The 288,358-nt window shown below is 40.8% G+C and overlaps 6 protein-coding genes and 1 non-coding gene across 22 annotated transcripts; 3 read left to right on the top strand and 4 right to left on the bottom strand.

Annotated features, from left to right (window-relative positions):
- Positions 1–27,607: 27,607 nt before the first annotated feature.
- Positions 27,608–33,525, bottom strand: FAM177B (family with sequence similarity 177 member B). The gene is made up of 4 exons (XM_027565942.1): positions 33,124–33,525; positions 32,773–32,839; positions 29,483–29,580; positions 27,608–28,849 (listed from the first exon to the last, which is right to left on the bottom strand). The coding sequence occupies exons 1-4, from the start codon at positions 33,292–33,294 to the stop codon at positions 28,667–28,669; spliced, it is 519 nt and encodes a 172-aa protein (XP_027421743.1). The 5' UTR covers positions 33,295–33,525; the 3' UTR covers positions 27,608–28,666.
- A 12,966-nt stretch (positions 33,526–46,491) lies between these two features.
- On the bottom strand, positions 46,492–67,843 carry BROX (BRO1 domain and CAAX motif containing). 4 transcript variants are annotated; one of them, XM_027564507.1, is made up of 13 exons: positions 67,429–67,843; positions 64,877–64,993; positions 61,598–61,704; positions 61,192–61,288; positions 57,818–57,913; positions 56,752–56,824; positions 55,665–55,770; positions 54,620–54,709; positions 52,974–53,059; positions 52,096–52,177; positions 51,649–51,799; positions 50,092–50,251; positions 46,492–48,874 (listed from the first exon to the last, which is right to left on the bottom strand). In XM_027564507.1, the coding sequence occupies exons 2-13, from the start codon at positions 64,975–64,977 to the stop codon at positions 48,788–48,790; spliced, it is 1,236 nt and encodes a 411-aa protein (XP_027420308.1). In that variant the 5' UTR covers positions 64,978–64,993; positions 67,429–67,843; the 3' UTR covers positions 46,492–48,787. The 4 variants fall into 4 exon arrangements, with proteins under 4 accessions (XP_027420308.1, XP_027420309.1, XP_027420310.1 ...); XM_027564508.1 differs by lacking the exon at positions 67,429–67,843 and adding an exon at positions 66,995–67,096; XM_027564509.1 differs by lacking the exon at positions 67,429–67,843 and adding an exon at positions 66,850–67,033.
- Positions 67,844–67,874: 31 nt separating this feature from the next.
- On the top strand, positions 67,875–115,656 carry AIDA (axin interactor, dorsalization associated). The gene is made up of 10 exons (XM_027564511.1): positions 67,875–68,166; positions 76,035–76,104; positions 84,232–84,285; positions 84,681–84,735; positions 90,354–90,417; positions 90,661–90,767; positions 109,580–109,702; positions 111,695–111,817; positions 113,599–113,716; positions 113,828–115,656. Exons 1-10 carry the CDS (start codon positions 68,057–68,059, stop codon positions 113,922–113,924), a joined length of 921 nt encoding a protein of 306 aa, XP_027420312.1. The 5' UTR covers positions 67,875–68,056; the 3' UTR covers positions 113,925–115,656.
- A 621-nt stretch (positions 115,657–116,277) lies between these two features.
- On the bottom strand, positions 116,278–176,060 carry MIA3 (MIA SH3 domain ER export factor 3). 5 transcript variants are annotated; one of them, XM_027564501.1, is made up of 29 exons: positions 175,892–176,050; positions 172,896–173,029; positions 169,247–169,333; positions 164,080–166,885; positions 162,543–162,704; positions 158,688–158,833; positions 138,548–138,679; positions 135,721–135,742; positions 134,916–135,004; positions 134,588–134,665; positions 134,394–134,504; positions 133,302–133,373; positions 133,019–133,123; positions 132,214–132,336; positions 131,992–132,103; positions 130,761–130,816; positions 130,367–130,457; positions 130,080–130,218; positions 123,805–123,906; positions 123,083–123,143; positions 122,936–122,971; positions 122,793–122,860; positions 122,572–122,672; positions 122,270–122,407; positions 121,454–121,522; positions 121,250–121,329; positions 121,041–121,112; positions 119,371–119,521; positions 116,278–118,374 (listed from the first exon to the last, which is right to left on the bottom strand). In XM_027564501.1, the coding sequence occupies exons 1-29, from the start codon at positions 176,022–176,024 to the stop codon at positions 118,061–118,063; spliced, it is 5,790 nt and encodes a 1,929-aa protein (XP_027420302.1). In that variant the 5' UTR covers positions 176,025–176,050; the 3' UTR covers positions 116,278–118,060. The 5 variants fall into 5 exon arrangements, with proteins under 5 accessions (XP_027420302.1, XP_027420304.1, XP_027420303.1 ...); XM_027564503.1 differs by lacking the exon at positions 121,041–121,112 and having other exon boundaries at positions 175,892–176,060; XM_027564502.1 differs by lacking the exon at positions 121,454–121,522.
- Positions 176,061–196,757: 20,697 nt separating this feature from the next.
- On the top strand, positions 196,758–228,911 carry TAF1A (TATA-box binding protein associated factor, RNA polymerase I subunit A). Of its 9 annotated transcripts, none has more exons than XM_027564499.1 (12): positions 196,758–196,924; positions 198,100–198,704; positions 203,001–203,170; positions 206,889–207,002; positions 212,675–212,873; positions 220,393–220,523; positions 221,788–221,946; positions 222,976–223,042; positions 223,779–223,902; positions 225,373–225,527; positions 226,090–226,171; positions 228,534–228,612. In XM_027564499.1, the coding sequence occupies exons 2-11, from the start codon at positions 198,584–198,586 to the stop codon at positions 226,122–226,124; spliced, it is 1,275 nt and encodes a 424-aa protein (XP_027420300.1). In that variant the 5' UTR covers positions 196,758–196,924; positions 198,100–198,583; the 3' UTR covers positions 226,125–226,171; positions 228,534–228,612. The 9 variants fall into 9 exon arrangements, with proteins under 9 accessions (XP_027420300.1, XP_027420299.1, XP_027420301.1 ...); XM_027564495.1 differs by lacking the exon at positions 226,090–226,171 and adding an exon at positions 197,042–197,142 and having other exon boundaries at positions 196,759–196,924; positions 198,572–198,704; positions 228,534–228,906; XM_027564498.1 differs by lacking the exon at positions 228,534–228,612 and having other exon boundaries at positions 226,055–226,141.
- Positions 228,912–234,670: 5,759 nt separating this feature from the next.
- Positions 234,671–262,674, top strand: HHIPL2 (HHIP like 2). Its single transcript, XM_027564491.1, has 9 exons — positions 234,671–235,539; positions 239,714–240,366; positions 241,490–241,633; positions 244,162–244,493; positions 245,991–246,117; positions 251,778–251,923; positions 257,960–258,041; positions 260,985–261,067; positions 261,767–262,674. The coding sequence occupies exons 1-9, from the start codon at positions 235,219–235,221 to the stop codon at positions 262,180–262,182; spliced, it is 2,304 nt and encodes a 767-aa protein (XP_027420292.1). The 5' UTR covers positions 234,671–235,218; the 3' UTR covers positions 262,183–262,674.
- Positions 262,675–267,172: 4,498 nt separating this feature from the next.
- On the bottom strand, positions 267,173–267,245 carry TRNAT-UGU. Its single transcript has one exon. It is a non-coding gene; the product is annotated as a tRNA-Thr (tRNA).
- Between the last annotated feature and the right edge of the window lie 21,113 nt (positions 267,246–288,358).

The raw sequence follows: 288,358 nt of genomic DNA, 5'->3' as shown, positions 1-288,358 counted from the left end.
TTTGAACTGTGGTGTTGGAGAAGACTCTTGAGAGTCCCTTGGACTGCAAGGAGATCCAACCAGTCCATTCTGAAGGAGATCAGCCCTGGGATTTCTTTAGAAGGAATGATGCTAAAGCTGAAACTCCAGTACTTTGGCCACCTCATGCGAAGAGTTGACTCAGTGGAAAAGACTCTGATGCTGGGAGGGATTGGGGGCAGGAGGAGAAGGGGACGACAGAGGATGAGATGGCTGGATGGCATCACTGACTCAATGGACGTGAGTCTGAGTGATCTCCGGGAGTTGGTGATGGACAGGGAGGCCTGGCGTGCTGCGATTCATGGGGTCGCAAGGAGTCGGACACGACTGACCGACTGATCTGATCTGATCTGATCTGATCCTATAATAAGGGTTAGTGAAGTGAAGTCATTCAGTCGTGTCCGACTCTTTGTGACCCCGTGGACTGTAGCCTACCAGGCTCTTCCATCCATGGGATTTTCCAGGCAAGAGTACTAGAGTGGGTTGCCATTTCCTTCTCCAGAGGATCTTCCCGACCCAGGGATAGAACCTGGGTCTCCCGCATTGTAGGCAGACGCTTTACTGTCTGAGCCACCAGGGAAATCCATAATAAGGGTTAGCTTTTTTTAGAAAAAAAAAAAAAAATAGTAGCTAACCCTTATTATAAAAAAACAATAATAAGGGTTAGCTACTATTTTTCTATCATTGGATTGCAATTATTAATATTTACTTACATTTTCTTTCTCTTCTCCTGGTATGGTTTCTTCGAGTGTAGACTTTTTTTCACCTCTGAAAACCCCAACATGTATGGATAGCACGTAGTAGGTCAGGGTAAAGAAGTTAGTCTTTGGGATTTTGGAGGAATAGCAGGATTTTGGAGGAGAAGGAGAAGGGGATGACAGAGGATGAGACGGTTGGATGGCATCACCAACTCTATAAACAAGAGTTTGAGCAAGCTCCAGGAGTTGGTGATGGACAGGGAAGCCTGGCGTGCTGCAGTCCATGGGGTTGCAAAGAGTCAGACACGACTGAGTCCCTGAACTGAACTGAGCAGGATATCTGAACAGGTTTCTAGAACATGATGGTATAGAAGGAAATCAGGATATATCTCCCCCAAATATGCCACTTTGCCCTGAGGGTTATTTTGAACTGAAGGCAATCAAGAAGCAGATACTGGAAAAGCTCCTGGCTTTCCCCTCATTTGCCTAAACACAGGACATAAATCTTCAAAGGTGTCCCTCCTCCCTCTCTATTAGGGAAGACAAAAGGTGATCACAAGAGGCAACTTTAGACTCTATCTGGACATGACTGTGGCCTCTATCTGCATACGTCTTGTCACGGGGCATGACTCTGCATGTTGCTTATATGCATCCCAGTTTTCCCAGGACTGTCCTGACATAATTGTTAATAACTCATACTTTTATGTTCAGAAGTGGCCCTATGTTGACAAAATTACATAGGCATTCTACTTCCTGCTCCCTAGTTCCAGCCATACTTGCCTTCTTTTCATATCTTACCTTTTGCCACTTCAGGGACTTGGCAATGCTGTTCCCTTTGCCTGAAAAGAGCTCTCCCTCCTCACTTTTCTACATAATGATCACAGCATAATCAGATTCTTTACACCTTGTTTTCATCAGGTAATGGTCCTACCCCAGATCGTTGGAATCTGGGGGAATCTTGACCTGTGGGATCAAGTGCCAACACTTCATTCATTTATTTACTTTAAAGATAGTAATTTTATTTATTTATTTATTGGCCGTGCCGTGTGACATGCACGATCTTCCCGGCCAGGGATTGAACCCATGCCCCTTGCAGTGGAAACGTAGAGTCTTAACCTCTGGACCATCAGGAAAGTCCCAAGCACCAGCACTTTAGACTGGGCATTCAGCCAGACTAGTCAGCTTACTGTGCTCTCTTCATCCCATTTTAAAATTCATTGAATTCATGCCCCTTGACGCATCTCCCACCTCACTGTGATCAGAGCTGCCGTATCTGTGTGTACAGGTTTAGCCCTATACAAGCATCCAACCAAGGGAAAGAAGAGGCAGAAGGGCAGACTGGCCTCCACACACCATGGGACTGCCTCTTTCTTGTTCATGGAATATCCCTGAAGAGTCTGGAGGCCCCATCTGTGACCATTCCATCTTAGGAAGTTTGGGCCCTTAATTATCAGTGGTCCCTAAAGGTCAGTCCATTGTCCAGCACATCAGAATCTCTTGGGCCACTTACATCAAGAGATCTCCAGATTTTCTGCATTGAAACCTCTGAGTGTAGAGACTAGGGATCCATGTTTTTAGCAAGTCCCCGTGGGTGACTGATACACACTGAGGTATGGAAGGCATTGGTGTCAGCCATTTCTCACCCAGTTTTCTTGGGCTACTATTTAGTCTTTTGTGCGTACCAGACTTGCTTCTCTGTCTAGAGCATGGCTCCCCTGAGGATGAGGACCCCATCATAAAATACTCGCTATTCATTGATCCCTTCACATGAAACAATGTGAAGGAATGCATAAACCACAGGGCCTAATTTCCCAACGAGGAGAATTCACACAACATGTAATAAACCCACTTAATTAATACTGCTTGATATGGAGGTGCCTCGGAAAACTAAAAATAGAATTACCATGTAATCAAGCAATCTCACTCTTGGGAATATATTTAGGCAAAACTATAACTCAAAAAGGTACATGCACCCCCATGTGCATAGTAGCACTATTCACAGTAGCCAAGACACAGAAAAAACCTAAATATCCATTGTCAGATGAATGGATAAAGAATATGGTACATGTATACAATGGAATACTACTGAGTCATAATTAGGTAAGTCAGAAAGACAAATACCATATCATATCACTTATATGTGGAATCTAAAGCATGACAAATAAACCTATCTATGAAACAGAAAGAGAATCATGGACATAGAGAACAGATTGATGGTTGCCAAGGAGGAGGGGGTTGGGAGAGGAATGGAGTAGGAGGTTGGGGTTAGTAGATGTAAGCTTTTGTATATAGAATGGATAAACAATAAGGTCTTACTGTATAGCACATAGAATTACATTCAATATCCTATGATAAAGCATAATGGAAAAGAATGAAAGAAAAAGAATGTATATATATACATATATACACACACATATATAAACTAGGTCACTGTGCTGTACAGCAGAAACTACTACAACATTGTAAATCAACTACACTTCAACTAAAAGATATTAAAACAAGGAGAAAAAAAGTACTGCTTGAGACTTACTAAGGGCTGGCCTTATGCTGGAGACGGAAGAGATAGCTGTGTCCACACAGTGTTTGGGCTTCTCTCATGGCTCAGTTGGTAAAGAATCCACCTGCAAAGCAGGAGATGCTGGTTCGATTCCTGGGTCGGGAAGATCCGCTGAAGAAGGACAGGCTAACCCACTCTGGTATTCTTGGGCTTCCCTTGTGGCTCCGCTGGTAAAGAATCTGCCCACAACATGGGAGACCTGGATTCAAGCCCTGGGTTGGGAAGATCTCCTGGAGAAGGGAAAGGCTACCCACTCCAGTATTCTGGCCTGGAGAATTCTGTGGACTGTGTAGTCCATGGGGTCGCAAAGAGTCGGACATGACTGAGCCACGTTCACTTTCGCATGGTGTTTACTGACGGGAGTACATAGATGTCACCGGGAAATGACAGTCGAGTGTGGTGGTGCAGAAAGGAGACTCCCAGAGCCGTGGGAGCACAGGGGAGAAGTTCACTCAGATGTGGGAGGCCAGCGTTGCTCAGAGGTGATGGGAGAGAAACGGGAGAATAGCCAACTGGGCAGAAGCAGCATGTGCAGCGGCCTCGATGTCAGGAGTTCCTTGTTAGGGAAGGGTGGAGAGGCCGTGAGGAGGGAGGGGGAGGATCTTGGAGAGATAAACAGAAGCCAGGTAGTGAGGGCTTTGTATGCCGAAGTGGGGGCAGAGGCAGGAGTGGGGAGTAGGCTTGGCCTCAGCATTAGGTGTAAATGTCCCCCAAACACATCAGACCTTTCACATCGCTGCTTGTTTGGAAAGAAATGGCACCCCACTCCAGTACTCTTGCCTGGAAAATCCCATGGACAGAGGAGCCTGGTAGGCTGCAGTCCATGGGGTCGCCAAGAGTCGGACACGACTGAGCGACTTCACTTCCACTTTTCACTTTCATGCATTGGAGAAGGAAATGGCAACCCACTCCAGTGTTCTTGCCTGGAGAATCCCAGGGACGGGGGAGCCTGGTGGGAGGCCGTGTATGGGGTCACACAGAGTCGGACACCACTGAAGCGACTTAGCAGCAGCAGCAGCAGCAGAAGAGCTCCCTGACTCATCCTCCTGGGGTTAGAGGAAGAGCACTGCGCTCTCAAAAGGGCTTCCCAACCAGTAACCAGCCCCTCCCGATTCTGTCACTCACAGTCCTTCCATTGAGAGTTGGGATGTCGACCAGCAATGAACAGTCTTGTCTACGGAACCTGGTCCTTGCATGGGGTAAGGAAGCTATGCTGAGGATTTACGTTGGGTTTAAGTGAACTGCTTATTCTGGAAATTGCCAGGGCTGAGGAATAGAATCTTGGCACAGAACCAAGAACACCAGATTCCAGGACAATTGGAACGATTTAGATTAGGCTCTGAACTAGGAGATACTATTGATTCAAAGAGTATCCTTTTTCTTAGGAGACAGATGTTGAAGGGCTTAGGGGTAATTTGTCATGATTTCTGCAACTCGTATATATCTATATCTTTGTGTGTGTTTATCTGCATATGTATATCTGTATCTGTAGCTAGGAGAGAGAAAGCAAATGCATGGCAAAATGTAAACAATTAGTGAACCAAGATAGATGAAGGCTATAGAGATACTTACTGTGCTATTCTTTCAACTTTTCTGTAAGTGTGATATGTTTCTTAATTAGAAGTTGGGAGACAAAGAAAAGAAAGGCTAGCAGGTTCCTGGCCTAAGTCAGCTTGGGTTTCTCATCCTTTGGTCGTTTGAGACGGTCCGCTCACTTTTTGATGGACTGCTCACTTGTGCATCTTGGAGTTCCCAGACGACACAAAATCTTGAAAAATCTGTTTTGAAGTTATAAAAGTACCATTCTTCAGAACCAAAAGACACACACCAAAAGATTAGGAAATTGTTCTGCCCACTCTGCAAGATTCTGTTGCTCTCCTATGCTGGCAAATGATTTGTGCAAACAGGCTAGTCAGCAATAGATTTGAAAATACCACATGCAGGAATCATATCATGCTTTATGTTTTATGTTTCTTGGGATTTGGGGTTTTAACCACCCATCGAATTCTCATTTTAAGCACTTGTGATGTATGCGGCTTTAAATAATTCATAACACAATTCTGTCATCTGTTACCACCATATTCCTCACTCCAGAGATTTACAAAATGTGTTTTCAGATGATTGCATGTGGGCTTAAGAAATACAGCAAGGGTTCCTTTGGGAGAAGAGGAAGAAAGTGGTTTATAACTAGTGACTGTAATAAATGACATGAGGATGGGTGTAATTAGTGAAGAAAAGCTATATGCTTGAACAATTTACTGCTGAGCTTCAACAACTGGCTTGTGATATGCACTACTCAGGAAAGTGATTTTATTAAGGAAAACTCAGTTGAATCAGAAATCTTTCAGTTTACTTATCCTTTATCATCTATTTGTTCTGGGGGCATGTTTGAAAATATCCCTAAAGAAATATAGCAGATAATCCCCCCTTTCAACAAGATTTTATCACACATAATTCACTGTTTTTTTAACTGAGATATAGTTGATTTACAATATTATATTAGCTTCAGATAAATCTTGATTCAAAATTGTTATAGATTATACCCCACTTAAAATCATTATAAAATATTGGCTATATTCCCTATGCTGTATAATATTTTCTTGTAACTTATTTATTTCATGCATAGTAGTTTGTACCTCTTAATCTTATGCACGATTTTGCTCCAACCCCCTTCCCTCTACACTCTGGTAACCACTCATATTTCCCTAGGTCTGTGAGTCTGCTTCTCTTTTGTTACACACATTCCTTTGTTTTATTTTTCAGATTCCACATATAACTAATAACATACAGTATTGTCTTTCTCTGTCTGACTTACTTAACTAGCATGACACTCTCCAGGTCCATTTATGTGGTTGCAAATAGCAAAATTTCAGTTTTTCATGACTGAGTAGTATTGCCCATTCATCTGTTGATGAATACTTAAATTGCTTCTGTATTTCGGCAACTGTAAATAATGCTGCTATGAACATTGGGGTGCATGGATCTTTAGAAATTAGGGTTTTTCCTTTTCTTCAGATATATACCCAGAGTGGAAATGCTGGATCATATGATAGTTCTATTTTTAGTTTTTTTTGAAGAATATCTATACTATTTTTCATAATGGCTGTACCAATTTACATTTCCACTGACAGTGTACAAGTGTTCTCCATTCTCCACATCTTTGCCAACCATTTTTATTGCAGCCTTTTTGATGATAGTCATTCTGACAGGTGTGAGGTGATATCTCATTGTGGTTTTTATTTGCATTTCTCTGATGATTAGTGATGCTGAGTATCTCCATAATGAATGTTGAATTTTGTCAAAAGCTTTTTTGCATCTCTTGAGATGTCCATAGAATTTCTATTCTTCAATTTGTTAATGTGGTATATCACACTGATTGATTTGCAGATACTGATTTATCCCTGGGATAAATTCCACTTGACCATGGTTTATGATCCTTTTAACATGTTGTTGAATTCAGTTTACTAATATTTTATTAAGGATTTTTGCATCTATGTTAATCAGTGACATTGGCCTATAATTTTCTTTTTGTGTGATGTCTTTCTGTGGTTTTGTTATCAGGGTGCTGATGGCCTCATAGAAAAATTTTAGAGGCATTCCTCCCTCTGCATTTTTTGGGAATAATTTGAGAAGGAGAGGTATAAATTTTTCTGTAAATGTTTGGTAGAATTCACCTATGAAACTATCTGGTCCTGGGTTTTTGTTGGTTGAAAAATTTTTAAATTACTGATTCAATTTCATTGCTAATAATTAGTCTGTTTATAATTTCTCTTTCTTCCTGATTCAGTCTCCGGAGAGTGTACATTTCTAGGAATTTCTTCATTTCCTTGATATGTCTACTGGATGGAAAACATCATATGTTTCAGTGCAAGGAACTAGATCAGTGTTCTTCAAACTTTTTAAGCTCGACCCAAAGAAATACATTTTCCACTGAGACCTAGTATACACACATATCTGTAAAAGTGAAACAAAAATTTCATGAGGCTACCTATTTTTATTAACTGCTTTCTGATATTTTCTTTTTTTACTCCATTTCTTTTCAAAAAAACTTGAAGGGTAAGACTCATTTAATCAATTTCAAAACTTATTGGGTCCTGACACTGATACTGAGGAACTCTGAAATAGATAACTACTTTTGAGGATGAATCTTTTTAGTGGAGAAATAAAACACTGAAATGGAAGGAAGAAAATGCTTCTACATTGTTTGCTCCATAGACTTTTAGACAAAGGATTATAGTGTGATAGTGTGATGATTCAACAGTGAAAGTTCCTGGCACCGTGCATTCTTCCTGCACATAGTAGGTGCTTAACAAAAGTTAGCTAGTCAACCAGTGCCTGCAGTGACAGTATTTTCTGCATGATGTTCAGGGCCCTCAATCCTGAGAGTTTACTTTTCCTTCAGATTGTGTTTCTTAGTCTCTTCTCTGAATTGTCATCGTTAGGTATTACCATAGGCAGCAGTTTTGTTCCAGTTTTATCTTTTTCTCTTCATGCATCAAGAATCATAGAACTAAGATTTAAAATATATTTTAAAAAGAATATTTGGCTTATAAACCAAAAGACAAAATTTTCTCTTGCTCTTCAAGAGGAGAAAGGCATTATCATCTCCTAGTCTTAATCTATGGAGAAGGAAATGGCAACCCACTCCAGTAGTCTTGCCTGGGAAATATGAACAGAGGAGCTTGGCAGGGTCACAAAGAGTCCATGGGGTTGCAAAGAATCAGACACAACTTAGCAAGTGAACACACATGTGTGCGTGCAGTCTCAATCTAATTCTACAAAGATAACTGGAAATTAACCTCTAGCCAGTAACACTCAAATCTACTGCTTTTATCCCCCTTTCCTTCTTTTTGGAGATTTGTGGAGAATAGTTGCTCTGGAACAGCCTTCACTGGGTGTGCCAATTAGATGCTTAAACTTCTTACTCCTCACACCCTGGGAAGAAAGTTATAAGATCTTTAAATGTCAAAATGGCATCAAAGACGTGCCAATCCTTGCCTTGTTCTGAGACCAACTCTGCCTAGGATGAAAGATTAGATCTCTCTGCATTTTAACAACACAGTTAGATGGGAATTCCCTCAACTTACCTGGATGAGTCTGGATTACTTTGTCCTCCTCTGCCATCTTTCTTTGTATATGAAAATACAGATGTACATATACATTTCTTGAGAAAAGCCTGTGAAATTAAATCATTTTTATACTCTGCATTATTGTGATATATTTCCCCATCAGGTTTCCTTAGTATTTCTCTCCTGAATGACTCATTATAAGCATTATACAGTAGAAAACAAAAATAACTTAAAGCCGAATAATGGTTAAAATAACCCTATCAGTGTTCGCCCAGTCACGGTGGTACTGAGTGAGGGCGTTCATATGAATCCACTGAAAATGCATGTTCCGGTGAGTGTGCTCAGAGGTGCTCAAGCTATTCTCTTCGAAAAGAATGGGGAAATTCCTTAGTGATTTGTTTACTTACTCTTCCCTCCTCAACCAAAGTTTACCACCTAGTTATCTACCCTTTCACACTTCCTTCGTATTCATATAATTACATACAATCTATACATATGTAAACTTTCTCAATTCACATTTTTCAAAAATGAGGTCACATCACATATACTATTTTGCATCTAGCTTTTTTCACTTATAGATATATCATGGAGATTTCCACAAATCAAATGATGTAAATCCAACTCATTCTTTGCAATAATTTCATGTATTCCTTGATCTAATCTTAGCACAATTTATTAGACTATGCTGATGGGCAATTCCTCTGTTTTTGCCACAACAAAAGATGCTGCACTAAAATATCCTCGTACATGTTTACATGTGTTTACACGCTAGTGCTTTCATGTTTAGCACATAGATTTCCTGAAAGATTTATGGTCAAAGGGTATGCATATTGCAACTTATAAAGTATTTACAGATTACCTTTCATAAAAGCTAAATAATCCAAATTCCCACCAATAGCGTGTGCAGAAAATAATTTTCTTCATATCTCCATCGACAGTAGGTGTAATTTTCATTGTCTGCTAATCTGGTGGATAACTAAGGATATCTCATTGTTACATTAATTGGCATTTTCTCCGCATTAGAGAATGTTTTTCATTAGTTTATTGGAAATTTGGATTTCTCATCTACAAATTTCCTTTTCATATTATTTGTCCCTATTTCTGTATTTGTGTTTGCTAATCAATTTGTGAGAGCCTTCTAACTGGTATAGATATTTTTTTTTCTTTTATAGGAGTCAATTTGTGGCAAATGTTTTTTCCCAAACTACTGTTTGTCTTGTGCCTTTGTTTTTATATCTTGTTATATACATTTTTGGAGAAAGCAATGGCACGCCACTCCAGTACTCTTGCCTGGAAAATCCCATGGACAGAGGAGCCTGGTAGGCTGCAGTCCATGGGGTCGCTAGGAGTCGGACACGACTGAGTAAATTCACTTTCACTTTTCACTTTCATGTATTGGAGAAGGAAATGGCAGCCCACTCCAGTGTTCTTGCCTGGAGAATCCCAGGGACGGGGGAGCCTGGTGGGCTGCTGTCTATGGGGTCGCACAGAGTCAGACACGTCTGAAGCAACTTAGCAGCAGCAGCTGCATATACATTTTTTATTTCATATAACCAAATATATTTATTTTATGCTTTCTAGATAACATTTGAATATTTCTTTATCAGTTTAAGAGTGACATATAAACATCTGACCTTTACTTTTGCTTTCTGCTCCACCAGAAAGTTTCTACAACTTAATGGATTATGTTACGCTGTTTACACATAGTAGAATAACTGATGCCCTTCTCATTACTTCCATTTTTATTATTTACTTTGTCTTTTCTCCTTTTTCCTTTTCATTACTATTTAATTCATATTTCCCCAGATGTGGAGAAAAGGGAACCCTCTTACACTGTTGGTGGGAATGCAAACTAGTACAGCCACAATGGAGAACAGTGTGGAGATTCCTTAAAAAACTGGAAATAGAACTGCCATACGACCCAGCAATCCCACTGCTGGGCATACACACCAAGGAAACCAGAATTGAAAGAGACACATGTACCCCAATGTTCATCGCAGCACTGTTTATAATAGCCAGGACATGGAAGCAACCTAGATGTCCATCAGCAGATGAGTGGATAAGAAAGCTGTGGTACATATACACAATGGAATATTACTCAGCCATTAAAAAGAATACATTTGAATCAGTTCTAATGAGGTGGATGAAACTGGAGCCTATTATACAGAGTGAAGTAAGCCAGAAAGAAAAACACCAATACAGTATACTAACGCATATATATGGAATTTAGAAAGATGGTAACGTATGCGAGACGGCAAAAGAGACACAGATGTATAGAACAGTCTTTTGGACTCTGTGGGAGAGGGAGGGGAGGATGATTTGGGAGAATGGCATTAAAACATGTATAATATCATATAAGAAACGAATCGCCAGTCCAGGTTCAATGCAGGATACAGGAAGCTTGGGGCTGGTGCACTGGGATGACCCAGAGGGATGGTATGGGGAGGGAGGAGGGAGCGGGGTTCAGGATGGGGAACACGTGTACACCCATGGCGGATGCATGTTGATGTATGGCAAATCCCCTTGTCAATTAGAAAGTTTACTATACTTTTTCATTTCTAAGAGTCATCTTCTCTCCTGAAATTCATAATAAAATACCTATATTTCTTGATTATTTCATGAAAACAAGTGGTCAACTAGTTCCACCACTCACACACACCTGTCACTACCCAGGTCCTCTACTTACCACTGTTCCCAGATAGAATCTTTACAATGTTATTAATTTCTCATTCTCCATACTCACCCTACCTCCAAATACGATGGACTCAAGAGTTTCTTTTACTTTCTTTTTTTCTCTACCCTCCATTCCTAGGTTTTGCTGAGATAATTCAGTACTTTTCATTCCAATCTTTTATTAGACTTTTCCCTTGCAGAAAATATATTCTATTTCAAAAACCCAAGTTCTGCCCGTCTCTCAACCATTACCCATCTAAATTTTGGTATATATTAAAAGGCTTATTTATCATCACTATTTTCATTTCCTCTTTATCTTCCTTCTCCTGAGGTCTCTATTTTGGTTCTTCTCTACTTTGACTTGATTTCTTTCTTAAATATTTTCTTCGCTTGAGGTACCTGGGATGTTTTATTCTCTAATAACTTTTGTTCCTCCTAATAACTATATGTTCCCCCATACAGAATTGGGAGTACCATTCTATCTCGGCAGATGGATACCATTCTATCTTGGCAGTAGAAATGGTATTCAAATATTTAAACAGACACTGACCAGTTAATAACAAAGAAGAACCTCTGGTGTGCCAGAACAGGTTTGCAGGACAGCGACAGGAGAGGTTGGGGAAGAGAGAGATGCTCAGGGCCTGAGCTATTTCCTATCCATTGTGGAAGTATTTCAGTATTTTAACAAATGTGACTAAACAACTGAGTTCTGGCTGTGCAGAAGCCTTGGGTATCAGTCTTTTTCTTTCAGGAAATTGGATGTTATTTTACTCTCCTTCAGTTTCTAGGAGCAGCTGACGAAAAATCCAATGCCAGTCTAAGATTTTTTAAACCACTGTATGTCTAGGTGTATGTCTATTTTTTTTAATGAATTCTTTATAAAACTTGGTGAACTTTTGAAATTTGCATCCTCAAGTATTTGTTTAGGTCACAGAAATTTTTCTCTGTTATTTAATTATTGTCTTCCTTTGCTCACCTTTTATGGGGCACTTTAAAAAAATACAGTATTTTTAAAGGGGTGTCTTGTCGCTAACAGTCGGACACGACTGAGCGACTTCACTTTCACTTTTCACTTTCATGCATTGGAGAAGGAAATGGCAACCCACTCCAGTGTTCTTGCCTGGAGAATCCCAGGGACGGGGAAGCCTGGTGGGCAGCCGTCTATGGGGTCGCACAGAGTCGGACACGACTGAAGCGACTTAACAGCAGCAACAGCAGCATGTTCACAACAAAATTGAGCAGAAAATATAGAGCTCCCATATGCCTACTGCCTCCACTGTGAACATCCTGTACCACAGAGGTACTTTTGTTACAACTGATAAATCTGTATTCGTGGGGCATAAACACCCAAAGCCCGTAGTTCACATTAGGGTTTGCTCTGGCGTTTGTACAGTCTATGGGTTTGGGCAAATGTATAATGACACGTATCCACCATCATAGTATCATACAGAATAGTGCCTGCGGGGGAAGAAATATTCTTCTACACTTTACGGGTCTTCTAACTTGTCTAAGAATTAAATTGACATGAGACAGATTAGCAAGAGAAAATCAAACAAAATTTAGCAACATGTGTATGTAAGAGACACCCAAGAAAATGAGTAACTTGTCAAAATGGCTAAAGCCCTCAGCTTAAATACTATCTTTTGCTAAAGACAGAAAAGGATGATAAGGGTAGTGGTTTAGGACTTCAAAGGGGAAGAAGGCAATTCACATGGAGATGGAAAAGCAAACATTTGGTAAGCAAATATTGTGCAGAGACAATGGGATTCAGAGAGGAATTTTAACTAAGAGACTGCTTGTTTCCTCCCTGTCTACACACCTAGTTCATACTGTAGTTATCTATAGTGAAGGCTCCTTTCTGGGACAGATCCTCTATCTACATTTTCTTAGGCAGTCAAGGGGTGAGTCAAAGTTTTTTTCTAAGTCTTTTGAGCCTTGATTGTTTTCAGCTCAAAAAATCATCAAGCTAAAGATATTTTGAGATGGCAAGTTTTGCTCCCCCTACAATAGTTGCATTGCCCAAAAGATTCTCTGTGCTTTGCCTACTTATTCCTCTCTTCTAGCCTTTCTAGTTTTCACAAATAAGATCTCTTGGCTCTGTCCTCCAAATCTTGATTTCTTTCCTAAATATTTTTTGCACCATATTTTGATCTCTTTGTATTTTCACTCTGTATGTCGAGCTATTGCTTCTACCTGATCTTCCAGGAAACATATTCAAGTTTCAACAGTGACTATTTCCCACTACAACTTTGAACTTAAGATATTCCCTTTTTGCTCCAGAAAGTACTTTGCATCCTGTAATTTTTTGGTAAAGTTCTAATAGTTCTGTTTCATAGGAGCTGCCTGTTCTATGTATTCTGCATGTTGTTTCTCTGACTGCAGAACTCCAGGCCATGCTCATGCTCTCCAGACCCCACCGGCTTGCAGGACCAATAAGTAATTTACTCAGGAGAGGTGCGTGGTACCTAGATTGGGAGACTATCAGGCACAAAATGATATTCAGTCTCCTGTCTTTGTGCAAAAAAAAAAAAAATCTATTAAAATGATTCTTTGATTTACTCATTTTTAAAAAATTTACTTTTTCGACACTGGAATATAAGCATTTATTCTTTTTTAAACTAAGATGACCAATAAGCATAATCCACCCCTAGGAAAACACAGGTATGGCAGCTATGGAGGTGTACTGCTTAATTCCCTGTAAGAGAGATGCTGCCACAGGGCATACAGTTAGCTAACCACCTCCAGGTATACGTAGCTTCAGGATCTGCCTCAGCTTTCAGGTCAAGGTCACTTGCTTCCTGGGGTCCCAGGCAAGGACTGGTCCAGGGTACTTCCATTTTGGGGTCAGCAAGAGACTCCGCTAGGATCAATCTCTGATCGAGAGCTCCTTATTGATTGGTCATCAGCACTGCAGGAATGCCTGAAACTTTTCCTATCCAATCCTCTTTCCTTCTCCTCTCCTCTCACAAATCAGACTTGTGCCATAGTGTGAAGTTTCTCCCTGCCTTCCTTCTCCCCTTAACATTCACAGGTAAAACCCTCAATAGATCGTTTGCACTTCTAACTCTGTCTTAGTGTTGGCTTCCTGCTGGACCCATCTACACTGACCAAGAGAAATTCTTGCATATGAATATCAGGAACCGTGCACAAGCATGTTTTTGGCAGTACTGTTCATAACAACAAAAACTGGAAGCCACACAATTTCTCAGACTTCCATGGTGGCAAAGAAGTATCACACATCATTATTGACTTAACTGAAGACAAAGAACCTGAAAGCTGAAAGGGATCTTAGTCCAAAGATTGCAAAGTGGCAGCTTTGGGGAAAAAACAGCCCACAAACACATTATATTTGACAGGCACAATGATATTTTAAAAATTGAATGTGTTGGGACTTCCTTGATGGTCCTGTAGTTAAGCATCCACCTGCCAATGCAGGGGACACACGTTAGATCTCTGGTCTGAGAAGATCCCATATGCCTTGGAGCAGCTAACCCCAGGCGCTACAACTACTGAGCCCACGCTCTGGAGCCTATGTGCTGCAACTTCTGAAGCCTGCATACTCCACAACAGAAGCCACTGCAATGAGAAGCCCACACACTGCAACGAAGACCCAGCGCAGTCCCCTCACCCCCCCAAAAAAAAATTGAATGTGCATGACTCTAACAAGGCTTAGTTTTTAATCTAGCTTGCTATGGTGTGTCTCACACCACTCCAGTACTCTTGCCTGGAAAATCCCATGGACGGAGGAGCCTGGTAGGCTGCAGTCCATGGGGTCGCTAAGAGTTGGACATGACTGAGCAGCTTCACTTTCACTTTTCACTTTGGTGCATGGCAACCCACTCCAGTGTTCTTGCCTGGAGAATCCCAGGGACGGGGGAGCCTGGTGGGCAGCCGTCTACGGGGTCGCATAGAGTCGACCATGACTGAAGTGACTTAGCAGCAGCAGCAGCAGCATGGTGTGTCTCACACGTTATTGCTACACTGCCTAATTGACTCATTTATGTTACAAATATGGACCCCGTAGACATATGAATGGCACCCCACTCCAGTACTTTTGCCTGGAAAATCCCATGGACAGAGGAGCCTGGTAGGCTGCAGTCCATGGGATCCCTAAGAGTCAGACACGACTGAGCGACTTCACTTTCACTTTTCACTTTCATGCATTGGAGAAGGAAATGGCAACCCATTCCAGTGTTCTTGCCTGGAGAATCCCAGGGACGGGGGAGCCTGGTGGGCTGCCGTCTATGGGGTCGCACAGAGTCGGACATGACTGAAGTGACTTAGCAGCAGCAGACACATGAACTCACATCCCTGATAGTCTGGGCTTCCCAGGTGGTGCGGTGGTACAGCATCTGCTTGCCAGTGCAGGAGACACAAGAGATGTGGGTTCGATCCCTGGGTCAGAAAGATCCCCTGGAGGAACAAAGATCCCCACTTCAGTATTCTTGCCTGAGAAATCCCATGGACAGAGGAGCATGGCAGGCTACAATCCATGGGGTCACAAAGAGTCAGACACAACTTAGCCATCACCACCACCACCACAACAACCTATGACTGCCTAGGCAAAGACTTTCATCTTTGTTTCTTCGGTGGCCCATGGAAAGCTTTTTCCCCACCTTTTCTGAAACATGTGTCCAGATGTTCACCAACAGGAATCAGTCTGTGGCTGTTTCCAATGAAATGGTGTGTATTATTTTTGTAGCTTTATTTCCTGGGCAAAGACAAATATTATAACACACTTAAGTGAACTGGGGAAATGGTAATGGAGTCAGACTAACCACTGGAAATGACTTGCTCCAAAAGGTTTTACAGGTAGATCTGTGTGTTGTTTTTCCCTTTAGAGTAATATGGACCATTCTAAGTTTCTCCCTGCAGAAATATCAACTCAAAGCAATATTTGTTTCAGCTCTTTTGGGAGGTAAGAAAGACAGTGTCTGAAGAAAGCTCCTGCCTCTGCGTAATAGGCAGCTCACTAATGCCACTTACTGGATGACTTCCAAGTGGCTGTATCTTCAAAGATAAGTGATGAGAAGGAAAAAATTAGCTACTGATGATAAAGAATTAACTTATGGTAGGATATTCAGAGCCATGGGAAACTGTCAAAACTTTCATTCCATCTTAAACAAGGTAGAAATAGTCCCCACCTACTCTTCACGTCAAACCTTTGTTGTTCAGCCGCTCAGTCATGTCCAACTCTTTGTGACCCCATGGACTGCAGCATGCCAGGCTTCCCTGTCCTTCACCAACTCCCAGAGTTTGCTCAAACTCATGTCCACTGAGTTGATGATGCCATCCAACCATCTCATTCTCTATCACTCCCTTCTCCTTCTGCCCTCAATCTTTTCCCAGCATCAGGGACTTATCCAATGAGTCGGCTCTTTGCATCAGATGGCCAAAGTATTAGAGCTTCAGCTTCAGCATCAGTCCTTCCAATGAATATTCAGGGTTGATTTCCTTTCTTTGAATTAAATTCTTTCATGCACCTGCTGTTTGCATGGTCTTGTGCCAGAGGTCACGGATGCTATAAGTGTGAACAGAGCAGGATAGCCTTCCAGAGCCTGAGTGAGAGGGAAAAGGGGGTTGAAAGCAGACATCAGCATAGCTATATGTGTAATGTCTTTATGTTTGTTTGTTTGATTTTTGGTGTTGCACTGGGCCTTGGTTGCTGTGCACAGGCTTTTTCTAGTTGTGGTGAGCAGGGGCTACTCTGCTGCAGTGTGTGGGCTCCTCATTGCAGTGGCTTCTTTTGTTGTGGAGCACAGGCTGTAGGTGCACACGGGCTTCAGTAGCTGTGGCTTGCAGGCCCTAGATCTTGGGCTCTATAGTTGTGGTGCAGGGGCTTAGCTGCTCCGCAGCATGTAGAATCTTCCCAGACCAGGGATCGAACCCGTGTTCCCTGTATTGGCAAGCAGAGATTCTTATCCACTGCGCCACAAAAGAAGTCCTGTGTTTGCATTTTAAAGTGATAGAGGAGAAAGAAGGAGAGTTGAATGAACAGTGGATAGAGAAAGAGAAACGAAAAGCAAGAAGGGCAAATTGAGGAATTTGCTTCCACTTGGACATCACGAGTAGAAATAAGCCACCAAAAACAGATCTGGTTAAACTTCTCACGTGAATTCTCCCCTTTTCATCCCTAGCACTGCCTCTCAAGTGGAATGAGAGTTCCTGAGCTGAAAGAGACCACAAAGTCACCATGCTTCACCTCCTTTCACTTGCTTGTTTCCATGCTGCTGGCATGAGCCATCATCAAAATCATCAATCACCTCTATCACTTTGTCCAGTTCTTTTTCTCAGTGTGGTAACTGCTGAGCAAGGAAGGGCTCCAGAGAATGCTTAAGAAAGCTGTTGTGATGGATGCTCTTCACTTGGGCCCATTTAGGGGACAGAGAATGTCATTCCTGTGGTGGCAAGTCATAACCTGGGGTTCCTATAAAACTTACATGGGGAGCATTTAAAGACACAGATATCTGGATCCCTACTCCAGACCTCCTGGAATCAGAATTCCAAGGTTGTGCCCCTGAGATGTGGAAATTTTTTAATTCCCACAGGGGATCCTCCTGGAGCGTAGGGATATACTCCTCGGATTAGGAACCACTGCTCCACAGGAGTCCAGGGACTTGATCCTATACTAGGACCCTACGGAGATGCACAGGCTTCAGAAGAGAGTGCCGATGTCCCTTGTACTCTTTGGGGGCACATTGTGTATACTTTCCACCTCCCAAATTTTATTAAGAAATAGAGTCAAGTTGGAAGAATAGGACAAGTAATTACCCTGATATCCACCGTCTAAAATATACCATTAATATTTTACTATACTTGCTTTATATCTATCTACCTCTTCACGCCTCTGTCCATCCATCAATCCATCTTGTTTGTGATGCTTTTGAAAGTAAACTGCAGACATCAGCACACTGCCCTCTAAGTACTTCCAGATGGCAGATCATTGCCTAGAGTTCAATATCGGTTTGTTCCATCTAGAGTAATAAAAATCTTAAGGGGGTGTTACATAGCCCAGTGACTCCACCTGTGCACACGATCTAAACCACCATCAAGGTACAGAACATTACCATGATCCCCAAAGTTCCTCATGCCTCTTCCCAGTCAATCCCCTCTCCTACTTCCCTGAGGCAACCATCATTCTAAATTTTGTCCACCATAGATCAGTTTTGCCTGTTCTGACCTTTATAATAATGGAATTACATGGTATGTAAGTACTTTTTTGGTTAGGTTATATGCATTCAATATATCCTTGAGATTTAATTTTGTTGTGTGTGTGAGCATTCCATTCCTTTTAATTGTTGGGTTGTATTTCATTTTACAAATATACCAGCTTGTTTTTCCATTTTTCTAGTGTAGTCACATTATATATTCTTGAATAAGGAAATATTTGTATCAGACTGTATTTGCGGGAGAGATTGATAGTCTATGCTAGTATCTTTATTACAAATATACCTCACTCAGTTACCTTTTAGTAGGATTTTAAGTCTTACAATATTGATGGGGAGTAGTAATTCATAGAAAGAAAGTATAGAGGCAACTGAAAGAATGGAGGGAAATGGAGTGCTTCCAATAGTACTTTGAGTTTCTTTGCTTTTAAAGAAAACCTGTCTTCCCTGTGCATCCTGTTCTAATGATTCTGTCTTTGCTATGCTGCTAAGTCACTTCAGTTGTGTCTGACTCTGTGCGACCCCATAGACGAAAGCTCACCAGGCTCCCCCGTCCCTGGGATTCTCCAGGCAAGAACACTGGAGTGGGTTGCCATTTTCTTCTCCAATTCTTTGCTATAACTACATTTTATTATAATTAACTTTTTATGTATTTGACTCTCCAGTTGATTTTAAAGCCCCTTGATAGCAGAGGCTGTCTCTTTGGTTTCCCCAGCACACAGCCCAGAACCTGACACATAGTAAGTATTTAGTACCTGTTTCATGAATGAATAAATGAGTGAATGAAAAAAAAGCATTCACTGAGTGACTTCTTTAGCCCAAGTTTCAGTCTCAATATTTCTCTGTATAATATAGGTAATATTTTCTTATATGGGCTGATCTATAGTTGTGGAATATTTCAAATGTTGTTTCAGTCATGTGTGCTTTTATTTCTAACTAGACTCTAAAATCTGAAGGCAAGGGCAGGGATGGCTACTAAAGAACAGAGTTGGTGTCACCTAATGCTCATTGTCTTCCATGTCTTTCAACATAAATGTAGAATGGAATACTGAAAAACAGTATTCTGCTTGCATGAAAAGTGCTGTTTGCATGAAAGATCTTTTTTTTTTTTAAAGATCATGTTTGGAATGAGAAGCCCCAAGTCCTAGAAGTTGCTTAGATCATAGTATCCCACTTCCTGATTCTTCAAAAAGACCAAGAGCATCCAGAGGACAGGGAGTGTCTTTTGTATTTTTGTGTCTCCAGGATCCAATAGATCGCCTCTCAGTAGTTGTCACTGGATAAATTTTTAATAGAAAAAAAGAAGGAAGGAAGGGCAGATGGGAGGTGGGTGGGTGGAAGCAGGGAACTGAAGCTAGAGTTGAAAAATGATTTTGCCAAAATTTGCATCAGAATCCAGGTCTCTTCTTTTCCAACACAGCTCTGTTTCCACTAGATGGTTCACATTGTAAGCATTATGAGCATCGTCAAAAATGCCATCTATTTTCCTGTTACTGATGGCAATTTAATTAGGACACCAGTCGCTTTGCTTCGCTGCAGCTGTTTCCACCAGGGTACCTGAAATGCCAGTGCCCCAGCTGTCTTGATTGAGAGGCCTAGTTTGCAGGAAAACAAGACAAAATACTTTGCTGCCTTAATTCTAGTGGGAATTTAATTTAATTAGCATCTGATTTACACAATGCACTTCTGACAGCTGTGTTTGTGGAGTATCCGTGGAAGCAAGAAATTATCATCTATTGAAACCATCATCAAAGCTTATTTATCTTCCTGCTGCATCTTCCCAGCCTTCGGCTTTGGGGACTTCTGTGTGTTTATTGCACACTTCATGGAGGTTACAGTAAATAAAACTGTAGTACGTGCATAAGGATTTGCGGAGTGTTTAGTGCAGGCATGTTGCAAGGCCTTAATAGGATGAATCTGAAAATGAGGCTTTGGTGATCAAAAGACAGGTGTTTTTTTAATGTTAGGTTCTAAGGATCATTAAGGATCTCAAATTAGAGAATCTTACCACCTGGGCCAAAGGAGCACTCACAGAGGCAGCATTTGGGGCTTGCGCTTGCGCAATGCCGTCTGCTAGTCGCTGCTCTGGAAGGACGTGGTTGATCGTGGATGGGCTGAGCGCTGGGGCCTCTGCTCGAGCACCTGGAGCTGTCTTGGGAGAACCAAGGGACTGGTTTCAGGACCTTACCCCTGCTTATATTCCCCAAAGCCCGGCACACAGTAGATAGTTGTTGGATGAGAGAACAAGTGAATGTGATCAGCTTTAACTGAACTGGAGGCAGAACTTTTAATAAGCTTTGTCCAGGCATTCACTGTTCCCCCTGTGTTCAATACATCCATTATCTGAAGAATGATTAGCATGATTTTACAAATCACAATAATACTGGCAGGGGACTAACTAGATAAAGGAGTTTCTAACCAGGTACAGAGAAGGGAGCTCACACATCTAAATAAGAGCTCAGGTATGGGTTGGGAGGGAGGCTCAAGAGGGAGGGGTATATGTATATTTATGACTGATTCCCCTTGTTGTACAGCAGAAACCAACAAAATATTGTAAAGCAATTATCCTCCAATTAAAAATAAATTTAAAAAATAAAGCCACAGGAAAATTTCAAAGAAGAGGTAGAAATAGAGAAGTCTTGAATCATACAGATATTTTATAGGAGACAAATGTTTTTTTGTTTTTTTTCAGCAGTTATTTATTTATTCATTTGACTGTGTCAGATCTTAGTTGTCACACTTGAAATCTTTGTTGCATCATGCAGGATCTTTCACTGTGTGCACAGACTCTAGTTGTACAGCGTGGGCTCCAAAGTGTGCAAGCTTCAGTAGTTGTAACAGACAAGTTTAGTTGCTCCTCCACATGTGGGATCTTAGTTCCCTGACCAGGGACTGAACCACATCCCCTGCACTGCAAGGACCACCAGAAAAGTCCTGGGAGACAAATGTTTTGATAACAAGAGATAAAAGGTGGGAATCCCGAAGAGAGAAAATTATATTAACAGAGTTGAAAAGGCATGAAATAAGCTGATTTTAAGGATAAGGGAACTAGGCTTATAGAACTAGGATATGTATGGTTAAGTTAGGGCTAGTTTATGAATGACCTCGAAGAATTTCAAATTTTACTCTGTAACATCTGTGGGACCTTTGAAGATTTTTGAGAAAGGGGGTGACCTGACTAGATTCATGGCTTAGAAGAAAAAACTCTGGCATTGTGGTAAAGAATAAACAAGCGGAGAGAAGGAAATTTTTCATGCCATCATGGGTTGGACAGAGTTTCCGTGTTTCCACAGGTGAAGTAACAATGAAGAAATTGGTGCATCAGTAAAGCCTGGAAGCTTGGTTGCTGACTTGGAAATAAGTTTCAGACATAACACAAAAGATAAATTGTCAGGATTTAGCAATGGATGGAGAAGGCAATGGCAACCCACTCTAGTACTCTTGCCTGGCAAATCCCATGGACGGAGGAGCCTGGTAGGCTGCAGTCCATGGGGTTGCTAGGAGTTGGACATGACTGACGGAGAAGGCAATGGCACCCCACTCTAGTTCTCTTGCCTGGAAAATCCCATGGATGGTGAAGCCTGGTAGGCTGCAGTCCATGGGGTCGCTAAGAGTTGGATGTGACTGAGCGACTTCACTTTCACTTTTCACTTTCATGCATTGGAGAAGGAAATGGCAACCCACTCCAGTGTTCTTGCCTGGAGAATCCCAGGGACAGGGGAGCCTGGTGGGCTTCCATCTACGGGGTCGCACAGAGTTGGACATGACTGAAGCGACTTAGCAGCAGCAGGGCATGACTGAGCGACTTCACTTTCACTTTTCACTTTCATGCATTGGAGAAGGAAGTGGCAACCTACTCCAGTGTTCTTGCCTGGAGAATCCCAGGGACGGGGGAACCTGGTGGGCTGCTGTCTCTGGGGTCACACAGAGTCGGACACGACTGAAGCGACTTAGCACCAACAGCAGCAGCAATGGACAGCTGAGAGTCAAGGTTGCCCCTTAGGTACCAAAGTTGCCAACTGGGCTGAAGGCAAGAAAGCTGATGCCTTTAGAAAGAAAGAAAAAAAGTCTAAAAAAGATATTGGTAAATATAGCATATGTTTCCTACTTGAGCATGTCATTAGTATACCTGGTATGTATACTAGGAGATTGAACCAGAACCCCTACAGTGAAAACACAGTGTCTTAACCACTGGACCACTGGGAAAGTCCCTGTCCTCCTGGCTTTTGAATACTCACTAAGCTTTCCTTTTAAAGGCCAAGATATTCTCCCTTCCCATTCACTTGAATCCTCTGTTGGGATCTGCTGGGTATTTCATCCACTCATTGTCCCCCAGCCAACTGAGTGGAGGACTTTTAGTTCTCACCATGCAGTTTTCTGTGATCACAATTAACCATGAGAAGAGAGAACTCCAGCCCAGGTACTTCTTCATAAATATTAGGATGGTGAACTTCTTTTGGAGACAATGGGTAGCCAAGATGAAAGGGTTTTGCATAACAATGTAAGCAGTTAAGCGTGTTTAAATCAGGACAGGATGAAAAATGTGAAGCAAAGAGAGCTGTCACGCACATTGCATAATGGAAACACCAACCAACTGGCAGTGTAATAATTTGCTAAATATGGTTGCAGTAACTTCCAAACTGTTGCTGGATACTAGCTGTACCAGTCGAGATTCTCCAAAGAAAGAGAATCAAAAAGATTTATTTCAAGGGATTGATTGTCTTACACAATGATGGGGACTGACGAGTCCAAAATCCATAGGGCAAGCCAACAGGCTGGAAACTCGGGCTGGATTTTTTTAATTTATTTGTTTATTTTGGGCTGCACTGGGTCTTTGTTGCACATACTTTCCTCTAGTTGTGGTAAGTGGGGGCTACTCCGTAATTGTGGTGCACCAGCTTCTCATTCGGAGAAGGCAATGGCACCCCACTCCAGTACTCTTGCCTGGAAAATCCCATGGACAGAGGAGCCTGGTAGGCTGCAGTCCATGGGGTCGCTAAGAGTCAGACACGACTGAGTGACTTCACTTTCACTTTCATGCATTGGAGAAGGAAATGGCAACCCACTCCAGTGTTCTTGCCTGGAGAATCCCAGGGACAGGGGAGCCTAGCAGGTTGCTGTCTATGGGGTCACACAGAGTCGGACATGACTGAAGCAACTTAGCAGCAACAACAGCAGCAGCAGCTTCTCATTGCGGTGGTTTCTCTTGTTGTGGAGGGGCTTCCCAGGTGGCGCTAGTGGTAAAAAACCTGCCTGTCAATGCAGGAGCCGAGTAGACCTGGATTTGATCCCTGAGTCAGGAAGATACCCTGGAGGAGAAAATGGCAACCCACTCCAGTATTCTTGCCTGGAGAATGCCATGGACAGAGAAGCTGGTGGGCTACAGTCCATGGGGTCGCAAAGAATTGGACATGACTGAAGCTGCTTAGCACACACTCTTGTGGAGCTGGGCTCCAGGGAGTTGGGCTGTAGTAGTTGGGACTCTTGGGCTCTAGAGCACAGGCTCTCAGTAGTTGTGGTGTGGGCTTAGTTGCTCTGCAGCATGTCAGATCATCTCAAATCACGGATTGAAACCCATGTCTCCTGCATTGGCAGACAGATTCTTTATGACTGAGCCACCAGGGAAGTTGGGTGGATTTGATGTTGCAGTCCTGAGGTAGAATTTCTTCCTCTTTGAGGAACCTCAGCTTTTCTCTCATAAAGCCTTTCAACTGATTAGATAAGGCCCATCCACAATATTGAGAGTAATGTCCTTTACATAAAGTCAACTGATTTTTAGATGTTAACCACATCTGCAAAATACCTTTATAGTAACACGTGGATTAATGTTTGATTAAATAACTGGGCGTTAGAGCCTAGCCAAGTTGACACATAAAACTATCCCATCAGCCAATGAGGAAGACTGATATTTCAATCAATTGCCTAAAATTAACGTTAATAAAGTTTGTATACGAAATTTCAAGGGACTTCCATTCTGGTCCAGTGATTAAAAACCCACCTGCCAATAGAGGGGACATAGGTTTGATCCCTGGTCTGGGAAGATCCCACATGCCATGCAGCTACTAAGATCATGCACCATGACTACTGAGTCCATGTGCTGCAACTCCTGAAGCCCAAGCACCTAGAGCCTGTGCTCCAAACAGGAGCACTCCAGACGTGAGAACAAGGGAGTCACTGCTGTGAGAAGCCTGCACACTGCACCGAAGAGTAGCCCCCACTTGAAGACACTAGAGAAAATCCACACAAAGCAATGAAGACCCAGCACAGCCAAAAATAAATAAACAGAAATAAAGTTTCAAGAACTACCTTTCATTGAACTTGAAGATGTATGTTCCCCACCATCAAGGCATTCTTGGGAGACATTTTGTTCTTGGGAGTCATTTTTCTCTGTTACTGAAACTTTTTCCCCAAGACCGCTAAAGACCATCAGGAAACATTTATCTGAGAAGACATTTTATACAGAAATCCACTCAATTCTAAATAGAATTTTGTTTCTACTACTTTGCCCTGATTTATACAGCTTGTTGGCCTGAGGCCGTCTTGAAGATGACAAAGTAAATGTGTCAGGTAAATTGTGTCCACTTCCTTTCAAATGATTTGTTGGGGAACCTTAATCTTCTTTTTCTCAGTATAAATCCTGTCCACTCAAATTAAATTCAGACTGATGTCACTCCCACTTTGTCCCCAACATAAATGAAATCATATACAGAAGATTTTCCCTAAAGAGATTTCAACATTCTTTTTCCTCTTGTGCCTGAAAAGCTGATAACTGTGTTTGCTAGCTCTTGGCAAGCCTGCATAAGTTGCCTGAGAAACAGAATGGTTAAAGGTGTGGTTGCCTTCATTTTGCTGTAGGTATAATAAATAATTATATCTTGTGGTTGGAGATGGGGCAGTTTGGCAGAAGACAGAAACTTTTACAGGAATAATTGAAGGGTATCATCTCCCACAAGCCTGCAAAGATGAAAAAGACCCAAGCAATTCTTGGCAGGCTGTTCATCCAGGGTAAGATGCTCAAATGATGTTTGGCGGTATGGAGATAAAGGGTAGACGCCTGCGTGCATTTGCCAGACAGCTTCTCTCATCACTTCAGACTTCTTGAATTTCCACTCTCAAGGTTAAGGTTTAGGGTGACTCCATCATTAGAAAAGAAAGATAATAAAATGAACTTTGATTTGCCTGTACTACACCCAATGAAGTGTGGTGGCAGTAACCTAAAACATTAAGAAATCAGAATGATCATTAAAATTTAGTTGATCGATTAAATCAACAAACTTTTGCTACTTAACTGGTTAGTTGGGGATACTTTTGGCTGGCAAGGATCTTGGGTTTAAACATCATTGGAAGGGAAGTTAGTTAGCCCTTTCCCAACGTATCTTTGGATCTTGGGAGCTGCCAGATAGAGCTGGGCACATACTCTTTAGCATCCATCAATCTACAAAAGGTAGAGATGACTCCTGGGAGGAAAGTGACTCAGATTGGAACTCCTTCTCCAAGGTTCAGTGATATAAAAATGAGGTAGAATGAACTGAAATGATACTGACCAAGGTTAGGTGTCATGGAAGGAGATAAAGACTCAAGAGGAAACCCTCTGTGAAAAGAGGTGGGGTCTGGAGTGGTGACAAGTACTGTTCTTTGTCTAGATTATTGGTAGACAGTGTTCCAGTTATAGGGCATGACTAATGGTAGACTCTCGTCCTACTAAGTCAATCTGACGTTATGATTGTGTTTTGGGGAAAGTGGCCATGGGTCTGTAATATCACCAGAATTGTACTTTCTAGGAGGCTTGTTCTTTTTTTTTTTTGGCTAGGATGCTCATGATTAATATATCAGAGACTGTTTTCCTGGTCCATTGATGACCCATTTGGGTAAATAAACTGGTGGAAAATATAGGAATGGATAATGGTGGTAATAATTTTGGTCAGACATCTGATGCCAACAGCCAACTCATTGGAAAAGACCCTGATGCTGGGAAAGATTGGGGGCAGAAGGAGAAGAGGGAGTCAGAGGATGAGATGGCTGGATGGCGTCACTAATGCAATGGATGTGAACTTGGGCAAACTTCAGGAAATGGTGAGGGACAGGGAGGCCTAGTGTGCTGCAGTCCATGGGGTCGCAAGGAGTTGGACACAACTGGGTGACTGAACAACAGCAACAATGGTGGCAAATGAGACAGCCAGACTAAACTTGCAGGAGATGATTTCCTGGTTAGGCCCCAACACAACACAATAAGGCAGGAGGAATAACGGATGCAACTCAGCGTGATCAGTCTAGCCTTGAGGAGTAAGGCAGAATTCTGGCACTTTGGGAGCATTGTGACTTGAAGTCAGCTGGCTGCTGAATAGAGGTTCCCATTAACCTGAAGCCATCCATTCCAGGAACTCTGAAACCTTGACTGATGGGAGCAGGGCTTCCAAGAATGAAAGACAATGAAGAGCCCAAGTTCCTAGAGAGACCTGGGGCCCCAGTGGCAGCAAGACAAAATTAGGAAATTATTGTTGTTACCTTTGCGGCCCATCTCAGATGCATTTCAAGTGGGCCCCCTTCAAGGAGATGTATGTCCAGGTGATTAGGCCAGGCGGCGACGTCAGAGGTCTGAAGGGCCCCAGTTTCCCAAAGCCTCCTGAAACAATGTTTACTATCCATAGACATTCCAGGAAACTGGAACAGGAAAATGGTATGGAGAGGCTGGGACATGGGCTCTTGGAGACAAGTCGTATGCCTAATAGCAAAGCCTAACCTACCCAGTGCGGAACAGAGGTCAGGCTTACCTGACAGCCTTAGGGGTGGGGAGCAGGCAGGCTGGCTAGGATAGCCTCCAACTGAGTCACCAAGGAGCCCTCGTTGCCGGAGAAGCCCAGGGCTAATCAAGCAGCAAGTTCAAATGTGGACTGTCACCCACTCAGAGTGATGGGAGTAGGGGGTTGTTGTGGCCTCTCCATGTGGCCTCATATCATTCAGAAATCTAGCCCAACCTTCTTTACAACATGAAGCTTTCTAAGAGGACAAGCATCCAGGTGCAAGTGCTTATCAAGCATCCAGTTGCGTCATATTTGCTACTCTCTGTTTACCCAAGCAAGTAACATAGCCAAGGCCATAGTCAATGTAGGTGAGGCTATATGAGGACATGAATTCCAGAAGGCATTGTTCTTTGGGGACCTTCAATATAACAGTCTATCGGCTCAGTCCCATTAGTTATGTCTGACTCTTTGCAACCTCATGGACTGTAGTCTGCCAGGCTCCTCTTTGCATGGGACTTTTCAGGCAAGAATACTGGCGTAGATTACCGTTTCCTCCTCCAGGGGGCCTTTCCAGCCCAGAGATTAAACCCACATTTCCTGCATCTCTTGCATTGGCAGGCAGATTCCTTACCACTGAACCACCTGGAAAGCCTATAAGTCATTAATTAGGCATTAGCAACTAATATTCACAGTTTTAAAAAGAGTTTTCATATTTATTATTTCAGTGTGTTTAACAATAACTCTTGAGAAACAAATAAAACCCCCATTTTACAAAGAAAGAAGTAGAGGCTCAGAAATTAAGACATCTAAAATTATACAACTAGTAAGAAGCAGAATTGAAACTTGAACCCAGGTCTTATTATTGCAAAACCTATAGTTTTGTATATCATAGCTACCTTTGGCCAGTACAACCTGTGTTACGCACTTATGATTTCCATGTCTGATCTTTACAGTTTTCCAAAATTTGTTGACAAGTTAACGAGAGAGTCATTTACTTTTTCCAAATACTTTCTGTAGGACTTAGATTGCCATTTATTTTTTATGTGTTTGGGGAAAAATGCACCCAACTCTCAAAGATTGCTATGTCATAACAGAGTTATTAGCAATGTTTGCTTATTGGGGAAAGCAAGCCTCAAGTAAACCAGCACAGCTGTAGGGAAGGACATCCCTTATGTGAAACCCCAAAAGAAAGTTTTATTTAGACTTTATGATGCCCAAAGTTTCTTTTTAGGAACCGAGGGTTCTTTTCTACATCCTTGCCACCTGACAAAGAGTTTTGGCCTAAAACTCCCATGTCCAAGTTCCCTAAGGCATTTATGTGCTGTGCTATGCTGTCCTTAGTCACTTCAGTCATGTCTAACTCTTTGCAACCCTATGGACTGTAGCCCACCAGTCTCCTCTGTCCATGGGATTCTCCAGGCAAGGATACTGGAGTGGGTTGCCATGCCCTCTTCCATAAGGCACTTACACTACTATGCAAATATCAATACTAACAGCCCACAACTGATGGACAGGACTTGCACCACTGGGGTGGAGTTGGGTTTCAGGGCTTATAAATAAAAATGTATATTGAGAAAGAAACCACAATTGTTCTTATGATGGCTTGCAATTCCTGGCTAGTGGAGAATAAATCACAAAGAGATTAAGATCAGATCTGGCTCAGAAGCACCACCTGTGGTGCTGTTGCCATGGTAATCAATGACCAGGGAACAGAAATCCAGGGGAACCATAGCCTGGCTGCCCATCAGGAGCTGGAATCTGCCATCGGGCCCTCCCTGGATGAGGCGCTCCACTGAGAAATGCCCTCCGCAACATCTTGTAGCCTTGTTCCATACTCACGGCCCCTGGCCTCCAGGTGACATTTCTCATTAGGAACACTGGCTGGTTGGGCCTTTGATCCATTCTCTTCACTTCCCTTGTCACATTGCTAATATAAAGAGAAATAAGGAAATGTTTACCTGTAAACCCAATACCTCTGACCTCTACATCTTATAGAGACACCCTTCTAAGAAGCTTCTCCTATAAGCAATCTCAGGTTTCACACCACCTTCTACAACCTATCTCGTGATGTTCTAACTTCACACCAGAGGCAAATATGAATAAACTTCATGGGGTAAGGCACCTTAGAAAAATAAGTCAGTGATCATGGGGGCTCAGTGAAACTGCAGTACGTGAAATACCATGTGGGAAATGCTCCTCTCTATAGGCCCAGATCCAGAGAAGGCAATGGCACCCTACTCCAGTACTCTTGCCTGTAAAGTCCCATGGACAGAGGAGCCTGGTAGGCTGCAATCCATGGGGTCGCTAAGAGTCAGACACGACTGAGCGACTTCACTTTCACTTTTTACTTTCATGCATTGGAGAAGGAAATGGCCACCCACTCCAGTGTTCTTGCCTGGAGAATCCCAGGGACAGGGGAGTCTGGTGGGCTGCTGTCTATGGGGTCGCACAGAGTCGGACACGACTGAAGCGACTTAGCAGCAGCAGCATAGACCCAGACCAGAAACACCCAACATTCCCATCTCAGGGCTCTTGCTGTCCCCATCAGAATGTGACATACCTTACTTTGTGTTCTACAGTACTCATTTAACATATACTGGTACTTGGGCTGATGAAGACCAAAGAAGACAGCAAATCTTTCACCAAGAAATTCACAGGCTAGAAGAAAGAAGAAGCACTTTGGTAAGCTGAATTAAGAATGAAAGCTTAGAGTCTGTGGACATGCCAAGAGTTTCAACTAGCCCACAGATTGTCTATTATTACACTTACCTTCAAGGCTGACAAGATATTTTAATTCCTGTAGACTCTCACAAATTTTGGGAATCAAAGGGAATTTGTTAAATCTTGTATCTTCATATAGGGTGGCTTCTAAACTATGTTTTTCAGGTGAATATATCAAGAGATCTTCAAAATACTTAATAACAAGTACAGGTCCTGAGCAATCAGAATAGATGTTGTCCATTTACACGTGTGTCATCTGATCATCAGCTGTGAGTACATTGCAAATGATACCAAAAATTAAATCCAGTATTACCAAGACCCATGTCAGAAATTCTTCCATGCATCAAAAAAAACTCCTCCCTAAGCAGCAATTTAAGTAAAGCTTTCTTTATCTGCCTTCACTTCAGTAGTAAGGTGGCTTGCAGCCTCAGGGATTGTTAGAGTCAGGAATAAAGGGTTAGCATGAATAATGAGTGGTTTCCAGAAGGTCTTTCCTAGAGATGTTCTCTCTTAAAAGTACAGGACTAGAGGACTTCCTTGGCAGTCCAGTGGTTAAGACTTCTCTTTCCGATTCAGGGGGTGCAGGTTTGATTCCCGGTGGGGGAGCTAAGATCCCACAGGTCTTGTGGCCAAAACCCCAAAACATAGAACAGAAGCAATAATGTAACAAATTCAATAAAGACTTTAGAAATGAGCCACATCAAAACATGTAGGACTTCTGATGCACCTCCTCCCATTAGAGGACTTTGTGATTCCCATGCTTTGTTCCACTTCTAAAGATACCGCTCATACAGACATCAAAATGACGCCTTCTATTTTTTTTTAATGTGCTTTATCCTTTCAGAAATACTCTAGCTTTTTAATCTCTTTGTTTGCCACAGTGCCCAGTACATGTGCATAAGAGAAGTTTCTAAAATATTAGCATCTCAGGACGTTTTCCTGTTTATGATCTACTAGAATTTTAAATTGAAGAAATTAGTTACCAGTGTCATCTGGATTCCAGTTCTCACCAAAGTCTCTGTGTAGAGATCAGGATATTGACTGTTAACATATTTATGCCTCCACTATAGTCTGGAACCCCCAGGCAGAAGCTCTTTAAGATTACAGTTCTATATGGAACCCAGAGGTGGAAAGATTCCCCGTGTGTCCTATCCCCGTCATCTGAAATCAAAGCCCAACGTGGAAATCACTGTAGTCCCCATTCTCCTTCACACTTTCATATTGTTGTGCTGAGTTTTCCTTTTTTTAACATGACCTGATCTTTTAAGTTTCCATCCCTCACTGACTAAAGCAACTTAGCAGGCACACACAAGGATCGCTAAAGTAATTTTCAAATTACTAACCCTCTGTTGCTGCTGCTGCTAAGTCGCTTCAGTCATGTCCGACTCTGTGCGACCCCATAGACAGCAGCCCACCAGGCTCCCCCGTCCCTGGGATTCTCCAGGCAAGAACACTGGAGTGGGTGGCCATTTCCTTCACCAATGCATGAAAGTGAAAAGTGAAAATGAAGTTGCTCAGTCGTGTCTGACTCTTAGCGACCCCATGGACTGCAGCCCACCAGGCTCCTCTGTCCATGGGTACTGGAGTGGGGTGCCATTGCCTTCTCCACTAACCCTCTACCTTGATCTAAAAGTACTTAGGGCTCATACCATCTGACTAAATCACCCTTAATGTAATTTAAGGTCACCCTGGTCACTTTCATGTTCCCCAAGCTGGCATTGGCCAGACATACTTTCAGAACTCTCTTAAGGTGTCTCCTCCAGAGGTCACCATTCCTGAGTACTCCAGTCTATAGTCCATATATACCTCCTACCCTGGGAAGTGTAACAACAAAGCATCATTATAAGCATGTTTACTGGCCAGTATTATTCATCGAATATTAAGGTCCTTGAAAGCAAAGACTGTCATTTGTCTTTGAGTCCCAGGGACCTGCACAGTGCTGAGCATATGAGTATTCAGTAAATGTTTATTTAATGAATGAACGGCAATCAATTCCTAAGAGCTATGCTTTCTATTTTCTCAGATTTTAAAAGTTGTTTTCCCTCCATCATATACACATGTTTGGTTAGTTGCTCAGTTGTGTCCAACTCTTTGCAACCCTGTGGACTGTACTCTGCCAAGCTCCTCTGTCCATGGGGTATTTCAGGCGAGAACACTGGAGTGGGTTGCCATTTCTTTCTCCAGGGGATCTTCCTGACCCAGGGATCTAACCTGCCTCACATTGCAGGCAGATTCTTTACCCACTGAGCCACCAGGGAAGCCCATCATATACATAAGTATATATGAATTAGAACGAAGTGAGTAATTAGATGTTGCCAATTGTGTTTTTTTTAACTGGTGAAAGTCAAACAAAACAAGATTTACTATTCATTTTTTATAAATAAATAAATACAGGAGCCCCGGTGGCTCAGAGGGTAAAGGGTCTGCCTGCAGTGCAGGAGACCTGGGTTCAATCCCTGGGTCAGGAAGATCCCCTAGAGAAGGAAATGGCAACCCACTCCATTATTCTTGCCTGGAGAATCCCATGGATGGAGGAGCTTGGCAGGGTACAGTCCATGGGGTCGAAAAGAGTTGGACACAGCTGAGTGACTTCACTTTCATTTTCTCTTATAAATAGCCACTTAGGCCATTCATTATCTCCTTGAGAGAGGTCAATAAAAGTCTTACTAATAGTAGAATGATTATGACAAGGGAACTGGGAACTGTGTCAGATAACAATAGTTAAAATCAAGAAAGAACTTGGAAGTTTATTCATGTGAAGAGTCCACTCAGTGAGGACTGACTATTGTCTTCAAATGTTTGAAACTCTGTCCTATGAAAGAGGAATCTAGATCGGTTTTGTCTGGCCTTTAAAAGAGACAATTAGGATCAAGGGGGAAAACTCTAAAAGAAGGTTTAAAGGAAGATAGAGTTTACTAACAAGAGCTGGGAAAAGATGGCAAGGTCTCCCTGAAGATGTGAGGCTCTATGCCTTCAGGAATGTTCCAGTGTAGATCTGGAAGTGAACAGATCTTCAGAATGCTGTGGAGTGGATTAAACCACTTCAAGTCTCGTCTAACTCTGAGGGTCTATAAGCCTGTATTTATGACAGAAAAAACAAACAAACAAACCCACCATAGCAGTACTTACTAGAAAATGAGGTTCTTGCTATTTGCCCTGCACAAAACCATAGGTAGGGCCCCCAGGCAAGTTTAGACTAAAAAAGAACAAGAAAGGGAAACCAGGTTAGAGTAATTAATAACAGAAGTGATGACTGCAGAATCTGCAGTATAGAGGCTTCAACATGCTTTGTAATAGGTTCCATTTTCTCTTTTATAGATGAGAAAACGAAGATGATCAAAATTATAAGCTGATTGTACACAGCTCCAGAAAGCAAACCAGAACAAGGAGTTAGCTTAAAACTATTTTTGACAAAACTTGTTGGTTTTATCTCTCATTCACTCAGCCCCCATGTTCACTAATAATGATAATCTAACTTACAGGATCAAGTGTTGAATTTGTTGTCTGTTCATTTTCTTCCTCTTCCTCCTCCTCTGTGCTATATTCTTCCATGATGTCTCCATCAGCAAAATGGATAATTCTTCTGGGAGTTGTCCTTTTGGAAGGTCCACTCTCCTCTAGTTCTAACTGCTGGAAATTGTCTTTTTCCATAAGGAAATAACTAGTAAGTGAAAATCAGGACACTTTAGAACAAGTTGTCCAGGAGAGTGTTATATAGCAGAGACATGTCTAGTCATTTTCTTTTTCCTTTTTGGCCATTTTGTGCAGTGTGTGGTATCTTAGTTCTCCAACCAGGGATCAAACCCTCACCCTCTGCAGTGCACAGGCAGAGTCTTAACCACCAGGGAAGTCCTTGCTGATTATTTAGTTATTCTTGATGGACTGTGAAGACAAAGAGTTCACAGGTAATCACAACCATGATCTCATCAGTTCTTCAAATCTAATACAGGACTGTCTAGCTCTGTACCAAAATGGAAAAGGTTTAATTAGCAGTGAAAATGTGAACTTTAGGTCTTCAAACAAATATGTCAGCAGGGTTCCTTTACACCTTATTAATTGCAAAATCCACAGCTGCTAGTGGGGAGTGTCCATCAACCTGCGGAAATTCCTCAGTCATTTCAATGAATACTGAGAAGCAATACAAGTAGTGGTGAAGAGTACAATCTTTACACAAAACAGCTGAAAATATTTGCCAAGTATATATCTGATAAGGAACTTATTTTGAGAACATATTTTTAAAAAACCACTGCAATTTATAAAATATAAACAACTCGATTTAAATAGGGGCAAAGAATTTGAATAGACACTTTACCAAAGATTTATAGGTGGCAAATAAATTTAGGAGAAGTGCTCAATGTCAGTCATTAGAGAAATACAAGTGGAAACCATATGTCATATCATAACATAGTCACTGGAAGGCAAAAATTAAAGACTAACAATGCCAAGAGATGAGGAGTAAATGAAGCAACTAGAACTGTCATATGTTGCTTGCTAGTGGGACTGCAATGGCACCCCACTCCAGTACTCTTGCCTGGAAAATCCCATGGATGGAGGAGCCTGGTAGGCTGCAGTCCATGGGGTTGCTAGAGTCGGATATGACTGAGCAACTTCACTTTTACTTTTCACTTTCCTGCACTGGAGAGGGAAATGGCAACCCACTCCAGTGTTCTTGCCTGGAGAATCCCAGGGTCGGAGGAGCCTGGTGGGCTGCCATCTATGGGGTCGCACAGAGTCAGACATGACTGAAGTGGCTTAGCAGCAGCAGCAGTGGGACTGCAATGGTATGGCCACTTTGGGAAACAGTTTGTATATGTGTGGGTCAAGTGTGTCCAATTCTGTGACCCTACTGGAGTTGGTGTGCCATTTTCCTCCTCCATGGGATCTTCCCAACCCAGGGACTGAACCCAATCTCCTGTGTCTCCTGCACTGCAAGTGGATTCTTTACCTGCTAAGCCATCAAGGAAGCCTAGAAAACAATTTGGAAGTTTCTTAAAAACATATACTTAACCATATAATCTTGTAATTCCACATCTAGATATTTACCCAAGAGAAACAAAAACATATGTCAGTATAAAGATGTATATGTGAACATTCTTATCAACTTTATTTATAAGAGCCCCAAACTGAAAACAATCCATATGTCCATCAGCTGGTAAAAAGATGAACAAAATGTGGTATGTCTATGCAATGCAATACTGCTCAGTGATTAAATGTTACTGGACAACAAATATTTGCAATACTCTGAAGCAATCTCAACAGCATCATGCAAAGTAAAAGATGCCAGATTCTGTATGATTCTGTTTATTTGAAATATTAGTAGTAGAACACAGATCAGTGTTTGCTAGGACTGAGAGGATGGAGAAGACTGACTACAAAGGGGCCAAGGGAACTTACGAGGGTGAGGGGACTGTTCTCATAGATAGCATGATTGTAGTGACGGTTGGAGAAGGCAATGGCACCCCACTCCAGTACTCTTGCCTGGAAAATCCCATGGACGGAGGAACCTGGTAGGCTGCAGTCCATGGGGTCGATAAGAGTTGGACACGACTGAGTGACTTCACTTTCACTTTTCACTTTCATGCATTGGAGGAGGAAATGGCAACCCACTCCAGTGTTCTTGCCTGGAGAATCCCAGGGACGGCGGGGCCTGGTGGGCTGCCATCTACGGGGTCGCACAGAGTCGGACATGACTGAAGCGACTTAGCAGCAGCAGCAACAGCAGCAGCTGTTGTGAAGTACTTATCACTTAATAGTGTGTATATATCAGACACTGCTCTAATTTAGTAAGTACACTATTTTCTTTATTTTTTTTTTTGAGAGCAAAACACCTAACACTATTTTCTTAATATTTCATATATTATATCAGCAAACATGGGAGGCTGAGCTGATGTGGAAGAATTTTCCTTCCTGTTCGAAACATACAGAAATGCTGGATAAAATTAAACAAACAAAACATTAAATCAGGCTGCCCTTAAGGAAGTAATAAAGAGAGAGAGTCAGGGAGAGAGGAAGGGAAGGACTAAGGGAGGTGGGAAGGAAGGAGGAGGAAAAGAGGAGAAAAGGAAGAAAAATAGAAAGCCAGGTTAGGTGTTAGGAAAAGAGAGGAAACTCAAAATCATATCATGAGCTGAAACTGAGATGGTTCCTGGAATTTCAGAATTAGATATAGGCCTTGAGGCTAGGGCTTTAATACTGGTGTGGAGAGGACAGAGTCTTAAATCACAAATCCCATGAGTGTAAGGGGATGAAATGAAGCAACCTGCATAAAACTAAGATAATAAAGTACCATCTTATTATAAAATATGGAGGAGAAAAACTATCTGCTGGTCTATAAAAGTGGCAAAATAATTTATCATCTCTCAAGGCAACATGGGTAGAAATAGTCACATGAAAAACACTATGGGCCACGTGAGCCCCGGGCCAGGACCACATACTGGCTTGTGGCCCGAGTTCATAGTCCTCATCTGGTCCTGAAATGAAGCTGAGTGACCTGAAGTCATCGCAGTCCACAGAACTCTCAGATGCAAATGCAAATGCAAATGCAAATAACGCTGGAGAGAGAGTTCAACCAGACTGGGAACGCTGGACCTCCACTGCAAAAAACACCCTAAGCAGGCACTAACTGCAAATACTTGGAAATCATATGACCAAACCAACCATCAGGAGGAGGGTTCAGCAAATGAAATGGAAACATTTGGGAGAGCCCTCATCCAAGAATGAGGAACGATAAACATGAAGTTTTAAAAATGAAGGATGAGTTTTAAAATCTTTTAAAAAGCTTTAAAAGTGATGGAGATTCAGTGATCAAGGCTTCACCTTCCAATGCGAGGGGTATGAGTTTGATCTCTGGTTGGGGAGCTAAGATTGCCCATGCCTCGGGGCCAAAAAACCAAAACATAAAACAGAAGCAGTATTGAACAAATTCAATGAGGACTTTTTAAAAAAATGGTCCACATTAAAAAATCTTTAGAAATGAATATGTTTAATATATTCCAAAAGGTAAAGGAAGCAAAACATTATAAAATCCAAAAGGAGCAGGTTGATTTGAAAAATAACCAAACAGAAATTCCAGAAATGAAATATATAGGACCATAGGATAGGTTGGATGTAGATTGAACATAGTAAAGAAATTGGAGGAAATCTCTCATAAAACACATATGTATGTGTGTATATATACACACATACATATACATATACATATATATTCTGTTACCATGAAATATGTACTTCCCTGGTAGCTCAGACAGTAAAAGCGTCTGCCTACAATGTGGGAGACCCGGGTTAGATCCCTGGGTTGGGAAGATCCCCTGGAGAAAGAAATGGCAACCCACTCCAGTACTCTTGCCTGGAAAATCCCATGGACAGAGGAGCCTGGTAGGCTACAGTCCATGGGGAAGCAAAGAGTTGGACATGACTGAGCAACTTCACTACCATGAAACATATATTAAAATATATATACATAGTCTGTTAAGATGAAAGCAAAGTTATGAGCTAAGGAATAGATGAGAAAATTCAGTATACATTTAATGGAAGTTCTGAAAGAAGTGAATAGAAATAATGGGGCTATGAATTTTTCATATTTGAAGAAAGACACAAATCTTCAAATATTAGTAACATGAGAATACTAAGGTGAATAAAAGAAAATCAAACCTGATCATAGAAATTATGGAAAATCTTGGACTTCCCTGGTGGTCCAGTGGTTAAGAACCGGCCTGCCAATGCAGGAGGCATGGATTTGACCCCTGCTCTGGGAAGCCTCCACATGCCATGGGGCAGCTAAGCCTATGAGCCACAACTACTGAGCCCACGCTCCAGAGCCTGTGCTCTGCAACAAAAAAGAAGTCACCTGAAATGAGAAGCCCGAGCACTGCAACTAGAGAAAGCTCTCATGCAGCAATGAAGATGCTGTGCAGTCAAAAATAATTAATAAAATGTTAAAAATAAATAAATAATAGAAAGTATGGAAAATCTTAAATTTTATAATAGATGGGCAGATTAGCATCAATTGAGATCAGAAGATAATTGATGATTGCCATGAAGAACTCAATATCCATAAACAACAAGGTCTGACTGTATAGCACAAGGAACTATATTCAATATTTTGTAATAATCTGGAAGGGAAAAGAATCTGAAAAATTATGTACATAATATACACACACATATTTTCTGGTGTACATTTATAACCAACTATACTTGGATAAAAAATTGAAAACATTTTTAGAAAAGAATTCAATATCTAGCTAAAAATTATTATTTTTATTAGGTTGGGGCAAAGTAATTTTGGTTTTGCATTGTTGACACTTGCCTTTGATACTGGAATACATTCTTAAATAAATGTGGCTATGTTATAGAGGAGACTGAAAAAGTTGGCTTAAAACTCAACATTCAGAAAACTAACATCATGTATCCAGTCCCATCACTTCATGGCAAATAGATGGGGAAACAATGAAAACAGTGACAGATTTTATTTTGAGGGTCTCCAAAATCACGGCAAATGGTGACCGTAGTCATGAAATTAAAAGATGCTTGCTCCTTGGAAGAAAATCCATGACAAACCTAGACAGCATATTAAAGAACAGAGACATTACTTTGCCGACAAAGGTCTGTATAGTCAAAGCTACGGTTTTTCCTGTAGTCATGGATGGATGTGAGAATTGGACTATAAAGAAAGTTGAGCACTGAGGACTTATGTTTTTGAACTGTGGTGTTGGAGAAGACTCTTGAGAGTCCCTTGGAGTACAAGTTGATCCAACCCGTCCATCCTAAAGGAAATCAGTCCTGAATGTTCATTGGAAGGACTGATGCTCAAGATGAAACTGCCATACTTTGGCCACCTGATGAGAAGAACTGACTCATTTAAAAAGACCCTGATGCTGGGAAAGATTGAAGGCGGGAGGAAAAGAGGACGACAGAGGATGAGATGGTTGGATGGCATCACCTACTCGATGAACATGAGTTTGAGTAAGCTCAGGGAGTTGGTGACGGACAGAGAAGCCTGGCTTGATGCAGTCCATGGGGTTGCAAAGAGTAGGACACAACTGAGTGACTGAATTGAACTGAACTGAATGTGCATTTCTCGCCTTTTTTTTTTTTTTTTTGCCAATGACTTATTACTTGCTGCTTATTTTATATGTATCTTAGACTATGGAAATGGTTAGACAAAAAGCAAATTTGAGCGATTTCCTTTTTCGAGTTCAAAATGGGTCGTACAGCAGCAGCGACAACTCACAACATCAGCAATGCATTTGGCCTAGGAACTGCTACTGAATTACAGTGCAGGGGTGGTTCAAGAAGTTTTGCAAAAGAGATGAGAGCCTTGGAGATGAGGAGTGCAGTGACCAGCCATTAGAAGTTGATAAAAACTAATTGAGAGCCATCATTGGAGTTGATCCTCTTAAGTTGCTGAAGAACTCAACGTCAGCCACTTTATGGTTGTTCAGCATTTGAAGCAAATTGAAAAGGTGAAAAAGCTCACTAAGTGTGTTCCTCATGAGCTGACCACAAATCAAAAAAATCATCGTTTTGAAATGTCATCTTGTCTTATTTTAGGCAACAACAACGGACCATTTCTTGATCAGATTTTGACGTAGGATGAAAAGTGGATTTTATATGACAACTGGTGACAACCAGCTCAGTGGTTGAACCAAGAACCTCCAAAGCACTTCCATAGCCAAATTTGCACCCCAAAAATGTCATGGTCACTGGCAGTCTGCTGCTGGGCTGATCCACTACAGCCTTCTGAATTTCATCGAAACCATTACATCGAAGTATGCTCAGCAAATCAAGGAAATGCACTGAAAACTGCAACAGTTTCAGTCTGCATTGGTCAATAGGAAGGGCCCAATTTTTTCCAAGGCAATGCCTGACTGCACATGGCACAACCAACACTTCAAAAGTAGAACAATTTGGGCTTCAAAGTTTTGCTTCATTCGCCATATTCACCTGACCTTTTGCCAACTACCGCTTCTTTAAGCATCTTGACAACTTTTTGAAGGGAAAACGCTTCCACAACCGGCAGGATGCATAACATGAGTTTGTAGAATCCTGAAGCATGGATTTTTACACTACAGGAATAAACAAACTTATTTCTTGTGGGCAAAAATGTGTTGATTGTAATGGTTCCTATTTTGATTAATAAAGATATGTTTGAGCCTAGTTATAATGATTTAAAATTCACAGTCTGAAACCACAATTACATTTGCACCAACTTAATAATTGATTAGTCTCAGGTGTACAGCAAAGAGATTCCATTTTTTGTATGTATATTATTTCAAACTCTTTTCCACTACAGATTATTACAAGATATTGAATATAGTTCCCTGTGCTATACAATAGGTCTTTGTGTTTATTTTATATATAATAAAATGTATTTGTTAATTTCAAACTCCTAATTTACTCCTCCCCCCTCCCCACTTTCCCCTTTGGTAATCATATATTTGCTTTCTACACCTGTGAGCTTATTTCTGTTTTTAAATAAGTTCATTTGTATCATTATTTTTAGATTCCTCATATAAGTGATATCATATGATACTTGTCTTTCTCTGTTCGACTTACTTTACTTAATATGATAATCTAGGTCCATCCATGCCAGCTAAACAGTTATTGAGAATGAAATAATGGCATTTCATGACCTATAAAAACGTAGTTAACCATTCCTGCATCTTCACTGAATGAATAATATAAAATTATATGTCAGTTAGAAGGCAAGTGAGCACAGAAGCAAGAGATGCGAGAAACAAATGTAAATAAGTGAGTAATCGCCAAGTCGCTTCAGTCGTGTCCGACTCTGTGAGACTCCATAGACGGCAGCCCACCAGGCTCCCCCGTCCCTGGGAGTCTCCAGGCAAGAACACTGGAGTGGGTCGCCATTTCCTTCTCCAATGCATGAAAGTGAAAAGTGAAAGTGAAGTTGCTCAGTCGTGTCTGACTCTAGCGACCCCATGGACTGCAACCTACCAGGCTCCTCCGTCCATGGGATTTTCCAGGCAAAAGTATTGGAGTGGGGTGCCATTGCCTTCTCCAATAAGTGAGTACACAAAGTGACAAATCTTAATAGTGACTCTTAAAAACTCTGTTTTGGTATGGCATAGCGTAAGAACAAAGAAGTATTAAGTATTAGACAATAATAACAAAAATATGAGGGGCTGACCTCTTTAAGTATTGTTTTGAAATAGGAGAGGATTAGTGTGCATGTTGACAATTTAAAGGCAACTAGAAAAATAATGGAATTAGAATATATAGCTCACAGCCAGTTGGAAAAAATCAAAGGAAATGAACATCCCACAGAAGGCAATAAAGAGGGAAGAAAGAGAGCAAAGGAAAAGCATGAAAAATGAAAACACCAGAAATAATTTCCAATAAAATATTAGAAAAAATTCCAAATAAGTCAGTGGTCATAATACATATAAGTCAATTATCAGCCACCTATCAAAATGAAAAACAGCAGATTGAATTCTTTTAAGATTTTATGGGCAAGAAAATAGTATTGAATACACACATACATATATATGTTTATGTATGTATGAATCAGTCACCAGATTGGTACAATGCTGAATTTATGCCACTGTCAGAGTTAGCAAAAACTGTCAAGAGTTAAATTTGTTATCTAAACCAAGGTGACGTGAGACCCTCTCAGCCCAGGGTCCCCTGAGGAGTCTCAGGGATGCACATGGTGTTTCCTGACTGACTTAGTGGCAGTGTATCACAAAAGAGTCTTGCTAAGGAGAAGGAAGAGTTGGTACCACTTAGTTTCTGATGCCAAAGACCAGCAAAAAGCAAAACAAACAAACAAAACATTGTAACTTGGTGTTTAAATATGCTGAGCCTAATACTACTGCAAAACTAAATATTGTCAGTGCTGTGAGAAATAAAGCATTCCATATGATCAGAAGAAATTTAAAACATTTTCAAAAGACAACTCACCAATGTTATTCCTCTGCTTTTTCTTTCATTGCTCTAACTGGTTATGGTTGGTTTTGAAAGCCTTGACTGTGCTGACGTGGGAAGGTTTTCTTGTGTGCGTCTTACAGGGCGGAACGTATTTGAGTTGTGGGAAGGTCAGATGTATTTACACATTAAATAAACCCTGTGGCTCCCAAACTTGTCTTCATCTTAGGATTATCTGGGAGCCCTTTTTTAAAATTTCAAGGCCAGGACATACTCGAGATCCTCAGTCTCTAGGAGGGGGATATGGCCTCAGTTATTGGTGACCAGCTCCCTAAGGAAAGCAGGAAGAAATGTGACTTCTAAATTGAGCAGACTTGTGGTGTACTGCAGAAAGAACCAACGGCAAGCAAAGATAGACGTCTTATTTGTTTTTTTCAAGAGGTTTTTTTTTTTTTTTTTTTTGCTTTCCGCTTTCTCAGGCCTTCTTGCCTTTCCCCAGGCAGAAAACCTTAAACATCAAAAGTTTAAAATTAAGATCCAGCCGTCTCATTATAGTCAATTTACCTCTCCAAATCATCTCCCAACTCAGATATTTCCAAACCAAACAAAATTGTCCATCCCTAATTTACCTGGCTCACCCTTGTTATATTACAAACAAATGATATGATGGCATCTGGTCCCATCACTTCATTGCAAATAGAAGGCAAAAAAGTAGAAGTAGTGACAGACGTTATTTTCTTGGGCTCCAAAATCACTGCAGATGGTGATTGCAGCCATGAAATTAAAAGATGATTGTTCCTTGGAAGGAAAGCTATGACAAACCTAGACAGCATATTAAAGAGCAGAGATATCATTTTGCTGACAAAGGTCTGTATAGTCAGAGCTATGGTTTTTCCAGTAATCATGTATGGATGTGAGAGTTGGACCATATTGATGCTTTAGAACTGTGGTGCTGAAGAAGATTCTTGAGAGTCCCTTGGACAGTGAGAAGATCAAATCAGTCAATGCTAAAGGAAATCAACCCTGAAAGAACAGATGGTGAAGCTGAAGCTACAATACTTTGGCCACCTGATGTGAAGAGCTGACTCATGCTGGGAAAGATTGAGGGCAGGAGGAGAAGGGGACAACAAAGGATGAGATGGTTGGATAGCATCATCAACTCAATGAACACGAATCTGAGCAAACTGGGAGATCGTGAAAGACACGGGAGCCTGGCATGCTGCAGTCCGTGGAGTTGCAAAGAGTTGGACGTGACAAATGGTATCTGTTGGCTTTCTGAAGAAAATTGTAGTTTCTGTTCTTTGAAATACTGTTATGCATGAAATAGACATATTCATCTTTACAATCAGAGTGTTCAAAGCCCATGGTGTTGGTGAGAGAGAACGAGGGAGGGAGTGAGAGAAAGGGCTAGTTTGTAGTCTATTTAGTGAAGTTTTCTGCCACCTAATGGACATTTCAGAATATGCTATGCAAAATTCATCTTTGTAACACTGTGTCTGTCATTTAGAGGGGACTCAATATTGAAGTGTGGAATCTACTTGTTTTTATTTACCAAAATCTTGGGAGCACCACCAACTTCACACCAAGTACCTAGACTCGGATGTTTTGTAAGTGATATTGCTGTTTAGTCGATAAGTTGTGTCCAACTCTTTGCAACCTCATGGACTGTACTTAGCCCACCAGGCTCCTCTGTCCATGAGATTTCCCAGGCAAGAATACTGGAGTGGGTTACCATTTCCTTCTCCAGGGGATCTTCCCAACCCAGGGATAGAATCTGTGTATTTTCATTGGCAGGCAGATTCTTTACCACTGCACCACCTGAGAAGTGATATTTTGGAGGGTCAAGTATTTCCTACAACATACTTTAATTCTTATGATAGCCTCTAGTTTTTTCTTAAAAAAAAAAAAAAAATCTAGTTTATCAAGGATTGCTCCCAAGAGTATCGTGTAATTAACACACCCTCTGGGATTCCTGATCTTTCAATACTGGAGTACCCCAGGGCTCAGCCACTAGACTCGTTCTGATTTTTATCTACTCCCCATTTGGCCCTATGGCTTTAAATACTATTTAAATATAAATACACACATTTATATCCAACGTTTATATCTCCCTGAATCTCAGATGCATAACAGACACCTCGATCCTCATGTCTAAATCTGCTCATACTTTCAGTGCACCCTTCTTCCTGAAACCACTCCCCTCCTCCCAGGCCCCACTCACACACTCCCATCTACTCCTCTGGCATTCTTCCCATTTCAATAAATGGCAACTCTATTCTTCCAGATCCTCAGACCTAAAACATTGGAGGCATTCTGATTCTTCTCCTATAATCACACCTCACCTTAAATCCACCAGGAAATTCTCTGGACTATTGCCAGGGTCCTAACACCATCAACCCCAGTTTAAGTCTCTCACCTGGATTATTGCAGTGCCTCCTAATTGGCTTCCTACTCTCTATACTCAAAAACAGAGTGTTAAATACAAAATCATACTGTGCCACTTCTCTACTTGTAACTCTCCAATGGGTTCCTGGCTCACCAAGAGTCAAAGCCGAAGTCCTTAGAACGGCCTACAGAGATGTGGATTTGGCCCCAGTACTTTCCTGGTCCCATTTTGCTCCACTTTCCCTCCGTTGACCTGCTTCATTCCGGCCGTTGCCCTCTTACTGCCATTCCCTTACCACCCAGCCTCTGTCCCTCGCAGGGACCTTGTGCGATCTGTTCTCTGGACGAGTCCCTCTTCTCTGAGACTTTGTTCCCTCACTTCCTTCAGATCTTTGACTCAAAGGTCGGCTGACAGAGTTCCTATCTGAATTCCATAGCACCCGCCCACTTCCTTCACCACCCCCACCCCGCAGCTTACCTCATTCTGTTTCATTACTTATCAACATTTAACACCATCTGTATTCACTTACCTCTTTCTGTCTCCCTCTCCCCTTCCTTCTCTGCCCGACCTTCCAGCCAGGGTGGAAGGGGTTTTTCCTGTGTGCTCCCCGCTTTATCTCCTGCCCTCTACAGTCCCTGACACAGGTGGAGCTCAGTATTTGTTTAATATGTGAATCATACAGTCAGTTCACTTTAATGGGTGGGGGAAGGTTCTACATGAGACTGGAAAAATAAGAACAGCTTTATGATTATTTCCTGATGTTGAAATGGCTACCTTATTTTTCATTACACTCACACACTCATTATGTTTCAATTAACTCCTTCACTGAAACACAGCATGTTCAGCTGTAGCAACAAAACAGCATACTTCTGCATCTTGGCATTTAACTTTGGGAAGGTATGACACCTTAAATTTCCTGGAGTTCTTTCAGTTTTCATTAATCAAAAAAAAAAAAAATGCAAATGAATCTGGTTAATGCAGAAGAGAATTGGCATTGGGTAACTACTGAGAGTTTATCAGCCCTGTCATAGGGGCCTGCGGTGACCCCAGCTCCCTTCCCTTTTTTCCAAGGGGGTTGGGAGAGCAAGCCTTGAAAGGACAGGACAGTTGAAGCCCGACTTCAGAGGGCAGAGGGCAGTATTCACTCCCAGCTTCTCTATGCCATTTCACCCAAGGACATGGGCCCTCTCCAATCAGTGACTCACCCCAGGCAGGCAGACAGAGGAATTCTGAGGAAATAGGAGTAAACGAACAGTATAAACAAACCACTGCTCCTCTTTGAGAAATGCTGACCTGGCAGGACTTTTCCATTAATCTTTCAGTACTAGACCCTGTACATGTACCCAAACACCACGGGTGACGTTACTAACATACCTGTGCTATTGGGGTAGTTTACCTGTGCTATTGGGGTATTTGTCAACTTTTCTTACATCATAGCAGATGATCTAGGAAATTCGTCCAAAATTCCGGAGGCGACCAGCCTGGGAGCTGCAGCCACCTGAGGCCCTGCCCAGCCAGCCCCAGAAAGCTGAGGAATAGCTTGAGGCAAATGGCCAGAGATGCTGTAGACAGTATCAAGCCAAAGGGTGATCCGACATTTTCTCTGAGACTCACCTCAAGCGCATCACAGGCATCAGATACGTCGAATTGCGTGATAGCTCTGGCCTTTTGGATAAGCACAGCCCGATGTAGTTTTTTCTTCTATGGTTCACAGTAGGCTCTCCCTCCAGATTAACTATTTTAATCTCTAGAGTTTACTACAAAGTTTTTCTTAAAACAAAAATGTAAATTCTAAGCAAGTAACTCAGTCTTTAGATACAAAATTCAAGTAAACCAAATCACACGTTTTTATGCACATATTGAGATAAAAAATGCCTTATTTTCTATACCACGATTACTCTAGAAGGCAATACTTCTGAATATGATTTTGAGTACATTTATATAGTACTGAAAATGCCACCTCAAAGCTCCCAAATTTCTCCGCAGAATATTGTATAGTGATAAGGTCTCTAACTTAGCTCACCATAGTACACAAGACTGCAGCATGCTGGCTAATACTGTGAATAAGATACATGCAGGCTGGAGGCTTCCCTGGTGGTCTGGCAGCTAAGACTCCACACTCCAAATGCAGGGGGCCTGGCTTCGATCCTTGGTCAGGGAACTAGACTCCACAGGCTCCAAGTAAGAGTTTACATGCTGCAACTAAAGATATCTCATGCCACAGTGAAGATCAAGGATCCTGCATGCCTCAAATAAGACCCAGTTCAGTTCAGTTGCTCAGTCGTGTCCGACCCTTTGAGACCCCATGAATTGCAGCATGCCAGGCCTACCTGTCCATCACCAACACCCAGAGTTTACCCAAACTCATGTCCATTGACTCATTGATGCCATCCAGCCATCTCATCCTCTGTCGTCCCCTTCTCCTCCTGCCCCCAATCCCTCCCAGCATCAGGGTCTTTTGCAACCAAATAAATAGATAAATATTAAAAAATAAAAAGACTATATGCAGGCTGATTTGAAACCTTGCTTTGAAATGAAAAGATAAGTACCAGTAAGCCAAAGAAAAACTGAAAAGGTCAAGGAGCATTGAATATTTTAATGAATTCATGTAGCATAAAGCAATAGATACAAATGCATCTGTCATTTTAAAATATAACTGTAAAGAATTATGATTTTACATTGTATGAACCTTGTTACCAGCTTAATAAACATGAAAAACATTTATTGAAAAACAAAAAATTCCAATGAAATTGTAAGTAAAATCACTTTTATTTTCATAAATAAAAAGATAATTCAGTGTATTAACACCTTTAGCAGGATGTTAGCTGTCATTATGTGGTTTAAACTAAGTGTGCAACAGTTAACACAAACAGTTACATCTCTCTAAGACGTTCATGCAACTTCGTTACATTTGTTAACTTCCCCAAATTTCCAACACCATTTTCAAAGGACAGTATATATATATACATATATATAAAATGGGATAGTTTAGTCAAAAAGTGTCACGTTTGCTGAGTCAACGGAATATTTACTATCTGCTTATGTTGAAGTTGCCAATTGATTAAATGTTAATACCAGTATTTACTGCATTTTACAGAAGCACTGTGCATTTATTACATGTTTTCATTCCATATATAGTAGTAGAATCCATTAAAATGTCAACGTGAAAATTTAGTAACTAGGCTAAATAAGCACTAGTTCCTAAAATAAATAGATCTTAGGCCAAGAGTAATAAGCTGGCATCAAGTACAGTTTAAAGTCTTGTCAGTAAATGGCAGAAAAGCACAGAAAATACAGTGAAATTAAAGTGTCTTTTTCTATAAACAACAAAATAAAACTAAATGTCTGCCCAGTTATTACTTCACTTATTCTGGAAACTGTAGCTTCAAATATTAAGTGTAATACAGCAAGGAGTAATCAGCATTTTCATATGTTAGAAAAACACCCTCACTGATTCTATATAGCTTTTTTCCCCAAGAATATAAACTATGATTTAAATAATCATTTATTTGAACACAATCCTGATTCAGATAGGCATAATATATTTATTCTTCCTAATGTAATGTTTATTCCTATCTCAATACTTTGTGCAGATTCTACTTGTTTCTCACAGAATTGCTGTGCAGATTCAAAGGTTTATCTATTTAAGTGCTCAGCACAGTGCCTAGCATGGAGTAAGCTCTTAACATACACTACTGTTTCTATTATTTGAACCAACCTGTCATTTATAACAGAAAAATTAGCTAACACCCTAGGAAACTCAAAGGAAGATAAATCTACAGGGGTGATTCTTGTTAAAGTATTAAATATCCACTATTTCCCAGGATTGTGTATATACTAAACTATTTCAAATATTACAAGCTGTTTTTAAGATATACCATATCTGTTGACTAAGTTTTTGCTATGGCCTTTGACCTAAAGCATTACAATTCTGATATGGGTGTTATTAGAAAACTATAGAAAAACCACTTACACTGATATCAGGTAACAAAGGCATTACTCTATCTTCTGCAACAAAGAAGTAGAGATTTACCAAGTATAATTCAGGACAACCTATCTTGTTTAGGTTTCAAGTTCCTTCTTTTCATCATGCAATATATGACTTCTACAAAAACATTTCACTGTCTTCTCACATAGAAACACTAAGAGCTGTTACAAAGTTCTGTCCCCTAAGTAAAAAAAAAAATCCATTACAAAAACTACTTTAAAAAATATTGTAGGTTTGTTTATTGAGGCTGAAATGAAGTGCAGGGCTACCAGCAGAGGTGTTAAGTTTTTGGATGGTCTTAATATACCTATAAACCTAATGAGTAATCCAACATGTGTAAGTGATTTGGTATGAAGATTTTTTGATCCTTAACTGAAAGTAATTTTTTTCCCCACCAGAAAAGATAACTGACACGGAATGTAACAACCCTGTGCTACCAGCTGACATAATAGAGAGGGGAAAAAACTATCTGTTAAAAACCGATTCTTGTCATTCTTCTGGTATCAAATAAGAGGAAGGAAAATAAATTTTTCTTTGTGAAGATAGAAAAACACACCTGAAACCACATGATTCTGGCCTATAGTGTTTAACCTGAAACTGACTACTACCCAGATGTTCGGAGAAAAAACCCAATCCCCAAATATGCCCTTTAGAGGTGCAATAAAAATTGTCCACAAGTTGTCCTGATTCAAAAGGAGTTTGGAAACAAAGCAGAAAACATCTCTACTGTGTTAGAAATCAAGAATAAACTGAAGGAAGATTCCCTCTGAATGTACTAAATTAATCTATAGGCTTTAGAGAAATCATTGCAAGATACATGAAGTTCCATGGTTTATCCTATCTACTGGTAGACAAATTCAAAGTGCACACTGGATCAATGTATTTTAGGAGATGTAGCACCCAGTGTCCTTTTGAGGTTTGATATCTGGTTCTTTCACAGGTTTCACCACTTCTTCTGGTTTGGGTTTAGCCTAGGAAGAAAGAAAAATACAGTTGTAAGTACATAAACTAAGATCTGGAAAACAAAACACTAGGTCTATTCTATTTCACACAATATAAAGGGGATATATTAAAATGTATTACTGAGACCACCAAAGCTGTGGCAGAAGCTACATACCAACCAATTCAACTAAAGACAAAATAGGAAAGCAACATTTTCACTGAAGATGAAAACCTGGATAGGTAGGCAAAAATCAAGCTAATGGTATTCTTAGTCTTCCTGAGGAGGGGGAAATTGAGTGATCAATCTATAAATGTGGAACCCTTAAGTTCAAAGATTACTTGTGACATTAACAGGCTACCTCTTAGGACTATTTTAAAAGGCTGAACAGGATGCAAAAATTGCTATTTTTAGGAATAATGGTTTTAGTATGGGTAGAAAATTATATATAAAAAACAAAACCAGGAACTTCCCTGGTGCTTCAGTGGTTAAGAATCTGCATTCCAATGCAGGGAGACATAGGTTCAATTCCTGGTCAAGGAACTGAGATTCCACAGGCCTCAGGGCAACTAAGCCCACAGGCTGCAACCACTGGCCCTGTGTCCCACAACCAGAGAAGCCTGTGGACCCCAACAAAGACCCAGTGCAGTCAAACACAGTAATACAATTTTTAAAAAATTAAAAAAAAAATTTCAAGGAAGGGGCTATGTCTGTAAAGTAATTCCTATCCCTTTTCTTCACAGACCTCTTGTCTTTTGGTAGCCAAACCTCAAAATTTCCACTTAATCTACCATTTTATTTAGCACACTAAGATATACTTAAGATATAAATGAATAAAAGAAATCTTATTTTGCCCCTGGATGATCTCACAGAATGTTGAAATTAGGTCAAATCTTCAAATAGCATGCGCTATGCTAAATCAAAACCACACTGCAATAGCACGATGAACACTGGATGAGGCATCCTTTTAACACCTGTCTTCCCACACTCCTAAGAGAGGCTCTGACCAACTGTAAAATGGCGAGGTAATGTGTTGAAAACATATCAGTCAACTATGTAAGAAATCAGAAGACAACTGAGGCCTAGAGGTTTATCTGTGAGAGAGTTCTACAATAGATTTTACACAAAGCGCTGTGATTAGCTAACGTAACATTTAGACAAACCTATCTATTTAGAGAACAACATCAGACTGTGAAGTCTGAATTCTCTTAAAATGCTGTCAATGAACGGAAACAATCCATCTCTTACACTGTCATCCTTGGGTCTTTTGGTGAGATCAAAAGCAGCCAATGTTTCTGGTGTCCAGTGCGCACTTGGAGGAGGAAATTCGAAAGGTACAGGTTCTACGAGACCATAATTTGCTTTGAGTTCCAGTTGTGGGGCTTCTGTTGGAACTTTTTGAAAGTAACTGCAAAAAAAATATAAACAGCAATTCATTCATTCATTTTTTAACTATTTGAGTGTCTACCTGTGTCCAAGAGCCTATGCAAGAAAATTACAATTTAACATAGATTAACATAGAAAATAATTTCTTATCTCACACAGCTTACAGATGAGTAGGTGACAAAGTCAAGAAACCCTGTCATCTACAGAGCAATGTAACTGAAGCTATGAGGGATGTAGAGCGCTGTGAAAACACAAAAGAGGGGGGTCTTTTTTTGGGGGGTCAGGGATGCCTTCTGGGGTGATGAAAAGTTAAACTGGGCATGTTCAAAGAAGTGAAAGAGCACAGCATGACCAGAACTAGAATATAAACGGGAAGAATGCAAGAGACAAAAGCAGGGACAAAATTAATTCTACCAGCTTACACAGGTGCTCATCTACAGCTTGAACAGCACTGATTTAATAATGGAAAACTGCTTGACAGAACTAGACAGGACTGATAGAAAACTGATTTCCCTTCTTTATACATAACCAAAACTAGAAGGAGATGAATATGTCAACAGAAGATACGTATTATATGTGCGTAACAGATGGAGAAGGGATGGCAGAGAAAAAAAGGTAAGAGAAAGTTAGGACAGAAGAAGTGGGCTGAAGTTAATAATTCATGTGTGTTTTACAATCTGCTTTTACGGGTCATTATCAGAAGTAGAATAAAGTTAGGTCCAACATAAGTGAATCCTTCAACAATTTAAATGGAAAATTAATGCTCAACTTAAATGCAACTTGATATGAAACATATAGGAATAGAGGTAACAAACTGTGGTATTATTAAAACAATATTACTATTTAAACATTATAAACATAGTTGTCCCTTGGTATCTTTGGTGGATTGGTTCCAGGATCCTCATCACTGAAATCCACAGATGCTCAGGTTCCTTATATGCAATGAAGTAGTATTTGCATCTCTAACCTAGAGATGATTTGAAGTTTACAGGAGGATGTGTAGGTTATATGCAAATACGGCTGCTGCTGCTAAGTCACTTCAGTCTTGTCCGACTCTGTGCGACCCCACAGATGGCAGCCCACAACGTAAAGTGAAAGTCAGTCATGTCCGACTCTTTGCGACCCCATGGACTATATGGAATTCTCTAGGCCAGAATACTGGAGTGGGTACCCTTTCTTTTCTCCAGGGGATCTTCCCAACCCAGGGATCGAACTCAGGTAAATACTATGTAAATAGTGACTGGCCTGCAGCAAATTGCAGTTTTGCTTTTGAGGACTCTCTAGAATTGTTTTCCCCTGAATATTTCCTATCAGTGGTTGGTGGACTCACAGATGTGAAACCCATAGACTACAGAGGGCTGACTATATACACTATACCATTATCAATATTACTAAAATCATATATTGAGTTGTACTCACATAAATCCATTTTCTCGCTGACATTTTTCTAGAGTGTTCTTCACAAGATTTCCAAGTTTCCTAAAGAACAAGTGTCCCGAAGGTTTGACTGTTGGTCCAGGTCCTTTGGTTTCTCCATATTCTTTGCATAATGCTTCTGCCTTTGCATAAACTGAATGTGAAAAGATATCAAGTTATTTGCTTATAATCAATTATTGTTTATACTAAAAACGCTATTCATCAGAGATGCTCTTTACCTAGTGTAAGAGTAGTACCAACAATAATGTTAAGCGGTAGGTAGGTATGTTCTAGAAGTTTGAGGTTTTTGAAGCACTTCTTTCTTCAATACTTCTCTTAATCTCATTCCCTTTCATGATCTCAGCCAAAATCTCTTTTAACTGCCTATTCCTCTTTCTGATAAAACATTAGTTTTTAAAAGGGGAGTTAATATTCTGGTGGGATACTTACATTTTTCTGCTTCTTGGAGTGATCTGATTGCTTCACCACATTTATCACTAGCCAACAAAGTCTGACCATGATAACAATAAGCCTGATTAAAAAAAACACACACACACATATTTTTATTCATTCTCTTCTCAAATGATGCTTTCCACTGTCACTGTTTTCTATATGCGTCAGATAAAGAAATGCTTTTGTGCATTGTTGGAAGAATCAATGCAATCCCTTACACTTCTTTCCTTGAATAAGCTAACCCCCATCTCTGTGGGGGTTAAAAAAACAAACAAAACAAACACAAACAAAAAAACAAACAAACAGGGCAGAGTGAATAAAGGAGGGAAATTACTAAGCTAATGCACAGGGTAGAGGGAAGGAGGACTTTGAGATTAAGGACTAACCAGGTTTTAAGAAAAAGTTGCCAGCCTAGAGTAGGCTATTTACTCTTCAAATATCTACATCAAATCTGGGATTGCAAAGGATGTTACACAGTGTGTCTAAAAGCAGATTATAAGCTATAAGAAATTTTATTAATAATTCTTCACCAACCCAGGTTGATATACTGCATGGTTAAGTCTTAAGATTAGAATTAGTAAATATCTTTCCCAATGAACAGGACAAAATTATAGAGAATTCTTATGAAGTTTGCAGAAGGTTGCAGCTTAACTGGGTTTGAATCAAATAGCAATTCCATTGCTATAACCCAGCTCTACATCATCTCCTTCCACCCACTTTACTCCACAATGGCTGCACTGACTATCAGGGAACATTTACTGAGAGCTGTCCATTATTTGTAAAATGCTAACGAAGAGCCTGGAGAAATGACAGAATTGGCACTCAAGGGGCTGAAGAGACAGTAACTCACATTGTTTTGGGTGAAAAATACTTACATAAGCTGTGTAGAAACACATTTTCAAGTGAAGATATTTTCTCCATTTAGCAGAGTATGCAGGCTCCAAACTGGATAAAGCATGATCTAAAGTTACATTTTAAAAAGCAAAATATAATTTCACCCTGATTCACTAGAAGACTTTTAGTTCATGTGTTCAGATGCTAAAAGCAGAATGCCATTCACACCTAAAACTCAAGCATTTACATTTTAAAAACTTTATTTACAGTGATTCATTTTCCCATAACTATATTTTAACTACACAATAAGACAGGTTAAATACCAGGGCACCTCTTTGATTTGATGATTCATGTAATTTAAGTTGGAGATAATGATACAATAGAAATGACTGAGAACTTCGAGAGAAATACAAATACTCTTAGAGTATCTCTTTTAAATATTTTATGTAAATAACAATGCAAAGAGTACTCTAGACATCCAAGTCAGAAACAAGGATACTCTCCTAACCCTTATTCACCACCCCACTGCTGCATCTTGTATAAAATACGCATGATCATATCTCCTTCCCAACACCTCTCAAATCTATTTCTTCCTCTCCATGGCCTACTTTGCTGTCTTTGTCAAAGCTTTCATTATTTCTTCCATAGTACTTAGGAAGAAGTGATTACGGTCAGCCTTACTACTACTTCACTAGCAGGCCCATTTTTCAGCTTACAATAATACGGCTCTTAAATTCAAACCCAATCAAATCACTTTTACTTCTTTTAAGGAGTTTATCAGTTTTATCTTTTAAGGAGTCCCAAACAGCTACTGAACAAAGGCCAAACTTCTTACATAGGCTTACGAATCAATTTGTAATCTCACACATGCATACTTTCTTACCCTTTGCTCCTACCACTCATTCTGTTTCAGCTAAGAGCATCTGTCTAAAGGTTCCAGAATGCACTAAGTTCTTTCTTATCTCTGTATGTACTACAGAATTTTCTACTCTTTCCATAAGCTAAAGCATCCAAGCAAACCTAGAATTTCTATTTCTATTTCAAAATGAGACTAAACCACCAACTTCCTTTAGAAAGCTTTCTCTAGCATACCCAGATCCTTTAGGTTTTTATTTCACCCCTGTGACAACACCTTTTTCATGTTATAATAATGTGGTTACATGTTTTTCTTCTTCCCTAGGCTGCGAATCGGTACACTCAGCAACTAAAAGGGTAACCATCCCATAAACAGAAACATATGCATGTTTCCTAAATAAGTGACTGAAAAGAAAATCAGATTGAGAAGACCTGAGCACTAGTCCCAGCCTCACACCTGCAAGCTGTTAAATTACAAATTAGTTATGCTAATTCTCTGGATTTCAGTTTCTTACCTAAATAAGGACAGTAATATAAAGTTGTTATAAAGATCAAAAACACTTCAAAAGAAAAACAATTGTTTAACTATTAGACATAACTGGTTAAAAAGGACAGCACTGTCCTTTTCACTAGAAATTATGGAGCCTATCAACTGTGAACATTTGTAATTCTTTTATTTTCTTTTAAATAAGGGTAATAAAATAATGTAGATATTATTCCAGCTTTGCAAATGATGAAACAATCTGAAAATCCTTTGGTTTTGCTTGTTGCCTACTAAGCCAACAGCTTACTGTGAAAACCTAAAGACTAAAAAACAGAACTGTAAACTTACCAGCTTTCTGATAGAAATTGGCTGTTTCATATGCCAGAGCAGCAATTAGTCCAGGAGCATGTTTCAGCTCAATTGCTCGAGCAATTGTTACTATAACAAAAATACAATGAAGTGTATTATATGATTAAGTTCCCTTGCATTCACTTTAAGTTCAATTATAAAAGGAAAAGATAGTCTCCCATCTATCGGGATTTTAATCCACTGAAGTTTTTTGTTAAAAGTTTTAACATGAAAAGTAAGCTGCAGAAAATACAAATGTAAACAAACTAAACACTGAGTTGTTGGTGCTGGTATCATTTCCTTACATAATCACTGCTGCTGCTAAGTCGCTTCAGTCGTGTCTGACTCTGTGCGACCCCACAGACGGCAACCCACCAGGCTCCCCCGTCCCTGGGATTCTCCAGGCAAGAGCACTGGAGTGAGTTGCCATTTCCTTCTCCAATGCATGAAAGTGAAAAGTGAAAGTGAAGTTGCTCAGTCGTGTCCGCCTCTTAGTGACCCCATGGACTGCAGCCTACCAGGCTCCTCTGTCCATGGGATTTTCCAGGCAAGAGTACTAGAGTGGGGTGCCACTGCCTTCTCCGACATAATCACTAGCTATTTACTATTCACAGAAAACCACTACTACAAAATTGCATGATGTAAGAGAAAACAAATACTTTCAGGGCACTACAGTTTGAAATAAAGAACAACAAAAGCCTATGAAGTCTCATTATTTTCATATAACTCTTTATTTCCTGCCATTCAAAAGTGAAGATTTCAAGGTAAGCCAAACAGTGGAAGAGAAAAAAAAGTTGGTGAGGCAAAGATGAGTTACAGACTTAATTTTATGCTACCAGAAATGCATGAAATCAGAATCCTCTGAAGAGTCATTAAACTGTAAGTCCTTTCCTGCTAACGAAAAATGGAGGCAAATGCTAAAAGTCATTCCTCACTATAAATTTCCCAAATTCTGAAACTTAATTCCAGCTAACTGATTTTTAAAAAAGAAGAGTGAAATGCTAATTCTTCAACAACAACAACAATCTTACAATATTTAGGATACCTTCTTGAGCTTCAGCCTGACACTGGATGATGTAAGCTTCTATGAGTCGTGCCTCTAAATCCCGCCCCTTTTCTGCAGGTGTAATGAGCTTTGGGATATGACTTTCCTGAGAGAGAAAAAAAAAACAAAAATCAACAAAGAAGCCAAATTTTAACTCAGTTGTTAGAGATAAAGAAAATGGAAGTTATGAGACACCTGATTTGGGGATTTATCAGAAATTTAGGATACAAATAAAAATTGTGTATGAAGGAGCAATATGAAGCTTACAGAGAATAAAAGTTGCCGTACACTAAATCTTTTAAAGTTTTTTAATAAACTTTTGTCAAGATAAGAAACTCAAGAGCAAAATCTGGGTCATGATACATTGCTTAGATATGCAAGTCATATTCTCAATTTAGAAAATGTTTCACTGACATGGTAACCTAGTTCCCTTTTGCATGAGAGCCAGAACTGTTCATTCACATTACTACTAGGAGATACAAAGAAGCTCATTTCTGTAGCAGACTCAGGATCACAGCTCTTTCCATCACCATAAAACTATCTCCTCATGAGAAAGTGCAACACTGGCTTCCAGGAGGCTTCAGTAAATATTGGTTTAATTAGAATGAAGTGGGGGTAATTCTGGTTGGAAAACATTTTAGTCTTTTCCCTTATTCCCATCACATCTCCAGGAAATTAAATATAATTAGTGTGTACTGACTGACCTGCTAGCATTTTCACTCTAATACAGAGAATATACTCAGAAAATTCCATTTTGCAGAATCATGAATACTCCTGCCAAGTGTGCAGACAGCAAAGAGAAATGCTGAGAACTATCAGATTTTGTGTTTTGCTTTCTCCTATCTTTTAAGAGACAGAAAAACAAGCAGTGAAGTACCACCTGCATCATCTAATTATAAAAGTCATGGATGATTCTCTCAAGTGGAGACGATATTCTGTTAATTGGCTGCACTCGTCAACAAGGTACTTAATATAAGGAAAACAGAACACACACTAGTTCTTTTTACATGATTAAATAATTCCTTCACCCCAAGAAGGCAATAAAAATTATTTCAACAATTAAAGTATTAACATATTCTATTATTACCTTTAAATGTTTAAAAATCCCAGCTGCAATTTTTAAGCTTCGATGGACTTCTTTTGCTTCATCCTCTGTTATGCTGAAGGAGAGAGAGAGGTGACGTTAGCTACAGGATGAATCCTGCTTCTGGTATTAAAACCAACAACTAATATATTCTCATAAAACTGCAAAAGTCAATCATTTGTGTTTTTCACTATGTTTCTTCCTTGTAAAAAATTTGACTTAACACTTAGAAAACTAACAAATGTACATGAAAAAAATCCAAAAAGAAGAGATGACAAATGAAAAAGAGCTCCTGTCCAGGGGTCTGGACAAAGGCTTCTTGCTTTTCCTTCCAGATACTTTTCATACATAAACAAGCATAAATCAATATACATGTAAAGCATGCACATACTTGAAAAACACATACATACACAGTATTCACTCTACTCTTGTTTTAATCACCTAAATTACTTCAGACACTATTTCACATCAGCACATACATTCAACCCCATTTTTAAATGGCTGCGGACTATTATTCCCACGTTCAGCTCTACCACAGTTGGTAGTTGCCAGCTTCCTATTGCTGACATTCACCTGTACTATTGTAACAACTCTATCTCATTTTATTTCACAGTCCCTTAATCCTTCAAAACATCTTTCACATACTTATAAGCCTTTGTCTTTTTTGGTGAATTGCCTGTTTATGTCCTTTGCTTATTTTCAATTGATTTGTTGGTCTTTTCCCTGTTGATCTGTAACAGCACAGATTATAAAAACAATTTGTCAGATGCACTACAATTTCTTAGGCCCAGTCTGTCATTTGTTTTTAAACTTTGTTTATGGTACTTTTATGCAGTCAAATAGTCAACATTTTCTTTTCATAGTTTGAGGTTTTAGTTAGAAAGACCATCCCCATGACAAGATTATGAAAACTCTTTTTGCTTTTAACAGCGGGCTCTGTGATTCTGGTACTTAAAAATACCAACATTATGAGGCAACCTTACATTTATCAGAAGTGGTACTTTAATCAGTAGGCCTGAAATATTTGAAAAATAGTACATATGCATATAACCCTCTCCTTTTAACTTACTTTTCTTTTCCAGCCAGTCTTGAAGCATATTTGGTATACCATAAAGCAACATTAAATCCCATGGAAATTAATTCAAAAACAGCATCCTGCTGGGCACTAGAATTATAAACATGATCATTAAGTACTATCCATGATTGAGACATCTCTATATGAATCCTGCAATAAATCTTACCCAAAATTATAGAGCTAAATACCCACTGAAAAAATGAAGAGAGTCCTTGTATTTAATATCGGTGGGGAGATAAGACACAAGCGCACATATAATTAGCAACAAATGACTATGGGGGTGGTGGTGAGAGAGAAGCTCAAGAGGGAAGGGGTATATGTATATTTATGGGGGATTCACAGTGTTGTACAGCAGAAAGCAAGACAACACTGTAAAGCAATTATCCTCTATTAAAAATAAAAATTCAAGAAATGACTAAACATGAAGGTCCAGTATGTACTCCGTAACAGTAAACATGAGAACAATAGTTCCCAAAGGTTACTGTATACTGAATAGCTTTAAAAACACAGATTTCTGGAACTTATCTCACAAAAAAAGTCTACAAGTGTGCAGAATCTGCATTTTTAACAAGTATCCTGTTGCTTCTGGAGCAACTACCATATTTTAAGAAAACAGATTTCAGAGGAAAGATCATAGGCTAGAATGACTGAAGGCTTACTGGTATAAACAGAATCTGAACTGTGCCTTGAAAGATGGCTAGAAGGGAAGCAGAAAGACATTCCAGATGAAGGAATGACACTGTTATAGCACAAGAAAGGATAAAGATTTTTCTGATGGCAGTGACCTAACTAGCTTGATTGAAGTTGCCAATTTATAAAGAGAAGTCGAGGAACAAGAGAACGAAAAGCCAAGATGTGAACCTGCAGAAGATTCTGAATGCTAAGTCAATCAGTGTACTATTAAAAAAAAAAGGTCTTAAAGATAAGTATTTTTTACATCTTGTTTCCTTCAGATTCTATCACTAAATACAACAGAAAGATGGTAAAAAGCTTATGAAACAAAAAAGATAATATTTTTATTCACTACTGTTAAGATCCTGAAAATTCATGTATTACTGCATTTGTCTCAAATGATTAAGTAAAAAACCAGAATACCCTTATATAACCAGAAGTAATACCCTTATATACACACATAATACTAAAGACACAGAAAGATTATCCAAAGGGAAGAAACTAGAATTGTGACTCTGCTTTGCATGTTTTATTTAATTGTTGTCTCCATCTTAAAATGAACAGAGACATGGAAACTTTTTAGATTAAAAAAAAAAGATTCATTACAAAACATATAATTCAAAAATGACTTAAAAGTGATCCTGTTTAATATAACATCAAAATATGACAGTTATGAACAAACTCCTTAAAATAGTTTCTCATGCCAAAACAAATTTAATGCATAGTTTAAGAGCTTATATTTTTCAGCACTGAGAGCTTTCCAATGAATTATGTCTTGTAACCACATCTAGTAATTCCAGCAATGGTGACCTAGGAGGCATACCAAATGTATAACTTTACCTTTAGTAATAGGATAGTTTTGTTAATTTATATAAAAGCCTCATGAAGAGCTCTCTCTTGCCCACCCCTTCTTTCAATCTGCCTTGCTCCCGAACACTCTATCTCCACTGTACCACATCTAGGTAGTAGTTAAGAGTACGTATACTTGATATTTTTCAGAACAGATACACTCACAGCACACTTTCCATTAAATAAGCAGCAATCAAGGATAAAATAACTTAAAAATCTCAGATGTACTGAATAGTCAACATTATAACTTAAGACCTTTATCATATAATTAATTCCTCACTGTCTCATAAAACTATGCTGAGAAATGTTGTTAAAAAAATGGGAACACTTTAGAATCTGCCAAAGTTTTGTAATTGAATGATAGAGCTTTGATTCTTTTAAAGAAAAAAGTTTTTAAGATAAATATTCCTTCAAGTGTAGATGAAGTACAAAGGAGTACATAAAGAAAATAGAAAATGAGAACTTACTCAGAAAACCTTGGTATCCCAGAATATTAAAATTTGGAAGGGATTCACGGTCCCTAACTTCCTACCCAGTTTATGAATTCCACATACAATATTCCAAAGGAACAAAGGAAACTAACATTTACTGAATGTCTATTCAACGTCTGACATTACATTAGTCCCTTAATGTAAGATTTCCTGTTTTGCTGCTCACAGAAGCCCTATACCTGTAACCCCAACATATGGCTGAGGAAGCAAATATTCACATAACAGAAGCTCTGAGGTTGCATCTCCATGTGTATGAATCCAAATTCCACACTCCTTCCACTGTAATGCCTGCCCTGGCTGTTCAGCAATCCCAATTTTCTTCCTTTCTGATTTTATAAAAGGTAACTCTAAAGCAAATTGAGACACAGATATATGACCATTTAAAGAACCCAATGGTGAGTTTGGGGAAAGAATGGATACATGTATACGTCTGGCTGAGTCCCTTCGCTGTTCACCTGAAACTATCACAACGTTGTTAATGGCTGATTCCCCAATACAAAAAAAAATTTGGGGGGAAAAAACCCAGAACCCAATGGTGTTTTTTTTAAAAAAGGCAGTTAAAAATTCAGCACGATTATAATCAGCTTCCTATTACAATCTAACTAGTCTCAGGTGACTGATAAAGTTTTGAGCGGAAGTTTTTAAAAAGAGCAGAAACACTGAAATTACAGAAAAATAAACACAGTACTGTGAGTCAAAAAAGTATGGAGCTGGGGTGGAACGAGGGAGAAAGAAAAAAGAAGAGTGACCGAAGACTTCTGAACTCTCCATCAGAAAAGAAAAGGAATGGAGAAACCAAAACTCAGCTCTGCTTGAATGGAGGCAAAGGCCAATTTTGGGAATTCGGATTTCAAATTCTCAAACCATTCTTTGTGTATTATTAAAAGTCAAGGCTGTTAAAATGGATAACCAACAAAGACCTACTATACAGCACGTGGAACTCTGGAGAGGGGGTTTGGGGGAGAACGGATACATGTGTGTATATGGCCGATCACTCTGCTGTTCACCTGCAACCATCACTGCCATGGTTACTACTGTTAACACTGTTAATCGGCTATGCCCCAATACAAAATATTTTTGGTGTTAAAAAAAAAAAAAAAAGCAAGGCTTCTCAATTCTAGTTAAGATTTAACACTGATTATCTCAAAAACAGATGTGGTCCAGGACAAACAAATTTTGCTTTTACTTAATAGACTGTATTAGAAGTTTACGTCAACATTTTTTCATTAATTTCCCGAGAAAGGAAAATGCTGACCAGATTTGTATTTTGTTTCTTTAATACCGAAGCTATGAGTTAAATCACTATCTAAATAGTTACAAAAATGGTTTCAATTTAGTACCGTTGGTGCTGCTCACCTTGGAACCTGTCCCTGTAATGTATCAGTCCACTTGAAATTTTGAATGTATCGTAACTTGCTTTCTTGGGTAGATTCATCCAATGAATTAATGAAACCTATAAAAAGGAAGACAACATTTTAAATTTTACAAGAAATACCGAGTGTTCTCTTTAGAACATTATTCAGATGACTTTTTCAGGTACCTGAATGAAACCTCCAACTGCACTCCCCTTCTCCTAAGGGAACATAATATGAAATATACACACATTTAATTTTCAAAATGTTATAAAGACCACGTACCACCTTTACATTTTCACATTTCTGAAACTCAAGCATACCAAAGGATATAGCCTAGAAGACTACTTAAATTTGGATTTCTCCATAGCTGAGTTTTTAAAAACTTTAGTTCATTTGAATAAACTAACCTTGTAAAAGTGAAAAATACGAATCTGCTGCATTTTTCATCATTTCTGGATTACAGCTCAAATCAGTGAACAATTCAAGCAGTCGTGCTCTAGATGATCTCAGGTCACTTATGAGAGACAGAAACAGATAATAAAGTAAGCTATATTACAATGCATCTATGTAAATATGGCTAAAAAGTTTCAATTGTAAAAGCTTAAATCCAGGTACACAACCCTCTTCTAAGACCTTTCTAAGTACATAGGAATGAATTTAATTAGGACTAATAATGGAGATAAGTGAAATTTCTAGTAATGATTGTTTTAGAAATTATACTAAAATAAGCTCAGTCCAATTAAAGGGGTAAATCATGAAAATGCACACCAAGTTTTAATTTAAAATAATCAAACTAACACAAGCATTTAAGATGGGAGGAAGGAATTAAGAGTACATTAATCTGACCAGTTCACAATAAAAGTTTTTTGAAAAATTAAAATTTAACTTTTGTGTATAACTTTAATATCCTCTTAAAATTTCAAAGTTTGACATTATGTCAAAATATATTTAAGTTCAAAATCATATTTTAAAATTGCACTCTATAATACAACACATATAAATATGCAAAAAAAATGAGGCCACTAGTTATTTTAAAAATGCTCCCTCATCTCCTGGCTCCTTTGATTCTCTGCAGCAATAAATGTGGCAGACACTTATTGTCTCTTTCCAAAATTCTTTTCTCCCTTGATTCCAATAACACTAAAATTTCCAAATTCTTCTCTTATCTCTACAAGTTACTCCTCTATTTTCTTCCATGTCCCCTTTGTATTCCCACCTCCAACAATGTTCAGTCTTTGGCTCCCTGCTCTTTATTCTTCTGAGGTCTCATCTACGAGGACGACTTTACATCTAATCCTAGATCTACACCTGTTTCACTTCTCTATCTAATTTCAGAAGGCAACTTGCTTAGTGAGGGATCCAGAAATCATATTACATAGAGAAGGACTGAAAACAATTGTGTGTGGATAACTAAAGAAAGACTAAACTGTAAGCAGCAAGAGGAGGGACTGTATATCCAGAACTTAGTAAGTGCCTGGGATAAAGCACATACTCAAAATTCTTTGTTGAGTGAAATAATACTAACATTTCAAATACTTTTAAGATTCAGAAGAACTGTAACATAGCAGTAATATTTAGAAGAGAGCACAAACTTAATCCTATATGGTCCAGATGGAGTGTTTATGCATTGGTACTAACTCTTAGGAGGCTGATTCAAGAAAGTATATACCAATAACTATATGCAGCTGACCAAAAATGGGATGGGCTACCTTATGAATCTGATACTCCCTCCAAAGGCTTGGAGGGAGTCATTCTGGACTATGAAAACAATTTGAATCCTTAAGGCCTATTCTAAGGCTCAAATACTTTGCCAGCTATTTCCAAGTAGGCATTCCGTCATTACCTGAAAACCAACTTGCGTAAAGTTAAATTCATCTTAAAATGACAGAATTTGAGACAAGTGTACCTTAGAAGTATCTAATTTAGGTTATTAACTTTATAGATGAGTAATTAGACCCAAAGGAGTTAAGAGACCTGCCCAATGCCACAGATGAAACAGTTAAGCTGGGACCAATGTCTAGCAGGTCCATGTAGACAAAGCTATGGTTTTTTCAGTAGTCACGTACGGATATGAGAGTTGGACCATAAAGGAGGCTGAGAACCAAAGAACTGATGCTTTTGCGCTGTGGTGCTGGAGGAGACTTGTGAGAGTCCCTTGAGCTCAAGGAGATCAAACCAGTTAATCCTAAAGGAAATCAACCCTGAATATTCATTGGAAGGACTGATGCTGAAGCTGAAGCTCCAACATTTGGGCCACCTGATGGGAAGAGCTGACTCACTGGAAAAGACCTTGATGCTGGGAAAGATTGAGGGCAAAAGGAGAAGAGGGCAATAGAGGATGAGATGGTTAGATAGCATTACCGACTCAATGGACATGAATCTGAGCAAACTCTACGAGATAGTGGAGGACAAAGGAGCCTGGCCTGCTAGAGTCCATGGGGTCACAAAGAGTAGGACACAACTTAGCAACTGAACAACAAGAGTCTGGGAATCTAAGATTAGGGGTTGGCAAACTACAACTTATAACTTATTTTTATATGCCCCACAGCTTATTTTTGTAAAATAAAGAAGAATAATTCAATTGTGACTGTGTATAGCTCTCAAAGCCTAAAATATATACAAATGTATACAGTATTTAACCCTTTACAGAAAAAGCTTGCTAACTCCTGATCTAGATCAATACATCGGTTTTCCTACCTTCTGCTCTGATTACTTCTTTCCACCAAAAGCAGTGATTCTTTTAATTTTCCTTTAATGGTACCACCAATGTCCTGATCATCTAGGTTCTGAATCTCATAGACTGAATTCTTTTCAGCTTTTCAGAGCAAATCAGTCAATCTGGCTAGTTGATACCTCCTTCAAAACCTCTCTTATACCTATCTCTTTTGTTATCTATCTCTTATATCTCTCTGTATCTCTTGTATCTATCTCTCAGTGAAACTGCTCTATTCACACTCCCTAGAACAAAGGTTTTCCTAACAGAAATGACTTTCTCCTCTCCCTTCTTACTATCTAAGTCAGGGATCAGTAAACTCTTTCTGTAAATGGCCTGAAGATAAATACTCTAGATCTTGTGGGCCATAAAGTCTCACTTGGGAATATTCAACCTTATTGTAGAGAGGGAAGGCACCCAAAGACAATCTGTAATGGGGGGGGGGTGGCAGCTGTGTTCTAATTAATAAAATTTTATTTATAAAAACAAGCTGTGGGCCAATCTAAAGGACACAGTCTGGCAACCCCGATCTAAGGCATACAATTCATTTAAATCCCAGTTCAAGTCCTCTCTCCTACTGAACAACCTGAAGGCTATTTCAGGTCAAAGGGAAATCTCTCCCAGCTCAGAACTCAATTAATGTAGTATCTGGTCAATTAACAATATCCAAATATGACTTTGTGGAGTCTCTTGTACTGTTGTAACATACGTCTTAACTCTTTAATTGTAATTGCTTTAGCCTCTTCAGGACTCACTTACTGGTCTAAAACTTAGGACCCAGCTTAAATAATCTATGACTTAACTCTCCACATGTCATGTATAAGTTGTAGGACAGGACTTCAGGACTAAACAACAAGGAGTCTAAGGTTAGGGATGGTGTGTTACATACTTCTGCACTGTTCACGGCCCTATAAAAGGACCCTGTATCTAAGAGTGGCTCAATCAGTATTTGTAGAGACTGTCTAACACTTACCTGCAAATTTTTGAAGCAGCAGGGCCAGTGACTACACCATAGTAGTTAAAAGAGACAGGAGCTGTGGCTTTTAATGGGTTCCTATGAAACCAGTGTGTCATTTTCTCCAGATATTTCCTATTGACAAAAAAGAAATGTATAAAAACTAAAACTAAAACATTTAATAAGCAATGTAAATAGTACTAAAATATTTTTAAGTAAAAATTTTAAATTACCATAGGATATATACTTTCATATAAAAATATATAAAACAGACATATATATATAAAATACTTCACTGCCACAGTCAATCTTGTTTCAATTGTCTATAGCAGCCTATGTTTATTTAGGTAAAGCCTATTAAAAAAAAATGTATCTGGAAATATGCTCACAGTAACTGCAATGTTAAACATGCTGGAGCAGTAATGATTAAACTTTACTGTGATAGAAATCACCCTGGGCCAAGGGGTGAGAGTTCTTGTTAAAAATGTAGGTTCTGATTCAACAATCTGTGGCAGACCTCAGAAGTTGATGCTGCTGGTTCCCAGTCTACACTTTTGAGTAGCAGAGCACTGGACTTTGGTTGGACAGCTGAAAATGTAACAGGCATAGGACCAGGAAAATGTAATTCCAAAACAAGTTCAAATGGTGACCCCTATTAAGACCGCCAACGATACTTGAAAGAAGTCTTAAATTAACTATATTTCCCATGTGATACTGCTGAGGCCAACTATTTATAGCATATGTTCTATAATAAATATACTTTTGACAGAATAGCTAACAAGAATCAATGCACGCATGTGTGTGTGCTCAGTTGCTCAGCTGTGTCCAACTTTGTGACCCTATGGACTGTAGCCCACCAGGCTCCTCTGTCCATGGGATTTTGCAGGCAAGAACACTGGAGTGGGGTGCCATTTCCTCTGAGAGGATCTTCTGGACCCATAGATCAAAACCACGTCTTCTGCGTCTCCTGCACTGGCAGGAGGATTCTTTACCACTGAGACACCAGGGAAGCCTAAACTAGTATACAGGATGGATAAACACCAAGATTCTATTGTATAGCACAGGAAACTATGTTCAATATCCTGTGATAAACTATAACGAAAAAGAATATGTGTTTGTATAACTGAGTCACTTTGCTGTACAGAAGAAATTAACGCAACATTGTAAATCAACTATACATCAATAAATTTAAAAAATATATCGATTCTTAAAAACCAAGACATTTTAAAAAAACTACCCAAATGAAATTCCAACTTAAAAAAAATTAAGTTTCACACCTTTCCGGTAAAAAAAAAAAAGTGTGTTCCACTTGCTTAAAAGTTTTTGTGTGAATAGTGAAGATAATACAGGAAGGCAAAGCTGAAGACTTAACTATGGCAGTTAGATTCCAGAAGTAGAAATTCGGTAAGATTTATTTGAAATTTGAATTTGAAAATTTGAAAGCATTATACAATGTTGTCCATTAACTTTTCCTATTGGGAAAAAAGCGTGGGCTGCTCAGTGTAAAAAATACCTACTTTATGCATCTCCCTTACTACATTTAGTTATTCATGTCAAAACCGCCTTTGGAGAGCACCAGATATTTAAGGAAGAGAAAGTGCATTGTGTACCCAGTGAAAAATTGAGTAAGTTCACTTACGACTCAATCCAATTAACAAGGGCTTCAAAAATATATAACCTTCTAAACATCATCCACTTAAACCTCCTTTATAACGTATGTAAACTAATACAGCATCTCTGTACATATAAACCAAGCCTCCTAGAAATTGTGGCACACAATACTCTGATTGTGAGTTTAAATTTTCCACAAATACTATTTTAGCTCGCCCTCCCACTTAGTGGCTGAAATGTTTTAAGTTCCGTACACTTTTACTTTAGGAACGAAGAGGGTAAATACTCTGTCCTTTGCCCCTGGCCGATCTGTCCGGGGAGAGACTCGCACTCCGGTTTTCAAGAATTCGAAGGGTGGGGTAAAAACACGACACACCCACCTGCAGATGCAAGGAAGGGTGTCTTTAAAACCACGCAGCACAACAGTCGGATCGAGCCTGCCGCCTAAACCGGCTGCCACAAGAAAAGTCTGACTACCGACAACGGTCCCCCACTCTGGAGACCCTGGGTCCCCGAGTCACCTACCGCCACCAGAGCTCCGAAGGTCCACTTCCTGTTTACCACCCAGCCTCTTCCTCCGGTGCCCAGACCAGTTGAACGCCGTGACCTTGCGCAGGCGCATATCCTAGCGAGCCCCTCCTAAACAGACATTTTTGTGGAAAGCCGATACTATCCAACTGGGAGAGGCGGACAGAGGTGCCTAAACAAACCCCTACGTATAGCTTATGAGACACCCCGACTGCTAGTGGAGACGCGGGCAAGGGGATTCAGCGAACCTAGCTTGTTACCACCATTGATTCGTGGGGCTAACGTGGATTTTCTTTCATTTGTTTGGAGGCACTAGGAGGAAACTTTTGTAGACCACTTATCCGGGAGTCTATGGAACCGGTGTAAAAAGGCTTGACCCTATTGCTCGGCACTGTAGGGAGACGACAGGTTCAGCCTCATAACATACTTACCAGATTCCTCGGAGTCTGTACAGCAGTCCTCCTGAGGGAAGAAAGGCAATGTCCGACTCCTCAAACGAGAAAGGGAGGGAGTCGGCAAGCCGGGACTACCGAACCAGAGCGACGGAACGAAGCCTGCGCGAGCCGCGGTCACGTGCCCATGGCGGCCATGACAACTACCGAGGCTCGGCGCGCTCCGCCGCCTCGGTAGTGGAGGCTGCCGCGTTGTCGCAGCCCCCTTAAAACACTTCGTTCCTCAGCCCTTTTAAAGATATTCCTCCACAGTCTTTCCTCGTGAGCTGCGGTCTCCTCTAGAGACAAAGAGCATGGCTGGCCGAGCCTCCTAAGCCGAGGAAGAATTCCTTAGTAGCAATGGCAGCCAATTGGGGGAGCGGGGCGGCCTCAACCTAACCCGGGGCGGGGCCTCGGGGGCGGAGCTTCGGCGGGGCGGCCGCTTCAGAGCCGCAAAGTTTGGCTGTGGCGGCAAATGGGCTTGGGCGGCTCCTTGGCGGGTGGCGGCGGTGGCCGTAGCGGTTCCTCCTGGCCCTGTTAATGTCGGGGCCAGGCCCGGGGAGGATGGCGCCCTAGAGCCCAGCCTTTCCTGGGGGTAGGGGCGGGAGGGGACGGGTGGGGACCGGCCATGTCGGAGGTGACCCGAAGTCTGCTGCAGCGCTGGGGCGCCAGTTTTAGGAGAGGCGCCGACTTCGACTCTTGGGGCCAGCTGGTGGAGGCGATAGACGAGTATCAGATGTGAGTGACTAACTGCGGGAGCGGGCCAGACGGGTTCCAGTCGGCCGCCTCCCCCCTTCTTTCTGTCGGTGTCTCTCATCACTGTATCTGTAGCCAAGGCTTCTCAGGGTGGGGCCCCGCAGGCACTGGGGCTGAGACCTCACTGGCCCCGGAGACAACGGTCCGCTCCCTGGGGTTTTTCGCCCTCCGCCAGGCCAGTTCAGTGCAACAGGTAGCCCTTCTTTCCCGGGGCGCCAGCCCATTCAGGCTACTACTGAGTTCCTTGCCACCGTCTCCCGGGTCCCCCGCTCCGCAGTTTCCTTTTCCCCTCTCCTCCGCCTCTCTCACGTTGCCGCCCCTCAGTTTCTCTTTTAGAATCTCTTAGGAATACTTCTGTGTTCTCCGCCCACGTTCCAGGGATGAGTGGCCTTGCTCTGTGTACAGTGCCTTCCTCCTCCCCTGTGTAGGACAGGAGGGAACGGGTGGCGATTGAGGGGAGGGGGTGCCCCCGGCAAGCATCGAGACCGGAGGTCTCATCAGACGAAAGAAAGGTCCCCTCTCGCGCCCCTTCTCCACCCCTCTTTCTGAGTAGCCTTGTTTTCCCAATTCACCTCGAATCCGTTTCGGTTTCTAGGACTGTTATTTGCTAGGCTGGGTGAGTCCCACCCGCCCCTCGCTCGGTTGCTCTGGGTGGAGTCCGCGCAGGATGTGAACAGAAGAGAGCAAAATGTGAATTAATAGACCACGCACAGGAGCCACCACTCCCTCTTCGGGTCCCTCCTCCTTTTCCTGTGTATAATGTATAGCTGCCGGGTACAAGTGAGCACCAGGTTCTTTGATCTCCCCAAGTCCAGTTTTCTTTCCTTTTCTGGTTTCCTCCCAAAACTTCAGGGATGTTTTTAAAATTATAAGGCTAGGTTTGCGTATATATAAAACCTTGCTTGGTTTCTTGCACATTTTACTGAACTGCCTGCTAAAATGCTATTGTTTGCAAACTGTTGACATTAATTACTTCTTGGTTTAAAGTAAGTTATTGTTTGAAACCATGTGTTAGTAAAACATTTTTTTTTTCCTTCTCAAACGTCTTTTGCAAAGAATACAGGATTGGTCCTTGAAAGATCTAAATCCTGTATTTTTCTACAGTGGTTACTTGTTTTTTTCTGACCATTAAGGTAATTTAAATGCGTAGATGTTTTTAAAGGTTTTTTTCTTAATGGGAACCGTTATTTGTTAAAATATTGCTTTTGTTTTGGTTTCTTGGCTGCCAGGCATGTTGTGGGGGGGGGGGTGTCCAGCTCCCCAATCAGGGATTGAACCCTCACCACCTGTATTGGAAGGCAGAAGTTTTAGCCACTGGACCGCCATAGAAATCCTGCATAGATGTTTTCTATTTCACCTTACTGACTTTGAATTGCCTGCCATTTTTCAAAAGCCCTGAAAACCGCCATGCTTTGGGCCATTTTGCCATGTATGATAACTTCTGGCTTTTGTTTCACACTTTCACTTGATTTCACTTAGTCTTGCAACTGCTCAGTAAGAATATTATTATTCTCATTTTACAAGTGGGGAAACTGAAGCTCAGTTTAATGGGATTACCTGGAGTCACTGATGTCTGGGATTTTTTTTTTTTTTTTTTTTTAATTTCAAATCCTGTCTGCTCTGTTTAAGACATTTTGTTAAACACAAATGTTTTGATACATTGTATAAGTGAATTGGACACAGTAGAAGACTTCCTTTTTTACCAGAGAATGTATCCTTCCATTCTGTAGCCAGTTAGTGAGCACTGGGCATCCTCATTCTATGTTAACTGAACTTGCAGGGCCTGAAATCTAAAGCTGCCTTTTACTTGTGATGGTGGGACCTCACAGCTGTTGGCACTCAGCAGTAGACCTTACAATGGAAAGTGAAGAATACCATGTCCAATTGAAGTTACAAAGGAAAATTGAATATGCAAGCTGTTTAGCTGGAATTTCTAAAAACATCTCAGTAAGGGAGTAATAGGCACAGACGAATCTATTGTTGAACCTCAGTTACTAACCTTGAACGTCATGATTCAGAGTAATTCTCAAATTATTATAAAAACCACCAGTGTCAAATTTGAATAGAAATATGTCATGATTGGCTTAAACTTTGTAAACATATAGGCTACATATACAATGAAATTGAATTTAAAATTAATATACTCACAAATTTGAAGGCCAAATGTCTTTTTCATTTGAATTATCTGTGAGAAAAGCTGCTGAAAAAGAGAAGATTTGAGAGCCACTAAATGATGTGAGAAAGAATGGACAGGATTTAGCCACTAACTAGATACTGAGAGGAGAAGGAGGCATCTGGGAGAACTGGCCCGTCTGATGGGGAAACCAGCAGTGTTTTTACAACCCTACAACATACAGGAGTGTGTTCATGGGATGTTGATGTTGAGGGAAGGAATAAGCATGTTTGTACTTATTGTAAGGTAAGAATATCATAGCTTGAACAGTTCCATCACTCAGCAAGTGAGAGCTAAGCATATAGACATGAATAACATTTGATCTCCACCCTCATAGTACTGAGTCTAATGGAGGATTTTAAAACAAAGTTCTGCCACTCTCCTTGTTGTTTCCTGAAGCCTGCTTCTGCCTTAGTCCATTTGTCCTTTTCCTGGAACACTCCCTGTTGTCTATTTGGGTTGTTGGATCACCTCCTTCAGGTCTTTAAGTCCGAATGTTGACTTCCCTGTGAGACCCTCTCTGGCCACCCTATTTAAAACTGCCGGGTTAAAAGGAGAGTGGGTGGACTGAATTGGGAGACAGATTGACATGTATAAACTGTTAATACTGTGTATAAAATAGACAACTAATGAGAACCTACTGTAGAGCACAGGGAATTCTACTCAATGCCCTGCAGTGACCTAAGTGGGAAGGAAATCCAAAAAAGAGAGGATATGTGTAAACATACAGCTGATTCGCTTTGCTGTATAGCGTAAACCAACTTAACATTGTAAAGCAAATATACTGCAATAGAAATTAATTAAGTAAAATTGCTCGGTTAAGTCTGCTATCCACTCCCACTTCCACTTACCTCACTTTTCCAAATCCAACCCCCTAATCTTGGTTTTTTCCTTAGTATTTACCGCCATTTAAAATACAATATACTTTTTGTATTCATTTGGTTTGTTGTCTCCCTCTCCACTTGGATGTAAGCTCTTTGAGGACAGAAAATAGGGGGAATTGTCTGTTTTGTTCTCTACTGTATGCTTAGTGTCCAGAGTAGTAGTAGGCTGCTGCGTGTGTGTGTGTGTGTGTGTGTGGCTCAGTTGTGACCAACTCTTCGAGATCCCATGGACTGTACTCCACCAGGCTCCTCTGTGCATGGAATTCTGCAGGCAAGAATACTGGAGTGGGTTGCCATTTCCTTCTCTTATCTAGATGTTATGTAATTATTGTATTCTAGTGAATGGTTTGATTCAGGAGTAGGCTGTGGAAGCTTTAAGGAGTTGATGCCACGATACTGTTGGAAAATCTAAACAAATTATGTCAAAACTAAAATTGCTCCCCCAAATATGCATGGTCAATTAAAAACAACTCTTATCTATCAGGTTACCTCTTTTAGCAACCTGGGGGTGGGTACCTGCCCCCTAACTTAAGGTAGAGTGGCATGGACTCTCTTTTCCCTATTTCATAGAATCAGTCTTAAGGTATTGATCCAGCACATGGATGCTCAGTAAATATTTGTTAAATGAATGGGTGAGTTTGAAGATTGGATAATACTTATTAATCATCTTTACTGTGTCTGATATCAGCACCTCTCAAGGTGTGGTCCCAGATCTTTGCTGGTCTGCAAACTGTTATTGGTATGCAGTGAGATAAGTAAAGAAATAGGGATTTAAGATTTAGGAACTTTATTGAAGTTTGACATCTTTGTGATAGTTTTTATTTTATTTTATAAAAGTATTAGACTAGAACAGAGTGTGTGGGGGGGGAGCTCGTCCTTCAGTCTAGATAGTTTGAGAAGAACTGTCATAGATTGCTGTGGGACTCTGTGGGTTACTTGTTTATGTTCGTTAAGTATATTTAAAAATTCCCCTTGAGAATAGTCCTGTATTAACTGTAGGCACCCTTGTATGAGGTTATTCTCTAGAGAAGGACAGTTGGTAGGTTTCTTACCTTTACTAATAGAATGTCAACTCTTTTACCTGCTCTTTCATTCCTAGAGCATGTGGGTTTTTCCTCAGTGGACAGATTTATGTCTCATTTTGTCTTAAAATGGTGCAGTCGTTTATGGGTTTGGCTTTCTTGCCTAGGTTTTTAAAAAAGTTAAAAAAAGATAACTTTATTGAGGTTTAATTTATCTACAGTGAAATTCACCATTTTACAATTCAATGAATTTTTAGTAAATTTACCAAGTTGCACAACCATCAGTACAATCAAGTTTTACAGCATTTCCATCACCCCACAAAGATCTCTTGGCACATTTGCAGTCATTCCATATTCCCACTGTAGTCCCAGGCAACTGTTAATCTACATTCTGTCTCTAAAGATGAAATGATCTTTTCTGGACATTTTATGTAAATTGAATCATATGATCTGTATGTGGCTTCTTTCATTTAGCATCCTGTGTTTGAGTTTCATCTATGTTGTTGCATGTATCAGTCTTTTGTTCCTTGTTACTGATGAGTAACATTGCATTGTATGGAGATACCATATTTTGTGTATCCATTCACTAATTGATGGACATTTGAATTCTTTCTAGTTTTTTAATACTGCTGTGAACATTTACATACAAGTCTTTGTGTGCACATGTATTTTCATTCTTCTTAGGTAGATAGCCGCGGAGTGAAATTGCTGGCTCATATGGTAAATTTATGTCTGATTTTTAAAAGGCAGCTGCCAAATGGTTGATCAAACTGGGTGTACCATTTTACATTTCTACCACCAATATATGAGAGTTCCTGTTTGTCCACCTTGGCAGCATTTGTTATCATGTGTCTCTCTGATTATAGCCATTCTAGTGGGTATATAGTGTATTTCACTGGTTTTAATTTGCCTTTCTGTTACAACTAATGATCCTGAGCATCTTTTCTTTGATGCTTATTTTCCTTGTAAATCTTGTTTCTAAAATGGCTTCAAACTTTTTGCCTGTCTTTCAGTTGAGTTGTCTTTTCCCTATTGAGTTAGAAGGGTTTTTTGGTATATTCTGGATGTAAGTCCATCATCAGATAGGATATATGATTTGCAAATATTTCCTGTAGTCTTTCTTCTGACAGTGACCTGCTTAGGTTAACAGTCACTATTGGCGTATTGTGTGGGCGTGTGTGTGTGCTAAGTTGCTTCAGTTGTGTCCGATTCTGGGTGACCCTGTGGAGTGCAGCCCACCGGGCTCCTTTGTCCATGGGATTCTCCAAGCAAATGGAGCTAGTCAAATAAAGAAACTGCCACACTATAGCTTCCCTGAATTCAGGGATGTACAGTGACATTGTTAAGTGTAGACTGTGATTCCTAAAGAGAACTATACGTAGATGGTAGACTAGCAAGAATTAGAAAGTAAATGAAGTACTGTAAGGGACAGGTATGGCTTTGTCTATTTCTAATTATACTTACTCCTGCTTAAAATCTGCAAAGAGTGGGTCCAGGAATGACATTTTAGGAAAAATATTCTGGGATTTCCAGTTTGGGAGGAAAAGAAACAAATGGATGGAAACATTTTAAGTAACATATTAGAACTATCCTGGTAAATGTTATGATTTCATGTAGGAGTTTCTTAGGTTATGATTAGAAGAATGTGGACCTTTCATAGACTGAATAGAGGTCATCAAGTGAACTTGATGCCTGATCTTTAAAGATACAATTACATAGAATAGAACTTCCATCTAAGACTTTTTGGAAACATGGTGAATTTCTTTTGCTGTGGCTTGGTAGGAAATCCAGCACATGCACCTCTTGTGTCCCTGCCTCCGTTCCCCACTTGGGATAGTATAGTATGCTTGGGAATTGTAGTTTCACATTCTTTAGCCAGTTATAAAATGTTTCACCAAAAAAGTCCTTTTGGTTCTTTGGTTCCCCCACCCCCTGCTACCCCACAAATTTTAAAAATTAAAATAAATATCATATAACATGAGATTTATCACTGTGAGGTTGTACAGTTTGGTAGATTTTAGTCTATTCATAATGTTATGCCAGCATCACCACTATCTAATTCCAGAGCATCTCCATCACCCTCATAAAAAACCCTTTACCTGAAATGGGTCACTGCCAGTTCTCTCCTTTCCCAAGCCCCTGACAACCACTAAGCTGCTTTATATCTCTGTGGATTTACCCATTCTGGATATTTCATGCAAATGGAATCAGGTAATACATGATCATTTACATCTGACTTCTTTCATTTAGTTTAATGTTTTTAAGGTTCATCCATGTTGTAGCATGTATTAGTATTTTATTCTTTATGGTCAAATAATATTCCTTTGTGTGCACCACATTTTATTTACCTGGGGTATTTGCACTTTTTGGCTATCATGCAAAATGCTGCTGCTGTGAACATTTATGTACTGTGTGTGTGTGTGAACATGTTTTCTGTCCTCTTGGAAATATACATAGGATTTTGAAACTGGTGGGTTATATGGTAACTCTTTGTTTAACTTTTTGAGGAGCTGCCAAATTGTTTTCCACAATGACTGTACCATTTTACTTTCCTTACTTCAGTGTAAGGATTCTAGTTTCCACATCCTTGCCAACATGCATTTTAAGTTTTCTCCCCTCTTTTAAAAGTTATACCCATCCTGGTGGGTGTGTAGTGGTATCTCATTGTGGTTTTGATTTATATTTCTCTAATGACTAACGAGGAGAAGGCAATGGCAGCCCACTCCAGTACTCTTGCCTGGAAAATCCCGTGGACGGAGGAGCCTGGTGGGCTGCAGTCCATGGGGTCGCTAAGAGTCAGACATGACTGAGCGACTTCACTTTCACTTTTCACTTCCATGCATTGGAGAAGGCAATGGCAACCCACTCCAGTGTTCTTGCCTGGAGAATCCCAGGGACAGGGGAGCCTGGTGGGCTGCCGTCTGTGGGGTCGCACAGAGTCAGACACGACTGAAGCGACTTAGCAGCAGCAGCAGCAATGACTAATGATATTCATGTGCTTATTGGCCACTTTTATATCTTCTTTGGAGAAAATGTCTGTCAGTCAAATCCTTTACTCATTTTTAAATTTAGTTATTTGTCTTTTTATTGTTTAGCTGTAAGCATCACTCCTTTGGTTTTTGGTGTCTCAGAAACAGCTCTGGATCTTTATTGTTGAGCTTAGACTTGTAACACAGATCTGTCCTTGAAAGTTCATCCAAGACTAGCTGCTGTTTATAAGTATGATGATAACTGGGCAAATAATGATTTCCATGTCTGATCAGTAGGGAATTTTCTTTATTTGCCTTGAAAGATATGTTCAAAAGTATAGTTTGATAGAGTATCATCACTTTGTTACAGCTGTAATTTAAACTAGTCTTATCAGCAAATTAATGATAGACTGATAAAATATCTCCGGTCAGTACTATTATTGGTGTTCACTGGAAATGCTTAAGCTGAATCTGGACAACTGCTATTGGTTTATTGTAGAAGAAAATCATATGTACTGAAGAAAGTTGAATTAGATGTCATTTGAAATTCTTTCCAGCTCTATGATTCTGTTTTTATGGTTTCGAGCTGAAATTTATCCCAGTGAAATGGTTTGAAAAGTATTGTATCTTACTTTAATTGTTGCACAAAGTTAGATTCTAATGATAGTGTAGATTTATACTTTGAAAACAGAGGAAAAGTGTTATTGTACTTCACTGTTTTTTAAGATTTAAATTGTTTTACCTTGTACTTGAAATACTTTGCTGTCCTTCACTTCTAAAGAATGTTTGTTTCTTCTTACAGATTAGCAAGACACCTACAAAAAGAGGCCCAAGCTCAACACAATAATTCTGAATTCACAGAAGAACAAAAGGTACCATAAAATAATCTCTAGATACATCAGATTCCAAGTGAAAAAGGGTCTGTCTTTTGAGTCCATTAAGCAAAAACAAACAACGAAAGCCATTATACTTACGTACAAAGAATGATAGTGATCATGCTTTGCTGATCATTAAGTAATCAGAGATACCACATGATTTACCATGCAGTGAATTTCTCACTTAATGAATTTCTTTTCTCAGCCATTTAGACTTTAACTTTAGTGGAGACCATCCATTCTTTGGTTGGGAGGAGGGGGAACCAGAGACTGGAGTGAGATTGTGAGTAATTGCATCTCACCTCTTAACTCTGAACTCCCTTAACTCTTTTTCCACCTCCTCTCAAAACAGACAAAAATCAAACAAGCCACCACTGAAAAAAAATTAGTTTAAGTCAAAAATTTGGCATGAGCCCTTCAACAAAATAAATCCATAAAGTTTCAAAATGTTTCGAGTATCCTTTCTCCTTGAATTAAAATTTTAATGGGTCAAGGTGATTCCCTGTACCGCTAAAGACTATGAAAAATGGGATATTTTAAGAAGCTTTACTTTAACAGAATGAGAAGAAATGGGAGGAAACAATCCATATTTTCTCCTAGCTCAAGAGGTCCAATGTTAAGTCAGATTTTAATCTCATAGATAATGAAAACAATTAATGTCAGTTTTCCTCTTATTAAGAAAAGACATTGTGAAAACTATGGCAACTTAATTTGCTTTTATCTTTTTTTTGTACAAGGAGTGGGAATGACTCTTTCAACACTTCTTAGGCTTGTACTTATTTGATTCTTCTTTATAAGAGTTTGAAAAGGAAAAAATCCCAAAGATTAGGGTCAGTCATATTTCTTACACAGGTAGTATGTTTGCATTTAAAACTATTTAGAGTTTGTGTTATCTAATGTATGTTTATTTTGTATTTTAAAAAGAAATAGCACTTTTAAAATTTAAAAGTGTAGTTTTCTTTTTTCCTTAATAACTGCTAGTATTGCTGATAGATAGATGGCATTACCAACTCAATGGACATGAGTTTGAGTAGACTCCGGGAGTTGGTGATAGACAGGGAGGCCTGGTGTGCTGCAGTCCATGGGGTTGCAAAGAGTCGGACACGACTGAGCAACTGAACTGACTGATGATAGATTTAGGAAGTTTAGGATTTTAGCCCAGGAAAATAATTAGCTCAGAGGAAATATTTGGTTTGCAAAAGGAAAGGGAAAAGGACTATATGCTTTATCACATCCAAGATTTGTGATATTTGTCTAGGAATGACTAGGATGTGATCAGCTGACATCACAGAATTTAAGGGTTAAAACATCTACATTTTGAAACAATCTCAGCTATTTGAATATGTAACTTTAACAGCTAACGAAGCATGTTATGAATATGGAATCAAAATGAAAGCTTTGGAAATTAAAAAGTTTGACAGCCATGTTTTAATCACCTGTTTCCCTCAAGTTACTTATATGCCTCATCTCTAACATCTACTGCTTAGGTATAGGATCTAATATGAACTCAAATATAAAGTGATTTGACCTAAAACATACTCTTTTTTTAAAATGTTATCAAGAAATGAGCTTTGGCATATGATGATGATTAGTCTAATGAGACAAAATCAGGTTTTTCTTAATTTTCTTTAACTTCCTAAGGCTGAAGCTGGGTGTTTGATAATGCTGTTTGTTTAACTTATTGCTGTTTATAGTAGGTGCCCAGCTGCTCTCTTTTCAGCTTACACAGATCCATCCCTCCATAAGGCCCAGGAGGCAGCATGACCTAGAGGAATGAGCCTGAGATCTGAAGTGAGAATATTTGGTCTTGAACCCTGGCTCTGTCTCTGGGCCTTAAATTCCTTGTGTATGAAGTGAAGGATAAGATAACCCTAAATGATCTTGAAAACCATCTCTAAATCTTCACATGACCTCTGCCTTTGAGGTAGTCTGCTCCTCCTCCTTTCCTAGAGACCTGATTTCTGAGGTATTTAATATTTAAAAACCTGCCTAGGAGGCATATGTGGCTGCCATTTGTGTCTCCAGAGAGAGCTTGTGCCTGCCTGCCTATTCCTTGGGCTTGGGAGAAGGACCCACCCCCACCCCCCATTACTCTGTACTACATTATGAATATAAGGCAAGTCATTACATTTAAAATTTTAACTTTCCTTAAAAATACAGGTAAAACATTCACAGTAGGCAAAAAAAGTCACTTTGAAATAGAGCCTTTATTTAATGTCACTTAAGGAAAAAGTTCCACAGTTCGTTGTGACTGTGTGAATCACAACAAACTGTGGAACATTCTGAAAGAGATGGGAATACCAGAGCAGCTGACCTGCCTCCTGAGAAATCTGTATGCAGGTCAAGAAGCAACCATTAGAACTGTACATGGAACAACAGACTGGTTCCAAATTGGGAAAAGAGTACATCAAGGCTGTATATTGTCACTCTGCTTATTTAACTTATATGCAGAGTACATCATGCGAAATTCCAGACTAGATGAAGCACAAGCTAGAATCAAGATTGCCAGGAGAAATATCAATAACCTCAGATAAGCGGATGACACCAACCACCCTTATGACAGAAAGCAAAGAGGAACTGAAGAGCCTCTTGATGACAGTGAAAGAGGAGAGTGAAAAAGTTGGCTTAAAACTCAACATTCAGAAAACGAAGATCATGGCATCCTGTCCCATCACTTCATGGGAAATAGATGGGGAAACAATGGAAACAGTGACAGACTTTCTTTTCTTGGGCTCCCAAATCACTGCAAATGGTGACTACAGCCATGAAATGAAGACACTTGCTCCTTGGAAGAAAAGCTATGACCAACCTAGACAGCATATTAAAAAGCAGAGACATTACTTTGCCGACAAATGTCTGTTTGGTCAAAGGTGTGGTTTTTCCAGTAGTCATGTATTGATGTGAGAGTTGTACTATAAAGAAAGCTGAGTGCAGAAGAATTGATGCTTTAGAACTGTGGTGTTGGAGAAGACTGCTGAGAGTCCCTTGGACTGCTAGGAGATCCAACCAGTCTATCCTAAAGGAAATCAATCCTGAATATTTATTGGAAGGACTGATGCTGAAGCTTCCAATACTTTGGCCACCTGATGTGAAGAAATGACTCATTGAAATAGACCCTGATGCTGGGAAAGATTGAAGATTGAAGGAGAAGAGGACGACAGAGGATGAGATGGTTGGATGGCATCACCAACTTGATGGACTTCAGTTTGAGCAAGCTCCAGGAGTTGGTGATGAACAGGGAAGCCTGGCGTGCTGCAGTCCATAGGGTCTCAGAGTTGGACATGACTGAGCGACTGAACTAACTGAACTGAAGGAAAAAGTCAGAGACTCCAAGTTAATAAATGATTAGAAAACAAAGATTTTCCAGACATTATCTGGAGAACATTGACTCAGAACAATTAATACATGTTATATCAACAGAGTTTGTGACTTTTCAGGGCTCTTAACATGCTAATGTGTATGTTGGATTTTTAAAGAGTTTGGGTAATGGAGTATTTCTTAAATTTGTTTGCTTTTGAAAGCCTCCCTCCTCTTCTCTTTATAATATTTCATTGTGTCTAAAGAACATGTTATGGGAAATTTTGAAACCGACTGTTAGGTCTGCAAAATTACTTGAATGCCAGACCTGGCATGTAAGCCAAAGGAGAAGAAACTCAATTGTGTTTCCTTAAAAGAGAAAAACAGAGAATGTTCCTTACATTAGTCTATGCAAAACTATTCTATGTGTTTTCTATTTTGAATTATATTCTTTGTGCTTTTACTATTTTAAATATATTTGTAGCAGAGACAGGTTTTTAGAATTATGCCAACCATTCAACAATTTGTGGAACTTTAAAAGATTTTTTTAAAAACCACCATATTTCTAAAGTACTTTCGTTATGAAACTTTTTACTATTGCTCCCAATAAGATTTCAAAACTATTTGATGATTAAATGCTTTGTTAGATCTTAGATTATTGATATTTATTTGTATTATTAAGATGAGAGGAATCATTTTTTTAGAGAGTAACTTATATACTTCTCAGTATTTATTTTAAATGTGAAGATATCTAAAGCCACACTACTGATCTCTCTTAACTTTATTAGTTGGTGGTAGAAAATCTTCGTATGGATTTTCTATTCATAATCTCAAAGATTTCTGGTGGAAAATAAAGTTTATAATTCTTATTTGATCCTCCCTCATGATCAGTTGACTTAGCTTTCATTTCATTTCTTAATAGTTTTGTCATTATAACAACTGGGTTTAGTTGCCAAAAAATAGCTGCCAAAAGCTTTCATTCCATTAAATTCCCTACTTTGGTGTAGTAGATTTTCTCATGTAAGTTTCTGGACAGAATAGAACATCCTGTCTCATGATGCTTAGAAAGTTTTTCCCTGTTTTGAATCAGATGTAGTGGTGATGAGAATTCCAGCACTATATGCTTGTTTTATATTTTATAGATCTCCCTTTCCACTGCCTCCTCCCTCGCTTCCTTTCTTCTCTGCCTCCCCCCAGCTAGAGGATAGACGATGGGCTGTCTAAATCTAAAAAATTGTCTGGATTGAGACTGTACTTCTTAACTCTTTGTATTTTTGTAAACTATTTTTTCCCTTAATATGTTTTGGCAAAATTACTATAGTTCTTTAATTGTTAACTGCTTTTTTCCTTTAATAGCTCTTTTGGAGTTAACCATTCCCCTAGCTAATGACAAAGTAAGACAGCCAGTATTCTGAAAATGATAACATTTTCCACCTATATACCTTGTTAGACATATGCAATTAATTTGAATGAAATGCTAATTATTTAAATTTTTCTAAAATTAAGTTCACTTACCTTGAATGCTTAGTCTTAATGTGTATTAATCAGGATTTATATTTTGTGCTTCTTAATAATTTTTCTGAACCGTTTCTTTCTAAGAAAGGTGGAATACTGACAGTAGCAAGCACTTGATTTTGACATCAATAAATGCTACATTTTAAAAGTCATTGCTGTGGCTGAAAATGATAGTGTTTCACTCTTTTTTAGTACTGATGTTGGGTGTGGTCCCTTAAAATAGTTATGAATAATGCCTATTGGTATTTTGCCATAGTTTCAATAGACTGTAAAAAAACTGTTGCTTCTTCTTAACTTGAAGAAATGTTTACATTTAAAATAGGTTATTAGTGGACTTATAGTTGTTAAATTAGAATATGTTTTACCTGAAATGTTAAAAACATCAAATCAAATGGGTTGTATAGTAAAGAAGGACAAGGAGTTAACTAATGTTTTTAAAGATGTTTTAACTAATGTTTTTACTCATTGATACATGTCCCTTAATACAGACAGCCCTTTTTCAAAACCATTTTTTAAAAAGAACATAAGTGTGACCAAATGGTATTAAAATAAGTGTATTGCTTTGTTGTATATATTGCAACTGTATTGAAGACATTGATGTCCAAGACAAGTTGCTTAACCTCTCTTTGGTTTTCACATCTTATAGATGTGAAATGGTTGTATCTAGTGCATAGGGTTATAGTCAGGATTCAATGAATTAATGTGGGCAAATCACCTAGGAGAATCTGTCACTTAGCAAGTGCTCAATAGGTTTTAGCCTTTACTAACTATATTAAAGTAATTTACTAGTTTTGTCAGATTTGAGTGGTTTATATGAACACCACTGATTTAGGGATATTAGATTTTATATAGAAAAGATTGTTGCTGGCTCCCCTACAAAAGCTGTTTCAGAGGGTAAGTAAATCTGTATCTTGAATCCTTTTACAGCAATTATGTTAAATATAATATTTAAATATAAAATTTCAGACTAAAATTTGACATTCTCTAAACTCACATTAAGATTAAAGGAAATTTTAAAGATTGTGGAAATAGTTAAATGTTGTTACCAGTTCCTTGACTAAGAGTCATATCTTTTGCTCAGTAGTAGTTTATTTATTTTTGAAAAATTTTTATTGATGGATACTTGATTTACAGTGTTGTGTTAACTTCTGGTGCACAGCTAAGTGATTCAGTTATACATATATATACATATTCTTTTTCGTATTCGTTTCCATTATGGTTTATCGTATGATAGTGAATACAGTTCCTTGTGCTATACAGTAGGGCTTTGTTGTTTATCTGTGTTATATATAGTACTTTGTGTCTGCTAATCCACACTCCTAATTTATCCCTTCCCCTTTCCCCTTTGGTAACCATAAGTTTGTTTTCTTTGTCTGTGAGTCTGCTTCTGTTTTATAAATAAGTTCATTTCTGTCATATTTTAGATTCCAAATGCAAGTGAGATCATGTAGTATTCGCTTTTCTCTTCTGACTTACTTCACTTGGTATGATAATCTCTAGGTCTATCCATGTTGCTGCAAATGGCATTTCATTCTTTTTTATGGCTGAGCAGTATTCCTCTGTGTGTGTGTGTGTATTCTTTTTTATCCATTCATCTGTCAGTGGACATTTATTTACCTTACTTTATGCCTTGGCTATTATAAATAGTGCTGCTATGAACACTGAGGTGCATGTGTCTTTTCAAATTATAGTTTTCTCTAGATATGTGCTCAGGGGTGGGATTGCTGGATTGTTTTCTGTACTGTTTTCCACAGTGGCTGCACCAATTTACATTCCCACTTGCAGTGTAAGAGGGTTCCCTTTTCTCCGTACCCTTTCTAGCATTTGTTATTTGTAGAATTAGTGTTTTATTTTGTGAATTGCTATCCCAGCTATATAATGCCTGTATGATAATCACCTAGGACTCACTAGCCTGAGTGCCAGATACCAGGACAATACTTGTTACTCCTCTTTGCTCCTCATTTATCTCCTAAAGAAAATTGGCATAAGAGGAAACCATCAAATCTAATTGACTGAACTTTTGCAGGTCATCAGTATGTGTAGAAAAACATCACTTTTCCCCAGAATATTGTATTGTGAAGGCATTGCAAATATTGTACATATATACTTCACTTTTATGGTCAGGGTTTATTTCTAACAGAAAGTTAAGAAGTATGTTTTTTTGGAAAGATTTCAGTCTTTCTTGTCATAATTTAGCTGCCTGCTCTTGTGCGTATTTGTTTTTTGGGTCTCCTCCTTTTCAATTCAACCCTAGTCATCCATGTTCTTTTTCTGACTACTGATTACCTGGACAGTTGAAATAACCTGATCTAACCTTTAGTCTTTGCCCTTCTCTCCTTTACCCTAGGGACACTGTTATCACAACAGTTTTCTTAAAGGGCAAATCTGACAGTCATTCTTCTGTCCAAAAACTATCTGTGTAATTTATTGCTAAAGTAATAACAGATTCATTCCTCAGCTAGTCATAGAAGGTCCCCTTCATAATAACCCCTCCCCCTGCAATGCACACACATTTCACATTTCAAACCTATCTCCCTATTTTCAGTTTAGGACTTTAGACAACTGAACTATGACTTTTCCCCAAGTTCTTTAGTTTTAGAAATCCTCCCAGTCACTGGGGCTTGATTCCTAATTTTGATTCCTATCCTATTTCTTCAGGGCATATTAGCATTTACTTTGCTGACACCTGTAAACCAAGTTCCTCTGTTTTATGTTAACAGTGATTTTATATGTGTCTTACATGTTTAATAGAAACATGGGCTTATTAAAGGAAGGACTATGTCCTGTCATTTATATCTATTTGATAACTCAGATCTGACTATAAAGTTTGCCACCATTTATCACAAGTATTGATTTTACTTGGCATTGCTGATACATTTAACTGAACAAGTTAAGATTGGACTTGAGTCAAAATTAAATTATACCACTGTGCTAACTTTCAGATATTTTTGATTTTAAGTCTTTTAGTGAATATCAGACCTTATGGAGAAGAAGAGAAGGCAAAGCTTGGAGAGAAGATGTTTGAAGTCCTTTTCATTGCCCTTTAACTCATATAGAAGGCTATCATCAAAGCAAATGATTTAAAATTGGTTGTGGCACATTAGACCAGGAGTGAATATATGCTCATCTTCTCTGCATGGTCCCAGCCTTTTGCCTCCTATTTCTCATCTCCAGTGTCTCCAAGATGCTAAAAAGAAATAAAATTTAACCTTTTAAAATCATAGATCACTTATCAATAAAATATTAACTCGATTTTTGGCAACTAACGGTTATAATGTATTTGGTATTTATAACTTTTTCTTTTTCCTGCAGAAAACCATAGGCAAAATTGCAACATGCTTGGAATTACGAAGTGCAGCTTTACAGGTAAATAGATTCCCCCCCTCTCAACTTCTTAATATAAGGAAAAGGAATTAGTATGAACTATTGATAAAATGTTAGGCATTCATGTCAAAAGCAGTATAGTTTCAAAAGGATTTAACAATAAGAATTCATGGATTAAACTCCTATTAAAAGATCTATTAGTTCAAGTTATATAAACTGTAAAAATAAAAGATATGGTTTCAACTTTTTTAGTCAGAATGTTCCAAAAAAACAAAAACTAATTTGGAATTAAAAAATTTTTTTTTTGACCTTGAAAGCAAGAAATGGATTCTTTTACTTTGGCTACTTTTTGAATATTTTGTCAGCCATAATAAAAAACATAGGGTGCAATGAAGTCTTTGTATTAAAAATATGTAATTTGCATATTTTAAATTCAGTCCACACAGTCCCAGGAAGAATTTAAACTGGAAGATCTGAAGAAGCTAGAACCAAGTAAGCTTTATTTCATATTTTTTATTGATACTGCTTTAGAAAAATGTTTACACTATTATGGATATTAAGATTATTTAGCAGAGATGCTAATTTGAGTCTTTTCTGTTATTATCTAATCCTATGTAATTTTTCATGCTTTTATAATTCCTATAATATTTTTAGTAATTATTGTTTGGTTCACCTTATGTGCTCAGTCGTGTGCGACTCTTTGCAACTCCATGGACTGTAACGTACCAGACTCCCCTGTGCATGGAGATTTCCACACAAGAATACTGAAGTGGGTTGCCATTTCCTATTCCAAGGTATCTTCCCAACTGAGGGATCAAACCTGCATTTCCTACATTGGCAGGCGGATTCATTACCACTGCTACCTGGGAAGCCCTCTCACCTTCATTACAGAATATGAAAAATTATTTGACTCTATGTTGTACCTCACTTATCTGTTTTAGCCTTTGTTTTATTCAGTTTAATAAGACTACAATTAAATTACTTCAGTAAACATTTACAGTAGATTCTACTGGAAAGTATAAAGTTATAGTCATTGATGCCTATTTATACTGAATGTCACTGAAAACTGCAGTCCAGCTGTTTGAACTGCTTTATAAAATCTTTCCTTATTGTCCTCATTTTCCTTCCTAAATTTTTTTTTTAAGTAAACAATTCCTTCAAATATTTTGGTGGTTAGGATGTGCTAGATGAAGCTTTTTTGCTGGTTCAAATGAATGTTCTCTTAGAGGAAATGTTTGAAATATAGGCAAGGGCACAAGTATTGAATATCACCACAGTCAATTTTAGGACATTTTTTAATCACCCCATAAAGAAACCCTGTATCCATTAGCATTCACTCATTTCCCTCTAGCTTCCCCTGATTCCCAGCCCTAGGCAACCACTAATCTACTTTTTGTCTCTATAAATTTGCCTATTCTGAACGTTTCATATAAATGTAATCTTACAATAATTGGCCTCTTGTAAGTGCCTGTATATAAGATTATTTTAAGAAAAACACGTTTGTGCTCCCTCAGTCATGTCCAATTCTTGTGATCCCATGGGCTGTAGCCTGTCAGGCTCCTTTGTCCATGGAATTTTCTAGGCAAGAATACTGGAGTGGGTTGCCATTTCCTCCTCCAGTGAATCTTCCCAACCCAGGGATCGAACCCACATCTCTTGTGTTTTAAAAAAAGATTTCAGCTGCATTAAGGATATCTGAGTTATGTTTCTGAAGAAAATTAGAAATGTTCAATTTTAAATGATAAGAATAATGAGGATTTGGGATCCTCATTTAGTAACTATTTTCCATCTCTTTTCAGTTTGTTTCCAAATAAAACTTAAGAATATGTAGGTTCACTATAAAGACTGTAAACACTTATAATCAGATGTTTATTATCTCTTTCCATGGACACACTCAGTTTTTCCCCCTGTTACCTCATAGACTCTCTTGTTGGTAATAATGATCACTATTTTTTAGAGTAGCAGGAATATGCCAAACACTCAGATAAATAGACTCGACCACATTTTGCTGACACTTGCCCATGATTTTACAGCTTGTAAATGCTCGAACTGGGTTGGGTTTGAAGTGATCTCAAAGCCTACATTCCTACCATTACACTGTTATTAATACTTGTAATCATGCAATATTGACATCAGTCCTTGAGATCATGATTCTTCAGGTCAAACTCCTGAGAGATTATTGACCCATGTATTTGTGGAAGATTGAACTGAAATCTACATTGTTTTCTGATTTGTTTGTTTGTAAGATTTGGGGTGGGAATAGAGAGGAAAGAGAGTAATTTGGATTCGTTTTTTTATTACATTTTGATTTTATATAAAGTTCCTCATTTGGACTTCTCCCTTCCTGGTACTTATTTTAGATGATTTTAATTTGCTTCTTGCCTCTTAAACTTAAATGTGTATGTTGTATCTCAGTAGGCTATGCCCTGTAATAAGCTTGAATTTATAAAATTTATTTTACAAGAATTAAACATTTTCATAAATTGGTATTTGACTATATTTCAAATTAAGTGTTCTTAGTCAACCTGGCCTCTGCCTCTTCTAATAATGTAAGGAAGGGAAAATTAACAAATGACTGTATCTTTCAACTTGTTGGTCTTAGTTGGTTTATTTTGCTAATGTATTTTTCCTTCAAGATTTTTAAAATCTCTTTGTAAATCTGGAATTCATACTAAAACTAAGATCCTGAATGTAATAGTTAATTTAATTTTCTTATGTTAATGCTTAGTAATACACTACTTCTTACTCAAATATACCTCCCTATCACCAACCCATAAACTGTAAAATTCCCTTCCATTAATTAAACTTTCAAGGCCCCAAAGAAATCCCACCTTGCCCTGAAAGCTTTTTCTTCTCTCCTTAGCAGTTATTAGACTCTGTCTCATGTTCTTTATAGGAGCACTTTTTATAGCCACTGTCATAGTCTGCCCTGTACTATTCTCACTAATATTTATTTATTTTCTCAAGAATATTGTGAATAACCTTAGTGTATTTTCCCCACAGAGCCTCATTCAATGCTTTGCCTATAGTATGAACTCGGCAGATTTTTAAATTGAATAGAGTTAAATGTCTACAGGGAATTGTTTCCCGTAATTTAAAATAAACTTTCAGATGGGAAGCACTTGCTCATTTTTCCTACCACAAAAATGAAAACTAGCTACAAGGGAAAAAAAAGAAATACATGTGGGGCATGTGTGTGTGATTTTTAGTGTCAGATTCAAGAGGATGGCAGGCCATGCTCCATGAGCATAGGCTGGGAGTGCTGAGTGCTCACCAGTAGAGGGTATGCCATCAAGTCAGCATTCAGGGGGCCTGTGTGCATTATTCCTACTGAATGAACCAGTTAGTCCCCAGTCGTGGTGGACTCCACACTCAGGATCACCCCTTCCATGAAATTATAAACTAGCTTCTCCTCTTCTCTACAACCTCCAAAAATATCAAGATTCATATTAGAAGAAAAATCCTATGATAAGTTTATGTAGAATCTTATTTTAAAACATTAGAATCCCTGTTATTCCCCAGTTGGTGAAAATGGAAAGCCATCCTGCAGTTACAGAAAGCAAGAAAGGTGCTGTTATTTTTCTTTCAAAATTATTCATACAAGTTAAATATCTGATATACTGTATACTTGTAAATACAAAATAAAGAAGAGGCTATTTATGCCAAAACAGACATTTCCTTTTCAAAACTTTGATACCTAAGAAAAGAAAATGATGTTTAATTCTTCTATTATAATACAAATTCAGGATATTCTTAGTAAGTAATATGATTTTCAGCTGTTTCATTGATGTTTTGTTTACATTTTAAGGGTTGACTTTTTCCTTTTCACTATTAAAATGTGGTCATTGCTGATATAAATATGCATAATCTTGTCACCCATTTCCTATTCTCAGCATCTAGAACAATACTTAGTGATTATCTGATATTTGAATTGAATGAATAGTTTACTCACAATAAACAGTCATGCACCAAGTTTAGTGGTGACATTCTTAAAATTTGAAAAATAGTCCTTCTTAGATCTAAAATAATAGGATTCTAGTCAGTCAGATAGGGAGAACTATGGACAGAATAAATTACCATATAGACTTTATTTATACTGTAAGTGTTCCTATGCAGTGTCGTGTTATGTTATTTAATTCTCTCAACAATCTGTGAAGAAAGGTAGAATATGATTTTGGAACTGGGGAAGCTGAGATTCAGAGTAGTTACATGAATGCTCAAGTCATTAACATGATGGGAGGGCTAAGATCTGATTCAGGTCGCTTGCCACTTGCCCTTTGCTTATCAGACTTCAGCTTTGTGGTCCTCTCCATTCCTTGAACAAACTCCTGCTGCAGAGCCTTTGCTGTTGCTCTGCCCTGTTCTCTTAATACTTGGAGAGCCCTTGCCCAGAGCTGCTTGTGGACATTTCTTCTCATTCAGGTCATGGCTCAAATGTCTTCTAATAATTCACGTTTGAGCAGCCTACTCTGTTCACTTCAGCTGAAGTAATCCTTCTACTCCACTTACACAAGCATCCTCTGGGTCCTTCAGCCACAGTCTTAACATCATCGTGTTCATTTTGTGGCTTGTTATTGTCTGCTTTTCCTGGCTAGGGTCTAACATCCGTTTGAAGGTGAGAACACTCTGTCTCTATCACTGCCATATCTTAGCACTCAGTACACATTTGTTGAGAAGAAGAAAGAAAGAGGAAGGAGGGTAGGAGTTGGAAGGAGAGAGAGAATAAGAATGAGTGAAAATATAGACACAAGTCTCAGACTTCTCTCCCTGAAGGGCTTAGTAGGAGTGCATATATTAGAAGAAGTATGATAAACACATTTGACTCCTGTGGGAGTAAGGCATGTAATTGCAACCTGTACTCAGGGATTTTCTTTTTGAGGATGACAACATCCATACCTATTTCAGCTCTAAACTGTAAGACTCCAAAATTAGAATGAATAAGTTGAGTATAAACTCACAGAAACATTTTGGATTGTACAATTAATGCCATTACTTCATATAACTGCAGGTAGATACTGGCAATCCGTAAGACCAGATATGAAGCACCTCTCCAAATGTAGGTAGAATTGTAGAGCATCTCTCTTTTTAAGTTTCCTTGCCTGATTATAATCACTGACCACAAACATAATACAGGAGGTTGTAATACAAGAGATTGTTTAAAGACTTCTCTTGAGGATAAATCCCTCTTTGTGTTTGTGTGTGCATATATATGGAGAAGGAAATGGCAACCCACTCCAGTTTTCTTGCCTGGAGAATCCCATGAACAGAGGAGCCTGGCAGGCTACAGTATCCATGGGGTCACAAAAAGTCAGACGTGACTGAGCATGCATGAGCCTGTATGTAAGCATATATGTACATATATGTATGTATACATTACATATGTATAATAAACTATGGTAAAGGTATATGAGAATTATAACCTCACTACTATAAACTTTACCAGTTTTGTGGAGTTGAGGGGAAGACTAATCAAGACATAGAATAAGATAGGCTCATATCCCTCTCATTGGTCATCTTTGACACCAGTCTTTTAATTAAAGTACTCTAGGAAGGAGATATTGTCTTTCTCAGGTGCCCCATGTCTCACCTTGGATTTTGTACTTAGAACTATTTTGGAGTTCACTTTCCCTAAGCGCTCTGAGACTCTGGAAGTTACCTTCCTTGGAGTTCTGACAGTACTCTGAAGTGTGAATATTTTCATTTTGCTAAGATATTCAATGGACAAGTGCATTGTGGCTTTGGATGATAAGATTGGGAATATTTAAAGTATTAATAGACACCCCAGTGGCTCAGCAGTAAAGAATCTGCCTGCAGTGCAGGAGACACGGGTTCGATCCCTGGGTCTGGAAGATCCTCTGGAAGAGGAAATGGCAACCCACTCCAATATTCTTGCTGGGGAAAACCCATGGACAGAGGAGCCTGGTGGGCTGTGGTCCATAGGGTCACAAAGAATCAGACACGACTGAGCAATTGAACACACACACACACACACACACGTATACATACATTATTAATAGGCATGGTAAAATTGGCTAAAATCAGTCACTTACAATAAATTTTTTTATTCTGATTCATGACATAATTCATGTGTCTTTCTCTTTTTATTCTAGTCCTAAAGAATATTCTTACATATAATAAAGAATTCCCATTTGATGTTCAGCCTGTCCCTTTAAGGTAAAATAAATTAGCACCAGTATTTGTCTTCTTATTTTATCATCTTATTTTATACCTATTTTTCAGATATTTCTGGATGTATCATATCAATGTTAGTATCATTGATATCATTAATCCAACATATTAGCATTTTATGTCAGCATTTTTTATATCAACATTTTACCTGGGAAATGAGTAGCTATTTGGCTTCTCTTGTATATTTGGTTTTGTAGCTCACTGTTTTTTCTGTCCTTTTGCATGTAGAAGAATTTTAGCACCTGGTGAAGAAGAGAATTTGGAATTTGAAGAAGATGAAGAAGAGGGTGGTGCTGGAGCAGGATCTCCTGATTCCTTTCCTGCCAGAGTTCCCGGTAAGTATCAATTGTTAAAAATATCCATAGCTTAATTCACAGTCAAAGTTTTTGGAACCTACTTTAGTATTTGCTAGTGGGAGTAAAACCTTTCCAGGGTGCATGTCCATTTTAGGCAAAATTTGACGGTCATGTTATCGGCAGTAACTGTTTTATAGGTATAGCCTGGAATTATCTTACTATCTGTGTTGGGATCCGAAAGAGCACACTCAGGTTCCAAGTTCACTAGGGGGACTCACTCAGCATGTTGCTGTAACCAACAGCTGTGCTTTATCCCAGAAAAAGAATTACAGGCACAAAACCAGCCAAGGGAAAATGTATGTGAGCAAAGTCCAGAGGAAACCAGGTGCAAGCTTCCAGGAGTCCTCTCCCAGTGGAGTCACACAGCTTGTACTTGATTCCTCTAGTGACAAATTCTAATGACACTTGTGAAGTGTCCCTTGAAGTGGGAGGCACATAAGGGACTCTCTGCCCAGAGCTGTTACATAGACACCTTCTGCCTAGCACTGACCAAAATTCCAGACTCCCAGAAAGCAAGCAGATAATTCAGCATAAACCATATTGTTTGTAAGAAGAATGTAGACCCAGTGACCATTCTTATCAGAGGTAGTAGCAACCCTCCCAAAATCCAGATTCCCAGATGCTAGTCAGGGGCTGCCCTTGTAGTCAGGCCTTTCTAAGAGTGACCGTCTCAGACCTGCTGTGTTAACTCTTTTTTGGTTCACTATCAAATTTGGTTGTTAAAAACTGGACCCAGGGAAAATGGCTACTGAGCAAATGCCTTTTTCTTCCCATCTGTTTTAAAGAAAGTAAATAATGGTGAGGCTTTTTATTTATAGTTGATCTTCCCTGCCTGTCAATAACCTAAGCAGGCACACTGGATAAATTTCTTATTTCTCCCATCACTGTTTTCCTCTGTTCTGTTCTTACACAGCACACAGTTTTCATTTCTGGTCAATTAGTTCACTTTAGTGTAATATGCTGATATATTGTGATGTATTTTATAATAGACTCCAAAAGCTTTAAAATACAGCTAGATACAATTTATGTGTTATCCTGATAACTTTCTTGGTAACAAAAGTACAGGCAGACCTTGGTAATACTACAGGTTCAGTTCCAGATGACAATAAAGTGAATATTGCAAGAAAGCAAGTCACACGAATTTTTTGGTTTCCCAGTGCATGTAAAAGTTACATATACAGTAGTCTGTTAAGTGTGTGATAAGCATTATGTCTAAAAAATTTTTTTGTATTTCATTGTATATATTTTTTATTGAAGTATAGTTGATTTACAGTGCTTCAGGTACACAGCAAAGTGATGCACATATATTATTTTTCAGATTATTTTCCATTATAGGTTATTACAAGATATTGACTAGTTCCCTGTGCTATAAAAAATACTTTATTGCTAAAAAATGCTAATCATCATCTGAGGCTTTAGCTAGTCACAACTTTCTTGCTGTTAGAGGGTCTTGTGTTGATGGCTGCTGACATCAGGGTGCTGGTTGCTGAAGGTTGGAGTAGCTGTGACAACTTCTTAAACTAAGACAGCAATGCAGTTTGCCCTCTAGATTGACTCTTCCTTTCACGTTTCTCTGTAGCATGCAGTGCTGTTTATAGCATTTCACCCATCATAGAACTTCTTTCAAAATTGGAGTCAATTCTCAAGTCTTGCCACTGTTTATCCACTAACTCTGCATAACATTCTAAATTTTTTGTTGTCATTTTAATAGTCTTCATGGCATCCTTACCAGGAGTAGATTCCATCTTGAGAAAGCACTTTCTTTGTTCATCTATACAAAGCAGTCCTCATCAGTTAAAGTTTTAGGAAATTGGAACAATCCAGTCACATCTTCAGGGTCCACATCTTATTCTAGTTCTCTTGTTAATTCTGCTACATCTGCAATTAACAATAGTAACATCAGAGATCACAGGTCATCAGTCACTATAACAAATATAAAAATAATGAAAAAGTTTGAAATATTGCAAGAATTATCAAAATGTGACACCGAGCCACGAGGTGAACAAATGCTGTTAGAAAAATGGCACCAGTAGACTTGCTTGACACAGGGTTACCACAAATGTTCCGTTTGTAAAAAATGCAATATCTGTCAAGTGCAATAAAGTAATACAATAATAATAGTACCATTTCAGTGTTTATTATGCCCCTTGGGGTGGAGGCGTTATGGGGTAGAAGCAGTGTAGGTTCAAACCAACAGACACGGGGCTTGAGTCTAATCTTAGTACATTACTAGTTGCACCTGTTCTGTTTCTTTTTTTTTTTTTCATTTTTGTTATTTGTTTATTTGGCTGTGTAGGGTCTTAGTTGCAGCATGCAGGATCTTTAGTTGTGGCATGCAAACTCTTAGTTTTGGCGTATGAACTCTTAGTTGCGGCGTATGGAATCTAGTTCCCTGACCAGGGATCAAACCTGCCCCCTCTACCCCCACCCCGCATTGGGACAGAGGAGCCTTAAACACTAGACCACCAGAGAAGTCCTGGTTGCACCTATTCTTAAACCAGTTTGAACTTCAATTTCTCTTTTATTTATAAAATGAATTGATAATCATGCCTACCTCATAAGGTTCCTGTGAAGATTAAATAAGTTACTGCATATAAAGCTTTTAGCCCAGTCCCTGTCATATGCTGAATATTAGTGAGGTGGTTATTTTCATCCTCATCACCTTTCAGTGGAGGGAACAATACTACAGTATAGGATTACTGGGAAAATTACTGTCGATCGTAGCTATTATTGTTAATGTATTTTTCAGTATAAGGGCATTATTCCTAATATACTTACTTTATGAAGAGAGATGTATTTTTCTTGCTTTTGTTATATATGCAGAAAATGTCAAAATTGCTGAGATTGTGAAAGAAATTTTCTTGCTGTTTTATTTAACTAAATAGTTGTAATTCTGTTTTCAACCCATGTATTGTAATTGCTGAAGCTTCCACTACTATAAATTTCTATCTGATTTGGTTGTCAAATCACGTATTTGCTATACAGACATATCAAGATTTTTATGGGTTTCAGATTGCTGAGTTGAAAGAAACTTTTACCATAAATTAAATCCATTTGCTATGTAAGATTAAACCTAAACTTCATAGATTTTTGTATTCTGATATAGTATTGTGATAATGCATTTCAGAGGTAGAGAAAGCTTACTGAATCCTTCTAGTCTCTGAATTTCTTTTTCAAAAAAGCACATGTAGTTTAATTAACTGTATTTAGTTTGGAATCATTATTGTTCAGGGCCTATGTGTTAGTGTCGGTTGCCCAGTAGTGTCCAACTCCTTGTGACCCCATGGCTTGTAGCCTCTGTCCATGGAATTCTCCAAGCAGGAATACTGGAGTGGGTAGCAATTCCCTTCTCCAGGGGATCATCCTGACCCAGGGATTGAACCTGGGTCTCCCACATTGCAGGCAGATTCTTTATCATCTGAGCCATAAGTGTCATTAAAAAATAACTTTTAAAATAATATTCATTGACGTAGCAAGATGGCATTTAACTTTTTACTTAACTGGAAAGCAGGAAACATTTTCTTTTCCTTGTTACACTGAGAGAATCCAAGATTTCAGTGATGCCCAGGCTGTGTCTGCATTTTGATGGCAAGATGGTTCTAGAAATTGTTGTGGTTTTTTTCTTTTTATTTATTATCTTTGTTTCTATATAATTTATTGAATTATAAGTTCTTGGGATTTGTTTAAAAAGTCAAGGCTATGAGATTCTATTTTATATACAGAATTCACCCTTTTTAGCGTGCAGGTTTATGCTTGTTGATAAATGTGTACAGTTGTGTTAACCACCACTGCTGTTAGGCTAAAGAGGAATAAGGAATGGAATTTGTGACCCAGAATAGGTTTTTCCCATTTCAAATAGAAAGTGACTTTTTAACCAACCTTTAATTGGGGTAGGTGGGGAGTAGGGGGTAGGTATTATCTTTCTTTTTAATATTCATCTCTTTCCTTTTCAAAAATTTAAAAATTCATATAGAAAACATAAATTTTTGTTAAATAATTGGCTTGAGCCAAAATAGAGTTTAATTTTTCTAAAGGTAGGCTTCAGTTCAATCACTCAGTTATGTCTGACTCTTTGTGACCACATGGATGGCAGCACGCCAGGCTTCCCTGTCCATCACCAACTCCCGGAGCTTGCTCAAACTCATGTCCATCAAGTTGGTGATGCCATCCAACTGTCTCATACTCTGTCATCCCCTTCTCCTCCCGCCTTCAATCTTTCCCAGCATCAGGGTCTTTTCCAGTGATTCAGTTCTTCACATCAGGTGGCCAAAGTATTGGAATTTCAGCTTCAGCATCAGTCCTTCCAGTGAATATTCAGGACTGATTTCCTTTATGTTTGAAAGGTAGGCTTGGTAGATTTTAAATCAAGGATGTAAATGTACAACCTGTTTATTGGCCTGAAAATTTGCCAGTATGAATATAAAGCTATTAAAATCATAAGCCCAAGAAATATGAATAGACGAAGACAAAATTTTCAAGATTTAAAAAAACAAACACTTTCTTACTGAATGACATGATTAAACTCAAATATAGGCTTAGTTTCAAAATTTTCACAAATGTGTTAGTTTCTTTAGCTCTTAGACTTAATCGTGCATAAAACATGTTTATTTTTGAAGCTGAGAATAAGGAAATTTACCTCTTCATTGTGAAACCTGTGCATGGTTTTTGCTGTACAAATACTCAGTTCTGAGTTGAACTTGAGAGAAGCAAACATGGATTTCATTTTTAGCTGAAATGAGGTTTTTCTTGCTCACAAGTATAAGAAGTTGCAAATTGCAGCAAACTGTTCATTGCTTTCTTGTGGATATCAGGCATCCTTCTTTCATAGAAATCCAGAGCATGCCTCGGGGCACAGCGGTGAATATCATCTTAAGAGTATGCTTAGGTCAGAGCTTACAAAGTTCTTTATCTTCTCCCAGAGTCTCAAGTTCTCAAACTGGAGAGAAGAATCAGAGAAAGCATTCCTTACCCAGGCATTTATTTGTTTATGTGTGTGCTAAGTCTGTTCAGTCGTATCCGACTCTGTGCAGCCCCATGGACTGTAGCCCGCCAGGCTCCTCTGTCCGTGGGATTCTCCAGGCAAGAATACTGGAGGGGGTTGCCATGCCCTCCTCTAGGGGATATTCAGACCGAGGGATTGAACCCATGTCTCTTCTGTCTCCTACATTGTCAGGTGGGTTCTTTACCACCAGCACCATCTGAGAAGCCCTTGTATATAAAGCAAAAGAAAATACTCTTTGATTTTGTTCTTTCTTTCTCCAGGCTAGTTTTTAATAAGGTTTGAGACTTACTGATATTAATATTTTTTCTCACTTTCAAGCTTAAGCAGGTTCGGAAACATTTCAAGATTTCCTTCTACGGCTTTTTTTTTCTTTTAAATGCAAGAATCCTGTCACTTGAAATTAAAGGGTTTTCTTTAGAGTTTTGCAGAGACTAAGTCATATGAGATGTCTGTTAAGTAGATTACATTTTGCAGCCTTCACCTTCAAAGCACCCAGCAACATCTAGCTTACTCTTTCTTAAAAGTACTCTGCAGTTCAGCCTTTTGACTCAGACACCTGTGAGGAACTCTTCATTGCTTCCTGTAGGGAATGATGGATTGCCCTGTTTAAACTAGCATTTCTAACATGAAACACATGCCCACTGGCTCCTTCCAGATTTCGTGTGTTTATTAAATAATTTTTTTTCCAAAATTAGGTATAGTGACAGTTGATATACTCTTAATGTATGTGAACAACTTCAAGCAGGTATGATTTTAATTTATTATTTGAATGATAATGGCCATTAAGGATTTTTTTCCCCAAAATTTTAAAACAGTTTTAAAAATGAACAAGCATCTTATATGGGTTTTCAAACTCTTTCTCTTTTCTTTCTTTTTTTCTGTAAATTATCTATTTTTGGCTGTGCATGGTAGGCTGTTCTCTAGTTCCGGAGAGTGAGGGCTACTCGCTAGATGCAGTGTGCAGACTTCTTGTTGCAATGGCTTCTCTTGTTGTCGAGCACAGGCTCTGGGCACCTGGGTTCAGCAGTTGCAGCTCCCGGGCTCTGGAGCACAGGCTCAGTAGCTGCGGTGCGGGGCTTAGTTGCTTCACAGCATGTGGGATCTTCGTGGATCAAGGATTGAACCTGTATCCCCTGCATTGGCAGGCAGATTCCTATCCATTGAGCCAACAGGGAAACCCCAAACTGTTTTCCTTGAAAGCTTAAAGGAACCTATGTTCCTCAACTGCTAAACAATAAATTACTAGCTAAAAGAAATTGTGTATGTATTTTAATATTTTACCACAATTTCTGCCTCTATACTAAATTCAGCATTTCAAAACAAATAAGTGGCTCCATAGCTTTTTTATCTATATCCAATATCAGTTGTAAAGATTATCTATAGCCAGAATTTGAAGACACATTTAATGTGTTACCTATCTACCAAATATTGTGGCCAGTTTGATCAATATTGTTACCTTAAATTGTTTAAGATTATCCTCAAATAACTAAATAATTTTTCTTGAAAGAAAAAATGCTACCTAAATGCAAAATATTATCATATATGTCCTTTTATGGAGAAGGCAATGGCACTGTACTCCAGTACTCTTGCCTAGAAAATCCCATGGACGGAGGAGCCGGTAGGCCTAGTCCATGGGGTCGCTAAGAGTCAGGCACAACTGAGCGACTTCACTTTCACTTTTCACTTTCATGCATTGTAGAGGGAAATGGCAACCCACTCCAGTGTTCTTGCCTGGAGAATCCCAGGGACAGAGGAGCCTAGTGGGCTGCCGTCTATGGGGTCGCACAGAGTTGGACACGACTGAAGCGACTTAGCAGCAGCAGCAGCAGCATGTCCTTTTAAAAATTACACTTTAGCAGCATGAAGAAATGTGCACTTAAAAAATTGGATGACAGAGAATCTGTCAATAGTACTAGATATGTGAGTTTAGTTACAAGTATGATAAATCTAAAGCAAAGAAAACTAAGATTAAATGTGTTATCACATAAATATATGATATTGCTCAGTCTACATTTTGAACACTTGATTGAACTCTGCTCTAAGTGTGGATAAACATTTAATCTACTTTTTGCTAGTGATATTTAATTTCCAGATCACCAAGGCAAAATAAGGACCAATTCACCTCTCACTGTAGAACCGATGCCTGTGGGAACATCTGTACAATATGACATAAAATGTCAAGCAAGTAAAATGAACTCAATAAGCACATTGAAATCACCATGTTTTTCAAAAGATGTAATCCTCAGTAATTTTCTAAAAAGGCATCGCCTCTTTAGGATTCTTGTCTGGGTGATGATGTACTACTTTTTTGGAGCAAAGACCATCATGCCATTTTCTGTTTTAGGCCAGAAGGAAAAATCATATGAGGACAGGGTCTTATGGAGTTCACTGACTTCAGTTTCCTTGTAACCTTTGCTTTCTTCTGTGGAGTTAACCACACAGACTCCTGGTCCCTGGGCAGGCAGTCTATTCCTAGTCTGGTTCTCCATAATCTTTCTTGTCCAGAGTGTCTTGGCCCCTCACAGAGAACCACTCCATGTGAGGAGCTCCTTCTCATGCCAGGATCTGCAGTGTTATCATTTTCCCTTGGGACAGAGCAGTTGTAGGTATGGAATGAGGGGCCACAGCTGCTGCTCCACTTCTCCTGATGCCAGCTGCAGGCGGGAGATGGTACCCATTGCTGGACATTGCACCAGCAGTCTGGGGATTTGATGCCTGGCACACTGCCACCCCCCCCACCTCCATATAGAGGCTATAATACAGTCAGCCGAGAGCTGTTAGATCAGACATTTTCACCCATTTTTTGTTTGTTAATTCTGGAGTACAATTTCTCTTTGTTTAATAAACTTGGCTATTTTTGTGATAATGGCACCCCACTCCAGTACTCTTGCCTGGAAAATCCCATGGACAGAGGAGCCTGGTAGGCTGCAGTCCATGGGGTCGCTAAGAGTCGGGCATGACTTAGCGACTTCACTTTCACTTTTCACTTTCATGCATTGGAGAAGGAAATGGCAACCCACTCTAGTATTCTTGCCTGGAGAATCCCAGGGACAGAGGAGCCTGGTGGGCTGCTGTCTCTGGGGTCGCACAGAATCGGACACGACTGAAGCGACTTAGCAGCAGCCACAACTACTTTATATTTCATCTGCAACAGTTTTGACAGCAACATCTCTCTGTGAAGAAAGCCATGAGTTGTGACATGTCAGGGTGTTCTCCTTCTACAGGAGGGGGGCCAACTGTTAATGGACACCTCAGAAAAGTTCTTCAGAGACAGAGATAAAGACTGGACATTGAATCCATTTGACCTTGACTTGTTTGGGGCCTTTGCAGCAGGAGTTTTCTTGACTTTCACCACCTTTTATAGAACTCACAAATGCTACATGACATTGATTGACTAAACCTGGAGACTCAATAGAGAAGTTATGTTTATCACAAAACCTTCAGGATCACATGAAATGTCATCAATGTCAGCTTATAATTGAAGAAATGTAAAAAGTAGAGCATTTTTAATTTCTTACCCTGAATCTTGGGCTTCCCAGGTGGTGCTAGTGGTAAAGAATCCACTTGCCAACTCAGGAGACATAAGAGATGTGGGTTAGATCCCTGGGTCAGAAAGATCCCCTGGAGGAGGGCATGGCAACCCACTTCAGTATTCTTGCCTGGAGAATCCCACGGACAGAGGAGCCTGGCAGGCTACAGTCCATTGGGTCGCAAAGAGCCAGACATGGCTTAGCGACTAAACCACCAGCATAGCTGCATTCATAAATTATTTTCCACAGTTGATGCACAGTGGAGTAGGACAACTGGAATACCAGTCCAGATACAGACTACTGATAAATAGCTTTCATCACCGAGATGGGCTTTGGGGCTCTAGCACAATAAAATGGCCCTGGAGCTTATGATTCACTCTTGTTACCTTGCCAGAATTATCTGTAGGCTTCAGCTTGGATCCTGTTCTTCTAACTCATAGCTCTTCTTCAGAAGCCACACTGAATCAAATAATTCCCTCTACTTTTCTTTGAAAGCAGTAGGACACGTTTGCTCCAGGTGGGGGTTGGGGCCAATCAGAAGACACTGACATCATCAGGCTGCCTTCCTCCTTGCAGAGTGGAGCTTACCAGCTGCCAAAGGCTGCCCCTGTCTCGCATAAAAAGCTAAAAATAGATCCAGCCGAAAGAACATGATCTTACTGCCCACCACCATATGAGGCTCAGAGACCTGGAATAAAGTTGCAGTAGGGATGGCCCAGTCTCCGACCATCACAGTGAACCTGTGTTGCTAAGCGCACAAAGTTTAGATGGTGCTTACCCTTGATCACTATCTTTGATGGAGCTGCCAAGCCACAGCACCAGCACTTCCCTAGCATTCTCCAGAACCCTGGTTGAGAAATCCTGCTTTGGACAGTTAGCTGTAGCACAGAGTTTTCTGTATTGAAAAGTGAGGTGGAAGTAATGGCCCCCCAAAGATGTGCATATGCTAATCCTCAGAGCCTGTAAACATGTACGTGGCAAAGAGCTTACGTTAACGACCTTAAGGTAGAGACTATCCCGCAGTACCTTTTTAGGCTGTGATGTGCTTAGTTGCTCATGTCTGACTCTCTGCGACCCCATGGACTGTAGCCCTCAGGCGGAGATTCTCCAGGCAAGAATACTGGAGTGGGTTGCCATGCCCTCCTCTAGGGGATCTTCCCAACCCAGGGATCAAACCCAGGTCTTCTGCATTGAAGGTGAATTCTTTACAATCTGAACTACCAGGGAAACCCAAGAATACTGGAGTGGGTTGTCTATCCCTTCTCCAGAGGATCTTCCTGACCCAGGAGTTGAACCGAGGTCTCCTGCATTGCAGGGGGATTCTTTGCCTGTTGAGTACCAGGAAAGCCCCTCTTTTTTTAGCCTTTATTGGCTTTATGGACAATTAAATTACAAAAATGGCAAATGAGACAAGGTGGTTAAAAACATGTACTCTAGGACCAGACTACTGTGTAATAGAGAACAGGTTACTTAACTTTTCTGGATCTCAGTTTCACTTCTAAGTAAATGGGACTGACATTAACACCTATGTCAGAGTTCTTAGGTGGATTAAATTAGTTGATACATACAAAGAATTAGAACAGTGCCTGGCACATAGTAAGTGTTCTGTAAGTGTTGAATATTTGTTATTTATGCAGCACTTTCACATAGAAGAGCATTTGTTATTTTTGATCCTTTTCCTAGAACTAAGAGCAAATTAGTTAGTTCTAGTTGGAAAAGCTTAGTTTATACCAGATCGTGTATGGTCATTTCTTATCCTGATTATAGTCTTCGTTTTATGAGTGTAATTACTTTTTCTCATATTACTTTATATAGTTGAATATTTCAGTTTTACATTTAGACATCTTTTAACGTAGTGCTTTGATGTCTAATTATCATATGGTTTTACTTTTGGTACACAAACATGCTACCTTTCTCATGTAACCCAGGAGCTATAGCTGGTGTGGTATTATACTATTATTTTATCTTCTTTCACGCACCTGTCATGTAAGACAGTGCATCTGTATATATATGTATTATATATATTGTCTAGCCATTTGTCTACTAGAACATAATATAACCTTTAGAGCTGTGAAATTCAAAATTCATTTTTAAAAGATCTGTATATTACCAATACCACACAATTCAATACCATTATCCAGATTTGTCTTTCAAGTTGCTTAATATGCAGTCAATAAGACAAAGCCGACAGTACATAACTATGGTTAGAGATGTTGTTGTTGTTGAGTCGCTCAGTCATGTCTGACTGTGACCCCGTGAACTGCAGCATGCCAGGCTCTTTTGTCCTCCAGTTTCTTCTGGAGTTTGCTCAGATTCATGTCCATTGAGTTGATGATGCTATCTAACCATCTCATCCTCTGCTGCCCTCTTATTCTCTTGCCTTCAGTCTTTCCCAGCATCAGGGTCTTTTCCAGTGAGTTGGCTCTTCACATCAGGTGGACAACGTATTAGAGCTTCAGTTTCATCATCAGTCCTTCCAATGAATACTCAGGGTTAATTTCCTTTAGGATTGACTGGTTTGATCTTCTTGAAGTCCAAGAGACTCTCAAGAGTCTTCTCCAGCACTGTAATTAAAAAGCATCAATTCTTCAGCACAGCCTTCTTTATGGTCCACCTCCCGTATCTACATGACTACTGGGAAAACCATAGCTTTGACTATATAGACCTTTGTCAGCCAAGTGACACCTCTGCTTTTTAATATACTCTCTAGGTTTGTCATAGAGTTTGTTCTTTCTTCCAAGGAGCAAGTGCCTTTTAATTTCATAGCTACAGTCACCATCCACAGTGATTTTGGATCTCAGGAAAATAAAGTTTCCATTGTTGGAAACACTGTTTCCATTGTTGCCCCATCTATTTGCCATGAAGTGATGGGACTGCTTGCCATGATCTTCGTTTTTTTGAATGTTGATTTTTAAGCCAGCTTTTTCACTCTCCTCTTTCACTTTCATCAAGAGACTCCCCAGTTCCTTTTCACCTTCTGCCATAATGGTGGTGTTAGCTGCATATCTGAAGTTATTGCTATTTCTCCCGGCAGTCTTCATTCCACCTTGTGTTTCATCTAGCCTAGCATTTTGCATGATGTACTTTGCAGATAAGTTAAATAAGCAGGGTGACAATATACAGCAGCCTTGTCACACTCCTTTCCCAATTCTAAACCAGACAGCTGTTCCATGTCTGGTTCTAAATGTTGCTTCTTGACCCACATACAGGTTTCTCAGGAGACAGGTAAGGTGATCTGGGTATCCCATCTCTTTAAGAATTTTTTCTTAAAAATTATGGATGAACAAAAAAAGGCTAAGGGATTTCAGCACAGGTAATCGAGCTGGAACTGAGACTCAGAGTGTGTAGTAGTTAGTGATACAGGGAGAGAGCATCTTGGAAACTGTCATGAAATAGCTTGAATAGTTACCGTTCTATATCATTTGTAGTCTTCAATTATAGTCAACTTGCAGATAGTCTTTCAGCTTGAAATCACTGCCTTTGTATTGCATTGTTAGAAATATATTTACCAGTTAGATTTTAATGTGGTCTGAGGCAGAAGAGTTTGCTGGTAACAAGGAAAGAAATGTCATCCCATTGACTCACTTCAACTAAAAGAGCTAGATGATTATAGATTATGAAACTAATTCATCCAAAAGTAAAACTAGTTTTAATGTTCAGTTAGGAAAAACATGGTGGCTGCAGCCGTAAAATTAAACGACACTTGGCTCCTTGGAAGAAAATCTATGACAAACCTAGATAGCATATTAAAAAGCAGAGACATTGCTTTGCCAACAAAGGTCCGTATAGTCAAAGCTATGGTTTTTCCCTTAGTCATGTATGGATGTGAGAGTTGGACCATAAAGAAAGCTGAGTGTGGAAGAATTGATGCTTTTGAACTGTGGTTTTGGAGAAGACTCTTGAGAGTCCCTTGGACTGCAAGGAGATCAAACCAGTCCATCCTACAGGAACTCACTCCTGAATATTCAGTTGGAAGGACTGAAGCTGCAGCTCCAGTACTTTGGCCACCTGATGCGAAGAACTGACTTATTGGAAAAGACCGTGATGCTGGGAAAGATTGAAGGCAGGAGGAGAAGGGGACGACAGAGGATGAGATGTTTGGATGGCATCACCAACTTGATGGACATGAGTTTGAACAAGCTCTGGGAGTTGGTGATGGCATGCTGCAGTCTATAGGGTCTCAAAGTGTCAGACACAACTGAACAACTGAACTGAACTGGGAGAAACAGTCTCAAAGAAAGAAAATCTGTCATTGACTTTGGATATTGGATAAGAAACCACTTTTCACTGTCAAAAAAAGAAAGAAAAAAAAAACCCCATAATCAAAGTAAAAAAGACAAGGGCCTAACATCCTTAATAATAGAAGTAAAAAGTTTGAGTTGCATCAACAAAGACCACAGGCATATTTAAAGTCTGAGCAAAAAACATGAGTAGACAGTACACACACATACAGACATACAAAGATGTACAAACAGTTCTTAAACATGGGAAGAGATACTCTAGAACTACTTTAACTCTGAGGATGACAGATTTTCATCCACTGCTGGTGGAAGTACAAAATAATACAGTCCCTTTGAAGGGGAGTTCAGGATGATTTAACAGTAACAACAGAAATACACATTTATTCTCAGGTCCAGCAATCTCACTTCAGAAATTTATTCTCAAGATATACCTCCAGTAATATGAAGAAAACTGCATATGTACCAGGTTGTTTATTTCTGTATAATCTGTAATAATAAAGTACTAGAACCAACTAACTGCCATATGTAGGTTGGCTGAGTAACACTATCGTATACTATAGATAATAGTTAGGAAAATCTCCATGAACTGATGATTTTTCAGAATATGTTGTTATATAAGTAAAGTATATCAAGGCAATTCACATTGGCAGAATAAGGAGGAATATCTCATAATTTTCTGAATAAATCTCTTCTTGGACTTCCTGGTGGCTCAGTGGTAAAGAATCTGCCTGCCGGTACAGGAGAGATGGGTTCAGTCCATGGCCCAGGAGGATCCCACGTGCCCATGTGTCACAACTATTGAGCCTGTTGTCTAGAGCCTGGGAACCACAACTGCTGGAGCCCGCATACTCTAGAGCCTGTGCTCCAAAACGAGAAGCCACCACAGTGAGAAGCCCTCGCGCCACAACTGGAGAGTAGCCTGCACAGCAGTGAAGACCCAGCACAGCCAAAATTAAAAATATTAATAAATAAAAGTTATTTTAAAAATTCCTTTAAGTCTCTTCTTGATTTTTAAAAATTCTAGCAGGCTAAAAACAGAACACTTCACTGGATGTTTTCTAAAGGATGCTTTGAGCCAAAATCGTCCTTTAGCATTCCTTTTTAGATCAAGAACAAAACGTGTTTACTATATCCTCTTTCCATCAACATTCTAGAAGTCTTAGCCAGTGCACTAGGACCAAAAACAGAAATATAGATAAAAATTATTTGTAGGTTTTATGAATATATATGTAGAACATACAAAACCACCTTTTGCATAGATAGATCAATAGAAATAGTAACAAAGTATATCAGAGAAATAATAACAGAGTTCCTGGATGTGAAATCTGTACATAAGAACAGATTCTGTACACTTACTGTGATCATTTTACAATATACAAGTAGCAAATCATTACATTGTGTACCTGAAACTGATATATTGTATGTCAATCATAGCTTGATTTTTGAAAATTACGTACCAAAAAAAGGATTTTATCTCTATAAGCAAGCAACAGTTGCTTAGAAAATGAGATATATTTTAAATTTATTTTTAATTGGAGGATAATTGCTTTACAGTATTGTGTTGGTTTCTGCCATACATCAACATGAATCTGTCATAGGTACACATACGTTTCCTCCCTCTTGAACCTCCTCCCATCTCTCACCCCATCCCAACCTTCTAGGTTGTCACAGAGCCCAGGAGTTGAGCTCTGCATCATACAGGAAATTTCCACTGGCTCTTTTACATATGGTAATGTATATGTTTCCCTGCTACTCTATCCATTTGCCCCACCCTCTCCTTCCCCACTGTGTCCGTAAGTCTGTTCTCTCTCTCTGTGTCTCCATTGCTGCCCTGCAAATAGCTTCATCAGTACCATCTTTCTAGATTCCATATTTATGCATTAATATACAATATTTATTTTTCTTTCTGACTTACTTCACTCTGTATAATAGTCTCTAGGTTCATCCACCTCATTACAACTGACTCAAATGCGTTCTTTTTGTGGCTGAGTAATATTCTTTTGTATATATGTACCACAACTTCTTTATCCATTTATCTGTCAGTGGACATCTAGGTTGCTTCCATGTCCTAGCTGTTGTAAATAGTGCTGCAGGGGACACTGGGGTACATGTGTCTCTTTTAGTTACGATTTTCTTAGGATATATGCCCAGTAGTGGGATAGTTGGGTCATATAATAGCTCTATTTCTGATTTTTTAAGTAATCTCCATACTTTTCTGTATAGTGGCTGTATCAGTTTACATTCCCATCAACAGTGCTAGAGGCTTCCCTTTCCTCCACACCTTCTCTAGCATTTATTGTTTGTAAATTAGAAAATGAAATATTTTGACATTTATAATAGTATCAGAAAATAACAACATAGTTTAATAAATCCAACAAAAGAAGTATAAAACCCATTTGAAGAAAACAGTAGAAATTTATTGAGAGAAATTAAGAAGTCTTAAATCAGTGGAGAGATATATTCCAGTTCATGGGTTGGAAGAAGCAATTTGTAAAGATGGGACTGTTTCTAAAATTGAGCTGAACTTCACCACAGTCCTAACAGTGTTTTTGTTGTTTGCTTTTTTTTTTTTTAAGAATTTGACAGCTCTTGTTATAATTTACATGGACATGCAAAGGGCTGAAAGTAGTTAAGACTTGAAGAATAATGTCAAGGTGGGAGAATTCAAATGTTGAGACTTTTGTAAAATTATAGTTATCAAGACACTTGTGGTAGTGATGCGAAGATAACAGTCCAGTGAAAGAATGGGGAGCCTGGAAACAGACCCACTTATTGTCAATGCAGATCCTTGGGTAAGATGACAGTCTATGAAATAAGCAGTGCTGGGACAATTGAGTGTCGATGTGAAATGAGTGAGATTGGGCTCCTACCACATGCCATAGTAAAAAATTAATTCTACCTGGATTATGTAATTAAATGTGAATGGCAAAACATTCTTATAAGAATACCTTCATGACCTTGGAGTGGGGAAAGATTTCTTGAATAGGACATAGAAAGCACTGACTATAAATGAATTTAGAGGCTGAGAGATTTGAGTACATTAGCATTTAGAATAAACAGAAAAGGCATTCTAAACACGCAGGACCAATATTGGTGTTAAAAGTCGAGACTAGCTGTTGTCTCTTTGGGAGAAAGAGTGATCTGGGTGTGTGTTGGGGGCACAGATCAGGCTCCTAGGACGCTGGTAATATCTATCTTTCCTGAACATATTACCGTTGAATATAAAGGTTTTTTTTCCTTAAGGGAAGCCACTGAAAAATTATGTAAATTAAAATATCCAACAAAATGCTTATATCAGAATATTAGAGAACGCCTACAAATCAGTAAGAGAAAGGTAAGTATTTTGATAGTAAAGTGGGGAAAATAATTGAACAGACACTTCAGAAAAAGGGAAATCCAAATGCTTATTTTTAAATGAAAAGGTGCTCAACCTTATTAATCATTGGAAAAATATACTTAAAACTAGTTTGGGGACAAATTGAGAAAGTAACATTGACATATATGTATCTACTGTCATGTGTAAAATAGATAGCTGGTAGGAATCTGCTGTATTGCACAGGGAGCCAAGTCTGCTGCTCTGTGATAACCCGGGGTGGGGCCATGGGAGGCTCAGAAAGGAGAGGATAAATATATAATTATGGCTGATTCATGTTCTTGTTCGGCAGAAACCAACACAACATTGTAAAGCAATTGTACTCCAGTTAAAAAATGTAAAAAAAAACCCTAAATTGGTGTTTCTCCACACCTGAATTGGCTAAAAAGAAGAATCTGACAACTCCAAGCATTAGTGAGGATGTGGGACAATGGGAATTGTACTCTGAGTAGAAATTGGCATACTCATTTTGGAAAATAGTTTGTAATTACATAGCAGACATGGAGGTACTACACCATGTGACTCAGTAATTCCTCCCTTTGGAAATGTGTGCTTATGTGTCCAAGAATGTTTATAGCAGCAGCATTGTTAACAGTTTCCAAAAACTTGAAGCATCTCAAATGCATATCAACAGAAGAATGGATACAAAAACTGTGGTATGTTTATACAACCTATATACTATACAGTTATAAAACTGAACAAATTACAGCTACTGACAGCAGTTTGATAAATCTAAAGTTCAAAAGCAGGCAAAACATAATTATACAGGGATGCTTTTTAGTAGTGATTGTAAAGGGTGGTGAGGAGGAATTCAAAAGAGCATTTGATGGGGAGAGAAGGGAGCTCCTGAGGTCATGCTTTATGTTTTGACCTCAGTGGTGGTTACATAGATGCTTGCTTTCCAACTTTTCATTAAGCTGTGCACTCATTTTATTTGCTTTTCTGAATATGTGTTAAATTCACAATTAAAAAAAATTTTTAAATGGTTAAGTGGGTGCAATAAAGACCTTTTATCGTTAGTGTAAGAAAACCTGTGAATATTGAAAGTGTGTTGATATATGGCAAAATATTCCACGTGAGAAAGTTAATGTTACTTCCGAAATGGTATTAAATACTGGTGTGATGTCCCGTTTTGGTTTTTTGCTTTTTATCTTTGTACCTTTTCATTAGCCAAAATTTTCTTTAACCAAGTATTACCAGTTAAGACTCTTAGATTTCTATAGTAATTTTCATGTCCTAAAATTCCCTCATTGTAAGTGTACAGTTCAATGACTTGATAAATCTGTAATATTGTGCATCTATCAGTTTGATCCAATTTGAGAACATTTTCATTGCCCTCTAAAATTCCCTCAAGCATGTTTGCAGTCACTAAATGTATTTTGAATGTGGTAAGTTGATTGATTCATGTACTTCAAATACTTAATCATTAAAAGTAGGATAGGACTTCCCAGGTGGTCCAGTGGCTAAGAATCTGCCTGGCAGTGCAGAGGACACGTGTCTGATCCCTGGTCTGGGAGGATCTCACATGCCATGGAGCTCCTAAGCCCATGCACCACAGCTTCTGAAGCCCACACAGCCTAGAGCCTGTGCTCTGCAACGAGAGAAGTCACTGCAGTGAGAAGCCCACACACCGTGGCCAGAGAGTAGCCCCTGCTCGCCACTAGAGAAAGCCAGCGTGCAGCAATGAGACCCAGCACAGCCCAAAATAAGGAAATAAATTTTTTTAATCTTAAAAAAAATTAAAGCAGGATAACACATTGTTGGATAGAAATGTGAAGAATGTCAGCTAATGTCCTTTATAAATGTTAGGTTGTATAATTTTTGGTATTATATACATATTAGAATCAACTTTTGTTTGCATTTGTTGCTCGCCAGTTATTTGAGATAAATGAACAAACTGTACAGGTGATTTCTTTCTTCATACTGTTTTTGTCTCTGGGGAATGCTCTTACGTGATTTCGGGTGGTTTTTCAGTGTTAAAAACTTTAATCAGTTTATAGAAAAGATTTCAAACATACAGTTGCTCTTGTGGTTTTATGTAACATTCTCAGCAGGACTGATTTCTGACAGAATAGATCATAAAGAATAGGATGAAGAAAGCAGTGGGAAATGAGACTGTCAAGTTATTCAATTAAATGTATAAATATTAAGTTATAAGTTATTTCCTCCATTAATAGTAAATGATTTGTTGATTGATTCTGGTATTAAATTTTTCAAGCTTTAGGAAAATGTAACAAATGTTTAAAAAGCTTTTTCTGTCTTTGTTCTACCACTTCACATTGAAATATAGGATATATATATAGCAATAAATGTGAAGTTTAAATATTGTATGAATCTATTACATACATTATTAATTATATGGCAATTTGTAATTCAGCTTCCTGGAGTGGAATTTTTAACAAACTTGAGTTAGTAATTTATGCTTTCGTGTTAAATATGGAGTATGGAAGTATAGATATATTTTATGTATAATTAAGAATTTGAAAAGAATAACATCAAGTGTTTGGGAGTTTTGGTAACCAGAATAATGCCTGCCTAGTTACTAAGCCAATTAAGAGCAAAGCAATATCTTCTCTATGTTGTTAAAATATTTACCCTGGAATTATTGGTGGAACTCATTTTTATTGCTGTTTCTCTGCTGCCAGGTACTTTATTACCAAGGTTGCCATCAGAACCAGGAATGACGTTACTCACTATCAAGATTGAGAAAATTGGCCTGAAAGATGCCGGGCAATGCATTGATCCCTATATCACAGTTAGTGTAAAAGGTCAGTAACTGCATATACCTATCTTCTCTCTGGTGAATTTTAAAGTGTTGCTTCTCATTTGGGACTTTTGGGGGGTTTGTGAGGGGGTTTTATCTGTGATAATTCATTTAGTTCATTTTATAGTGAGGCAAAATCCTGGGAAGATGTAGTCATCATTCCTTCTCCAAACATTTGTCAGAGATTTACAGAAAATATTTTCCTATCCATAACTTATACTCAGAGTTGCTTTTGGTTTTTTCTCTTTGTGTGTCTTTTTATTCTTCCACATTCCATCAGGGTGCTGACTACACAGACACACTGTCTTTTATAGTAGATACATCCTTCAGGAAACAAGTTAAAGAAAGGCCCCCCACTTTCCAAGGATGTGTGGTTTTCTTTGCAAAGCCCAGTGCTCTCTGTTTTCCTGTGCCTCCACTTCAGGCCCTGTCATTCCTGTCCAACAGAGGTTTGTACATGGGAGGGCGGTGCAGAGGTGGATGAGAATCGGCCTTCAGTGAATCATGAGTGGAGATAGGGAAATAGGACGCATACATAAACTCTGCACCCTGAATATATCCTGCAGGACATTAGACAAGTGATATATTTTTTAATTCTTAACTATGTCACTGTCATTATTAAGCATGATTACTCCTAGGATTTGTTTTTTTCTACTGTTCAAGTTGGCAAACTGTTTATTCCTTGAAAACAACTTTTTTGATCGTTGATTTAAGAGGGAAACTGCAATGGTTGAATTCTTTTGTCATTGCTAAGGTTTTTATATAGCACTTTACTTGTAAGGCACTCAACAGTCTTTTAAAAATAATTATTGGGTGACTGGGAATGAAACTGTCATACTATTATTCAGAAATAACTGTGTAGTTAATTCAATCTACAGTTAATAAACCTACAGTTTAAGACAAATCAAACAGATGTGGACTAAAATTAACTGGAGGGAATGCTTACCAATCATAGAAACATTCAGACCCATGGGTTCATTAGTACCAAGTAAAAGCAAAAGGATTTTGGCAACAAAGAAGAATTTTGACATGAAAACACCATGATCCTCAGCACTGCTGCTCTGATGCTTTAGCCTCTGGTTCTGTGGGCTCTCATCTGCCTGTCTACTGCAGAGTATTTATACACTAGGTTATTTGATAGGCCATTCATAAAACTGAATCTCTCTCTCAAGAATGAACACTTGTAAAATACAAAAAAAAAGTAATGAAATATAGATATTATATTACCTTTGCATATGGTTGAACTCAAATGTGTTTTATGTAAATATCTTCAGGAACTGAAGTAATCAAACATACTCTCTTGTTTGAAGGTCCCTAAGATGGGTCTGTTGAATAATACATAAACAGTTGAGTGATCATTAAATGAGTCTGTGTTAGATTTTATTAAACTGGATGATTCCTGGCTCCAGAAATTACAGCCATATACCCTACATCGTGTGCCATCTGGTTATTGTAAATCAGCTTATGTTGTAGCACATAGCACCAGAATTTAAGTAATAGACATAAGAAGTGTTCATTCCTGGCAAGGTTTCGTTGGCAGCTGTCGTATCCACTGTTTGGTCCTCTGACATGAATACAGCAGGGTAATGCTGCTGCTGTTCGATTTACAGGCCTTTCCATGCCGTGCACTGGGCAAGGTTGGGAAGTAGGCGTAGGGGCACCACTGTGGTGCATTACGTCCCCAAATGTGAATCACAAAACACACTGGCCTCCTCCCCCAGAAGACACCTCTTAGCCAGAAGGATTCAATTCCATGATCTGTAAGGAGGCTTTCTTCTCCATCCATGGGGTCTCCCACCCTGTTCTGCGCCCTCCACATGACCTCAGAAACCAGTCACCTTCAGGTATCTGCTCACCCTAGACACGGGTTTCCGTCAGCCTGAGAATCTCCTCTCAGCTCTCGCCTCTTCAGGAAACACAGCCCATTGTGGTTCCTTTGCAGTTTTTAAGTCTGTGTGTTTGAGGGCTCTGAGCAGAAACTTTATTTCCTCTCTAGATCTGAATGGCATAGATTTAACTCCTGTGCAAGATACTCCTGTGGCTTCAAGAAAAGAAGATACGTATGTTCATTTTAATGTGGACATTGAGCTCCAGAAGCATGTTGAAAAGTTAACCAAAGGTTTGTGATGCTAAAAGTAGGACTATATTCAGAATTTGACTCTTCCTTTTCTCCGACTTTGAATCTGTTGTGTACAGTGCTGTCGTTTTAACTGAAACTAATGCTGGTGAGCATACTTCATGCTGATGAGCATTTCAGTTATTCTTCCTGTAGGCTCTTCTCATTTTACATCTTGCTCTTATAAATGCCATGAAGTATAGAGCTGTGCATACCATAAATGCAGGAAATATATTATCTAGAGATGATGCAGATGAATAATGAATTTTTTTAATGATGGTATCATATTTGAACTTTAATGTTTCCAAATATGACTTTACTTTTGCATTTATTCAGACCTCAGACACAATCACAGGGACAAGGAGATATATCCATAGCTGAAGAAATGTGATCTGCTATCTTAGAAATCTGTGAGGATTTTTAATAATAAAATGCCTCTATTATTGCTGTGGAAGGGAGAAGAGAAGCTACTATTTTGTGGACATGGCAGGGTCATGCACCTAGGGACAGAAGGCCACTGGTAACCTAACAACTGTGATCCTGTGTGTTGGTAGTAGATGCTAAATATGCCCGCCTTGGGAGTTCCTTGGTGATCCAGGGGTTAGGACTTGGCACTTTCCACTGCCGGGGCCTGGATTTTAGTCCCTTGTCAGGGAACCACGTGGTACAGCAAATAAATAAGCAAGCCCATCTCCCCCTCGATCACATCCCTTTGCCTCCTAAGCAATATAGGTTTTTCTTTCCTTGACATGCAGAGTGCTTCATTTGGACCCAGGCGCCAGAACTGCACACACATTTCTGAACATTGTGAAACTTCTAGTCAGTAGGTAGTTTTGTCATCCATGAAAGTATTAGATGTATGTTGATTGTCTATAAAAGCAAAGCAAGACCCAGCACCACTCTGATTAAGGCCGTGTTAGTAAGGAGTCGGTTAAGAATGAGAGCCCAGCATCCTTCTGTCTCTTTCCTTGCTTTCATTAGAAATTAATTGTTTTTGGCTGTGTGGATGAGGCAACTTATTCTGTTTTTAGTGTTTTTCTGTAGGGAGGTGGAGAGAGCTTATCTGTAGGACTCTGGGGAGAGAAAACTGTTTTATCACCACTTGCTCATTGTGTGTGTGTTTTTTTTAGGGAGAGGGGTGGGAGTAGGTCTGCTTTCTAAGCATCTTGAAGTGCTGTCTTTACAGAAGGACTTGTTATTCCAGGAAAAACAAAACAGGGCTTTGGACACTGAAAAATGTATTAGGAAGTAGTTAATATTTAAAAACTGAACCAGCACATGATTTATGTTGTTCAAACTTAAAAACACCCCAGATACTGAATTTTTTAACTTTTGAGTTTTTAATTTGGGTGGGGAAAAACTAAGTTTGGATTTTTTTGATGAGCTCTTTTAATGTGCCTTTTCTACTTAATGAGTTTCTGAGTAATGTTCATACTTAACAAGTATCTTCTGTGTTCTTTTTTGTAGTATTTAGTGTTTTCTGTTCTTAATATTTTATAATTCTGTGGATAAACTTATTTGCATTCTTGAGTCAGGCTGGCTCAAGTTTTGCTCTACTTTGTAGAGTTGGGTAGTACAGACACATGCCCCTCCTTTAGGTGCAGAAGAGTTTGGGGGTGACACAGTCAGCTGTATCATCAGAGACATCAGTCTGACAAAGGTTACTTTGCTGTGACCATTATGACAGTTGTTGCTTGTTCACTGGCCTCTGGTGATGAGAGAAAATTTTTTGAGACCCTAGAATGGGCTGTCTGTGGCTAATGTGTTTTGCTTTAATTCCTTAGGTGCAGCTATTTTTTTTGAATTCAAACACTACAAGCCTAAAAAAAGGTTTACCAGCACCAAGTGTTTTGCTTTCATGGAGATGGATGAAATTAAACCTGGGCCAATTGTAATAGAACTGTAAGTGATGCACATACAGAATGAGTACTAAGGAGTGGTGGCTAGTATCTCGTCTTAGTGTGTGACCTTGGAATCGATCGCTCATCAACGGTTTTTCTGTTGTGGTTACAGATACAAGAAACCCACTGACTTTAAAAGAAAGAAATTGCAGTTATTGACCAAGAAACCACTTTATCTTCATCTGCATCAAACTTTGCACAAGGAATGATCCTGACATGAGTATCCTGGAACTTCTGTGAATCTCACCACTCCATAGAATCCATCATTGCTCTGTGTAGCATATGTACCCATCAACAGGCAGGAAGCAACCCGGACCCAGGCCGGCAGGCCAGAGTGAGTCCATTACAAGCTGTAGCACAGAATTCAAAGTCCAGCGTCACTGACATAACAGACTCTTTGGATACAGGCTTATTGTAGATCTTGAAACGTTTTCACTTTCCTATTAATTGTGCAATTAATAGTCTCTTTTCTAATTTACCACTACTCCCGCCCAACTTCCTGGAACAACACTGTTGTGGGTGGGATGTGCTCATCTTCAAACGTAATACAGCAATAAGAATGTGCTAGAGTTTACACACCTGTCCACTTCTGCTCCAGTATGCTCTTTAGCTTTCCGAGTTAATGTCAGACTTTGGGTTGATGTGGGGAGAAGAGCATGAGACTGCTAGAGGAAATGGGACCAATTGTGCTGCCCAAGGTCAGTCTGGAAGTTTATAGGCTGTTCCTTAGAGACAGCCTCAGTTCACCCCGATCTCATGGTTTTCCTGCCTAGAAATCGTGTGCCTTGGCCAGTCTCCCACATGGGAGTGTTCGCAGGTTGTAGCTGGAATTTTTCCAGATGACCAGATTGTTCTTTTGAAAGTGAGCATATTTTTAGTCACGTTGATTAGCTTTTTTCCTACATCACATTGTTATTCTTTCTGATAGTGATTCTAGGGTTAATGAAACCATCTCAGAATAATTACAAATTCTTGGTGGGTTTATAATGTCTTCTAAATCATGTAATCTAAAAATAATTTGAGTCAGATGCTAATGAGATACTGCAGGAATAACTGCTGTTTTTCTGACAACTGATTGTGAAACCTTAAAACCTGCATACCTCTTCTATAGTGATGAGTATGCAAATCTGAAGATATTCTATTTTTTTTTTTATATAGGTAGATAGGATTGCCATTTATTTCCTATTTAGATACATTGACATTCATCCATATGGAAATATGCAGGTCATTAGCTTATTATAATTTGACTATTTACATTCTTTTGACTTAATAATGGGGCCTAAGTAAAACTTTCATAGTACATACACGGTGGATATTTGATACACAGAACATGAAGATTTGGGGTGGGCGTTCTGTGGGTTAGATGTGGAGCCCACATATTTAATATCACTATTTTAAATGACCAACACTAGAACGAGCAAAATGCAGTGCCAGCACTTGGCCTATTTTTAAACTAGTGTAACAAGCCTAGTCATACCATTCAGTATGTTTGCTTTTTAAAATAAGTAACCATAATTCAGTTCCAGCTGTTACACTTCAAGAGACCTCGTCTCCACTTTCAGCTGTCTGTCCAGTCAGTTCTCTTTACGATGATGATGTAAAAATTCTCAACAAAATTGTCTTGCCTCTCTTCATTAGATTAATTCCAAAATCATTCTACCCACAATTATCTTGAAGGGATGAAGAATTTGCCTTAATAAATTACTTTGTTGTTCATGCAGCTCTTATAGACTGTGAGTTGTCAGCCCACCCCCACCCCGACCCAGCGTGTAAGCTCCTCAAGGGGCAAGAACCACATTTTCTCCGTGTCGTGTACATTTTCTGAGGTGCTTGGCAGCACTCTGTACCCTGTGGAGTACTCAGTACCTTTTGTTTGATGTTGCTGACAAGACCTAAAGATAATCCCTTAAAAAATCTACCATTAAAGTGTAGCAAAACTGATACATTGTTCTCTTTTCTCATAGACCGTAAGACATGAATATCAGTGATTGTTTATGTCACACCTGCTGTCATTCACAAAAGTATGGTTTAGATGAACTACAAATGCCTCTCATCAGTATTAACAAAAAGCTTAGATGGAAGAGTGATTAGCTTAGCTCTGTAATTCAGATCTGAGTAACAAAATGAATTGACACAGTAGACACAGAATACTCCACATCCCACAAATTCTTTTCAATAAAAAATATCAGCTAGTGAACAATAACCACTACTATAGCAGACTTTCCGGCTGAAATATTGCTGCTCCATAAAAGATTATTTTAGCAACTAAGCCAAGAAAACAGTTAGCTGCAGGTGAGTTCTGAATTAGATGTAATTTTCAAGATTGGCCAAGCCTGGTGTCGCTGAGGAATGATGACCCCCACACCCTCTCTACATTGGCAGCTTGCCTGGGCCGTGCTGAAGTGGTACAGAGAGGGTTCTGGGAGGCAGCGGTGTTGGCAGGATTGGGGCCACTCAGGCCACACTTAGAATTTCTCTACAATTTACTGATTTTTCAATAATATGAAATATAAAATGAACACCAAAAAAGGCTTTAGAGGTAAAGAAAAAAAAGACTCCAGATTTGATTTTTAAAATAGATTTAATGTACCTTTGCTACTTTATTATCTTCCTGGTATAATCTATATTAAAATATTAAGTTCTGAAATTATTATTCACCATTATTTCATGTCCTGAAGAGACTGATATACTCAAAAGCTGTATTTGTGACTTAATTTATTTTCCTGGTTAAAAATAACTTGAGTTTTCCTCCTAAAATTTCTATTTTGGATATTAAATAGGATGTAAAGATGGAATTTCCTTTTCCTGAAAAACCTCTTATATACTCATTATGAATTTTGGAAGACTTGTCTTCCTTCAAAGGCCTTTCACTTTAGTATTAAGAAAAGGTTTTTGTTTCACAGTGAAGAATTTACTGTAAAGGTATTCTTGGTGGATTACTCTTAATGGTGGCAAGTCATGGTCTAGATATTAGGTTCATCACATAGAACTCGAGAGAATGGGAGAGTATGATCTAGCTGTGAACAAGAATGTAAACCTTTTGTAATTCTGATTTAATGAAATCTGATTCTTAAAATGTGCTTAGTTACTAGAGCTGAAGTGTCATAAGTTAGGACTTAGAAATAGTGTTTAAAAGACATTGTATAGTAATGAGTGTAGTAATTACGGTGTATTCCTCGATTCTCAGATCTTTTTGCTTTTAAATGTAAGTGCCAGGATTCAAATATTAACTTTGTAGCAGTATCAGTCAATAAACAGAACTGGGTTCAGCCCATGGTTGCTGACCTAGGGCCTGTTACAAGGCTTATAACCCTAAATCATCTCATAGTATTATACATGCTTTGGTCTTTTTTTGCCATATTCCTTGAAAGCCAGTGGCAAGGGATAGGAGAAATAATAAACTCTACATCTTTTAAAAGAAATTTTCTTACTTTATGGTCGCAACATATCATTTTCATTTTTCTGTTACGCACCCTTAACACAATAATAGTAAAAGCAACAGAACATCAGGTTAAACAACTCTTGTTACATGTAAACTCATACTCAGAAAACCACTCGAGTCAAAACCAATCAGAGTCACGAGAAAACACGTGCCTGCTGTCCAAACAGGCCTGGTGGCATCTCTGAAGCAGAAGGCAGGCCTCAGTGGTGATGCTTCCCGGTGACTCTGAGGCTGAACGCCTGAGCAGCGGCCAGGGAGCGTGCTGCCAGGTCACCATCTTCAGTTTTGGGAGCCTGAGCTTACGTGTTTCCAAAAGGGTATAGATCTCAGGAGAAAACAATCCAATGAATCAACAGACACTTGGGAAATGTTAATAACCAAATTTTTATGAACTATTACTACAAAGAACTTAAGCAAGAGGGGAGATAAAATTTTAGTGATCTTTAAGTAAACATTTTTAGCGTAACAGCCTTTGCGACCAGATATTTTTTAAAAATCAAGCTTATAAATACCATTGCTCTATATTCAACTGGTGTACACTAAAAATAGGATAATAAATGGAAATACATGGTCTTATAGCATTTCCACAGGAAATGTTCATACTTTTCACAACATTCTAAATCATTTAGCAGTAACATATGCTACATGAACTAAAACACAGGTATTTTTTTATTGCACATTTCAAAGTTGTAAGGAGGCTCCAGCTTACAAGATGGTTTTTTATTTTAGGGGGGAAATGATAATTTTTTAATTGTTTGGCTCAAAAATGCACACTGCCAGGGCAGCTTAGATTTAAAAACAAACCTTTTAAAATCAGCTTTTGGATTTTGAAGCCAATGAAAACCTTAACTGTAACGAATAGTGCACAGTCTACTTTCTCTCAGACTGAATGTCCAAGGTCAGTTATGGGCTCTGTTTTAAAGCCGGTGAGCAGTCCTGGCTAGCGCCCTGAGAGGCAGGCGGGGGCTCATCTCTGGAGCCGGAGGGCGGTAAGTCTCTTGCAGCAGAGGAAGGTGGATAATCCTGGGGCCCATGATTGGGGGGTGGTAATCGGGTACCAGGAAAAAAGTACTCTCTTGGGCCAAGAGAGCCTAAAGGTCTAAAAGGTGCATGTCCTGGTGGTAAAAATTCTCGAGGGTCGAGAGGCAGGTCCCGTTTTCCCGGGGGAACAACTGGTGCATATTCTCTTAAGCCTAGCGGTGGACGCATACCAGGACCTGAAAAAATTAAAATTAAGTCATGTAAATACATACGAACACACTTAAATTTAGACAGTTCCCGGTATGTTAATCAATTTCTTATACCCCTGGAAGTCAGGTGGTGGCTCCCGACTTTACTGATGAGGCAAACAGGCTCAGCAAGTTTAAGTTACATGCCTGTGGCCAGCCAGTCACAAAGCAACAGAGGCTGGACTTCAATATCGCTCTACCTAGCTGGTGGTTTTTTCAACTATACAATTCTGCTGTCTGTATCTTGTAAGAGCTTGATTTGTACTCAGAAATACTATGCATCATACCAAGATGACAGAAATAAGGGTTTCACTGTAAGTAAATTTTGATAAAGGAAATCCCATAGTTAACTGTGTCAATTAAAAATGCACACAGGAGCTCAGCATGGACCTACACATGCCATCAAAATCAAGGTGTCTGCCCTGCTGGGAAAGGCCTGCCAGCTCCACCTAGTTGAATTCAGCAACTTTCGACCTATTAGCTGTTACATTCTACCTTCAACACTTCCTTCCTATTTATTCCCAAGGTGGGTAGTGATGGCTTCATCTTTCCTTTTATACTCTGTGACCCATTGCTTATGCTTCTATTATGGTGATTATAAGTTTTATGTTGTATAATGTATGTATGTGTGTCCTACAGGATCCCTTAAGCTCATGGAGTTAGGACAGTTAATTCTATCCACTACAGAGCCTAGTACAAAGCCAGAGATGTTCAAGCAACATAGCAGAAGTAGTATTTCTGACTTTCTATGAACAGTCCCCCTTTTCCCTGTCTACAAGAGATTCCTCCTGTGCATCTCAGTATAGGGAGATGATGCAACACCCCTTGAGTCCTAAGAAACTGGTGGAAAAGTTCAAATGTATCAGCCAGCTTTACCCTTTCATTGCACAGCCCTGCGACAGCAACTGTTAACATTTTACTAGGGACTAGAATGAAAAGATGAACACACTTTACAAGCCCATTACTACCATTCAGTCATCATACCAAAGGGTGGAGGGAGTGGCCGAGGTCCGAAAGGCCCACAGAGTTGAGGAGGTGGTCCATATCGGATGGGTGGCAGTAGAGGGCCTCCCACAGGGGAGCTCATGAGGGGTGTCCCTGGAAAGGGAGGGGGCCCTTTTGCAGCCATACTAACCTGCAAAGCAGAAGTAATGAAAGTTGTGAATTACCTGGATATAATAGATAAAAGCACCAACACCATAAGAGCTAAAACCCACTGAGCAGATGTCAGACACTTGTCCAAAGAGCCAACTAGTGCAACAGAACTCCACCCCTCCTCTCCATCCCCCTGAGAGCTCAGGCAGGTTAAGAGAATGTCAGAGGAAGGAACCCTTTCACCGTAATCATATTATTGCTTGTATGTGCAAACAGGAAGCAAGAGGACTGTCAAAGGATATTAACAGAGGCAATTCCCAACTGAAAAATTCACCATACCACACACACTATAACCTGTGTCTAGGGCAGCCCCTCCCTCTTATCACCACAAGAGCTCCTTTTTCCATATTAAGAACGGAAAGAACAATAAGGAAAAAAATCAATTTTCACACACATGTAATAAAAGCTACTATTCAGAGTACCTTCAATTTCCTTTCCTATGTTATAAGATGTCATCTTGTTTTAAACATGAGGGAAAAGCAGCACAGAAGAGTATTAGATATTTGCTGAAGGTCACACAGCATATAAAGAGGCTGAGTTAGAATTCACTACAGGGGGTCTGACTCCAAGCCTGCACTGGTCCTCCTCTGCCTCCCTTCTGTCAAAGGAAGCTCCACTCTTTCTGAAGTCTGCCACTCCAAAGGGGTCTTGGGTCTTCTCCAGGTTGCCCTGGGATAAAAAGAGCTCTCAAGCAATGTGTCCTAGAGTCCTGCCCTGGAAGTCGAAGGAGTTCCACACAGAGACAGTGCTATATTATACGAGTTCAGCAGGCACAGCTCTAACAGCCACCCTCATTCTCCAGCAACATCATCCTTTGTACTACAAAATACTAACCTGTACTTCCCTATGGGAAACTGGGTTGGAAATTCTCAATAATGAAAATATGTATCTTGATTTCAACACAGTAAAGCGCTCTGAGGTATAATCATAGGACTCACTAGCTGTCACAGCTATGCAAGTTGCAAGAGAAGACCCTTATGTGAACATAATTTAAGGCTGCTGCTGGGAAATGGCATAATGGGTAATTAAAGATTTCCACTATTCAGTATTTCACTTACAGCAATCAACCTCTGTTACCAATCTGTAATTTCAGATTATTCACAATACGGCACAGGGTTTGCCTAGTGTACTACTGGAGATATTCTTAAATAGCATACTTCCAAATATGATGAATTTATGTAATACATAATGAACTGATTTGCCTTAGAGCTCTCATCATTGAAGCACATACCGTATAGCGTTGGAGTGATGACTTTTTCACATTTTTTTAAGGTTATTTACAATAGATGCTCTAAAGAGATTAATCACTTAACCAAAACAGGAAAAAGGAGTAAAAACCAACCAACCAGACTTCAGCGACCCAGAAACACTTCAAGGTCATAAGGTCAGTATCGCCATGCAATTTTAAGCAAAGCAGATTAGCGTCATGCTCCTTGGAACTTTTCTAGAAATACACCAAGTAGAAAATGCAGTGTTGCTCTCAACCTCTAAGTACTTACTGATACTGGATGCTCAGCCAAAGAAGGAATGCTGGGAACTGAAGGGCCTTCAGGCTCTTGGGGAACAGTTTGCTTTTTCAAAAAATAAATGAGATGGTACATATAGACACATAAAAGGGAAATGGATAAGGCAAAGAGAGGATGTTGTAGAAAAAGTTACATGTGTCCGGAAATACCTAATAACAATTCAAAATGACCGCAGATTTTACCTTGCCCTCATCCATCACCTTAGAGGGCGAAGAGCTTCTGGAGCTGCTGTTCACTGTGGGAGCAGCGCCGGATTCTGGATCTGTGGGAAGCCAGAGAGCAGACTTAGGCTTGTTCTGACTTGTATACGCGCTCTGAGGACTACAAAGGCCTTCGCCCACTTCCTCCACAATCTGAGACTCTGTGAACACACTCAGGTCCCTTACCAGAGGCAGAGGGTTTCCCAGATGCCTCAGAGGCCCATCGAGGTCGAGGGAGAGGCCCATCCACTGATCCTTGAGAGAGAGGTAACAGAGCCCTTGCATGAATTTTTCAGAATAAACCAATTGTGGACAGGTCAGGGTTCAGTTCTACCTAAAGCAAAATTTTAAACGGATCTCCCAATACATATGAGGAGAAATCACTTACAGTTTATGCACAAACCTATAGAATTAAAACAAGACCTATGTGGGACTGAAAGACCTGCACGCTAATAGCACCAGCACAGTCAGGTAGTTCAGGCCGCCGGCAACTGTTTAGACCTTTCTGTCTATATGTAATCTGACTTCTGTATCTTAACAAGTATAAACACATTTATGATTAGAACTAGACTTAAATAGCATTTCATATTAAAGTAATGAGTAGTATATGTACACTGCATTAACTATAAAGTTTAAGGCTACTTTTATAATACTCAAGAGAGGAACTCAACAGAAATTTAAAGATAAAGGTTTATACTTCACAACAAAAACCTGAAAAGAAACAATAATCAATGATATTTTTATATACACTATATATAAATGTTTATATTTGTTTACATATATGTTCACATATAATAAATACAATAGTATCATAATAGTAAATAAACGCTTTTTGTTCTAAAGCAGATCTAAAGTAGACTATTTACTCACCAAGACTAATTAATCCTTCTCTATATTGGACAGACCCAAATTCTCAACTGTTGCTTACATTAGCAACAGAATTCTCAAAGAAGGAAAGAACTCTTGAAACAGTTTACCACAAGGTAACATGGCAATGCTCACCAAATTCACTTCGAGGCATCTCTCTTCGATTAAGCGTAGCAGACAGAGGTCTTGCGGGCGGGTCTGCCGTCAGCGGTGGGGAGCATTCTCCACCGCTCACAGGAGATGGGCCAAAAGAGCCATTCTGGCTCAGGGGACCTGCAGACAATGAGGAGGAGTTTGCATTTTAACTTTTTTTCTTTAGTACTTGGGATTATTTCTAGGGCATCATAAATTTACACACATGTTACAGAAATAAAAAGTAACTTAAAACACATTTTTCACCAAAATATAGACTGCTGCCATTTAAAAGTACTCCCTACCTCTCCGTGGAGGGTTTTGTGTGTTGGGTCTTCCTGGCATTGGTTTTACAATCACAGGTTCTTCTTGCATCATTGCCATCTTTTGGGTTAGTTCCAATAATCTTGAATATAAAGAAAGAATAGACTTAAATATGAAATAGAAAATTCCTTACTGGATATCATGGCACAGCCTTTAAAAACTCTTAAAACACCCTGAAAATATAAGTTTTAAAAACACATACTTATGTCTCAAGTTGGCAGCTTCTCTCTTCTCTTCAGCTATAGCTCTTTCTGCAGCACGAGCTTTGAGCTATTGGGAGGAAAAAAATCCAGAATAAGCTGTGATAGACCACATAAAATAAAGAAAAGAAAAAAAAAATCTTACCCAGTTATCGTGAGCTTTCTTCTCATGAGTAGCAATCTGAAAAAGACAACCCATCAAAAAATATGTTCAAGGATTCTGTATAATAGCTATTTTAATAATCTGTATCAGATAGCAAAGAATTCTGCCCTGTAGGGCAGTATAATTTACCTGGTTTTTAAATGAGCGCTCTGTTTTCTGTAGTTCATCCTCCATTTCTTCAATTCTCCGCCTAAGGGTTAAACTTCCTTTTATTATTTAAAGCGCAACTGCATAAAATTTTACACAATCTTACCATGTTCCCTTTAACAACTGTACCCTTTCAGACATTACCCATACATACAAAAACACATTTTTCCTGGTTATAGGAGCATATTGTGATTAAAACTAATACCACATAATTTCCTTCTTTATTATTTAAGAGCTGGAGATTCTGAATTGGTACATTATAATTTCCTTAACTGCTCTTCATATGTTCTCAAACAATCCTGCTATAAATCTTTCTCCAGAAAGCTGTATCTCCTTTTAATTATATCCATAGGAAATTTTCCAGAGCTATGACTACTATCATTTTAATGATTTTTAGATACATCATACAGCAAACTGCCTTCCAAAAAAGATTTCGCCAATATATAAAACCACTCAGAACTGCTGGCATGAACCAAGCTTCCTCAGTCTTGCTAGTATTGGGTGTAAGGAAATTTCTGTTAATTTAACATTTTTTCCTTTGTTAACTTAAAATTTATGTTTTCTCATGTTAATTAAATGTTTTGACCATTTATTTCTGCTTTGGTGCTATTTTTGTTCTACACAGTGTAAAACAGTTTTGTTTTGAAAAAATGCCTACAGTAGTTTCATCAGCCACTGACACCCTTCTCAGAATCTGAACTCACTTGTAAGTTTTCACTTCCTCTGCCGCCAAAACCGCCTTTTCATCTGCAGCTGACAGCCGCTGCTCTCTTTCTTGCCGCTCATACTCTTCTTGACTCAATTTCCTAAGATAAAATCAGTTGTCAAATGAAGGTGCTTCTCTTTTTTCCCAGCATTCTGTCTAAATGTCTCTAGGTTACTTTCCATCCTTTCCAAAACCTATTCATACAAAGTCATAGGAAGGAATTCAAACCTGCCACTTAGGGATAAAAATCACTCTGCCTGTTGGCAACACTTGCATTTTTTAACTTTTCACAATTCTCTACTCACTAATAAATGAAACAAACAAATGGAAAAAAATGCTGCATCCCATGGGCAAGTTTCTTGTGTTCGAGACAATGAGAGCTCATTTTACTTCAATATGGAGAGCCAGGGCTGATCAACCTAACACAATCAAGCTTACTAGGATAGAGCAGGGGATAATTACGGCTCTTATTTCTACCATGGAAAGGCCTGTAATTACTTCTCTTATTTCAATCTTGGAAGGACTATTTTTCAATCCAGACTGGCACCATGATAATTAGTCCTCAAAAGCCTTTTAGAAAGTCTTCCAATTGTGCAATTAACCATAGAACACTTCCACACTTCAGATGTGGAACTTCTACTGTGTATGTCAATGGAACTATGATTAGAGGAAAGAGGAAAATCTTAGAATTGGCAGTGCCTATTGGATAGAAAAAGAATCTAAACTATCCCATAATCAGAGTATCATCTACAGAAACTGGTTTTAACTTTCAAGTTCAAGATATTAATATACTATAACAGAAATTTTAATGGTAGCAACATGTGATAATGGTTTTAAAATGCTTTTTTTTACCTTTCTAGTACTTTGACTATAGTTCTGATTCAAAAGAAACTTGAAACTTAGTTTCTATGAATCAGAAGCATAATCAGAAAAAACACAGTAAAAACAGTAATCACAGAGAAAAAGAGATATATTCTTTTGTAACTGTCCATTCAATATTTCAGCAAGTGTCTTATGAAGGGCTAAAATATACTGGTTACCTAGTAAGATGCTAAAGATAACAATATGCGTGAAGTACTCTCCCTGTACTAACAGAGTGCACTGTTGAATGCAGTTTCGCAGCGCACTTAACCACAGAACAATCCTCTAACTCTGGCACAGGAAGAGATGTGAGAAAACTGGGTCTTGAAGAAAGATCACAGACAATTTTCCTTCCAGGAATTGAATGACTTAGTGTGAGAACATTAAAAACATTAGACAAATAGAACATTAGACAAAACATTAGACAAAAATATAAACAACATGCTTGAAGGCATCAAGCTAATACATGAGGTCACAATCCAATAAAAAAAGGAATCTCAGAATTACAAGTAAGCTTGCCATCTGAAGTTACTTTTCCCCTAGGCTGACCCATGCACTGAAGACAATGAAGAGATATGAGGAGGCTGAACAGAGTTCAACAGATTCCTGGGGGCACAGAAAACAAAGCAGAGCTAAGGGGTTCCAACAAGGGGCATCCTAGTAAAAGCCTTGGGTTATGTTGACACTAGAAAGAATTGTGTACTTGGAGTACCAAACAAACAATGCAGTGTCCTTTGAAGGAACTAAGTCATCTCTGATCTTTATTGCTGACTGGATTAAAGTAATGGCCACCTGCTAGAAACCAACTGTTTTTTTCCTTTAGGAAAATAACACCATCTTAGGCCTCCAATTCCTTCTACAGTGTGCACCACTCAATCAAAAATGCCTAGGCACCCCACAAGACACTGTGATTAAAATCTGAAAGACAACAGAAATGACTCATTGAGGATCCACATAATGGAATTATCACACAGGCTTGAAAATAACTGTGCCTTATATATTCAAGGAAGTAAAGATTACAAATTTCAGCAAAGGATTAGAAATATAAAACTAAAACACAGTAACTGATGTTAAGAACTCAATGAATGATTTTAGTAGCAGATTTGATAACTGAAGTGAGATGCCAGCACACTGGAAGATAGGTCAGAAAAAAACATACAGAATGAAGCAAATACAGATGACAATGTAGGAGACACAGGGGGAAGTAATTTTAAAAGATTTAAATGGAATCTCAGAGAAGAATGAGACAATTAATATGTGGATTAAAAACCCAAAAATTCAGCAGGTGTCAATGACCTCAAACAGCATAAATGCAAAACAGATTGGGGGTGGGGGGGTGGGGTGGAAGGAGAAGAGAACTGAAAACCAAAAACACCCATACCTAGGCAGCTCCTAATAAAACTGCTGAAAAACCAAAATAACAAAGACCACAAAGGCAAGGGAACAGGGAAAATGAGAGTGATACTAGATCCGTGAAGCAACTTTAAAACCAGGAAGAAACTGCTTATCTTTAAAGTGTTGGAATTAAGTGACTTCAAATATCCCAGAGCCAGCAGAAGATCCTGAAAAAAAGGAGTCAAAATAAAGATGTAGTCACACAAAGATAAACTGGCCACATCTGTCACTAAAGGATGTTCTTCAAGTAGAATGAAAGGGATTCCAAATGAGAGACACCGAAGGTGCAGGGGAGAAGGAAGAACTACCAGCAGACCTCAGAGATACTACAGGTTCAGTCCCAGACCACCACAATACAGCAAAGAAAGAAAGGGGCTTTTGGAACTGTTTTAGTCTCCCAATGCATATGGAAGTTCTGTTTACACCGTACTGTAAGTAGTGCAACAGCATCGTGTCTGAAAACCACATACAAGCCTTAACTACTGAACACTTTACTGCTAAAATACGTAACCATCATCTGAGCCTTTATGATCATTTTGTAATAGTAACATGAAAGATCACTGATCACAGATCACCACAGCAAATATAGTAATAATGAAAAAGTCTGAAATACTGTTAGAATTACCAAAATATGACACAGAGACATGAAGTAAGCAAATGCTGTTGAAAAAAATGGTACTGACAGACTTGCTTGACTCACGGTTGCCACAAACCTTCAATTTCTAAGAAATGTAGTATCTGCAAAGCACGATAAAGCAAAATGCAATAAATGAGGTATGCCTGTAAATTAAGTGACTACCGGCTGGAAAGCACTATAGTGGACAATAAAAACAACTTGTGGAGTTCAAATATACAAAGAATTAAAATGCAGGAGCATCTAAGTCAGGATGTCTATTAATTTAGTAAGTCCAGGATGCATGCTGTCGTCTTTAGAGTCATTACATGAAGACAATTAAAGCAACCAATAACTACCTAGCTTACACAGGGGAAAAGCAGAATTCTGAAAAATATTCAAACAACCTAAAAGACACAAAGAAGAAACAGAAAAAAGAACACAGAACAGGCCACCAAATACAAAGAAAATATCAATATGCAGATTTAAACCTTAACAGGTTTAAATACATTATAATTAAGAATGACATTATAAGGAAAAAGAAGAAATTACATTATAAGGGAAAAATGAGTACTCTGAGTAGTCACCTACTTCCGTCACAACTTACTCTAGAAAAGATTTTAAGGCACATAACCATTTGAACAGGCAGGAGATTGCCAGGTGGAAATAAAGTAAAAGGACATTTTTACTGCAGAAAGGCAGTATGTGTAATGACAAAGAAGCTCAGAGTGGCATGAAGAAACCGTGGTCAGGCTGCTAAGGCAGCATCAGGAGTCGCAGGAAACGCACCTGGAGAGGCCGCCCAGGATCACAGAGGGGCAGTGCCCTGTGCGCCTGCTGGAGAGTTCAAAATTGATCCTGAAGGAACAGAGCCTCCTTGACAGATTTTAAGCACGTGACAACATAAAAGGACTCATAGTTTGGGAAGTTTGTTCCAGCAGCTGTAGACTTTGGAAGAGGTATAAGAAAGAGAAACTGGAGACAGGTGACTAGTTAAGGTAAGGGGTGGCAGAAGAGATGATTCGAGTTTGAGCACACACAATGGCTTTGCGGATGGAGTGCAGTGTGTGCCCTGACATGTGACTGAGTGGATGCTGGAGAGTGCCGTATCGTACTGACTTTATGTATCATAAAGGCAACTGCCATTCAGGTAATTCAAATGACTACCAGTGTCAGAGAAGTGCTTTTTAAAAAATAATAATAACGAAATGAGAAATATTTGTCTAAAGCAAACAGTTACAACTGGACATGGAACAACATCCAAATAGGAAAGACAGAACGTCAAGGCTGTATATTGTCACCCTGCTTATTTAACTTATATGCAGAGTACATCATGAGAAATGCTGGGCTGGTTGAAGCACAAGCTGGAATCAAGATTGCCAGGAGAAATATCAATAACTTCAGATATGCAGATGACACCACCCTTATGGCAGAAAGTGAAGAGGAACTAAAAAGCCTCTTGATGAAAGTGAAAGTGGAGAGTGAAAAAGTTGGCTTAAAGCTCAACATTCAGAAAATGAAGATCATGGCATCTGGTCCCATCACTTCATGGCAAATAGATGGGGAAACAGTGGAAACAGTGTCAGACTTTATTTTTGGGGGCTCCAAAATCACTGCAGATGGTGATTGCAGCCATGAAATTAAAAAACGCTTACTCCTTGTAAGGCAAGTTATGACCAACCTAGACAGCATATTCGGAGAAGGCAATGGCACCCTACTCCAGTACTCTTGCCTGGAAAACCCCATGGATGGAGGAGCCTGGTGGGCTGCAGTCCGTGGGGTCACTAAGAGTTGGACACGACTGAGTGACTTCACTTTCACTTTTCACTTTCATGCATTGGAGAAGGAAATGGCAATCCACTCCAGTGTTCTTGCCTGGGGAATCCCAGGGACAGGGGAGCCTGGCGGGCTGCCATCTATGGGGTCGCACAGAGTCGGACACGACTGAAGTGACTTAGCAGCAGCAGACAGCATATTAAAAAGCAGAAATATTACTTTGCCAACAAAGGTCCGTCTAGTCAAAGCTATGGTTTTTCCAGTGGTCATGTATGGATGTGAGAGTTGGACTATAAGGAAAGCTGAGCACCAAAGAATTGATGCTTTTGAACTGTGGTGTTGAAGACTCTTGAGAGTCCCTTGGACTGCAAGGAGATCCAACCAGTCCATCCTAAAGGATATCAGTCCTGGGTGTTCATTGGGAGGACTGATGTTGAAGCTCAAACTCCAATACTTTGGCCACCTGATGCAAAGAGCTGACTCATTTGAAAAGACTCTGATGCTGGGAAAGATTGAGGGCTGGAGGAGAACGGGATGACAGAGGATGAGATAGTTGGATGGCATCACCGACTCGATGGACATGGGTTTGTGTGGGCTCCGGGAGTTGGTGACGGACAGGGAGGCCTGGCGTGCTGTGGTTCATGGGGTCGCAAAGAGTCGGACATGACTGAGAGACTGAACTGAACTGAAAAAGCAAACCAGGTACTTAGAGCTGGCCTGAATAAAACTTGGAAAATCTAAATTGATTTCTTGGTGAGCAAAGAATTAAGAGAAAAAGTCAGTGGTATGGTTTCAATGTTTAACAGCATCTGGCAATAGCAACCAAAGCATTTGGAAAAGATTAAATTTCCTTAGCAAAAGAAGCTTTCTCACAGACTGCTATAAACACCAAAGAGTGAACTACAGGAACAAACACAAATAGCAACTGCCACCAATAAGCTACTTGTATACAGAGTTCAGGTATTTTTGTGAAGAAAATTTTAAATGAACTACAAAAGTATATCTTTCAAAAGATACCTAACTCCTAATTTGAGATGTCTATTTCAAAAGATTAATACCTAAATACACCAAACAGGTATTTCTAAATTTAAAACTCCCAATAACCTTGCCATATTTACGTATTATATATGTATACTCTGAATATTTTACCGTATTAAGTTCAAAAACTTACAATATTGTCAGTAACTAAATATTCTTTTTAAAGTATAATGATTCTACCAAAAATCATGTCTTATAAATCCCTCAGGATTTTTAAAGGCTATAAGAACTAGAACAAATGTAAGACAAATAAGAAGGATGTAAGTGACAACAACAAAGAACACTGGAATGAGCGGTGGAGCTGCAGAAGGGTGCAGATTATCAAAGAAGCACTTTCAGAACAGCAACTGTTAGTACCAATAACTACCACCCTTCAGGTAAATTACAGGCAATAATTTCTGACAATTAGTCAAAATGGAAAAAAAATGCAAGTTATGGGAAACAGGGTAGAAAAGGAAGAAGCCTTTATCTATACTAAGTATAGATAGAAAATACAATAAACAATCTTTAAAAAAGACAAGATTATCTACAGTAGTACATGCATTTAGTTAGATGACAATATGGTTAACAATGAAGCACCATAATCTTACTTTTGTAGAGCCATCTCCTTCTGCTGATAGAGTTCATTTAGAATCTCTACTTTCTGCCTCAGTGTTTTGCATTCATCTTCCAGCACAGTTTTGGCAGACTGAAGTGAGCTGCGATCCTCTTCTAATTTCTTTATTTGGTCTACAGGGGATAAAATATCTTAGTTTTGTGTGTGTGCACAAGAAACGGAGAACTCGTTGACGGGGGCAGTATTAAAGGGGGTGAAAAATATGGAAAGAGGAAGTCATTCTTTATTTTTCCAACAGCAATTTTTTAAGAAGCAACCTACCTTCCAGGTTACACTTAGTGGACATGGAGGCTCTGAGTTTACACTGTAAAAGTTTCAGATCCTCTTCAACTACTGATATTGCAGTCTGTGTCTAAAAATTGCAGAAGAGAAAAATATTCTTAAAAGTAAGAATTCTTGATAGTAAATAGTCTTATATTTACTATTCTTAATAATAAATACTCTAATTCTCAATATTCTTACTAGTAAGAACATTACTATCACATGCACTTATAGTGCTGGTGCTTTAGTCACTTAGTCATGTCTGACTCCTGCGACCCCATGGACTGCAACCTGCCAGGTTCCCCTGTCTGTGGGATTTCTGAGGCAAGAATACTGGAGTGGGTTGCCATTTCTTTCTCCAGGGGATTACAGTACTCTATAAAAAGGATTATACCCGAGAAACGTCCATCATCTGCTTAATCTGATTTTTCACCTTCTCACTCCGGTCACCTAAAAAAAGAAAAAAAAAGGATTTCATTGCTCTTTCCTTCCTTACTGTTTAACTATATGTCCTTGATTTCCCCCAAACAATTACCATGTTCAAACATTCAAAGAAAAAACAAACTAACCAAAAGAACTGGATTAGGCTATTTGACTTCCAAGAGATTTGCAAAGTTAGATTGAAAAAATTAATGAATTCCCAGTCTGTACAGTAAAAACATCCATGCAGTTCTTGAGCAGGAAGGAATATGTGAAATATAGCTTTTCTTCTCTCTTGGACCCACCCGCTCCCAGTCAAATATCTTCTTTAGAAAGACTCCCTCCTCTCCTCTCCCCTGGAACCTGCTACCAGGTATAGTTTAAAACACTCCCAATTGGGCAACATTAACCCGGGATTCAGTGTCTAGAAATACCTCCTTCATCAGTAAACACTGTTGCCCTTTAGCTTCCACTCTCATTGCTTAGTTTACAGCTCCCTGCTGCGCAGTACTTTGAAAACTGGTTGCGGCCCTAAAACCACAGAGCTACAGATACAGTAGACATGAAGCTGAGAAACAAGTTTCTCCTACTGAAGAATGTTCAGGATGCAGAGCAGTGAGACAGGACTGATGCTGCTCTGGCGCCAGTGCACATACCCAGCTCTCAATGGAATGGGAAAGCCATGTCAGTGTTTACCACATGCCTAGCTGTACTACGACCCAGTAACCACCTCGGCCCAGTGCACAAAGCCCTGTAGCCCTCAGTGTTCACGAGAGATTGGCTCCGGACTTCCTTCCCCACACCTCCCCACAGGAAACCAAAACCTATGGATGCTCAAGTACTTTTATAAAATAGCGCAACCTTTGAACATAACCGACACAGACCCTCCCACATATTTCACCTCTAGGTTACTTATAATACCTTATACAATGTAAATGCTAAGTAAACAGGTGCTGGCATGAAGCAAACTGAAACTTTGCTTTTTGGAACTTTACGGAATTTTTCTCCTCCCAATATTTTCAAAACGCAGTTCGCTAAATCTGCAGATGCAAACCCACAGATTTGGAGGGCTGACTGTACAAATTCAGTGACAGGCATCTACAGCTGGAACCCTTAATAGGAAATTCAGTCTGCAGAAAAAAGCATTGGTGTACTTAAAGACAAGAAGGCACAAAGAGGTCCAACCTCCCAGAAACCAATCATACCTCCCACTTCTCCATTTGCTAATTCATCTGATTCACTTCCTCCTTTATTTTGATCCTCAGATTCAGATTCACAATCTAACCGATTCAACTGTGTGATGCAATTAGTCAAAGCCTAGAAAAGAAGCAATAGGATATTTATTAGAAACAGCCTCTCAATTTCAACTGCACAGATTTCATGAGAATTTATGAGAATTAAGCATGTATTCAAGAAAATGAACTCACATTAATATTATCATCTTTGTGAGTGAGAGCTACTTCTAGATCTTTCTGAGACTTCTCAAATGATCTGATTTGCTCACTGAGCTCAGCATGTGATTTACTCCAGTCTTTGATTTCTTGCTGCAACTGAAAAGTTAAAATACATGAATTTCCAAACATTATGTTTGCAGAGGAGGCAGCAGGACCACATGAACGAGACAGGGAAGCAGGGACCACATGAACGAAACAGAGAGAAACAGTGCTTCTCTCTGGCTTGTCACTATGAGCTATGGCTTTGGTAAAAGGAGAGGAGAGAGTGGCTCTAACACTCAGAACTGCAGTGAGAACCTAAGAGCTGTCGGGACATCGGTCTAGTGTACTGCATCCTGCAGAAAACTGCCACCAGTTCAAATAACTCACTTCCAGTAGGAACAGAAGGGCAATAGCTCACTGCCTACCAGGTCCAGACTCCACATCATGTAACCTTCTCTTGGTCAGAGAGGCAGTAACTCCTCAAAGGAGGGTAACAAATACCTAATTCTTTGGTCTAAACAAATCCCTCGCCCCCTTGAGGCTACTCAAGTTAGTAACTGGTTGGTGCTGGATGAGACAAAGACTAAACATTCTGATAGCTACAGGGAATTGCATAAAACAGAAGACCCAGAACAGATGGAGAATGTATACATGCACTCAATCTGGGGAGCACAGTTTATACTTTGCATACCTAAAAATAGAATTCTGCATACATACTTCATTTTCTTAAAAACATATCCAAGAAGTAATAATACTTGGTTTTCTAGTTTAATCTATGATGCTAACTTTCCTTTACCTGCTCTTTCTTCTTCTTAAGTCTAGCATTTTCTTCTTGAACCCGATGGCATTCAGACTTCACTTTCTCTTCACTAAGTTTAGCTTCATTAAGGGCAATTTGAACCTAATGCAAAACACTGCTATTAGTGCAGTAATTCCAATGAAAAACACACAAAAAAGTTACACTTTCCCAATTAATTCATATGGTTTTGGTTTTTTGCATTTCCTAGCATACATCAATGTTTGCTCCTCAAAATACTAAGATATCATATTACTATCTTGCAGGAATTGTAGAACATTACCTCTGAAAATTCTGAGGCATTCACTGAGATAACATCCTTTAACTTCTCTATAGATTTCTTATTTTCTGATATCTGCAATGGGGAAAAAAGGGCACAAAAATGTTTTAGGACTGCAGTAGAAACACTGGGATATATGATAAAAGGAAGAAACATTAACAAAACACATCCCAGTGCTATCCCCTAGGTACTGAGTAAAAGCAAACGATCCAATTTTGGCCTATGAGAAAAGTCAAGAATGTAGAAACATGAGGAAAGAAAATACTGAAGATATAAACGTTTCATACCATTCACAACTTTCCTAGTTATGACATAATGTGGTACATGATGGGATTAAAAAAGTCAAAGCAAAGAAAATGAAAAAAAAAAATCGATTAGACCAGTTCAAATCAATGAATTTTCCTAGTGGTCAAGAAAAAAAATCCCAAAGTCACTTAAAACTTCTCTTGCTAAACTAAAAATGACTGCACTTGAGGGAGAAGAGCCAAATCTCAGAAACAGAATTCTAAAATTTACAAAGATACTCTGCCTTGTCACGGAGATGGAGCCTAACTCTTCATGCTTTAACTGTGGGTTGTGCACAGTAACCTTCTTCCAAAGAGTATACTATGCAAAGGATGGCGAAAGGGTTAATTTCATAGCAGAGAAACCTGTCAAATACTACCTCAGTCAGGTGATTAAGCTTAACTGGGTGTGCAATATATGGGAACATTCTCTATTATTTTTGCATTTTGTATGTAATTCGAAAAATGTTCAAGTATTTAAAGTTTATTTTTAGAAACAAAACATGCAAAAATAAAACAAGGTACTAAGACCACACAAAGGGGCAACTATTTCTTCGTTGCTCTCCATGTTTCAAAGGGCAGGGCCAAGCAACGTGAAAATTACCCAGGGCAGAGGACAAAAAATGTTTTCTAGGCCCATAAAAATAGTAACTTGGGAAAATCCCACAAAAACGCACAAAAGTAGGTTCCACTTCCCTGACTTTCAATATGACTCTAGTTACAGCACAGGAAAATGCAGAGTTCATCTCACCCAACCTACAAAATAGTTCAAAAGCCAAATTATAGCAACACTTAACAGCAAAACTCTTACCAAGTCCTGATTCTTGGCATTCTGTTCTCTCTCAGACTCTAACATAGCGCGTAAACTTTTAGCTGTGTCTCCCAGAATTTCATTAGTTTCTTCAAGACTCTTGATTTTATCCTACCAAAAAATGGATTAAAAACAACCATTCATTATTTTTCTTTAGTTTTTAGAATGTAATCTCAAAAAGAAGAAATTTTTACCTTAAATTTAATTGCTTCATCAGAAAGAATCATGTTTTGTTTCTTGGTTTCTTGAACATGTTTCTTTGATTCCTTGATCTATATAAAATAAAGCATTCAAACTTTAGAAACATAAATTACAGAGCTATCAAAACTTATCTCCAAATAGGAGATCGCTGAGAAGAAAGCAGTAAGACATGTATGATGACTGCTTCATATTTGAAGGGTTTGTAGGAGATAATGAAACTTAAAAATATGATTTAAGAACACTGTAATAACTGAACTATAAGACAGGAGGAAATAACTCAAGACAGAACCACGCGGGGGAGAGGAAATGAAAGAATAATACCTTCTGCTCATAACTTGACAATTTTTGTACAAGTTCTGCGTTTTCTTTCATGATATTCTTCAACTTCTCAGAAATTTGCTGTTCAGTGACTAAAAAGGGTGGGAAATCCATAAAATTATCATGATCACTAAAAACTGAATTACCCAATGTATTAGCAGCAAAGACGTGTTATCTGGCACTTTGAGGTAAATGAACTTAGCAGAACTATTATGCTTTTAAAAAGAAATCTGTGTTTAATAGCAATAAGGGTATAAACATATTACTAAAATTTAAGAAAAATATAATAATAACCCTTATTTCAATGAGATTCCACTTCAAATTTATTTCAAAGATAAGAAACATAGTAAAATGTTTTAGCTCAGTATCTTTCCCCTTCGTGGACATCTTTCTTCTCAGAAAATATGATCACTTCAAATATATTTCATTTGAAAATAGAAACAGAAAATGCAAGCATACTGACATAGCTCTATTCCTCAAATTATCTACTTAAATATTTACTGTATTGAATTAATCATTAGCACAGGAACATGTTCACAGGTAATAAATTGCATTACATCAACATCCAAAGTCAGTCTGCTCAAACTGAATCTTCTCCCTACACTCAATTTGTTCCACCTCATCTCCTCTCACCTACTAGCGTCACCATCTACTCTGTCATCTAAGCATACAACCCAGGATTAGTAAAATATTCAGGAATTAATCAGAGATCAGATGTCACCATTTCTACTTTCAGCTTACATAAAACTCAGATCAAATATCAACACTGAGGGTACAGCACAAAAACAAAATAAGCCTGAATATTTACCTTGATATACTCTACTCTTTACCTAAAAGAGAAAAAAATAAGCTTGATGTCAAGACATCTTACTAATAGAATTATTATAGTTCTTAACACAACAGTCAAATCATAACCAAATGAAAATTTAACAATGATTTGATTAAGCATAAGGATCCACAGGATTAAAAAATAGGAAAAGGCTAAAACATTTCAAATGTAATCGGTAGTGATATTTCATAACAGTTCCTGATGGATAAATGCACTAAGGTAAATACCTTATTTTTGCAATGAAAGACACATCCATGTATTCTTTAAATGAGCACCAATCTTAGTAAATGAGCACTTAAGTTCCATAATGGAAAGGGATTATGAGATATCTGAAAACTGCTAAGAGAGCAGATCTTAAAAGTTCCCATCCTAAGCAGGGAAAAAATCTTGTAACTATGTATTGGTGATGGACTGTCAACTAGACTTTTGGCAATCATTTTGCAATATATACAAACATCAAATCATTATTTTACACACTTGAAACTAGTATATTACTTGTCTGTTATACCTCAATTTAAAAAAAGTGAAAAAGGAGTAACATTTTCCTGTTAAATACACTAATGCTTCATTTACCCAAAACCATTTATTTGACAGCCCCAAATAGCCAGAATGAGATCTAGAAACAAAGATAGCTGAAAAAGACTTTGAGGAAACAAATTAAAGGCATAATCAGGGAACTAAGATATGCTTCTTCCACCAGAAAACATCTTAGAAATCCTAATCAAAGTTGGCTACTGGGTGAATTTAGAAATCAAATACATTAGACCATCTGATTTTCCCAACTTCCTAAAAATTGAGGTCATAAATCTAAAAGGGAAAAGACTGCAGAGGGAAAAGTCAGACAAGACTTAGCAACTAAACAACAACAAAAGGAAAATACACAAGCAACAAGAGAAATAACAGCCAGTATCTTCTAAATCATCCCCTAGGGTCAGCACTGAATTACAGAATAAAATCCAAGCAGTACTCAATTTTTTAAAAAAGTATACTGAATGTCTCTGTAACCTACTCCCTTTGTCAAACGTCATAAATGGTGATGAGATGCTCAGATCAGTCCACAAATCATCCACGATATCTCAGTATTATTATAGTATCTAACACCATTTTAATGATGCTCTCTACAAGAAACTCGGAGAAGGCAATGGCACCCCACTCCAGTACTCTTGCCTGGAAAATCCCATGGACAGAGGAGCCTAGTGGGCTGCTGTCTATGGGGTCGCACAGAGTCGGACATGACTGAGCGACCTCATTTTCACTTTTCACTTTAATGCATTGGAGAAGGAAATGGCAACCCACTCCAGTGTTCTTGCCTGGAGAATCCCAGGGACGGGGGAGCCTGGTGGACTGCCTTCTACGGGGTCGCACAGAGTCGGACACGACTGAAGTGACTTAGCAGCAGCAGCTACAAGAAACTACATTCAGTTTCAACATAGAAATTAATGACAATTTCTCTAATGTCACAGCCTTGTTAATGAGAAAGTAAGCTTCCTTTATCCTCCTCTCACCCAAATCAATAGGTAGGAGAAAGCAGGAAGAAGCAAGAAACAGGCAACGAGAGTATGGAACGAGATCACAAATGTTGAGACTGTGGGGCAGCAGTTAGCACATAAAGCCTACACAACCTTGCATCAGAGGTTTTGAGATGGGAGAATCAAGACTAGAAAATAGAAAATGCTTTTGCTGTCTGTTCTCGCTCTTTTTTCCTTGTAGCTGAAGAAAAGCCCCATGAGATTTAAGGGGTCTTCACAACAATCCAGGCAAAAGACCTTTGTTTTAAAATCATTTTACAATCACTTGTGCAAGGAGAGAAAGCTTATTAACAGTGATATGTCTGAGAGAATTAGGAAACCAGAAGACTCAATTTTAGAAAGATATGCATGCATCAAATGCTTCTGGCCACTTTAACTGCTAAGCTTCAACTGAAACCTTTTCATCTGCAAAGGTCATTTATACAGAATGACTTTTCCCCCAATTACATTAGATGACCATGAAACAGAATCGTTAAGTATGTATCTGTACGAGAATACATACACCTATAAGCATGAAAGACAAATTACACACAGAAAAGGACTCTAAGGAATAAAAATTTTAATGGTGTCTTTGCACACTACGTAATCTGTATTTCCAAATAAAAAGATGTTTTCTGAACACAACAGCATATGATCAAATTAGAAAATATGTGAAACATACATGTAAGGAAAAAGACTGAAAAATTATTTTTGATATATATTTTTACCATTTGCAGCATTTCTTCTGTGCATATATACCTTTTTACATAATAAACAGTTTATCTACACTATAAAGTCTTGGTTGTGGCTTTCTTCCACTTAACATTGAATTGTGAGCATTTTCTGTGCCCCAGTGTCTTTGAAATACATAAATTTTAAGAGCTGCCTAATATCTCATTATATGGATGTACGATAATTTAATAACCTGCCCCCACAACAGATCATTTAGGTTCTGTCAAGTTTCCACTCTAATTAATATGGTTCCATTTTTAACACCCCGTATATATTTTATGACTGGTTATTTCTTTAGGATAGATTACTTGACATGGTATTATACTATACAAAAGGACATGAACATTTTTAAGGCTTCTGATTTATAAACTAAAGTTTCCCCACTGAGATTATACACATGTCATCTTGTTCACCTAAGTCTTTACCAACAAAGATTACACTGAATTATTTTATAATGTTAGCTTGGATTATAAGCATTCATTTGAGTTCAAGTCAGTAATTAAAAGCAAAAGGGCCAGTGATATTCCTGTTTTAATGAGTCTAAAGGTATAAATTAATTTACTCACAGCAAGGACAGTTCTCCAGAAGAAAACGGCAAATGAAACAATTCCTAAGGAGGCAGTGATAAGTACAGGCTTCCATGGCAGTCCATAAAAATCAGGCCCAGGCTGGACATCATCAGGCAATGTAGCAAGGAGCTGGAAGAGAAACATTAGAAATAGTGGGAAACCTGAAAGGAATTTACAATAAAGCATCACAAAGAATCATCCACAGAAATCTAATTCTATCTCCATTAGACAGAGATCCCCTGAACATTCTTCAGTATTTCCACTGCTTAAATAAAAAGAAGATATTGGCAGCCTCTTCTTTTCTGTTTGTTTGAAGTCTTTTTAAACATTATAAATCTCAATCTCTTGATGTGGCGCATATATTTCCATTTCGCAACAGTCTCCAAAACACCATTTTGCCCAACACACGGCTAGAATCCCTCTGGATCACCCTTTTTCTCTTAGTTGATTTGTATGATTTGAGAAGCCACATTAAAAAAAAAACAACGAAACATTACTATAGAAGTTTTTTACGGGTGCTAATAAAACAAGAGTGATAATGAACACCACAAACAATTAGCTTTTCCTCTGAGATCTTAAGTCTTAACTGTCTTCTACTTACATAAAGACAAACACTGAGAAACCTCAAACAGTTCCTGATAACTGGTCTAGATAGACCGCTCTGAATTTTAACTGGTTCCTAGAAACTCTGTTTCATTACAAACAGGGCATTACACTCCTCTCCGCTTCTATTTTCTGTTGTACTGACCCCATCCCCCAACGGTGTCATGGGTCAAGTGAAAAGGACCCGCAGGGACGTGATGCTCGCTTATTTTGACCACGACTGTACAATGGCAACCCACTCCAGTACTTTTGCCTGGAAAATCCCATGGACGGAGGAGCCTGGTAGGCTGCAGTCCATGGGGTCGCGAAGAGTCGGACACGACTGAGCGACTTCACTTTCACTTTTCACTTTCATGCACTGGAGAAGTAAATGGCAACCCACTCCAGTGTTGTTGCCTGGAGAATCCCAGGGACGGGGAAGCCTGGTGGGCTGCCGTCTATGGGGTCGCATAGAGTCGGACACGACTGAAGTGACTTAGCAGCAGCAGCAGTACAGTCGAAAGCAACACACTCCCTGCCACATCATAAGTACTCAATTTTAAAAAATGAAAACGCCACAAAACCTTCTTAAATACATTCCCACTATCTCCTTAAACAGCACCGGAACGTCCTGCCCGCCCCCGGCTGACACACTATTTCTCCTCCGCCCGGTCAGGGCACCCACTCCGCTCAGAACTCGTCCACCCGCCTGCCAGAGCTGGGGGAGAGGGCCGTCACCTCCAGGAGCCTGGCTATGAGTGCTGCGTAGAGCCCCGATAGGGGTCCCAGAAGCTCCGGGTCCCCCGAGGAAGAGGTAACAGAAGGCACAGTGGCAGGTACTGAGTCCATCGTGACGGGACAGCGGAGCGCGAACGACGCTTCCCGGTGGGACAGCACCAAAACCCTATCACCGCTTCCTTCTTCGGAAAAGACCCGGCTCAGGGGGCGGAAACTCGGACTGAACTTCGCCTTCCTCGGCCGCTGGCACTTTTGCCCCGCGCCTCCTGGAAAACACGTCATAATACACGGCCCCTGGCGGAAGTACCGATGCCTACGGGGGCCGGGCCTGCAGGGGGCGGGGCCACGGCGGAAGAAACCACCGGTCGAGCGGGGCGGGATGAAAAGTAAAGACACCGAGTAACAGGACGGGGAGACGGAACGGCTCAGCAACTGGGAGAGAAAGCGCGATTCCCTCGGCCCGGGAGTTTCGAGGACAATCAGCTGAGGCTGGGGGAAAGGAGAAAGGTGGCCCATTCACGCCTGCCCAGAACTGGACCCTTTTATCTCCAGGTGCTGAGACGCCAGCCGCTCCCGGTCCCTCTGACGGACCACCCTCTGCCTCGGCCGCGACGTAGGGCCAGGTTCCTTCCCGGCCCTCTGCGGTCTCCGGCTCACTTTTTCCCTTTCAGGCTTCCTAATGTTCGTAACGCGCCCACGTTCTCGCTGATGCCCCTCTAAGAAATATAATTCTAGGGAATCTTGTCATTACACTTATGCCAGCGGGGTCAGTTCTGAGTCCCACTTTTTACCGTTTTAGGATTTGTGGAAAAGGACAAGCAACAGTCTGGAAATCGCGTTCTAAGGGTGGAAGATAATAAAAATATTTAACCCTGAGGGGTGGAGGGGCTGACGTTTTTAGATGTTTAAAGATATGTATGTTTATGGGTTGAATATAAAGTCAATTCAGAAGAACAATTAAGCAGGGAAAGCTAGAAATAGAAGCGGGGGTAGTGGGCAAAGCATGCTCCATAATTTAAAAAGTATGGTACTGGCCCAAGAATACATACAGACAGACCATGGAACAGGACAGATTTTCTAGAAATAGACCGAACTACATTGGCAATTTTTAGTACAGTAAGATTCAGCTGTGAGAAAAACAGACTTTTTAACAAGTGGCATTGACATACCTAGATAACCAAGTAGAAAATAATAAAAATGGGATTTTTTTTTTTTTTCTCACTGTCCACAAGGATAAATTCCAGCTAGGTCAGAAACCTGAATGTAAAAATGAGAACAAGTAAGTACAAGAAAAAACACGGATGAATTTCTTGATTAGTCAGTTCAGTTCAGTCACTCAGTCCTATCCGACTGCAACCCCATGGACTGCAGCTCTCCAGCCCTCCCTAACATCACCAACTCCCTGAGCTTACTCAAACTCATATCTATTGAGTCGGTGATGCCATCCAACCTCTGTCCTCCCCTTCTCCCGCCTTCAGTCTTTTCCTGTATCAGTGTCTTTTCAAATGAGTCTGTTCTTCGCATAGATGGTCAAAGTATTGGGGCTTCAGCTTAAACATCAGTCTTTCCAATGAATATTCAGGACTGATTTCCTTTAGGATGGACAGGTTTGACCTCACAGTCCAAGGGACTCTCAAGAGTCTTCTCCAACACCACAGTTCATAAGCATCAATTCTTTGGCGCTCAGCTTTCTTTATAGTCCAACTCTCACATCTATCCATGACTACTGGAAAAACCATAGCTTTGACTAGACAGACCTTTGTTGACAAAATAATGTTTCTGCTTTTTAATATGCTATCTAGGCTGTCTTAACTTTTCTTCCAAGAAGCAGTTTAGTGTAGTTCAGTTGCTCAGTCATGTCCAACTCTTTGCGACCCCATGAACCGCAGCATGCCAGGCCTCCCTATCCATCACCAACTCCTGGAGTTTACCCAAACTCATGTGCATTGAGTTGGTGATGCCATTTAAGCATCTCAGCCTCTCTCGTCGCCTTCTCCTCCTGCCTTCAATCAGAGTCTTTTCAAATGAGTCAGCTCTTTGCATCAGGTGGACAAAATACTGGGAGTTTCAGCTTCAACATCAGTCCTTCCAATGAACACCCAGGACTGATCTCCTTTAGGATGGACTGGTTGGATCTCCTTGCAGTCCATCTGTGGAGCTCCACCACAGTCCAGAACTGTGGTGTTGAAGAAGACTCTTGAGAGTCCCTTGGACTGTGAGATCAAACCTGTCCATCCTAAAGGAAATCTATTCTTCGGCACTCAGCTTTCTTTATAGTCCAACTCTCACATCCATACATGACTACTGGAAAAACCACAGCCTTGACTAGTCGGACCTTTGGTGACAAAGTAATGTCTCTACTTTTTAATATGCTGTCTAGGTTGGTCATAACTTTTCTTCCAAGGAGTAAGCGTCTTTTCATTTCATGGCTGCAATCACCATCTGCAGTGATTTTGGAGCCCAAAAATATAAAGTCAGCCACTATTTCCACTGTTTCCCCATCTATCTCCCATGAAGTGATGGGACCGGATGCCATGATCTTAGTTTTCTGAATGTTGAGCTTTAAGCCAAATTTTTACTCTCCACTTTCACTTTCATCAAAAGGCTCTTTAGTTCTTCTTCACTTTCTGCCATAAGGGTGGTGTCATCTGCATATCTGAGGTTATTGATATTTCTCCCGGCAATTTTGATTTCAGCTTGTGCTTCATCTGGCCCAGCGTTTCTCATGATGTACTCTGCATATACGTTAAATGAGCAGGGTGACAATATACAGCCTTGACATACTCCTTTTCCTATTTGGAACCAGTCTGTTGTTCCATGTCCAGTTCTAACTGTTGCTTCCTGACCTGCATACAGGTTTTTCAAGAGTCAGGTAAGGTGGTGTGGTATTCCCATTTCTTTCAGAATTTTCCACAGTTTATTGTGATCCACACAGTCAAAGGCTTTGGCATAGTCAACAAAGCAGAAATAGATGTTTTGCTGGAACTCTCTTGCTTTTTCCATGATCCAGCGGATGTTGGCAATTTGATCTCTGGTTCCTCTGCCTTTTCTAAAACCAGCTTGAACATTTGGAAGTTCATGGTTCATGTATTGCTGAAGCCTGGCTTGGAGAATTTTGAGCATTACTAGCGTGTGAGATGAGTGCAATTGTGTGGTAGTTTGAGCATTCTTTGGCATTGCCTTTCTTTGGGATTGGAATGAAAACTGACTTTTCCAGTCCTGTGGCCACTACTGAGTTTTCCAAATTTGTTGACATATTGAGTGCAGCACTTTCACAGCATCATCTTTTAGGATTTGAAAGAGCTCAACTGGAATTCCATCACCTCCACTAGCTTTGTTCGTCATGATACTTCCTAAGGGCCAGTTGACTTCACATTCCAGGATGTCTGGCTCTAGGTCAGTGATCACACCATCGTGATTATCTGGGTCATGAAGATCTTTTTTGTACAGTTCTTCTGTGTATTCTTGCCATCTCTTCTTAATATCTTCTGCTTCTGTTAGGTCCATACCATTTCTGTCCTTTATTGAGCCCATCTTTGGATGAAATGTTCCCTTGGTATCTCTAATCTTCTTGAAGGGATTTCTAGTCTTTCCCATTCTATTGTTTTCCTCTATTTCTTTGCATTGATTGCTGAGGAAGGCTTATCTCTCCTTGCTATTCTTTGGAATTATGCATTCAACTGGGTATATCTTTCCTTTTCTCCTTTGCTTTTCACTTCTTTTCTTTTCACAGCTATTTGTAAGGCCTCCTCAGACAGCCATTTTGCTTTTTTGGATTTCTTTTTCTTGGGGATGGTCTTGATCCCTGTCTCCTGTACAGTGTCACAAACCTCCATCCATAGTTCATCAGGCACTCTATCAGATCTAGTCCCTTAAATCTACTTCTCACTTCCACTGTATAATCATAAGGGATTTGACTTAGGTCATACCAGCAGATGTTGGCAATTTGATCTCTGGTTCCTCTGCCTTTTCTAAATCCAGCTTGAACATCTGGAAGTTCATGGTTCACATACTGTTGAAGCCTGACTGGGGAACTTTGAGCACTACTTTACCAGCATGTGAAATGAGTAAAATTGTGCTGTAGTTTGAGCATTCTTTGGCATTGCCTTTCTTTGGGACTGGAATGAAAACTGACCTTTTCCAGCCACCTTTTCCTGTGGCCACTGCTGAGTTTTCCAAGTTTTCTGGCATATTGAGTGTAGCACTTTCACAGCATCATCTATTAGGATTTGAAATAGCTCAACTGGAATTCCATCACCTCCATTAGCTTTGTTCATAGTCACGCTTCCTAAGGCTTTGCATTCCAGGATGTCTGGCTCTAGGTGAGTGATTACACCATCGTGATTTTCTGGGTCGTGAAGATCTTTTTTGTACAGTTCTTCTGTGTATTCTTGCCACCTCTTCTTAATATCTTCTGTTTCTGTTAGGTCCATACCATTTCTGTCCTTTATTGAGCCCATCTTTTCATGAAATATTCCCTTGGTATCTCTAATCTTCTTGAAGGGATTTCTAGTCTTTCCCATTCTATTGTTTTCTTCTATTTCTTTGCATCGATCACTGAGGAAGGCTTTCTTATCTATCCTTGCTATTCTTTGGAACTCTGCATTCAAATGGGTGTATCTTTCCTTTTCTCCTTTGCCTTTCGCTTCTCTTCTTTTCACAGCTATTTGTAAAGCCTTCTCATACAACCATTTTGCCTTTTTGCATTTCTTTTTCTTGGGGATGGGTCTTGATCCCTGTCTCCTGTACAATGTCACGAACCTCCGTCCATAGTTCTTCAGGCACTCTGTCTATCAGATCTAATCTCTTGAAATCTATTTCTCACTTCCACTGTATAATCGTAAGGGATTTGATTAAGGTCATACGTGAATGGTCTAGTGGTTTTCCCTACTTTCTTCAATTTAAGTCTGAATTTGACAACAAGGAGTTCATGATCTGAGCCACAGTCAGCTCCCAGTCTTGTTTTTGCTGACTGTATAGAGCTTCTCCATCTTTGGCTGGAAAGAATATAATCAATCTGATTTCGGTATTGACCATCCGGTGATGTCCGCGTGTAGAGTCTTCTCTTGTGTTGTTGGAAGAGGGTGTTTGCTATGACCAGTGCATTCTCATGGCAATACTCTATTAGCCTTTGCCCTGCTTCTTTCTGTACTCCAAGGCCAAATTTGCTAGTTACTCCATGTATTTCTTGACTTCCTACTTTTACATTCCAGTCTTGTATAATGAAAAGGACATCTTTTTTGGGTGTTAGTTCTAGAAGGTCTTGTAGGTCTTCATAGAACTGTTCAAATTCAGCTTCTTCAGCTTTACTGGTTGGGGCATAGGCTTGGACTACTGTGATACTGAATGGCTTGCCTTGGAAACAAACAGAGGTCATTCTGTCATTTTTGAGATTGCATCCAAGTACTGCATTTCGGACTCTTTTGTTGACTATGATGGCTACTCCATTTCTTCTAAGGGATTCTTGCCCACAGTAGTAGGTATAATGGTCATCTGAGTGAAATTTCAGTCCATTTTAGTTTGTTGATTCCTAAAATGTCGATGTTCACTCTTGCCATCTCCTGTTTGACCTCTTCCTTCCCTTGATTCATGGACCTAACATTCCAGGTTCCTACGCAATATTGCTCTTTACAGCATCGGACATTACTTCCATCACCAGTCACATCCACAGCTGGCTGTTGTTGCTTTGGCTCTGTCTCTTCATTCTTTCTGGAGTTATTTCTCCACTGATCTCCAGTAGCATATTGGGCACCTACTGACCTGGGGAGTTCATCTTTCAGTGTCCTATCTTTTTGTCTTTTCATAATGTTCATACTTGGGGTTCCCAAGGCAAGAATACTGAAGTGGTTTGCCATTCCCTTCTCCAGTAGACCACATTTTTTCAGAACTCTCCACCATGACCCATCCGTCTTGGGTGGCCCTACACAGCATGGCTCATAGTCATTGAGTTAGACAAGGCTGTGGTACATATGATTGAATTGGTTAGTTTTCTTGATTACTAGGAGTGAGGAAAACATTCCTAATTATGTCTCAAGATCTAAAGGAAAAGATTTGTGAACTTGATTACTTAGAAATTAAAAAAAAAAGAGCATCCAGCCCTTGGACTAAAATAAGCAAAGTTTGATAGTGAAAACCGAAGGAAAAAATTATTTGAAATTTATTACAAAGGGTTAGTATTCCTAAAGAATAAAGAACTTTACAAATAGAGAAGCTGGCCAGCAAGCCTGCAGAAAAAAATGAAGATAGTCCTCAGGAAAGAAGTAGGAAGAGAAGAGCTCACAGACATAGGGAAACATGCTCTGTCTCACTCATAATAAAAGAAGTACAAATTAAACCTATATTGAGATACCATTTCTCACTTCTATTGGCAAAATCCAAACATTAACAACATACTCTTTTAGTGAGAGAATGCAGAGGAAATGGGTATTCTCATACATTACTGATCATTATACAAAATGATACAAACCCCTATGAACAAGAATCTAGCAACATCTCCCCAAAACTACCTGTGTAATAACCTCTGACACAACAATCCCACTTCTAAAGATCTGTCTCAAAGATATTAGAACCAGAATAACAAATGCTAGAAAGATATATGTACAAAGCCTTATTATAATAACAAAAGATTGGAAATAACCAAACTGTCCAATGACAGAACAACTGTTGAATACATTAAAATATACGGCTGACCACTGAACAACACAGAGGTTAGGGGTACTAACCCTTGGTGCAGTCAAAAATCCCCATATATTTCACAGTTAGTGGGCTCTCCTTAGGCAAGAGTCCTCCTGCCTCCGAGGATTCAACCAACTGTGGACTGTGTAGCACTGTAGTATGCATTTAGTGGGAAAAAAAACAAACATGTATAAGTAGGGATCCAGGCAATTCAAACTTGGATTGTTCAAGGGTCAACTGTAGTATGAAACTGGAAAAAAGAAATGAAATAATTCTATATACCGCTAGGGTTTGATTTCATATATATATATATATGTGTGTGTGTGTGTATATGTATATGTGTGTGTGTATATATATATATATATATATAAAAGAGAAGAATTTTAGGTAAAACTGACATGTAATAAACTACGCTTATTTAAAGCACACAATCTGATAAGTTCTGACAGACGAATACATCTATGAAAACATCACATTCAAGATAATGAACATACCCTTCACCTCCAAAAGGCTCATCATCCCCTTGGTAATCCCACCTCCTGCCACTTGTCACTCCTCCCTGCCCCCAAGCAGAATTTCAGTCCTAATTGATTAGTCTGCATTTCCTAATGTTTTATATATATGGAATAATTCACTATGTATTATATTTTCTCTGGCTTCTCTCACTCAGTATAACTTGAGATTCATTTGTGTTGCTGCATAGATCAATAAGTCATTACTATTTTACTGCTGAGTAGCATTTCATTGTATGGATAAACCACAATTAATTTACTTACTAACCAGCTGATGGACATTTTTTCCCCTCCACTTTTTGACTTTTGCAAACTGAGCTGCTACAAACCTTGATATACAAGGCCTTCTATGGATGTATAATTTGTGCTTGGTAGAAGAATGGCTAGATCATTTGACAGGTGTATGCCTACCTTTCTAAGAAACTGACCAACTATTTTCCAAGGTGGTGGTACCATTTTATATCCCCATGTGCAGTCCCTCCACATCTTCCCCAAAACTTGGGGAAGTGTTTTTAATTTCAGTCATTATTTAGTCATGATGGTTTAAATTTGCATTTCCCTCATAATTAATGATGTTAAACTTTTTATTTTTTTAAAGTGCTTATTTGCTATCCACATCTTTTTTGGTGAACTGTTATTTTACTGGCCTATGTTTTTTCTTAGTGAATTTTGAGAGTTCTTCATATAATTGGGATATAAGTCCTTTATTAGATACATGCTTTGTAATGACTCCCTTCTAGTCTGTGGCTTGATGTGGTTAATTTTAAGCCCGGCATCTTTTTTTTTTCTATTTATCCCATCTGTTCTTTGATCCCGTTTTCCTCTTATTCTACCTTCTTTTAGATTGTCTTTTTAATGATATTAATTATCATCTTTGTTGATTTATTAAGTGATTTATTAAGTGTATTCCTTGTTTTGTTGTTTTAGCGGCTGATTTAGAGTTTATACTATACTATATGTGCGTGTGCTTAGTTGATTGGTCGTATCTAACTCTTTGCGATCCCATGGGTTGTAGTCTACCAGGCTCCTCTGTTCATGGCTTTCTGCAGGCAAGATTACTGGAGTGGGTTGCCATCCCTTTCTCCACCGGATCTTCCCCACCCAGGGATCAAACCCAGATCTCCTGCATTGCAGGTGAATTCTTTACTGTCTGATCCACCAGGGAAGCCCATACTATACTATACACCTATACTATTATACTATACATCTTTAAATGATCAATGATCACAGTCTACGTTCAAGTGATACTGTACTACTTCATGTATGCAATAAGACTTCTACAAGTTATCACCTTTTCTCTCTCTCCTGATCAATAGTATAAATACTATTGTTGTCATATATATTATTCTTTACATATTTTGTAAACCCCATTATACACTGATAATATTTTTCTTTAAACAGAAAATTAACTTTTAAAGATATTTAAATAATAAGATAATGGTTTTATATATTTAGCCATATATACCTACCATTTCTGGCATTCATCACTACTCTGTGTAGGTTCATTATATCCGTCTCTTGTCATTTTTCTTATGCCTAAAGGTTTTCCCTTAACATTTCTTATGGTGCAGGTATCCTGGTGAATTTTTTCAGCTCTTGTATATTGAGGTAGAGGGGCGGGGAAAGAGTCTTCATTTTTGAAAAATATTTTGCTGCATATAATGTTGGAGATCAACAGTATTTCTCAAGTATATTAAAAGATATTATTCTACTATATTCTCTCATGTCTTGTTCCCAATAAGAAATCTGATGTCAATGTTATCTTGGTTTCTAAAATATCTCTTTTCTCTGGCTAATACTGCTCTTTATCACTTACTTTGTGCAATCTGATTATTATATATGTCCATTTGATCCCTGGGTCAGGAAGATCCCCTGGAGGAGGAGATGGCAACCCACTCCAGTATTCTTTCCTGAGAAATTCTGTGGACAGAGGAGCCTACTAGACTATACTCCATGGGGTCACAAAGAGTTGGACATGATGAGCAACTGAGCACAAGCACATATCTTTGTGTAGTTTTTTTCATGCTTTTCATACTTGAGTTTCACTGAACTTTTTGGCTCTGTAGGTGCAGCTTTTATAAAGTTTAGAAATTTTTCATCCTTTATTTCCTCAAATAATTTTCTGAACACCTCTCTATCCTTTCCTCCAGGGATTCCAGTTAAATGTATTAGATTGCTTGAAAAGTGTCCCCACAGCTCACTGATAATCTGTTCAGTTTTCTTTTTTCCCCCTATCCTTTTAGATGTCTTCTATTGCTGTATCTTCAAGTTCACTAATCTTTTCATCAACGATGTCTAGTCTAGCATTAATCCCACACAGTATATTTTCACCAGAGGCGTTTCATCTCTAGAAGTCTGACTTGATCTTTTCCAAAAAATATTTTTCATGTCTCTACATTAACTTTTTAAATATCTGAAACATGGCAGTAATAACTGTTTAATACCATCATATAATTCTAACATCTCTGACAGTTCTTTGTTGGCTTTGGCTGATTTTTCTCATTATCACAGGTCATCTTTTCTTGCCTCTGCACGCCTGATAATCTTTGACAGGATGCCATACTTTGTGAATAAATGTGATGGTCAATTTTTTACATCAGTTTGACTGATCCTAGGGTACCCAGTGGCAGCCCACTCCAGTACTTTTGCCTGGAAAATCCCATGGACGGAGAAGCCTGGTGGGCTGCAGTCCATGGGGTCACTAAGAGTTGGACAAGACTGAGCGACTTCACTTTCACTTTTCACTTTCATGCATTGGAGAAGGAAATGGCAACCCACTCCAGTGTTCTTGCCTGGAGAATCCCAGGGACGGGGGAGCCTGGTGGGCTGTGTCTATGGGGTCACACAGAGTCGGACACGACTAAAGTGACTTAGCAGCAGCAGCAGAGTACCTAGATTAAATGTTATTTGGGGCTATGTCTTTGTGTGTTTCCAGATGAGATTAGCATTTGAATTGATACAATAAGTAAAGTAGATTGGCTTCCTCACTGTGAGTGGGGATCATTCAATCCATCAAGGCCCTGAAGACAACAAAATGCAGAAGGAAAAATTTGTCCCTTCCTTCTTGATTGCTCAAGCTGGAACATCAGTCTTCTGCTCCTGGTGCTCCTGGTTCTCAGGCCCTCAGACCAAGGGAAGAATCAGTTCCCCTGGTTCTCAGGTCTTTGGACTTGGACTGATTACAGCCCAACTTTACAGGGTCTCCAGCTTGCAGACTGCAGACTGTGGGACTTCTTAGCCTCCATTTGTAACTCAATTCCTTAAAATAAATCTCTTCTTGTATGTATATCCTACTGGTTCTGCTTCTCTAGAGAACCCTGACTAATACACCAGATATTCTTAAGCTTTGTTCTGGGAGGCAGGTAAATTGCTGGGGAACAGTTTGGTTCTATTGAGTCTTGCTTTTAAGATTTGTTAAGGAGGACACGAACAGCATTTAGGCTGAGGCAAGAACCTTCTGAGACTCTACCCAATTCCCTTAGAATTACGAGGTACTATTCCTGGCCCTGTGTCAGCAACTGTCTCTTCTACTCACTAAATCAAGGTCCCTCTCTGCCCTTAAGTCGTCTGTCACCCTCATGTGTGATCAGTACTCTGGTGAATACTCGGGCCTTTGGGAAATCCCCAGGGCTCGCTCTCTGTGTAGCTCTCCTCTTGGGCTTGCACCTTGTGAATCCAGGCTGCTTTGCTTCTCCTGGACTTTCAGCTCCATTTCCTCAGTTCAGGGGTTCTCCTCTCTGTGCCACAGCCTGGGAAGTCTCTCAACGCAGTGAGATGTGACAATGGTAAACCTCATGGCGTCTGTTCTCCAGCTTTCAGAAGCTACTGTTCTTTGTTGCCTGATGACTTGAAAACTGTTGTGTCATGTATTTTGTCTCAGTTTTTTTCTTTTTAGCTGTTTTAGTTGGCAGAGTAAAGCTGGTATCTATAAATCTACCTTGGCTAGATGCAGAAAAGTGAAAGTCGCTGAGTCGTGTCTGACTCTTTGCGAACCCCATGGACTGTGTAGCTCACAGGGCTCCTCTGTCCGTGGGATTCTCCAGGCAAGAATACGGGAGTGGGTTGCCATTTCCTTCTTTAGGGGAATCTTCCTGATCCAGGGATTGAACATGCATCTCTTATGTCTCTTGCATTGGCAGGCAAGCTCTTTACCACTAGCACCACATAGAAAGCCCAGATGCAGAAATCACTTGCTTATTTTTTAATGGCAGGGCAGATAATGAAATTAATTTTAAAATTACCTATAGAGGAACATATCAACAGGTTGGATGGAAATAGGACAAAAGTTAGACTTCTCTGAACAGACTTTGTTCTACAAATTGACTTTGGCTCTTGTAAATTTGTTAGAAAATTAGAAAATTTAAAAATCTTTTTTTAAAAAAATCCCTAAAAATTGAAAGCAAAAATGAAACAACTAAGCTAACTATGTCAACTTAATGGCAGGACAACATAAAAGGATTATTTTCAAGGATACCCCAGTGGGATACAGGTTAAAGACAAAATGAGCTGCAAAATACCCTTGCAATATTTTCAGCAACACATTGTGGGTGGTAGTGTTGATATGGTATTTTTAATACTGTTATGTGAATATTGTAAAATAAGATAAATAATTATGTTGATGTCATTAAAAACTGGGATTTCCAACATCGGAGGAAAAAAATACAATATCAGATAGATGTGCTTGAGTAAAATTCCATTAGCACCTGGAACTCTGATTGGGAATATCTAAATGGCATCATAATGAACAGTCACACAAAAAACTTCCCTTATATCCTAGCTTTGTCCTCTGAAAAGGCCTAGAAATGATGGCCAACTCTAAAGCGGTAAGTGATCTTAGTATCCAGAATGTTGCCTCTGAATACCATTTCCCAGTGAAAGGAAAAAAAGACTCTTTAGAGAAATAGCTCCTTCAAGATCTGGGCAGGAAATGTACAAAATGAGCATGGAACATCTTGTTACACTAGAAAGCAAGGAAGGTATCAATGACCATGAGATGACGGCAAAAGAGCCCAGGAGCAAAGCTAAAGAGGCTCCCAGTAACCAAAAATGGGAGGGATTGAGCAATGATAAGAATAACAACTATTGTGGGTTAAAACAAACCAAATACTTTAAAATTCATGCATCATAATGATTCTTAGAAAAGAGAAGAAACACACATAAACCTTTGGGGCATCTTTGGATAATGCTGGTAAGACAACTCATTATTTTGAAAACTACTTAAACAGAAAGAATCAAATATTTATACTGCCTTAACTATACAAACCAATCTCAGTATAAAGAACATTGATTATTAAGTTTCTCTTTGTAGAAGTGTCCCAACCTTTAAATGATGTGGGAACGCTATAAGTAGACAGTTACCATTCTACAGCCTATAATACAGACATTCTAATCAATGTCACCAATTGCTAGTAACATCAAGAAAAAGAGGGACATCCAGACAACAGATGCCTCCTGATGGAAGTATACAAACATCTTTTATTAAGTATTCCTGCCAAACAAAAATGAAACTGAATCTGGACTCCCAATATGACTAAGCAATTACCAAGAAATATAAACAACAAGGGAAAATGTTCAATTGTACTAGAGGAATGCAGTTAGCAAAACCCACACTATGGTACTTCCTAGCAGCCAAACAAACCTGTCTCTTTAATGAATACACTGAACTAACAAATAAAATGCAACAAACAAACAAAAAGAAGACATGTACAGACTGAGTTAACTAATCTGATACTTGCCCTGCCACTGAAAATAACTAGAAAACTGGACAAAATTTATAGGAAAAAAAAAAAGTTTTTCAGGTAGAGAACAAGAGGTAACACACAATTGTGACTCCTGAGGAAAGGCTAACACATTAGTTAAGCCCTGTGATCACCCAGCTTTTTACCTGGAGGTACTTTCTAGACAGCAATGTAGGGAAGGTAAGCAGAATATACCAATCTTGCCGAGGAGGCAGAGATCAGAGTTCAGGGAGGCTGAGGTGCCTGACACATGCACGGACAGTTACGGGGAAAGATGAGAACTACAGAGAAAAAAGAGTTTTAGGAATCTGCAAGGATGTCTCCTTCAGTCGTGGGCTAAATTGAAAGCAGCACCTGTATAAGCAAGATTCCGCGAGGATCAGCAAAGAACAACTACAGGCAAAAAGAACAACTTACAAGGAGGCTGGAAGCTGAACAATTTCCAGTTAATGCAGGGCTGGGAGACATCTGTATTCCAGCTAGTCAGCATGAATTGACCTTAATGAATGCTCAGGGCATTTAGTAGATTCCAGAAGAATAACGTCATTATAGTAGGGAAACACTAGCCCTGGAGTAAATACTACTATACACACTATACCTCGCAACAAATCTTAAAAATAAGTCTAGAAAGGATCAAGCAGATCTTCAAATAACTTAACAGTCTAGAAAAACAAACTTCAACACTTTTTTAAAGGAACCCACCAAAATACAGGCACCCATCATTCACATTCCCAGTGCCTAGTATTCAAAAAGAAAAACAATCAAACCAAAAAAAAAAACCAAAAACACAAAACCTCTAGACATGAAAAAAAGCAGAAAAATGTATCCCATTTAAGAGATAAGTCAACCTACAAAAATAGACCAAGAAATTGCAAGAGATGACAGAATGTTAGCTTTGCTGCTGCTGCTGCTAAGTCGCTTCAGTCGTGTCCGACTCTGTGCGACCCCATAGACGGCAGCCCACTAGGCTCCTCTGTCCCTGGGATTCTCCAGGCAAGAACACTGGAGTGGGTTGCCATTTCCTTCTCCAATGCGTGAAAGTGAAGTCTCTTAGTCGTGCCCGACTCTTAGCGACCCCATGGACTGCAGCCTACCAGGCTCCTCCATCATTTGCCAGGCAAGAGTACTGGAGTGGGGTGTCATTGCCTTTAAGGGGCTTTAAAAGAATCATTTAAAAATATATTTAAGAAATTTTTTTTTAATGACCATACTGAGGAGAGAAATGGAAGATATAAAATAAAACTAAGTGGAACTTTTAGAGCTAAAAAATAAAATAACCAAAATCAAAATTTTACCTGATGGCTTAAGAGCAGATAAGATACCACAAAAGATCAATAAACTTAAAGTAGCAACAGGAAATACTTAAATTACATAAAAAGTACTTAAAATACATAAAAAGACTAAATAACAATAACAACAAAGAACAGAGCCTCAGTGACCTGTGGAACTACATAAAATGAGCTAACATAAATACAGTTAGAGTCCTAGAAAGAGAGGCAAGAGAACGGTGAACACAAAAATTTTTGAAAAAAAATGTGAAAACACAGAACTGCATACAGAAAGGGTGAATTTTACTAGATATAAATTATGCTTTAATTAATCTGACTTTTTAAAAAGGTGTTTATTCATAGATGACATGGTCATCTACACAGAGAATCCTATGAAATCTACACCCCCCCCCTTAGAAATAATAGATAATTTAGTAAGATAATAAGTAAGGTCAGTATAAAAAATTCAACTGTATTTCTACATATCAGCAAAAAATTGCAAACAAAATGTAAAAAAATACCATTTAGAACATCAAGAACCATGAAATACCTGGCATACATAAACAAAATATGCATGAAACTTGTACACAGCAAAGTACAAAGCCCTGTTGAGAGAATATAAAGATCTAAATGAATGCAGAGATGAACTTAGTTCATCTTCATTAGAAGCCTTAATATTTGTTGATACTAGTTCTTCCCAAATTCATCTATGGATTCAGTATAAGAACAATCAAACGCTCAGCATGCTTTTTTGTAGCAAGTGGTAAGTTGATTCTAAACTTTATATGGAAATGCAAAGGAAATGCAGGGACCAAAATAATTTCACAAAGGAACTACCTGATTGCAAAACCTCCTATAAAGCTATAGTAATCAAAACAGTGTGGTGGTGTCTGAGGATAGGATCAATAGAACAGAGTAGAGTCCATGGGGTCACTGAGGGTCGGACACGACTGAGCAACTTCACTTTCACTTTTCACTTTCATGCATTGGAGAAGGAAATGGCAGCCCACTCCAGTGTTCTTGCCTGGAGAATCCCAGGGATGGGGGAGCCCGGTGGGCTGCCATCTATGCGGTCGCACAGAGTCGGACACGACTGAAGTGACTTAGCAGCAGTAGCAGCAGCAGAGTCCAGAAAGAGACATATATATATATGTGGTCAACTGACCTCAACTCAAGGTGCCAATGTAATTTAAAGGGGAAAGAAATGGTATGGGAGCAAATGGATATTCATTTGGGGGGAAAAAAATAAAACATGATCTCTACCTCACAACATTCACAAAAATTTACTCAAAATGGAACAAAGTCTTAATCATGAACGGGTATAACAATAAAACTTCTAGAAGAAAATATGAAAATATTCACATCATTGGAACTATCTATGATTCCTTAGGCAGGAGACAAAGGCACTTACCATAAAAGTGAACATTAATAAAATGGTGCTCATCAAAGTTAAAAATTTGCTCTTCAAAAGACAATGCTAAGAAACTGAAAGGCCAAGCCAGAGTTTGGAAGCAATTATTTGCAGTATGTATCTGAGAAAGGAGTTGTATCTAAATTATGTGAATATAAAGAACTCTTAGACTTTAATACTTATAAAAAATTTAAAAAATGCCAGTTTAAAGAAGGACAAAAGATTTAAAAAGCTATTTCACACATAAGCCCATGAAAAAGTATGGCCACATGAAAAAGTGCTCAACATCATTAAGCATCAGGAAATATAATTAAAACCTCAAAGGCATGCCCACTAGAATAGCTACACTTTAAGGCTGATAATACCAGATGTTAGGAAATATGTGACCAAATGGAAGTTTTATAAATTGTTAGTGGAAATATAAAATGGTACAGTCACTTTGGAGAGCAGTTGAGCAGTTTCCAAGATAAAATAAACTTACCATGAGGCTGGGCTGTTTCACACCTAACTATAAATCCATTTATAACTATAATTCTACAACAGGAAAAGCTAATGCATAGTGAGAAAAAGTTTTGTCAATGGTTGCCTAGAACAGGTGGTTTGGGTAAGATACACTGAGAAGGTATGCAAAGGAACTTTTTCAAACAAAAGAAATGTTCCATATTTGGTTATGGTTGTTTTTACATAAGTGTTTACATTTGTTAAAATTCATTCCTAGAATTACATATACACTTTGTTATATGTAATTTATATCTGATTAAACGGTTGATTTAAGACATGTATGAACCCCTTATAACTTTTGGACCTCAAGATCCTGAACTGAGTAAGAATAATTTTAAAAGGAAGGGAGGGGATTCTGAAATGTGTCCAAAAATGTGTGATATTAAGGAATTACTGTTAAGTTGAGTGATGGGCCATAATTTCATTTTACTATTTTCTCTTTACTATTACCATTTTGAAATTTTCCATGCTAAAACACTAAAGGAAAAAAAAATTGAAGCATAACTTCAAATATTTAAATGATTACTATGTAAAAAAGGAATTAGATTCTAAGAGAAAAAAATTATATGGAGAAAAATTTGGAGTCAATATATGAATAAACTAGCCAACAAAGCAATGTGTAGTCTTATAAGACAGATGGCTCACACTAGGAATTGTTGATGCCCAGACCCCATAACTACTAGTCAGGGCTGGAGTAGAGGAAATTAGAGCAGTTTGTAAAAAGTTGAATTAGTTGCTCTCTCAGATTTCCTCTAGCCTGGAGATTCCATCAACTGCTGATCTATGCATCTGACTTCTGGTGCAGTTTTGCCAAACAAGTCAGCACCCCATAATTTCCCAGCTCTACAAATAGTTATCTATACTACTTATCTGATACTTTACAACAGCTATTTCGTGTTTCCCATTTTTCCAATTTCCATATATATTTGATATGTCCTTTTTTAAGCCTTTCATAAATCAGAATCATGCTTTATACCTCTTTATACCTCTTAGACTCTTCTATTCCTAACATAACAGTCTATACATATTGGGCCATCCAAATACTTGTTTGACGATAACCTTTCAAGTCACTGTTACTTTGTAATATGCACCCTTTTCTCTTGCCATTCATGTCTGTGTCTTCTCCCGTTACCCCTCAAGCAGAAATAACATCCTCTACCACATCTGTGTCCTCCAACCCAGGTCTACAACAGGGCTCTGTGCATACCCACCAATAAAATGAACAAAGAACTCCTCCCACATCTGGAGGCTGTTAAGTTTTAGAAGTGATGATGATTCATGCTGATAACCAAATTCTAATTCTGAGATCGCCTTCATCACTGAAAATTTCCTTCAGAACTCTAACTGCACAGGGCATACACATTCACTGGGGTGGCTGCCACTACCACAAACACGGAGAAAACTGAAAAGTTTCCTCTAACTTTCCCATCCTGGCGGCCTTTCTCCTCAATTCCCTGCAGTATCCAGTATTTTTATACTGCCCTCTCTGATCATCCAAATGAGAAGCGGGTGGGGGGATGAGATCTTATAAAATGCCAGGCACTACACTATATGCTTGATATTATCTATTCATTTAATTCTTACCACTGGGGTAAGTATTATCTGCATTTTAAAGATGAAAAAACTGAGGTTCAAACTTAAGTAATCTACCCAAGTTTCTAAATGACGAACCTGGGATTTGAAACCAGATTTATCCTCACTCAAAACCCATGTGTATAACAGAACAAAAAAATAACCCCTTTTCCTTAAAAAGTCTTGAAATAACAGAACCTGGAAGATAGATATTTTTGATGCAGAGTATACTTTATAGCTCCAAGGGCAACTTGGCCTCTGAATTCTGAAAGCTTGCTCATTCCCATCATTTACCAAGAATGTCCAATTCCAGAAAATACCACAAGGGGGCGCTAAGCCCTAAACAGCTTAGATCACATTCAATGGATGGACGGACTAAATGATGTCTCATATGGATCAGAATTCCTTAGACAGATAAATTTGAATAAATAAGTCTCCCGTAAGTGTCTCTTTCTAAGAACAAATATGACTATACTTATTTCCTGCTTAAAACCTTCACAGGATCTCTAACACAACCTACCATGACATACAACCTCCTGTACCTGAGCCCATCTCCCTCCACAAGACCACGCACGCCCCTCGAACTCTATACTTGGACAATGCCAAGTAACCTTTTCTTCATGTCCCATTTCCCCAAACATACTTCTGTGTGCCTGTGCACTCAACCCATCCACCTCCCTAGCCCTATTCAACAACAAATTACACATCAAACTACACGGATCCTGCAACTCGGCTCAGAAGATGTCTCAGCTAACTTCTGACCTCCTCTGCCCGTCCTCCCACCTCAGTGAATCAATTTATTTAACATACTCTCACACCATCAGGTAAATACGTCTCTTCTTTCCCATATCATATTGTGTTTCAAGTGAATTTCATCCTCTCCCTGTTAGACCAAAAGATCCCTGAGGGTACAGCAGGTGTGCAGATGCCCAGCACTGGCCGCCAACGTTATCGCCAAGTGCTGAACTGAACTAAGAACCCACCACCATCACACACCTGTGGCTTATTTCAGAGGCTGCCTTCAAAGGCGTAGGAGTAGTTTTCATAAAGACATTATAAATTCTTCATCTCATGCTTAAAATCAACTTGAAAATGGTAATAATTAACATTGCATTTGAAAAAATTACATGTCAAACTTACCGTCTTAGTTAAATGAAACACAAGTGAGTATATGAAAGCAATTGCATTTTCCAGAGGCGTGACACTTGCTGGTTCTTCAGTATTTGCTGCCAGCTGCTTTTGGGCATCATCAGCATCGACAGGAGTGCCTTGTGGTGTAATTATCCCTAAAGTTGAAGGAGAAAGCAAATATTTTACTTAAGCTTCAGAATAAGTTTTGTTTCCCTTCATTTTAAATATTTATCAAGTGCCCACTGAATATTAGTCTCTCTACCTGGATATGTGCTTCTCCTGAAGATAATTATATATTAAAAAAATGTCAGAACCCCCATTAGAGCCATCACATCCTCAATTATAAAATGAACACTATCTCCGACCTGCCAGCAATCCCTCCATCACATCCCTGGCAATGCAACTGCTGTCTGAATAATACAGGCTCACGGGGATTGAGGACACAGAATTTTATGCTTTTCCTATAGACACACTTATCACATTTAACAAACATTTATTTAGTGCTGGTGACTTACTGTATTAGAAACTTCAGGCAAACAATGAGAAAGAGAAGAGTGTCAGTTTGCAAACTTGCACCTACGCTCAGCACAGAATCTGGCACCTGGCAGGCACTGAATGCATGAATGACAGCTACAAAGGGAGGATGGCAAACACCAAGAGACGAAAGGGAACCGCTTACAGGTAGGGGCCTGGTGTAGCTCTGCGAAAGAGGTCCAATTCTACCTCTACCTGGAAGGATCTCTACATGAGGTGGAGGTAGGGAAGGAATTTCAGGAGTTTTGGGGGTCTGGGGTGTTTCTTATAAACAGCTAGGAGTCCAAGAAGTAACTTGGATTAGTTGCCACGCAGATGTCTTCCAACCCTAAGACTCCACTGCTACTGACCTATGAATCTGACCACTGGTGAAGTTTTCCCAAGCAGGTTAGAACCTCATCTGAGATGCATGAAGGGAGATTTGGGAAGATCATCTTCTAAAGAAGGGCATGGCAACCCACTCCAGTATTCTTGCCTGGAGAATCCCAGAGACAGAGGAGCCTGGTGGGCTACAGTCCATGGGGTCGCAGAGAATCGGACACGAATGAGCAACTAATACTTTCACTTTCACGGTTCAGTCTCTAAAGGAAGCTGTGTCACTTGGTGGTGAGACTTAAAGGATGAGGCAAGACATCTGGTTTTAATTCTGCAAGCAAAATCTTGCAGAGAGTTTCTGACCAAGAAGGTATCAAGTTATTCAGTACATGACTTACTATCAACGAGGAAAACATTTTTGAGTTACAAGAGTTTAGAAGTACAGAGTATTGCATATGAACGCAATATCCTCTGGAACACAAGAGACCTCTGATATGCCATTTCTTCTCAAATTAGCTGAATTCCTCTTCCTGCTGTGACCTCTCCTATATTTTGAAGGGCTGAGGTGGTCAGGGAGGCAGCCCAGTGCCGCTGGGCCTGCGGTATCATAGGGTAAGACTCTACCTATGGTTAGAGACCACAACTTCTAAAAACACAAAACGATAATGATGTTGTATCACAATACTAGATAGACAAAATAACACAAATCGGCTGTTCTTCTGATTTATCAGTAAAGTGAGTGAGCTACACAAAAATTAGAACGCCGTTGATACTAATACTGGGGTTGAATTTTTAAAAACCTTATTTTGGGTGGGAGGGGGGAGGGAGGGGACATATATATACCTATGGCTAATTCATATTGATGTATGGCAGAAACCAACACAACAGTGTAATTATCCTCCAATTAAAAATAAATGAATTTTAAAAAATCCTTTATTTTGAAAACAACTTTCTCAATCCAAATGAAATCTGCTACTCACTGTCCCACTGGATGTTTATTGTGCTCTGTGATTAAGTAGTGATACTATTCCCAAGGTTCTGCCTCCACTGGACTATTACCTCCTGCAAAGTTCTGCACTGTTTCCTCTAATCTTATAGTATAAGGATGCTGCTGCTGCTGCTAAGTCGAGTCAGTCGTGTCCGACTCTGTGCGACCCCATAGACGGCAGCCCACCAGGCGCCCCCGTCCCTGGGATTCTCCAGGCAAGAACACTGAAGTGGGTTGCCATTTCCTTCTCCATTGCGTGAAAGTGAAAAGTGAAAGTGAAGTCACTCAGTCGTGTCTGACTCTTGGCGACCCCATGGACTGCAGCCTACCAGGCTCCTCCATCCATGGGATTTTCCAGGCAAGAGTACTGGAGTGGCTTACCATTGCCTTCTCCAGTATAAGGATAAGGATATCTAGACGTAAATATCCCCTTCACAGATTTAAAAGAAGCTTTACCATGTCTAGGTAGCATATTAACAAAAGACCTGAGCTACAATGTACTCTATTGGGAGTGGGATGGAGGAGAGAACAGAGGAAAACAGAATTTGAGACACAGAGCTGCTGCTGCTACTAAATCACTTCAGTCGTGTCCGACTCTGTGCGACCCCATAGATGGCAGCCCACCAGGCTCCCCGTCCCTGGGATTCTCCAGGCAAGAACACTGGAGTGGGTTGCCATTTCCCTCTCCAATGCATAAAAGCGAAAAGTGAAAGTGAAGTCGCTCGGTTGTGTCCGACTCTTAGCGACCCCATGAACTGCAGCCTACCAGGCTCCTCCACCCATGGGATTTTCCAGGCAAGAGTACTGGATGAGGGTGCCATTGCCTTCTCCGAGACACAGAGCAGTAGTTCTCAAACTTCAACTTCTAACAGGTCAGAATTCCCTGGAGGGATTGTTAAACAAGATCGCTGGTCTCCACGCCCAGAGTTTCCCCGCTGTTGGTCTGGCTGAAAACTGCTGGTTTTGAGCATAAGACTTTTTAAGAATAGTATTTTAGATTTCCATTACTCACATAAGCTAATGCCCGCCAAGTACTGGTTGGTAGATTAGTTATAGTCTCTGACCTGTTTGCTATTACTGATCTCCATCTGTCTTGACTCCTGCTTTTCTCTGCTAGTTCTGAGAGGGTAACAGGCAGAAAGGCCAGGGGTCTCCAAACAAGGAAATAGCCTACAAGTGCCAGACATTTTTATCTCTCCTAAGGGGCAGAAGGAAACAAACTAGCGATATTTTTTCCTTCTCTATACAAATTTAAAAGGAGGTTTCTCTTAAAATACTGTGTTGCCATAATGACACCTGGTTTCCTTTGAAGTTAACTTCTCAAACCTAGAGATAACCAATGCCTTTTTCTTATGGAAATGTTTGTCTTAAGCTATGCTAATGTACTATGCATTTATCCCAAACTCTGTCTTCAAGTCGGTTCCACCTCTTGGCTCAGAACCTGCTTGACAAACCAGTATGTTATACTCAGATATTGTTCCCCTAATCTATGTAAATGAAACTATTCGTATGGTGGTCTGCCCTTCTTCAAGATTCAAGTTAATCATTTTATGGCCCAGGATAAACCATTTGCTGCCAAGATTATTCCAAAATGCATCTTATGGGTGAGGGGCCTGGTGCCATTCTAAATTTTAAGACATTCCTTTCTTTCATAAACAGACTGCTAGTGACTATATAACATCCAGCTGAAGACTAGCAGGGGTGTACTCTTCTGCCCCCTTCTGATGCCTATGTCAAAAGCTTTCTCTATGTCCTTTATACTTTAATAAAACTTTATTACACAAAAGCTCTGAGCGATCAAGCCTTGTCTCTGGCCCCGGATTGAATTCTTCTCCTCTGGGGGCCAAGAATCCCAATGTCTTTGCATGATTAAACAACAACCTTTCAGTTCCAGGATTTCTTACTTTTTAAATGCATTTATGCCTGTGTTATGGTCCCCTCCATTTCTTACTTTTATCAACAAATTTCCTAGCGGGTCTTCTCTAGGACAGGGTTCTACTTTGTAAAGAAAAATTAGCACATGTTACCTGGGTCTCCATCTTCCTCGGTTTGCGGCTTCTGGGCCACTCCTGAGGTACCCATGTCCCTGGTCACAGGTTGAGCCAAATGGCCGGGCTCTTTGGGAATCTGCATCAGAGGAACTTCCATGTGCTCCTGTGGGAAGTTCTCCTCCAGTGGTGGCTGTGTGTCTACAGGAGAGAAGAACACATTGGGCTGGCAAAGCTCAATGACAAGTCCCCCTCCAGCACGCCCCCAGCACACAACTCCGTGGCCCCCCACCCTGCCCTCCATGTGCTGGCACCCCACAGGGCAAAACTGGGCAAGGAAAGAAGAGTTTCAACTGCTTTCTCTCACATTACGGATATCTAATCTACATGATAAAATCTATGGAGAAACTCTGATCCCAAAGCATTTCATAAATATCTTTCCTGTAAGGACTTCAATAAACCTAACTTCCCTTGGCAAACCAACATATGCCCACACAGAAAAATGTGGAAAAGGGAATTCTAGTCAAGAGCAGAAATAGCAAACATCTACTCCACAAAGAAGTAACACATCTCCTCCACACAGAAGCAGGCTTGCTTCACAGAGCTGGTACAGGGAAGGGCGTGACATGCAAAGGCAGCTCGCCGAGGTGCCTTTCAAATCTCTTCAAAGTATACCTAAGAGTCTGTATACCTCCCATCTCAGAAGCACGGGGACAGAGGAAAGAGCATGGAGCTAGGAATCAACTTTTCTAGGGTTCTGCCTCAGGGTCTGTCCAGTCGCTCTGTAAGGAATGGCTTCTATGTCAAGTGCTGTGTTAGGAGGCTCTGCATCCTGGTTCCGTTCCTTGGTTGGAATGGAATCTGAATGCAAGAACTCAAGGGCTTGGTAGAATTTAATTGATCAAAGTGCCTGCCTTAAAAGGGCAGGGAAGAACATGGCACCCGTTGAAGATGAAAGCTGGGCAGAGGGGTGACTACACTGGAAGTCCAGTAGTTAAGACTCTGCATTTCCGCTGCAGGGGGCTTGGGTTCGATCCCTGGTCTGGGAACTAAGATCTTACACGTCGCTCAGTGCGGCCAAAAAACAAAACCAACCAACCAAACAAAAACTTTCTTAAAAAAAAAAAAGAAGAATGTTAGAGGGCATGAACTCAGGCAAGGCATCGAGTTAAAAGTTAATGCCAGTCCATCCCTGGACAGACAGGAGTTATTTTATGGTGAAGAAAATGTGTTCAAAAAGTGCTTTCATGAAATTGGTAAGCTGTCACCAGGTCTACTTTGTACACCATTTTCTTGCTCGAGTCTTTTTCTTTTTATAAAGTTTCCTGCAGAGTATGCTACTGGTCTCAACTGTCTAAGTGAAAAGTGGATCAAGAAATATTTATCTATACTCCAGCCTCCAAGAGAGAAGGTGGGAAGGGCCATGTGGACATCCCTGTATTGCCCCTCACCTCTGGGCACATTGGGACCCGTGGAGAGAGCTTCAAAGATCAGGCACGAGGCACTTCAGTGGCCCCCCGGCCCCCACGCCTGTTTCTCAAGCCCAACCCTATAAGGCCATAGGTGGGTACCTCACCTTCTGCTGGTCCATCCCAGCCTCCCTCTACAGGCTGTGCCGCTGCTGGGGGAGCAGTCTCCTCCACTGTGGAGTGTTTGTACCTGACGAAATAGATCAGGTCTTGAACATCATCGAGCACAGCAGCCTCCTCAAAGACGCTACTATCCTTCGTTTCCAGGTCTCTGTTTTCCGTCACGCGAGCATCAAGCATGTTCTCTGCCTCTGTCAGAATGTGTGACTCCCAAGCACGAAAGACCTTATCGAGGACTTTCTCCACGTTATAGGGCAGGCTCTCACGCTGAGCTGACTTCAGCTTGGATGACATGTCCTGGAACATGGCTTCCAGCTTGTGGATGTCAAAGTACTTCTGGAATCGCTGCAGAGACTGCTGATCTTTAAAGAAGCTGCTGATTATGGGCAAGTCCTCCAAATGGACACTCTCCTCAGGCTGCACAGGGGCATGTGGAGCCCAGGGGAACGGGTCATCGTCAGGGTCCTCGGAAGCAGACCCCCGGCTTCCTGGGTCCACGAATTTCTCTGCATGCTCGTCGTCCTCTTTCGAGGGTTCTACCCCAGGCTTCTCCATGAGCCCTGAGGTCTTTGGGTGGCCCTCATGGTTGTCTTCTTTAAGATAATCAGGATCTTTCTTCTGAGACGCTTCCCCTAACTCTGGAGTCTGATTTTGTTTCTTGCCAGGAAAGTCACTTCCTTCAGAGGGTCTCTGTACCTTCTGATGCACAGGAGAGCTTCCTTCTTTTTCCACCACCGGGCCACCTGCGTCCCTGCCCAGACTGTCTACCGCTTTACCCGCAGTCTCATTTTTTCTTTCATTTTCCGATACATGCCTAGTTTCTTCTTTGTTTTTTTCAGTTTCTGGATCAGTCTTAATGGCACCTGAAACAGGTTTTTCAGGGTTTTGCAGGTCAACATCTAACCTCTTATCCTGAATCTCAGGGCTTCTTTCTTTAGACTGCTTTGCACTTACAGCATTTTCATCCTCCAGGAGTTCTTCAGGGCTGTAATCTTCATCTTCTGGGTTTGGTTCTTTTGGGCGGAAGCCTCGCCCTTCTATGCTATCAGTTTGGCCTGTTTTTCTTACTTCCTGCCCTTCATCTGAGGCATCCTTGGTGACCCTGGTGACCTCTTCTTCAGGGAGCTCTCTCTTTTCGCTCACTTGCTTATTAACTGCGGCAGCCACACCTCCTTGTTGCCAGGAAAGCTTTCTTTCCAGAACGGGCCGCTTTTTTTCCAGGTCTCCTGGCAAGCCCATGTCATCTGGAGAGGAGAACCTGGTCTGATTTTGAAGTTTAAGAAGCCGATCCTTTATAAGTTCTGCGCTCGGATGCTCCCCCGAAAGCACGTGTGGTTTAGGCCCACTTATTGAACCGTCTACTTCGTCCACGCTGTCTTTGGAAGCATTAGGCTGATGATCGCCCGAGGGGGCTGCCACGCCCACAGGTTCCCGTTCAGTCTTTCCTTCCTCCCCTTGATTCCCCGCCGCTTTTGCTTGCGGGACTGAGTCACTCTTTGAGGCACCTTCCAAACTCCGCCCTGAGGGCTTTTCTTCGTGAAGCATTTCTTTGGAGATGTGAACGGCTGCTCCTTTCAGGTCATTCTCTTGGTTAGCAAAGGCTAATTTTAATGTTTCTGTACTTTTTTCAGCAGCTGGTGAAGACCTGAGGTGGCCACTCTGAGAAGAGCCCTGCACTGCCTGGTCTTCTTGCGTCTCGTCCTCTAGCCCTACCTCATGCTGCACCCAGTCCCTCCTGGGCTCCTCAACTTTCCGCCCCTTGTCTTTCATGTGAAGTCCTGCGCCCACTTCCGGGTCGTCGTCACTGTCTGCTTTGGGGACTTCTACATTCACAAGGTGGTCTGCTGCCTTTTCAGGGTCAGTATGATCTTCTGGTCGTGGTTTCCCCAATCTGCTATCCATGACTAATGGGTCATCCTCTTCCTTTGAATCAGAACTCTCTAAATCTGTGTCTGTGTTTTCTTCCCCTTCCATAACATCAGAGAAGACAGTATCTTCCCGGTGTTTCGGTATCTCTTTATCACCCTTTTTGATGCCTGGGGGCTGAGTTTCCTCAACTTTATGCTCTTTGTTTGAATTCTGCTCTTTCTCTGTTGGGTGTTTCTCAATTCCGGAGTGCCCTGGACTTTTCGTATCTTCTCCATCTGTAAAGGTTAGTAACGGCAGCTCATCGAAGTCTTCTTTATTCTCCTCTTCTTCCTTTCCCACTGTGTAATACTCAGGATCCAAATCCTCAACAAAATCGTCCTCTAATGAAGTAACAAGCCTGGTTGTCTCATCATCAGATACCAGTGCATCTGCAGTTGAGCCAAATTTGGTTTTCAAGTCCAGAGTCATTTCTGTTTTCAAAAGTTTATAAGCATCGATCTTCTCCTGCTCGTGCGAGACCTGAGAACTATTGCTGGTTTTGTTGTTTTCACTGTCTGGCACTTTTAACTTATCTTGCAGCATTTCTCCAAAAGATTCAAATGAAGTTCGCTCTCCCTGAGCATGACCTGTTTGACTGTTTACCTGGGGGTGGCTCTTCTGAGCCTCAGATCTTTCCCTGAGTTCCGCAGTATTTTCTGAGAGTACGCTTTCACTTTCCTCTGAGTTGGGTTCTCCGGGCTCAGGTTCAGCGTCACTTTCATTAGATGCTTCAGGAGGTTCTTCCACACGCTGAGCAGTTTTTTCTTTACCTTTTTCAGAATCTTCAGTGGCAGAATCGTACAATTCCAAAAATCCTAAAAGTTCTTCGACATTATAATTATCAAAATCATCTCTTCCCCCATCAAAACAAACGAAATCTGTCTCCTGCAAGGCAAAGAAAAACATTAGCGTGTCACTAACCGAGTGTCAAAAGAACAAGTGCTTGCCCATGCTAATGACAGAGATGATTGCAAATTCATGTTTGGTCCTGGTGGGGCTTTTGTGCCAACCCTGGGGAGTCAGGAGATAGAAGGATAGACCCCATCTTTCCCTTGGCTTCGTATTTCCATGAGGAAGGGCTCCTACCTGAGTAATGTTCCTGGCTTCCCTTCATTCTCTTTTTCCCTAAGGAGGAATGACTCATGTGGCTGGTGGGTTTGTCCTGCACCACCCCTGTTCTCTGCTTGGGCCTGGCTGGAGGGAACACACACCCTCTCTCTTCCATGCTGGCAGTTTTATAAGGGACAGTCCACTAGGAGAGCCCCCTAGTTGGCTAGCTCTGCCTGTGGCTGGGTAAGTCTGTCTCATTCTAGACTGCCATGTTCAAAGCCCATTAATTTCTGCACACTTGAGCTGTGTTCTCCAAAAAGTTTTATCAGTAAGAGATGGTGACATCCTGGTCTCCATCTACCTGCCTGCTGGGTTTCTCAGTTTGTTCTGAGTACAAGTAGGGAAAAGTAGGGCATCATTTATTGGTCCTCCCCACTTCCAGCATTTATACCTGATGCTCTGGGAATTTACCCCATAATAGTTTGTCCAGAAGAAACTAGAAGACCACCCAGCATCTCCCTCATCCTCCCCTCTAGGCTGTACTTTCCTGCTTACCTAGCTGGAGACAAGCAGTACCACCTTGCTGACAGGCTCTCGTTCTACAACGGATTCCTGACTTATACTTTACTTGGACTGGGAAAGTTAAATCAGCTTAAGAAGCATCTTACTGAAATACAAGTGCAGGGGAAGTAAAAATATCGAGGGACAAAGAATGGTGTCAAGGGGCTCCCACTTAACCATCACAAGTATAGCTTGAAGACAAGATTCAGTGAGGGAGACACTCTACTCTAAATCAGGGTTCTGATTAGGTGTCAAAGAGATCTGCTTTCAGACTACCCATAAACCTAATACTTTTTTTTAACCTCTGCTAGTAAACAAATTGACATAAAATGGGTCATTAAACAGAGGGAAAAGTTTAAAAACCAACAAAGATAATTTCCTTCCCCTAACTAAACTCTCAGAGTCCTTGGAGAGACCGGACAAGTGTGGCAGGAACGAATGATTCCTCTGCTCACCACGTGCCTTTCTATGCCATTTCTTCATGTTGAGAGAAGCATGGAGTGAGAGGTGCAACAAGAAGGTGGAATCCCCAACAAATGAGGTCTCTGTGACCCACGAGCTGCTGTCTAGCGTATAATTTCCCTCCCAGCAGTATCCTCATTAGGAGCAAGGACTAACAGGCCATCAGGCTGATTTCATGACCCTTGGGAAGACAAAAAGTTTCAAGAATAGCAATGGCTCTGTGACTTCATCTATTCAGCAGAGCTCAGCTGATACATGCCCCAGGCCAGCAGCCTGCACACTCTTGCAGAGACTCCGAAGAGTTGCTCGAAGATTTCTGTTTGAAGGTGGGTTTCAATTCTTATTAATTTTAAAACTCCAGAAAATAATCAGCTGGAGTAAGGATCCCAGAACACAAAATCCTTGTCATCACAAAGCTACTAAAATTAGTGCACCTGGATGAATGCTTTCCAGACTGTGCAGTCAGGACCTTGCAGATTCGAGGCTGGACCTTATGTGAAACACTCAGGTTCCCTTTTCCAGAATCTATCCCATAACTCTAATCCCTTAAATCATTAAAGAGTCCAAAAGAAAACCTTATGGCCTAACGTATAATTTAGGGTTTAACCTAAATTTAACCTGATTTCTATATACTCGCAATGTCTAAAGGCTATTCAGTGAGTATTGAGACAACTTCTCATCTTGCTCGAAGTAAAAAAAAAAAAAATTACTTCAGGTAATTTGAAGTAAAAAAAGGTAAAAAAAAATTTTATTTACTTCCTGCATTTAATAACTAAATACAAAGATACTGAATTCTTCATTTTTTTCTCATATCAAGTAGCAAATAAAAATCCTGAATAAGCATACACAGCCTTGTACAAGAACACCTGCTTCAACGTAGAACTGTCAGATTCTGATACAAAGTCTGCCATAAATTCTTTTCAAACTTCTCTTTTCTTTAAAGGCAGTCTGATAAATTAAAATCTGAAACACAGATGTTAACTTGTTTTTCCTTTTTTGATCAAAACACATTCAAAATTAGTTAATTAAGTGTAACCCTAACTCCAACTCTAATTTTTTATGATTTTATGTGTTTTGATCAAAACACATTCAAAATTAGTTAATTAGGTGTAATTGGTGAATTTATAAGTCAATTTATAACTGAGAACAACAACAACAGAATCCACAACTTACATCTGTTGGAACTTGCAGCTCTTCCTGAGTATATTCATGGACTACTTGGATTAAATCCTTTGGAAAATATCCAAAAGTATGGCCAACCTACATTAAAAAACAGCAGAAGAAATGAGTATCAGTCAAAATTCTGTATAAAAAACATAAACGAGAGACCTCTCAGTAGTGAGAGGAAACATACAGATAGGCAGATATAACCACAAGAGATAGATAGTTGCTGTTATGATTACAGAGATTATTATTCCAAAATAAATTAATACAGAATGTTGTAAGGACAACTTTTCTAAAACCACTGAAATTTTATTTCAATATTCAGCTTAATTCTAAACACAGGGCACATACAGTGAGATTTCTAAAATAGCTAGAAGATCTGTACAAGAGAAAGTTAGTGTATATTATGCAATTAAAACTATGTAAATAAAAGTTGATTAGAAACAATTCCAAATACCCTCTAACAAGAATTTATCTGCACATTTCACAGCATCACTCATAAACCAGGTCTTAGACGTATTAATAAGTAAAAAAAAAAATACATTTCTGAAATGCATGACCAGTACAACAAAAGGCAAATATTGACTGATACCATGGACTGCACTAGCTTTTTCCAAACTAGATTTTCAAGTTTTGTGGGAGAAAATAAAATTCATACTAATCTACACAGCAAGTTTAGTTTCATGCAAGTAAAGACAGAAGATAATCCCATTTATCTATAGCATGAACAGCTTTCCCAACAAGAATACTGGAATGGGTTGCCACTTCCTTCTCCAGGGGATCTTCCCAACCCAGGGATTGAACCACCTGGGACTCTTGCATTGCAGGTGGTCTCTTGACTGAGCCACCAAGGAGACCTAAAAGGTATTATTATCAATATATTGTGTGTCCTCTTGAGAAACACATACTGTCTTTTACTAACTGTAGTCTGAAAGGGAGTAGCAGATCTCTTCCCAATCAATAGAGGAGGAGACTGACATGCAGATCAAATGCACAGAAAGGGGAAAAAAAAAAAAAAAGAGGGTATCTTATCACTAACTCCTAAAATACCCACATTATGAGAGCTTTTGTTATATCTGGCAACTCTGTGAAAGCCAGTTTTACTAGAACACTGCCTTGAAGATTAGATAAGACAGTGCAATTTTAAATTGCTACACTGGCAGTTAAAGTATAAAATTCTAAAAAAACAAAAGAAAAAAAAAAAGCTGCAGAATGAAAACTAAAAAATAGAAACAAGAACGATCTTGAAAGTTCAGGAGACAGAGTTTTTAATCATGAAATGAGAGGGGAGGCTGAGGGAAAATACACTTTTTCCCTTCTCAGGAAAAGTTTATTAAGAGAATCTAGAAAAGGCAAAGAAATCAGAGCTATGTGGAGAAAGGAAATACATTTATCTTGGTGTGATCTTTGTCAACTGAGACCACAAGTTGTAAAAAGTTTTTTTACATCGAGTAGGTCCTGTTTCTTAGGATCTGACAAAAAGACGCAGAATCATAGGTCCTCATGATTGAAGGTAACTTTTATATCTAATCTTGCTTCTATATCTCATCTCTGTTGATTTGATTTGGGAAAAGAATATTGTTTCAAGAGAACAAGTACATTAGCTACACTTGGGACAAATGGAAACAAGTGCTGCTCCCTGAAAGGAGATATTCACAAGGAAAATGGGTAAGACACTTGCCCCGTTACAGAGTTTCTGACTTTACTAGAGCTAAGACAGTACACATTAACTTCGATACAAGGCAGTAAAAGGAATGCCACACGAGTCGCGCAAACAAAGCGCCGCCTGAACGGCGGCTGTCTATTAGACAGCAAAGATCCCTTCTGGCTGAGAGCTGAGGGCAGGGTTTCCCTGCAAAGGCAGGGTCAGAGTCAGGAACCAGAAAGATTGGCAGGCTCTCTAGAGGTGAAAAGTCAAGTTCACTTACCCAAATGCTCCAACTTCACCACTTTATCAAAAACGGTATGGACTTGAAAAAAAAAGTTCCAAGAGTAAAGACTATCAACAAATCTCATGCAATAGACTTGAAAGGAACAAAACAGATTGTCTTCTGAATATGGTGATTCAATTGGTGTGTGTGTGTTTGTTAGTCGCTCAGTTGTGTACGACTCTTTGTGACTCTATGGATTGTAGCCCGCCAGGCTCCTCTGTCCATGGAATTCTCCAGGCAAGAACACTCGAGTGGGTAGCCATCGCCTTCTCCAGGGGATTTTCCCGACTCAGGCATCAAACCCAGGTCTCCTGCACTGCAGGCAGATTCTTCAGCATCTGAGCCATTCAACTGGGATTCTGCCTCAATAGAAAGGTTGTACCTGACCAGTTGGTCTTACTGGAGGAATCTGGACCACCAGCAAAATAAATCTGTTTTTCCCAATAGGGGATTCTTAAGCTTTCTTTTCTGTTGTTTGATTTACAGAGAGTGAAAATGTTCACCTTTGGGACTGAGTGTTATCTCTAAGTTTGGACAATCCTTAGGGCATTCAGGACTCTTACTACTTTCAATAAATAATCAGGCAACACATCACATAGAAAGGAAAGGACAATAGCTCATAAGCCTCCCAATCAGGTCACTTCTAGTGAATCACCTCATTAAAAACATCAAAGCGTGACAAGTCATTGATTTCCATGTCCACCATCCCTGCACCCACAGAGCTGGCTGGGAATAGACCTGCTGGGAAGAACTCGTGGGAGCAAGTGTCCAAAGAGCAGGAAAAGGATGCCCCAGCAGTTGCAAGCAAAACAAGCAAACAGGAAAGCACACAGCAAAAATCACATTTTGCTTTTTTAACAGAAACAGCACACATGATTAGGTATGTTAACAGTTTAGAAAAAAAATTCTTTTAAAAAATCAACTCTTAACAGGAATGCCTGAAACACTATCTTGCCCGTATTTTACAGGATTAAGTCTAAGGCTCAGGAATCCTTCCTTTTTGAAACAATGAAGAAGTTTCAAAGTGAACTGAAGTTTCAGGTTTCACTATTGGTAACTACCAGTTTGTTTTCTGCATCTGTGAGACTGCTTCTGTTTTGTTATATTCATTTGTCTTACTCTTTAGCTTCCACTTATAAGTGGAAGTATTTGTACGTACAGTATTTGTAACATACAGTATTTGTCTTTGCCGTAATTCACTAACACGACACCCTCCAATCCACCCATGTTGCAAACAGCAAGACTGCAGTCTTTTAATGAATGAACAATACTCTATTGCGACTCAACGGACATGAGTTTGAGTAAACTCCAGGAGTTGGCGATGGACAGGGAGGCCTGGAGAGCTGCAATCCATGGGGTTGCAAGAGTCAGACACGACTGAGAGACTGAACCTAACTGAAATGAACTGAATACTCTACTGTGTGTATGTATATATATATATATATATATACACACACCACGTCCTTATTTGCTACATATGGAGTACTCGTGGCTTGTAAGGCCTGACTCTGAGGAGCAGCACCTGGAAGCAGTTCACTTCTGTTGGAGACCCCCTTCTGTGCCAGGCCTGATGCCAGCAGGGGACATAGAACGAGCCCCTTTTTCCACAGTCAAGCAGAGGGGACAAGTTAACTCCATCAAGACCCCAAGAAACTGTAGCTACTTAAATCTACAGTGCTTAAACAAGTCAATAAAAAGGCAGAAAATTATGTCAAATTTTTACTTACACTTCCAGCCCAAACTTCAGGTGATCCCCCTGCCAGTTTATAGTAGACATATACAGTGTCTCCTTTTTTAAAATTCACAAAACGACAATCCGGGCCTGTAAAATCTTCTAGAGCCTCACCCCGGTACATTAGCACTGTATAGAAAGAGCGGGGAGGGAAAAAGCGGGTATCAGGATTCAACTTTCAAATATTGATTTATCAGGAAACATAACAATCCACTGTAAACAACAATCAAGCTTCTCCAGTACTCTCTGAAACCAATCAGCCTCAACTCATATGCTCAGAGCATCTATAGAGCTGTATCGTTATAAATCAGGACATCCCCTTGCAAGTAGCCAGGAGAGAGGTAAACTTGCCTTGTTTTTCCTATGGATAATGCAAACAAAAAGCAATGTGTCCACTGCCACACATGGCTGGTCTCGAGTGAAACTCTTGGTTCCCTCTCTAACCATCCAGCTTTCAGTCTTTGGTGTTTCATAATTATAAAAAGCTTCATTTTGCAGTTGGGTAAATTCAAGCACAGATGCGACTAGTGTAAGCATGACTACATGCAGTGGTAATAGGTAACTGGGGAGAGCACCCAAGAACCCCCAAGAGGTCAATTAACTTGAACTAACCACTCAAAGGCCCTCTTCAAGTGGTTATAACTGCTACTGTGCAACAGGAAACACCTTCCACTTCACTTGCAGTCAAGTTGCTCTGTCAGTATCTGGATAAATTAATGGGAAAGGCTATCATACCCAATTATGGATCCAATCACATAAGATAATATCTTCTGAAAGCATATAATGCTGAATATATCCAACATTAAGGAGGTTTATTTATTTCTAAAAACAAAATCAAAAGTGGGCAAACAGGCTTTGTTTCTATAAGCAAAATTGTATGTGGCAGGGACAAGCAAAACCATGAGAACTGTCCAGTAGTTACCTTCAGTCTTAACATGCAGGACTTAAATGATATTCGATCTAGAAATTGATAGAAGCAGTATTTTTCTTTTTGTTGGCCAAATATACAGCTTCTCGTCAAATGAAATAACAAATGCAATTAAATAGCAGAGAAAGGAAAGGATGAAATGGAAATAACACTTGTTCTAAAAGCCAACTGGCAATAAGTACCTTAAGATGTATCTTTACATACATATTTGAGGGACAAACACAGATTTAAAGGGGGGTTATCTGGATTTTGAAGCTGATTATTTTAATACATGTCAGCATTCTAATTCAGATTTAATTAGGTGAGAGGCAAAGTTGAAGGTGATGGACAGTTCTTAAATTGATAGACTGGAGATCCTATCAGAATTGGAAATATGAAGATCACTGCAGAGGTATAATAATAAATCAGATGACAACATAATGCACTCCGTGGGGCAGCTACCTGAAAAGCACACAAGGACAGCTAGCATGGACACATCTTACTAAACAAACACTTTACGCAATACAACAGGGGACCCAGACCCTGCTCTAGCTGCTGGCTATCGCCTTTGGCTACACTCGTTGGACACACGCCATTTCTCCAGTTATGTGACACCCATGGGCCCTTCTAACACCATGTCTCCATACTGAGGAAGCATTAGGGATGTTATAATTTTCCAGATGACTGGTTTTGAGGTACCCAGGCAGGATAGTGTTTGAAAGCAAAGCAGAGCCAACACTGGCCATATCCAACACTGCTTGCTAATAACCTGGACTTACTCTGAGAAAACTGCAGGAAAAATTGATGGAAGTTGCTCCACTTTTGTAGCGTTTATTTACATCAGTCTTAGGGTTACCTCTAGGAATGGCTTAAACAAATCCAAGACAGCCTCCTTTCTTTCCACTAATGATGTGGCAGTGCTACGGTTCTTCCGATTGTGAAATCTGTTTTTGAATAACACTGATTTCAATCTAAATAGCTAAACTGTAGGCTTTGGCCTCAGAAGGAATGTTTTTCTATATGCACTGATTACAACACATGAACAACCTTGTGTGAAATGGTTGTCAGTAAGTTACAAGGTTATTTGAGACCACAACGATGATAGCGGCCCAAGGCAAAAGCACAGGAGGAGAGCCCAACAATGTAACTGATCAAGGCTCAAGCTGGCTGGATTTATAAAACCCCTGGGGTACTTACTATTTTCACTTTAACACTCTTCATCTGAGTCTGGGGATCTCTGCCCTTCTCACTACCCCCAGCCCACCCCGAATTCGCGGTTAGGGAACAATTTCGCTTCCTGCGCATTGGAGACGACTGATACCAGGTGGCCGATGCAGAGTCTCGGCCTCTTTCGAGAGACAGATTTTGGCCTTCCCGATGCCCTCCCTGCCGGGCTATTTGCGGGAGCCTTCCAAGCACAGAAATGATAGGATTGAGGCAGAGCCGGGGAGGAGACCTTGGAACACACCGCACGCCTGGACTCCGGGCTCATTCCAAACCTCAACTCCAATCCCTGTTGAAAAGGCGGTCCGAGCCCGGAATCTGACTTAAGCAGAGGGGCGAAGGGGCTGCGCCAGGGAGGATTTTCCGAGCCCTAGCAACCTGCAGCATGGAAGACGCCCACCGAGTCCCGGCGCATCCGCCCCCGGACTGCACCCAGCGAGGACCCGGCGACGGGGGCAGGAAAGCGCTCGCAGGCAGCGTGCGGAGCCCGGGGCGCGCGGCGCGCAACCCCATCTCCCCTCGGAGCCGGGGCGTGCCGGGGGAGGGGACATTGCGAGCTGCCCCCGGGGAAACCGGGGGGCCACCTCCGAACCCCCCACACCATCCCCCGCCTCCGTCCGCGAAGGAAAAATGAAAAGCTGGCAACAAGTGGGAGGCAGAGACCCCCACCGCCCAGGCCGGTTGGCCGGGCGCCCGGAAAGCCGGAGGGGACAGACGCAGGGACCCGGAGGTCGCCCTCCCCCACCACCCGGCGCTCCGCCCTACCGGCCTGCGCCCCCCGGGTCGGCTTGCGGGGCGGCCGAGCTCCCGCTCCCGCCCCGGCGATGCCCCGGCGCCGCCGCCGCCCTCCCGGCACTCACTGCTGCATTCTTCGTCCGCGCAGAGTTTGAGCTGCGAGAAGCGCCGGCCGGGGTCCTGCTCCGGCTGGCCGGGCACGCGCCAAGGCGGCCCGAGCAGGAGCAGCCAGAAGAGCAGCCCCTGCGCCGCAGCCATGTTGTGGTCACCTCGCGGAGCCGGTGACGCGGAGGACGCGGCCGGGCGGGCGCCGGCGGGCGGGGCGCGGGGCGCGGGGCGGGGCGCGCGGGCGGGGGACGCGCGGCAGCGGGAGGGGCGGCGCCCGCCGGCCTGTGAGTCCGCTGCCGACACGTCAGCGCGGCCTCAGGGAGGGGACCGCGGGGGTCCCGGAGGAGGAGAAGGACGCGCGCTCCCACCTCCTTGCCGAGGCCTCTTCGTCGGGTGTCTGCCTTGGCAACCGGGACTCTCTTCTTCCTCGTCCAACCGCGTGCCTTTGCCTCGGTCCCTGCGTCGTCCACCCTCCGCGAGACTCCATTCCTCCCTCACTCTGCTCTTCCATCTTGCATCCCCCACCCCGCGCCATCCCACAGCAGGTCTTCTTGGACCCCTTTCTTGCAGCTTCCGATTTCTGGTCCTTCTCAGTCTGGCTCATCCTCACCTCCCCATCGTGGTTTGATACTTCTTTTTCCTAACTACCAAATCCCACACACGATTTTCCACTGCTAGTCTCCAGTTCGAGATTCCCTCTTCTGACTCCCAGGAGTTTTGGGGAGCATCCCCATCCCGTGATCTCCCTATAGGAAAAGGAGAGGTCAGCAGAATGATGGGTCGCTGATGTACATTAGAGCCGGTGGCCTGCTTGGCCTTTTTCCGCACCCCTCGTCCCCTAGCCTTGGGGAATGTAGATGGGCAATGGGTCCCCATGCTGAGATCTTCAGATTCTGCGGGTTTTATCCATAAGAAATTTAAAGTGTTAGTCGCTCAGTCGTGTCCGATTCTTTACGACCCCATAGAATGTAGCCTCGGAGAAGGCAATGGCACCCCACTCCAGTACTCTTGCCTGGAAAATCCCATGGATGGAGGAGCCTGGTAGGCTGCAGTCCATGGGGTCGCTAAGGGTCGGACACGACTGAGCGACTTCACTTTCACTTTTCACTTTGATGCATAGGAGAAGGAAACACCAGCCCACTCCAGTGTTCTCGCCTGGAGAATCCCAGGGACAGGGGAGCCTGGTGGGCTGCCATCTATGGGGTCGCACAGAGTCAGACACAACTGAAGTGACTTAGCAGCAGCAGCAGCAGCAGAATGTAGCCCGCCAGCCTCCTCTGTCCAAGAAGGATACTGTCAAGGCAAGAATGCTGGAGTAGGTAGCCATTCCCTTCTCCAGGGGATCTTCCCTGCCGAGGGATTGAACCAGGGTCTTCTACATTGCAGGTAGGTACTACATTACCATCTGAGCCAGCAGAGAAGCTCTTATCCATAAGGGGAGAATAATTTAATTCAATGCCAATATGTTGGAATTCCATTTCATGCTACCATTTTAGGCCAGATGTTGGACAAAACACTAGGGTGGTGAAGGCAAACATGTAGATCAACAGACAAGCCCACAATTTAGGAGAAACCAACTTACATCAAAACGACGACAAGCAAAAGTTGTTAGGAAGGAAAAGCTAGTTAATAGCGGCCTCCATTTGTTGAGTGTTTTCTTTATGTCCAGGTGGTATTCTAAAGTCCTTATAGGTATCAGTTTGTTTAATCTTCACAATAATAGTAGGTCCTATTACTGCCTTCATTTTCAAGATGAAGATATTGCATTTGTCTGTGACCAGGGGCTTCTCTCTATAGTCTCTGCCAAGGCTAATCATCAACTAACCCCAAATGCCAATCAAACCCATTAATTAGTTTCCCAAACTGACCAGATTCCTTAAAAGCAAGAGGAAAGAATGTGGTCCATCTATGCAAACCATAATGTTGAATAAAGAAAAAGACGAGCAAGAGTTCACAGTTGTTTATCTACAGGGACCATGAGATGTCCCACTGGTCCAGTGTCGTTCCCATGCTGTCTGGAGAGACTATACAACAGATTAGGTGACTGTGGAAATAGTATTGCCATTAGGAGTTCTTAATTTCTTTTCTACTATATGTTTCTTTGCTTTAGAATCTTAGATTTGTTTATTAGGCATCCCCAACTTAATATGTTGAAAACTAAACTTCTTATTTTCTCTCAAGCCATGCTCCTTTCAATATTCCCTATCTCAACAACTGGTCATTGTATTTTCTAGATGTTCAAGTCAAAAACTTACAAACTATTCTGACTCCTCTTTGTCTCATACCCCAAGTCCAATCCATCAGATAATCCTGGGCACCCTTTATTTGAATTATTTGATTGAGGTATAGGCAGACAGGCAGAGATTTACTCAGTTGTGTCCAACTTTTTGCAGCCCCACAGACTGTAACCTGCCAGGCTCCTCTGTCCATAGAATTCTCTAGGCAAGAATACTGGAGTGGGTTGCCATTCCCTTCTCCAGGAGATCTTCCTGACCCACAGATAGAACCTGGGTCTCCTGCATTGCGGGCAGATTCTTTGCCATCTGAGCCACCAGGTAAACCTGTTTGAGGTATAACTGACATACAGTAAATTGCACATATGTAAAGTGTACAATCGGAGAAGGCAATGGCACCCCAGTCCAGTACTCTTGCCTGGAAAATCCCATGGATGGAGGAGCCTGGTAGGCTGCAGTCTGTGGGGTCGCTAGGAGTCGGATACGACTGAGCGACTTCACTTTCACTTTTCACTTTCATGCATTGGAGAAGGAAATGGCAACCCACTCCAGTGTTCTTGCCTGGAGAATCCCAGAGACGTGGGAGCCTGATGGGCTGCCGTCTATGGGGTCGCAGAGTCAGACACGACTGAAGCGACTTAGCAGAAGCAGCAGCAAAGTGTACAATTGGGGCTTGCCATGTAGCACTACAGATAAGGAACCTGCCTGCCAAAGCAAGAGACATACGAGACTCGGGTTCAATCCTTGGGTCAGGAAGAACCCCTGGAAGAGGGCATGGCAACCCACTCCAGTATTATTGCCTGGAGAATCCCATGGACAGAGGAGCCTGGTGAGCTGTAGTCCATGGGGTTGCAAAGAGTTCGACATGATTGAAGCAACTTAGCATGCACATGCACACAGAATCTACAACTGGATAAGTTTTGACATGTATACACTCATGAGACCACCACTGCAATCAAGGTAATGAACATATCCATTCCCCTGAAAAGAATCCTCATGCGCCTTTGCCATCCCTCCCTCCCCTCTCCTGCCTGTCTCCAAAAAACCTTGTGTTACTCTAGATTGATTTGTAGTTTCTAGAATTTGATATCAATGGGATGATACATTATGTTTTTTTTTTTTTTTTTTGTCTGACTTCTTTCACTTAGCATAAGCATTTGAAATATGCCCAGAATTTGACCACCTCCTGTGTTAACACTGCAGGCCAAGCCACTGTCATCTCTCACCTGAAAGACTGCAATAGCCTCCTTACTCTTCTCCCTGCTTCTGCCCTGCCCTCCCAAAGTCTATTGTGTCAGCAGCAGTCAGAGCGATCATTTGATGATACAGATGTGGTCATGTCTCTCCTCTGCTCAAAATCTTCCTCTGGCTTTCCACTTCCAAGTACAACACAGTGACTTTATTATGGTCTGCACTGCCTTCTTTGATCTGACCCTGCTCATCCCTTTTACTCCCACTTCCTAGCACTTTCTCCTGGCTCTGTTAGTTTCACTCAAACACACCAAGCCCACTCATACACGGGAGCATCTGCACTTGCAATTTTCCCTCAACCTGGAAGAGTTCCCCTGAATAGTCTGCTGGCTAACCTGTTCCCTCACTTCATCAAGGGTCTTTATCAATAGCATATCTCATTAGAGATGCCTTCCCTGACAACCCTAAGTAAATAAGAGCTCCCTACTTATTATTAGCATGGTTATCTAATCCATGTTACTGATTTATTTTTCTTCAGAGCAGCTACCACCTGCTTTATATTTGTTTACCTATTTGACTGTCCCCCTACCCCAAATATAAGCTTCACTGAAGAAAGGAATTTGTCTGTTTTGTTCACTGGGTAACATAAGCCCCAGGGAAAATATCTGGAATATATGAGGTACTCAACCAATGATTTGATGAACTCATAATTCTTCACATATTATAAATATACTACACTATTTACCTACATGGAGCTTCCATATATAAATATGGAATATTTATATATGGAGGGAATATGCCATGAGAGCACGCCATCTTCTGTCTTCCCTTCAGCAGCACCCTCAACACTAGAAACAAACTTGAAATATATTTACTGTTGATTGAGGACATATTTGTTGTGGAGGGAGTGAATGAAATTGTACTGTACTCTCTTCCTGTATCCTACCAGAATATTAAAGCAGATAAAGAGGTCATTTTAACTTCTATTATTTCTATTTAGAGTGGTATTACTAACAATTCATTGGTGGGAAAAGCAAAATTTCAAAATGACCTAATTAAATATTACTTCATTAATAATTAGTTTGACTGATTTTCACCTGTGCTTTTATATGAAGCATGAGAGTGCTCAGTTACTGAAGAACTGACTGCTTACTTTGTAGATTTTCTACAGATTTTATATCTGCATCATTTTTTTTTTTTACTATTATTATTACCTTAAAGAGATACTAACAATCTTGGTGGGTAATCAGAAAAAAAAAAATTCTCTGCTGAGCACAGTGAGAGCAGTAGTGGTAGTGCTTCCTGCCTGCATATGTATGACTATAGTGGATGAATCAGCGTTCATTTTTAACTCAGCATTTAAACACTGATGCTTGACATAAACTCTAATCCCAAGTGTATTATTTTTTAACACTTCAGATGGAATTTTCACTAACTAAAGGCTGAGTAACAGTCAAAAAATAGATGTGGTGACTTCCCTGGTAGTTCACTGGTTAAGAATCCACCTGCCAGTCTGGGGATGCAAGTTTGAATCTGGTTGGGGAACTAAGATCCCACATACCCTGGAACAACTGAGCCCATGTGCTGCAACTGCTGAGCCCACGTGCCTCAGAGCCTATATGCCACAACTAGATAGCCCCCATGTTCTGCAAGGAAAGATCCCGAGTGATGCAACTAAGACCCGATGGAGCCAATTAAATAAATATTTAATAAATAAATAAATGTGTCTAGTTTGGGGGGGATTGGGCATAAAATATAAGGTATGGAGGGTCCCTGACCTTAAGAGAATTTGCATTCTGATTGAGAAAACTAGACAAGTACACCTGAAACCAACAGAAGACAGCATAATACCATATATCACTGTAAACCTCCCACGGTGCCTAACGCTGCGAGGTTTACAGTGGAGGAACATCCAGAAGACCTAACATTGGAGTTATAAGAAATAACCCAGCCTATTCCCAATGATAAAACTACTCAGAGTGCAGAGAATGGGATACAACATTTTTTAAAGACTATGGCTACCAGTCTAGATTTCCCTCCCTTTGTGCTTCAGTTAAATATCTAGAAAACTAGCAAAAATATATAAAATGATCATTTTTAGACATTGGACAATAAACAGCACAGGATAGTGATCCCTAAAGTAAATGGAAGAAATGAAGAGAGTGCTACGATTATCCCAGCTTACTCCCCAGATAAAGTTTCCAGGCCACAACCAGAAAAGGGGAAACTCAAACAAGTGATCTCCTTGAGCTGAAGAGACAGATTCGAAAGTTAGGGGAGGCCAACACAGCTGGAATACATAAGAGAAAAGTACAGGAGAGGAGAGAATGGCATGGGGAAAAGAGAATTTTGCAGAGAGAGCTCGAGAGATCTGTAGAATGTTCCTCTCAAGTCTTCAACTGACTAATGATGAGGAACTGCATGTGAGGAACTACCTTAGGCCAGGGAAGAATCACCAGAGAGGACAGGAAGAACAGTTACTGGAGTAGAGAATAGTTTGTATTTTCACTAGCCAGAGTGGAAAACCTATGATTCAGTGGATCAGGTAGATTACTCAGTAAAGAGGAATCGGCCTAAGATCTAAAGCTATTCTTACCCTACCTAACAAGGCTTGAAAACAAGTCTTGAAAAGATCAAAATGTTTCCAAGTAAATTAACTGCATTTCAGAACAGAGCTCAAGATTATTTAAAATAGTAAAAAATATGTAGCACTTAACAAGGTAAATTCACAATATCTGGAATACAATAAAAATTACGAAGCATGCAAAGAAGTAGGAAAATACAACCCATAAGGGAAAGAGAAGTCAATTGATAGGAATCTTCCAAAATAACACAGATGATACAATTATTACACAAGGATATTGACACAGTTATATTTCATAAGCATAACATGGATTATATAAAAATGATTCAAATCAAACTGAGGTGAATAAATCAATGGTTGACAAGAAAATACACTGGACAGGATTGACAGCATACTAGATATTGCAGAAGAAAATATTAGTGAACTTGAAGACATAGCTATATAAACTCTTCAAAATGAAACAAAAGAGACTGGAAGAAATGAACAGAGTATCAGTGTGGGCACTTGGGTCAGCTGAATATATGTGTAACTGGAGTCCTTGAAGGAGGCAGGAAACAGAAAACACGTTTCAAGAAATAATGAAAGAAAGCATTCCAAATACAATGAAAACTCACAGATCTAAGATGCTCAACAAACCCAAACTTAAGGAACGTGAGTAAAATGACATGAATGCACATCAAACTGCTTAAAACCAGTGGCAATGAAAAATACTCATTAAGAGAAAAAACAGATACACTATGTACATGGTGGTGGTGATTTCGTTGCTAAGTAGTGTCCGACTCTTGGCGACCCCATAGACTGTAGCCTTCCAGGCTCCTCTGTCCATGGGATTTTCCAGGCAAGACCACTGGAATGGGTTGCCATTTCCTTCTCCCAAAGATAAATTTCTCCTTGGGGATATGCAATCCAGAAAATGGAAGATCAATATATCTAAAGTGCTGGTGGAAAATATGACAGTCTGGAGTTTTTACATCAGGTAAAAATATTTTTCAAAGATAAGCTGAAGTCTTTTCAACACATGGTGCTGGGATAACTGATATATATAAGCAAATGAAAGAAATCGAACCCTACCTTGTTGCTATTGTTCAGTCGCTACGTTGTTTCCGACTTCTTGTGACCCCATGAACTGTAGCATGCCAGGATCCCCTGTCCTTTACTATCTCTTGGAGTTTGCTCAAACTCATGTCCATTGAGTCAGTCATGCTATCTAATCACTCATCCTCTGTCGCTCCCTTCTCCTGCTCTCAATCTTTCCCAGCATCAGAGTCTTTTCCAGTGAGTCTGCTGTTTGCATCAGGCGGTCCACGTATTGCAGCTTCAGCTTCAGCATCAGTCTTTATAATGAATACTCAGAGAGTTGATTTCCTTTAGGATTGGCTGGTTTGATCTCCATGCTGTCCAGGGGACTCTCCAGAGTTTTCTTCAGCACCACAATTTGAAAGCATCAATTCTTCGGTGCTCAGCCCTCTTTATGGTCCAACTTTCATATCTGTATGTGACTACCAGAAAAACCACAGCTTTGACTATACAGACCTTTGTTGGCAAGCTGTATACAAAAATTAACTCAAAATAAATCATAGTCCTAAATGTAAGATCTAGAAGTATAAAAATCTTTAAAAATATATATAAGGAGAAATCTTAGAGTAGGCAATGATGTCTTAGGTACGACACTAAAAGCATAAGCAACAAATAAAAAATAGATAAATTGGACTTCATCAAATTTAAAACATCTGTCCTTCAAAGGATCTAATCAAAATAATGAAAATACAGCCACACAGAGGGGTAGAAAATATTTGCCATTCATGTATCTGATATGGGACTTAGATCTAGAATATATAGGGAACACTTTAAGTTTAATAATAAAAAGACAAATACCTAGTTAAAAATGAGTAAATAATTTCAATAGACATTTCTCCAAAGTAAATATACAATCGTAAATAACTAGATGGAAAGATGCTTAACATGGCTAGCCATTAGGAAAATGATAACCAAAACTACAATGAGCTATCACTCCATATCCACTAAGAAGACTACTAAAAGAGACAGATAATAACAAGTGTTGGCAAGGATGTAGACAAACTAGAACTCTCATGCATTGCTAGTAGAAATGTAAAATGGTACAGCCCCTTTGGAAAACAGTTCCTCCAGAGTTTAAACATAGAGTTGCCAATTAACCCAGAAATTCTAATTTTAGGTGTATAACCAAGAGTAATGAAAACATGTATCTATACAAAATCTTGTACACAAATATTCATAGCATCATTATTCATAATTGCCAAAAATGGAAACAACTCAAACATTCACAAAACTAATGCATTAGTAAATAAAATGCTGTATATCAATACACTGACAAAAAGAAAAAAATGGAGAAAATAAAGTACTGATACATACCACAACAGAAATGACCCTTGAAAACATTATGTTAAGTCATGAAAATCTAGCCACAAAAGACCACATATTATATGGTTACATTTACATGAAAAGTCCAGAACACACAAATCTATAGGGACAAAAAGTAGATTACTGGTTGCCTAGGGCTGGCAGAGATGGGGGAGTTGAGGAAGGGGGATTTCATTTTGGGGGTGATGATAATGTTCTAAAATTGACTGTGGTCATGGACAACTCTGTGATTTTACTAAAAATGATTGAATTGCTCACTTCAAATGGGTGAGTGTACACTTACATGATTTATATGTCAATGACATTATTACAAAACAATATGATTCCTATGCCAAAAAGCAAGTTTCTAAATATGTAAAACAAAACAAAGCAAAAGGTTGGTAAAATATATTTTCAGACATACAAAAGCTAAAAGAATTCAATAGTACCATATCTACACTGCAAGAAATGTTGAAATCTTTCTTTCAGCAGAAAGAAAAAGTTAGATGAAAATCTGTGGTGGTTCAGTTGCTAAGTTGTGTCCAACTCTTGCGACCCCATGGACTATAACCCTCCAGGCTCCTCGGTCCATGGGATTCTCCAGGCAAGAATACTAGAATGGGTTACCATTTCCTTCTCCGGGGGATCTTCCCAACCCAGGAGTCGAACCCGGGTCTCCTGCATTACAGGCAGATTCTTTACCGACTGAGCTACAAGGGAAGCCCCTAGATGAAAACCTGAATCTGCACAAAAAATTAAGGATACAAGAAATGAATGTGTGCATGCTCAGTCATGTTCAACTCTTTGCGATCCCATGGACTATAGCCTGCCAAGCTCCTCTGTCCATGGAATTTATCCTGGCAAGGATACTGGAGTGTTTTGCTATTTCCTCCGCCAGGGAATAATGCTGACCCAGGGATCAAACTCGCATCTCCTGTATCTCTTGCACTACAGGCAGATTCTTTACTCCTGAGCCACCAGGGAAGCCCCCTATAAGAAATGTATATATGTGGGCAAATGTAAAATATATTTGTTTAAAATATAAAATATTTTTTTCTTAGTTCAAAAAAATCTCTTTAAAAGGTAATTAACCATTTGAAGTAAAAATAGTAATGCTATAGTGTGATGTTTATACGTATGTACAGATAAAATGGATGACCACGAGCATATAAAAGCAAGAGAGGTAAAATGGAAGTATACTGTTGTAAAGACCTAAAACAGTAAGAGAAGCGATAAAATACCACATGGGGGTATACCATAATAAGTTAAAGATGAATATTATGAACTTCATAACAACAGCGGCTTCCCTGGTAGCTCAGCAAGAATCCACATGCAATGCAGGAGATCCCAGTTCGATTCCTGGGTTGCGAAGATCCCCTGGAGAAAGAAAGGCTACCTACACCAGTATTCTTGGGCTTCCCTGATGACTCAGACGGTAAAGAATCCACCTCCAGTGCAGGAGACCTGGGTTTGATCCCCGGGTGGGGAAGATCCCCTGGAGGAGGGCATGGCAACCCACTCCAGTATTCTTGCCTGGAGAATCCCCATGGACAGAGGAGACTGGTGAGCTACAATCCATGGGGTCACAAAGAGTTGGACATGACTGAGTGACTAAACACATTATAAACTTTATGACAATAATAATAATAGCAACAAAACCACAAAGAGGTATAAGTAAGCCAACAAAAGAGACGACAGATTCTCAATTAATCTAATGGGAGATAGAAAAAAGAGAAAAGGAGAACAAAGAACAGATGAGACAGAATGCAAATAGAAAGACCATAGATTTAAATCTAATCGCTTCAGTCGTGTCCAACTCTGTGCGACCCCATAGATGGCAGCCCACCAGGCTCCCCCGTCTCTGGGATTCTCCAGGCTAGAACACTGGAGTGGGTTGCCATTTTCTTCTCCAATGCATGAAAGTGAAAAGTGAAAGTGAAGTTGCTCAGTCATGTCCAACTCCTAGGGACCCCATGGACTGCAGCCTACCAGGTTTCTCCATCCATGGGATTTTCCAGGCAAGAGTACTGGAGTGGGTTGCCATTGCCTTCTCCATTCATCAATAATCATATTAAATATAAATAGTCTAAACATGCCTATCAAAAAATACAGATTTTCAGATTTCATTTTAAAAAATCAAGATTCAACTATATGCTTCTTATAAGAACACACACTTTAAGTAGAGGGCACAAATAGGTTTAATTTTTTAAAAAAAGATGAATCAAGCTAACACTAATCTAAAGGAAGCTGGAGTAGCCACATGATTATCAGACAAAGCAGATTTCACAGCAGAGAATATTACCAGGTATAAAGGAAGTTGTTTAATAATTTTAAAGAAGCTAACTCATCAAGAGGATATAATAATTTTCATAGCTTACCTTAATAAGAAAACTTCAAAATATATAAAGCAAAATCAGAATTTATAGGAGAACTGCACAAATCTATAATTATTTTTGGAGATTTCAGAGGTCCTCTCTCCCTCAATGATAGACAGAATAATTAGACAGAAAGTCAGTAAAGATATAGAAGACTTAAACAATACAATCAGTTTAGTTGACCTGACTGATATCTATCTATGGGGGCTAAAACACTACCTCAAAACAGCAGAATATACATTTCTTCTTCAAGTGTTTGTGGAATATTTACCATGATATTGTGGGCCAAGGAACAATACATTTTAAAAAATTTGAAACATACGAAATATGTTTGTTGATCACATGGAACTGAAGTATCAAAATATAGAAATTAAAGTATAGAAATCAATAACAAAAGGTCTCCAAATTCTGGAATCTAAATAACAAACTTGAAAAAGAAAATAACAAGCTTTTAAATAATCCATGAGTCAAAGAAAAAATCTAATAGAAAATTAGAAAGTATTTCATAGTGAATGAAACTGAAACCACAACATATCAAAATTGGTGAAATGTTACTAAAATACTGCTTAGAGGGAAACTTATATCCTTAAATATTTATGTTAGAAAACCAGAAAGGTCTCATATCCATAACTTCACCTTCTACCTTAAGAAACTTGAAAAAGAAAAACAAATTAAAGCCCAAGTATGCATAAGAAAGGAACTAATAAAGATAAAATCAGAAATCAATAAAATAGCAAAAAGAAAATAGAGAAAATCAATGAAACAAAAGCTGACTTTGAGAATTCCAATAAAACTTACAAACCTCTAGTCAGATTGATCTGAAAAAATAAAGAAATGACACCAATTGCCACTATCAGAAATGACACAGAACATATAACTACAGATCCTACAGACATTAAAAGAATATCAAGGGAACATTATCAACAACTTTATGCCAATAAATGATAAAACTATGATAAAATGCATGAAGTCTTTGAAAAACACAGAGTGCCAAAGCTCACTTTAAACAAAGATAATCTGAACAACCCTGTTTTTATTTATTAAAGAAATTAATTGGTATTCTTGCCTGGAGAATCCCATGGGCAGAGGAGCCTGGAGGGCTGCAGTCCATGGGGCCGCGGTCAGACACAACTGAAGTGACTGAGCACACACATGGGGAAAATACTTTCCAACAAAGAAATCTCCATACCCATATAGCTTCACTAGTGACTTCCACCAAACATTAAAGAAAAAAGTAATATCGGTTGTATACTACAAACTTCTCCAGGAAACTGAAGAGAGTGAAATATGTCCAAACCCATTCTAAGTAATTTATCATATTAATATCAAAAAAAGCAATATGATCATCTCAATAGATACCAAAAATATTTGGTGAAATCTTATATCCATTCTTGATAAAAATTCTTAGCACCTTGGAAATACTGGTGTTCCTTAGAGATATCGTGAGTTTGTTTCCAAACAATGGCAATAAGCAAATATCACAAAGAAGCAAGTCACACATATACCAGTTTTATTGGTTTTCCAGTGTGTCTACAAGTTATGTTTATACTAAACTGTAGTCTATTAAGTGTGCAATAGCATCATGTCTAAAAAATGTGTATTACTTTAAAAAGGCTTTATTGATTAAAAATAATAACCATCTTATGAGCCTTCAATGAGTCATCATAATAATAGCAATGATTATTGATCACAAATCACCATAACAATATAATAATGAAAAAGTTTGAAGTACTGTAAGAATTACCAAAATGTGTCAGAGACATGAAGTGAGCAAAGGCTGTCAGAAAAATGGAGCTGATAGATTTGCTCCACAAAGGGCTGCCACAAAACTTAAATTTGTAAGACAGATAGTATATGGCAAAGCAATAATGAAGAGTGCAATAAAACCAGGAATGCCTGTAGAGGAAACTCTCTCAATTTGATAGAGGGCTTGTACAAAAGAAACCTATGCTAGTGTCAGTTTTATTGATCAAAAATCGAAGACTTTCCTTTAAAGATCAGGAAGAAGTCAAGGAGGTCTGCTCTTACCATATCTAGTCCACATTGTATTGAAGCAGTGGAAAAGGCAAGCAGAACATAAAAGGCATAAAATTCAGAAAGGATGAAGTTAAATTTGCAGACAAATTTCTAGAGTATCCTAAGAAATCTACAAAAAGCTACTAGAATTAAGAAGTTTGCAAAGTTTCCAAAAACAAGAACAGTATGCAAAAATTAATTGTGCTGCTATATGCCAGCAGTGAACAATCAGAATGTGAAATTAAAACTACAATACTTTTTACAATAGCACCTGAAATAAAATATTTTGGGGTAAATCTGACTAAAGATGTGAAAGAACTGAATATTAAAGAGTATAAACTACTATTGATGAAAATTAAATTTAAAAAACGAGAGTTAAACCATATTCATGGGCTGTAAGACTTAATATTATAATAATATCCACTTTACTTAAGTTGATCTATGAATTTAATGAAATTCTAATCAAAATCCCAGCAGGTTTCTTTGTAGAAATCAATGAGCTAATTATAAGATTTATGTGGAAATGCAAAGGATATGGGCTTCCTGGGTGGCGCTAGTGGTAAAGAACCTGCCTGCAAATGCAGGAGACACAGGAGATGAGAGTTAAATTCCAAGGTCAGGAAGAATCCCTTGGAAGAGGACACGGCAACCCACTCCACTAATCTTGCCTGAAGAATCCCATGGACAGAAGAGCGTGGCATTCATAGGGTTGCAAAGAGTCAGACACAACTGAAGTGACTTAGCATGCAAGCACTCAAAGGACATAGACTAGCCTTGAAAAAGAGAAAGCTGAGAAGTTACACTACCTTTTTAAAGACTTACTGTAGTTACATTAATTATAATAATGTGATACTGGTATAGCTCAGTTCAGTTCAGTTGCTCAGTTGTGTCTGACTCTTTGCAACTCCACAAACCGTAGCACGCCAGGCCTCCCTGTCCATCACCAACTCCCGGAATTTACCCAAACCCATGTCTACTGAGTTGGTGAGGCCACCTAACCATCTCATCCTCTGTTGTGCCCTTCTCCTCCTGCCTTCAATCTTTCCCAACATCAGGGTCTTTTCAAATGAGTCACCTCTTCGTATCAGGTGGCCAAAGTACTGGAGTTTCAGCTTCAACATCAGTCCTTCCAATGAACACCCAGGACTGATCTCCTTTAGGATGGACTGGTTGGATCTCCTCGCAGTCCAAGGGACTCTCAAGAGTCTTCTCCAACACCACAGTTCAAAAGCATCAGTTCTTTGGTGCTCGGCTTTCTTTATAGTCCAACTCTCACATCCATACATGACCACTGGAAAAACCATAGCCTTGACTAGACAGACCTTTGTTGGCAAAGTAATGTCTCTGCTTTTGAATATGCTATCTAGGTTGGCCATAACTTTCCTTCCAAGGAGTAAGCGTCTTTTAATTTCATGGCTGCAATCACCATCTGAAGTGATTTTGGAGCCCCCCCAAAATAAAGTCAGCCACTGTTTCCCCTGTTTCCCCATCTATTTGCCATGAAGTGATGGGACTGGATGCCATGATCTTCGTTTTCTGAATGTTGAGCTTTAAGCCAACTTTTTCACTCTCCTCTTTCACTTTCATCAAGAGGGTCTTTAGTGCTTCTTTACTTTCTGCCATAGGGTGGTGTCATCTGCATATCTGAGGTTATTGATATTTCTCCCAGCAATCTTTATTCCAGCTTGTGCTTCCTCCAGCCCAGTGTTTCTCATGATGTACTCTGCATATAAGTTAAATAATATACAGCCTTGACGTACTCCTTTTCCTATTTGGAACCAGACTGTTGTTCCATGTCCAGTTCTAACTGTTGCTTCCTGACCTGCATACAGGTTTCTCAAGAGGCAGGTCAGGTGGTCTGGTATTCCCATCTCTTTCACAATTTCCCACAGTTTATTGTGATCTACACAGTTAAAGGCTTTGGCATAGTCAATAAAGCAGAAATAGATGTTTTTCTGGAACTCTCTTGCTTTTTCGAAGATCCTATAAGCAGACCACATAGGTCCACAGGACAGAATATTCTAGAAATAAATCCACACATATAGAGGCAATTGATTTTCAACAAACATGGCAAGGCAGTTCAGTGGGAAAATGTTAATCTTTACAATAAATGGCGCTGGAACAATTGAATAGCCATTGGTTAAAAAAAAAACAATCAACCTCAACCCTTACTACATACCATATACAAAAACTGATTGGAAATAGATCACTGACCTAAATGTAAGAATAACTTCTTGAAGAGACTATAGGAGAAAATGTTTGCGACCTTGGATTTACTAAAACTGAAAAAATACACACAAAACCCATAAACTCTAAAATAAAGAAATTAATATGGGGTTTAGAAAAGTAAAAACATTTGCTCTCATTTCTATTAATATATTCTCAGTTATTAAAAATGGAAAGGTAAACCGCAGACTGGGAGAAAATATTTGCAAAGCATGTATCATGTATTCAACAGAGAACTTGTATCTAGAATATATAAATACTATAACATTAATAACAATAAAAACAACCCAATTTGAAAAAAGTGGGTCAAAGATTTGAACAGATACTTTACTAAACAAGATACAAATGTGGCAAATATGTACAAGAAAAGATTCTCAGTATCATCAGTCATTGTGCTCAGTAGCCAGTTTCAGTTGTGTCTAAGCCTGCAGGTTCAGAGGAGGCAATGGCACCCCACTCCAGTACTCTTGCCTGGAAAATCCCATGGACGGAGGAGCCTGGTGGGCTGCAGTCCTGGGGTCGTCAAGAGTCGGACATGACTGAGCGACTTCACTTTCACTTTTCACTTTCCTGCATTGGAGAAGGAAATGGCAACCCAATCCAATGTTCTTGCCTGGAGAATCCCAGGGACGGGGGGAGCCTGGTGGGCTGCTGTCTATGGGGTCACACAGAGTCGGATACGACTGAAGCGACTTAGCAGCAGCAAGCCTGCAGGTTCCTGTGTCCATGGAATTTTCCAAGCAAGAATACTGGAAGAGGTTGTCATTTCCTTCTCCAGGCTGTCTTCCCGACCCAAGGATTGAACCTGCAGCTCCTGCATTAGTGGGCAGATTCCTCACCAACTACACCACCTGGGAAGCCCCATCAGTCATTAAAGTGACGTGAAGTCGTTCAGTTGTGTCTGACTCTTTGTAACCCCATGGACGTAGCCTACCACGCTCTCCGCCCATGGGATTTTCCAGGCAAGAGTACTGAGGTGGGTTGCCATTTCCTTCTTCAGAGGATCTTCCCGACCCAGGGATCGAACCTGGGTTTCCCGCATTGTAGGCAGACGTTTTACCGTCTGAGCCACCAGGGAAGAGTCTCATTAGTCATTCAGATCAGATCAGTCGCTTAGTCGTGTCCGACTCTTGGCAGCACGCCAGGCCTCCCTGTCCATCACCAACTTCCGGAGTTCACTCAGACTCACGTCCATCGAGTCAGTGATGCCATCCAGCCATCTCATCTTCTGTCGTCCCCTTCTCCTCCTGCCCCCAATCCCTCCAAGCATCAGAGTCTTTTCCAATGAGTCAACTCTTCGCATGAGGTGGCCAAAGTACTGGAGTTTCAGCTTTAGCATCATTCCTTCCAAAGAAATCCCGGGGCTGATCTCCTTCAGAATGGACTGGTTGGATCTCCTTGCAGTCCAAGGGACTCTCAAGAGTCTTAAAACCATAATGAGATATTACTGCACATCCACTAGATGGCTAAAATTAAAAAGATTGATCATAATAAATGCTGCCAAGGATGAAGATAATTGGATTTCTCATTACATTGCTGGTTCTAATTTAAAATGATTCAACCCCTTTGGAAAACAGTGTGGCAGTTTCTTTAAAAATTATGCCTATCATACAAATGCAGTCTTTCCACTCCTGGGTATTCACTCAAGAGAAATAAACATATCCACACCAAGACTTGTTCACAAATGTTCATGGTGGCTTCACTGGTAACAGTGAAAACCAAAACAAACAAACAAAAACACAGCTGTCCTTTCACAGGTAAATAGATGTTAAAGTTTGGAATATTGCTCAGCAATACTAAGGAACTATAGATACTAGCAACAGCAAAGAGATTCTGAGTGAAATAACCCCGATCCAAAAAATAATACACATTGTAAAACTGCATTTAAATAAAATTCTAGACAATTCAGACTAACCTATGACAGTGGTTGCTTGATGATAGAGCAGGGAGGGTAGGGATGGGCATAAAGAAGCATAGGAGAAAAGAAGACAGTGATGAAACCTAAACTTCTGGATTGAAATGATCCTATTAAAAAGTAGTGGGATTCTGTATAGTGGACACCTCTATACATAAAATAGATAACTAATAAGAACATACTGTAAAGCACATGAAACTCCACTCAGTACTCTGTAATGGTCTATGTGAGAAAAGAATCTAAAAAAGAGTGGATATATGTATGCTGCTGCTAAGTCGCTTCAATCGTGTCCGACTCTGTGTGACCCTAGAGATGGCAGCCCACCAGGCTCCCCCGTCCCTGGGATTCTCCAGGCAAGAACACTGGAGTGGGTTGCCATTTCCTTCTCCAATGCATGAAAGTGAAAAGTGAAAGGGAAGTCGCTCAGTTGGGTCCGACTCTTAGGATATATGTATATGTATTACTGAATCATTTTGCTGTACATCTGAAACTAACACAGCATTGTAAATCAGCTATACTTCAATAAAAAATCTTAAAACAAGAGTAGTGGGAGATAATTTGGGTGGTGAGGGTAAATCAGATTATTAAAGATTATTAATCAAGCACAGTAATTTAGATTTAGAGTGAAAAACAGAAAGCTATCAGACTTTCAGTAAATGGATCATATAACTGAAATGGAACTTAAGCAGTATCCTGTCTGAAAGCCAAAGAGAATTGAAGATTTCCATTGGGAACGGCCAGTAGAGTTAAATTATTTTCCTACAATTAAAAAGCCACGTCAAAGTCCTGTCAAAGGGTATATTCTCCTGGGAGTGAGTCATATACAAGGCAAGGTCTTCTATCAGCATGTACTATTTGTCTAGTCCTGACAAATATTATTACCATTTCTACTGAACAAAGAAAGAAACTCAAACACATGAAATTGCCTGGAGAATATAGGCTTATATAGAAGTTCCTGTTTCCGGGTCTGCCTGATTTACTTTGGCACTATCTTCATAGAAGCCAAATATTTGGTGCTTTGAACAAATACCAGGGTGAGGCCTGTACAGCACAATTTCCACAGTGTAGACTGTTTGGCTTATCCATTTACAGTTTTCAGATAGGGATTACTTCCTTACTGGGACAATTAGCAGACACAGAGAATGGAGTCAAAAGCATTAAAATATATCAGAAGTTTAACTGTATGACCCTAGGCAAGCTGCTAACTTTTTTGAGGCTTAGAGTTCTTGTGTATAACATTGGGGCTCATGGTAAAACCTCATAATGTTTCTATACGAATAAATGGGATAACATATTATGAAGTTGTCCATTTATGTTGTTTAAATAAACAGCAGAGTCTCAGGCTCTTACAGCCAATAGGGATGGTTGATGATACAAGAAAGTGAAGTCGCTCAGCTGTGTTCGACTCTTTGTGACCCCATAGACTGTAGCCTACCACACTCTCCGTCCATGGGATTTTCCAGGCAAGAGTACTAGAGTGGGTTGCCATTTCCTTCTCCAGAGAATCTTCCCGACCCAGGGATCGAACCTGGGTTTCCCGCATTGTAGGCAGACACTTTACTGTCTGAGCCACCAGGGAAGAGTTTCAGCAAATCAATGACTTTGTCACAGAGGAGACACTTTTTGATAGTACCTATCCTGGAAACTGCTCCTTTGTTACTAAAAGATAGCATGGAGGGTTATAACTCCCTCCAAAATATGCTTGTGAGGTCAAAAGTGCCTCCTGGAAGGAGACGCTGAGAACTGAGAGGGAGAAAATATGGTTTTGATGAAACATATAACCACAGCAGACTTGTTACAGATCATACACAGTAATTTCCAAACTCCTCTTGGTAGAAATGGTACTAACCTCCCAGTTGAGAAACACTGCTTATAACTTTTTCTAAAATCTGACCAGTTAATAAAGCACCTGTGGTGGTGAAAATTCTGTATTTCGTAGTTTCTCTTAGCTGTAAAATAAAAAAAATCAATCTAAGAAAAAAAACATATATAAGTTTCTCTTAGCTGTAAAATAAAATTATAATATCAATCTAAGAAAAAAATATATGTTTCTCTTAGCTGTAAAATAAAATTATAATATCAATCTAAGAAAAAAAAATATATGTTGTTGTTTAGTTGCAAAGTTGTATCCAGCTCTATTGAGACCCCCATGGACTGTAGCCCACCAGGCTCCTCTGGATTTCCCAGGCAAGAATACTGGAGCGTGTTGCCACTTTCTTCTCCAGGGGATCTTCCTGACCCTGGGATCAAACCCACGTCTCTTCCAATTCTCCTGCATTGCAAGCGGGTTCTTTATCACTGAGCCACCTGGGAAGCCCTGTATATATCACTGAAGCTAATACTACCTTAGTAGATATATTACACGTCTGAATTTGTATTACTCTTCTCTGAGAGGGGTCTTATATTGTTGTGCTTCCACACTCCCACAGTTGTTTCCTCTTCTGTACTATCTTATCCTGAATTTAAAACTGAATTGGTTTTTTTTTTTTTCCCTTTGTATTGGGAGTCAAATCATGGATATATTTAAATTATCGGGAATATTGTAGAGGAATTTTTCCCTTTATTCGTAACAAAAGAACATATTTCTGAACTAAAACTTAGGCAAATGTAGGCTAACAGGCAGTAGGTACAATTATTTGGATAATAATTAAGTGGGAATTCACTGGTGGTCCAGTGGTTAGGACTCGGCAGGTACGTTTACTGCCATGGCCCAGGTTCAATTCTTGGTCAGAGAACTAAGATTCCATGTCAAGTTTTCTAAACTATGCAGTTTTGTTGCATGTTTTCCAGGTGATTTGAACCCTTTTGAATGCCCTGATGTTTCCGGCGCTTAGAGGAAGTGCTCACCAGCCAGCTGGTTTTGTGGAAACTTCCATCTCTATCCTACTTTCCCACAGAAAACCAACACAGAGAGAATAGCTCCTGATTGGTTCTGTCTCTCATTATTGACTTATTTTCAGCAAATATGTTTCTCCAACTTGTGTAGCTAATAATGGAAATAATCTGGTAGTCTGTCAGAGAAAAAAAGAAAGATATCAGTTAACTTCCTCCCTTTTATCTACTGTTGCCTTGAGTTGACTGATAACTTTAAGTTGTCAAAAATTTCTTCCCCATTTTTGTGGGAGCATGAATTTCCAGCCAGGTAAAACCCATTTTAGGTTGGTTTGGGTGAAATTACACCTCACAGCAAGGGAAGAAATGTAGCCAAACCAAATCTTTATATTAGAAACTTACTTTCAACACTTACTTCTTAGTAAGTTCGTTAACCCTCGTCATGAAAAGTGACTCCAGACGGGTGCACACCTCCCTTAAATTTGGGGGAAGCAGTCAGTCATTTCAATTCAAAGCTAAACCTTAAATAAAAGAAAAAAAAAAAATTTCCAGGACGCAGTTAAAAGGCTATGCAGATTTATCTTGGCCACGCCTCCAGGCTCGCTGCGCGCACCCGCGAGCCAAGCAGTAACTGAAAGGTCGTCATACGGGGAACTACTCGGATAAAGTGACGTTCTGCTTTTTTTGACTGTTACCCTTATCCAATGGCACCCCACTCCAGTACTCTGGCCTGGAAAATCCCATGGATGGAGGAGCCTGGTAGGCTGCAGTCCATGGGGTCGCTAAGAGTTGGACACGACTCAGCGACTTCACTTTCACTTTTCACTTTCCTGCATTGGAGAAGGAAATGGCAACCCACTCCAGTGTTCTTGCCTGGAGAATCCCAGGGACGGGGGAGCCTGGTGGGCTGCCGTCTATGGGGTCGCACAGAGTCGGACACGACTGAAGCGACTTAGCAGCACCCTTATCCAGCCGGCCTCCCCTTGCATTAATCTTCTTTTACAATTAAAGTCTCTCATTTTTCCCGCTGAGACAAACCAAGCTGTAAACCTGAGACCCATCCAATGGGAAGGCGGCAATCCACGGCCACTTCCGGGTTATTTCCGGGGTCGAGGCTGCTCCACCGCCCAATCGAGAGTTAGGGGCGGGGCTGCGTCTGCGCGTCTCCAGAGCGCTGGAGGCCAGTTTTGCAAGCTTGTTCTCAAAACTTACTTGTTTCGCGTTGTGTGAGGGTTTCCTCCCTCTGGTCCGGAGTCAGAAGACATTTGGTATCACAGAAAAATTCTGGCTTCAGGCAGGTAAGTCCCGCGGTTGTCGTTACTGCCTGCGTTCACGTGAAAGAGGAAGGCCTACCCTAGGCTTCACCAGTGTTCTTATATTTTCTCTTTTACTCTGAAACGGGTTCCGCGGGCAAGGCTGAAGGCGTGGAGCTGCTTTGGTTACCGTGACAACTACACGACGCCTAAATGGCTTTAGAATTTGGGTTGGGAGAGCTTCTTCTGGAAGGACTCAACGTGTGAGTCGGGTTCAAAACTCATGTTACTTCAAACACGTGCTTTTAATCTGATTTTGAAAGGTTTGTTCGGTTGATGATGTGGAGAAGCCAAATTTGAGGCAAGATTACTAGTTGGAAAGCTCATGCAGTAATCTAGACACAGTTTGAAGGAGTCCCCAGCTGGGGGAGTGGTGTGGAGTTGCGGAGTTTGGCGAAGATGGGAGAAGTACTAGCAGGTAGTACCTGCAGGACCTAAATTGGGTATGTGGAAGGACGTAGAGGAGTCCTGAGCATCTTGAGGATTGAGTCTAAACTCAGCTTGGCACAAAGCTGTTTTTGTAGATTCTCTTCCCGCCATCTGCTTTCCGCCTCCCTCTTCCACGAACACCCCAAACTCTGTTCATGTCAGTTGTGTTTGGGAACACATTCTAGTTCCCAGAATATTGTCCTCACTTTTTTGTGACATTGGTCCAGGTTACAAAGTTTCACTGAGCCCTTCAGTTTTTTCAACTACTCACCTCCAGATTTCTGTAAGGATTAAATTAGATGCTTTGTAGGCTTGGTGTATCAGAGAAGACGATGGCACCCCACTCCAGTACTCTGGCCTGGAAAATCCCGTGGATGGAGGAGCCTGGTAGGCTGCAGTCCATGGGGTCGCTAAGAATCGGACACGACTGAGCGACTTCACGTTCACTTTTCACTTTCATGCACTGGAGAAGGAAATGGCAACCCACTCCAGTGTTCTTGCCTGGAGAATCCAAGGGACGGGGGGAGCCTAGTGGGCTGCTGTCTCTGGGGTCACACAGAGTCGGACACGACTGAAGTGACTTAGCAGCAGCAGCAGGCTTGGTATATAGAGAGGACTCAATGAGAATGATAATTACTACTGTTGTTATTGTATTTCTCATATTGTCTTATTATACATCATTTGTGCTTCCCCGGTGGCTCAGTGATAAAGACTTTGCCTTGCCATTGCAGGAGATGAAAGAGATGCAGGTTTGATCCCTGAGTCAAGAAGATGTCCTGGAGTAGGAAATGGCAACCCTCTCTAGTATTCTTGCCTGGAAAATCCCATGGACAGAGGAGCCTGGCAGGCTATACCCCTTGGGGTCCCAAAGAGTTGAACACGACTGAGCAATCACCTTTACCTCATACATCATTTATATGTTTCTTCCTCTATATTAGTTTTTCTTTTTTAAATTAAAGAGTTAGTATCTTATCTATCCTTGTCTCTTCTTGAAATATAGTAGTATTTGAAGTAGTCAATAGTTTTTAAATGGGTCATTCATTTTGGCTGCTGCTGACATAATTAAATTCATTTTTTTAAAGGAACTACCAGGTGCTGTTAATTTTGTTGATCATTGGTATTTATTAGATAAAAGTGGCTGTCTTTCTGTATAATTCAGAAACCTGTGGATTAAGATGTACAGAAAGTAACTGATATTTTCAGTCTGGAATAGATATGAGTGATTTCAGTGAAGAATTGATAAGACCCACGACAGAGGATGAACAGGGAGAACCGTGTGTGCGCTCTGGTTCAGGAATGTGTTTCCCTTGGCTCCAGAAGCATATAGAATCCATAGGTAAGTAAAATAACGTATAACCATTTCAGCTTTAATGAAGTAGATGATAAGATTCAATATGGATACAAAATCAGATAGCCAAGCTGGTTCAATTTTCAAGATAAGAATATATGAGGATTTTTTTTAAGGCAGTTAATAAAAAAGACACAGGAAAAAAATATTATTTTTTTCTCATAGAATTCTTTGAATTAATAACAGTCTGTATTGTGGTCGATACCCTTTTTTTTTTTCTTCCAGTAACTCTTCTGAGCATTTTACTATATCCCTGGCATTGGCTTAATACTGGGGACAGATTTGTTGAAGAAGATAAGATCTCTGCTATTGAGGAATACATACCAGAAATTTCTGTTGAATTGCATTGAAATAAGCCCTAATAGAATTATCTATAGTAGATTTTAGGAAAAGACTATTTTCTTCTTTGTTCCTCTAATGTAGAAAAAAACAAGTTGTTCTATGGGATAATTCCTTATTAGAATATATTTTTAAAAAATCAGTTATCTGTATGTTGTCATGAACTAGCACTTTTCTAATTATTCACAAATATATCTTTCTTAGCCTAGCTTTCTTTCCCCTTGATTGTGAGTCCCTGGCTGCTAGAATTTAGCTCTTATTTATTTTTTAACCTGAATATTATCTATTTAATTATCTCAGTAAATTAGTTCTCAGTAAATATATGTACCAGGCATTTTACAGATGAGGGAACTTAATTTCAAAGAAGTTAAAATTCTAAATGCTGGTATCAGGAGTCAAACCCAGGCCTATCTGATCTCAAAATCTGCTTTGAGATACATATGTTTAAAAAAAGGGAAAAGTGCCTAGCATAGAGCCTTGTGCGTAGTGAGTGTTGAAAATGTAATAATTTATTGCCTCTTTCCTCATTTTATTTTTACTGGATTAATATACATGGTTTGAGTCAGGTTTCAATGAATGGAACTTCAGAGAGGGTGTTTCCTTGCCCCTGTGGGGAACTATTAATAGTAATCTAGTTTCTGCTAGTTACTGCATACCTGGGCATGTGTCTGTCAACAGTGTTCTATGGAGAGCTTGAGTCAGTCCATAAACAAGTAGGTTTAAGACCAGAATTTACATACTTAAAAATGTTTCATCTTTTATGGATAGCCTGTTAAACCCCAAATATTAATACTTTCGTCTGCTATGAGAATATAGTTGCAGATAATATTGATGTTTTATTGGTAATTAACCACAATAGGAAAACCTAGTTGCCTAACAATTATTTACTTTTTATTCTTTTAAATTTCTTTGGGTGTTTTGAAGGGTGTGTCCCCCAGAATAAAAACTTTGAAGGTGGGCACCCTATGGTGAGTACCTAGACTAGTGCTTGACCATGGCAGTGCTCAAAAAATACTTGTTGACAGGCTGATGAGTTTCTAGGTTCTCTCAAAGGAATTAGAAATTAGGTTGCTGACACTAGTTCTTTACTGTATCTCATTCCATCAAATATATTTTCCTTGATAGTTATTCTTCAAGTTTATCAGCGACAAATAACATTATGTTTTGCTTACGAAAAATGCTATTCTTTGAGCTGTTCCTGAGATAATTAGGCTCAGATGTAAGATAGGAGGGGCATTGCCCAAGGATTTTTGTATCCTCGTCTAAAGTCAATTTCCAGTCTGAGCTGTGAAAACTAGAGGTATAACAGAAGGGAGTTTGGCCTGAGATCAGTTTTCCTTTAGATGAATAAATGAGGTTTTAGGGAAGAAGCATTTTGTCAGTTTCTTGGCCTAGCTGCCTGGTGTTGCTGCTGATATCCTAGGAACTTGGCTGTAGATCCTGTTAAATGCAGCTTCTAATTCAGAGAGGTAGGCAGGGCATAGTATTCCGGATTTCTAATAAGCTCTCTGGTGGTGTTAGGACTACATCTGGATCCCTGGGTGATTTGTATATACATTTAAAAAGTTGGAGAAGCACTAGTCAAAAGAAGTAGTCTACTTTTTTTTTCCCCTAAAAAATTAGGTACTATCTTGCACCATTTTAATGTGCCATCTAAAAATTGCATCATAAGTTTGGTAGTTCCAAAAGGCATAATTTTCAGCATATATTGGCACTTTCAAATGAAATTATTATATGACTTAAACACACATATTTGGTGAGACTTCCTGGGTGCAGTGGTTAAGACTCTATGCTTCTACTTCAGGGATGCAGGTTCAGTCCTTGGTGGAGAACTAGCATCCCACGTGCTGTGTAGAGCGGCCATAAATTAAAAAAATAATTGGTAGAGTCTAAATAGCTTAGGAATGTGATATCTTTTATCATCCGTTTTGTGTTTATGAAAAAGCTTTTAATAGATGGAAATTTTATATTGTTGCTTTATTCTTCCATAAAGTATGTATCCACATTTAATTTTTGCTAATATCCTGTAAAGTTTTTAACTATTAAAATTTCTTCTGGATTGAAACATTATTATAATTAATTTTTTACACAGCTGATTAAAATAATGTATTACTTTTTTGGTTAAATTTTAAGTGTTAAATGTAAATTTTTATTGCTTATTTATCTCAATAAAATGGATAAGGATATCACTTTTTTCCAATTCTTATATCTGTGGATGAATATTATATATTTCTAGAATGAGAAAAGATTTAGCTTTAATTCTATTGTATATTTTAAAATAATTTTATTTACTTAATTTATTTTTGGCAGGGCTGGGTTTTCATTGCTTCGTAGGCTTTTCTCTTATTGGGGTCAGCAGACTTCTCGTTGCAGGTGGCTTCTCTTGTGGCTCCTGGGCTCTAGACCACAGGGTCAAAAGTTGTGGTTCACAGGCTTAGTTGCTCCACAGACTGTGGGATCTTCCTGGACCAGGGATCAAACCCGTGTTTCCTGCATTGGCAGGCAGATTCTTTACCACTGAGCCACCAGGGAAGCCCCTGTATTTTGTTTTAATTGGTGGAAATTCTGAGAAACTTTACTCACTTTAGTAAGTAGCTGGCAATGGATGGCGTTTAATTTTAGCAATGTATCAGGTCTTTGACTCCTCCTCACTCACTTGTGAAAAAATTACATAGTGTTCTAAAAAATTATTAGATTCTTCTATACTTTTGATAATTAAAGAACTAGAAATCACCTGACTTGCAAATGGATGTTAGAGTCATTCATTTTCTCAACACTAAACACTTGTATTTTCACCTTAAGGTAATATTAGAGTTATTTTGATGAAGCCTTGTCTATATGCACGGCTTTCTAGAAGATCAATTTTAGGAAAGAGTATGTGAGAAAGTTGAAGATGTGCAGGTTGATTGCTATAAAGCTATTTTTGCATGATACTTATTAATCTCTGTGTATTCCCAGGGGTGGGGTCTTCCCTGGTGGCTCAGACAGTAAAGAATCCTCTGCAGTGTGGGAGACCTGGGTTCGATCCCTGGATTGGGAAGATCCCCTGGAGAAGGGCATGGCAACCTATTCCAGTATTCTTTCCTAGAGAATCCCCATGGACAGAGGAGCCTGGCGGGCTACAGCCCATGGGGTCACAAAGAGTCAGACACATCTGAGTGACTAAGCATATTCCCAGGGGTGAGGGCTCCCCAACTGGAAGACTGCTGGCCCATAGGAGTCTTTAGTGGTGTGGGAAGGGAGGAAGAGGTGGCAATATGCAGCTTGTTGTCATAGATGAGGTTGTAACTAAGCACAAATCTTTTTTTTTTTTTTTTTTCATTTTTGAACAGTTTTTATGGCTGAGACACATATGGGATCTTAGTTGCCAGATCAGGGATTGAACCCATGCCCCCTGCATTGGAAGTGTGAGGTCTTAACCAGTGGACTGCCAGAAAAGTCCTAACCCTAATATTCTTAACATGAGGATTGTCAGTATTTTAGAGATACAAAATGAAAGTGGTCCATGAAAAATAAAAGTGCACCTCTTGGTGTTTTCAGAACATAGGTAGGAAAAAAGACAGTGCTTTCCTAGGATGACCCTGATGATTTTTACCCATTCTGAATACTTGGTATTTTGCACTGGGGGCCCTCTCTGAGAGATTCTTCCCAGACTGTTTAGTGCAAGGGTGAAAGGATAGTTGAATCAGATTTAAAGGAACTGGTGACCTTGGTAGCCCAAGAACATCAAATTAGACATCTCTTAAATAGAATTTTTTTTTTTCATTTGCCACAACTAGTTAAAATGATGTGGAAGAGTTGGTCTCAAGTGAAGCTAGCTTTGGTATTGGGGATGGGTTGGGTTAAGTAATACCTACTTGTTAAAATTGTGCTTATCAGAAGTAAGATTCTTGAATTGTTGATTTGAGGTCACTGGCTCAAGACTTTCCTCTTTAACCTTTATAGCCTCTGGAGGAAAACAGGAGAAAGATTTTGCTCAGACAACAAGCGCTTGTTTAAATTTTATCCAAGAAGCTCTGCTGAAGCACCAGTGGCAGCGAGCTGCAGAATACATGCACAGTTACCTTCAGGTTTTGGAAGATACGGATAGCAACAAAAGGCAGGGTGCACCCGAGGTAAGTGAAGTGTGAGTCCCCTGGAAGATAGCACAGAATCCTGGGAGTTTCTGCCTCTTGAACTCCACCCAGAACAGCTTTTGCAAGATCTCAAATTGAGTTTGTATCAAGACATTTTTTTTCATACTTCATTTTTCTATTATCATTTTAAGGAGACAAAAAATACTTTAACTCTGAATTCTCAGATTCCCAAATACTTATTCATTCATTTAAGTAATTCTTCCATCTTTCCCCATGTCCTTATGGTCCCCTTTCTATAGGATGGTTCCCATTTTCATGCAAACATGTCATTCTCTCTCCCACTTAATATCATCTCTTGACTTCTACTTCTTCCACAAGCTGTGCTCATTTCTCCCTTCTGCCTTTCAGCAGAACTCCTGGGAAGAGTTTATATATCTATTCGTTCCAAGCCCTCTTCAGTTAGACTCCCCCACAAATCATCATTTCTACCAAATTGCCTTGTCAGGGTCAACAGTGATATCCACTTTGCTGAATCCAGTGGCTGATTTTCAGTACTCGTTTAACTTGATCATTACCAATATTAAGCATACCGGGTCATTCCCTTCTGTGTGATGAAGAAACAAACAGAATTCTTCGTCTGGCTTCCAGGACTCTGCACTCTCAGGTTTTTCTCCTACTGCACTGGCCATTCCTCGGTTTCCTTTTCTGATTGCTCTTTTTCTCCTTGGCCTTCTGACGTGGGAGTCCTTGAGAACTCCAATCTTTAGGTGTTATTGTTATCTGAACTCTCTTGATCTCATTCAGTTTCATAGCCTTTCATTCAGTCTGTATACTGGTGATCCCCCATTGTGTATCTGGGGCTCTGACGTCTGTCAAGTCCAGATTGCTGTACCCAACATTCTGTTCAACCTCACCTCTTAGTATCTAATACCAGCTAGTACAATATGTCGTATCCTACTAGCAAATATAAACTGGTTCTTCTGATATTCCTTGTCCAGCCTAATTTTCCTTATCTCAGATCAGGGTTCCCTTATCTAATTTTGAGACCCAATCTGGAGTTTTTTTTTTTTTTTTCTCTTTTGCACCTCATATCCAAACCATCAGAAAATTCTGTCAGCTCTCCTTTGAAAACCTGCCCCCTGCAGTCTTGAGTACTTCTTACCACATCCTTTTTGCTGCTTCCTTGACTCAAACCCCCATCACCTCACTTAGATGACTGCTTACCCTCCTCTGCCTCCCAGTGTATTTTTAGCATAATAACCAGACTGAGCCTTAACAAAACAAAAAAAAAATAGCCTTATTTAGAGACATTAAACACCATACAGTTCGCCCATTTAAATTGAACAATTCAGTGTGTTTTCATATATTCACAAGAGATGTGCAACTGTCACCACAATCTAAATTTAGAACATTTTTTGTCGCCCCCCCCCAGAGAAACACTGTACCCACTTGTAGTCCCTCTTCTCCAGACCCTGCCCTTGGCAACCATTAATCTACTTTTTATTTTGGACATTTCAAATAAGTAGAATCATGTAATATATGGCTTTTTATGAATGAATTCTTTTACTGAACATAATGTGTTCAAGGCTTATTATACCATATTGTGGCATATTAGTTCTTCACTGATTTTTATTGCAAAATAATATTCCAGTGTAAGGCTTTATCTCATTTGATGAGATAAAACTGATACATCAGTTTTTAGACATTTGAGTAGTTTTTCTTTCTGTTACTATGAATAATGCTACTATGAACATTCATGTACAAGTTGTTTCCTCCCCCACCATGTACAAGTTTTTATATGGGTGTTTGTTGTAATTTCTCTTGAGTAAATATATCGACGAGGAGGAGTATGCTGGGGCATATGATAAATATATGTAACCTCTTAAGGAACTGGTAGACTGTTTTCCACATTGACTGCACTGTTTTACATTCCCACCAGCAACATACAAGGTTTCTAACATTTGTACATCCTCGCCGACAGTATTATTGTCTGTCTTCTTGATTACAGCCACCCTAGTGATTGTGACATGGTGTCTCGTTGTAGCTTTGATGGGCATTTTTCAAATGATTAATGATACAGCATAGTCCTTTTAAACCATGAGTCAAATCATGTCACTGCTCAGCTGAAAACCCTGCAGTGGCTTTCCTGTTTCACTCAGTAAGAGCCAGCATCCTTTTGATCACCTGCAAGTTCTCCGTGCTTTGGTCATTCCCTTTCCCCTTTGGCCTCATCTCCTGTTACCATCTAACTTACTTTTCTTCCCCAGCCTCACTGGCCTCCTTGCTCATCCCTTGAACAACCATACTTCTTCCTGATTGTCTTTGCTGTTTCTTTGGCTATCACTGTGGTCACCCTCCTTCACGTCATACTTGCAGTGGGGCCTCCCTTCACTATTTAAAGTTGCAACTGCATACCAACCCCCTTCACTTTCCAGCTGGCACCCCTGGTCTTCTGACTCTGCTTCATTGTTTTCCCCATAACACTTGCCAGTTTAATTATTGTATTTCTTTGTTATTGTCAGTCTCTCTACAACAGAATGTAAATTCCACCAGGGCAGGGATCCAGAACAGTGCTTGGCATGTATTGTTAAATTTGTTTTGTAAAAGACAGTATATCCACAGATAACTTCACATGGATATCTCAAGTAGCTTTTACTATTAGAGTAACCATTGCATCAGTTAGATGTCTAATAGAACCAAAAAATATGAAAAAAAAATTTAACCATTGATTGAAAGTTTAGTTTATGGACTACAGTTAATCTAGATCTTTAAACACTGGACAAATTACAGCCCTTTTTTGTCCAGAGTTTGTTTTATAAATTAAATCAGTGGTTATCAGATGCTTGTTTGGGCTCTGTTTGAGTCACATAGAGCCTTTGTTGAAAGTACAGATTCCTGCCCTCCACCAGAGTTTTACTGAGTTCAAGTCTGAATCCCTGGAATATTTGTTTTTAACTGGTGTCCCAGGTAATTCTTACATACATGTGGACTTAAGAACAACTGTGGTAGGATAATCTCCACATTTTATTTAAGCTTCAAAATACTGCAATTTGTTTATCTATAAAAGAACTCTGTCTCTTTCTGAGTATTATGATTATACTAAACCAATATTATACCAAACAACCAGTTTACTTTGAAGATCAGTATCATTGAAGTACTTTAAATGGAGTAAGAGAAGTAGAGATTTGCCCTCATGCAAAAGAAGAGCTGCAAGTACTGTCATCAAAGTTTTGGTGCTCTGGGGAGAAAATATTTTATTAAAATTTATAATAAATAAAGTTGATGCAGATTCTTAAGTTGAAGCTCTAAAGATAGACCAACTATAGTCAATAGTTGTAGAACTTGATGAAATGCGAGGAAACATTGAGTCCATAGCTCTCGCTTGATACATAATGAGAGCAGTGAAGAAGCCAATATTAATGGAACCCGAGTTCTCTAACTTTAATGTTTTTCTCCTATACTAATTAAAAATGTTATCTTCAATATGTATCTTAACTGCTCACCTTCTTTAGATTTCTGGCTCAAAATGACACTGTTAATGACACCTGGTATTTTAATCAACAGGAAAAGCTTTTAATCACATAAAATGTAATAGTACTTCCATTGGGTGAAGTACAGTAAAATGTTGACAGTAGTGGTATCTATAAAAAGGAATTATAGGTTGTTTTTTAATGTTGTAATCAGAAGAAAATAGCTTCCTGAGACATTGGTTAAGGCAGGGGTTTTACAGTTTTGTTAGTAACTTCTGTTTTGACAGATTGTTTGGAGGCTTGGAAGTGAAATTCTTTATTATCATCCCAAAAGCAGCGTGGAGACTTTCAATACCTTTGCTGACCGGATGAAAAATATCGGCATCACGAATTACTTGAAGGTGAGAATGTAGGCTTTGTGAATTTACATCTGCAGCATTCTTTTTTTAAAATTGCTTGTCTCAGTGATAAGGTAGGTAAGAATGTAAAAAAGATGGGAAAGGGAGTAACACACCTGGGTCAGTAAGAGAAGCTGAAAGAAAAATTGCATTATGAGAGCCATTTACTTCTCCATTTCCTGTCGCCTACCACGTTGTGTGAGTGAAAATGTCTTCTCCTTGTGTATCTCTGGCTGCCACAACCGGTCCTTCAGAAATGGCATGTGTGCTTCACTATGATAATGGACCAAATTCTAATATGTTTGCTTAAGTCAGTTGAGCTCTCTAAGAATTGGTGCTTTTGGAAAAAAGGGAAAGAGCTAAACAAATTGGGAATTTGAATACTTGAGAAAAGTTTTTCAGCCTTGTTGAGATATAATCGATGTATGATTTAACTTTGTTTAGGCTATACAATGTGATAATTTGATAGCATGTATATATTGCCAAATGTTTACCACAAGGAGGTTAGTTAACATGGCCATCCCCTCACATAGTATCATTTTGTTGTTGCTATGTTGAGAATGTTGAAGTTCTACCCTTGTGGCAGCTTTCAAGTTAACAGTGCTATAGTCACCATACTATACATTAGACCCTCAAACTTACTCATCGTATAATTGAAAGTTTGTGTCCCTTGACTACTCCAGCCTTCAGCCTGCTCTGTTTTTATGGGTTGGATGTTTTTAGATTCCACCTGAAAGTGAGATGAGAGAATATTACTTTTTTTGTATGACTTATTTCCCTAAGCATAATGCCCTCAAAGCTCATCCATGTTGCCACACATGCAAGGTTTCATTCTTTTGCATGAGTGAATAATACGCCATTGTATATGTGTGTGTATACAATATTTTCCTTATCCATCCATCCATCATTGCTCACTTAGATTGCTTCCATGTCTTGGCTCTTGTGAATAGTGTTTCAGTGAACATGGAAGTGCGGATATCTCGTCCAGATAGAGATTTCAACTTTGGATATATATGCCAATGTGGATTGCTGGATCGTATATTAGATCTGTTTTTAATTTATTAGAGGAACCACCATACCACCATTCTCCATAGGGGCTAGACCACTTTACATTCCAAAGGGAATGTATACCAGCAGTGTACAACAGTTCCCTTTTCTGCACATGCTTAGCAACACTTGTTATTCCTCGTCTTTTGTTCTGTTTTCCTTTTGGTCGTGCTGGGTCTTTGTTGCTGTGTGGGCCCTCTCTCTTTGCGTGAATGGCAGCTGCTCCTCCTTGCCATGTGCGGGCTTCTCCTTGCGGGGCACAGGCTCTAGGTGCCTGGGCTTCAGTAGTTGCAGCACACAGTCTTTAGTTGCTCCGTGACAGGTGGAATCTTTCCAGGATTCCACATGTGAATCATGGGATTCCACACAGGAATCAAACCTGTGTGCCCTGCATTGGTAGGCGGATTCCCATCCACTGTACCACCAGGGAAGTCCTCTCTTGTCTTTTTGATGCTAGCCATTCTAGCTCGTGTGAAGTGGGAGAATTCCTTGGCTATCCAGTGGTTAGGATGCAAAACTTTCACTATTGTGACTCAGATTTAAATTATTTATTTATTTTCAATTGGAGGATAATTGCTTTGCAATATCGTGTTGGTTTCTGCCATACATCAACATGAATCAGCCCTAGGTATACATATGTCCCCTCTTTCTTGAACCTCCTCCTCCCACCTTTTTCTTTTTTCTTTTTTTTTTAAATATTTATTTATTTGGCTGCACCAGGTCTTAGTTGCAACATACGAGATCTAGTTCCCTGACCAGGGATCAAACCCCGGCCCTCTGCGTTGGGAGCACGGAGTCTTAGCTCCTGGACCACCAGAGAAGTCCCTCTTCTGCCCGTTTTTAATTGTAATATGTTTTTTGTTGTTCTTGCTATTGAGCTGTATGAGTTCTTTATAGATTTTAGGTATCTCTTATCAGATACATGATTTGAAAATGTTTTCTCCCGTTCAGTAGACTGCCTTTTCATTTTGTTGATGGTTTCCTGTGTTGTGCGGGAGCTTTTTGGTTTGTGCAGTCCCACTTGCTTATTTCACTTGTATTGCTTGTGCTTTTGGTGTCGTACCCCAGGAATTCACTGCCAAGACCAATATCAAGGACTTTTTTTCCCTCTGTTTTCTTCTGAGAGCTTTAGTTTCAGATCTTACCTTTAAGTCCTTAATCCATTTTGAGTTAATTTTTGTGAGTGGTATAAATTAAGGGTCCAGTTTCATTCTTCTGCATATAAACGTCTATAGTTTCCCCAGCATCATTCATTGAAGAGACTAACCTTTGCCCTTTGAGTATTCTTGGCTCCTTTGTCAAATATTAGTTGACAACGTATGGATGGGCTTATTTCTGGACTCCCAATTCTGTTCCACTTGTCTGGTGTGTCTGTTTTGAATGCTATAGTTTGGTAATATAGATTGAAATAAGAAAGTGTGATACCTGCAGTATTGTTCCTTCTCAAGATTGTTTTGGCTATTCACGGTTTTTTTTGTGAATAATACAATTTTTGCATCCAAATTTGAAGATTGTGTTTTCTATTTATGTGAAAAACAGCACTGGTATTTTGATAGGTATTGCATTGAATCTATAGATGGCTTTGGGTAGTACGGGTAGTGTGGACATTTTCACAGTAGTACAGACGTTTTCACAGTATTAACTCTTCTGATCCATGTGTGAAAATGTTTCATTGTTTCTCATGTTTAGGCGGAGTTTTATCCAAATTAAAGTGTCCTTTAATAAAAGTTTTATCCAAAAGAATTGACATCCTCCAAAATGTTATGATAATCTCCCTCTCTGTGTTATGTATTTGACTAAAAGCACTTTCTCAATCAAGTTTTTACATGCTTTTTAATTTTTTCCAGTACCTCTAAATAAAGTTTTGTTGGAACATTACCACACCCATTCATTTCCATATTGCCAGTAGCTACTTTTAGCCAGACAATGGCAGAGTCGAGCAGTTGTGACTGAGACCAATAGGCCTGTGAAGCATAAATATTTACCCTCCTATTCTTGTTTTGTTTTTACTTGCCCTAGTTTTCAGATATTTTTAAATTGTTGCAAAATGTACATGATGTAAAGTGAGATATTCTAACCATCTTTAAGTGTATAAACCAGTGGCATTAATTATGTTTCCATTGTTGTGCAGCCATCACCAGTATTGCCAAAATTTCTATCACCCCAAACAGAAACTCTGTATCCATTAAGCAGTAACGCCTGGTTCCCCCCTCTTCCCATCCCCTCATAACCTCTAATCTACTTTTTGTCTCTATAAATTTGGCTTTTCTAGGTATTTCGTATAAGTGGAAGCATATAATATTTGTCCTTTCATGTTTTGGTTATTTCACCTAGCATCATGTTTTCAAGATTTATCTGTGGCATGTATCAGACCTCATCCCTTGTTACGGCTCAGTATAACTACAATATTCTGTTGTATGTATCTGTCACATTTTCTTATCTTTTCATCTCTTGTTCGGTTGTTTCCATCTTTTGGCTATTGTGAATAACACTTCAGTGAGTGCTGTCATACAGATACCTGTCTGAGTCTCTGCTTTCAGTTTCTTTGGATGTATACCTTTGAGTAGAATCGCTAGGTCATGTTTTATGGCATGTACACACATCACATATACACATATTTGTTGTTGTTCAGGCACTAAGTTCTGTCCAACTCTTTGTGACCCCATAGAGTGTAGCATGCCAGACTCCTCTGTCCTGCAGTATCTCCCGGAGTTTGCTCAAACTCACGTCCATTATTGAATCAGTGATGCAATCTAACCATCTCATCCTCTGTTGTCCCCTTCTCCTTTTGCCTTCCATCATTCCCAGCATCAGGGTCTTTTCCAATGAGTTGGTGGTTATATATGTGTATTATAAAAACTTGTATGTATAAACATATAATTCTATGTTTAACCCGTTTAGGAATCACTAAACTGTGATTCCTACTGCTTTCTAATTTTGAAAAAAGATTTCCCCTAGTTTAGGGTTCTTTACAGGTTTTATTAATTTAGGAAAAAATTTTGTTTCTCTTATGTGCCAGGTTCTCCCTTAGGATCTTATTTTCTGGTAGACCATGTACATTATAAGTAGAAACTAAACAGAGGCAGCATATGGTTCCACTTAAGAACTTTCTCAGTGAACAGTCGGAGTAAGGGGATAGCCTGCCCTGGTGTTGTGTGCTTCTCTTCTTTCAGGGAGAAACTAGATAGCCGTTTAGGGAGGGAAGGTAGAGTTTTAACTAAATTATTGGTTAGCTCCTTCTAAGCTCATAGAATCTACTCAAGTGAAGTAAAGAAATCTGGGAGGAACTTTATTTCATACTCCAGAGTCTGAGGGTGGTAATTAGGATAGACAAAAGACATTTTTTAGTAACACTTTTAAAAACACCTGCTGCTGTTTCCCAGACAATCTGCTGGACATGGTTCTTGCAGTAAAGGGAGACAGGTATGTAAATGAAATAAATGGTTATGGTTGCCATGGTAGAAATGCAATTACAGTGAGAAGACAAAGTCGAAAATGGTTGGCTCTCTGGAATTGGAAAGAGCTAGGACTGAATGAGTTAGTGGAGTCAGGCAAAGAAGGGATGTGATGCTGGAGATGAGTCTGAAGAAGCTAGTGGGTATTCACTGTGCATACTGGAGGAAATTGTAGTCTAGCATGGAGGGGATAGTAAAGAGTCTGATACCTCTGTGTCTAATGTGTCTTTAAGTTAAGTTGCTCAGTCATGTCTGACTCTTTGCGACCCCGTGGACTGTAGCCTACCAGGCTCCTCCATCCATGGGATTCTCCAGGCAAGAATACTGGAGTGGGTTGCCATTTCCTTCTCCAGAGGATCTTCCCAACCCAGGGATCGAACCCAAGTCTCCCGCATTGCAGGCAGACGCTTTAACCTCTGAGCTACCAGGTTATTCTAAAAATCACATAGGTAGAAAGCAGGGGAAGTAAGCTGAGCTCTGTATGCCATCTCTATAGAGCTGAGATTTTTATTCTGTAGGCAGTGGGAACTGTTGAAGAATTTTACACAAATGACCAATGTGATTTCTTTGGTGGTCACATGGAAGATGGATTGTAGGGGGACAGACAGGAGACACGAGTTGAGAAATTATTACAATAGTTGAAGAGGACGGTTTGAACTCTGACACTGTTCATATAATTAACTGTATTTCCCATTATTCTTCTCCTTAATGCTCTCCCTATTTGTATTGCTCTTTCTTTATGTAATTATTCTTTTTTTAATTTTTAGTTGAAAAGTTGACATATAGTTGATGTATGGACTTCTCTGGTGGCTCAGTAGTAAAGAATCCTGCCAAGCAGGAGATGCAGGTTTGATCCCTGGGTTGGGAAGATCCCCTGGAGAAGGAAATGGCAACGCACTCCAGTATTCTTGCCTAGAGAATCCCATGGGCAGAGGAGACTGGTAGGCCCACAGTCCATTGGGTTGCAAAGAGTTGGACACGACTTAGTGACTAAACAACAACAATTTTTTCATGCATCTTCTGCTAGATTGGAATTTTTGATCATGGGGACAATGTTCCATTGTTTGTGTTCTCCCAAGGTCTTAGCCCAGCATGTATCATATATTTACTGAGTTTTTAAACTAATGGTTATCTAATGACCTGCATGACAGTGGGCTTTTCTTAATGTTGCAGATTTCCTTACAACATGCATTATACCTTCTGCATCATGGATTGCTTGAAGATGCGAACAGAATTCTCACCCAGGCAGAGACATGGCGATATGGTGAAAAGTCTTCTTCCCAGGAAGTGTTAGTCAACCTTATTCAGGCCTATAAAGGTCTTTTGCAGTATTATTCTTGGTATAAAAAGAAGATGGAATTGTCTAAACTCGGTGAGTAACTATGAGTGATGAGTGGTAAGACTGTCAGAGGGACAGAAGGAATCTTGAGGAGTAATCTAATTCCCCTTCTTCCAAGCCTGGCTTTATATAGATAGTACAGAGAACAGAGATTGCTATGCTTGTAAAATTCTGCTTCATCCTTTATAAAATCTCTGATATTTAAACAAAAGACTTTTCAGACATAAATTAGGTAATTCATAGGTTAAGTTCATGACCATTTTAGATTCGTTGCTTTTTTAAAATTTGTTTTTAGTTTTGGTTGCACTGGTCTTCATTGCTGTGAGCAGGCTTTCTCTAGTTGCAGCAAGCAGGGGCTACTCTTCACTGTGGTGCATGGGCCTCTCATTGCAGTGGCTTCTCATTGTGGAGCCCGGAATCTAGGGTGCTGGGCTTCAGTACTTGTGGTGCTGTGGTTGGTAGCTGTGGCTCATGGACTCTAGAGCACAGGCTCAGTAGTTGTGGCACTTGGGCTAAGCGCTACAGCATGTGGAATCTTCTTGGACCAGGGTCCAAGGGGACTAAGAACCCGTGTCCCCTTCATTGGAAGGTGAATTCTTATCCACTGTGCCACCAGCAATAGTCCTAGATTCATTCATTTCTTAGAAACGTGATTTCCAGGAAAGGTTACACATTTTCATCCATGGGCATTATCCCATAGAAGAAGCATTTCTTCCTGTGTGTTTACAGTGGAATTTAGTTTGTTTTGTAATGTTGTTTCTTAGGAAAACATGTTCAAAGACTAGGGCAAGATAAAGTTTTTCATTTCTGTACAAAGGTCATCACAGACAATTTTCTTGACTCACTGATCACCTCCAAAACTGACTATGTGTTCTCCTCAACTGCCTTCTCTTCCTCTTACTTGCAGTGGTGGTGATGTCCTCTCCTGTCTCTAAATTTGTGTTCTTTGAAGCTGTATGATTCTCTGCACCTTTTTACCCTCATATAGTTTTTCTCCATAACTTTTCTAGGATTAACCTTTTTCTGTTTTCACCTCCTTCATCCAAATCCCAGTTCTGACATTTATCACTTCATTTATGTTAAGCTATGTTTCCTCAATATCCTTAATTGATAGTAGTATTTCCTTGGTCTCTGGGCAGGTGGGTTCACCAATCGCAAATTCCCTTCCTGTTTCCTGTCTCTAACCACCCCCAAGACACTTCTGAAATGCTGTCTTCATCATGATAACCTTGCGAGGCCTCTTGTGCATCCTCCTGCTCCAGTATGCCATCTGTCTTCAGGACTCGTTAGACCTCTCCTCCTTTTACTTTAAACCCAACATACCAGCTGCATGTTCAGCCTGTATCAATTGACTCTTCACCTTTTGCCTTTTTAATCATTCTAAGTTTTTTTCATGTGTGTTTTGTGTTATGTCTCCTTGTCTAGACTCATCAATCTTTTGAGGTCACATATCTGTATTTCTTTCGTTAACCTTGCTGAAGGACTTCCCTAGTGGCTCAGACAGTGAAGAATCTGCCTGCAGTGCGAGAGACCCGGATTCAGTCCCTGGGTTGGTAAGATCCCTGGAGAAGGAAATGGCAACCCTCTCCAGTGTTCTTGCCTGAAGACTTCCATGGACAGAGAAGCCTGGCGGGCTACAGTCCATTGGGTCATAAAGATTTGGGCAGTACTGAGCAAGTAACACAACACAACAACACACCTTGCTGAAATGCCCACTGTAATGTTCTTTTTAAGATGGCTTGCTGATACTGATTTAGGTGAGTTTTAAAATCATTATTTCCTTTTCTTCTCACACACTTAGGTAGAACTCAAGCAAATACATGATGATTAAAGCAGTTGGAACATGAATTTATACCGTCACTTTCATGGTTAGATAATTCAGTACCTTCTGCAGCTGACACTCTTCTGGAGCAACAAGAGATAAAGATGGGATGAAATGTGGAGATCTTTAGATTGTCTTTAACCTCACATAGCTATTTAATGGGGAAAAAAAACTAGGACTAGTTTTATATAACCAGACTTATGGAATGTAACATAGGAACGTGTGCTCAGAGTTGCCTTGAGCTTTTCCTTTCTGCTGTGGCCTGTGCTGGTTGGCTTTGATGCACTTGGTAGCTGGGAACCCCCTTTCATGGTAAATTCACACCCAATTTATATTTACTCAGGGATCTGCCTTTCTTTCTTACATTTTTTTTTTTCTGATATCCATTTACACCTGCTTTCCAGTTACCATTTCATTTCCAAGTTCATATTGATATTTATGCAATAGATCCACTGGGAAGAGGATTCTAATCTATATATATCAGGTGAAAGGAGGCTACTATTTTGGCCAAAAAGAAGTATTGGAACCCAAAAGTGTTTTGTGCTCCTGTTTGTTTCAAAGGACAGATTTTCTTTTTAAACCTTTAAGATTGTGAAATATATCCTGAAGAAGTGTGTCAAACAAATGTATGATAGAATGAATATTATAAAACAAACGTCCATGTAACTACACCCAGAGTAAGGAGCGCAGCATTACTGTCCCCCTGAAAGTTCTCCATATGTTCTTTCATGATCACATCTCCCATTCTGTCTCAAGGAAACCGCTGTCCTGACTTCAATGATAATTACGTTCAGAGCTCAGTCATGTCCAACTCTTTGTGACCCCATGGACTGCAGCCCACCAGGCTCCTCTGTCCATGGAATTCTCCAGGCAAGAATACTGGAGTGGGTTGCCATTTCCTTCTTCCTGACCCAGGGATCAAACCCACATCTCTTGCGTCTCCTGCATTGCAGGTGGATTCTTTACCTCTGTGCTACCTAGGAAGCCCCTTAATGATAATAGCTCCTTTTTTTTTAAAGATACCTTTACCACTCAAGTATGCATTTATAGGGGCTTCCCAGGTGGCTGCAGTCCACAGGGTCACAAAGAGTCAGACAGGACTGAAGCGGCTGAGCACAGCACAGCGCATGCGTCTGTAAATGTAGTTTAGTTTTGCCTATATTTTAGTGTCATATTTGGATCCACACTGTACATATTTTGGGGGACATTGCATATTTTGTTCAACATTTAACATGTGATTGTATGGTTGAATTAGCTCTAGTTTTTTCTTTTTTGTTGTTGTGAAACAATATATTGTATGATATTCTTGCAATTTATTCCTTCTATATATTGATTGCTATTTAGGATGTTAATAGTTTGGGGATATTATAATTAACACTGCTTTGAAGTTCTTGGGCACAGATAGTGGTGCACATGTGCATGTGTTTCTCAGAGTAGAATTGTTGTCACTAAGCATGTGTATCTTCAACTGTACTACATAATAGGCTAAAGTCTTTTCAAAGTGGTTATTAATTTATATCCCATTAGTAGTCTGTTTCACTTTCACTTTCATGCATTGGAGAAGGAAATGGCAACCCACTCCAGTACTCTTGCCAGGAGAGTCCCAGGTATGGGGGAGCCTGGTTGGCTTCCATCTATGGGGTCGCACAGAGTCGGACACGACTGAAGTGACTTAGCAGCAGCAGCAGTCTGTTTTGAGTTTTCTTTTGTCTGTTGTCTCCTCATCATTTATTATTATCAGGAGTTTTCATGTCATCCAATTTATTGTGTGGTATGGTAATCTCTCTTTTTTTTAAATAACAGCTTTATTGAGAATTGAGATATGATTCTTAATATGGTTCACCCACTTGTTGTCATTATTCAGTCACTAAGTCCTGTCCGAGTCTTTGCAACCCCATGGACTACAGAAAGCCAGACTTCCCTGTCCCTCACTATCTCCTTGAGTTTGCTCAAACTCACGTTCATTGAGTCAGTGATGCCATACAGTCATCTCATCCTCTGTCATCCCCTTCTCCTCTTGCCCTTGATTTTTTCCAGCATCAGGGTCTTTTCCAATGAGTCAGCTCTTTACATCAGGTGGCCAAAGGATTAGAGCTTCAGCTAAAGCACCAGTCCTTCCAATGAACATTCAAGGCTGATCTCCTTTAAGGCTGCCTGGTTCGATCTCCTTGCTGTCCAAGGGACTCTCAAGAGTCTTCTGCACCACCACAGTTCGAAAGCATCAGTTCTTTGGCGCCCAGCCTTCTTTATGGTGCAACTCTCACATCCATACATGACTACTGGAAAAACCATGGCTTTGACCAGACCATATGGGCCTTTGTTGGCAAAGTGATGTCTCTGCGTTTTAATACATGGTTTAGGTTTGTCATAGCTATTCTTTCAAGGAGCAAGTGTCTTCTAATTTCATGGCATGCGGTCACCATCTGGATTGATTTTGGAGCCCAAGAAAATGAAATTTGACACTGTTTCTACAATTTCTCCATCTATTTGCCATGAAGTGATGGGGCTGGATGCCATAATCTTTGTGTTTTGAATGTTGAGCTTTAAGCCAGCTTTTTTTGCTCTCCTCTTTCACCTTCATCAAGAGGTTCTTTAGTTCCTTCACTTTCTGCCGTTAAAGTGGTGTCATCTGCATATCTGAGGTTGTTGATATTTCTCCTGACAATCTTGATTCCAGCTTGTGATTAATTCAACCTGACATTTTGCATAATGTGCTCTGCTTATAAGAAATAAGCAGGGTGACAATATACAGCCTTGATACACTCCTTTCCCAGTTTTGAACCAGTCCACTGGTCCATGCAGTTCTAACTGTTGCTTCTTGTCCTGCATACAGATTTCTCAGGGTAGAATACCTGCATACAGGTATTCTCAGGAATACCAGGTAGTCTGGTATTCCCATCTCATTAAGAATACTCCACAGTTTGTTGTGATCCACACAGTCAAAGGCTTTGGCATAGTCAGTGAAGCAGAAGTAGATGTTTTTTGGAATTCCCTTGCTTTTTCTATGTTCCAGCATACGTTGGCAATTTGATCTCACTTAGAGTATAATAAATTCAGTGTTTTGTAATATATTCACAGTTGTTCATCCATTACCATCATCAATTTTAGAACAGTTTTGTCACCCCTGAAAGAAAGCCTGTCCCCCCATTAGCAGTCCCTCTTGACTCTTCCCCAGTTCCTGCATTGCAGTGCAACCTAGCAATCTACTTTCTGTCTCTGGATATCTGTCCTGCACAGTTCATACAAATGTAGTCCTGAAATATGTGGTTTTTTGTTACTGACTTCTTTCACTTAGTCTTTCACTTAGCCTAATGTTTTTAAAGATTCAACCACGTTGTAGCATGTAATGGCACTTAATTCCTTTTTATTTATTTATGTTCCATTGTATGGATATACCGCACTTAAGTATCCATTATCAGTTGGTGGACATTTGGGTTGTTTCCACTTTTTGGCAATTTTGAGTAAAATTGCTGTGAACTTTTGAGGGACCTCCATACTGTTTTTCAAAGTAGCTGTGCCATTTTCCATTCCCACCAGCAGTGTATGTGAAGGATACTGATTTCTTCGTGTCCTTCCCAACACTTGCCGTTATCTGTCTTCCAGTGGGTGTGAGGTGGTGTACTGTGGTTTTGATTTGCGTTTCCTTAGAGGCTAATAATGTTGAGCTTCTTTTCATGTGCTTTTGGGCCATTCATATGTCTGGTTGGAGAAATTTGCATTCAGATTCTTTTCTCCTAGGAGGTTTTTAATTGAAGTACTTTTTTTTAAATTATTGAGTTTTGGATCTTTATATATTCTAGGTCCAAGTCCTTTATCAGATAGGTGCAGGATTTGGAAATGTTTTATTCTGTGGATTACCTTTTTCACTTTCTTAATGGTGTTTTTGAGTCACAAAATGTTGTAATTTTGATGAAGTTTAGTTTATCTGCTTTTTCTTTTGTTGTTTATGCTTTTGGTTTCACATCCGAGAAACCATTGCCTACTCCTGGGTCACAAAGATTTAGACTAATGTTTTCTTCTAAGAGGTATGTAGTTTTACTCCTACATTTTGGTTTTTTGATTCGTTTTGAGTTAATTTTTGTATGTCGTGTGAGGTAGATAGAGGTTCAACTTTGTCTTTTTACATGTGGATATTCAGTTGTTCCAGCACATTTATTTGAAAAGACTATTATTTTCCCACTGAATTGCCTTGATACTCTTACCAAAACTCACTTACTCATATACGAAGTTTTGTTCATGACTCTAAATTCTCTTCCACTGATGTGTACACGTCCATTGTTGTTGTTAGTTGCTAAGTCATATCCAGCTCTTTGCGACGCCATGGTCTACAGCTCACCAGGCTTCTCTGTCCATGGTATTTCCCAGGCCAGAATACTGGAATGGGTTGCCATTTCCTTCTCTAGGGCAGTCTTCCTAGCAAAATCAAATCCATGTCTCTTGCATTGGCAAATGGATTCTTTACTGCTGAGCCACCCTGGAAGTTCATGTTATGGATATACATATACCTATATCACATAGTCTTAGTTACTGGAGTTTTGTAGTGACTTTTGAGGTCACACTGTGAATCCTCCAAATTTTTAAAAAATATTATTTTGGCTCTTCTTGGTCTTTTGCATTTCCATATGGATTATAGGAATAGCATGCCAATTTAAGCAAAAAAAAAAAAACAGCTGGGATTTTGATAGAAGTTGCATTAAAATTATAAGTTAATAAGTCTTCTAATCTTTGATCATGGGATATGTTTCCATTTACTTAAGTCGTTTTTAATTTCCTTGAACAATACTTTTCAGATGTGATTTGTATCTCTTTTGTAAAACTTATAGCTAAGTTGTTTCTCGTTTTTGATGCTATTGTGCTATTGTAAATGGCATTATTTTCCTGATTTCATTTTTGGATGATTTGTTTATTTTTGTATGTTGATTTTATATTATACAAGTATGAACTCATTAATTCTAATAAATTTTTAGTGGATTCTTGGGATTTTCTATGTGGAAGATCGTGTCATCTTCAAGTAGAGATAGTTTTAATTCTTCCTTTCTAATCTGAACATTGTTTATATCATCTTCTTGCTGAATTGCCTGGCCAGAACCTCCATGAGAGTGTTGAACAGAAGTGGCAGGAGAGGAATTCTCCCTTGCATGCAGTTTTTCACCATGAATTCTGATATTACTTGTGAGTTTTTCACAAGATGCTCTTTATCAGATTAAAGAAATTCCTTCTATTCCTAGATATTGTGTGTTTTTATCATGAAAAGTTACTGAATTTTATCAAATGCTTTTTCTGCAACAGTAGGGATGATTATGAAGTTTTTGTCATTATTCTGTTGATTTGGAATACTGTATTAATTGATTTCAAATGCTAAACAACCTTGCAACCCTGGAATAAATCCCACTTTATATGTTGCTAGGTTCAGTTTCCTAGTAGTTTGTTAAGAATTTGTACATCTGTTTAAGAGGTGTTGGTCTGTAATTTTCTTGTGTTGTTATTGTCTGATTTGGTCTTAGGGTAATACTGATCTCATAGGTAAGTTGGGAAGTGTTCTCTCTGTCATTTTTGGGGAGATAGTTTGTAAAGAATTACTACTCTTCTTTGAATTAGTACTCTTCTTTGTTAGAATTCACCAGTGAAGCCATTACAGTCTAAGCTTTTCTTATGTGTAGTTTATCAATTACTGATTCTGCGTGAGTCTCCAGTACTGACTGCTTTAAAAAATCTTTTGTCTTTGGGCAGATAAAGATGATTATGCTTACAACACAGCATCCCAGAATATGCTTAACCACAGCTGGAAGACGTCTATAAACCTTTGCACATTGATTCAAATTCCTGGAGTTTGGGACCCTTTTGTGAAGAGTTATATAGAGGTAAGTAGACTTTTCTTAAGTTTTTATTAGTTTCATTTTAAGCTTAATCTTTATCCATCAGAAGGCAAATAATGGAGAAAATTATTTTTTAAACAGTAGGATGCCCTTTTTTGGTCTGAATAATTTTTGCTATTTTCCTACTATACAGTAACAACTGTGTTTATTTTCACCACTGGATAACCTGTCGTGGCCAAATGCAGTCACCCCTCAGTACCCTTGGACACCGAAATCCCTTATATAAAATGGTGTAGTATTTGTATGTAACCTACGCACATCCTCTTGTATACTTTAAATCATCTCTGGGTTACTCTTAATACTTAACACAATGTGAATGCTGTGTAGGTAGTTGCCTTTGTGCAGCACATTCAAGTTTTGCATTCTGGAACTTTCTGGAAATTTTCTTTTTCCGAATATTTTCAGTCTGTGGTTGGTTGAAGCCTAAGATGCAAAACCCAAGGATGCAGGGCTCATGGATGGTGCAAGGGTGATGGTTTATTTATTTATAAATAATAGCACAATAGTTGTAAATGTCAATTCTGTATTGTTCTGATTGAGCTTAAAAGAAAAGCAGAAAGATCTTTTATGATATGGTGGGATCAAGAAGGGAAGGGGGCAAAAATCTGAAACTAGGTCACAATATGTGAAATGAAGAAGAATGGCTCTTAGAAGTTCTTAAGGACATCGTATTATCTTAGAGTTATTGTGAAAGGACAGAGGACTAGGAATATATCATCAAAATACTTTGCTTTTTGAAAGTTTCATTAGTGCTAAAGTGAGAATTATGTTGTCAGAAGATAATCTCTGAAACTGTATGCCAGTGAATCTGGAAACTCCTGTGTCAGGATGGGAAAGAATGAAAGGAAAGGAATTATAATTCCTATGCTCTCCTTTTGTGGCTGGAGTATGTAGGGCACTGAGGTTAGTGGCATCATATGGTCTTTTTTGGTCCTTAGTTTGCCCTACTTTGAAGCCTTTATTTCTCACAGGAACAGTTCTTATGTTGAAGTTGCTATATTTTTCAGTAACAAAATATGACAAGGGAAAATTGGGAAACCGTGTAGGCCTTTGATGTGATCTTCTCTATTCCACGGAGGTTGTAACATGCACTGATGGAAGCAAAAGCTAGCATCACTATTGTTCCCTATACAATAAATGCTGTTTTTCAGGTGTGTGATATTTTGTGCTCATCAGTAAAGTTGTACATGATGTTTCATATAGGTATCTTATAGGATTTACCTAAGATATCATCACTTATTTTATATAGATGCTGGAATTCTACGGGGATCAAGATGGCGCCCGAGAGGTGCTTAACAATTACGCCTATGATGAAAAGTTCCCATCAAATCCAAACGCTCATGTCTACTTATACAACTTTCTAAAGAGAGAGAAGGCACCAAGAGAGAAACTGATAAGTGTGCTTAAGGTAGGGAATTCTTAGGTCAGTGTTTGAACAGGGTTGGGAATCAAATACTTTTAAGACATTCTTAGGTCACTACTTTCCAACTTTCATGTTCTAGCACCCAGAGAAAGTGACCGTGTATGGGTGATACACTGAGATAAAGACAGGAGGCTGTGGGCTTCAGGCAGATCCTCCTCTCATCAACTACTATTCCCCTATCCTCTGCCCAAGTGAGACCTAGGGGAGAGGATCAGTATTACAGAAACCCTTTGTCACCCTGGTTGGAAAGTTTTGCATTGCTATTGTTTTTTTTCAATTAGCTTATTTATTTTTTGGCTGTGCTGGGTCTTTGTTGCTATGTGTGGGCTTTATCTAGCTGCAGCGAGTAGGGGCTACTCTCTTATTGTGGAGTGTGGGCTCTAGGGACATTGGCTTCAGTAGTGTTGGCGCCTGGGCTCTTTGAGTGCAGGCTCAGTAGTTATGGTGCATGGGCTTAGTTGCTCCACAGCATGTGGAACCTTCCCAGACCGGGGATCGAACCTGTGTCCCCTGCATTGGCAGATTTCTTAACCGCTGGACCACCAGGGAAGTTCCTTGACTTTTGAATACCCTTTATATAGTACATTCCTCAAACAGTCTTCCAAAATAACTAGCTTTGCTGTTTTGTTTTCTATATTTTGTGACCTTTTGTGATCAGTAAATATCTGTGTGATATTCTTTTTCCTTATTTTCTCCTCAGTCCTGGTGCTGAAAAGAAAGTAAATTTTTCGAGTGTGGTCAACAGTATAAATATGGAGAAAAGAAAAAGTCTTTGTTTATCCACACTACCCACCCACCCAACCAGCTATCTTGTTTTTAGCAGGGATTTTTTTGTTTTAAATATCTTTGCATAGAATACATTTTTATACCAAAATTAAAACTGGATAAAAGCAAAAGTATCTTTTAAATCCTTGATTCATTTTCTGAGAGCATATTAGGTAGTAAGAATTTTATCTGAACATATACTAATGCCTTTAGAATGGGTAACAATTACAATATTACTCTTTCTTCCAGATTTTGTATCAGATTGTACCATCTCATAAACTGATGTTAGAATTCCATAGGTTACTGCGAAAATCAGGTAAGTAGTTCTTATTTTCTGTCTCTTTGTGTAGACAAACTGTAGACTAGGGCTCAGCCAACTGTGGCCTTGGGCCTGATCCAACTCTTGCCTGTTTTTATAAATCAAGTTCTGTTGGAGCACAGCCATGCCCATTTATTTACATATCACCTGTCGCTGCTTTTGCCCTGCAACAGTAGAGTTGCATAGTTATGACAACCTGTAAGGCTTGCAAAACTTAAATGTTTAGTGTCTGGCCCTTTACAGAAAAAGTTTGCTGACGCGTGCTGTAGAGTATTAGGCAATGGTTGCAAAAGAAAAACGGCTTCTATTTGTATAATTCAGCTCATTTAATCTTTACTGTTATTCAGCTCAGTATAGAAAAGAACATTTCTTCATAGGAGGAAATCTGCTTAAGTCTAATAGGTACTGGGACTGCCTCTGTCCCTCTCCTAATAGAAAAGAATATGTATGAAATGCCTCAGTAGGGTAGGTACTTTAAATAACATTCTGAGTAGCATAAACCCATACAGAAGTCAGACTCACCACCCTGCTTTCATTAGCATGGACTAAGTTATTGAATTTTTCAGATTCATCACAGGAGCATATGTTGATCATAATGTGATCATGTGAATTGTTTTAAACAGTTAAACTTTAAGGCTTATGCTTCAGTGATATTTTGTCGATGGAATGTAATCTTTTAGCTTTGTGCTCTTCAGTGCTTTCTGTAAACTCTTAATGGTTTTGACCATCACAGACAAGGAAGAACACCATAAACTGGGATTGGAAGTGTTATTTGGAATTCTAGATTTTGCTGGATGCACTAAAAATATAACTGCTTGGAAATACTTGGCAAAATATCTCAAACAGACTCTCATGGGGTAAGTAAGAAACACATAGTGTTTATTACTAGATCAGCATAAATAACACTTTACAAAATTTTAGCTAATATCTGTCAATTTTTAAAGTTCTTTATGTTTTTGGATTTCTTAAACTGTGTTTTAGCTGTTTTCTTCTGAATACATCAGAAGACAGGAAATAGGAAACCACAAGTAAAACATAAAAAATTCTATCAAGGTTTTTTGTGCTATTAAAATAAATGCTGTCAGTTACCACTACTCTGCTAAGGGATAACTGTGTACTTTCTTATCGAAAATAAAGATTAAAAGGGGTCACTTCCTCTCGTGACGAGATTCTTTGTAAAGTGTTTTGTAATTTGTGTCATCTGCTTGTAAGATCACATAGAAAGCAGCTTTTCTCCCAGCTGTTTTCAGTGGATTTTTTTTAGGACCTTTTAAAGTCATCTTGGTTATTCATTCAGCAGATATTTATGGAGTCCCTTATGAGCTGAGTATCTGAAACTATACCTCTGATCATAGTAATCATCAATGCCACATGTCGAATATAAGAAAAGAAGTGGCCCTTGTTATTTTTACCTTGTCCATGAAAATAAAGGATATCACGACATGAAAGTTTCATTGAGTTATTATATCCATTTTAGTTTATTAGGAAATTAATTATCAGTGGGCACTTGCTTCAGGCTTCAGACCTGACTTGACCTTAGAGATAGAATAGTCCTGATCATGAAGTGTTTTTAGTGTGATATGTTGGTGTGCTCAATGTAAGCCACTTTCCAAATCTCAGTCTACACCCCTACTAACCATAAGGTTCTTGAAGGCAGAGAAGTTTTGCCCACAAGGACAAATAGGTGCTAAATAAGTCAATTAAATTGTTGATGAACACTTAGCATTGCCTGGGTTAGGCTGTCAAACCCATGTGTTCATGTAAATATACAATAATGGCATGTCAATTTGGATAGTAATTCTTTGTAGCCTATAAAATTTAAGCTTTTAAAGGAACTTTTAAAGTAATGAATAATAATAGCTAACATTTATTGAAACTTTACTTTGTACTGGACAGCAGGCAAAGAGTTTATGACACCTGCCAGACTGTGGGCCAGTTTAACCCTAATAACAGGGCTGTGAGATGCGTGCCATTCGTGTACCCAAGGACCCTGGGCTCAGAGAGGTTAAGCAACTTGCACAGGACCACACAGATAATAAATGGAAGATGCGGGATTTGAATCTGAGACTTTGACCTCAGAGTCTATGCTGGTAACCACTGTGCTGTGCTGAACTGGCTATTTCAGTAGATGGAGAATGGGACGTGGAGATCAAAGAAGTCTCAAAAGGATTTGCTTTCATGTATGTTCTGTGCCATGGCTGTACCCAGAAGCTAGTTTCAGAACATCTGGTTTGTCATCTTTCCATGGACCCGACTGAAGTTCACATCCTGACCGTATAGGTCTGTTGCCATCACTGACCTTCGCTTTTGACGTTTTTCTTTTCCAGGAGTCATCTTGCCTGGGTTCAAGAAGAGTGGAACTCCAGGAAAAGCTGGTGGCCAAGCTTTCACTTCAGCTACTTTTGGGCAAAAAGCAATTGGAAGGATGATAAAACTTTGGCTTGTGAGAAAGCTTTGGTAGCTGGGTTATTGTTAGGAAAAGGTACATGTTTTGTTTTCTTTTTATCTAGCCATAGCTTTTAGGCGATTTTGAAATTACAACGTGGGCATTCATGCTGGAGAAATAACTGGTGAATAGAAAAATGAATCTTGAGTTGGGGGGGCCAGTGATCTGTTGGTCGGGAATTTCCATGGATTAGAAACAGTGATTTCAAACTGTTGTTGTTGGTTTTTATACTCTTGATTTGAGTATATTTTAAGGGCCATTAAGATAAAGATGCAGACTCTTTTCACAATAACCATTTGGCTGTGCTATAAAGTTGACTGAGATTGTCTATAAGAAATAGAAAAATATTCTTTATTGATTTCATTTTTAAATGACACTTTTATGTTCTATTAACTTCCCTGTTCCTGTAACAATGAGTCATTTCTTCCCTTACAAAAAGAAAAACATACCTCCTATTAACTTACCTAAAAATTTTCTTAAAGGGAAATTGATCTTTTCTTTGGGGAGTATCTTGGCTGTTAAAACTCTTACCTGCTTTCTCCCACTGAAATATGGAAAGGTAGCCAGTACTGAAATGAGACTTGTCCATCTTGTCCAGAGATGAAGAAAGGAACCTCACGGTGGCCACAGTGAGCACTGTGTGGCCAGGGAATTTAAAGTGCTCTAAAGAGATTCTTCAGGTCAGTTTAGATATAGTTTGTGCTAATTCGGAATTAGTATTCTCAGTTAATGTTTCAGATGGTTACTAAGATTAACCAGATGCTGATTTTGTGGGAAGAAAGGGGTTAATAAACAGAGTAATTTTAAAAATTTCTCCCTAATATACTGATGACAAGACACAAAAATGTGATTTGGACTGTGATTTCCAACTTTATGAGTATAAAGATTTCTAGTACAGATATCAGAATGTACCTGTGTTTGAGTGGGGTCTGAAGACCTGGGTTAACTTTCCAATTCTGTCCCTTACTCGCTGCATCACTTAGGCCAAGCAGGTAGCCTTTGGGAGCCTTCTGTGTGAGACGGGCAGTGTAACAGCTGCCTGATTTGCTTACAGGATTGTTGTAAGCATCACGCAAAGCTCACTTTAAAGTGCTGCGTAAGTTCTGAAGTATCAGGCATATCAGGCATAAAGTGCCTGAGAGTGGGCTCACTGCTTCTTTTTTCAGGATGTTAGTGTGGGGGTTAAGTCAGTCTATCGGGAACTGAGCTGCGTTTTGTTCTTGGTCTGGTTACCCTCATTACACCCTGGATTTGAATTCTCGCCTTCATCTGCCTTTGCTCTGTGCTCGGAGCAGGGTGTAGGGGCTGCCCTTCCTCCCATGCTCCACTCAAGGCGACCAGGCCCACTTCTCCTTGGAGGGGCCTTTCCTTCCTGGCCGTCCAGGCTGCTCGGCTGTCATGTGACTTCAGCTCAGGTGGGCTTGAAGTTAGGAGATTGTAGTTTATTTGGCTTTTTCTCTTTGTTACAATGGGAGCAAAGTTCTTTCCAGTTTTCTGTATTCTAGACAGAAGCAGAAATCTGTACTTTGTTTTTGCTAAAGTGGCAGATACATTTAGAAGCACAAATTATTAACATTGCATATACCACTGCTTCCCAGCTAACAAAATATTAGCAAGTCTCACATACTATTTTCAGGGGTAATAAACTAATTACTCTAGGTACAATATATGTCCTAGGAATTTCCAGGAAAGATGAATAGAGGCAAGCTGAGACTGTAATAATGCTAATTTTTTATACGTGATTTATGGTCTCATTTATTAAATAGAAAATCCCTTATAATACCCAGCTTACATTTTTCTTACAGGAATTTGACTCATGTCTCTCAGATACTTAACTAGTGATCCTCTTAGCACTGTAAGAGTATGAAAAGCAGATAGAAGGTCTGATGAGCACCTTTGGCAGAACTCCTTGATCACCTCTGGCTGCCTGCTAGATGGTGGGAATGAGAGATAATTTTTGATCTCTTCTAACATAGAATTTGTCTGTCCTAATTCTTCACATCAAGGTTTTCTACAGAGGACTTTCTAATTGTTACAGATACCTCTGTGACTGTTTGACCAAGTTGTCATTGAGAAGGAAGCTATTGTAGTTTGCTTCTGGAGAAGGCGTATTTAATACATGAATGTGATATGCATGGGCTTCCCTGGTAGCTCCTGCAATGCAGAAGACCCCAGTTCAATTCCTGGTTTGGGAAGTTCCCCTGAAGAAGGGATAGGCTACCCACTCCGGTATTTTTGGGCCTCCCTGGTGGCTCAGATGGTAAAGAATCTGCCTGCAATGTCGGGAGACCTGGGTTCCATCCCTGGGTTGGGAAGGTCCCTGGAAGAGGGCATGGCAACCCCCTCCAGTATTCTTGCCTGGAGAATCCTCATGGACAGAGGAGCCTGGCAGGCTGCAGTCCATGGGTTCACAAAGAGTCAGACAAGACTAAGCAGAGCACAGTATAATATGCATCTCACCTTAACTAAGGTTTGGGAGGGAAGGTAGAAAACAAGCTAAAGTATAAGTTTTAATCATGATGGATCAGAAGTATTTTTGTAGGTAGGAAGCAGTCCATTTCACTGGTGACAGTGCTGAGAATGAGCTTAGACATATGTCCATGCTGCTGCTGCTGCTGCTGCTGCTAAGTCGCTTCAGTCGTGTCCGACTCTGTGCAACCCCAAAGACGGCAGCCCACCAGGCTCCTCCGTCCCTGGGATTCTCCAGGCAAGAACACTGGAGTGGGTTGCCATTTCCTTCTCCAATGCATGAAAGTGAAAAGTGAAAGTGAAGTCGCTCAGTCGTGTCTGACCCTCAGCGACCCCATGGACTGCAGCCTTCCAGGCTCCTCTGTCCATGGGATTTTCCAGGCAGGAGTACTGGAGTGGGGTGCCATTGCCTTCTCCGAGACATACGTCCATAGATAATACAAATCCATCTGTTTATATAATCATCAGTGTGCCAGAGTTGAAGTAGAATTTTTACAATGTAGAAAAGCACTTGAAGAATTTGGTAAGTGTTAAAACTTTTTGTTTATTTTGCCTTGATTTTTTTTTTTTTAGGTTGTAAATATTTTCGGTATATTTCAAAGCAAGATCATCAAGTGTTAAAGAAGAAAATGAAGCAGATGAAGAAATCAGTGAAAAAATACAGCATTGTAAATTCAGGACTCTGATACTGAATTTTAGTTATTCCAGATTTGTAGCTACAGAGTAGTAATTCAGTGATAGTTTTAAGTGTATTTTATTTTGTATTTTAAGGAAGTAGTTTATTTGACTACAAAAGGTTTATTTGTATATTTTTTTATATATTTTTTTACTAACAGTTATAGCTAGAGGAAGAGTCTCATTTGTTCTTTGTAAATACATTTTTCCCTTTTGTACTGTTAAATGTAACATTAAGGAATAATCTTCAAATAAAAATATATTTGTTTAATCTAAGAATATAGCGCTACAGCAGTTATTGCAGTTTGCAGCTAATTTGCTTCTGACAATCGTGTAATGAAATACAACTTGTGGGACTATTAAATGAACTTGTGTTCTTTTAGATGTTAATTGGGGCTTCCCTGGTGGCTCAGAGGTTAAAGCGTCTGCCTGCAATGCAATGATCCACATTAGGTTTAATACCATGAAGAATATATTGGTGATCAGTTCTGTTGAGGAAAGAAGAATTTAGAAAAGGACTCCTCCCCTTTCTCTTTTGGTAATGAGACATGGCAGTGTGGGGTTAAGTGAACTCTGGTAGAGAGGGACCTTTGCCGCTAGAGGACATTTGGGTAGAGAGGGTAGAAGGCCTGCTTGTTTCCAGCTGGCACTGGCCTGACTTTAAAGGGCTCCAGTTGTGTCGGTCCACTTGTGTGCCTGGCAGGGCCGGCCAAGACTTGCTCCAGAACTCCTGTGTCCCTCTCCTTTCTCCCAGAGACCAGGCTGCAGCCGTGGATGGCTGGACAGTGGAGAAGTAGTGTCTGAGTGTTATATAGGAAGCCCAATGGGGAAGCTTCGCTCAGATGCCAAGAACAACTTTCCCGGAATATGAGTGAGTTTTATAACATGTTGTAGTAACCGTTGGAGTAAGTGCTTCTTCAAAACTGTCTTGGCTCAGATACATTTACTGTTCAGATAACTAGTATTTGAGTTCCTTGAAGGCTCCCTAACTTCAGAGCAAGTCCAGTATTCAGATGGCAAACCACACATTTCCCCCATTGGCTTATGTGTGATCATATACTCAGAGTCCTGGTTTCTGCTGCTATTTCCTCACTAAGCTTGAAAGCGAAAGTATTAGTCTCTCAATTGTGTCTGACTCTGTGACCCTATAGACTGTAGCCCACCAGGCTCTTCTGTCCATGGGATTTCCCAGGCAAGAATGCTGGAATGGGTTGCCATTTCCTTCTCCAGGGGCTCTTCCTGACCCAGGGATTGAACCCCGGCTCTCCTGCATTGCAGACAGATTTCTTTACCATCTAAGCCACCATGGAAGCCCACTATTGGCTTATATTCTTACTAATTTCAAACCTTCTGTGAGAAAACTAGCAGATAAATTACGCTTTGTCAATAATTTAACTTGATATCTTATATTTCATAAATAAATGACCCATCAACGAACAGCTACCCAACCTTATACTATTTATGTGAGACAAGCAGATGCCCAACAGAACCAAAGTAAAGCAAGTGAAAGCTACCAGTGACCAGGATTGGCTTTACCACTAGGAGTCCATGCTTGGGTGGTACGGAAGTTCCATATAAGATTAACCCTATAGGGATGTCCACATCCCATCTATTCCCTGATACCTTTAGTCAAAAGCTCTAAAATAGGATTTATGAATTCTCCTCATCTCTAGCAGGATGGAGGTGAGGATGAAAGAGAAATGAGTACATATGGTTATCAAAAGTTTGTATCTAATTATGCAATGAGAGCAGTGTGAATCAACTGAAAATTTCTTAAGTGCACTAAAAGCCAGTTTCATAAATAATAATGGCTAAAGTTTATCAAGCACTTTGGGCTTCACATTTCATCATCTCATCACTGCAATCCTACGAACTATCCCCTATCTTACCAAGAAAGAAAGTAGGGTAGTCAGAGATTAAATAACTCACCCAAGGTCACAGCTGGTAGGTGTTGGCATCAGGACTCTAACTCAATCAGTGTAGTTCCAAAGATCAGAGACTATCTGTGGTATGTGTACCGCCTCCCAGGTTAGTCAGTGTTTATAACCTGCAGAGCCCTGAGCTAGGGATCAGGGCAAAGAATACAGGGAAGCCATCGCCTTTCCCCTCTCCTGGGCATGGAGGGTTCCCTCTCTGTGTCCTCACCAATCCCTCCCCTGCAGCCTCTTGTCAAATTGTCAAATCACTGCATTGTTTAATGATCTTTGTACATCTGTCTTTCTTAGTAGTATATTATCCGGGCTTCCCTGGTGGTTCAGACAGTAAAGAATCCACCTGCAATGCAGGAGACCTGGGATTCATCCTTGGGTGCGGAAGATCCCCTGGAGAAGGGAATGGTAACCCACTCCAGTATTCTTGCCTGGGAAATCCCATGGACAGAGAAGCCTGGCAGACTACAGTCCAGGGGTTGCAAAGGGTTGGACATGACTGAGCGATTAACATTAATGATCTCCATATCACCAACACCTAACAGAATTTCTGGCTTATTAAATATTGAACAGAACTGAATGAAAACTTAAACGGAAGTTATTGACTGACTGTGCCTATCCCATAGGCAGTAATATTTTGGTGAATTTCTGCCAAGTGCAGACCTCAAGAGGCTTGCAATCCTCTTGAATTGGTTCAATAGGTTTGAATCCTGGGCTTATCATAAGCTTTCACAGTTTCTTTACCTATAGAATAGAGACAAGTAAGATTATTGCTATATTAAAAAAAAAAAAAGCTTTTATACATCATGATGGAGTGAGTGATATCTGGGCTATAACTTGGAACACCTAAATTTTCATGCTATCTTTTTCCTTCACCTAAAGCATGACTCTTAAGTGTTTTCATGGAATCTGAGACTGAAGTCACTTGTCTGTACATTGGTAGTGGAATATCTGCCCTGTTTAAGTAATAGAGTTATTGTGAAGATCACCTGAGATGAAGTGAGAAAATGCTTCATACACTATAATACAAATAAGAGTTATTAATACTTTCCCTAAGCTCAAACACACCTGCTCATTTTCAGATTGTTAGAGAAGGCAGATGCCAGAGAAAGCAGTAAACGTTGTATGAGAGGTTACTGAGCTGGAGCATTGCTTTTTATGTTGTTTCTATTCTATTCCATGACCTGATTCTAAGATAAACACCAGATTCTTAACATCATTTTTAAAAGGCACTTGTCTTATGAAACATTGTGTGCATGCCAGTGTATGGGTGCATATATATATTTTATATATATAAAATGATATATTGAAATCCTAACCCTCAGTTCCTCAGAATGTGACTTTATTTGGAGATCAGGTCTTTACGGAGGTAATCAAGTTAAAAATAGGATCATTAAAGTGAGCTCTAATCTGACCGACGTCTTTATGAAAAAGGGAAATTTGGACACAGACATGCACAGAGAAAGAAAGTCATCTGAACACAGTGACAGAAATCAGGGTGATGTATCTATAAAGAATGCAGAACACTGCTGGTAAACCCTGAAACGCTAGGGGAGGGGCGAGGGCCAGATTCTCCCTCCTGTCCCTTAGTGGGAACCCACCTTGCCTACACCTCGATCTCAGACTTCCAGCCTCCTGAGTTGTGAAACAATAAATACTTGTTGAAGACTCCAGTTTGTGGTACTTTGTTATAGCAGCCCTAGCAAACGAATACAGTAATTTTTAGAAAAATACCATGTTTGCTTCAAAAGTGAGAGCTAAAGTGGTTTCAGATACTCCGTCTGGGCCCAGCTGTGATTCCAGGTTTATCTCCTAGGCTTACCTCACGGTCAGAAACTGTTGTCCACTCTTCCCCACCTGTACCTTCAATACCCTGCTCAACCTTCTTTATGATTTTTTTCTTCATTCCCTTGAGCCTGATGTCATCTCTTCCTCCTTGAATCCACTAACAAACTGCTTATTATCTCAATATAATGTCCCTTGTATTATTTAGACACTTATTTTAATGTTTCTTCTCAGAGCATAAACTTCTTGAAAAAGTTTAGTTCACGCATCAGTTTTCAGTTTAACATACCTCTTCCAGTATAATCCTTTGCACATAATCATAAAACCTACCGAATTGACACTGAGACATCTGTTATAAAATTAATTACTGCATCATTATTACATAACCAAACGTATTGTGTAATTATATTTAAAATATTATGCAGTCCCACCTGAAACACTGCATATTTTAATAGTCAGAAATTCATGCTGTCGTTATTTCTGATGGGACCTGGAAACCAATATCTCCCTGCTAATTTTATAATCACTGCCCCAAACAGTAAGATCTGACTTGAACTTACATAGATTTGTGTTTAATTATGTATAAGTTTTTTAATACTTAGCCATAATTATGTAAATAGAAACATTAAAATTATTTTCCAAAAAGGAGGCATTCCTTTGGACTCAATTTTTTTTTTTCCTGGCGAAAGGGAAACTGACCCAAACGTCAGTAAAGAATCAAAAAGTACTCCTAGGCCCTACATGGAACGAGAGAATGCATTCATTCTCATACATTACAGGGCAGCTGGTCACCTCCCATTTCTGAGAAGGTCTCAGGGCTGTGAATTCACTGGCTGAGGTTGGTCCAAGAGCAGTTCCTCCCGCCCAAGGCTTCCCAAGCGATGACATTATCTGACCTTTGAGCAAACAAGCCTGTGGAATCAGCACAGTTGCAATGAATAACAGATGCTGTGTTATGTATGTTTTGAAAAGCGACATTCAACAAAGTATGATATTGAGCCATACCCATGGGAGAGCAGGGCTGTGCTGGGGAGTCATTCTAATGAGTCCCTCTTCTTGCCTTTTCTCATAGTTATAAAAACATAGTTTAAAAGCTACTCTGGGCTTTCATAATCCAAAGCATCATGAGCACAGACTTGGCTAGACTGAGGCTCAGTGTCCCTTCTTGGTGATGCTCTGGCAAAGGCTCTTGGTGCTGAAGAGGGTGCCAGGTGGGGAGCCCTCCTCCATCCAGAAGAATCTTTGACTTCATCTGCATTTCAGAGGGCAGTGTTTGCCAGTAAGGACATTTCAGGGTGGAGTGAACTTGTGGAAAAACCCAAAGGACAGTGAGCTCAGGTACCAAATGTCTCCTGTGAGCCTGAGCTACTCCTGTTCATGCCTCCATTTGGGGTTGAGTTTGGGATTCTGTGTACTTCATCACACATCCAAGAAATATTTATCAAAGGACCATTACGTGCAAGGGACATACATAAAGCAAAACATGCTTGGTCGCATCTGGCTCTTTCTGACCCCGTGGACTGTAGCTCGCCAGAGTCCTCCATCCATGGAAATCTCCAGGCAACAACGCTGGGCTGGATTGCCATTTCCTACTCTGATAAAGCAAAATGTGTATTAGTATTCATCAGTGCTAATGTTGAAACACATGCTAAGTGAGGAGGGCTCTCCCCCGAAAAATACAGATTTGGCAAAAATAACCCAGACGTTCTGTGCTTCCTGATGAAACCACCCCAGATAGTCCTTGCTGATGCCTTGTTTACATTAGGTGTGAACCTCTCCTTTTCCTTCACCATCTCCTCTTTTTTTTCAATTTTATTGAGCTATAGAACTATTATGTTTAAGGTGTACAGCATAATAATTGGACTTCCATACATCATGAAATGATGCCCATGATAAATTCAGTGATGATCCATCATCTCATATAGATACAAAGTTAAATAGAAAAAAATTTTTTTCTTGTGGTGAGAACTCTAGGATTGACTCTTTGGACAACTTTCGTATAAAACATATAGGTGTTAATGATATTTATCATATTGTACATTACATCCCTAGTATTTGTCTTATAAGGAGGAAGTTTGTACCTTTTGACTGTCTTTATCCAATTCCTCGTCCCCCCATAACCATAAATCTGATCTCTTTTTCTGTGAGTTTGTTTTTGAAGTATATTGATCTACATACAACACTATGTCAGTTCCTGTTACATAACATAATGATTCAATACTTATATACATTCCAAAATGATCACCATGGTAGTTATGACTCACCATCTCCTCTTGATTCGTGAAATGTCCTGTCTTCCTACCCCTCAGAATACAGACCTTTCTGGGTCTCAGGAACTGCAGGGCCCCGCTGCCTGCTCCACCCCGCTTCCGTCTTCCCAGATCCACACCCGAGCTCCCTGTGTTGCTCTTGGCACGAAAGGCACACTGGAACACCGCCTTCCAACGTGCTGTCCAGGACCGTGTACTGTGCGCTGTTCTCCTTGGAGATCCTGACTGCTCAGCTTGGGAACGGGGCTGTAAACAAAGTGGGAATTTCCCATAGGAATTCTTTGCAGTTTTAATAAACTCAGTTCATCTGCCTTGGACATCACTGTACCTTTCTGCTGGCACCTGGATAACTACACTCCCAGCGGGCTGTACCAGTTTCCTGTTTAGGGGACTGGAAGGGACTGGACGCTGCTCACCTCTTTCACAGGAGACAGCGGTCCAGCTCCCAGAAGGGACATGTTTCAGAAACCACCTCAGTGAACCTTCAGAGGAGAGAAGAGAAGGAAGGAAGAAAAACACAGTGGGGGCGGGAGTGAGGGAACCAGCCCGAAGTAGGAAGCCAGCCTGAGCACGCAGTAGCCAGAGTGTCCCCAGGGCAAGATGCTCAGAAGGTCCATTCCCAGGGGTGGTTGGAGTCGGTGGACCCCCTGGCTCCTCACCTCTCCTCGAATTTTCTGTCTCAGCCTCATAGTCTTGTTGGGCCAGGTGGGGCTGCTGCAGGGACACCCCCAGTGCCTGGATTACCGGCCCCCCTTCCAGCCCCTCCAGCATCTTGAGTTCTGCTCTGACTATGAGTCCTTCGGCTGCTGTGACCAGCGTAAGGACCACCGCATCGCTGCCCGATACTGGGACATCATGGAATACTTCGACCTAAAGGGCCATGAGCTGTGCGGCGGGTACATTAAAGACATCCTTTGCCAGGTAGGCCTGAGCAGGAGCCCTGCGGGAAGGTGAGGGAGCCAGCTTTGGAGGCTGCCTTCCAGCCCCAGCTGATAGAATGTTGGGATGGCTGGTTGAGGGTCTTGGGGGGAAGGCTCTTTGGGCGCCCAGCCCTTGAGAGAGACTCACCTGTGGCTGCCTTCACCTGGGGCTTAGGGCTCTGGACGGGCACACTGAGGTGGAGTTTGGTTTCCCAAAGCTCTCCCTCCGGGGTCCCGCAGGCCCTGGTGTATTATTCGCGGAGCTCAGGACGGCTGCGGCCTGGGACCTCCCTGCAGGGCACTGAGAGCTGCGAGCTCCCGTGGGTGCTCACGGAGTGTGTGGACAGAGTGGTGGCATCCGTTGGGATACAGTCCTCGGCTGGGTCATTTGCACCAGGGGCTCTCTGGTGTGATGAGGGGGGCTTTCCCCAGCTTTCCAAACCTGGCCTGGGAGAGCTTCAAGCTGCTCAGTGGCAATTTCTCAGAGGTTCTGCTTCTCCCGGCTCTCTAGTGGCCAAAACCCACATCCCTGGCAGACATCACTTCTGTAGGGCTCAGCCTGAACCCATGTCAGATGCTGGCTGCGGACACTGACTTTGTGGGAAGAGGGGTTCACGGGTGCTGGGGAGAGTCTAGTTGGAGGGCAGATGAAAGAAACTGTCGTGAGGAGGAGCACTCTACTGATGGGTTGGGGGTGAGATAGCAAATCCAGGCGGATTGGAACCCCTCCCCCCCCAGCCCCTGGGCATGTCAGTGCAATTACTTGGCTCTCCCACTGTGATCCCAGAGCCAGCTGGCCACCTCACCTCCCTGTGAAGTGAATGGAACAGAAGCCAGCCACCCGGGAGGCATCGCCCTGGGCTGTCCTCTCTCACCTCAGGCTCCGCCCTTCAGCTGTTTCCTGGAGAATTAACTCTGGGATAACCATCTGGGCAGAAGCCCGGCTCTTATGAGCAACACTGAGACTCCGTTTCTGGATGAAGTCCCCAGATAAAAATGTCTCCTCCCTCCCCCTTCCCTATTGCATGAGGTTTCAGAAAGCCAAATTCAGCAGCTCTCCTGTTTCAGGGATTTGAGGAATAAGAATAACCTACACATGTCCATAAAGGAAAAGACTATGAAAAAGAATATACATATGCATAACTGAATCACTTTGCTATAGAGTAGAAATTAATGCAACATTGTAAATCAACTATGCTTCAACAAAATTAAAAACGGAATACCCTGGTGGCTCAGTGGTAAAGAATCTGCCTGCTAATGCAGGAGACATGGGTCCAGTCCCTGATCTGGGAAGATCCCACATGCCGCAGAGCAGTCCCTGCACCATATCTACTGAGCCTGTGCTCTAGACCCGGAGGGTGGAAACTACTGAGCCCACTCACGCTAGAGCCTGTGCTCTGCAAGAAGAGAAGCCACAGCCATGAGAAGCCTGCACACCACAACTAGAGTGGCCCTGCTCTCAGCAACTAGAGAAAAGCCCGTGCAGCAAGGAAGACTCCAGCACTGCCAAAAATAAATGAGAATTTAAAAAATTAAAAACAATGACCTACATGCATCTATTAATATTTATTAAATTTCACAACTTAAATTTCTTCTCCCTCTTTCTTCCCCAAATATGTAGTATGTTCCCAGCAATGATTCTCCAGGCAGCTACTAGGACCCCCATTTTACGCATTAGGTGGTGGTTTTTTTTTTTAATAATATTTATGTATTTAGTTGAGGCATGTGGGATCTAGTTCCATGACCAGGGATCAAACCCAGGCTCCTTACACTGGGAACGAGGAGTCTCAGCCACTGGACCCCCAGGGAAGTCCCAGAATTAGGAGTTTTGGTAGCTCAGCTGGTAAAGAATCCACCTGCAATGCAGGAGACCCCAGTTTGATCCCTGGGTTTTGAAGATCCCCTGGAGAAGGGAACAGCTACCCACTCCAGTATTCTGGCCTGGAGATACTCCATGGACTATTGTCCATGGGCTTGCGGAGCTGGACGTGACTGAGTGACTTTCACTTTCACAATCCAAGGTCAAAGAGTGCCGTGGCACAAATTCACAGGCTCAGGCTCCAAGTCTCGTGCCCTTTTGATCATACCATGCCAAAGTTGAGTCACAACAGCCCTGGCCGATCCACTTACTGGTTCCCTGACCTAGGGCAAGCATAAGCTCCAGCAGGACAGCGCCATTGGGCATCTCACTCACTGTCAACAGCCCCAGTACAGAGGACAGTGCCTGGCACCTAGGAGAGATCGTTCCTGGGCCTTTGTTTTCTAAGACAGAAATGATAGTTCCTGAGCTAATTGAGTAGAGGCAACTGTGCAGATTCTTAATGATGCCTAAGAGTGTGCCATGCAGGTGGTTACTTGTCCACAGCCTCCTCTGTTCCTGGGTATTTCATCCTTATTTTTGTCTTCCATCTCTCTTCTTTCCATTCCCCAGGAGTGGACAGGTCAGTCAGGTGGGACTTAGAGCAGTTCATCTATCTGGCTTCTTGTCAGCGGCTCTGACAAGTCTCATAAATGGAAACAGCTCTGGGAGAGATGCTGTGAATCCCTGGGCTCTTTCTTCTGCTCTTCCCGATAAGAGTCTGCTGCTCTGCAAATCTGCAATCAGGGTTGAAATAAGAAAAAATGGGGAACTCAACACATCTGAGAAATGCTGCTGATCCCTCTCGTAGGTGAGAGAACAGACATGAATGAGACAGCCCTGGGCCGGCAGGTGCCAGGGAGGTGTCCGTGATCAGAAGCAGCTTCCAGAGTGGACCCTGCCCTACTCCACGGCCCCAACCACTCCCTTTAAACTGGCCTTTCTGGGCTTCCCTGGTGGTCCAGTGGTTAAGAATCTGCCTGCCAATGCAGGGGACATGAGTTCAGTCCCCGGTCCAGGAAGATTCCATGTGCAGCAGGGCAACTAAGCCCATGTGCCACAGCTACTGAGCCCACGCACCTTAGAGCCCGTGACGAGAGAGAGAAACCACTGCAGTGAGAAGTCCATGAACCACCACTAGAGAGTAGCCCCTACTCACTGCAACTAGAGAAAAGCCCATGCAGCAACGAACACCCAGCGCAGCCAAAAATTAACCAAACCAAACAAACAAAAACGGGCCTTTCTTACTTTCTTGATCACAGTTGCCTCTGCCTTTCATTGAAGAGAAGAAATCACTACATACCTGATCTCTGGGCATGATACATTGCACGTTCATTTTGATAATTTTATTTTTAAATTATAAAATGTTTTGAATAGAACTTCCCTGGCAGTGGTTAGGACTTTGTGCTTCCACTGCAGGGGGTACAGGTTCCATCTCTGGTTGGGGAACTAGGGTCCCACACACTGCACATCTGTACAATGTGGCGAAAGAAAAAAAGTTAACATACAGAAAAATTAAATAATCAACATGACAGATTCTGGTGGCTCAGATGGTAAAGAATCTGCCTGCAGTATGTGAAATGCGAGAGACTCGGGTTCGATCCCAGCATCGGGAAGATCCCCTGGAGAAGGGAATGGCAACCCACTCCAGTGTTCTTGCCTGAGAATTCCACGGACAGAGGAGCCTAGCTGGCTACAGTTCATGGGGTCACAGAGTCAGACACAACTGAGCAACTCACACAGATCCAGTACTGAGATTCAGCAAATGTAAACCTTCTGGCACACTGCTTCAGATGTGCATAAAGAAATTAAATCTTACAGCACTTATAATAAAAAAAAAAGGGAAAGATGAGACATTTGGTACTACATCTTCTTATTTAAAAAAAATTGATCATTTACCAAAACTCTATGTGTCAAGAGCGAGGTTATAATTACAGTAAATCTGAGAGAATTTTTTTCCCCTTTCTACTTTCCAGGAGCATTAACTGGGTAGAAAATGTGGGTCCCAAAGAAGAGCTTTCTTTTCAGTAGTTGGTAATAACAGAAGCTCCAGAATCCTGGTTCTTCCCCAGGCCTGTTTTCCCTCTTTTTGCTCAAAACATAAAGTTGATTAGAACATCCACACAGGTATGACTTTAGAAAATTAAAAGAAGTATATTGCATCAAGAGGGAAATATTTCTGTAATAAAACCAAAGTGAAGTCAAGGTTTAAAAACTCTTTAAAAAAAAAAAAGTCAAATCCTTGAAAAGAGAAAAGTTGGTTCCAGCCCTACCATGGCCAGTCTGCCTGGGGGCTAAGGTCACTCTTCTTTTCCAGGAGTGCTCCCCTTACGCAGCCCACCTCTACGACGCTGAGAACCCACGCACGCCCCTCCGGAACCTTCCTGGCCTCTGCTCTGACTACTGTTCTGCATTCCACTCGAACTGCCACTCCGCCATCGCTCTGCTGACCAATGACCGCCGCTTCCAGGAATCCCCTGGAAAGGATGGCACACGCTTCTGCCACCTCCTCAACCTTCCCGACAAGGACTACTGCTTCCCCAACATCCTGAGGAGCAACCATCTCAACCGCAACCTGGGGACTGTGGCCGAGGACCGTCGGGGCTGCCTGCAGCTCTGCTTGGCCGAGGTGGCCAACCGGCTGAGGAACCCGGTCGCCATGGTCCACGCTGGGGACGGCACCCACCGCTTCTTCGTGGCCGAGCAGGTCGGGGTGGTATGGGTCTATCTGCCTGATGGGAGTCGCCTGGAACAACCCTTCTTGGACCTCAAGAGCCTGGTGCTGACCACTCCCTGGATTGGGGACGAGAGAGGCTTCTTGGGGTTGGCTTTTCATCCCCGATTCCGCCGTAACCGCAAGTTCTACATTTATTATTCATGCCTGGGCAAGAAGAGGGTAGAGAAGATTCGGATTAGTGAGATGAAAGTTTCTCGGGCTGATCCCAACAAAGCCGATCCCAAATCAGAGAGGTGAGGCATATACATAAGAGTCTGCATCTGTGTGCTGTGTTCCAAAATATTGCCAGTTGGTCCTCTGAGATGAAATAGAGGAACTTTCCTGGGTTTAGATCTACTAGCTTAAAATGGGGAGAAGGCAATGCCTGGAAAATCCCATGGACGGAGCCTGGGGGGCTGCAGTCCATGGGGTCCCTAAGAGTCGGACATGACTGAGTGACTTCACTTTCAGTTTTCACTTTCTTGCATGGGAGAAGAAAATGGCAACCCACTCCAGTGTTGCCTGGAGAATCCCAAGGATGGGGGAGCCTGGTGGGCTGCCATCTATGGGGTCGAACAGAGTCAGACACGACTGAAGCAACTTAGCAGCAGCAGCAGCAGCTGCAGCAGCTTATAATGAGGACAAAAGTCATTGCTGATTAGTTGGTTAACCCAAGTTAGAATCTTCAGTGGATGGTCTTCATGACTATAACCACCCATCTTTACAGTTACCTAGAACCATGCTTGCTTGATTTTATAGAGGATAAGCAAAGGCCAGAGGCGATAAGGATTTGAGAAATGATTTTAGATAATATCCACATTAAAAATAACAGTAGCCTCTGATTATTGTGTGACCATCAGATCTCAGGCCTTTTATCTTGAACATGGGAATTCCCATCCTCTCCGGAAAGCTTGACACAAGGTAATTAAGCCTGGTCAGATGAAGGGCCCAGCTCCAACTAACCCCAAGCTCATGCTCTTTTGCTCCACCATTCCACCCTTTTTTCCTGCTCCATTCTGCCTTATCTCGCTTTTCCCATACAGACAGGTTTAGAGATTGAAAAGAACATAAAGAAGTGATAGACTAACCCCTGCTAGATTGTCCAAAGGATGGGACTGGTGGTTCTTGTAGAGAAGAGAGTAAGGCTGAGCACCAGAAAAGGGTGATGGTTACCCCGCTGTGTCTACAGCACATGAAGTCAGGATGTGAAAAAAAAAAAAGATCCATGACGGAGTCATACTAGGAAGCGAGGGGTGTCCCAGAGCCGCCGAGCTACCTGTTTTGTGGTCCTTGGCTGGCTTGAGCCAGTCATTTCTGGATGTCTCAAGAGGATGCTGTATCAGCTTTCATCAACGTGTGGTTTCTTTTTCCTTCCAGGGTCATTTTGGAGATAGAAGAACCAGCCTCAAATCATAATGGTGGACAACTTCTTTTTGGCCTAGATGGCTATATGTACATATTCACTGGGGATGGAGGACAGGCTGGGGATCCCTTCGGCAAATTTGGAAATGCTCAGAACAAGTAAGCTGGATGCAGGCTTGCCCTGGTGTAATGTTTTTGCTGAGATGGAATCTGCAGAGGGTCAAACCCAACTCATTTACTGCAAGGTGTAGTCTCCTCTGTTGACACAATGGGAAGAACATTTGGTTTTCTTTTCTTATTTTTTTTTCCTTAATATTTACTTGGAATATTTATTTATTTGGCAACCTCGGGCCTTATGTGGGATTGTTCACTGCAACTCTCAGTCTCTCTAGTTGTGGCCTGTGCTCTTAGTTGCCTCGTGAAATGTGGGATCTTAGTTCCCTGACCAGGGATCAAACCTATGCCCCCTGCATTGGAAGGTGGATTCTTAACCATTGGACCACCAGAGAAATTCTGTCCTATACTTTTCAGGCATAATGTATTTTTATAATTAATATTATGGATGTTCAACATGACTCTCAGAGGGCCATATAAAGATGAATTCAAGATTTTTAATATATATGAGCAGGACATTATTTACTATGCCATGATCTGACCATCTAGTTCAATTCAGCTCAACAATATTATTGACTACTGTGTTCCAGGCACTGTGTCTCACATGAAGATACATGAGTAGTTAGTTAATGAGGCTAACAGAAGCAACAGCAATGCATATTTGTTGCTTACTGTGTGTCCAGTGCTATTCTAAATACCTTATGTTTATTTGAGCACATAATTCTGACAGCCACAAGGGCAAAAATTTTAATCTCTTTTCTTGGTTCATGTATTCCCAGCCCCTAGAATAGTGCCTAGCAATGGTGTCATGCCATAAATACATTTGGAATGAATGGATCCTATGAAGTATAGGTGTTATGATAGCCATTTTACAGACAAGATAATAAAGGCAGAGAGGAGTGAAGTAGTCTATCCAAGGTCATAGAGAGTATAGGGCAGAACCAGAATTCAAACTCAGACAATCCAGCGAGGCTGTGCCATCTAGAGAAAGGTCATGTGATCCTTCTGCCCTTTGTACCCAGCAAGCCTGTGGCTCTCGTTATCCCTAGTAATAAAAATATCAGGGTTGGTAATAATAAAGAGCTTACATTTGTTGAATGCTGACTGTATGTCAGAAACTGCATGGCATGCTATATGCACACTAACTCATTTAACCCTTACATCACAGCCACACTGCAAAGTGGTGTTACTCTCCCCTGCTTTCAGTTCAGTTCAGTTGCTCAGTCGTGTCCGACTCTTTGAGACCCCATGAATCGCAGCACGCCAGGCCTCCCTGTCCATCACCAACTCCCGGAGTTCACTCAGACTCACGTCCATCGAGTCAGTGATGCCATCCAGCCATCTCATCCTCTGTCGTCCCCTTCTCTTCCTGCCCCCAATCCCTCCCAGCATCAGAGTCTTTTCCAATGAGTCAACTCTTCGCATGAGGTGGCCAAAGGACTGGAGTTTCAGCTTTAGCATCATTCCTTCCAAAGAAATCCCGGGGCTGATCTCCTTCAGAATGGACTGTTGGATCTCCTTGCAGTCCAAGGGACTCTCAAGAGTCTTCTCCAACACCACAGTTCAAAAGCATCAATTCTTCGGCGCTCAGCCTTCTTCACAGTCCAACTCCCACATCCATACATGACCACAGGAAAAACCATAGCCTTGACTAAATGGACCTTTGTTGGCAAAGTAATATCTCTGCTTTTGAATATGCTATCTAGGTTGGTCATAACTTTCCTTAGGCTCAGAGACCACAGTCATCAAAAGCCTCTGTTCTTTCTACTGCCCACATTGTTACATGAAGAAGAATAGAACCAGTTCCTTTAAAAAATTCAAAGTATTAAACCAAACCTGAGAGAAACCACCCCATTATAAAAATAGAAAAATTGAAGCTGCAACTTGCTCAGTGTCACAGGGACCGGGGCTGCATCAAACTTTTGCCTAATAGTTCTCTTTGAGTCAAAAATTGGAAAGTCTTAACTATATATATACACACACATATATATATGTGTGTGTGTATGTGTGTGTGTGTTATCTCCCCATGTGATTCTTGGTTGTCAGTTGAGATCCACTCTCAGTAGACTATCTTGGGCCATCTCCTCCAGTTCTGAGATGTTTTATTTTATTTAGAATACGTAACCTGAGATCCACTCTCTTAAAAAGTTTAAGTGTGCAGTACAGTATAGTACAGTATTGTTAATTGTGGGGAAAATATAGAGTGGGTCTGTGGTACTTACTGGAGAAGGCAATGGCACCCCACTCCAGTACTCTTGCCTGGAAAATCCCATGGGCAGAGGAGCCTGGTGGGCTGCAGTCCATGGGGTCACTGGGAGTCGGACACGACTGAGCGACTTCACTTTCACTTTTCACTTTCATGCACTGGAGAAGGAAATGGCAACCCACTCCAGTGTTCTTGCCTGGAGAATCCCAAGGACGGGAGAGCCTGGTGGGCTGCTGTCTCTGGGGTCACACAGAGTCGGACACAACTGAAGCGACTTAGCAGCAGCAGCAGCAGCAGCATCATGTGACCTAGCAATCTCACATCTTCATATTTCTCCTGTTCCTGTTTCTGGCCTTCTTCCTTTCAGAAGTTCCCTGCTGGGGAAAGTGTTAAGGATCGATGTGAATGGGGCCGGCTCAGGTGGCAAGCGGTACCGAGTGCCCATGGACAATCCATTTGTTTCTGAGCCGGGGGCCCATCCCGCCATCTACGCCTACGGGATCAGAAACATGTGGCGCTGTGCCGTGGACCGAGGGGACCCTGTCACGCATCAGGGCCGAGGTCGGATGTTCTGTGGGGACGTGGGAGAGAACCGGTTTGAAGAAGTTGACATCATTGTTAAAGGTGGAAACTATGGCTGGAGGGCAAAGGAGGGGTTTGAATGTTACGACAAAAAGCTCTGTCAAAATGCCTCTTTGGGTAAGTGAGAAGCCCTCTTATTTCTTGAGTGAGTGGAATGAATTGCGGGTGGAGGTGGGAGAATAAAACCTGGAGTGTCTTGTCTGCAGGTCCTTACAGTGCCCTTGTTTGTGTCCTGTGGAATTGTGCTTCTCAGTGGTTCTCTAGCCACTGGCACCTGAAAGTCGGGGCATTTCTCGCCAACTAATGAACTGAATCCTGGGTGGATTGGGGGCGTGGTGGGATTGACCTAGGAATCTATATTCCAAATAAGTTACTCACATGATTTTCAGGCATACAATTTTGAACCATCCTCAAAGGAAAATAAGTGGCTATATGTTTTTATTTATTTGGAACTGCCACTGAAATGATATCCCGTATACAGTCCCTAAACATCAGTCATCAAGGTGTGCTTTAGAAACTCCATCTGGCTTAAAATTCTAATTTTTCTGACTTTATCACCATTGCTTGGTCTTTTCGTCCTTCTGTTGCTGAACTCAGGTTCGGTTGCTTGTTACTTAGGAATCCAATACTGAGAGACAAGTGTTGAGTGCAAGGAAAGATAGCTTTACTGAGGAAGCTGGCAGTCCTGGGGAGAAGGTGGACTAGTGTCCCAAAGAACCAATTTCCCCTTGCTAATCAGGGAAAGAATTTTAAATGGGAGTTTCAGGGGCATATAGGTGGAGGGAGAGAGCTACGTAGGACAGGACAGCCATCTCTGACACTTTTCTTGAAATTGGTCATGCAGGGTGGTCTGATCAGAGTTATCTTGATTGTTTTAAGTATAGTTAATCTTTAGTTCCAGGGCTGCTTTGTTTCCATTTCCTTGAGGCCAGTTCTTGGAACTGTGGGAGATGGAGCAGTTAATGTTATGGCTACAGTCTGGCCATCATGTAGTTAACTTCTTCCATCTGGTGGGAGTTTCATTATAATACTGAAAGGATTATATGCTCAAAGGATATGGCTCAGTATATATCTATAGACTTTGAGGAGGAACTAAAGGTCTTTGATTTAGTTTAATGACTAAATTACTATTATTTTGTTCTGTTTGACTATTTTCCTTGCTTCTGTATTTTTTCATTCCTCTGATTAAATTTATTCTTTGGCTAAAGTTTTTCTATAGACAAGAGGCAGGTGGAGGACAGGGGATGGTCTGTCCTGAGAAGGTCTCAAAGCAGTCATCCGGTCCTTACAATATTCCAAATCCTAAACCTTAGTATCTGCCATATTGACCTGGGGGAAAAATTTAAGGGTGTTGATTTCCAGGTCACTGCCCCACAGATGAGGGAACTTTAGGCTTCCTCTATGCTTTCTGAGGCCAATCAAATGGGAAGCTCACGAATATCATGGCTGGTCTGTTGAGAAGATAAACATGATTTACTTGGCTTTCTGTCCTCCCAAAGACCAAGAGATGAAACATTCTCCACTCAGTAAGGCAATTGGTTTTAAAAACTGCCTTCTTCCTCCTTGAAGCTCCCAGGTTTAGCTATGACACTCTTTTTCCTTGTTCCTGGACAGACGATATTCTGCCGATCTATGCTTATGGCCATGCAGTGGGCAAGTCAGTCACTGGAGGCTATGTCTACCGTGGATGTGAATCCCCAAATCTCAATGGTCTCTACATCTTTGGGGACTTCATGAGTGGGTAAGGAAGGATTGATGTCCCCTCTCTCTTTTTCAACATTTTAATTGGAGTATAAATTGCATATCACAAAATTCAATGTCTTAACAGTGTGGCTGTATAGTTTTAAAAGTGTATACACTTGTATTAAGACTAATCATATCAAGATGAAGAACATTTCTGTCGCTGTAGAAGGTTCCTTCTTGCCTATTGCCTGTCAGTACACCATCCCTTTCTCCCCACCGCCCCCACATTAGCTAGAGATAACCACTCTCATCATAGATGCTTTTTTCACTGAGTAATGTCTGTGAAATTTGTCAATGCTTTTGCATGTATCAGGAGTTTGTCTCTTCTATTGCTTTGTAATATTCAATTGCATGAATATGCCAGAGTTTATTCATTTATTTTCCTGTTGATGGATGTTTTGGCTGTCCCCACTTTGGGGGGATTGTGAATAAAACTGCTGCAAAGCTTTGTAGTTTTCAGTGTAAAAGGTCTTGGACATCTAAGTATTTCGTAGTGTTTGATGCTATGTTGAATGTTGCTATATATGTGTGTATATATATATATAACAAGTATATATTCAGCATATATATAACATATATATTAATTCATAACATGTAACTAATTTCTTATTAGTTCTAGTGACTTTTTTGTTTATTCTGTTGGATTTTCTATGTAGAAGATAATTTCACTATGAATATGGATACCTTTATTTTTTTCCTGAATTGGGAGCCTTTTATTATTCTTTTATTGATTTGTTGCTTCATTTTAACCTTTAGTACAATGTTGGATAGAAGTGGGGGAAAGCATTCGATTTTTTACCAATCAGATTGATGCTTGTCAGCTGGGGTTGTGTATGCCCTTTTTCAGGTTGGGGACATTTCCTTCAATTCCTAGTCTGCTGAGAGTTTGTATTAGGTACGATTTTGCATTTTGTCATATGTATCTTCGCATCTAGTGAGAGAATCATGAGGCTTTTTCATTTTTAGTTTGTTAATATGGAGAATTGCACTGATGGATATATATATTTTTTTAATCACTGAAGCAATCTTGCATTCCTGGGATAAAAATATCACTTGATCATGTTGTATTTGATTAATATATTGTTTTTGTTTTAATATATTGTTGAATGCAACTTGCTAATGTGTTTGGAATGTTTGTATCTCTGTTCATGAAGAAACAAATGAGCTATAGTTTTCCTTTCTTATAATACCTTTGTCAGATTTTGGCCTCAGGTTAACGTGAGCTTTATAAAATGAGTTAAAGTGTATTTCCTTTTCTTTAATTATCTGGACTAATTTGTGTAAAATGTGTTTCTTCCTTCCAAGTGAAGCCATCTAGATCTGATGTTTAATGGTAGATGACCATTTTAATGGTAGTTGGGCCCTATTCTTTGATCCATTCTGGCAATCTCTGTCTTTTAATTGGTACATTTAGACCATTGACATTCAAAGATATTATTGCTATGGTTGAAATGATATCTACCATACTCACTACTCCTCTATTTTTTGATATTGTTTTTTGTTCCTGTTTTTTCTTCTACTCTTTTTCTGCCTTTTGCAGATTCAATTGAACATTTTATTTGATTCCATTTTCTCTCCTTTGTTAGCATATTGATCATACTACGTTTTGAAATCTTGTTTAAGGAGTTGCGTAGAGTTTGCCATATACATTTACAACTAAGCTAAGTTCACTTTCAAACAACATTACAAAACTTCCTGGGTAGTCTGTGTTTTACAATAAAAAAATAATCCTACTTCTTCCCTTTTGTCCCTAATTGTTATCATTCATTTCACTTATATATAAGCATGTATAATAATTATAACAGTGATATATAATAATTATTAACATTTTATAATTTAATAATACTATTATTTTACTGTATACATAAGCATACATAATTAAATACATTGTTGCTGTTGTATATTGTTGTAATTGTTGTTAGTATATTGAACTAACTTCTATCTGTTAGACCAGTGAAGAATAAAAAAAAGTTTTGATTTTTACCTTCCCCTATTCCTTCTTTGGAGAAGGCACTGGCGACCCACTCCAGTACTCTTGCCTGGAAAATCCCATGGATGGAGGAGCCTGGTAGGCTGCAGTCCATGGGGTCACACAGAGTCGGACACGACTGAGTGACTTCACTTTCACTTTTCACTTTCATGCATTGGAGAAGGAAATGGCAACCCACTCCAGTGTTCTTGCCTAGAGAATCCCAGGGACGGGGGAGCCTGGTGGGCTGCCGTCTATGCAGTTGCATAGAGTCGGACACGACTGACGTGACTTAGCAGCATTCCTTCTTTGATACTCTTCCTTTCTTTATATGGATTTGAGTTTCTGACTGATATTATTTTTCTTCTCTCAAAAGAACTTCATTTAACATTTCTTGCAAGGTACATGCACTGGTTACAAATTCTCTCAATTTTTGTTTGTCTGAGAAAGTCTTTATTTGTCCTTCATTTCTGAAATATAATTTCACCAGGTACAGGTTGGTGACTTTTTTCTCTAAACACTTTAAATATTTCACTCTGCATTCTTCTTGCTTGCATGGTTTCTGAAGAGAAGTTTGATGTAAATTTTATCTTTGTTCCTCTATACTGAAAGTGCCACCCCTCCATTCCCAGCTTCTTTTCAGCTTTTCTTTTTCTTTATGCCTGATTTTCCATAGTTTGAATAAGATCTGCCTATAAGTAATTTTTAAAGAATTTATCCTGCTTTGTATTTCCTGAGCTCCCCAGATTTGTGGTTTAATATCTAACAGTAATTCTGGGAAATTCTGAATAATTATTGTTTCCAATATTTCTTCTGCTCTTCTCTCTCTTTCTTTTCCTTTTGATATTCCTGTTATGCTTATGTTACAACTTTATGTTGTAAAAGAAAAGTTGTTTCACTTTTCTTGGATATTTTGTTCTTTTTTTTTTTTTGGTCAGTCTTTTTTCTCTTTGCTTTCCAGTTTGGAGGTTTCTATTGAGATATTCTCAAACTCATTCTTTCTTCAGCTGTGTCCAGTCTACTAATAAGCCTGTCAAAGTGTTTTTTATTTAAATTATGATGTTTTTGATCACTAGCATTTCTTTTTGATTCTTCCTTAGAGTTTCTTTATCTCTGCTTACATTGTTCTTGCGTGCTGTCTGCTTTATCCTTAGAGCCCTTAGAGCATGAATCATAGTTGTTTTAAATTCTGAATCTAATAATTCCATCATCCCATGCCACATCCAAATCTGGTTGTGATGTTTGTTCTGTCTCTTCAAACTACCTTTTTTTGCCTTGTAATTTTTTTCCTGATTGCTAGGTATGATGCACTGGGTAAAAGAAACTGCTGTAAATTGGTCTTTAGCAAAGTGGTGGTGATGTGTGGGGGAGAGGAAGTGTTCTAGTCTTATGATTAGGTCTGAGTTTTTTAGTGAGCCTGTGCCTCTGGACTGGAGAAGGCAATGGCAACCCACTCCAGTACTCTTGCCTGGAAAATCCCATGGATGGAGGAGCCTGGTAGGCTGCAGTCCCTGGGGTCACACAGAGTCGGACACGACTGAGCGACTTCACTTTCACTTTTCTTTCATGCATTGGAGAAGGAAATGGCAACCCACTCCAGTGTTCTTGCCTGGAGAATCCCAGGGATGGGGAAGCCTGGTGGGCTGCCGTCTATGCGGTCGTACAGAGTTGGACACGACTGAAGCGACTTAGCAGCAGCAGCAGCCTCTGGACTGTGAACTTCATCAGGGTTTTTCAGTAGCCCCCCTGCCTCCATACACATTTAGGTGGGACAGGACAGCTAGAGTTGGCTAGAGTTAGGTACTTCCTTACCCCAGGTCTGTGAGGTTCTGATAAAATCCTGGCAGGATAGTCTCTGGTTAGTTTCTCCTGAGGACAGACATTTGTTAAGAGAAACAGAAAGCACTGGTGTATTTCAAAATGATTCCTTTCCCCCTTCTCCTGCTGGAAGCACAAGTAGATTTTTCCTGATATTTATTTTGGGAAACTGGTCAAGCTCCTGGAGATAAAACTCACAAAAGTGTAGGGACCCTGGATGGCTGGGCACCCCTGTCTAACTCACGCTTTGTCCATATGGAACTTCTAGCAATTTGTCAATTACATGTTAGGTTTTCCAACCCCAGAACTGATACCTGTGAAGGTTTGGGCTTCTGATTTTCTGTAAGTTGTGATTCTCTGTATCTGCCTGCTTATCTCTCTAATTTTGGGGGCAATGGTTTTCCCAGTGACCTCGCTTCTCTTATGAATCTAAGAAGTTGTTGATTTTTCAGTCTTTTGCTTATTTTAGGATGGTGTGCCGACTTCCAAACTTGTTACATGCTGGACTGGAAACCAGAAGTCCTCTGAAGTGTTCCTTGTGGAGACTTTTAAATACAAATTCAGTTTCTTTAATAGATACAGGCTTGTTGTTTAGATGCTAAGTCGTGTCTGACTCTTTCTGACCATGAAGTGTAGCCTGCCAGGCTCCTCTGTCTATGGGATTTCCCAGGCAAGGATATTGCAGTGGGTTGCCATTTCCATCTCTAGACACAGGCTACTCAGCTTATTTCTTTCTGAGTGAGTCTTTGTAGTCTGCTGTCAAGGAATTTGTCAGATCTTTGGGATTTAATTGTTCTTTATGTTTTCCCCATAACCTCTACCCACCATTTCACCCCCACACATAACAGATATGCAGTGATTTTTAATTGAATTCTATGCACTAGAATTACTGTGGGTTGAGCATCTCTGTTTCTATGAAACTTTTCAGCTGATACCCCTGGTTACCCAATTTTCTCTCCCTTTTCTTCTAAAAAACCTTCTTTTAGTTCAGATAGATGGACAGTGGAATACGAAGTAACAACTGCTACTCTACAGACATAATAATAATAATAATAGCTACTTGTTTTGAGTCCTTACTATATGCTAAGCACATTGGTAATATATGAATATTTACATATGTTATCTTATTTAACCTTAACAATTCTTGCCTATGGTAAATTTTCTTACTATCCACCATTTTATAGATGAGAAAACTGAGGCTTAGAGATGATGAGCAATGATCCAGCTAATAAAAATTAGTCTTTTGTGGTGGTGCAAGCTTCACAGGACACCAAACTCCTCTTACAATAGCAAGTGAGCGTCCCCATCCAGGGCAAGATGGTGTCAGAAATATCTTTGAAGCAGCTTTTTTGATTCCTAAGGGCGGTTAGTTATTGACCTCCTATGGAAGACTCAGTCCTAGTATTCCAGGATTCCCAGATTCTAGGAGGAAAAAAAAATATCCTGCCGATACAGTATACTAACACATATATATGGAATTTAGAAAGATGGTGACAATAACCCTGTGTACGAGACAGCAAAAGAGACACCGATGTATAGATCAGTCTTATGGACTCTGTGGGAGAGGGAGAGGGTGGGGAGAATTGGGAGAATAGCATTGAAACATGTATAATATCATGTATGAAACGAGTCGCCAGTCCAGGTTTGATGCATGGTACTGGATGCTTGCGGCTGGTGCACTGGGACGACCCTGAGGGAGGGTAGGGGAGGGAGGAGGGAGGAGGGTTCAGGATGGGGAATGCGGGTATACCTGTGGTGGATTCATTTCGATATTTGGCAAAACTAATACAATATTGTAAAGTTTAAAAAAAAAATATCCTGCCGGGTAGAGATATGGATTCCTAAAATATAAGGTTTTGCTTTTCATCTAGTCGACTTATGGCTTTGCAGGAAGATAGAAAAACCAAGAAATGGAAGAAACAGGACATTTGCCTGGGCAGCACTGAATCCTGTGCCTTCCCAGGGCTGATCAGCACACACAGCAAGTTTATCATCTCCTTTGGTGAAGATGAAGCAGGTAACAAATGTTAACAGTTTATTGATTTCTGGTTACTGGATCTTAGATAGTCACAGGCATTGTGAACTGAACATTTATGTTGTTGTTTGGTTGCTAAGTCATGTTCGACTGTTCTGCAACCCCAGGGACTGTAGCTCACCAGTCTCCTCTGTCCATGAGATCTCCCAGGCAAGAATACAAGAGTGGGTCACCATTTCCTTCTCCAGGGGATCTTCCTGACCCAGAGGTCAAACTTGCGTCTCCTCCTTGGCAGGTGGATTCTTTACCACTGAGCCACCTGGGAAGCCCCAAACATTTATATAATAATTATCATTGCTGTTGTTATTATTACTCTTATTATTTAAATAGAAACTACCACTTCTTCTATTTTCACTATCGCCCACCTTTTATAATGAACTGGATACTGTTCTAGGCACTTCACATTTTAAAATCTTATTTAGTAATCACGACACCTCCATAAGGTAATTATTTTGCTTATTTCACCAATGAGGGAAACAGACTGACTATGCCAACTTATCCCTTCTTGGTTGGCTGTACAGCTCACTGTGAAGGTAGACCAAGGTCTGCACTGTAGTCTGTTCAGTCCTTTGACTGTGAAGGACTGTTCTAATCTGTGATTATACAAATGTAGACAGAGCCAACAGTGGGTATTTATCCTGCTGCTGTTGCCTGGGAGAAAGTACCTCTGATGATCAGCCACTAGCTGGGCTGGGCTCTTCCTGATCCTGCCCAGAGTTTGTTAGGAAACTTCTGTGAATGAACAAGGGAGAATTTCTTTCTTGAGAGATCTGGGAAAAGGGTAGACAGCTAGGTAGGAGGCTACACACTAGAGCCATTAGGCGTATGTTAAGGGCATCAACAGAGCAAGGCATTTGTGCATGTATGAGAGACAGTGGTGAAGGGAAAGAGGGATTTAGCTTTAATAAATATCCACTCTGTGTTGACCTATATGGGTGGGATGGTGGGGGTGGGAGGAAGATTCAAAAGGGCAGGGATATATATAAGTATACATATATACTTATAGCTGATTCACAGCTTCCCTGGTGGCTCAGACATTAAAGAATCTACCTGCAATGTGGGAGATTCGAGTTCGATTCCTGGATCGAGAAGCTTTCCTAGAGAAGGAAATGGCAACGTACTCTTGCCTGGAGAATTCCATGGACAGAGGAGCCTGGTGGGCTACAGTCCATGGGGTTGCAAACAGTCAGACATGACTAGGCGACCAACACTTTCACTTTCATAGCTGATTCACATTGCTGTACAGCAGAAGCTAACACAACATTGTAAAGCAATTATATTCCCATTTTGAAAAATATACAATAAAATGGATAACCAACAAGGACCTACTGTTTAGCACAGGGAACCCTGCTCAGTGTGGCAGCCTGGATGGGAGGGAGCTTAGGGGAGAATACATGCATATATATGCATGGCTGAGTCCCTTGCTGTTCACTTGAAACTGTCAATACTATTAATTGGCTCAACATCAATATAAAATAAAAAGTTAAAAACAAAAGGAAACAAAAAATCCCCATACAAAACAAACAACGAGAAAACAAATATCCTCAAATTGTTAACTCAGAAAATGAAGTTTTAATTTAAGCTTTATATAAGTTATGTGTCATTTTGAAAGTTAAAGGTTTATTTTGTTTACGTAAGTGGTGACAAGGCCTGTGATCCTTCCGGTATTTGGCATTGCATCTAGCCATGCTCTGAGGCACGGAAGAGAACACAGTGATCTCTTAGGGGTCTCTTCCAGACACAGGACTCTCTACTCCTACGGCTTGCTGCTAAGTCGCCTCAGTTGTGTCCGACTCTGTGCGACCCCATAGACAGCAGCCCACGAGGCTCCCCCATCCCTGGGATTCTCCAGGCAAGAACAGTGGAGTGGGTTGCCATTTCCTTCTCCAATGCATGAAAGTGAAAAGTGAAAGTGAAGTCGCTCAGTCATGTCCGACTCTTAGCGACCCCATGGACTGCAGCCAACCAGGCTCCTCCATCCATGGGATTTTCCAGGCAAGAGTACTGGAGTGGGACGCCATTGCCTTCTCCACAGGACTCTCTACAAGTGCTAACCAGAGCCTTGATGGTTTCTTCAGTGTTTGGTTTCTTTCCACTCTGACCCAAGGGTGGCTGTACAAAAGCTTCACTTGAGTGGGACATAAAGAAAGCCAGTCAGCAGCTGCACCCTTCCTCTCAGCTAGCTTATGTTTTTTTATTATTATTATTAATTAAAAAAATGTATTTTTGTCCATGCCATATGGCATATGGGATATTAGTTCTCTGGCCAGGGATCAAACCTGCACCTCCTGCATTGGAAGTGAGGAGTCTTAACCACTGGACTGCCAGGGAAGTCCTCAAATAGCTGGTGAGTAGATAGTTTGAGATAAATATGTTATAGAAGCAGATGATATTTTGGAAAATTTAAGCATTCTTAATAGAGAAAAGTCTTTGTGAGTTCCAAATTGGAAATCCAAACATACGAAAAAGGGGAGAAACCACAGGCTCATGTTCAGTGGAAAGTGGATGATGTAAATGAATGTCAGCCATAGGCCATGTCAGCGGTGGGGCCTCTCCCCTGCTGGTGCCCCAAGGAGGCTGGAGCCCTCACAGCCTGGAGACCCCTGGAGGCAGCCTTCCCGGGGTCCCTGGGCTGCCATGTTCTGTGGCTTGTTCCTTTTCAGGAGGCCACAGAAAAGCCAGGTTTTGGTGGCTTGGTTTGTTTAGCCCGTAGACTTGTTGCAGGAGAAAACAAGGCAGTTTTTGAACACCACTCAGTACATCTGGCAAACAAAAGTGTCCTTGGCTGAATTTGATGGAGTGGACTTGCCAAGGTGTTTCCAAGCCAGACTTTGCCCAAAGGGCAGCCCTAAAACCAGGGTGGCTGTTCCCAAGGCAAGTTATTTCCTTCAGAGTTGCGTGCTTTTATGATTTTGCGCAGTGATTCAGATTTTCTGCGTGTGTCAGAGTCTTTCCCATTACTGACACATTTAGAACCGAGTGTGATAAGCCCCGTTTTAGTTGCACCAGAGCTCTGCTCTCACTGTTGCTACAGTTATTTCCTGACTCTTCCAGCCGACAGCTGGCACAAATAAACGAGTGAGTAGATGGAGTAAATGGTGGGCGTGGGGCTGTATGGCTGAGTTCTGATGGGTTGGGTTTCTGAATGTCAGTCACGGAAGCACATTCCCAAGAGGGCTGGCTGAGCTCATAATGATTGCAGTAAATTCATATTGCAAATGTTTTGCTTTATATAGCCTGTTACAGTTTTTTGGTGTGTTGTTCTTACCCTAAAATATAGTTCTAAAGGGGCTTCCCAGGTGGCTCAGTGGTAAAGAATCAGCCTGGCAATGCAGAAAACATGGGTTCAATTCCTGGGTGGGAAAGATCCCCCTTGGAGGAGGAAATGGCAACTCATTCCACTATTCTTGCTTGGAAAATCCCACAGATGGAGGAGCCTGGCAGACTACAGTTCATGGGGTCACAGAAGAGTTAGACACGACTTAACGACTAAACAACAACAATGCTTTAAAAATGCCAGTTAGACCCTATAGATGAAATTCACATCTAGCATTGTCTTCTAAAAATACAATGGGAAGTCTATGGCATGTTTAGAATATATAATTTACAAAAACTATGGTCATGTGTAGGAATATGCAGTAACACAGGGTTTCCAATTCTTTTAGACCAGAAATTGCATGGTTTGGAAGAACCTGTGCCCAAGGGTGACCTGTGTACATGTTGGTAGACAACTCATTTATCTCATGTCAGCATCACCTCGGATGAGGTGATGGTTTCTAATCAGAGGGGCCAACTGCCTCTAGGGAAAGGTTTGTCCTAACTCCTCAGACCTCCACCCCCCACCACCCCTTACAAGGGGAAGATTATAGGGTCAGTCCACAAAACCAGTCTATTAGGCAGCTGTTACATTGTGTGCAGGGCTCTGTAAAGAACATTAGCCTCACACTTGGCCTCAAACAAATATTAGTCACTGTTCACCACAAATTCAAGGAAGAAGATTGTTTAAATAGCCCAGAGCCGTTGAAAGCTCTAGGCTTTTCCAGTTTGTACCTTGGTAAGATGTTTCCTTCCATAAATCCAGGGGGCTTGCATGAAGCACACAGTAGCAAGAGTATTAAATCCACGGTGTTAGGACAGAGATTGTGCCAAGCTCAAAAAGCTATCCCAGTGAACAGACATAAGGAAGTAAGAGGAACTGCCGATGACTGAACACTTTCTCACTCAATGTCTAATAATCAGGGGAGGTATTCTTATCTCTCTTTTACAAATGAATAAATAACACGAGGGTTACCCAGGTGGAGAAGTTGCCCAGGACAATACAGATGGTAACGAGTGTTATCGGAATTCAGACTCAGATTTATCTAGCTGAAGTTGGGCTCATCAACTCTTCACTGTCTCTCATAAGAAACTGTGATAAGAGGTGGAATGAGGTACCTACTATGAGCAGGGAATGGTGTTTTTTGGAGTTCAAACAGGAGAAAATGGGAAAAAACAGGCGGCCTTGTGAAAGAGATGAAGGGAACAGTGGGTAGAGGTGATTTCTTCGGGGTGTGGTAAGACCAAGTTGAGGGACTGAGGAGTGAGGGGAAGATCATGGGAAACAAGGAATCCAGGACTGAAGAAGGTAGAGCTGGAGGACAGAGTGAAGTGAGGGGCAGGGAGCGGGGACCAATGCACTAAAGAAGGGGTGAGTGAAAGTCGCTCAGTTGTGTCCGACTCTTTGCAACCTCGTGGACTATACAGTCCATGGAATTCTGCAGGCCAGAATGCTGAAGTGGGTAGCCTTTCCCTTCTCCAGGGGATCTTCACAACCCAGGGATCGAACCCAGCCTTCCCGCATCGTGGGAGCTGAGCCACAAGGGAAGTCCAAGAATACTTGAGTGGGTAGCTATCCCTTCTCCAGTGGATCTTCCTGACCCAGGAATCAAACCGGGGTCTGCTGCATTGCAGACAGATTCTATACCAACTGAGTTATCAGGGAAGCCCTAAAGAAGGGGTAACAAATAGTCCGTTGGACTGCAAGGAGATGAAACCGATCAATCCTAAAGGAAATCAACCGTGAATATTCACCGGAAGGACTGATGCTGAAGCTCCAATACTTTGGCCACGTGATGCAAAGAGCCGACTCATTGGAAAAGACCCTGATGCTGGGAAAGATTGAAGGCAAAAGAAGACAGGGACAGCAGAGGATGAGATGGTTGGATAGCATCATCGACTCAATGGACACAAGTTTGAGCAAACGCTGGGAGATGGTGAAGGACAGGGAGGCCTGCTATGCTGCAGTCTATGGAGTTGCAGAGTCTGACATGACTTAGTGATTGAACAATGCTGGCCAAAATGATTGTTTGGATTTTTCTGTAAGATGTTATGGAAAGCCTGAATGAACTTTGACCAACTCAGTAATAAGTGGTCTTCAGCCTGTAGCTCGCCTGTCTCTGGGTTTCACAGAGAATCCTTATCAGTACTGAAGAGCTGGGGAGGGAGATGGAGACTCACTGGGGTGAAGTTTCTGAAAGCAAAGTGGTGATAAATGAGATGAGAAGCCTTTGGTTTATGGAATGTATGGGCTTCCCAGGTGGTGCTAGTAGTAAGGACTTGCCTGCCAATGCAGGAGATGTAAGAGATGCAGGTTTGATCCCTGGGTCGGGAAGATCCACTGGAGGAGGGCATGGTAACCCACTCGAGTATTCTTGCCTGGAGAATCCCATGGACAGAGGAGCCTGGTGGGCTCCAGTCCATAGGGTCACAAAGAGTTGGACATGACTGAAGCAACTTAGCACGCCCAGCAGAAACATGCCTCTACTGGGTGACACTCCAAGGTGGTCTGGGGGCTGAGATGGACTTTCTCCTTGGGGAGCTCACAGTCCTTGAGGCCTCGCCCCAGGTGGGATTCTGGGGACCCCTTCGTGGGGCTCGTGTATTTCAGGGCCACAACCCCCTGGTGATGATTTTCTGTGCGTCTGGCTGTCTTGGCCCAGCCTTGTGTCCTGTCCTGATGGTCTGTTCCTGTTTTCTCAGGGGAGCTCTACTTCTTGGCCACCTCTTACCCCAGTGCCTACGCACCACACGGATCCATTTACAAATTTGTTGACCCATCAAGGTGAGATTTGGGTTCCTTTTCTTCTCAGGTGATTTGGATTAGTCCTTATCTCCATGGCAGATCAGAAAGACAGTCCTCACTCCCCAAGAATTACTATCAATAGAAGTGATCAACGAAGCAAATCTTTGCTTTAGATTCAAAGCAGATTGGACTGGTGAAAGTGTAGGACAGTTATGGAAAATTTGGGAAATGATCTCTTTGTGGTTGAAAATGAAGATCTTGAGCCTTTATAGGATGACTGGTTGTAGACCTGTGGCTCCTGTCCTGTTGTTTTTTTGGCCACACTGTGCTGCACACTGGATCTTAGTTTCCTGACCAGGGATTAAATTTGTACAGTGGAAGTGTGGAATCTTAACCACTGGATTGCCAAGGAAGTCCCTTGTTTGTTTGTTTTTTTAAAAATATGCTTCTGGAAACTTCTGTCTGGGATCATCTGACAGTGGTGTACAACTCTGACCACCTGAGTAAATATTCCTGCCCTTCCGTGGCTTGGTCTTTGGAAAATACAGTTGGCCCTCCATATCTGTGGGTCCCATGTCTGTGGATTCAACCAACTGTGGACCAAAAATATTTTGAAAACTTCTGGAAAGTTACAAAAAAGCAAAAGTTGAATTTGCCATGCCTTGGCAACAATTTCTGTAATATTTGCAATTATATTTACAACTATTTGCATAGCATTTGCATTCTTAGGTATCATGAGTAATCTGGAGATGATTTAAAGTATACAGGAGGATGTGTAGGTTCTATGCAAATACTCCATCATTTTATATAGAGGACTCGTGCATCACTAGGTTTTGGCATCTGCACAGTCTTGGACCAGTCCCAGGAGAGTCCCAGAAGCAGCTGTATCTTCAACTGTCAGGATTCTCTGTGTCTCCACCTGATTGTTTCCAGAATTCAGGGACAGCGTTTATTCACTTGGTGAACTCTATGATGTGTAACTCTGCTTCTCTGCCCACCTCTCTCAGGGACTAACCAGCCTTCAACTCATCTGGCAAAAGCCAAACTACCGCTTCCCATTTGTGAGGTTTTGGAGTATGTGTCCATATCTGTCCCTGGGAGAGTGATGCGGGGTATTCATCCTGAGAGCTCTGGGCAGTGAACTGTATTTGTTATTATCTCAGGATTCTTACCCAAAGCAAGAAAGTCTCCCCACAAATCAGCCTGAAGGTAGACCTGCCAAGGAGGACTTCCCTTGAGGCTTATGTTACCATATCTGGGGTAGTTCAGAGGACATTTGGCAGCTCAGTCCAGCCACTGGTGAGGGCTCAGAAGCCCAGCCTAGCTCAGTTCCTCTTGGCAATAAGGCTCCCTTTAGGTGTTCTCAGAAGTTCCCGGAAGGGGCTTTGTCCTCAAGATTGTGCCTGGGGCCTCTCCTGATGGGGGAAGGGTTTCCAAGGTGAGTTAGGGACTGAGCTGTCTCCACTGCTGCATCTCCTCCATGCAGATCTCCTGTGATCTGGGGTTGGAGCAAACCCAGGGTCTTTAAAGTGCTTCCGGTGACTGACAGAGACTGTGTGTGGGAGTTTTCTGCTCTTTCTATCAACGTCTTTCACACAACAGGTGTGTGAATCCCTTCTTCCTTCCTCTGAAAGTTTCCTGATTAGGTTAGGGGATAATTTAACTCACTTCTGGCAGCAAGAGAGGTCAGTCATAAGGCAACTGTGAAGGCTGTTCCACCTAGAAGACATTGACATTTATCCAGGCATTTCTGTGTCCCAGGCACCATGCTGTGCATGCAGCCTGATATTCAATGCTGACAGAACCCTAGCGAGACAGGGTGACACCCTCAATCTGCAGGTTAGAGTAACTGAGCCTTACTACCTTCAATTGCTTGCCCGAGGTAGAGCTAGTTAGAGGGGCCAGAGGATGGGAACACATCCATCTTTCTGGATCAAAGTCTTTTCAGCGCCGCCCATTCAGTTCAGTTATAATGACGACTTGAATTGTTGAGACTTAAAAAAAAAAAAATTCTGTAGCAGTGGATCCCGATTCTGCTCTGTTTAATTCTTTAGCCCATCTTTGCACTAAATGCACCCATCCCAGCTGGGTATGAATGCTGAATGCTGGGTATGAATCTTGGCTTTGCCACCAAGTAGCTGGAAATGTTCCTAGTCTGCAAAGCCCCTTTTATTTCAGAAGATGCACTTGGGGACAGCAGTTTAAGAATCAAAATACTAGGAGGCAGAGGGGCTGGCATTACTTAAGGGGCTGTGCAGTGAGTATCTGAAGAGATTTTCCTTAGGGAATCACCACTGCCATCAGAGCAGAGGCAGAGCGTCATTCTCCTCCTTATCACCATCACTCCCATCATTACCCACAGAGCGTTTGTATGTGCTGACCACTGCTCCGGGTGTTTTTCAAAATCTCATTTAAAAAACAATTTAGGACTTCCCTGGTGGTCCAGTGGTTAAGACTCCGTGTTTCTACCGCAAGGGGCATGAATTCAATCCCCTGATCCCCTGATCAGCGAAGTTCCATATGCCACACAGTGTGGCCAAAAAATACCCCCAAAACCAAACCAACCTCCCGAAATAACAATAACAACAAGTTATCCATTCATCACTTCTGGTGTGCCAAGTACACAGTTCTTAGTTAATCCTCCCCATCTCCCTGTGAGGATGGTGCTATTGTTTTTTCTACGTTATAGTTGCGAAAGTTGAAACTCAGCAAGGCTTGCCCGTGGTCCCTAGGACTTGAACCCTGCTCTCTGTTGCCATGGCCCTGCCCCAACCCCCTCCGCACACTGCCCCCCAACGGCCTGCAGTGTCCCTGTGATGTCTGTGTCCTTCCTCCTCTCCACCTGAGCTCACTGAAGATTCCCTGCTTCACCTGTCCCACCCCTGTGGGGAGGGGAAGGCTGGCCTCCGTTCTTACAACTCTGTACCTATTTCCTGGTTCCGTCTTCAGTCTTGTGTCCTCACTTTTTCCATCTGTTTTCAGGAGAGCACCTCCAGGCAAATGCAGGTACAAACCAGTGCCGGTGAAAACCAGGAGTAAGCGGGTCCAGTTCAGGCCGCTCGCCAGTGAGTCCATGTTTGTCTTTAGGCTCAGGCCTTGGCATCGAGGCACTGGCCACAGTGCCCCATGCAAACAGCTGCCATCCCGGGGTGGCAGGTCCTGTTTTCTCACCTACGGCTTATCCTCTGGGTGAGGACTAGGGCCTGTGGCTCATCTGCATGTCTTGGTTGTGCACCAGGGGGCAGCACGTGCTGCCCTTCATTCATTCATTCAGTCCATTCATTCATTCAGTCGTTCATGTATTCATTCTTTCATTTAGTACTTTACAGCAGTCCTGTGCTAATCCCGGGGGGTAGATGCACCAGTAACTTGACCTGTGGGAGTTTAGAGCCAAAGAAGAGGGGGGCAGGTAGTACAGGCAAGTGAAGAAATAAAAGAACACTAAGATTCTGGCTAGAAGGATGTCCAGGGGTCTGAGAGGGCCCCGAGAGTGAGGACCTCTTCCTTGGGGTAGGGTGGGGAGTCAGGAAAGACTTTTGGAAAAGAGGTGCTGTCTTAAGGGCACTATTCTACAGGTATGCATTACTGGAGTTACCCCATTACAAAAGTCATCTCTTTAGATCAAGGCCAGGGAATGAAACATATTAATTTCAAAAGAATTTATATTCAAGAACCCTCAAGTGGGCATAGGATTCCTGGGTGGCACTTTCCTTACAGCTGCTTTCCAGGACTAATATTTCTCCTAAATTAATGCTCATTTCCAGAGATGGTCTTGGACTTGCTAAAGGAGCAGTCTGAGAAAGCTGCTAGAAAAATGTCCAGGGCAACTTTAGCTTCCAGTCCAAACCGGGCCTCATCTCAGAAAGACTCCTTCAAGAAGCCAGCTTCTCCCACAAGCAGCCGGAAGACATCTCCAGGGCCTGGTGCAAAGAAGAGAGCCAGGGTGTGGTCCCCAGGCCCCCAGGGGAAGAGGAAAGGGATCCCCAAACGCCCCAGTGGCATAGCCAGGCAGGCCGCACAGCACAGACGAGCTGGCAGAAGTCTCCCTCCGCCTCTTCCGTCAAGGTGGCCACTCAGGGGACCAGAACCACCTCACCACGTGGAAGCTGCTGCTGCTGAACCTGACTTTAGACGTGCGGGAAGCCGGGGGTGGAGGTGGGAGCCGGCAGAGAGAGCCTGAGTTAGGGTGGCCGGGTCGTCCTCTCCCCACGTCTTGCCAGCTGAACGGATGCTCCTTGTCTGCTGCTGCTGGGAGACCAATCCCCACCTGGCCAGGGCACCTTGATAATTATGTGCACTAGTCTGTAAGCCTGCTTCAAATCCCACTGCATGTTTCCATTTTGCTTTGTAAGTGCCTGTGGCCAACAGTGATACATCAACACGGGCTCAAATGGACATATATCCTTTGAGCTCCTTGATGTTTGTCTGGCGTTAAGAAATCTGACGTGCCTCACCAGTTTGCCTTAAGAACCATGTCTCTCCCATGCTTCCTCCCAGCTCTAAGAGGAGGCCTGTAGTGGCAAGTTCCCAAGGGGAACCCCTTTAAAGCGGTCATCTCCTTTGCCCTCATTGAAGCTCAGGGTCTGAATAAGGGCAGGTCCTATTCTGTACCTCCGGCGACTACTGTTTTGCCCTGGCAAATAGCATAATAAAGGTGATTCCATTGTGCCTACCTGTTGTGTGCTGAGTTTATACAAATTTTCTGAAACCTCGAAACTTTGCATCATGTGTGTGGCCATATAACTTATGTTGAAGATGAGGAAAGTGAGACTTGGTGAGGTTAAGCGGTGTGCCCGAGACCATAGCAGTAAGGGGACAGTCAACTGTTCAGCTGGACTTGAACCAATGCCCCGGTCTGCCTCCTGTGAGCTTGCCTCCCTCTAGGGCCCCCAGTGAGGATAGGTGGCTTTTAACCAGGTATTTGAAGAATGAAAGCGCTGAGAGAAGAAATGATCCCTGTCTTCAAGAAGTTCTCCAAGTTCTGCAAAGCATCCAGAACAGTATAGGCAATTTGACTTAAGCAGAACAAACCCCCAAAATGCCAGGGTTGTTAAGGACTTTTAGAGGTCATGTGATTCCTGCTTTAGATGAGGTTGAATATATTCCGGACAGATTATTTTAGGCTTCCAAAGAAATAGATTCCATTTTTTTCTTTAGCAATCTCCATTCGTGGGGTAACCTAACCTAATATAAATACACCAAACCTCTCTCTTTCTCTTTTTTCTCCTTTATTAAAGATGTAAAATACTGGTCATCATTTTCTGAAGACCATTTTTAGATCATCTCTTAGCTATCTTGGCTTCCCAGTTGACTCAGTGGCAAAGAGTCTGCCTGCTAATGCAGGGGCCGCAGAAGACATGAGTTTGATTCCTGGACCAGAAAGATCCTCTGAAGGAGGAAATGGCAATTCACTCTGGTATTCTTGCCTGGGAAATCCCATGGACAGAGGAGTCTGGTGAGCTACAGTCCATGGGGTCACAAAGAGTTGGACACAACTGAGTGACTGAGCATGCACGCATGCACGTGTCCACCTTCCTTTACCCCATCTCATGGTTTTGCTCTGCTTTACTTTCGCTTACCTTTGTAGCTCTTATGAACACTTTTGCTGACTGAAAAAAAATTGCACGGATGAAAGTTGAGCATTATATTTTATTTGGCAGGCTTTTATAGCTCAGGATAGCAGCCTCTCAGATAGCTCTGAGTGACTGTTCCCAAGAGGTAAGGGAGGAGCCAGGGTTTATAGGAGTTTTTGTTGAAAACAGATGAACAACATGTGGTTGAGCATCAAAAGATTAATGCTGATTACACACAAAAATGCACATCTCATGTTAAAGATCTCAATGCTTTTCTATGTATGGGAAGATGCAAAAGAGTCTGGGTTTATTGAAATTACTCCTTAGATATGCCTCTTAACTATCTACAGCCAATATCTTGTTTTTCTCCAACCTGAATTCCTCTGAAGGTGCACCGTCAGGGGTGTCTGCAGTGGCTGATGGCTGGATGGCCACAGCATCGCTTGTTTACTGAAATGGCAGGTGATGTTCTTTGTATATACTCTCTAGGATATTTGTACACACTCTCTAGGATAAAAATGAATTTCAGGTCTGACCAACCCTGACATTTTACACTTTTAGCTTCTGAGATGAAGACACCAACGAAAGGATGGGAGGGTTTACACTCTGCATCATTTTGTTAAAAGATGGCTGAAAATCTTGCTTCAGTTCAGGGAGACTGGATCTAACCTTTGGAACAAATATATGCGCTCACGCTGTCTCACTTTTTTCCCTGAACAATCTTTCTTTAAAGACGTGTGTGTCTGGCCCTATTTAATGCATATGAATGCAAAAATGTTCAACCGAATGTTAGCAAACGGAATCCAACAATACATAAGAAAGATCATTACAATAGGATCAAGTTGGATTCACTCCAGAGTTGTAAGGACGGTTTAACATATGTAGACCAATCAATGTGATACACCACATTAATAAAAGAAAAGACAAAAACCGTATGATTATCTCAGTGCCTGCTCAGTTACTCAGTTGAGTCTGACTCTTGTGACCCCATGGACTGTAACCCCCCAGGCTCCTCTGTCCATGGGATTTCCCAGGCAAGAATGCTGGAGTGGGTTGCCATTTCCTACTCCAGGGGATTTTCCTAACCCAGGGATTGAACCTCTGTCCCCTGTATTGGCAGGCAGATTCTTTACCGCTGAGCAACCTGGAAAGTCCTGATTATCTCAACAGGTGCAGAAAAAGCATTTGATGGAATTCAACATCCATTCATGATAAGAATCTCTCACCAAAGTGGTTATAGAGAGAACCTATCTCAACAAAAGCCATTTATGACAAACCCACAACCAACATGATAATGTAAAAACCTGAAAGCCTTCCTGCTAAATTCAGGAACAAGACAAGGATTAATCACTTCTATTCAAGACAGTATCGGAAGTTCTAGCCACAGCAGTCAGGCTAGAAAAAGAAATGAAAAGTATCCACGTTGGAAGGGATGAGGTAAAATTGTCATTATTTGCAGATGACATGATCTTCTATACACAGAACATTAAAGACTCCACACAAAAATCATTAGAACTAAGAAATGAAAGGGGGAGGGATAAATTAGGAGCATGAGATTAACAGATACAAACTACATAAAACAAAAAAACAGGTTTCTGTGCACCTGAAAATAAAGCAATATTTTAAATCAACTATACTTAAAACAAAAAAAGGTTATGGTCTGAAAGTGTTTCGAGTCCTGAGGGAAAGGTGTTTAAGAGTTCATGTGTCTAAGCACAGGACCACATCCATCAAATTCAAGGCCTTCTGAACACAACTTTTCAACAGGAGGATAGTGGATCTAGAGACGGGAGCTGAATAGGTGCCCTGAAATGCTTGGGAACCTGGGGGAGAGGCAGGGTATTCCTCTCTGGCCAATTGGCTTTGTTTTCTGGAAGATGTCTGGCAATGCCCATGAACTTTCACAAAGGGGTAAGTAAGTAAGTGTCACTGAGCTGTGTCCGACTCTTTTCGACCCCATGGACTATAGCCCATCAGACTCCTCTGTCCATGGGATTTCCCAGGCAAGAACACTGGAGTGGGTTGCCATTCTTGTCTCCAGGGGATCTTACAGACCCAGGTATTGAATCTCGGTCTCCTGCATTGCAGGCAGATTGTTTACCGTCTAAGCCACCAGGGAAATCTAAATAACCAATTAAAGATGAGTGTGTTTTTCTAGAGCTAACATCTTGGGAACCAAGATAGAAATTCATACAGTTACATCATTCTCAAAATGAACCCAGTTTAAGAAATACATTCTCTTGTTTTTTGTGGAGTTTAAGATTACATTAGGGAGGTATGTAATTTCAGCTCAACCAGTGCCATGGTTACTGCTTGCCAGGCACAGTACCGGCTCTGGGAGACCCAGAGATGAAAGGTTTACCTGGCATGAGCACAGGTTAAGAATTAACTTGAACTCAAGGTCACAGGATTCTGCACCATCCAACAGAAATGAGAGCTGCAAATGGAAGCTACACTTGTAACTAAAATTTTTCTGTTTCTAATTTTTCTCATTTTTCATTAAAAATAGGTAAAAGCAATGCAACTATGTATTTTAGTTAACTCAATATATTACATGGATGTGAATTTCAGCAAGCTCCTGGAGATGGTGAAGGACAGGGAAGCCTCCAGGGCACCTGCTGCAGTCCATGGGGTCGCAGAGTCAGACACAACTGAGCGACTGAACAACAATATATGACAGCTTTATACCAATATGTAATCAATGAAAAATTACTAACGGGATAGTTCTCTTTTTCTGTGCTAAATTTTCTAAATCCAACGTGTAATTTATTCTTTCAGCACATCTCAGTCCTGAATATCCGCATTTCAGGCACTCAGTCAAGGGCCACAGGTGGCTAGTGGCTTCCTTACAAACAATCCTTTACCAAGAAATGGTGGGTGGAGAGAATCATATATTCAGAAAAGGCTCTCCCGACTTTAAAAGCCACACGGTATTCTGCAATTCAGGGGGAAAAAAACGGAGACATAGGACCGGCTGCAAAACTTGGCTTCCCAAGCAGACCGGGACTGTTTATTTTTGGGAGTCGCTCCCCCTTCCTCTCCAAGGGGTAGGGCTGGGCTCCGAAGCCCAGGCTGCCACGTGTCATCACAGCGCCGGCCTCGGTCCAGGCCACGCTGGCCACACTCTGAGTCCCGGGAATAGGCTCAGAACGCACAAGCCGGCCGCGCACAGGCGAGTGGGCGCTTAGCCATAGCGCCGCCCGCCGGCTGCGCGGCGCAACTGCAGGTGCAACTCCGCCTCCGCGCGCGCCCCGCCCTCGGCGGAGTGCCGGACGCCAGCCGCCCCCCTGCCCTTTTGTGGCTCAGTACTAGTCTGATTTTGCAGAGCTTGAGAACAAACCTCTGGAGCCTCGCGCCTGCTTTTCGGGAGCTTGGGCCCCAGGTCCTGGTAGCGCCGCGTCCCCGAGGACCGCTATTCCTTTTCCTGCTCTTTGTTGCATTCCGGTATTTTCTCTTCCGGGTCATTTCTAAAGCACAGTAAAGCATGTCAGGAGCAGTTACTTTTAATCCTGCAAGAAGTAACGTTTTCAGAAATCATTTTGTATTTTGGGGCATATTTACAACGGGACGATTTTAAAAATGATAAGAGCGCATGAGAGGCCCCAGCGAGGATCGAACTCGCGACCCCTGGTTTACAAGACCAGTGCTCTAACCACTGAGCTATGGAGCCTCCTTGCTACCTGGCGCGTTATAATTCAGGGACATTGGAAACAATACTGCTTTCTGGCAGTGGAAAATAGTTTAGCCTGTGCATCCTCTGTCAATGGCAATTACGAAAACAACATCATAAGTAGAAAAAATCCGTTCTCAAAATCGTGTGTTTAGGATTACGAATCACTAAATCATACCTATGATAAGTTATAGATACAGGTAAATGCTGGAAGGGAAAAAGCAAAAATATAATAGTGCCCTGATATTACTAGCGGTACTTTTACATCTTAAAAGAGTCTCCAATCTGTTGTTTATATGACAATTCGTATCATGTTTCACACTTACAGGGAAGTTGTAGTGTTCTTATTAAGTTATTGACTATGGATGAATTAATTGATTCAACACATATTTATTATGTACTTACATACTATTCAGGCTTTATTTTTCTGGGCTCCAAAATCACTGCAGATGGTGACTGCAGCCATGAAATTAAAAGATGCTTACTCCTTGGAAGGAAAGTTATGACCAACCTAGATAGCATATTCAAAAGCAGAGACATTACTTTGCCAACAAAGGTTCATCTAGTCAAGGCTATGGTTTTTCCTGTGGTCATGTATGGATGTGAGAGTTGGACTGTGAAGAAGGCTGAGCGCCGAAGAATTGATGCTTTTGAACTGTGGTGTTGGAGAAGACTCTTGAGAGTCCCTTGGACTGCAAGGAGATCCAACCAGTCCATTCTAAAGGAGATCAGCCCTGGGATTTCTTTGGAAGGAATGATGCTAAAGCTGAAACTCCAGTCCTTTGGCCACCTCATGCGAAGAGTTGACTCATTGGAAAAGACTCTGATGCTGGGAGGGATTGGGGGCAGGAGGAGAAGGGGACGACAGAGGATGAGATGGCTGGATGGCATCACTGACTCGATGGACGTGAGTCTGAGTGAACTCCGGGAGTTGGTGATGGACAGGGAGGCCTGGCGTGCTGCGATTCATGGGGTCTCAAAGAGTCGGACACGACTGAGCGACTGATCTGATCTGATCTGATCTGATACATACTATTAGACATTAGAGTAAGTAAAGCTTGTCCCTGCTCTTTTTTAAAACGATTTGGATAATGAAACGATGCCTTATTTCCTTTTGCTTAATTATTTACTGAAGGCATGAAATCATGCCGGCAGCAGGAGGATCACGCGCTCCCAGTGGTCTGCGGGCTTCTCTCCCTTATACCTCCTTCAGGCTTCTGCTTACCCTTCGCAACAAGACCCTCCCACCCCTTACTTAAAGCTGCGCCGTCTTCCTTATCTGCCCTTTTGCCCCATGCCACTTACCTAACCTTTCCTACTAGATAATGTGCTTACTATTATGTTTATTATTTCTCCAGGTTAGGATGTTGGTTCTTTGAGGCCAAGGGTTTTTGTTTTACTCCCTGCTGTATTCCTAACACACAGAATAGTGTCTAGCACACAGTAGGTGCTCAATAAATGCTGAGCAAATGACATCTACGATGACATTAATTCTGTGAGCCAGCAGAAATCAGGAAGCTGCTTTGGGAGATGTCTTCTCATCATCCTCCCTTACTTCCAAGGCCTCTCCATCCAAGTTGGAATTTTGTAACATCCTTCATTTTCCTGTGCTTCATCCAGCCCAGCATTTCACATGATGAACTCTGTATATAAGTTAAATAAGCAGGGTGTCAATATACAGCCTTGACTTACTCCTTTCCCAATTTTGAACCAGTCCCTTGTTCCATGTCTGGTTCTAACTGTTGCTTCTTGACCTGCAGATAGATTTCTCATGTGACAGGTAAGGTGGTCTGATATTCCCATCTCTTGATGTTTTATGGTTGGCCTCAGAACGGTCATGGCACTAGTGAGTGTATAATGAGGCTCAAGGTCCAGCGGAATTTGAATCTTCCACAATCTTGCACCTAGTTGGTTCTAACCAGTTTTGGTCGCATCCTGTGGCCGTATCATTCTTTTCAAGGTTGTGCCCTGCCTCCTTCCCTCCTGTTCCACCTCCATTCCCTTGATCCTGTGCTGTCTCTGGCAAGTGGAGCTTCACCAGCGGTTTTCACTTGCACCAACCCTCCTCATAGCCCCGGTGAATAGCATGTGCGGGCAGTCGCAATGGGATGTGATAGAAAAAAGGCCCCTCTCCTCTCAACTCTAACTTTTGAGCTGTAGGATAAAGGACATAAAGATGAAGGATGAGATGAAAAGAAGGGTCAGGAGGGTGGGCATCCTGTAAAGAGTTTAATTTGCTCATAAGTAGTCTGGTGTTAGAGAAACAAGTGTAAGGAGGTTTTATATTTAATTTTTACATCACTTCTTCCTTCTCTTGACCACCCCCCCCCCCCCCCCACTACTTTATCAAGCCCCTGGTGGCTCAGTTGGTAAAGAATCTGCCTGCAATGCAGGAGACCTGGGTTCAATTCCTGGGTTGGAAAGATTCTCTGGAGAAGGGAACAGCTACCCACTCCATTATTCTGGCCTGGAGAATTCCATGGACAGAGGAGACTGGCAGGCTATAGTCCATGGGGTCACAACTTTCACTTTCAGTTTGGTATTAGAGAAACAAGTGTATGGAAGTTTTATATTTAATTTTATGTCCCTTCCTCTTTCTCCTGACGCCCTTTATCAAGCCCTTTCACCACCTGTAAAATGGAGTTGATCATTTTGGCTATATCCTGGAGCACTTTGGGGAATTCAACACAATTGAGAACTTGACCCTGGGCAGAGATCGTGAAGTGCCAGCTACAAACATGACAGATGTTGTGCTTCATGGGCTGAACATTCCCAGAGGAGAACATCTCAGGGAGAGATTCCAGCTTGAGGCACTGCGAAGTGGCGGAAGGCATCCCAGGCCCAGTTTGAGTGGAGAGAGAGGAGGAGATGGAAGCGGAAGTCCCTTGGCTGTGCTCTCTGTTCTTTCTGCTGTAAGGCAGCACTCTGCAGGGCAGGCAGCTTGCCTTGCTTGCCCATCCGCAAGCTCTCCTTTCTCTCCAGCTGCGCGGGGCTGAATCCCTTGCATCGCGGTGGGGGAAGGGGAACAGGACCGAGCCCGGTGGCTCAGCACCTGCCCGGGCATCCATCGGTTCTTTTGCACCGTCCTGAGCATCATTGTCCCGCATCCGCTGTCCAGGGAGCAGGCCTTATTCCAGCGTATCCACAGTCAGACTCAAGGTCAGAGCATGTGCGGTTCAAGGGTCAGGGTGGACTTTCAAGTTCAATTAGCCTGCCCTTCATTTTGAAGATGAGGAAGCTTCAGGGGCTGGCAACAGCAGGTCCAAGATGAAAGGTAGGCTTTTGTGTGGGGACTCCCAGGATCAGAGTGTGGAGGGAGGGAGGGAGTTGGGGGGTCTTCCCTGGGATCTGGCCCCTCACTACTGAGTTGGGGATGGGAGGCAGGAACAGGACCCCTTAGTTGGGAGCACCCGAGTCTGGGCATGGAGGGAGAGAGGAGCAATACTAAGGAAGGGGAGGGGCAGGAAGCTGGGGACCCTGTCGCTTTATAAACCCCATACAGATTCACAAGTGGAAGTGACAGCACTTATGCCCTGTGGCCTGTGTCCCAGGAAGCACGGAGCATACAGGTGTCTAGTTGCAGGAGATTCGAAATGAAGAGGATAGGAAATCCCTGCCCTCCAGGTTTCCGTGTAGTGCTAGAGAAGAGGGATAGATCCCCGAGCGCATTGCTGCATTCTTGGTGTCCAGGGAGGCCGGCGGCCTGGCTCAGGTGTCTGAATTCTGGCCTACCCCCCTCCCCAAGTTGGTAGGAACTCAGGACACAGGAGGCTCTCAGGGGCGCAGAACCTGGGAGCTGGGGTCAGGGGCCCTGAGTCCTAGCTGACCCTGTCCTCTGTTTGCACAGATCCTTGCTGGGAGGGTCAGTAACATCCTCCACAATGACCCGGGACACACAGTCCTTCTCACCATCCTGGGCCCACACCCCTTAGAGCTGTCCAGAGTTCAGAAAGAGTTCAGAAAAGAGCCAGGAGTAACACCAACGAGGGCTTTCCTGATGGCTCCGTGCTTAAGAACCCACCTGCCAATACAGGAGCTGAGGGTTCGATCCTTGGGTTAGGAAGGTCTCTTGGAGAAGGAAATGGCAACCCACGCCAGTATTCCTGCCTGGGAAATTCTGTGGACAGAGGAGCCTGGTGGACCACAGTCCATGGGGTCACAAATGAGTCTGACATGACTTAGTGACTACACAAAAACAGAACCAATAAACCACTGAAGCAGTAAATAGGAAAGTATTGTGCACGTGCCAAAAAGGACAGTTTGTAAATGGGGAGCAGTCAGACCGAAACATGGAGTGAGGCTCCGAGGAATATCGTTATGAAGCAGCTTATACTGTGTGGAGGTGCTTCTGTTGACTCTTCACGTTCTTCTCAGTTACCGATTCAGAATTATTTACAATATTAGAAGTGATCAGTTTTTTGGTTACCTCGTATCAGTTTGGGGGAACAATTGAAGCTTTGCATATGATTCTCAGCAGCCAAAGGAAGAAGCGATCCAGGTCAAGTTAACCTTGCTTGTCTTGCAAAAGAAGCTAAATTAAGTTTTGCTTGTATAACTAAACTGAACTTGTCTGCTCAGGGGATTTTTGAGTCTGGTCTCTGTTTGTGTTTGATTTTAACAGGCCAGACGTCTCCCACTCATGGGTGGGCAGAGTCTGACCTCCTGGGGGCATCTCGAGCCTGAATGCCTCCTTGTTCTGTGAGGGTCTAATGAAATGCCCCTGCTTATTAAAATCATTGTAACAAATTCACCTCCTGGATTTTGGTCCCATCTCACACCAAACAGACCTGTCTCAGATAGGATTTTAATTGGCTTGCTGGACTTTTGGATGCGATTAATGGATGAGCTCTGATTCGGCTCCAGTTCTGAGTCTGGAGGAAGGCGTGAACAAGCAGTGCCGGGGTGTCAGCGGGTTGGGGTGCACAGCCAGTTAGCCTAAACATCAGTTAGCTGCTGGTGTTAAGTTGTTCTGGGAGGGAGGAGCCTCGAAGGGCAAAGACCAAGGAGGATGGGGAAATGCTCCTCTAGCCCCCAGGTGGCACTAGTGGTAGAGAATCCGGCTGCCAATGCAGGATACATAAGAGACACAGGTTCCATCCCTGAGTGGGGAAGATCCCCTGGAGAAGGGGATGGCAACCCACTCTAGTATTCACGCCAGGAGAATCCCATGGACAGAGGAGCCTGGCGGGCTGTGGTCCATGGGGTTGCAAAGTTGGACACGACTGAAGTGCAGCTTAGCATGCACACACGCAGTCCCACCATGGTGATGAATTAACTTGCTGCACTGATTTCTTAACTCGGACAAGGTCTCATTTGGTGGGCTCCTCTGACCCTGGTGTCTGTTCCTGAGCTGCTGAGCCAACAAAGACTCACTCACACCGGGGAGGTGAGGGCTGACCACTTGCAGATCAAAAGGCAGGGGGAGGGCAGGGCAGTGGGAAGACCAGGGACTTGGGGGATCTGGTTGACTTGGCTCGAATCTGGTGGCACTTGGTCCTGGTCACCTTTTGCTGAGGGTGTCAGGCTGCAACCACAGACCAGCTCAGGCTTCAGTGCCAGAGGGACCTGGTGCCCAGCCAAGCTGTGCCCTTTGTTGGCTGCATCAAAGTCACCTAAATATTTTTTTCTTAAACCAAACCTTTCTTTTCTTTGTTTTAACCAAACTTTAAAAAATTTATTTTATTAATATTTTTTGGCCACACTGTGCAGCATGTGGGATTCTGGTGCCAGGGATTGAACCCACACCCCCTATGTTGGAAGCACAGTCTTAACTACTAGACTTACCAGGGAAGATCTTGAAGTTATCTAATTTTTGAGGATGTTTCTTCACTTGTGCAGAGGGACTGAGCATCCATACTTCCCAGGGTGGTCATGAGGGTAGAATGTAATTTTGGTGTAAAGATGCCAGCCTCAGTCCCCTTCAAGTACCACTCACCTGGACCTGCAAGGTCTGATTGGCTTTCTGGCCTTCCCTCTGACTGCGGCAGAGACAGCCGGGGACCTGCAGTACCACTCTGCCCTCTACCCCTCAAACATTTCAGCCTGTCCGTCTCCGCCGGACACCTCCCATCAGCTTTTAACATGCTCGAGTCTCTGTCATGGAAAGCATGATAAAACAAAGCAAAACAAATCAAAAGTCTCCCTCCACTCCAGGGAGTTGTCTTCACTCTTTCTTGTAACAGAGAACCTTTATACTTTAGTACAAGTCAATCACTAAGGGGAGTGTTGCCTAGAGCTTACATTATGATGGCCCATCTCTGGACACCATGCCTCCCAGGTCACGCTAATGCTAAGTCACTTCAGTTGTGTCCGACTCTGTGCGACCCCATAGACGGCAGCCCACCAGGCTCCCCCGTCCCTGGGATTCTCCAGGCAGGAACACTGGAGTGGGTTGCCATTTCCTTCTCCAATGCAGGAAAGTGAAAAGTGAAAGTGAAGTCGCTCAGTCGCATCCGACTCTCAGCAACCCCATGGACTGCAGCCTACCAGGCTCCTCCGTCCATAGGATTTTCCAGGCAAGAGTACTGGAGTGGGGTGCCATTTCCTTCTCCGTCCAGGTCATGAGCATTAAGCTAAAATATATTTAACTCACAGGAAACCTCCTGACCAGGCCCACATGTGAATGGCTGCAGGGAGGAAGAAATGAACACATCTCCTTTGGAGTCTGGCCAGAATTAGGACTTTCCCTTCTCCCCTTTTAGGATAAAAGGAGTCTGACCTCTAACTGGGGAAGGATGATGGTTCTTTGGGACATTAGTCCACGGTCTTCTTGGGCTGCTGGCTTTCTGAATAGTCTCTATTCCTTGCCCCAGCAGCTTGTCTCTCCACTTATTGGCCTGTTGTGCAGCAAGCAGCGTGAGCTTGGGCTAGGTAGCAGTTCTCTCTGTTCTTCATCTCCCATTTATTCAACTCACCAACTCCCTTCCATCCCGCGACTCCCATGAAATGACCCTCCCTGGCCTCTTCATGGATAAAGCCTTGGTGTCTCGGTAGCACTTGCCCGCACCGCCCATATCTTTTTCCATATGCTCTTCTGTATCCTTCATGGCTCACATCCCGAGAGCCTGCTCAGCTGTTTTTTTTTACTTGCACCATGTGGGGTCTTTATTTGCAACATGTGAACTCTTAGTTGCAGCATGTGGGATCTAGTTCCCCAACCAGGGATTGAACCCTGGGCCCCCTGCACTGGAAGCACAGTGTCTTAGCCACTAGACCACAGGGAAGTCCCTCTCAGCCTTCCTTATAGACTTCACAGGCACATAGGGGCCAGCCTGCCTGAATTTGAATTCTGGCTCTTTTTCTGCCAGTCTGGGAACCAGTGGTGAACCAAACTGGACATGGTCCCTGCACTTGCATGGGCCAGTGGGAACCCGCCTTCATTCAGATAGTTGGTGGCATCGTGGGGACCAAGGCCGAGGAACAAGAGCCGTGAATGCAGACATTTGTAAAATGGGGATAATGATGATGATGGCGTTAATAACAACAGTATCTTCTCAGGAGGGTGCTTGCGAAGAAGAAATTAAACAGTGCGTGTGAATACTTTACCAGAGCCTGGTGTCTCAGAAATGCTTAATCGATGTAAATTACTTTTATTACTTCTTTTGTACCTAAAAGTACTGTGTGAAGCCCTCCCAATGTATTGGGGTCGCTCAGAGAAATGGAGGTGGTGGGAGGCAGAGGAAAGGAAGGAGTCTCATTTCCGTAGTCAGAACTCCTCTCAGACACCTGCTGAGTGAGATATTATCACTCGCCTTTGGGCTGAAATGGGAGGCAGTGAGTTATGTTTAGAAAGGGGAGCTTCTCTCACCTCTTGAAAGACCACAGATTAGAATTAACCTTATTAAAGTCAGAGCAAGCGCTCAACGAGGCCAGGAGGGGGATAGTCTTTCATGGCAGCTGTCTTCTGTCATGCTCCCTGCTCTTTGCAGCCTTTTGTGGAAGGAGTTGCCATCCCTCAGCTGCCATAGACAGTGGGGTGGGGTTTCCAGACTTTTGGTGGGTACAGTGGGAGGCTGGAAAAGATTCATTCAGGGACTGGAGGGCAGTTGAGACACTGAGGGTTCCCAGGAAATTGTTCAAGGCTTTTGGGAGAGTCTTCAGAGACAGAGAAACCAAGCACCCCTAAACCAGTTTTGTGTATCATGGAAAGGGGAGAAGAGGACCCCCTCTCTAAGGGGAATTGGGTCCTAAAGTAGAAACACAAAACTTGAGGGGCTTAGTCCTATTTGTCTCAGTTCTGACTGCACATTGAGTTCCTGGGGAGCTCAGAAATGTTATGGTCCAGGTCCCAGCAATTCTGGGGTGACTCCTAGGCTCCCCATATGATTTTTTTGCTACCCATCATGATCCCCATATGATTTTAGTGTGCAGCCAGGGTTGAAAATCTCTAATTCATCCTTTTTATCTTGGAGGAGACTAAATAGAGACTTTGAAAGCTTAAATAACTGACCACAAATAAAGGTCATACAGTGAATTACTGGCCACTGTGTCTGCACTCAGGCCCAGGGCTCTCCCTTGGAGCCAGACCTTGGCTCTAACACTTTGGATTGAACTTACAGAGAAGAGCTACAGTCTTTATGTCTTTAAACCTAAATCTGGATATATTATTTGAATAATACTCTTGGAGAAGGAAATGGCAACCCACTCCAGTGTTCTTGCCGGGAGAATCCCAGGGACGGGGGAGCCTGGTGGGCTGCCATCTATAGGGTTGCACAGAATTGGACACGACTGAAGTGACTTAGCAGCAGCAGCAGCAGCAAGCATACTCTTAAGCTGAAGTTGAATGGTTCTATGAAGACCTACAAGACCTTTTAGAACTAACACCCAAAAAAGATGTCCTTTTCATTATAGGGGACTGAAATGCAAAAGTAAGAAGTCAAGAAACACCTGGAGTAACAGGTAAATTTGGCCTTGGAATACGGAATGAAGCAGAGCAAAAACTAATAGAGTTTTGCCAAGAAAATGCACTGGTCATAGCAAACACCCTCTTCCAACAACACAAGAGAAGACTCTACACATGGACATCACCAGATGGTCAACACCGAAATCAGATTGATTATATTCTTTGCAGCCAAAGATGGAGAAGCTCTATACAGTCAGCAAAAACAAGACCAGAAGCTGACTGTGGCTTCAGACCATGAACTCCTTATTACCAAATTCAGACTGAAATTGAAGAAAGTAGGGAAAACCACTAGACCATTCAGGTATGACCTAAATCATTATACAGTGGAAGTGAGAAATAGATTTAAGGGCCTAGATCTGATAGATAGAGTGCCTGATGAACTATGGAATGAGGTTCGTGACATTGTACAGGAGACAGGAATCAAGACCATCCCCATGGAAAAGAAATGCAAAAAAGCAAAATGGCTGTCTGGGGAGGCCTTACAAATAGCTGTGAACAGAAGAGAAGCGAAAAGCAAAGGAGAAAAGGAAAGATATAAGCATCTGTATGCAGAGTTCCAAAGAATAGCAAGAAGAGATAAGAAAGCCTTCTTCAGTGATCAATGCAAAGAAATAGAGGAAAACAACAGAATGGGAAAGACTAGGGATTTCTTCAAGAAAATCAGAGATACCAAGGGAACATTTCATGCAAAGATGGGCTCGATAAAGGACAGAAATGGTATGGACCTAATAGAAGCAGAAGATATTAAGAAGAGATGGCAAGAATACACAGAAGAACTGTACAAAAAAGATCTTCATGACCCAGATAATCACGATGGTGTGATCACTGACCTAGAGCCAGACATCCTGGAATGTGAAGTCAAGTGGGCCTTAGAAAGCATCACTACGAACAAAGCTAGTGGAGGTGATGGAATTCCAGTTGAGCTACTTCAAATCCTGAAAGATGATGCTGTGAAAGTGCTGCACTCAATATGCCAGCAAATTTGGAAAACTCAGCAGTGGCCACAGGACTGGAAAAGTCAATTTTCATTCCAATCCCAAAGAAAGGCAATGCCAAAGAATGCTCAAACTACTGCACAATTGCACTCATCTCACACGTGAGTAAAGTAATGCTCAAAATTCTCCAAGCCAGGCTTCAGCAATACGTGAACCGTGAACTTCCTGATGTTCAAGCTGGTTTTAGAAAAGGCAGAGGAACCAGAGATCAAATTGCCAACATCCGCTGGATCATGGAAAAAGCCAGAGAGTTCCAGAAAAACATCTATTTCTGCTTTATTGACTATGCCAAAGCCTTTGCCTGTGTAGATCACAATAAACTGTGGAAAATTCTGAAAGAGATGGGAATACCAGACCACCTGACCTGCCTCTTGAGAAATCTGTATGCAGGTCAGGAAGCAACAGTTAGAACTGGACATGGAACAACAGACTGGGTCCAAATAGGAAAAGGAGTTTGTCAAGGCTGTATGTTGTCACCCTGTTTATTTAACTTATATGCAGAGTACATCATGAGAAATGTTGGACTGGAAGAAACACAAGCTGGAATCAAGATTGCCGGGAGAAACATCAATAACCTCAGATATGCAGATGACACCACCCTTATGGCAGAAAGTGAAGAGAAACTAAAAAGCCTCTTGATGAAAGTGAAAGTGGAGAGTGAAAAAGTTGGCTTAAAGCTCAACATTCAGAAAACAAAGATTATGACATCCGGTCCCATCACTTCATGGGAAATAGATGGGGAAACAGTGGAAACAGTGTCAGACTTAATTTTTTGGGGCTCCAAAATCACTGCAGATGGTGACTGCAGCCATGAAATTAAAAGATGCTTACTCCTTGGAAGGAAAGTTATGACCAACCTAGATAGCATATTCAAAAGCAAAAACATTACTTTGCCAACAAAGTATGGTTTTTCCTGTCGTCATGTATGGATGTGAGAGTTGGACTGTGAAGAAGGCTGAGCGCCAAAGAATTGATGCTTTTGAACTGTGGTGTTGGAGAAAAATTCTTGAGAGTCCCTTGGACTGCAAGGAGATCCAACCAGTCCATTCTGAAGATCAGCCCTGGGATTTCTTTGGAGGGAATGATGCTGAAGCTGAAACTCCAGTACTTTGGCCACCTCATGCGAAGAGTTGACTCATTGGAAAAGACCCTGATGCTGGGAAATATTGAAGGCAGGAGGAGAAGGGGATAACAGAGGATGAGATGGCTAGATGGCATCACCGACTCGATGGATGTGAGTCTGAGTGAACTCCGGGAGTTGGTGATGGACAGGGAAGCCTGGCGTGCTGCGATTCATGGGGTTGCAAAGAGTGGGACACGACTGAGCGACTGAACTAAACTGAACTGAATTGAAGCATACTCTAGGACTGTGGACAATCAGGTCTACTCAGAAACATTTGTGATCTGTGGTCCCAGAATCTGGAGGTGGTGATGAGCTCAGGGTTTGGAGTCACAAAATCCTGATTTTAAATGATAACTCTGCCACTGCTGGCTGTGTGACCTTGGCCATGTTACCTAACATCTCTGAGCACTAGTCTCTTTATGTGCAATATAAGTATTTCCTTAGAGAGTCAACACAGACTGGTTTCTTGGTTGCAAATATTAAATAAGATAGTATCATCAAGCTCTTCACATGCAATTCGTACCTTTCAAATGGGAGCAACCCAGCAACTGTTGTTAGTATTATTGTATTTATATTTCTGTGTACCTTCTAGAAGAGTGGTTCTCAACTAGAGGTAATTTTGCACCCCCAGGGAACGTTTGGCAATGTCTAGAGATATTTTGATTGTCATAAATGCAGAGAGGGATGCTACTGGCATCCAGTGGGTAGAAAACTGCCATGTGGCTGAACATCCACAGTGCACAGAACAGACCATTGTCCCAACAAAGAATTATCCATCTCAATGGTGCCAAGGTCAAGAAATTCTGTGTAGATATTGGAAAAAATTGGGAGCGTGAAGGCCAGAGTGATAATAGGGTGACAGATATCAGTTCTTGCCCTGGCAAGGAAGTAGAGGGGCAGTGAGTTTTAGGGGGCCTGTGAACAGCCCCATCTCTGGGTAGCACCACAGAGGAAGGACGTAACACCTCCTTACGTATGAATTCCAGGTAATAACATCACTGAGATTTGTACTCCTTAGGGGGTGCTGTGAGGATAATCCTGCACCCAGAGCTTAGAGACGCTGGTATGAAAGGCTAAATAAAGTCAAGACGATTGCATCAGGTCCCGCGGGAGGGCTGCCATTCTCCACGGTCGTGCTTTGGGCACTTGGGGGTTGCATTAGCTCTCTTCTCTCATGAGCTCATCGTTTATAAATGACAGCCACCCAAGTTGGAAAGTATGACCCTGAGTTGGCAAGTGGAAAACTTACTCAGCTTTCTTGCTGGAGCCTTGTGTCTTAACTTATTTATCTTAAAAATAAGACAAATATAATCCTGCCAGGAAAGCTCTGTTATGTGAGAAGAGAAGAATGTGTGTAGAAATTCTGGTTGAGAGCGCAAAACTTTCTCATTTGTCAAGGTTACCGCTATTTATTTTGTCTGCGGTTGAGCGAGCGGACACTAGGTGGCGCTACGTTCTCACTCGAAAGGAAACTGCCCTCCGTGTAAGTTATTAATGTCAGTCTTGGAGTACATACACCCCAGTGTGAAAAATAGAGTAGCAGCAAAGATTTAGTTCTTAAAATAAGTCAGCAGCCCAGTGAAGCAAATGGTACCATGGCAGGTACATTTTCTTGCTTGAACTGATGGAAAAGGGCATTTATTGCCTACAGGCATCTGGCTACAGATATCAAATGATAAAAATACACAATTAAATGAAACCTCACAGCAGGCCTGGCCTCAGAAGAGAATGAGAAGCAGCTGGGCTCAGATACAGGCCTGGGATCTGGCACCGATGTTTCTCTGTCATGACTGTGGCATAAATGTGCAGTTTTCATGAGAAGACCCTTCTGATTGTCAGGTGGGCTGTTTCTGAACTGTGAGGGGCTTGGCCCTGCGCTTAGGCAGTGATGCCACTTTCTTGAGCTCAGATTTTCTACCAGTTAGAAGAGGGATCACTTTTCTTGTCCAAGTTAGAAAGTAAGCGGAGTGAAGATCACAGGTGGCGATGTACAGACGGGTCTGGAAAGGAGAAAGTGCTGTTTGCCTGTTGTCATGGTGATGGGCCCAGACTGCCCACCGGCCCCTCTGCCCGGCAGTCACCATGGGGACGCTCCATCCCAACTGTAAATGGACTTGGACCTCACGGGCTCCCATGCAAGTTCACTGTCCTTTTGCTAGGTGTCTCCAAACCCTGTAGCCACTACTGCAAAGTCCCAGGGGGTCAGGGCTTTAGAAAGGGAGAGGGGTACAGGGCTGAGATGGTGGCTTCAGATCCAATAGTTCTGCATTCCAGCTCTGCCACAAACTACATCTTTGAATTGGGGGTCATGGCAATTCCCCCCAGTGTCATTTCACTGAAGCCTTGGTGTTCTGCTCTTATCTTTAAAATATAGACGGACTGGGCAGGGTGGTTGCAAGAGGGCCAGAACTTCTCCAAAGGAAGGCACATCAATTGGCACCTGAGAAGGTCTGTAAATCAGGTGACCAGACAGCCCCACGTGATGTCAGAGGAGACCTTCAATCCCGCTGAGCGGCCTCAGATGCAGAGGGGCCGATGCCATGCCCCCCAATTCAATCCCTTTTAATTTTTTGCTTGTGTCTGCTTAGACTGGATTCCTATTCATGCTTAATAAACAGTTGCAATTTACTCAGTTCAATTCAGTCACTCAGTCGTGTCCGACTCTTTGTGACCCCATGGACTGCAGCACGCCAGGCCTCCCTGTCCATCACCAACTCCTAGAGTTTACTCAAACTCATGTCCACTGAGTTGGTGATGCCATCCAACCATCTCATCCTCTGTCATCCCCTTCTCCTCCTGCCTTCAATCTTTTCCAGCATCAGGGTCTTTTCCAGTGAGTCAGTTCTTTGCATCAGGTGGCCAAAGTTACTCTCTGCTCTTCAATCTCCTGATGTCTGATAATGTACTGACAGCATTCATGAGTAGAATGGCAGGGGCAGCGCTGGCTCTGTAGGGACATTCGTTTCCTCAGTTGATGCTCAGGGCACCTGCGAGGGCATTACATCTGGGGAAGTCAAGTGAGTCACTTCTGAAAGTCCTGGGGCAGGTGGGTGGTAGAGTTGGGAGGCTAACTCAGGTCTCTCTGAGAAAGCGGGTGGGCAGGAGATTCAACTGCCTGTGCGAGAAGCAGAGGTTCTGCTTTTTCCCTCTGATTAGTCAGTCCGAAAGGAAATCAACCCTGAGTATCCATTGGAAGGACTGGTGCTGAAACTGAAGCTCCAGTACTTTGGCCACCTGATGGGAAGAGCCAACTCATTAGAAAAGACCCTGATGCTGGGAAAGATTGAAGGCAAAAGAGGAGGGCAGCAGAGGATGAGATGGTTAGATGGCATCACCGACTCAATGGACTTGAGTTTGAGCACACTCTGGGAGATAGTGAAGGACAGGGAAGCCTGTTGTGTAGGAGTCCACTGGGTTGCAAAGAGTGGGACACAGCGTAGCAACTGAACAACAACGAGGCTGCTCTGCAAAGAATATGCAGTGAGTTCTTGATCAACTATTGGTGATAATTCGAAGGACACACAGACATGCATCTACTCCTCCCCATAGTGTAGGGCTTTATTTTTATCCGGAGTCACATCCATTCATCATGTTATAAACAACCATGGACTCAACTGGATTTCCCACAGGGTGGGTGTCTTAAAGGCCAGTTTAAGACATTTGTCAGTGTGGAAGGGGGATGTGTGATCCCCCATCTTTTCTTGTTCGTTTGGGACAGGCCAGTCCCCTTACTGCTGTGTCATTAAACCAGGGCTGTCTGGGTCCGTGGCTCTTCAGGGCGGAATATTCACCTTCCTGCCAAACTGACAAAGTGGTCTCCAGCTCCCTAGTGAGGTCAGACCTTTGGGACGCAAATTTTTCTTGAAATAACTCTGATTTCGAATTTGCTAGCATCTTACCATCCCTTAAACCTCATTTCAGGCCCCCTTAGAGTCAAAGAGCATCTTGTCAAAAAAGAAAAAAAGAGCATCTTGTCTTTCACATATTATCCAAAGAGGTGGTCACCCCAATTCCTCCCCACACACACCCCACTCCCGGGGCCAGGATCTGTGAGCTTTGGAATGTAAGATATATTTGTCAGCTTTGCCTGTCTCCTCCTCATTTTGTGTCATCAGTTTCAGGTAGGGTGGCTGAGCGAGGGAACTAACATTTGTTGAAGGCACACTGTGTTCTAGGGACTCAGGAGGTGCCTTATATATATTTATCCTGTTACTACTCATAACCACCCTGTCTGGTAGAGGTAATTAGCCTTGACTTAAAGAGATCTTCAAGGATGACCTTGTCTCTGATTATGCAGCTTGAAAATGTTGTCATTGGATTTTCAGCTCAGATCTGAACTCTTCCTAGTCATTGCACTCTTGAAGTTTATGCCTCAATCAACAAGTATTTGTTGAAATATTTTCTCTGCAAAAGGTACTACCCTAAGTAACCTAGAGAGATGCAAGGGGTACCGGACATGGCTCTTGCTCTTAGGAAATTAGACTAAAGAGAGGAATACTTACACAGATGTAACTTAATGAAGTAATATGAAGAAGTATCACAAATGTCCAGAAAGAAGAGATATGTTCAGTCTGAGGGAGTAACACCTGTGTAGTCAGAAGAGGTTCATGGGGAAAATGGGAAATGAGTGATTTTTTGAAATATGAGTACGATTTAGGTGGGGCCAGAGACCAGATACTGGAGAAGGAAATGGCACCCCACTCCAGTGTTCTTGCCTGGAGAATCCTAGGGACGGGAGAGCCTGGTGGGCTGCCGTCTCTGGGGTTGCACAGAGTCGGACACGACTGAAGTGACTTAGCAGCAGCAGCAGCAGAGATCAAATAAAGAATCTAACTGAAGCAGAGCTGCATGGTATGTTCTGAGAGCAGGAGTTGTTTCAAGATGAGGGGTAGTGGTGGGGGAGTCAGAAAGTTGGGGTGGGAGCCTTAATGCCAGGTTCTCTTTGGACTTTGCCCTGAAAACAATAGAAACTATCCAAGTTCTTTAGTTGGAGCGGGGAATAGGTAATGATTTGCGAAAAGTAGAGCTTGCAGAAGTATTAAAGAGAAACAAAGGGTAGAAAAGAACTGGAGAGAAGACAGACCAGGGAGAAAGGAGGAAGGGAGAATAGTTAAGAAGCTAGTCATCTGCCCAACATGTACCAAGTAATATGCTGAGAAACTTTATAATCTCATCTTCAGTCTATTCCTCTAAGACAAATATTATTACCCCAGGCTAATAAAGTATCTGTGTGGCATTGTTAAGTATTAGTTGCTCAGTCATGTCCAACTCTTTGTGACCCATGGACTGTAGCCTGTCAGGCTCTTCTGCCCATGGAATTCTTCAGGCAAGAATACTACAGTGGGTGGCCATTCCCATTTCTAGGGGATCTTCCCGATCCAGGGACTGAATCTGGGTCTCCCTCATCACAGGCATTCTTTACCGTTTGAGCCACCTTACTGTTTAACAAATCTATTTTCTCTTCTTCTTAGGAATACAGGCCCAAAATTCCAGATCCTCTTGCAATTTGGTGTATGTATATCACTCCCAGGCCTGGCTCATGCACACTTCTTGGGAAATCGTCTACTCTCTCCCTTCCCTTTTTGGCCAGATGGGTGTTGATGACCCACGTGACTGTTGTATAATAAAGAATGTCTGGTCTTTGTCCCAGGTTCCTTGGAGGGAGTTTTTGTCTTTGTTATTCATGGTGGGCCCTGCGACCTCAACTGGGCTTATGCTAATGAGGTCACATATGATGGGCACCCAGATAGTTTTACGTTGGTGGTTGACCATGGGAAAGACCATCCATGAGATCAGAGAATTAAAGCTTTGAGCCACGTGATATCAATCTGATCTCCTGACTTCTGTGGAAAAGATGGGATGGGGGCTGGGGGAAGGCTGGAGAGAGAGTTCAATCACATGACCAATGATTCAATCAACCTTGCCTATGTAATGAAACCCTCCTGGAAACTCTGGATGCTGAGACTCACTGGATGGGTGAGCTTCCTGTTGGTGAGCACACTTATGTGCCAGCAGAGTCACACATTCCACTGCCCTGGGGAGAAGACATGGAAGCTCCACATTTGAGACCTTATCTCGTGTCTCTTCATTTGGCTGGTCTTTATTTGAATCCTTTGTAGTAAAACTGTAATTGCAAATACAGTAATTTTCTAAATTCTGTGAGTCATTTTAGTGAATTACCAAGTCTGAGGGGCTTGTGTGTGCATGCTCAGTCATGTAGTCGTGTTTGCCTCTTTGCAACCCCATGGACCGTAGCCCACCGGGCTCTTCTGCCCATGGAATTCTCCAGGCAAGAATACTGGAGTGGGTTGCCATTTCCTCCTCCAGGGGATCTTCCTGACCCAGGGATTGAACCCACATCTCTTGCATTGCAAGTGTTTTTTTTTTTTTTTTTTACTACAGAGCCCACTGGGAAGCCCAGGGGTGGGATTTTATTGTTCAAGAAATTGATGTTTCAACTGTCAGTCATCCTAGGCAAGAGTGAGGCCCTCCACGGGCTGGGAGAAGGAGCACCTTCCTCCTTTCTCGGGCCTGGACTTTGATTCTGTGAAGGGCTTGGGGTACCTCCAGTGCTGGGGATGAGCTAACCTTGGCTCTAGTTTCAGCAGCGGAGGAGAAGCTTCAGCAGGGGTTGGCTCATGCCTGCCAGGTGCACACCTCCCTGCAAAGCCAGGGGAGAAGCCAGGACTGATTTTAGCCATTGGTAGAGCCATGCTTTCTCCCTGAGGAATTTTTGGCTGGAAAGAGATCATTTGCTACGAGCCATTGCCCTTGGTCTAAGTTGTTTCTGCTGAACGAGCATGTCTGGTGGCCTTGGGATCTGTGTGTGAGTGTGGAGAGCATTGGTCACAGCACCTGTGGTGGGGGTGCTTCTCTTTGCCCTGCCTTCATTCTCTGGGCTCCAGCAGGGACCCTGAGCCTCTGCCTTAGGACAGCAAAAGGGCAGGAGACAGCAAAGCCAAGCTGTCTTTGTCACTTTGACACTTTGTCAAGTGTCACAGTCACTGAACTCCGGTGACTGTGGGACCAGGCAGCAAGGAACTCCTCTGCTCCACAGACCTCATCCACTGATAGGGACAGACTGCTTGTCCTGCTCATCTGGGCTGCGTAAGGGCTCTATGTGATTCTGCTTTGAACACTGAAGCAAATGTATTTTCTCGAGAAGAAGGCTTGTAATAATTGAGTTGTGAATGACAGCATGAGAACAAAAATCAAGCGGTGAAAGTGATCAATAGTATGGGGTGAATAAACAACAACATTTGGTGATTGATTAAAGACTGAAGAATGAGGAGTGTAGATTAGAGATGCCACCAGGAGTTTGGGGAGGCATCAACCAGACCTTCTCTGCTGTGTTGGAAGCAAACCGTCCACAGGCACTCCATGCCTTCAACCCTCTTATCCATCAACTGCTCTGCTTCTGCAATGACCTCTTCTCTTCCACAAACTCTCCTCCACTGGATTATGCCAGCATACAAGTAGGCAGTAATCTCCCAACGTAACAAGCCCCACCCTAGATTTTGTTTTCTTTCAGCTGTTGCTCCATCTCTCTGCTCCACTGAATATCAAAGCTCTGCGGAAGACTTGCTTCCAGTTCGTTTCACCTCTCAATTTTCTCACCTGTCTCCTTCTCCACACACGCCATCCAATCTACCCTATCTTGTCTCCATGACCTCTGTGTTGTCAGAACCAATGGTTTCTTTTCAGTCTTCACCCCACTGGGGCCCCAGCCTTGGTTGACCTTCCAGAAACCTTTCCCTGGCTTTGGCTCTGGACCCTCACTCCTGCTCATCCCCTTACTTCCCTAGCAGCACCTTCTCTGTCTCCCAGGCTGCCCTTCATCCTCCTCATCCCTAAACATCAATGTGTCCTGTGGTCAGATCTTCTTTTCTCTCTCCAGGCTCATTTATTGAAGGAGTGAAAATTGACCATGGCTTCCCTGGTAGCTCAGACAGTAAAGAATCTGCCTGCAATGCAGGAGACCTGGTTCGATTCCTGGGCTGGGAAGACCCCCTGGAGAAGGGAACGGCAACCCATTCCAGTATTCTTACCTGGAGAATTTCAAGGACAGAGGAACCTAGTGGGCTACAGTCCACGGGGTCGCAAAGAATTGGACATGACTGAACAGGTAACACACACATCTTGACTTGGAATGTTAAACATGTGCATAAAATAGAGCCTTTCTCTGCAACTATCTCCGAAGCCTGCTGCATTTGCCTTCATCACCACCTGGGTCATAGTTTAGATCTATTTCTTGGATTACCATCTGAGCTCCTTTATTTCTAAGGGCAGTGACTGGTTTTGCCGACTGTGGCTGGACCTGCCCTCTGCTTGGGGAACAAGTGGATGGACAGGGACCTTGCACCTCTGACTGGGAATGTGCTTTGGGAAGGTGACGAATCCAGCCTGAGATCCGTGCAGCTGGCAGGATGCCCAGGTGCAGGTGACCAGGGTGCTGTTGGAAATTCCAGCCTGGAGCCCAGAGAGGTCTGGATTGGGGGCATACATCCTCGGGAAGGGGAGGTGGGAGCCAAAGACTGACTGAGCCCTTTAGGAGTGAGGGGTCAGACACCTTAGGCCAGAACTTCGGGAACAGGGATGGGTTAGGGTTGAGGAGTCTTTGTCTTGATTCTGGCTCAGAGTTCCAAAATTTCCTTGAAATTTCCTAAGAGATGACGGTGAGAAAGATGTCCTTTAAGTTAATGAAATGACTTTTGGTTCTCCCCTAAGGTTGGGGGCTGGTTTGGTTGCCTTTGGAGTCAACATATGATTAGAGGGTTGGAATTTTCAGTCCCACCCCAGACCTTCAGGGAGAGGAGAGGGTCTAGTAGGTGAATCAGTCAAAGCTGGCCAATGATCTAATCAAACATTCCTTTGTAATGAAGCTTTCATAATAAACAGAGAGAGTTAGGAGAGCTTCCCGTCGGATGAAGACGTGGAGATTTGGAGAGAGGCTGGAGAGGGCACTAGTGGTAAAGAACCCAGCTGCCAATGCAGGAGACATAAAGAGACTCGGGTTTGAGCCCTGGGTCAGGAAGAGCCCCTGGAGAAGGAAATGGCAACCCACTCCAGTATTCTTGCCTGGAGAATCCCTTAGATAGAGGAGCCTGGCAGGCCACAGTCCATAGGGTCACAAAGAGTTGGACATGACAGAAGGGACTTAGCATGCATGCATGGAGAGGGCACGGGGGTTCTGTTCCTCATGCTTTGCCATATGCCTCTCTTTCACTGGGCTATTCCTGGGTGTTTGCACAGCCGTGTCCGTCTGAGCCCACCAAGTTCCTCTGTCCATCTGTCCACAGGATTCTCCAGGCCAGAATACTGGAGTCGGTTGCCATTTCCTCCTCCAGGGGATCTTCCCAACCCAAGGATCGAACTCTCATCTCTTACATTTACTGCATTGGCAGGCGAGTTCTTTAACACTAGCACCATCTGGGAAGCTGTTTTTAAAATAACTAGTAGGTAGACTATTTCTTTGAGTTCTGTGAGCTGCTCTAGCAAATTACTCAAACTTGAGGAGGGCTTGTGGGAACCTCTGATTCACAGAAGAACAAGTAACCACCTCGACTGTGACTGACATCGAAGTCCAAGGAGAGGATGTATGAGCCTCCCATCTGTAGCTGGTGGGTCAGAAGCACCAGGTAGTGACCAGGGCTTCTGATTGGCATCTGGAGCGGGGTGGGGTGGGGTCAGTCTGGTGCCACCTAGCCCTTGACCTGTGGGATCTGACGCTGTCACTGGGTAAATGGTATCAAAACTGAGTCAGATTGTAGGACACCAGCTGGCATCTGAGAACTGCTTGGTGCTGTTGTATTCCAGTGCTCATTGGAATTGAGGTGCTTGGAAGGTTTTACAGGCAAAGAAGTCAGGATACTTCTTATACTTCTATCTGATGTCATCAGCCTGCTCACACAAGGCCCCACTTTCATTTTTATCTCATTATTCTATTCACCCTCTCCCTCTCTCACACCTCCCATATCTACGCCATGCTCCACCTTACTGGGGTTGGAGATGGTATCGAGAGGCTGCTGGTGGCACCAGGGACCTCATCAGGTGGCATGTAGACCCCCGGGAGCACCAGCCATTTCTGGGCGGC

This window comes from Bos indicus x Bos taurus, chromosome 16 (assembly GCF_003369695.1).
Source record: "Bos indicus x Bos taurus breed Angus x Brahman F1 hybrid chromosome 16, Bos_hybrid_MaternalHap_v2.0, whole genome shotgun sequence".
In the NCBI taxonomy this organism is placed as follows: domain Eukaryota; kingdom Metazoa; phylum Chordata; class Mammalia; order Artiodactyla; family Bovidae; genus Bos; species Bos indicus x Bos taurus.
Note: the sequence above shows the minus strand (reverse complement) of the source record. Positions and strands in the feature narration are given on the sequence as shown.

Excerpts from the sequence above, each read along its gene's own strand:
- FAM177B (XM_027565942.1), bottom strand. The coding sequence starts at position 33,294 with ATGGAAAAAGACAATTTCCAGCAGTTAGAACTAGAGGAGAGTGGACCT. Across the intron at positions 32,840-33,123 it reads CAAATTCAACACTTGATCCT|TCTAAACTTGCCTGGGGGCC; the intron begins GTAAGTTAGATT and ends GTTCTTTTTTAG. Across the intron at positions 29,581-32,772 it reads AGCAAGAACCTCATTTTCTA|CCTGTGAATTTCTTGGTGAA; the intron begins GTAAGTACTGCT and ends TCTTTCTTCTAG.
- BROX (XM_027564507.1), bottom strand. The coding sequence starts at position 64,977 with ATGACACACTGGTTTCATAGGAACCCATTAAAAGCCACAGCTCCTGTC. Across the intron at positions 57,914-61,191 it reads TTACAGGGACAGGTTCCAAG|TGCCCAGCAGGATGCTGTTT; the intron begins GTGAGCAGCACC and ends TTATAATTCTAG. Across the intron at positions 53,060-54,619 it reads CAATTTCTATCAGAAAGCTG|ATCATGCTTTATCCAGTTTG; the intron begins GTAAGTTTACAG and ends ATGTAACTTTAG.
- AIDA (XM_027564511.1), top strand. The coding sequence starts at position 68,057 with ATGTCGGAGGTGACCCGAAGTCTGCTGCAGCGCTGGGGCGCCAGTTTT. Across the intron at positions 68,167-76,034 it reads GCGATAGACGAGTATCAGAT|ATTAGCAAGACACCTACAAA; the intron begins GTGAGTGACTAA and ends TTCTTCTTACAG. Across the intron at positions 90,418-90,660 it reads GTTCAGCCTGTCCCTTTAAG|AAGAATTTTAGCACCTGGTG; the intron begins GTAAAATAAATT and ends TTTTGCATGTAG.
- MIA3 (XM_027564501.1), bottom strand. The coding sequence starts at position 176,024 with ATGGCTGCGGCGCAGGGGCTGCTCTTCTGGCTGCTCCTGCTCGGGCCG. Across the intron at positions 135,743-138,547 it reads TCTGGAGAACTGTCCTTGCT|GTAAAGAGTAGAGTATATCA; the intron begins GTGAGTAAATTA and ends TTTCTCTTTTAG. Across the intron at positions 122,673-122,792 it reads GCTGCCAACTTGAGACATAA|ATTATTGGAACTAACCCAAA; the intron begins GTATGTGTTTTT and ends TTTATATTCAAG.
- TAF1A (XM_027564496.1), top strand. The coding sequence starts at position 198,584 with ATGAGTGATTTCAGTGAAGAATTGATAAGACCCACGACAGAGGATGAA. Across the intron at positions 221,947-222,975 it reads AACTGATAAGTGTGCTTAAG|ATTTTGTATCAGATTGTACC; the intron begins GTAGGGAATTCT and ends TCTTTCTTCCAG. Across the intron at positions 225,528-228,533 it reads TGGGTTATTGTTAGGAAAAG|GTTGTAAATATTTTCGGTAT; the intron begins GTACATGTTTTG and ends TTTTTTTTTTAG.
- HHIPL2 (XM_027564491.1), top strand. The coding sequence starts at position 235,219 with ATGCTCAGAAGGTCCATTCCCAGGGGTGGTTGGAGTCGGTGGACCCCC. Across the intron at positions 241,634-244,161 it reads TTTGGAAATGCTCAGAACAA|AAGTTCCCTGCTGGGGAAAG; the intron begins GTAAGCTGGATG and ends TCTTCCTTTCAG. Across the intron at positions 251,924-257,959 it reads CTTTGGTGAAGATGAAGCAG|GGGAGCTCTACTTCTTGGCC; the intron begins GTAACAAATGTT and ends CTGTTTTCTCAG.